The following is a 288,358-nucleotide window of genomic DNA, read 5'->3' as shown; positions in this document are numbered from 1 at the left end:
AAAGAGAGATTTCTTATATTTCTTGATTTTCTGAACCCTTTCTTTTTATTCTCATTTCCTAATGCAACACTGTCTATGGTACACTTCAATAAAGCATATTAAATTGAATTGAACATAATTTAGAGAGACAGACAGACAGAGACAGAGAAAGAGAGATGCAGAGATAGAGATAGAGACACAAAGATACATATGAATGAAAGATGAATCCCTAAATAAAGATGCTTGATTACACTGTTGTGATGAGGGTCAGTTTAAATAGAGGATGACGTGAGTCTGGCCATCAGTGAAAGACCCATTATGGTTTACTTAAAAAGGTTTGAACTCATGCTGTAGTTACATCAGCTCTGACTATGTAATAACCTTCAAAAGCCAGTATGACAATCTGGTGTTTATGATCGGTGCTGAGATGATTCACAAAGTCAGGATCCACCCTGTAACAATTGTGTGGCTAGGTAACTATTGACAGTGCATAATCAGACTCTCATCTGAGTAATCCTTTGGTAAAATAGCTCATTGTGTGGTTGTTCCTGTAGCTTGAAGTGGCTGCTGGCTTTGTTACCCTGTGGGGAGTGGATGTGTGGCTTTAAGGCTCCCTCTAGTGGAAGACATTTCATTTCTCACGTGACATAATACTCATTTATGCCAACATGATATCACACAAATAGGTTGTATTTTCTTGAATAATACACCAAATTACCAAACCAAAGTTAATGAGAGTATTGTAATACAACAACAAAATATACACCTACAGTTTTTCCTTCAAAGAAAGAGTGTGAATCAGTATAATTATCATTAAGAACCATTTAATGTTCACTAAATACAAACCAAAAATAAACTGCTCACAGGATGAATTTGGTTAAACCTTCCATATAAACAGGTCTTTTTCTTCAGATTAATTTTTGGTTTGAGAAAGGAAATGCACACTGGGCAGGAGTGAAAGGGGAGACTAGACATTTGAGATCTGTCTGTTAATCTCAAATTGACCTGTTCAATCTGATGAGATATTTGTTTTGTCATACAATACACGGAGTGAAGAACTTGTGCAATAACACAGGTGTAGGTTGCAGTATACAACACTGATGATACAAGTCTACAGTTACAACAAAGTCTCACTGCTCGTCATCTCAGACAAAGAAATAGCAGGAAAACGGCGGAAGATTGATGGCACAACAACTTTCGGTGTCTCAAAGAAAGCACTGTCACCACATTGCATGTACTGGGGAAGACAAATGCCTTCCCGGGCTAAAAGGTCAAAGGTTCTATTGTGTCACATCTGATGCAGAACTATGCAGCCAAGTATCTGTGCAATGAATGCTCAGGACACAATAGATAGAAAGGAAATGCTTTCAACTCAGAGCAATCATGTGGATTGTTTCAGAATAAGGGCAGATGGTGACAGCATGGTTGATAGAGCCTTTGTTTACAGTCTTATCATTGAACTGAGTGCACGTGTTTTCTTATTCGTCCAAGTGAGTATGGTTTAGATGACAACCAAACATGTGTGTGATGTATTTTTGAAATGATCAATACTTGAAATTAACCTCAGAATTTTCTGTAAAGTCTGAAATTTGCTAAAATTGAATTGTGCTTCTAATTGAAAGTCCTCTTTCTATATTTTAGTCCATATTCAGTACTGTATGATCCAAAAATAAACATAAGGGCTTTAAGAACTGTGTGTCTAGACAAAGGGATAAAAGCTTTCTGTGCTTACAGTTCAACATACTTTTGCAGACAGACGGTCGCAGACAAAGAATTCAAGGTGAAACGTATCATACTGATGATCTTAATACTGTGTTGACAAGACAGCAGCTAATGCTTAAGAGGAAACGCAGTACATTTAAAACAGATGGCTTTTATAAATGATCACAACACAGAGCAGAACAGGCTCAACTTTGCATCACTCGGTGTGGCTTTAAATATAGGTTCATACTGCACACACAGGATTTAACATTAATCAACATGTGATAGCAGAAGGTGTAATTGTTGCCCTTTGATTAAATTAAAGCAGCGATAATGCAAGCACCCATCAATGTGACATGGTGGTGTTGGTGACTTCTCAGTGTGTGGTTGGTGCCAAGGAAGCTGGAGGAGTCAGCAAGGCCAGGGGGCATAGAGAGGATCATGTTTATCATACCTACATTCACGCATTTCCAAATGAAGCATGAACTCCCAGAGGAGCACAGACAGTGCTAGTAAACGTCTCATCCTTTGGAGAAAGTCAGGCTGAACCACAGAGAACAACAAATAAACAGCCACCAAGCAATGACTGTGTCCGTTCAGGAGCCGGCCTAAATGTGTCGAAGTCATTAGTGCTCCAGTAGGTATGACCACCCACTCTGACCCCCTCCTCCCTTCTACTGCTGTCTCCCTATAGCTGCAGACAACAGGGTTACTACACCGAGCTGATGGGGGCCTGAAGCTCAAGACATAAATCCATTTAACTACTATGACATATAATTTGAGAGAGAATCCCTTATACACTCTGATATTGTTTCTGTCTGGACTTGTATTGTGTCTAGAGCAGGGGAAGTACTTTCTATATGAACTTACATTGTTTGCCTATCTACTACTAGTTTATTATCTCATTTTGTATGTCCATTTAGTCCAGATTTTGTGTGAATAATTCATACAGTGTACAAAATATGCAATTAAACTACAATATGCTACTCATATATTTAATTATATTATCATTATAATTCAATGCAGTTTCTATTTTTGTCCATCTCATTTATATAATATATATATATATATATATATATATATAGAGAGAGAGAGAGAGAGAGAGAGAGAGAGAGAGAGAGAGAGAGAGATACTTAATATTATAACTCTCTATAATGCATTACACAGAATGATTAAACTTCATTTTTGTCAGTATAAGGTAATGCAATTCAAACTACAGCCTCCAATGTGACCCTAAATTTGAGTCTACACATCTCTAAAATAACAAAAACTGAACATTACAACCTTCATGAAGGAGAGCTGTCGTATTAGACTGTACTAGATTCATGTTGTGTATAGTATGAAATCTTATGTAAATGTACATATATTGTAAAGGCATGTGCAGTCTATAGTATATAAATTGTACATTTTCATAAAATGTGAGTGTGTTTTTTTGTTTGTTTTATGTTTGATCTCATAAATCTTCATCAAGTTGATCTGAAGAGGCAAACAAATGAAAGTTACTGAAGGTAGAAGCAGATAGTTGACTGTACTTGGCCCGCCTCTTTCACTTGTCGATGCAGTCAGAGTAAACCCGCCCCTGCTCTTGTATAAATTCAGCCTGTGTGAGCATGTTAGGAGAAACACTGCTTCAACCACGTCTCCCGCTGTAGCCCGCTGGCACTGAGAGGCCTCAGATTTGTGGATTACTGGATGGAAATGTCTGACACAGTCAAACCTCTGACTTCCTTCCTCATAGAGGACATTCTCTCCATTAAGGACAGCTCAGGATTTAATGGCAAATGCTGTTCAGAGAAGATAGAGAGATGTTCACAGTGGAATGAAGAATCTGAAATGCTGTCAGAGCAACTCTGCCCTCAGGAGACAGCGTTTGGAGTGCACACAGGTGAGTTCCTGCAGGCTGTTAATAACAACAATGTGATGGAAAGATAACCAAATAAATTCTGTGCACTGATTTGAATATTGTTTTAGAAGATAGAATAAATGTTTTTGAGATAAATTGTAGGTTTGTATCATGAGAAGTTGTGATAAAAAAATGATAAAATAAAATAAATAAAAATAGTTTTAAGGGGAAAAATAATTTTTCTGAGAGTATTTTTATTCATAGTCATAGTTGTTTATCTTATGATGATCCATCATGACTACCACTTTACAGCCTTTACACCATTCTGACCATTACTGAGTAGTTTTCTCCCTTACTGAGCCAATCTCATCTGTATTTCACAGAGTCTCTGGACACATCCTGTCCCAGCATCTCAGAGTCCAGCAGTTATTCCTCCACAGGGAAACAGAAGCGCTCCAGAGCTGCGTTTACACACTTCCAAGTGCTTGAACTGGAGAAGAAATTTAACCACCAGAAATACCTCTCCGCCCCAGAGAGGGCTCACCTGGCCAGCACCTTAAGACTCACTGAGACCCAAGTGAAAATCTGGTTTCAGAACCGGAGGTACAAGACAAAACGAAAGCAGCAGACATCAGAGTTCTGTAAGGACGTGTACAAAGCAGAGGGACTGGGCCTGAGAGGAGATTTGGTCCGATCATCACTAATAAACTCCTTCTGCAAAGCTTACCAGTACAGACCCTACCTGTGGGACTACAGTGGCCCCTGGGGGCCAGCGTTATGGTGAAACTGAAATGATGTATGAAACTATGATTTATAATCATAAACCTATGTTTAGTATCCCTGATATTTAGGCTCTATGTTCACTATCAAAGTTAATTATTTGTTATTTGACGTTGATTTTGAACTCATCACCAGTGTATGATCAGAAATAATTTTGTTCATGAATACATCCTGTAATTGTTCTCATGCCTCAAGATAAAATACACTGATGTTGCACAATGAAACATTTTATCACTGAAGCACTGTTGATTAATTCATTAATAAATGAATGTTGATACATTTAAATACAGTCTGATACTGTTAAAAATACATAAATCACATTACATTTCATTCATTTTTAAATGTTAATACGAGTATATCAACTGTTTGTTTGTTTGTTTTATATAGAACAACCCTTGTATGTGACAATTAGTTGTTGTTAACTGTGAAGTATAGTTAACAGATAACACTGCAATACTGACCCTAGTTATATACTGGAGACATTTAAACTATCTATGTGGAGTTAAACTCTGGTGATACAGTAAAACTACATTCTGTAAGAAGATAAAACTAGACAGAGATGAGGGTGATATTGTAAATGTGGGCCAAAGAATGAGATCTGATTCCTTTAAAGAGCCCCTGACATGATGAAAACATGGAGATAAACTTCTCTTCAACTTTCTTGAGGTGACATCATGAGGAAAACTACTGCATGAAACATCTTGGGGAATTTAATTTAAAATAACTAAATTGTAAACAGAGTTCAAAGAGAAGTTATAGATCATAGTGTTTTAGACAAAACTTCACCCAAATGGGAAAACTGGATGACTGAAAAATAATAGGATACAACAGAGAAAAATAATCCAAAAATAAAAATAGAGTATAAATAAGGATACAGCATGCAGTAATGCACTGCAAGACCAAAAGAGAATATCCACTTCAACATCATAACCTCCAGATGGTCATAAAACTGGTTTAAGTGCATCTTTTTTAAAGTCAGTTTAATCTGAAAATGCCGTCACAAATGAGTGTGATTATTATTGTAACAAAACCTGTTTGTTAACATTATTACCACTGTGGGGCATAGAGAAAGTAAGAGGAGACGATCATGGGAATAAGAAATTGGAATGCCACTTCAAATTGTAGTGAAAGGCTCATTGGCCAGAGGTGTTTTTCCTTGAAAATTACACACATTTTATGAATTATATACAAGAACTTTTTGTGAACCAAAAGAATGATTTACATGTACAGATTTTTTCAAATTATATTTTGAATGGGAGATGGAAGAAAGTGAATCCAGAGGGTAAGCAAACTATGTGGTTATCAGAGTTGCCGTTTGTAATGCAGATGTTATAATTATATCTCTGTATTTCTGGGTTTACTGTATCCATTGGATCTCTACTTTTGGAGCAACCTGTATAATGTGGTCCATTGGCAGTTGCATTTAGCCTTTAGCGTAAAGGAAGTCTATCAAGTATCTGCAGCTGTGTGACAGTATGAGACAGTGTATGTCCATGGTATGACACAGGTATGTTATCTTTGAGTGTACTGACTGTCCATGCTTTAAATATAGATGTCGTCTCCTTTTGTTATCACATCGCCTCCTGTATAGTAAGTATGTTGCCCTGCAGGTGAGGTCGTGCCCTTCAGGTGCAATGGGGCTTCATTGTGACCTGGCTGCTGTTGTGTGTATCTGCTTACAGTAGTTACAGTCATCTAGAATTTGATTTTCACATGCTGCTGCTATGTGGTTAGAGACTCCTCCACATAACTCATCTGCTTCAAAACTGCTGTGTTTCTACTTTCCATGGAAGATTTTTCTGAGTTAAATACCATTGACATGCTGCATTCTGGCAGTATTGCCATTTTCAGGTAAAGGACAAGGGTGTGTATCAGATTAAAGTACTTGTATGTTATTTCACCACTATACTACTCATTGCCTCGTCTATGTTGTGCAACCTGTGCTTTTTCCAGGTCTCCATGGTGGAGGGGAGATCATGTGGCTGAGGTTATACGTCCTCCTCAATCCACACTCTTTACTTATGTTTTGCAATCTACATATATCTATATTTTGTCATCATAATTTCTATATACTGCAAATTTTCTGGTTCTATTCTGTACACACAATATCAATTGCTTGCTTGTGCATCCTAGGAGAGGGATCCCTCCTCTGTGGCTCTTCTTGAGGTTTCTTCTGCTTTTTCCCTGTTAAAAGTCTTTTGGGGGGGGGAGTTTTTTCTTGTACAAATCAAAGATCTAAGGACAGAGAGTGTCCTAACTGTACAGCTTGTAAAACCCATTGAGTAGGGGTGAATTGTGATTTGTGATACTGGACTGTATAAAAATCCACTTAACTAGATGTTGGAATGTGCATTGCCATGTACAAATCATTTGTACACCATGACTACACCATGTGCAGTGTTCACAGCTTCAGTGGATGAACCAAGCAGAGATGTATGTATCCAATTTTCTTATATCATTTTTACACTAAAAACTATATGGTTCCGATACCAATACCTTTGGAAATCCCTCGATACTGCCTCAAATGTGATATTGGGTATCTGCGGTGTCTGTGGATTGATCCGATACCATGTGATTTATTAGCCTTGAAGACAGACAGGAAAGGGGGTAGAGAGAGAGGGGATGACATGCAGCAAAGGGTCAGAGGTCAGACTGGAGCGTAATGTATCTGATCGGTACTCTATAAAGTTCAAGTATTGGAATCAGTATCGGGGAGGAAAAAAATAACATCAGAACATTTCAAACTGACTTGATTGTAAAATGTATGGAACAAAACCCAGATTGACTTAATGGAATCATGAATTTCAGCCTTTGTTTGGATCTTGTAGAAAATCCCAAAGAAAAAAATATATATTTTCAATATTTCATATATTTTACATACAAAGTATTGCAAGATGGGGGCCTTATTCTAACAAGACATTTCACTCCTTCACAGTATAACCAGCATATATGCAGTGAATCTCTTAATCCCTAACTAACACCCAACTGCCAAGTATGCCTCTTTGAGCAAACATGAGGGTGTAAAATATTTCCACAAGAGATTTGAACACTTCCTAAAATGAAAAAGGAAACCTCTCCTGCACTGTCATTCCTGAGTTGTCTGAAAAAAAATAATTCAAACATTCATTTGAAGTCATCTACTTTTTCACACTCCAGAGTAACTTTGACCTATTTATATAAAAGGTGAATACCAACAATGTGGCCTGACAAGCAACGTCATTCAGGTTGGCATGCTGGGCTGAATCAGTACGCTGCCTGACAGTGCTGATAAGATGGCATGCAGGATTTAGGGCTTTACATATTTAAGAAGGTTAAGTTTGTAGTAACATAACCAAAGTGTGAGCAGAGGACTGATGGAATTGATAAAGGCAGACTTGAGAGCTCTCACGCCAGTAACCTCTCTGAGTCATACCTAAAGACAAGTGTGTCAAAAGACTATCATATCATCTTATTTTTCTTAATCCTTTCTGGGAAATACATTGAATTTCTTCGAATGTTGATCATTTGTCTAACTATTAAAATCTCAATTGTTGAATCTAGAGATTGATATGAGCAAAAATCGTACCGTACCATTCAAACAAGCATCATTTCAGTTATAAATACTTTTAAATATCAACTTATACAACACAGAGCAAGTTGAACACAATGTGGTATATCATAGAATGTAAAAAGAATGTAAAAAAATATATATATATCAAACGCGAATCTTAAATCTTAATGATTTCCTCAAACTAAAGTGATTTCTTATCAACAGCACCATTCATTGTAGGCCCTTGGAGTAAACAGGTAATTAGACAAGAAGAGGGTAGATAGCATCTGTTTTGACGGCACCCTCTCTCAGAGTCTCAGGCTGCATATGACTACGCTCATCAGATAAAGGAGCTCATTGAAGGGTGAAGCTGAAGGTTAAAAGAACTATTATTTTCCACACTTGCCATTGTAATACCTGCACCTCTGCAGGCTTGAAAAGACACGGTGCATTAATTCACAAATGCAGAAGACTTAAAAACAACATCCTCTTGTCTGTTTCTTTCTCTTTCATTCCTCAGGTTCAGGGGAGGCGGGGTGACTCTAAATCTGTCTCTGCACCACCTGGATTAACTGGATTTGGCAAGTAAATGATGAAAAGCAGCGAGGAGGAGTTTATAACATTACTGCCTTATCTCCTCCTCTATGTACTTGGATCATAGATTTTGCCAGTGCATGGCTACATAGCTACAGATTTTCTGGGATATGGAAATAAAGCAGGTTTAAATGCCAAGAAACACAACGTTGAGTCTCAAGAGTTTATCTTCTTTGTCTATATATTTAGGGATCTGATTGTAAGATGCAGTGTGGTCGTGGAGCCGTCGACGTGCTCTTCAAGGTGGCCAATGATGCTTGGAAAAACAAGCAGATCTTCATAACAGATGAGGCGAAAACCAAACCCCGACCACAAAGACAGCCTTTGTCAGTGCTCCAATATGCCGTGACTGTCTGACAAACTTGTTGGAGTTGATAAGGAGGTTTAAAACAGCCCTGATCTTTTCACATGGGAACACTCATAAACTTCCTCGGACGGTGTAACTGGATCCCTCATGTTACGGTACCAGTAGAGCAGCTGCCTTTCTTCTCCCATCAGCAGATACACTGCTGCATCCAACTCACCCGATGGTTAACATTGATTGTGTGTGTGTGTGTGTGTGTGTGTGTGGGGAGAGAGAGAGAGAGAGAGAGAGAGAGAGAGAGAGAGAGAGAGAGAGAGAGAGAGAGAGAGAAGGAAACGGGGAAGACAGTCAGACAAAGAAAGAAGAGTAATTTTCCAGCATTCTTATCCATGGGATAAAGATATAAAGTAGATATGAAGTGGGACAGTTTACTGCAGATTCAGGTGATTATGACAAGGACAGAGGACATGGGCTGAGGGGCATTCATTGTGTGCTTCAGATAAACAACCTACTCATGGACAAGGGCGAAAACTAAACACATCAGGGACAGCGATGTTACAGAACAAGTGTACGTGTCCCGAGGCACGTTGGTTTGGAATAAAGCTCTGCACTGTCTGCATCTCAATAAAAAATCTTGTTTTTCTGTCATTACATACTCTATTGTGTGCAGGACACACAATTGAGATGCAGTATTTATCTTTATATAAACAGTGGAATAAATAAAACTCAAGGACAAAACTTTATAATTACTACATTACAATATGAGGGCACGCAAAACAAATAAAGGATGTATGCATCCCATACTTATAATGCAGTGTTGTTGTGACAGTCACATTGGTGTTATGTGTCCACTCCCAGTAATTGCATGATTGGGCATATTGTCCTCAAATTTACCAATTTGCAGTGGATCTATGTATATCAAACAGGTGAGCTCACACACTGACCTTTACCTGAGGAGGAGCATTTGCGGTCTAAATGTATTCATGTCCATGTAGAATAAAAAAAAGCAGCCTTTTCAAACACTGAGAGCTGATTGAGCTATTTGCTGACTTTTGAAGGGCAGTCTGGAGTGTTGTTGTAAAGTAAGTTGTTTTTGTTATTTTGTTCACAGTATAAATGCACAGTATATAGGGGAAACTTGAGGGGAATCCAGGTGAGACATATTAATTCAATGATCACAGAGATGAATACAGAGACTCAGAATGTCATTGATTTGTTTATTGATAGTCTATCCCATACTCCTTTTAAAATGATCTACAGAGACCCAACAGTACCTAAGTGTTGGGTGGTGGATCCTAACACAGTGACAGCTCTGCCTTCAGGATTGATGCCATGTGTCTGTGATGACAACCTTTAAATGAGACTATACCGCCCTCTATTGGAACTGTTTAAATCCTGCAGGGTACATACTTTAAACTTGCTCCACACTAATTTCAAATAGATATATTTTCTCCTACTACTAATACCACTGGTTCTAAGCTATGTTGGTGGTTCTGGTTTTGAGACATTGGTCTATGTGATGTCTGCCTCAACTTAACTGAATGGATTTTGGCTTTGCGCTCACAGCACCGAAAAAGCACAAAAATCTTTATATAGGTGTGTGTCCCAGTACTGTAACTGGATAACCCTCATGTCTTAGTGTGAACAGTTTCCATCTGAACTAGTTTCACATAGCAACAGGCACCACCTATAAGTTCAGTCAGTGGTTCCCAGCCTGGGAGTCGGGACCCCCACTATTGTTTTGCAAAGGCTTCATGGGGGGGTCACAAGGCTTTTATGATTTTAAGGGGTGTAAAAACACTTACAAAATATACATTGTAGGCCTATAGCTCTGCATTTCATTCATTTCTGTGAAGAAAAGTAAATTAAATTGTTATTATTTTATATATTTTAATTTTAGATTATTATTTAAGATTTAAACTTGAAAGACATGAACATTGGGTATATTCACAGAGCCTTTCCTCTCTGCATTAGAAAAGTAGACAGAACAACCAAAGAGCAAACAGAACAATGGCAAAGCATCAGGGAAAAGAAAACAGTGAATTTATCAAAAAAGAAGCCAGTTAAGTATTTGTGAACATACTACATACATTTGAACATTTTAAAATATCAGGACAACTCAACTCTGACGCAATATTCACAGGAAATTCATCTAAATCACTCGTTTCACAAACTCACTTCATTGTACAGTTTATCAGTTGTTCTGTACTGTTATTTTTATACCATTGAATCTAATCTCAAATGTCCATTAAATATGTCACTTAGTCAGGGGTCACTAGTTTATAGTTCAATGATAGAAAAAGAGTCCCTTAAGGAAATAGGTTGGGAACCACCGGGCTTGGTGACAGTCCAGTCCTGCCTACTGAAATCTATTGAATCTACATGGTGGGTAGTGCCGGCTCAGGAAGAGCGACCAGTCCGAGTAGACTGGATTTCTGAAGAGGGGGTCCTTAAGGAAAATGTGAGTGTGTCAGATAGAGGGTGAATAGGTGATGCAGCAATGGCCAGTATGAGGAAAAAAATGTGTTATTTAAGTATGTGTTTATTATAGACCACACAAATACAAGTATGCATCTAACCTCTTTAATAGTGTATTCTGTGGATTAATGGGGCTGTGACTCAAATATTCCTTATTATTTTACCTTTAAAATAATTGTGTTGTGTGCACTTTCCTTAAGGCTTTTACAACTGGTAGCACTGATCCCAACTGTCATTTCTTTGTAACTCAAATTAATTTATCTCAACAGCAGTTAGATACAGTGTTGCCTAATCTTCCTTATAAGGTAGAAATATGACACAGCTGCACTGGAATGGGGGTAACTTCAAATTAAAACCCCATACACTCCCCCATAAAACTCTTGGTGGTTGTATTTTTGTATTTTACTGCTGAAAGAATATCAGCATTATAACAAATATTAATTTAGTTCAGAAACAAAAGAAAAACACAGCGTTTGTCACTTGCATGTTTATTTCCGCTCCAGTGTTACATACTGTAGCAGCATCATCACAATCATTTCATATTTGCATGGTCAAACCTCCAAGCATTCTGTTCTGGAGATGGCACTCAACAACAACGCATCCCAACTCCGATTTCAAACATTTGTGCGTAAATAGCATTAAAATATTTACATCATGGAAATCTCCACATAGAATATCAGCACTCCTGTCTCCTCCTTACAATGTAATCATCTATTAGACACATTATTTTGACACTTTAAAAGTACTTGGACACAGATGTTGTTGAGTTATGATTCACTGTTATGAATTGAATTATGTCCATTAAAGTTAAAATCAGAGGAGTGGAGCTTTGTCAGTGGATCCAAGTGAAGAAACTAACACAATGCAGGCAATAGACTAACCTAACTGTGATTAGATTCACATTAGAATAAAACTATATTAATTATGCCACTTTTATATTTAAGCTGACAAAACACTATCCAAGTGAAATCCATATTGCATTCAATATAATTAGTTTATACAGTCTAAACCGACTCATAAGTAAATAAAATATAGCTTACGATTTCATTTTCCAAAATATTCACAATAAACATACATTTTCCACTTTTAACTGCTTTTGCTCGGGTACTTTAGTAGTCAATGAAACTTTTTGGAGGCACAAATTAAACTTTTCTGACGCCATAGAGCTCCAAACCCATACAGCCTCTAGAGCTAAATGAGAGATACTGAAGAATTCAAGTGATTAGGCAAATTAACGAGTGCAAACTGTGGGGGCAAAAAGGTGGAATGACACAATTCACAGCAAATCAAATAGCATCATAATTAACAGGTTAAAAGTAAGATGCATAGAATACAATGCATGTCTTTGGTATATTAACAATTACCCTACTGCACAAGCATAATGAATCCGTTGCTTAAGGCTTCGTGAGACCACTGGAATCTGACGAACTCTATGAACTTTACCAAAGGAAGGAAAAAAGAAGGAAAAAAAAAAAAAAACTCCATAATTAAAAACAAATAAATCTGGCGGCTAGTTGGATTACATCAATATCTGGAGGAATGTCTTGACTACTGAATGGAAAATAGTTAAGAAGCTGGAGAGAGCAGTGAGTACACAGGAAATGTGTAACTACAACAGGACGAGTGAAAATAAAAGAAATAACACTGCCTGCTTAGCAGCTGCTTTGATCAGGCTTTTACTGGTCTCACGGTAACAAAGAGTGTCCAAGGCCATTGGTCAGTTTCAAGTTATGACGTTACATTTTGCATCACAGAAAGCCCGCACCTAACATTTCAGTCAAGTGAACATTATATATATATATATATATATATATATATATATATATATATAACCTACAACCTTTAGGTTCAAGGTCAATATGACACACATTAACAAAAAAGGCCACTCGAAAGCTAAACATCACACCGTACAAATGCACATGAAGGTTCAGATATGGCCACCATCTCAGGTCACAGCCTTATCTGATCCACCTTTGGACCTGCATAATGAAGTTTCTCAGAAATAGTCACCCTCAAAATATAGATTCATGTTTTTGAAAATATATAAACAAAGCTGCCTTCCTTCTGCAACAGGCATGATTCTTTAAAATCATTGTGCGTGATTCAGGGAGCACTGTAATAATGCGCTTAAACATTGTAACTAACTGGACCGTAACGGCCTACACAACTTGATACTGAGAGATAAAGAGGCTCTCTCAAGGGAAAAAAAACATGGTATTTTGCATTCAAAGCATAAAACTGTAACAACAAATAAAAACTGCTGCAGACTGCCATTTGACCAATTGGTGCAGAGATAATAATAATTTCAGTTTGCTAGAACTTGGACCAAATATGAAAATAAATATTTTCTCAAGAGGGCAAAAGGAAAAAAAGTGAAGCAACATTTAATATTTGTGAGGCACTTGGAAAGCTGTTCCGTTCGCCGTGGAGTGAAAATAAGGAATGTGTTATAATGGGTATTTAAAAAAAAAAATACACAATGAAATAAAACAAACAAACAGCATTGTGTTTCTTCTGCATCCATAAAATACAAGCCTCGAAAAGTTAACAAAATAAATAAAAAGTTCCAATATTACGAACTATAAACACCATTCAAGACAACTTAATTATACGCTCCCCACATATAGTAGGGTTTGGAGAGTTGTGGTTGATGTGTATGTGGAGTGGAGGAGGAAGAAGATGACTATTTAACTCTTCTACGTGTATCTGTCCTTTTAAGAATAATCAGGTCTGTTGCATATCCTGGTTGTGCAACATCATCTTCATTTAAAAACACATAACCTCAGGTACGTGAACAAGAGGGAGTGCCATTCTCAGCCACTCCTCCACTCCTCCACTTCCCTGTGAGACAATTACTTGTGCCATTTCCTCAAACAGCACACAGTGAGCTCAGGTATGAGCCTCCTTTCTTCAGTTTCAGTCTAGGTGTGGCTTGCTCCAACACACTTTCCATTACACTGGTCGAGGTCCTGCCTCTGATTCCAGCTGCTGCTTGGTCAGGAAGTACTTGAAGAACTCGTACACTGACCAGGCAATGGCAGTGGAGGGCATCTGGTATATAACCCGAGCTTGGACCCCTTTGAAGAAGGCCGCTAGACCACCAAGCCGGTACACTGTCCTGAAAGCATTAGCCATTCCTGTTAAGTGGCCGCTGATGTTCATGGAGTTGAGTGCTACATTCTCTTGTGTGTTGAGCAGAGTTTTACAAACGTCAAGTGGAGTGGTTATTGCTGCGGAAATGGCTCCTGCTGCTGCTCCTGACACTATGTGGCTGCCAGGGTGGTAATGTCTGTGGGGGTTCAACTGTTCCTGCATCAGCTCGTAGGTGATGAAGTGAACAGCCTGGAAGGGGATGTTCATGGTCAGCTGTGTGCTGTAGCTGCGGTAGAAGGCTCCCATACCCTCAGTACGCGTTACTGTTTGAACACAGTCCCAAAGTCCTCGATATGGCGAGTTGTACATTTGCATCCTCTGCTTTATCACTGAGACATGGAAGGAAACAAGTTGTTAGCATGTTTTATCGCATACCTTTATGTGGATTCTATACCATTTTATACTTTCCACTTAGTGTAACATGGCAGAGAACAGGCTTTTAAAAGTGCGGTTACAGATTGTAACTCCCTCACTTTACCTTCCCCTTAACTTCCAAGCAGGAGAAAGTACGGTGGCTGTGAAACAACGCAAACATCCCTATTTAGAGCCAATGTTCGGTTTGTTCTTTCTGGGCTACTGTAGAAACAGGACAATTCAACATGGCGGCCTCTATGGAAGGTGACCCGTTGCATCTGTAGATATAAAAGGCTCATTCTAAGGTAACAAGAACATAACAAATCTTATTTTCAGGTGATTATCCACTAATAAAAGCTTAGTTATGCATATTATATTCCATTTCTGCCAATAGATCCTCCAAAAATGTTATGTTTTCAGTAGGTTTCAAAATGTGTTAACAGGCAATCCAGAGCATTGTTAATGATAATAATTATGATTATACTTGAAGAAAGAACAGACAAAGTGTGTGAAACAAAAAGAGATGGCCAAAATATTTCATTAATTATATTGTGCTGACAGGGACAGTCCAAGTAAAGTGTTAACATCTGCTGTTTAAAGGATATGACTCTGATCATTCTGTATTTGTGTTACCGTCCCATGAAAAGATCAAAACCAACAATGCATTAGTTTATCTGTGTGACCTGTTTGTCCATGTTAACCAACTCCAACTCCATTAGTTCTTAATAGGATCATCTTAATAGATCATTTTCAAATCTTTAGGTGTTTTTAGCAACTTCACTCAAATAGGAGTAAACAGTGACTTTTCTGTGGCCTATTTTCCGGTGCAGATTAATCCACATTTGTTACTCTAGTGAGTATTTACTGCAACAGGGCGATGTATGTGTGATTGACTCAAAATAAAGTACAGTACCCCTGTACATAGTAATGAACATGTCACCCAGTGCAATGACATGGCTCACTGACGTTTCTGATTAATTGTTTGGACAACAATGGATCTATACGGTATATCAGGCATTGGACACGCAAATAATACTTACTAATACTAATACTTAAAATATCCTCAACTTTAAGGCCTTGCCATATTTTTCTTACCTTCAGCTGGGTTCATGACAGCATCATGGAGAACAGTGGCCACACTACCTGCAATACCTGTTAAAACATAAACAGATGTTGTTAAGTCTAAATCAATGACTGTGTTGAAAAGAATTTTAACATCAAATTGATTGGTTATAGATATTATTTTAAATATTAGTTGGGGTGAATTCCCATTTTTTCCCGGTAAAACACACTGGTCTGTACCGATACATCCCAGAATTTTTCATATTTGGAATATTGTTTTATCCTAGCCATTGTAAACAGGATATGGCATCAAAATGACTTATCCTAACTACACCCCTCCGGGCCATATTGCTTAGCCCAGTGTGAGAGCAGTTAGTGTGACAATATCAGCGATGTGTGTGGAGACGTGGGAACTGGTACCATTGGCTACGTGGCTGTTGCCTCCACTCTGAATGACGTCACTTAGTGAGCGTTTGACCCGTTCATAGCAGGCGAAGTAGAGCGCATGTGCGGGCCCTGCTCCCAACATGGTGATGTTGAGGCCCCTCAGTGGCCTGAAGATCCCTTCTGTTTGGATGATCCTTTTCAGAGCTTCATACACACCCCTGTACTGTGCATTTGGGTCAGGCTGTAGGCTCTGCATCCTTGTCTGAAAAAAAAAAAAAAAAAAAAGACATATATTTAAACCATTCTTTATTATTTGCTCCAGTATGGTTAGATACATTAACATTTACAGTTTCCAAATGTCAAAGCTAGGGCTCTGCATGAGGCCATTAATGTGACTCTGAGCGGCTTTAAGTGGGCACATGGTGTAGGCCAAATCATGATTTCTTGATGTATTGTTCCCTGTAATGCTGTCACATTGTTCTGACAGTAAGTGTACTTGGCAGCACTGAGGTCCTGACTGAGTGATGTGTGTCTCTCCAAAGGCTGGTGTGGGAGGCTGTGGCAGCTCTTTGTTTTACTCCACCATGCCAAGTTATCTGGACACCACAAAGCATGTTTTTATTTGCAAAGAGATCTGGGGCTGGTTCGGGAGATAGGCCCAGTCTGTCTTCCTCAGCATGTCCCCATGTGTTTCCTTCCTCTAGCTTAACAATTAAATATCAATTACATTTCCGTTTGATACAGTTTTGGGAACTTGGGGCACACAGAACTTGTTAGCACAGTTTACGTTTTATGTTTGTGTGTCTAAAAATATGCACTGCGAATCAAATTGTTCTGCTGAAGTCAGAGGCAAAAGTGTGATTATTTTCATATTCAGGTCAACTAATGAATGAAACTAGTTAACTACATAATAATATAAATAGTTTGCTCTATAGGTAATCTGAAGCATAAAATATTCTGGGTACATAGCAACCCACCAACGGCTCACACAGCATCCCAGGATTGTGCTCTTTTTAGTCATAACTTTCTGAATGCCTGATGATAAAAAAGACATCTAAGGCATCTCATGCACGAGACCCAACTTAGAACTGTATGTATGAATGTCTTCAGTAATCAAAAGTCTAATTCTTGAAGTTTAGCCCTCAAAATTAAAGGACTTTTTTAGAAATGAATAAATGGTTAAGTTACTGTAATGCTTACACATCTCAAACTAGGTTTAGATTATGGATTGTAGTTTTAAAACAGACAACACAACTTGTTGGTATGAGAAAGGATGTGAAAGCTGGAGAGCTGGAAGGTAGCAGGCATGTGGCATCTAGCATTGAAACTAAACATCAGAGAACAAATTAATTAAGTTAATTTTCAATCATACATCATTATTGATATATTCATGATTACAATGCCACAAAGTGGGATGTCATGTGTGTCAAATGCAACAGGTATCTTGAGTGTCCTATTCAAAAATAAAAGTCTACTTTTTGTAATGCAATTTAAGATCATGAAGACCATGATGATGTTATGTTAAAACAGCAATACAAAAAAATGGAGCAGTAAAGGTTGAATTACTCACAATGCTTTGCTCAAAACATTTAAGTATTAAGGAGATCTGTGGATTAATGTGAAACTTTAAGGAGCTGTTGTAATAGAAGATGAAATGTAGTGAAAAACTATTAATCCTGCTTGTTTGAAGAACTAACTGCAAAACAAGCGTGCAGATTGGATCATCATCAAAACAGAATGTGTTGTTTTACTTCATGACTCAAAATAAAGATAAATATTTGCACTCTTTACAGTATTCATAATGTGAAACAGCTAATAATAGAAATTAAACATGAGAGTTGTCTACATAAAAGCATCACTGCCCAAATAAGGGCAACAAAATCATGTAAGATATTTAAAAAAACAGAAGTCCCATCTACTTCTTTACAGGGGTGTCCGATCTTTCTAATTTATCTGCAATTCTGGCTCTGTGGCGGTTTTACTAATCAACACTGCAGAAGAACAACTGCATACACACACCCTTTACTGCGTAAAGCTGATTCCAAATGTGCAGAACGCCGATAAGATCCACCCCTTTGCCTTAACACAGACTACTCCCAGAGTCTTAGCAGTGCCTTGTTCTTTACTGGGAGGTTGAAACATCCAGTAACAGTTGACAGGTTCAGAGTATTGTTACCACCAGCCAGTGAACTCGGAAAGTTGAAATAAACACGCAGAGTCTTAAAAAACCCCCACATATTTTCCTAAGCTCTTCTCAAGCTTGATGTGAGACACCAATTCCTTATTTCATCAAACAGAGACTCCTATTTATTTAACAGGAAAATGAATGTCTCTGATGTAATACATAAGATTAAATATAAACCATGAATCAGTCTTTCATCATTTTAGATTTCTGTAATTTCAAAACAGGTTCTTTGTACTGATCAAACTGAATGGGAACCGCATCTACAGCTGGAAGGTGCTTGTGAAACCTCAAGAGGAAATGGCAACATTGGTTTGTGTAACAGAGGTTTATGTGGAAAAATGTCAACACTTGGACACTGAAGCAAAGAGGATATAATGACATTATTTTCTTGCACTATGTTAATGTTATGCTAATCTGTACCACATCAAGATTATTGTTAAGGTAGAGCCGCGAGCCAAACCATCAAAACAACACTACATTGTTAGAAAACAATAGCTGAGCAGAAGAGGAGGATTGCACGGCCAAAGTTCACAATCAAACAAACAGTTTGCAAATTGCTTCGCAGACAAAATCCAATTTCAACATGCTTAAAGCTAGCCAATCATTTCATGTATTTACTAAAACACTGGCTTTAAATTAATTAGTGAACAAATTTGTTTTTTGATTTGCCAACGTCGCACAAAGTGCTGGAGTCAGAATGTGTTCCTCTGATCAACTCTGTGATCCCTGCCAAGAGTTTGTATTACCGAGACTGCTCCAACACTTTTAAATGAACAAATCGTCTGTACCTCTACGACAGCCACTTAACTCCAGAGCATCCCCTCAGTGACGTGAGCCTGAATTAAGAATATATGAATGCTTTTAAACCATTTTTTTAATGACTGCTTGTTCATCTTGTGTGTTTAAAAAGGTGACTCTATCTTTGCTACAGAAACCTGATGTGCAATATTTTTATAGCAAGTTTTAGTGAACACGTCAGACGCTCATGTGAGAGATTATAGTGTGCTCAATATTTCCCTACCTCCTAAAAATATTTAGGAACCGTGTAACGTTTGAAGAAGGAAGAAAGAGATCCTCAGTAATAGACTGAAATCTGAATTACATTTACTTATTTCTGTTGGCTACTGTTTGTTGTATCTGGTTAGAGGCTACACTGAATTGTGTTGGCAATGACATTACAGTTGAAAGTTATCTAATAAATATAGCAACTGATCACACTAGTTAATAAACAAGAGACAATTTAAATCTTGTAATATTAGACATTTAAAGTAATAGTCGTCCACTGAAACCTAACCTTCTTTAATTGGTCAACACATCTACAAGTGGACACAAAAGTACACTTTGTAACTTCCCTACATAGTTTACCAACATTGTTTACACAGTTTAACCTTTAGGGTGGAGTAAACATTGTCGTAATACGTCTAGTTTCACATTTCAAGTCACTTTGACATATTTTACACTCAAGCAACCAGGTACTTGACCTTCACTTATCCCACTTTCGTTTCACCATGTGGGATAAAACAAAACCTGAGGCTGAGGGAAAACCCTGGGATACCACAGAAACATTACACACAGTAAAAACGAGCTCACTTTGAAAATGACACGGACTTTGTTAAACCTTAACCTTGCTAAAATGTGACTAAAAGGTTACACTGGGTGCTCAGTACGCTGGCTACGTTAGCAAAGTTAATAGTTATTACGAGAAAGACGCGAAAAAAAATGTAGTAAAACTGTTACTGCGTGTTTTGGTTAACCTAACAAAGTGTTTTCTCAACGATTTAATTTACTGCTAGCCTGTTCAACCAGTTAGTTCAGTCTACTTGTAGCAAGCAGCCTTGTCGTGCTTGACTTAGCTAACACTGAGGCTAACTAGGGATGTGCAGCATGAACATTTCACAGCTAACCTTCGTTAGCAACTCACAGCAAAGCTGTCCTGTGCAGTTAGCGGTGCCCTGTTTGCTAGTTAGTGAATGAGCCGTGGTGGCAAAACAAGTGACATCTGCTGCCATGCGAGCTCCTGCGTTACCTTGACAGAGTCCACGGGGTACATCACCGTGTGCTCCAGTATGCCAGCCACGGCTCCGGCTGTCATGTGGGTCGTCACTGAGACATGAGGTGGCAAGCTCTCGTAGTCACCGTCTCCATCAAAAGGCTCGTCGTCTTTGCTTTTGATCTGCGACATCTCCAGCGTTGCCACCACCCGGTCCGAGCTCAACTCCATGCGTGGTGAGCTCAACGCCTCCACCTCCCTCCTAAGTCGGTCTCCTGTACGGGACAACACTCAGAGAGGTGTCGGCGGCGTGCAAAACCACAACACCATCGCTACTTTAGAGGAGTTCCAGCGGCCGTGTGACGTTAGAAAGATGTGGGCGTGGCTCAGGTGGATGTGGACCAATCAGTTATAGGTATTCAACAATAGGGGCGGGACTTTAGTTTGAGGCGACCAATGAAAAGTTTTCGTGGTAGATTCCTCTTGTGCAGCTCTTCTGTGGCTCTTTGAGAGTTTTTGAATGGATTTGGGAGAAGTGTAATCGCACCGTGCTGCTTCAATAGATAAATAGGTTTGGTCTCCTTATCAGGCAGCACTTCGTTGTTCATTAATACTGTGGAGAAAACCGTAGAACTTCTCATAATCATTATCTTCAACTTGGGGTTTTACTCGAAAATGGTTTGATCAGTGGTGGAAGAAATATTCTTGTAATTCAGAAAGCCTATAAAAGTCCTGCAAAGTTAAGTAAGAGTACAAAAATATTGACAGCAATAATTCTTATAGGCTCAGGCATCAAACATACTTCATGCCCTTAGACAGAGTATAGCCTATTAATAATATATTGGATTATTATTACTTACACATTAACATGTAAGCATTTATTTAATGTTGTGGTTGGTGAGTTGAAGCCATTTTTAACTACTTTGTATATTATCTGATTATTTAGTCAAGAACATCCTGCAAACAGTAACTACAGCTGTGAAATATAGGGAAGCAAAAGTAATATTTCCCTCTGAAATGTAGTGCAGTTAAAATATAAAGTGGCAAAAGTGGAAATAGCTACAATACCTAAAAATATAGTAGTATGTAGTAAATGATGTGAGTAGTTTGTTGCGTATTTATGTGTCTGGACACACCTTCTAAATAAAATGTGATGAATTTGTAATTTATCAGGTATAGTATTCTTTATTGTTTTAGCTTATTATCTTTAATCATATTAAGTTTCAAATCAGTGGTAAACATTCAACTGCTTCTGCTGTAGTACTGGTTGTTCCAGTGACCGGTGGGTGCTCAGATTTCATTGGAGATAATTATTTAAAAAAGGCACTGAGGGGCGGCACACCAAAAGGGATCTCTGAAACCAGTTGGTGCAACAATGAAAGCTCTTACTGTCTAAATGATAAATTAGAATAGATTCAAGATAAAATAAAGTAAGCTTACACAACAACCTCACACCACCTCTCTCACCTGTAACCCTCTTAAACTTAAACATACTGATCCTCACACAACTCATGAAGTAGTCTATAGTGAATACAGAGGCCTCTTAACAACACACCCTGCATGCTTTAGTTTCAGCTCCTGAATAAGAAACTTAAAGGTCCAAATTAATTACTTATTCAATTAAATTAGTTCAAGGAGCTATCATCTTAATGGGGCTAAATGAATGCCAACACATCTTATTCTTAATAATTCATAATTGTTTTTTTGGCTGTGTCATCCTGTCTCTTGTTGCAGGCCAGAAGTTTAAATTTCACCTTGATAACCAACCGGATGCCAGTTTGTGTTTAGGATCGCATCTGATTCGACTGAACATATTCAGTGGTTCTCTCCACTCACTCCTCACTTTTTACGCTACAAAAAGATATCTGTTGGTCAAGATATTTGATTTGTAAATTGTAAAAAAAGAAACAGTATGAATTATCATTACAGGAAATTAGTAGCAAGTAGCTATTCTGTGTCACTCACCATTAGCTGAAACATAAGCTCTACACACACAGCACACTACAATGTCACAGTGGGTGTGTAGGCAAAGCAGTGTGACCTATCAATGACTCAGCATTATAGGAGCCAGGCATCTTAAAGAACCACTTGTCCAAACAGTGTTGTTGCAGCTGGTATTCACACATTCGGTAGGGAAACTACAGTCAGAGCAGTATTATTACTATTATAAGAACTGTTAATTGTTTACAATAACAATATCTTCCCATCCAACGCCAATCTGTAAGTGCAATGATTGATATTGGACCAAAGTTGCAATTAATGAATGCTAATATAACACAGAGGATGTCCCACATGCAGAGGGCATGAAGTATTAACACTTCTCTCACAAAGAGAACATCAAGAGCTGGATAACTGGAAACTGGAAAGGTCCCTCCTTGATGAAATATTTATTATATATTTGTCATTAATAAACAAGTGGACAATTTTCTCTGCAGTTATGGCAAAGCTGAATACTGTGAGCAACCTAGAGCAGGACATTCACTCATCTAAATGCAGCAGCAGACCTCAGTTTTATTCCACAGCTGATGTACCTCATGTGTTGTGCAGTTTAAATTATTTTCATTTGTCCCATTTCCATTACCAGCAGCCTTGCCCAGGGTCACATCTGCATGTGAAAACAAAGACAGGCTGTGGTCTAACAACACTTATCTCAGGATGCCTCTGCAAGGCTATAATACTTCATCAAATTGTCTACAGCACCTGTGCTGAGCTTGTGTGGTCATTAGTGGCTGCAATTGATCCATGCTCTTACGCAGCACTTAAACTTGTTGAGAGTTGAAGTCAAATCGACAATGGAGTGAACTGAAATAAACTCTTGCCTTTTCCCTTTCAGTGACAGAGGCTGGTGTCTACATTATACTTTTAGAACCACCGGTTTCAAATTCATTGCATGGAAATACTGACACCATTTGTTTAGTCTGATCTCCTCCTCAGGAAATAAACAGCCAGACAAGTATACCATAAAACCTTTATTACTGAATTGCAATGTGACAACATTTATTTCGCATTCATCTGTGCAAACATTTCACTAGACCATTTTCATATAAATAATGGGGCATGTGCTCTCATTTACAATCCCCTCACAGCAGTGATATGACGGCTTCTGAAAATGAAGCCCAACGTAAATATATGTAACGGTATCCAACTTGAAAGTCAGATGACCCAACACAAGAATTTCAGCAGGGCTTTAAGAGAGTGTCATTCTCTCGACAAAAGAGCAGATGTGTTCTGGAGAGTTTCCCCAACAGTGACAAGACATGTATTGCACTAGTATAGCCATTAAAGGCTACCTGTCCTGTTGAGGCAGAACAATTTGGGAAAGACAAACACACACAAAAAAAATATTATCCCAGCTGGGAAAAGTGCTCCTTCCACTAATTATAAATCGTATTGCATTTGAGGTTTCTGTGGAAATGGCGAGTGCTTGTACCATTTAACAACTAAAAGAGAATAATAAAACAGAAAAGAAAAGATGTGATCATACATATACAAAAGGCATAAAGAAATAAATACATTTTCACCATGGTATATTCGTCCAGCTTGTGAAATTCAAAGTATAGACTACATATTTATTTGGGTATGGAAGATTAGCTAGCTAAAAGTACCGTTGCGTTTGTCTCTTTATTTTCAATAAAACAAAAGACACCTGGGGTCCGTTTCTTTTTGATTTTGATAATGGAGTACATGGCAGGCAAGAACGAGACCTAAAAAAGACATATCAAACAAAATAACTTCCAACACAAATATTTCATGAGCTCAGGTAAGCCTGAAGACTCACATAATTACCTTCCTCGTTTATCCAGTTCTCATTACCTATCAGTTTTAACTCGTAGTAACTCGTAGCCCTGTTTTCAGGGCACAGCAGCCGCCTTCAAAAGCTCACTGAACAAGCAGCTGAGCCTCAGAGAAAAAGGGAGTGAAGACTGGCTTTGGGAAGTCAGACATACGGTCCAGACTTTATGCTCTACAAAATTTAGAGGTTGATGGGGAGTGCGGGTGAGCCAAGGCCCTCTTCCAACCACGGTACAGAGGAGGGGGTGCAGTGCTGGGCCGCGCGCCGATGGATGCGGCGAAGGCGCAGCAAGTACAGCATAATGGACAGCAACACAATGAAGAAACAAGCCAGGAATAAATAGTGGTTGTTGACAAAGGAGAAGCTGTGCCGCCAGTGAGAGTGCGCTCCTTTCAGACTCTCCTGCTGGATGTCCCTGGAAGAGGCAAAAAAACAAACAAACCTCACACATTTTAAACCAGCTTTGAACAAAGAGATAACATTAATAGATAATCAGACAAGAATCCAGAATTTTTTCAGTTCTCTGAAGCTTCTTTTAAATTTCTTTGGAGCAGAAAAGTGGAATTTCTCTGTAAGCCTTAGTGCCTAAGTACCGATTACTGTTTCAACTCTCCACTCAGGTTCAACATAAGAGTGTGCTGTTATCAAAGATAGCTCTGAGGATTACAGTGAACTTTCTCACTTACACTGAAGAACACATTTAGGATGATCACTTTCACTGGCTAAAATTACTTAAAGCATAATTAGTAAAGTGACTAAGAATGGCACACATGAGAGACAATCTATCTTACCTCAAAGGCAGAAACCGTGTTCTGTAAAGAATAGCTCCGAGAGTCCACTGGACCTCCTTATCATAGACCAACAGGGCAGTCTTCAGGTTTTTATAATTAGCTGGGAAAGAGAAGCCTGAGTGCAATACTTCATACATCCACGCTGATTTAAAACACTGGTACCTGCAGACATAAACATAAAGCCATTGATAAACATCTTATTTGGAATGTGACCAACTGGTTAGTCGAGCTTTTGTAGCAGTTTGTTAATCCTTTGGGACTTACTTCAGTCTGTGTAGATCAGCATGTGATGCATACAATCCAGAGTCAAAACGTTCTCTCAGAGTCTTCCACTGGGTGGAACAGTAACTCTGTAAATGTTAACCAAAACATCAGGAAAGTTTCCAGTGATAAGACATCAATAAATAGTATTAACCTCTATTGCTCTTAAATTACACTATTAAAACTACAGTAGCACTATATTGCCTTAAAGGTCCAGTGTGTAACATTAAGGAGGATCTATTGGCAGAAATAGAATATAATATTCAAAGGTATGTTTTCATTAGTGTATAATCACCTGAATATAGGAATTGGAAGGTCGTGAGGGAGTTGTGATCTGCAACTACACCACTTGTTGCCACTAAATCCTACACACTGGACCTTTAACTGAAAGGCCAACCAGGGATAAGAACAAAAGGTATTGTATAAAGTTTATAACTATCCAAATCCTACTCTAACTCAAATACTGTACATGTCTTTTACTTCGATGTATGTAAACAAACCTTGTAAAACACAAAAGGTGGGGTGGTCTTAAAATCCTTATTTGAAATGCTAAGTGTCAACAACAGAGAAAAAAAACAGTATAATAATAATAATAATAACAGTAGTAATACATTTCTTTTATATAGTGCTTTAAACAAAAAAGGTACTTAAAAAGGCACTTACATGGTAACAAAAAGACAATAACAGAAACAGCTAAAGAATTGTCAGTATTACAAATTTTATACACGGGTGAAGCAAAGTATAAAAGCAAGAAGGCAAGTGGAGAAATAAAATTTAAAAAAGTGTAAAAAGACGGGGTAGAGGGGGGTGACAGATCACAGATTAAAGATTAAAGAGATGGGTTTTGAGAGCGGTTTTGTTTGGGGAGAGAGTTCTAGAGGGAGGGGGTAATGGACAAGGCCCTGCTGTCTTCAATCAATGAAACTAGCCAGTGATGGTGTGATGATTAGCTATTTGACAGACAAAGTTCAACTGCGCTTAAACAAAAAGGTGCTTTCAGCAGTGAGTAAGACGAAGCTTTCTGAAAATAGTAGCGAACAATGAGTTACTTATTGAGGATATATAGGGCATGCTTCATGAGAGTAGATGTGATTTGTTCTACGTAACATTTACCTTGGCAGCCCGGGCATATTTAGAAGCGTTATAATCCCCGCCCATGCGCAGCACATCCTCCGTGCAGTAGTAGAACTCAGAGAAGCCGTAGAACTGACTGTTGCTGTAGTCAATGGCTGGCTGGTAGATACCACTGAGGGAGGTTTGGGTCTCATTGGTGCGGTTGAGGAACGGCTGGAGAATCTGTCTACACTGGTCAAAGTCTCCTGTGCCTCGCAGATAGAGCTTCTGCGCAGATGGGCCGATTTCATCCTGCAGGTCTGCAGGTAGACAAGGGTCCAGGAGGGGAGACTCTGCCGTCTCACCAGTATGCTGATCTAAGAGCCTGGAGAAACCAATAATACAGTGTGAATATGTGCAATACCGGAAACATTTGCAAAATAATAAGCATTAGATCTGATCTCACCTGTTTCGAGCGGCAGTATTTTTGATGAGGCTCTCCTCATATCTTTGGCGTGCTGCATTTCCTCCAAAACCCAGGAAGGTGGACACATAAACACGATAAACATGCTCTGTGCGATGTGCGTCACACCCAAGGTTGAACTCGGCTAGTAAGTTCTTCGCAACTTCCTCCTAGGGAACAAACAAAAGTCAGCCTGGGAATGATGACACATCCTTATGTTAACATTTATAGATGACAGTAGTGCTGACATGCAACACATTGATATAGATTATTCCAGCGATCGCCCATGTTTGAGGACGTATAAACAGAACATTGAATTAAATCTATCTCAAAACATAAAATAACAGAAGCTGAAACTATCCAAGATGACGAATTGATGAATTCAATTGAACATCATGTGGTGTAAAGGGAAAAAAAAGCAATGAGAGCAAAAAGGACAAGCAGCGTATTCCAAACCTGTTATTGTACATGAGTCACTACAACACAAACAAAAATTCTTGACATGGACTTCCACTGCATTCAGCAGTCTCTGCATAAATTACATAATGTTCTCAGACCAAAAAAAAAAAATCCTGCTATGGAGTCATGCAGCAGGCTTACAGTACAGTGTGCCTTCAATAGTGATGAATGGAGAGCAGATCGTCTCCGGGGTACAAAAATGGTGCATACAGGTTTAACCAGGGAATGACAGAGGTTGGAAGGAGGGAGAAGAACAAAGGGTGAGTGACAAAAACCAAAGACAGCACAAAAACAGAATTGGTTGTGGATAATAACCTGCTGTGGAGAAGCAAAGCTTACAGTTTTGGGCACTTCGTATGCGATCTGTGTGGAGACCCCGCCCATGTCCAGGACTCCAGCAGTCCTTTTCCTCACCAGCGCCTCCTGCTGATCGTTGCCTGGGACATGTACCTCCACTACAGCTTCCCCATCTTGAAAGATTGACAGAAAAGCAGTGACCAGTCTGGGGTATATCAAGGGATTACTATGTAACTACAAATTTCATTACGTGGTAGAGTAGAAAAGCCTCAACTTAGTCTGCATTATTTAAGTAGATTGGTTAACGTGTAGCACCATTTAATGTGAAAAAACAAAACAAAAATGTACTTATTTTTTAAAATGGCACACTGTTTAATTACTACTTTCTTGGTTACTTACCATTGTGTACATGGTTAAACCTTCCAAGGACAAAGTTTATTCCAATCCATGCATAGACACCTAAAAGCCAAAGTTATAAATTAATATATAAACATTTGCCAGCATCTTCAACCTTGCACAACTTTTAAATTACAGGGTTTAATCTTAAACCCTGTAATTTAGGAAAAACATCTAATATTCATTTTTTGTTTACGCCACCTGTCAGCAAATCTTTCAAAAAACCACAACTGCAATGAATTTTAGTTGAACATGCCGTTTTTAATTCCTGTCTATTCTTATTCTTCCCTTTATTTACCTTCCTGTTTTCCAGAAATCACTTCCACATGGGAATCAGAGAAGAGGAAGTTGAAGTGGACTGGGATGTCTGTTCGTAGATCCTCCAGAAGAGCTTCTTGTTGACTGAGATTAAACAATCACAAAAACTTCATAAAATGAACAGCATATTAATGATTCATGCTGTTTAAACCTGCAGTCTGCTTATTTCTGGCAGGTATATTTACATCTGGGGCTTCTAAAAGTTAGAGTTTGCAGCTTTGGTGAACAGAGCTATATTTTTTATGCCTTTATTAGAAAGGAAAGATGAAGACTGACAGCAATGGGGGGAAATATGGGGGGCGGGGGGGCAGCAAAGGCTACAGCCTACATGGGACTCACGCTCTACCAGGGGAGCTACAGAGCGCCCTGTGAGACTGCATTATAAGGCGATAAAGCCCAGATGTACCTTTCAGGAAGGATTCTCATTCCAGCTGTGCACAGGATGTACAAGGGTGTTTCTTGGTGTTTATTTTTGGGAATGTGTTGGGCTGCAAAGCTCAGCAGCGGATAGATATAATCACTGGCTTTCTCAGGTGTTTTGGCCAATTCAGAGATACCTATAATGAAAAAGATTAAGAAGAATATTGTTTTATACTGGGGGAAATACACAGCTAGCTTTTAATGGTCTGTATTACATCATGGTCTTTAAACAAAAGGTGTTCATTCTTCTTCTTCTTACCTGGTTTGATCTTCATGACCACTGGCTTGCGGTGTTGATCTCTCATTTGCTGAATGTCCAGCAGTTCATGGGGATTACCATTGTGCTGTGGCCAGCAGTACACAAATACCCTGGAGCCACTGCTACCACAGTCCACCACCAGGCCATAGTTCAGATTAGGGTTGCTTGTATCTGTTGCATCCACATCAGTCACCCTTGCCAAATGCCTTATGGACAACAAAGAGTGGTTAAGATAACATTACCTGTGTGTAACATAACAGAAACAGTTGGAGAGCTTCTGTTAGTTTACCTGTGAAAGTGATTTTCCTTTCTGATCCAGCTGGCGTGCCCCTTCCCCGTGACAAGCAGCAGGTAGAGTAGTCCCATGAGGCAGAGCACCAGGCCGATGAAGAGCAGCTGCCGGAGGGACGGTACCAGGAGCCGAGGAAGGACCTGTGATGAGAGGCTGAAATGCCAAGAAGCTGGGAAAAGGCACGAAAAGCTGATCCTGTCAACAGAGTGATAAAAGAATAGGAGAGCCTGAGCAAGACATGAGGGACTTCACAAATGAATCTAGCTTCCCCACAAATGAGAGCAAACCAACCTTCCCATGATGCAGATTGTCTTCTACTTGGTGGTTTACTTGTGATGGATCAGTCTGCTGAAGGAGGGAGACTGGGCTTATTCTGACGCTCCATCCCGTTTTCCTCACTTGCCACCATGACCTTTTTTTTGCGGGAGGGAGGAGAGGAGAGAGAGGGGGGGACATCGGATATGTTAACAATATGCAGCTAAGGCAACTTCTGAACACTTGTATGAGAAAGGCCCAACGTCAGACGAAGTGAACACGACGGTTCATTGTCGCTTCGTTAGGATTATATCGATGCCGTAATGGGCTATTTATTTATTTAAAAAAAATATTTAAAACGTAAACAGAAAGTAGCCACATTTGAGAGACGACAGAGAAACACTGTTATAAAATAAAGCAGGTAACGTGAGCTAACGCGACTTGTTTTCATCGTACGTGTTTGACTGTAGCATCGAGCTAAAATACCTGAATTTCACATAGTTTTACTAACCGTCAGTGTCAACGCAGCGAAGTGAAATGTCCGCGGCCTTTAAACGAGCTCATACTTACTAGCAAAACCGTGAAAGTCCCCCCTTTTCTGGAATAAAATCACATTTCCGAGCAGCCAGATGCTAACCGCTGGCTAACGTTGAGCGAGTATGTGGCAGGTCTCCGGTGAGTGACGTGTGTCCCCTGACCACGGTGTGTTTGATTTTCATCTCCGCGTTGGCCGGATTGCACGCAACAAAATAGGTAAACCCACACCGCCCACCGGTCCTCCTTCTTCTTCTCTGTTTAATAGCGGGGTTGTAACCAGGATTAAAACGCATTAGCGCCACCTACCAGCTGGAATGTGGACCAGTTTCTCTCAAGTTAACTAAATAAATTGCTATGGATTAAATATATTGGTATTGTTTGGTTGCTTTCAGTGGTTCCTCCTTTAGTGTCCATTCACTATTTTGGCTCTGTCATGATGCATTTCCCACTGACAATATTTGTTCATATTGTTTCTTCCTTGGTTTAAACGTTACATTCATATATGGTATAATAACGCGGCTGTTTAGCTTTTACTTTTTTTACATTCACCTTGTGTAATATGCTTTAGGAATACTTTACAGTACTAACCATGCCAATAAAGCACAATTAAATTACGATGTTTGCCTATTATATGCAGTTTTATTCAGTCTGGTGTGATCCAGCCTCAGTCTCCTTAAGATTTTTTCTTATTTGGTGCTTCTTCCTACTAGTCCCCTCTGAACAGAGGAACAATACTAGTCAAAGACATAATTTTTTCCTCTTTTATAAAATAGCACTGGGCACCTTCTGTCCATATTAGTTTTGAAATAAAAGTATTGAAAACTAAATAAACTATCTACAGATTATATATTGGATACAGTATGTGTTTATCATTTCAGATTTTATGCTGATAACATAATGTAAGGACAGCACAGTGTTCCTCATGCATATGTTACATGTTGCCTGTTCAATTCACCATTAGGAGAACTTCATAGTCAAAAGATTTATTTAAAACACAATACAGAAGATACAGTTTTCAATTCATTCAAGGCACTATAAGAATAAGTCCCACGTGTTTTGGCATGAGAGTATTTAAAATATACTTCAATCAGTCAGTGCAAAACCAGTCTTTAAAATCATTGTGTGTAGGATTTTAGTTATAAAAATAACAATGAGACACTAATGCAATTGACACTGTAAAAAGTGTGCAGTGTATTTTTATTTGAATCGTTTAAAGCATTATTGATGCCGTATTGGAAGTGTGTCACTCCTGTATTGGAATCTCTTCACTACATCCAGACCACTTGGACTTTACTCCACTTCTCGCAGCCCAACCACTCAACCTGACTGATTTGCCAGCAGTAACTTGCATCAACACACTTGAGCCCCTTGCTCTGTTGGATTATATTTTTCAGTGTTATCATCTTCAAATCTGTCCGCGGCAAGTCCATGTGTCGCAATCGCCCAAGTGGCTTGGGAGGTAAGTCTGTGGAATCTGCAAAGAGATGCAGGTCCAAGTCCACTGTGCGCAGTACATCCTGTAAAACGCAGTTCAGAGGGCACGGCAGAGAGACCAGCGAGAGCTTCTCCAGTAAAGGAGAACCAGACAGGAGACACTTAAGCGCCCTCTTCAGGGACATCCAGGACATGACAGGCTTCATTTGGCCGTGCTCGTAGGAGAATCTTCAGACAAATGGGAGACACACAGAAGATGACAAACAAGAACATTACTCTGATAGGAAGTCACAGTAGTTTTAACCTAAAAACCTTTATCAAACCAAAAGCCATAGTCATACTTAACAAAAGGCAAACAGCAGTTTCTATACATTTTTATATCATTATTTCATCGCTTTTCACTTTGTTGTGATGAAGGCCCAAAGCTGTTTGCACGCATTTGTGGGAACCTTTTACTTTTGCCATTATTATGCACCCAACATAATACATATTTTTATTATAATTGTATATGAAGATGTTGTTTTAACTGGTAATAATGGTAGCAGGCAAGATTTTACACTTAATAATTTGAATGCTCTATTGGTCTAAAGAAAAGAAAAGAACATTTCAAGCAGTAATGTTATCAAACTAAACTACTATTTTGTTAATACTGTAATGCAGTACAGTATTAAGGGAGGCTAATGAGACAAACCATATACCTGTACTGTTCCCATTTTGTAGAAATGGTTAAGTGAAATTAGTAAACACCAATGCACGCCTCCATTTTTAACACTTCTTGGGAAAAGAAAAGTTGCTACAAGCCTTTAAATACAATTTAAGCTGCTAAGAAATCAAAGTATATTAGCAGATTAGTAGCATTATTGGTAAATGACACAAAGACAGCCACGATAAAATCCCTAAAATAGGAACCACTGAGTCTTATTGAAGACTACTAACAAAAACTGATCTGCTGAGTTGCATCAATGCTCCTTTTCCTCCTAAAGTGTAGATGTGCTGCTATGAAATAGGTCAGAAATGACACATTGAATGTACATGGCTCATCTACCTTATTTACAACCAATTCTGTTTATTCTTGTGAACAGTATTGGTTGTCATTATTGTAAACATCACGGATTGCTGTGGAGAGGTCAGGACGTCTATGGGGCTTGTTCAGTAGGGTGGATATATGATTCCAGGTTGCTTCCATTTTCATTTTACTTAAATGATGAAGATGTGGTAAATGGTAGATGCACTGCACTTATACAGCACCTTTCTAGTCTTCCAACCACTCTTACGCTTGTTATACAACGTGTCACATTTACACACATTTATACACCGATGGCAGAGGCTGCCATGCACGTGCCAACTGCTCATTAGAGATGGGCACTAAGCGCATTCACACACATATATGGAGGACATTTTAACATGCAGCCGGAGGAGCTGATCCAGCCACCAACCTTCTGAGCACTGAATGACCCACTCAGCCACAGCTGCCTCATATACAGAAACATCAATATATCTCTTGCAAGGCACATCATAGCTGCGTCAAACACATGACTACATGTGCAGTCGGTATCAGGAACAAACTCTGTTGGTCAATCTTTGTGTACCTCAACTGTAGCCTTACTTGAGTGTGAGGGAGCAGAGGTTAGGCAGACGTGGAAGACCCCGATCGTCCCGCTGATTCTCCTCGTCATCTTCTTCCTGTGGTGTGGTGGGGGGCTCGGCAGAGATGAGCAGGTCTCTCAGTCTGGGACAGGCTCCGATGACCTCCAGTAGAGGGGTGCGAGGGCTGGTTTTAACTCCCTCCAGGGTGAGAGAGAACAAGGAGGAGCCTGCAACTTGCAAGGCAGGAAGGAGATCCACCAAAGGGCCTGAGTAGTGTACTGAGAGGCTCCGCAGCTGGCCTGACCACGTCTGGAGGCCTGCGGCTAACAGAGACCCCTGGCTTCTTCCTCTAGCATCTTCATAATCATCAAGGTTGACAGATACGGAGTCGATGTTTGGACATAAACGACTTAAACTGTCCAAAGAGTCGCAGGATAAGCCGGTGACGTCTCTCAGACACAGGCTCAGGCGTTCATCACCTGACTGAGATAAAACTCTTCCTCTCCTTTTTTCCTCTGTTTGCTTCTGAGAGCAACTTGGACATTCAATTCTACTTGCATATTCCTCACTCTCACTACCATACCCCTCCCACAATATCCTCTCCTCCTCCTCCTCCTCTTTATCCTCATCTGCTCCTGCTCCTTCTTGCTTTTTCGTCCAACCCACGCCCTGCCTGTGCCTCCACTCCTCCCACACCACCCCCAGCCTGGGAACTCCTTCTCTGTCAGTGAACTCATTTGTCTGGTCGAACTCTCTGTGCTGGATGAGACAGCAGGCGTCTCCAACACCTTCCATGGCCACTCTCTCCAGGCAGGGCAGGGAGAGAAGAAGATAGGCTGCTGCCGCCACTGGGTCTCCCTCTTGTTCCCCAAACCCAATATCCAGAGCCAGCAGACTGCTGAGGGGGGGAGGAGACAAGGGCGCAGAGGAAGAAGGGGAAATAAAAGATTGGGATGTAGAGGTGCATTGAAAGGATGAAACAGAAGGACAGCCAGAGGACGAAAAGGAATTCCCACCTCCAAGAGGAAGTAGCGCAGTAGGGGAGAGGAAATGACAGCGGGATACGTCCAGATGACGCAGCAAACGACAGCGGTGGGCAATCGTCGTAATTACAAATTTGTCACAAGGTGTACCAGCAAGGGAGAGTGAGCGCAGGGCAGATAGACAGCAGAGGGTTTCACACAGGACCTTTGAAGGCAGCTGCTGCGCTCCAGATAGGTCCAGACTCCAAAGACCCTGAGACATTAAGGAGGAAATATAAAGACATTAAGGAGGAAATATAAAGACATTAAGGAGGAAATATAAAGAATTAAGGAGGAAATATAAAGACATTAAGGAGGAAATATAAAGACATTAAGGGGTTATAGGCCTGACACAAGATATCTTTAAAAAAAATAAAAAAATGTATTATCCTGATCAGGTTCTTAAAGTGTGTCTACCACTCCTGTTGACTCCAGGCTAGAGAAAGCACTTGTTTCTTTCATTTTGGGAGCCGTTATTTAAGCTGTGAACTGTAACATAAATCCATGTAAAAGCCATTATACCCCATTTTCTCTGTGTGCATGCTTACAGAGGGATATAAAAATCGTATAAGGTGTGGACTGTGAAAATGTGAAAATCAGGGAAATGTCCTACTTTTGGACACTCACACATCCAACAACTTTTCAAGTCTCACATTTAGCATTTAGCAAAAGACCTCCTGGATATGAAGACTTAAACCAGTGAGGAACAACATAAAAAATGTCACATATATTTCTGCTGGCGTTTCAGCATCTGTGCAGCTGACTCTCTCAACTATTAACTGAACATTCAGTTTCATCAGCCAGAGAAAAAAAATGGACACCCTGTTTCCAATCAGTAGCTAACGAGGGCAGAGACATGGAGACTGGGCTCTGTCTGACCTGACAACGTGCAGCAATGTGGGTACAGAGGGCAGATGTGACCAGACCAGGACACCTTTCTAGAGACAGGCCACGGAGTTGGGGGACCAGCAGGAGGTGGAGGGCTGCCCGGGACAGCTGCTTCCTGGTGCACAGCAGGCAAGTCAGCTCCTCGACCAGGTCACCCGCTATAGGGAGAGTAAACGATAGAAGGTTTCTTTTCAGAAATTTATAGAAATTTTGTAGCAGGAGTAGAAGCAATAAATGACCTAATCTATAAATGAAGTGGGGTTTTAAAAAATAAAGTAAAAGAGGAAGTAGTTTAACATCTGCATGGAAAAATAAAAGATTGCTTCCTCTGACAGACTTTCATTTTCATTTGCTGATTCAGTGGATCAGTATATTGCTATGGATCACATGGTTAATGGACATAGGGGAGAGTGGGGTAAGATGAGCCATTTTTCATATTAAGGATCACTACATCAAGGCAATCATAGTTTTGTCGCTAACTAATATATCTGCATATATTTCAGGATGTTGTGCATCCCTTCAAACACACAGAATGAGTGTAAACAGAACTGTTTCGATAATATAGCTTGGTCTCCTGGCTCAACTTACCCCGTGTATGGGGCAATTTGGTCACATGATCAATGTTTTTTACCATTTTTTACCAACAAGGGGTGGCCTCAACTTACCCCACTCTCCCCTATTACCTGCAAGAGAGGGACAAAACCTGTCTGTTAAATAAGCCCTCACAAACTCACGCAGTAAGCTGAAAGGGCCCATGATGTATCTGAAGAAATAATGATCCAGGTAGTTGTCGGCGTAGTCTTTCACCCACACTTCCTTCATGTTGTCAGCCAGGCTCAGCAGACACAGCCGTGTCAACGAAAGGACAGAGCCGTCTTCATCCGTCTTCTCGCAGCTCCCCATCCACTCCAGATTCATCCTCCTCTTCCGCCTGGGCCTGACCCTCGCCCCACTACCACGTCCACCCGAGGGCCGAAACAGAGGCATTGCTGGACAGGAGTGTGGCTGGTTTCAGTGCTGAGGTGGAGGCTGGCTCTCTGTTGATGGGGAGGATAATATAGTAAACTCTAAATGATTATTATTTTATTTTTTTTACTGTTTTTATTGTTTTATTTTAAGAAGAGACCTTTTTTTAGTTAGGGTAGACTGTGCAATGCCACTTGTATTCAAATATATACTATTCATGACTATAAATACTTTGTTTATATTTTGTCCATGCCAAATGAATGTGTACAGAGTAATATCCAGTAAAGAAGAACTTAGACGTACCTGCCACATTCATTAGAAGATGGTTTTATGTCCACTAAGAATGAAGGCAGGGGTGGAAAGTAAAGTTAAGTAAAGAAATGTTCAGCAACCAACCTTCGCTCTTTGAGACAGCCACACTTCCTTATTGTACATTTAAGATACACTTTGACCCTGAGTTTAGTCTCTCAGGCACACTTTCCTCTCAGGCTATGCTATCTGAACTCCAGTTTCGGTCTGTGTCAACCCTAAATCGACCACACATAACACATCTATACATATTGGCTGTTTGATCGTTGAAGCGACAATGCACAGCTTGAGGTGTAATGGTTTCCTTAAACATTAAACTCCGGGCAAAAAGCCCCATTTAAACTGTATTGGAGCTATGTTCAAGGCCGATATGCAGTTTAAAACGCTTAAAACCAGACACTTAACAGGTTAATGAGCCGCACTTTGTGTCGGTTTTTTCATGTCATTTTTCAGACTGTAATGTTATAGGCAATGTCAAGATAACATAACATTCAAAACATAAAAAAAACATTATCTGTGGTTCCTTAAAACTTAAATGATGCTTAAATTAAATGACAAATACATATTTGATCACGTACCTCAGCTCGTATCAATCCATGCTTTGGTTTTATGTTTTAACCAAAACAAAAATAAAAAATAACAGATTTGGTTACCAGGGGGAATTACATCATTTACATAATGAGGACACAATGACTTACTGGGTAACTTTACATGTTTCAGAGAAATGGATGTGTGTGAGTCATTATTAGGACCTCTGTGCCAACATACAATCAACTTGTCAATCCATCCAGATCCATTACAGTATACAATTTAAGTACACAGCGGGTAAACACACTATATTTACTATTTTACTATTTTATTTTTCCAAATATGGACATTTGTGGGAGACTTCTTAAGATAGATAGATAGATAGATAGATAGATAGATAGACTTTATTAATCCCCGAAGGGAAATTGGGACGTCATAGCAGCCAGGTACATTAAAATACAATAAAATACAATACAATAAAATACAACAATAGAATAAAATACTTCGATAGAAAAGATACAAAAATATAAATAGGTAGGTAAGGTGTAAAGAGTTGTAGTTGCAAGATGGTGGTAATAGTACTGATGACATGATGGTAGTGTTATTGTTAATAACAGTATATAATAATAACAGTATATAATGATAATATTAATAATATTTATAATAATATAATAATAATATGTATATATAATATGATTACTAAACAGATATGTATACACATAGATATTATACATTAATATTGATATAATGTAAACATGTGTCATATATTACTGTAATATATATACACAATAATATATTAACCTTCCCTTTTGCTAGTTGTTGCTTCTTCTTTAATGGTTACAAGTTTGAGAGGAAATCTGTCATGAGTTTGGCAGGTACTAACTATTTCCTGGGTGACTTTATGTTTGTTACTTCTAAACAATAAGGTTGGTTAAAGATGGTAGATTGTAATAGGCTATAATTCCAAAAAAAATCTGAAAGCGAGCTCAATTAATTATCACATTGAATTTCATATGACACCATAAGTGGTGCCACCTACACTACATAACTGGATACAACAAGAGTTAAGTGAGAAAATATGTTTGTTTTTGTTTGCAATTTGGGTAACTGAATTACATATTTTTAATTACATATATTAAAGGTGTGAGATATCCGATGTGTTTGTACAGTGTCGCCCTCTAGTGGCTGGTAGCATGACATTTTCCTTATGCTGGTCAGATCTGAAGTGGAGCAAAGGCCTTGTTGTCAGTAGTAGTCATCTCACCTTCTCAGCTGTCAGGCCCAGATGGTGAAGATCATCTGTTAAAGAAGCTGTAGACTGGTCTCTTAGTGAGCTGGAAGGTTCAATAGGCATTTTGTTAACCCAAACAATTTACCTATACATCATGGGTTATGGTCCTTGATCAGTAGCTGCTTGTTAAATAACTGCACATGAGAAAACATTAAAAACAATTGGCGGAATTCTTTATTTCAAGTTCTCATGATTGGACACATTAAACAGTTCAAAGAGTTCTTGAACGTATAAACATTTGTTGTCATATGTGATATGTTGTGATAAAAATATGCTATATTTCAGTAAAAAAGTAAACTTGCCTTAAATACAATCTAATTTATGAAGACAAACACATATTCAGCAGTAAATCCATTTAATTTCCCTTCATTTCCAAACATTCATAAGACAGTTTGCAATATAAATTTAAGTATATAGTATATTTCATTAGGTTCAGTAATAAAATCAACCATTTCAGTAAAGCCATTTGAACTAATGAAACATAACTGATTTTGATAATAAGGCACCGGGTTAAGTAGCCTATAATTTCACTTTCCAGTAAGTGGAATGGTCAGTTCACCACACGGAGCGCTGCAATCTGATGTAAACTGTAAAAGAGAAAAATGAGTCAAACTGAAACAAAGTTGAGAGAATATAACTATAAAATACTATAATATACTGCAATCATGTACCATTGCCATTTAAAACACCTGAGTGGAGTGTACAGTGTGCAATTTCTGCTTACACAATCCACAAATATGAAATTAAACTATCAAGCCGTACTCAGTTCAGGCACTGCAGCTGCACTGAGCACCAAGCAGCTTCAGCACAAAGTCCTATACGGTAATACATCACTTAACTTTATGAACAATTGTCCAGTTTAAATGTCTTGAGGTAACACAGCATGATATCATCATGAAATGGAAAATATGTTGTTGTTAACAACACACTACAGAGGCTACCATCATCAGTACTTGTATATGAGTTAGTTTAGGTAAGTTTAAGTAAGCAGTGTAAGTGTAAAAAAGTGTACAACAGTGTGTATCCTTAAAGACTCTGACCACAGTCTTGCATGAACCTCGCTGAACCTCATTAATAGCACATACTGTACCATGTTCTGTACTCTGGATTTTACAGTAAAATGTTTATGGTGATCATTAATTCCCAACTTATTTGTCTTAGCATTAAAGGACAGTTGCGCAGCAATAGCGTGTTTCCAGCTGGTCATTCTTCTCAGATATACATGTATTTTAGCAGTTAAAATCCTCTTCAAGCTGACTTTTCTGGTGGGGTTTTGAACCCTCGAGATGAGTGAAGGTGTGTGGACGACAGAAATGTTTACTCTGTGAATGGCACCACCTTCCTCCCGGCCACAAACACCTCAACTATGTTGCGATCATCACCTGCCAAAGAGGAGAGATAAACATAAAGTAAATGTTGAGTGGCACATTTTAATCTGAAAAATTTGGACAAATAAACTGGAATGGGCACTCACCCAAATTCAAGAACTTTTCCAAAAGAATCTGAAATTGAAGCGATGATAAATGAGCTTTACAATGAAATGTTCTGCTTTTGTTAATTTCTGTAGAAGTGCGTGTGAATAGATTAAGACCCATTACCAACCTTTGGCCCATCACACTGGATCAGGTCGATGGGTCCACCAGGAGCAGCTACATTCACTCTCAGGGCATCGAAGTCTTTGCCCACTTCAAAGTTCCCTGTTTGGTCATCCAGGGACAAAGCTACGGACAAAACACACCATAAAAGAAGCTGTTGTATTCTCTACCCTCCTGTGAAATTGCAATTAGTCATCATTAAAAATATCTTCCCACAGCAACTTGGGTATTGAGTCAGGCATTTGTGCTGCAGCGTTCTAATACAGAGTGACTTAGAGTGGGCAAAGACACTTCAGCAAGAAAAAACACGACTGTTGGTGGAGAACAAGACTAACAAAGAGCCAGAACACTTACTGTTTTAATTGTAATATGTACACAATGCCACTCTGTTACGAAGCGACAGCTGAGTTGAGTGGTTTACCTTGGCTGCCTCCCAGTGTGGCCAGTCTGAACACCTCCTCAAAGGAGAGTGTTTCGTGTTCTGGGTCCTGGATGGTCAAGACTTTGGATGAGTCCAGAGCTCTCCTCACAGCATCCAGCATAGAGGCCGAGTAGCCACCTGCCACATCTGACGCGGCACCACAAACACAGACCGGATGAGTCAAATCAATCCAAACATGCAGACACAAGCCTTCACGAAGCAGCAATTGCATTTCACATGTTCAGATTTCTGTTAGTTTGGGGTCGAAAATTAAAATACCTTTACCCTTTACCTTTTATGTCTTTTTTTTTTATTATTGTTGGACATTTGAACCAGCAAATGTCCACACAGGGATGATGGTCAGCTGTTCTGCATGCCTAATCTTTCTGCTGACTGCACTCAATAAAATGCTAAAATGACTGACAGCTATAAAATCAGAGAACAAGTCTCTGTCAAGGTCTGGCTGTGCCTCACCCTCATTCCTCTTTGTTCAAGTGTTGCCTTGTGTCTCTTGTCCGTCCCCTATTTGTCATCTCTGTATATCTTGTTGTTGTCACTGATTCACAAAGGTCGATCAACCTGTACACCTGTGGCTCATCCACTCATCCAAGTTCCTGCAGTAGTCTTCGCCAGATCATTCCATTCGCTAACGTGGTAATAATGCTTTGGTCAAACTCTTGTCTAGGTCAGTATATCCACGTGTTACCTGAATCCTGTCTAACCTCATGTTTACCTATACCTCAGGATCATTACCTTTCTGTGGATCTATGTCTGCCGGCCTTGTCAGTCTGCTTTCCAGTCACCTGTCAAGCTCTCTATGCCTGCCCTGATCCACCATGAAATTCTGGTCAAATCTCTCTTTTGCTCCTGAACAAATCTACTTTGGACTATTGAAAAGCCTCCCAAGTTCTGCTTTTAGATCCAGAAATTAACGTATCATAACAATCTCACTGCTGCAGCAAGTCCTAATCAAGTCTCCAAATCATTAAACATAATTTTAGTGCTTCCTTGCAGCATAACACACTTTGTAAGATGTGGTCTGGCAACACTTAGAAGTGAAAATGTGCTCTGCCCCCACCTGTTCCCAGCCCCAGTTTCACTTTGTGCTTCAGGACGTTGCGGACATCCAACACTCCACTGCACAACCTGGGCAGGTGGAGAGAAAGAGGTGACTAATACAAAGAAATAATGATCAAAATGTATGTATCGTGTTTCTGTCAAGTGATAGATTAAGGACTAGCTAATTTTACCACATGGATCGATAAAGTTTCACCTGTTGCATATCTTTGCATTCGGGTATTTACAATACTATGTTATACTGTATTGCAGTAGTGCATTTTTTTTGTAAAATCTCAAATGTTCACGGGACTTGGTTCATGTTATTCGGTCACATATAGCCTTGAGAAACAAAATTAGATACTTACGAAATGTTGGAATTGGGGCAGTGAGACAAAGAAGCTCCTGTCTCTCTGAACAAAGCCAACTCTTCATCACTGAGGTAGCAGCCATGGGCCATCACGGTCTGCGAACCATCATCATCACAAATAATATCAACCATGTTGAGCAATTTTATCCGCATTTATATTTTTCTACATGTGTCTGTCTGTGTGTCTCACCTTGTCAGTAAGCAGGTTGTATTTGTGATAGACGTCGGTGTAAGACTCAGACTCAGGAAACAGCTCATTTACAAGCTTTACTTCCTCAGCATTTTCACTGATATGACTCTGGAAATAAACATATACATGTCAGACATTAAACTGTTACTTTAAGAGAAGTAACAGGAGCGTTACCTTTGACAAAAGCTGTAGCATTTACAGAGAGAGGTAGAGCCTGAGGGCAGCCAGTGCAATTAAAGGATAAACTAATGCAAAATGTTGCCCTGCAGTTGTTCTTCATTCTTCCTTGTCAGCATTCTACCTTGTGTGTATTTATTTTACTGTTCAAAGAACCCCACAGGTCCAACACTAAATGGTCTCTATGGCAACAATCCCCTGTAGACCTAGCCTGGTTTGGTTGCCACAGTGAGCTCACCTGAATGTGCAGGTTGTTATTCTTAGCGATTTCTCCCAGTTGTCCCAGCAAGACTCCTGTGCAGGATGGAGCGAAGCGGGGTGTCACCACTGGCTTCACAAGAGGGTACTACCCACAAAAGAAAAGAAAAAAAGACAGTGGATCTAAAGATTTGAAAAAAAAATTGTATATACCTTGATTTTTTCTTATATCCCTTAATTGTTCTGTCAGTTGTATTATGCAATCTTACCTTTTTGCCCAAGAGCTCTGCAATGAACCTTGAGGAGACAAAACAATGGTTGTAATTCATTTGAGAAGTCACATTTACAAACTAAAACTTCTATAAAAATTACATTTGCACTTGATTGTGGTTTTAAATCTCTGTCTAAATGTTGTTTTATTAAAAAAGGAAGCAATAATCACTTCAGAATTAGGTGCACACTCTGTGTGTGTATTTCAAAGGTAATAGCTATGGGAATTTAAAAGTTACATTATCATTGAAAAACAACTGTGTTTGGATGCACAGACAAGAATTATTCCAACATATCTAACTCCCTAAAGATTAACTGTTACATACATCATGGTAATATATGGTCATTATTATTTATTCTATATCACATGTTGTAGCTTTAAGTGCTAAAAGGGAAAACTTCTTTGACGCACACTGAATAAATTCAGCATAACTAAAGTTTTTGCCTCAGGATTTTTTTTCTGGCTAAAGAATTCTTCAATAATCTGCCTGTTCTCACTCAAGTAAAATTCCCTTATACTGTTGAATGAACTATTATTGTTATGAGTTATATAAAGTTTTGAAAGGGCACACATTAGCCTCATGTCCACAGCTCATCATTAACTCAACTGTACACTATATAGCAAGAGCCAATCCATCGATAAAGGCCTTCAAACACATCTGCTATATACTGTATTAAACAGCTGATGATACCTACCGACAGGTTTCCTCTTGAGACTCCTGATTTGTCTCTTTGTAATGTTTCACAGAATTGTTCCTGTCCATACAAACTTTGCCCACCAAGGCACGCTGTCCAAAGTCATCTGCAAGAAAAATAGGGCCGACTGAGTCACAAGAGTAACTACAGCTCACTCAGTTAACTGGGTTTTTAGTTCACACCAAGTTTGTTTCTATGGGCTAAATATTACAGCTTTATTTATAGGGCACACTTTGCTGTTTGTGTCAGCATTTCAGGCCCTTTACATGTCAGAGTTAAATCCTGCTGTCACAGGAGTCAAGTCCGAATCCCAGTCTTCTTGTATGAATGCACCCAAAGACACACATACCATACATACATACATACACATCCCACAAGCACATGCACGTAGCTTCTCAGCCCTATATTTAAGCCGCAGTACAGTCACAGTTATTTTTCTTTGTTCTGTCCCATCCTTGGTTAAGTAGACCAATAAAAACTGTACATCTGTTTTGTTATGTGTCTTTACAGAGTTACATACAAGACTTGTATGCACGTCAGTCTCTCCACAATTATACTTGTTGTATTGGGGCACAATCTTAATCAAATTTGACCTTATTTAAATTACCAGATGAACCAATAAATTGAAACACAGTGAGGCTGGGACTTAGGGACCCTCTTTGCCAGGCTTGTAATTCTGTCTTGATGGAGAGCAGTTTTGGGAAGAGAAGGAGAAGGAAGTTTGGAGCATTGAGGTGCCAACTAAAGTTCAATAGGTAGATGCTGCTGTTGCACAGCAGAAACAACACAGGTGAAAATAATAACACTGATGATGACTCTGTTCCATGAAGCCATATTAGGCCCTGCTGGTGTGCCATCACCAGAGGCCTGACACTGGAACAGATAAGTACAGCCTTTATTATATTCAGTTACACATGCACTTTTCCTGCTATGACATGTCAAAATGTCTGCTGTGAAAAAGGTCTATATGTCCCTGTGGAAATGTTCTGGTACCATCCACATCAAAGATGTGCTGCTGGCTGTTTATACCAGCAAAAAAACTGCTGGGTTAAACACATTTTTTCTTTTTTAGATTTTACAGAAAACCTGGCGATGTGTTAATGCTACGCGGATATTAGGTTATTCTTTGTCTTTTTCCACGAACGTAACGTGAGTGTGACTTGACATGCCTCTGAATCTGCTTTTAGCTTTGTTTAACCTGTTAGGTTGGAACAAATTACACTTTTATCATTTTCATCAATATTTACATCATTGCCTGTATAGTTCAACCCACCTTCAAACTGTGCAGGAGTTTTTTTTCACTAAATGCCTACAGGTGAGCTATTTCCAGACTCATGGTATTGTGAATACTGGCTCAATGCATCACTTAATGGAACTGAGCCATTGTTAACAAAATTGTTGTCCAAAATGAATTTAGTCTACACTAAAATCACCTGTGTGGGTGGATGTATGTGAGGTCACAGGTGCACCACTCAGTTATGGACAATGAAGGCATGTTATCATTGGTAATTTTGTTGACATATATACTTTTGAATTATCATTAATACTGTTGGTTGGTCATATTTCTATTCATTCCATATCTTATTTTACCTTTTAAAACAAGACACAACAGATTGTGCATGGTTGGGATAGGGGAACATATGAGAGGTGACACTCACTCACGTTATAGTAACAGTGGTGGAATGTAACTAAGTGCATTTACTCAAGTACTGTACTTTATTCAGTGTAGGATTTAGTGACATCTAGCGGTGAAGTCGCAGACTGCAACTAACTGAACACTGCTCATGTCTGTACTTTAAAACCTGAGAATTGGGGAGAAAATACGGTGGCCGTGAAACTAAATGGATTCAATAGCCAGTGTTTGGTTTGTCCGTTCTAGGCAGCTGTAAAAACATGGCAGTTCAACATAGCTCATTCTAATGTAACAGAACCACAATTCCTATATTCAGGTGATTATACACTAATGAAAACATACCTATTCATATTATATTCCATTTCTGCCAATTGATCCTCCTAAATGTTACACACTGGACCTTTAAGTAAATTATCTGAATACTTCTTTCACCACTGTGTAGTAACACAGTTCTGCTTCAACAAGTGTAGTGCTACAGACACTGTACATGATCAGTCATTCAAGGACTGTGAGAGAGCTTTGTGTTACTGTGACCAAACATTTCTAGTAAATCAGGCATAAAATGTGCATATATATCAGATTTCCCTGGGACCTTGAACTTTAGACCTTATAAGAGTGTTGCCTGAGAAAATATAGCACATTGGATTGTGTGTGAATATATATATTTTATATTTTTCTTTATGTAACACAAAGTAAACTAACTAATAAACTCAACACACAAGAAGAAAAGAAGCTGGATGGATTTTAAATATATGTGTTGGAAATACTCAAACATGCATGTGCATACACACACATTTATTTGACTAACATCAGTTTTCTACAAAATGGAACTGCTGCTTACAGGACAAAGGTAATGGTTCAATGACCATGATACCATAGAGTGACTGCCAAAGCCAATGCTCAATTCAGTATGGTTGAATCATTACACATTTGTGTGAACGAGTGTGTGTATTCAGTATTGCATAACATGACACCAAGATGATAAGAACAAGACATAAAGGTGAACAAAATACATGTGTTTCTTTCTCAGTTGAGACTGCCAAGGAAGAGATTAAAAAACTTAACCATAAAAAATGCTTTCTTTAACCATAGTCAAACAAGGCATATTCAAGGATTACTTTATCCCATTTGGATCTATTATCACATTTTGAGCCACTGCTCTGCTTATAACAGGTATCATAAAGCCTGAATATGCCAGACGAGACAGTGCTGACCTAACATCCCTCTGTTTATGCACATCACTATAAATATAACTATACATAAGGTTTTACCAGCTATGATTAACTTACAATCACCCACAAGTTACCTATTGCTTTCTGATCATTTCAAACTGTCTGCTGGATGTTTTACAGTATGGCCTATACAAAGACTTGTGTAATAACCAGCACTTGACTTAAATACACACTTCGGTTTCCAACTTCCCAGCCCACAGTCCATATCACAGAGAGAAAACAGTGAAGAAGGCCAATGCTTAAAAATAAAAAATATTTAGGTCATAATGCGTGTGTGTGTGTGTGTGTGTGTGTGTGTGTGTGTGTGTGTGTGTGTGTGTGTGTTTGAGTGTAGGGCATCTTACTCGCAATCTGGCCCAACAGGAGAGAGGCATCTGTATGTATGGTAGCAAAGTAACATGCAGTGGTTGTTCCGTTTCTCAGAGTCCTTTTCTGTAAAGCACAGGGATCATATTACAGGATTAAAACAACATTTCAAACATTCTGACCTGACATTTCTCTTTTCTTTACGTTGTTAAGCCACTTAAACATTCACACCCTTCTCAAATCACAGGCTGTGTGACAATAGAGGCGACATCAAGTGAAACCCAACAAACATACTAGTAGTGTGCCACAGAGGGACAACCAGTGGCTGAATTTTAATGACCACTTATTTGATGAAGCTAGCAAACAAACTCACCACTACTTGGGTGTAGACTCTGTGGGCAAACCCTAAGTCCTTGAAGCGTGACTCGACAGGAAAGGTGTAGGTATTAAGCCACTGCAGTAAAGGCATGTCCAGGGCTGTGCCGGCGTAGCTGTACTGGGATGCATGGATGTGGGTGTCCACCATACCAGGCATGAAGAACTCACTGAAGCAAAACATGAAAATGGTTCAGACATACATATATGTCACATACGTTTTTATGGCCTATGCAAGATATGATGCATTTATGCACGCTCATGTTTTAGATTCAAGGGGTTCAATTCATATAATTACTGATGCAGAAAGGTTTGGGTTCCTATCTGCAACTTCACCGGAACACAGTGACTCTCTGACTCAGTGAAGTCATGTAATACTATTGCAGAATGTTATATATTCAGTAATTCATTTCCACATTTGACTTACTGTTGTTCAAGTTGAGTAATGTCAGGCGGACTGAATCCGAAAGTCTTGGACAGTCTGTCAAGCTCTGCGCCCTTCCCAATGAAGGCAATCTGATGGCATAATAGAAAGTAGAGTTAAGAAATAAAGTACAAAAAAATGTTTGCAAGGTGGGATGGCATAAAACATCTTAAAGGGGCTGTTTTTAGTCCTCATGACAGGTGGAAACCCCAAAGCTACAGTGTAGGCTTTAGCTCACATTTAGCTTTTAAATCAACAACTTCTGTAACAAGAAAAATATGCTTGCCATAGGCTACCTCTATGATTCACCTCTCTGATAACCTGTTTGTCCACATGCTTTATGTCCTAATTGATAACAACAGATGGTTTAAGTATGTCGTATGAATTGTAATCACACGATGTATTTGAAGAGGATACTTCAGACAGTCATTAAGGTTTTTTGTGTATGAGAGCTTACTGTGGGCCAAATTGTTAAAGTTGCTCAGCAACGGCTCACTGTAGGAGACAATTACGTTATTGTGTAACAGATTTACGCTTTATCCGTTTGGAAGACGTCTCTTTATACCAATGTGTCCCAAATGTAACGTTTTTGCGCAATGTTTCGGAGCAGATATAGATAATTATCAATTCGTAAATAAACGCATATGTCGATGTATGAGCCCGCAGTTCTGTTTCCCAAACCAGAAAATGGTAGGTTTTTTTTTAATCACTCCTAAATCCGACCAAAAGCTGTTTCAGATATTTATTATCTGACAAACCTTTCCTTCTGTATCCACTCCCAGGAGGGCATCTTCCAGGATCTGCAGCGGTGCTTGCTGTGTCGAGTGGACAAATGTTCCCCTGTAGACGTGCCTAATGTCGGTGGTAGGTCTGTTAGAGTTTGCCATCCCTTCAATAGATCAGTCGGAGTCGAGCTGTGAGATACTTGCAGCAGCAACAGCGCACGGGGGTTTTGTCCTCGGAGACCTCTGATCACCAGGACGCACCAGGACGCACGACTCCACCTGACTGCGAAGACAATCTGCAGCCAATGAGCAGATAGGGTGTGTGTCTATATGTGTGTTGTTTTCTGGCCTATTGTCAGGTTGTTATGGTATAACTATAAACTAGCCACATAGTCTCAAAGAATGAGTCACTCAGCTACAGAAGACGTTTTCAGTTTTGTTTTTCTTTAACAGCTGATTCCACATGCCGATGGATATCAATCAGGTACAGCACTCACTCACTGTACGTGCCTTTGGACTGTGTCGGTTAATAATTCACCACAGTGACACTTGATTGTCCAATTCTCCTGCGCAAATTTATATAGTGATATATTGTTTGTGCAAAATATCCGTCTCCACATCAGTTTTTATTTTTATTTTTATTTTTCAAAGAATGATGAGTGTATCTCTGAAATGAATGAACCTAACAGCTCAGTCTCTGCACTGGTGGGCAGAATCTCTCAATAATTAGGTCATCTGTGACTTATGCAAGCTTTTTGTTTTCTTCTCTCCTCGTCATAAACATTGGTTGTTTTCATCTTGGAAGACATTACCTCAGTATACAATAAAATATATCACTGGTACAGAGATCATGAATAGATCTAAGTTTGGATATCTATCTATCTATCTATCTATCTATCTATCTATCATATAATCATCAATCACAACCAGCCCACCTGGTACCTGGAAGCTGCAGAAGCTATATATGGATCCCTTGAAAGAGGACCTTCTGTACCATCTGTCTTAAGAGTGACAGCAGCAGGTCTAAGTCCAAAAATACAAGCGGCTACAAAAAAAAAATATGAACATTTCCTCCTGACATTGAACTTGAATTCTATAACAATTCTATAAATTTGGCCCATCTGTCATGCGCCAGTCAGCAAATATACATGTGCATACCGCTGTTGGGTAACTTCTTGTTCCTCTTTGTCAGTATACATTACCCTTGTTTGGTAGCCTATAATTTGCCACAGTGTTTGAGACATTGCCTCATATTAAACATGTTTTCACAGCATTTTATATTTCAACTTAATTATGAACAAAGTTATTATGGAAATAAAGAGATAAACTCTAGTTAATATATTGGTAATAACAGTTCAAATGTTTTGGTAATGTTAAGTTGAATTTTTTATAATTGGGTAATAGTGGAGAAAAACATGGTAGTGTAGTAATAGTGTGGTAACAACAGGCCAATTTACAGTATGATGAGGGTAATAAAAAGGGGATATTGTAGCTTTAATACCCCCACAGCCACAACTGACATTTATCTTTCTTCCTTTCTTTAATATGGTGATTTACCAGGAAACAGAGAGCGGTTTCTCTGTGAATCACAATGGTGAATGAGAAACCCCTTTTCTCCCCTTAATTTCTCTTTTTATATTGTCTTTGACCACTTTCTGATTCAAGTTTAAGGCATATTTTTCCAAAACGCATATATGTATGTTCAACCAAGTACTCAATGCCTAGCTCACGCATCCCACAGTGAAAAGTATAATGAAGATGAATGACAGATGATGCCCATTATGGCAGACAACACCGCCCAGACAGGGTGGTGAACAATATACAGTAACATATGGCAAAATGTGCAGATCTGCAATGTGTGGAGTACAACAATGAGTATAGATAAAATATTAGAAACACCTGCATTGCAACTCGGCAGCACCAAAAAAACTGAACACCACAACCCTCACGGATTTATTACAAGGCTGTTGTATTAGACTGCGTTAGCTATTAACCTGCAACTGAGTGATATATAACACCATGTCACTTAATATGGCCAACATTAACAGTGCTGGGTCTTGTTATTACTGTGTTAGTCCAGACTGAAGGTTTAAGAGTAGTTACTCAGATAGTTCAGTATCTATAGTTACAACAGACTCCAGGCAACATCAGGTCAGAACTTTAAGTCATGAGTGTATAAGCAGAACAAAGCCATGTGAGAAATATATTAAGCACTAAATAAATGGGAATCCTACAACCTCAGTGATTCCATCCATGTCATGATGTCCCATACTTCCTAACGAGGAAGTAACGTAAGAAATATTGCCACATTCTTTTAAATTTATCAGCCCCACATGATGAATGACAACACACACACTCTCTTGGTGACATTAACTTTTCAGTGTAACTGCAGGTTATTCGACGACGGGAAATGTGAAAGGCAGCTAAAAATAATAAAAAACGAGAACTTTACTGCTTAAGCGCCCTACAGAAAAAAAAAAAACAACTTGTTGCAGCCTTTCTTGGAAAGTTTTAATTATTTTTGACAGATTCTGGTAAAAGTTGAAAAATTGTAGCAGTTTTTATTGATCTTTTAAAGTTTTGGATGTCAACAGCACCACCATCAGAACTGTCCCTATGTAGTATACAATAGTATGTTGAGTATATTGTGTGGAAAAAATTGCATCCTAACAAAGTGTGTGCATTTAAATGTGATCTATACTTTTGTGGAGGTGGGTGTGGTTTGCACTCAGCTGCAGAAGAGAGAGCTGTGGGGAAGGCTTGTGAGAGCAGTGCCAGGTGAGTTGATTGTCTCAGCTGATACCCATGAACTAATCACTCTCACCTCTTTTAAGGCAGTAGTGTGCTGGACCTCGAGGCTCGACACAACTGGAGTAGACCTGTATGGACCTCAGGAAGCAGGCGCAGTTGTGTGTGCAGCAGTCAAAAGAATAAAGTCGTCTTGTTCAACAATCCCTGTGGTTGGTCTATGTGCTGGGAGAACCCTCATTAGTAGCGAGTCTTGCTACAACTTTATTTAAAGTTTAAATGAAAAGGAACGGTGATGGGCAAACCCTGTTTTAAAATGTGCAGACTGCACATTTATAAATCATATGAGTCATTTTAAAGGAAAGCAATTATATATTTTTATAGTATTTAAATACTTTTTACTCTAGAGGGGAAGATAAAAGTCTACGTGCTAGAAGAGGCCAAAACAGAGTGAATAATTTCAATACGGCTCAGCTTTCCAAGAAATGAGAAGCTACAGTGTCCTATCGAAAACCTGTGCTACTGTAGAAACATGGCAGTTTAACGCGGCAGCTTCTGAAGAAGAGGACCAGCTCGCTCTTTAGATAAAAGCAGAGGCCAAAATATTAGAAACACTTCTCTTTATAACACAATTCAACAGAATCCTAAGCTTCAGCCTCCAAAAGTATCATAAAGTTAAATAAACACCTCAACAACAAAAAATGATCACAACCTCTGTGAATGTAGGATTTATTGCAGGACTGTGCTATTAGACTGCAGCTGGGCATAGCTAATAAACTGTGTGTAAATACAAAATATGAGTGTGTGTGCGACAGTTAATATTTCAGTCAGTTCCTGATACCCTGGCAACGCCTCTACTTCTGCTTTTAGTGCTGCTGATACTTCAAGGCCACTATTAGGTTATTGTGAAATAAACCAACCTTTTTCACAGCAACCATTTTGACATGAATTAGTAGGGTAAACACAGGTATTATTAATGATAGTAATTAAGGTCCCATTCCATTCAGGTCAAACAGAGTCATGAAACGAAACAAAATACGGAGATACAGGGTTTCCAGTACATTGTACAGCCCATTCACGGTATATAAGGCCCTTTAAATAAAAAAAAAATGAAATGTCATCAAAAATATTCCTGAATCATCAGGTAGCACTTGTCTTCTCAGCTTCTTCATACTGTACTTTGATTGGAAAACTTGTTTTGAATATATGTGAAGTTAAAAAAAGCCTACAAGAACCCTCTAACTGTCTTTAGTCTTTAAAGCTGACTCGGGAAACATCTGGGAGGACATCGGACTTGTCCTGTGTCTTCTTTTGTTCTGAGTCCTCTCCCGTATCATCATCACTATCTCTGAGGTCACTTAAGTCATCATCATCATAATCATCATCACTGTCCAAGCCATCCACGTCCTTCTTCCCTGGTCCACGTTCTTTCTTTTTCTGTTCACCATCTTCCTCTTGCTCTTTATCGTCCGCCTCTGAGTTTATTCTACACAGTGAGAGAAAAACAAAATGAGGCTCTGCTATCATGTTTATTGACTTTTTTTAATGTCATAATGTAAACAAACAAATATGTGAAATGTGTATGGGAATAAATGGATGGCAACATTTCTAATGAAAACTGTTCTGACAGCATCTTCATGTAATGTCTTTCACAGAATGAGTTCAGTGATTTCTAAGAATCAGTTGTAATGTGTCTCATTGTCCACAAGATGGAAGACTTGCAGCAGAATTTGCTGTATGTGCTTAACAGTGATGAAACATACAAAGATTGACTTCATAAAAAGATTTTATCCTGCTTCCAAGTACAGAAAAACATCACACCACATTTCTTACAGTCATTTAATTCATGTACGATGAGAGCACACATGATATTAGTGGCTTCTTTATGAGTCACTGATGGTAATGTGGGCAAGAAAAACCTAAAATTGGCTACATTAAATAGGGATAGGTTTTCTCTACAGTATTGCATGAGTCTGCACACACAAACACTCTTATAATAAAGGATCACTCACGGAATAACGATATCTTCTTTCTTCCCACACTTGCAGCAGATCTCTAGCTGAAGGGAACATGGCTTACAAATGATGTGATACGCATCCTTCACAGTCTTCTGAGAGCACTTGACGCTGAAAGAAGAAAACAAACATACACAAATGTCATCGGTTTTCACACTGGAACCAACTTTAACAGGCAGTCCTCTCGTCTTCTGTTCCCTCTTAAAAAACATGAATGACACATCCAAAACACAACACTTTACAACACATACAAGACTGTGTGAGTCTGACTCATGCATGCAGGACATAGCTGGACATATGCAGGACGGCAACACCAAAACAAAATTTCCCAGTGTCCCTTGCATTGTACTTGCCACCTCTGCACATACATCATTCTGCACTGTGAAGCTCAAACATCACACGGTAGAACAAGAAGAAAAACAGTTTCGAGTGGAGGGAGGACCTTAACATTTCTGATGTAGCCTGACCAGAAGCCAAAAATCCCTCCATAATGATTTTATAATGGTATAATGGGGAAATTAAGCAATTCTTAGAGTGTTTCGGTTGATAAATGAATACACAGATTATCTAACTGATAAGTATAATCATAATCCATGTTGATTATCTTGTTTGTGCAACAATTACTTGCTTTTTTTTTTACTGTTGACAGATCAGATGAGCTGTGAGCGGTCATGAGCAGTTGTAGCAGTGCTGAATGTTGTACTCACCATTTTCGGGGTTGTGTTAGTGACTTGTATTTGTTGTACTTCACTTTCCACTCAAGAACACCCTTACAGTGTTGACAGAGCCCATCATGGGTCTTTGATTTTGCTTTCTACAATTAAGCAAACACATGGTGGAAATGTTAAAATAATAACGTTAGAACATAGCTTTGACAAAACAGCAGAGAAAAAGACAGGATTTATAGGAAATGCATCATTACTGACAACAATGACAGAAGATTTCTTAAACAAACAATCAAAATATTTTATTTTTATACACAATTTCTAAACAATGCAACAAAAATATCGCTTCAGCTACTGGCAGACAAAAAAATAATCTTGTCTCTACACAAGAGCCTATTGTGAACTCTATAACAATGTGAATGCAAACGTTTAAAGTGTATTTATTTGAGCTCAGTGGCCATGCAGGCTAGCTACACATGACAGACCACTCCGAGGTTCACACACCTTCACTTGTACAGTCGCTCCGTACTTGTCGTTTTTGAAGGCAGCGCTGTTCTGATGCTTCTGGGCTCTCGACCGAGACACATTACCTTTCTGAGAACTCATCTTCTTTTCCAGTTGTTTTCACTGACACATGTTGTGAGGGCACACAAATCCAAACACCACGCTAGAGAGAGCCCCAACCCGGAAGAAGTACGAGCACGTCATGAAACGTCATTGAGGTCAAACCTAGAACACCCGATTTTTTAATTTTATTTTATTTTTTAAAGTGTTTAAAATAAATGAAGACAGAAAGCTGTTTGTTAGAATAAAACAAATTTCCAAACAAGCACGATTTTTTAAAAAAAACGATAAATACGCTTGATAAAATAGTTTAATGCCAATGACGTCACCTGACTGACCGTTAGAAACCCCTCTGTCGGTGCTGATTGGTCGGTGACGCGCAATAGTAATCTCTGGTTGGCTCTCCACGACGTCAATCAAAACATTCGCTCATCACGCTGCGGCGTCGACAGGGACCGCCCACAAATAGCCACACGCTGTGTCATTGGTGGGCAGGTCTTCCTCAACCTCTTTGCTATTGGTCCGCACAGCTGTCAATCACGACCTATCCTTCCCGAGGAGATAACAAGCGGAGTGAAATTCACAACGAAAGCGGTGATGTTTCGGAGGCAAGTGATACTCCCGCGAACGAATCACCGCAGACGCGTGACACGAATTTAGTTCATTTCAGACCTTTATTGAAGTCACCCATGTCGCTGCTGAGCTGTATAGACTTGAACGTTTTGAATGAATCGATCTCGTTATCATTCAGGACCATATGTTGAGAACACCGAGCGGAGGAAGAAACGGCAGTTTGTTCGGAGGGTGTCTGGACCGGGAGGACGAAGTGGCTAGTAACTCGGAGCTGTGGTGCCAAGAGGGATATTCACACTCAACGGTGACATCGCTGACACATAGGACACGGAACAGAGGCTAATCTGGCCGAGGATAACCTTGTCAATCTCCTGGCGTCGAGAAGAAGAAGATACATTAGTTCGGAGATAACACCTGACTACGGCGACGTTGGTCAATACTGTCAACCTCTCAAAATAGAAAGAAAAACAAAACAAGCGTCCACCCGCCGTCCAGGTAATGTTGTGATCATTTCACCAGCTCTGTGTTAACGAGGGAAACACACGCACATTTGCATGCTTAGTGTTGCTGGCTAATTGGCCCATCACACTTGACAATAAAGTGTGTGTGTGTGTGTGTGTGTGTGTGTGTGTGTGTGTGTGTGTGTGTGTGTGTGTGTGTGTGTCTAGCAACTGGATATAAGCCTCCACAAACCAGCCCAGAGTCGTTGTAATCTCACTGAACACATTGCTGCCTCCACCACCATTTTACAGTAAATCGCTGTGGGGCTCCATTCTGGCTCCTTTAGCTGGAGATTATGGACTATTAGTATATAGTATGGGAAGCAAATATCCTCCACTGTGTACTTTGCTGCTGCCTGCTCCGTTTGGATGTCACAGCATCTTGCAGCAGCAGAAGTATTCATAGATTACAAGTGCTTATAAAAAAAGTATTCACTCTAAACAATCTCTGGCATACAGGTAATTAAGCTGAGCTGAAGTCACATGTGTGTAACCAAGAAGTGATTCTGAGCTTCAGTACACATGGATGTGGAAGCTCCAACAGCAGCATAGCCACTTTTCTTTTCCCAACAAATCCATTACAAGGTTGTTGGAAAAATGCCAATCAGGGGAAGACTCCAAGATGGTTCCTCGGACTAAAATATGGACAACTGTAAAATAAAAGCTGTAAATCTGCTAAAGGCAGCTTAGAAAACTGAGCGTGCAAGAAGAGTACTGGCAAAGAAGGCCACCAAGAAGCCTATGGCAAATCTGTAGCTTCTTGTGTGGATGAGACGGGCAACATTTGCAGCATATTCTGCAACATCACCTGCAAACCTTGTAGAAGGCTACAATAAAAGGAGTTACCAACATGCCAACCTACCATTGTGGCAAAAAAAATAAAAAAAAGAATTGTGATTGCATTGCATGTTTGCATACACTGAAGGATTTGCAATCGCGTAGATGTAATGACACAGTGTAATTTCTTACTTGTAGCATCTTCAAATCTGGAAATACAATCCACACACAGTGATCTGCTTCAGCCTATTCAGAAGGGCATGTGTAGTTATGCAGAGTCAAATTACAAAAAAGCCCCCCCCATCTCTCAAAAGCACCTGGATATCTAAAAGGTAGCCTTGGGTGAGGGTCCAGGTGCAGGGTGAAACAAGAAAGCCTTTTAAGTCAATACTGTCTGAGTGGTTGTGGAGCCAATCACAGTCAGGGCTTTTTTTTTTTTTTTATGATGCTGGCTAAAGAGATTCATGCATTCTGTAGAAGAGAAGCGCGTGTGTGTGTGTGTGTGTGTGTGTGTGTGTGTGTGTGTGTGTGTGTGTGTGTGTGTAAAAAAAAAATAAATAAATAAATAAAAAAAAAAAGACAGCAGCCTTGCTTCAGCCCCTGGTCACAGAAACCCCATGCTTTTCCACTTAACAAAGATAAGTGTTTATATTCTTGGAGAAAGCATCATTCAGTAGTTTCTGTGTCACGAATTTGCTCTTGTGGTGTTTTCCTTGTGATCAATCTGCAGGGGATGCAGTGGCAAATTAGCGTTTCAGTTCTTTGACAGAGCCCAGCTGCTCTCTAAGGTTATATCTGTTCTTTCTCTCATTCTTTCTTCTACTGATGAAATGTATTTGTTTCTATTTTTAACCATCGTCACTCTCTCTGTCACAGAGTTTTGAGGATGAACCACTTATCCCTCAGCGAGCTATGTTGCCTGTTCTGCTGTCCACCGTGCCCCAGCAAGATCGCCTCTAAGCTGGCCTTCCTGCCCCCAGAGCCCACATACAGCCTCATGTCCGATGACAGTGGCAGCCGATGGACTCTGCACCTCTCTGAGCGTGCCGACTGGCAGTACTCGTCCCGCGAGAAGGACGCCATCGAGTGTTTCATGACACGCACCACAAGAGGAAACCGCATTGCCTGCATGTTTGTCCGCTGCTCACCCAGCGCCCGATACACACTATTATTCTCCCATGGAAACGCAGTGGACTTGGGTCAGATGAGCAGCTTCTACATTGGCCTGGGTTCGCGCATCAACTGCAACGTCTTCTCCTACGACTACTCGGGTTACGGAGCCAGTTCTGGGAAACCCTCGGAGAAGAACTTGTACGCTGATGTAGACGCTGCCTGGCAGGCACTGCGGTCACGGTAAGGAGATATGATGATGATGATGATGATGATGATGATGATGATGATGATGGATGCAGCGATAAGAGCATCAGTATTAGAGTAATGGAATAGCACACAGACCCTAAATGGCAGTGCAGAGGAGTCTTGACAAATGTTAGGAGTGAGGGTGAGTTAAGCCCCATGAATGCTTTTAAAACTTTGTGACATAAAGAGATAACAAACAGAGCTGTGTCAGTTGAAGATGTGAGGAGGTTACAGAAGGTGCTTGGTGGAGGGATGATTAGATTGGGCCTGATAAAATCATGGGTGGAGTTGATGAGGAATGGTTTAGTAGGGATGACATGATGTTCTTGTAGGCGATAATAAGGACCGTGTTTTCTATGATTATGCTGCCCAGCCATATGTAGGTGTGAGTGGGTGCTCTGCTGCATCTTTTTGCTCTGCAGGCTATGAATAGACTGATATTTATTGGCCGATATTCGACCTTTGCCGATTTGCAGTCCGTATCTGTGCTTTTCCATCTGATGAAACATACTCATTCTGCTTCAGGGCTTCTTGTTGATGAGGTCTGCATGAAACCATATCATAGCTTTATAGTGATAATGAACCTTTTTTTTCCCTTTTTCATAAAGCAGGTAGGACAAACAGAGACTGTATGCAGACAAATATTGCTTACTTAAAGCAGCTACAAGAAGTTTTTATTGTCTTATGATCGCGTTAATGTTTCCACCTCCTCGAGGGGAATCCGACCAAATTCAACCTGGTTGCAGGTGGTGGTAGCATTTAGAATAACTATATATAAATGACGTTTATGTAGGTCATATAGAGGCATCGGTCTTAAATTGAGACCGTTTCACAACCAGTTTAAAAACGCTTTGTAGAGCGTTTAAAATATAAATAATTATCTATCTGAAACCCCACATGGTCAACCACTAGTTATGTCAGGCACAGACTCTTCTCTCAACTTCAGTCACTTCCCACAGACGCTGCCGTTCTACCTGAGCCGCAGTGGTCATCAGTCTGTCTTTTTAACCCAGTGTCCCCCATTTCCTTCCATCTTTGTTTAACCCTCGCGTCATCTCCTCCTTTTGTCTTCTTGTATAGACATTGTAGTCTGTGTCTGGTTTGGAGGCCCCTGCTCAGTTTGTTGCCTCTGTATCGAGGTCCAAAAAACATTAAATGCATACGCGTGTGTAGAGTTAAAGCAATTAGTTGAGTAATAGAATTGTCTATTAACAAAAATTTAATTGGCAGCTATTTTGATTATCAATTATTTGTTTCGGGGTCAAGAAAAAATGGCCAACATTTGCTCGTTTCAACTTAAAAACAATGATAAATTAAACTAAACGTTTTTGGGTTTTGGACCGTTGATCAGACAAAGTAAGCAATATAAAGATTACAGCTTGGGGTTTGGGTAACTGTGATGGGCATTTTTCACAATGAAGGCCTAAAGGAAATAGCTGACACATTAATCAATAAGGAAAATAACTGTTAATTGCCGCCCTTTGCGATAAACATTCATACCATAGAGACACGTTTTCTCTGATTAAACAAGAACACAGTCACAAACCCGTTCTTATAGAGAACAGGATGTGGAGGAGGAGTGTACAATGTTTGTGTGTGACTGAAAATAATGTGTCCATTTTTGCATTTTTGTTTATGTGGATGAGGGGGAAATAAAAGTTCATCCAGTAGGCCTTTTTGTTTTTGTATACTTCCTGCTGGAAGACAAACAGATGACTAAGAGAGGAGATGGGGAACATTGGCTCAGAAAAAACTAAAAAAGGCTGGAAGAGAAGAGCCAAAGCAGTGTAAATCAACCGCAAAGAGAAAAACTAGGCTTCTAGTGTTGAGAGCTCCTCCTGTGTGCTGCGATGGTAATGTGGGTGTGTGTTCTTTTTGAGGTAAATGAGGGTGTTGGCACTGCAGAGATTTAAAAGTGCTGATGGAAACCATTGGTAAGGCCACTTACAACATAATGTTACTGTTTCTTAGCTGCTGACTTTTGCTGTGACTCTCTCTCAGCACTTGTTTTACATTTTACACCATCTACCATTAAACAGAACATACGGAGTGGCCTTCTGTAAATAAGGGCCTTTGAATAAGGAAGCTGGCAAGTTAAACAGGAAACTCTTGATCATAAAGGTTCTACATACAGGAAATGGGCCACTGCTGCGAAGAAGAACCTGCTTTTCTGGTGACCACACACTGTTTGTGTATGCAATCAAACGCATTCAATGTCTCCTTAATGTTGAAACCTTTCTCTCACTTGCGTTTTCAATTTTCCACACACAGTGTTACCAAAGCTTTCGAATGTGATCGAAAAGAAGAATAAGAAACCCATTCTCTTTCTTGAAAGAGAAACTGTGCTTACTGCTGCTGTGTTCGGCTCCTTATTATTTTCCAGCGTACTTTCTTATTTTTTGACACAGTAAGAAATCTCCTGCTCCCAAACGGGCTCAAAATTAGCCTTGAAATTTAATTAATCGAGGCAGAACAGACGCCTTCTTGACGTGAATGCAAAACCTGGCTGCTCTTTTTTTTTAATGTAAGCTCAGTTATATAGTTTTAGATAAAGAAATCCATTTGCATGGTGTAACTTATAACTGCACACAGCGTGGCCCCTGGCTCTGTCTTCACCGTTTGTAGAGATGCATGAGGTTGAAGTTTTTTTTGTTTTATTGCAGTACAACACATCTAGTTCCCATGAGTGGAGTAATTCATACTGTAACTGTAATGATGTGCAATGCTAAAAAACATTCCTCCATTAAAGGGGAACTTGACAACTCAAGCCATTTCTTCGCTGGTTTTCATTTTGGTCGTCGCATGTTTTCTCAAAGAGCTCCCCCTACAGCTCTGGGACGTATATTTCAAAACGCTGTCGTAAGAAAAACTACACTTGCGGCACCCTCCTCCCCCTTTCTACCGCTGCTGATGTGCATTTGTTGCCAGGCAACTTTTTCGTGTGGAGCAATGTCTACCAAGGTGGGTAATACATTCATCGTCGCTTGTTCTTATAGCCGGCGTGGCTAACCGGTATTGAGGGGGGTGTGTGCGTTTATGTGGAATTGCGGGGAAGTCACCATTTTCACTGGAACAGGCCGTTTAACCATCCAAATGATTTCTAAACGGGTTTATTAAGTTGAAATAGTTGCCAAGTTCCCCTTTAAAGGTAGCATAATATAGAAAGTGAAAGCAGGTGTTATATAAATACTGTGAAAGTATTTGAAAGCTCTTAATCCACAGAGAAACGCACCGTCCGGGTAGACTGCAATCCATTATATGTGGTTGGCCTGGTTGTGCGTTGTGCTCAGAAAACAGCCAATCAGAAGGGAGGCTCATTCATATTGGCAAGACAAACACAACACAAAATAATTTTATTGATTAACTGATTAGTTGTTTGGTTCAGAAAATGGGGAGAAAATGTTGATCACTGTTTCCCAAAGCCCAAGGTAACACCCTCAAATGTCTTGTTTTGTTTACTGACCTAGAGGACTAATGAAAGCAAGAAAATATTCACATTTGTGGAGCAGAATTTAGAGAATTTGGCCTATTTTGTTTAAAAATATGGCTCAAAACAATTTATCGATTATCAAAATAGTTGCATATTCATTTAATTGACAGCTAATAATCAGCTAATCTATGCCATAATGTTAATCAGCAGTTTATTTAAAAAGGGTAGAGCAGGTACATCAGTCTCAGACACCGTATCATAACTATAAGTTAATCAGGGAAAAACCTTGTGAAGATCAGATGAGACTTACAGGAAGATGGGCAAAACTTGTTGTTCTAACTTGTCATGACATTTCTATTGGATCCCCATTCTACTGATGCCGCAGTGAGACGGCTTAAAACAAAACATGTCTGTCTGAATAGAGCCATATGGAGAGCTCCTCATTTGTATGTGCTGGAAAAATACAGATGACACTTCAAATGCAAATATAAGAGTAAGGCGTGATGTTCGAATACACCTTTTTAAACCAATCCATTCACTTTATTAACACTAACAAATAGACACACTGGGCACTCTGGAGCTGGGGCACATCCTGCTCAGGACGCTATTCTTTTCTCTATTTAAAAACTAAAAAAATCGACAATTCAAAAGAGATCGTTGGTTATTTATAAGTCCATTTTGCATATTTTTTTGGCTTAACCAAATGACAAGCGTCGAGTACACCTTGTGGTTGGGTTACCTCATTCACTGGCAACAATCTCCTCTTCCTTTATTGCCATGTCAGTGTCACTCTTTCTGTCTGTGAGACCTCTGCTGCTCTCCAGTTACAGTATATATTATGTTAATGGTCCCGCTGTCAGGATTGTCAACACTCGCTACTTATGCTGCCACGCATCAAACTTTCTCGGTTGGTGATACTCCGCTATGGCCTCCAAACCCCTGGCTTTTTATCAACTCAACAGGCACTTTTTTTTTTTTTCAAGTTTTTAAGGATTCTTCACAACTATGTAGGCCTAGTTGCTAGCTAATCACCAGCATTAAAATGTGGAGCTTCAATTCTCATTCCTGGGCACAACTTAAAAGGGATTTATTAACAGAAAATACGATGGAAGTCTTATGCACATTTTTTTTTTTGTCTGGCATATCTTTCTGCTTTTGTACGTGCCTAACCTTTTATTGTAGAATATTAAAAGCTTAGTGTCAGTGCGGTCCCTAGTTTGATATTATCTGCCTTTTTGACTCAGCTGTGTGTGTCTGATGGTTTGAGGGTTGTGCCAGATTCATAATTGACTGTCTATGCGATAGAAAGAGGGTACAACCCAGCCTTCTGACCCCGCTGAACATGAATCAACTAGATTGTGTTTATCACATCAAAAGGCCTCTCTGCATGGCCTCACATCAGTCGGCTGCATACATCCCTCGTGCATGTCTCTCTAGTTAGATCAGACTGAAGAAGCGAGTGAATCTCTTTCACTTTCTGTGCTTGCTGTAACTGTGTCAGTGTCTTTTTTTTTTTTTTTTTTTTCTGATTATTTGACATTTTGAACGCACCAGATCCCATACTTTTCTGCAACTGTTCTGGTTTCTGTGTCATCCAATCTTTTTCTGCTTATGATTCAGCAGTCAGCAAATTCAGCTTCTCTCCAGTGTTGACACGCTTGTGTAGGCTGCGTTCACTTCGCTCCACAGTCATATGAAGGAGGGTAGCCACCTGTCACGCTGCAAACAGTCTAGCCACCGAACCTGTGTTCTTTTGTTCAGCCACGGTGCACATGAGGCACTCCCTTTCACCTGAGCAGGATGTGGGCCAGATGATTCAGTAATTGCATGAGTCAGAAGGTTTACACACTTACACTGCCTCCATTATCATACTAAGAATGACTACTGATAGAAGAATGTATCAGGTGTACTATTTGTTGCTCCGCATGAGGGAGGGAAAAAAAGTGTGGGGCTTATTGAGTAAAGAGTGACAGATCAGAGCACTGTGTGTGTGTGTGTGTGGGTGTGGGTGTGGGCGGGCACTGTATCATTTTCTTTTCCCTCTGAGATGGAGGCGGGCCAGCAGTCAATCCCGCTAGTCTAATATTGAGTGGTAGCCTAGCAACCGATTTCCAATGAGCTTTCAGGCCGAGGTCTTCCCACAGTATGGCATATGAAAACAAACGGGAAAAACTCACTTCCCTGGTCAATCATCTTTATTGATCCAAATCAAAACACCGTCCTTCTTCTCAAGCGTTCGATAGTGGGGAGACATTCTCGCAAACATTGACACGGAGGGGCCAGCCCAACATGTCTATGAATTGTTTTGCTTACTTGAAATATCAGTTGAGGCTTTAGAGAAAGGCTGATGTGTCTGTTACGTCAATTGGGTGAAGTACTCACGTGCTCATGTGACTCTCCTTATTGCCAACAGGAACAGCTCAGTGATGATACTTACTGATTATATACTTATTATCCTTGCATCTTCATGTTTAATTCACTTTAAAGACTTTTTTTTTATTTTTTAATATGTGGGCATTGATCTCAACATATGCATATTTATTTTCAAGACAAGTATACAATGGAAGTAAATGAGTAAAAAGATGCTAAGCATAATAACAGATCATAGGAGCGCTTCACTAAAGACTCCCCCTGCTGTAGTGCAGATGGTACGCTAATCTGTTAAAAATGCCTGTACATATGTTCAGGATGTCCTAAAATATCTATTAGTCATAGTGACTGCTATGGGATGAGAATATTTTTGGTCTTGAGGGTAAAAGAGGTGGGCAGCCAAGAGGGAGCGAGAGACAGAACAGGGGAACGAGGGAGGATGTGATGCATAATAGATTGGATTTGTGTCAGGAGACTAAATTGATGAAGGTCTGGGGGAGGGGTGTAACCATGGAGCATGGGCTGGCTATGGCTTGGGGAGGTCTATTCAAGCTGAAATGCAATAGAGTAAATTGTAGGCTAGCGTTGGCCTGGATCCGGGATAGTCAAAGGCCGGATCGTTGTGGCGTTTTAACACGAGCACAGCTGCAGATCTGCACGACCTTTCCTGAATGTGTGAGCAAAAGCCACAGCAGTCCATCAAACGGTGCCAAGATAGCAGGGTGGGTTAGTGGTTGGAGTGACCTTGTTGTACGTGGAAGGTCACTGGTTCAAGCCTTGCATTATTCATTGTATTTATTTGTGTGAGTGCAAAACACTCCTACTTGTACAATGTTGGTGTAAAGCTGTAAGCCAAGCATGCCAAGTTAGGGGGAAAGCCTTGCTGCTTTTTGGTCCTATATCCTCTCACCTGATGACTAAGCTGTCAGATGGTTTCAATTTACCCTCTGTGTATTGACATTGCATAAGCTTTATATTGTGGTGAGTTCTTATGAGTCTTGGGATTGGCCAGGCTTCAGTGGCCTGATATGGCAAAAGAACATTAACTAGATCAGCATAACGAAAAGGAGATAAGTCAAAGATAATGACGGATAAACGTGTACTTAAGGGATACTACGCTGAATAAAAACGTTCATAACAGTAAACAAATAACAGACTGTTGCGACAATATGACAGACCTACAGGCATTGCTGTTCAATGTTCAGCAATACGCTGGAGATATGAGGTCTAATTAAACCCAATCATTCAACAGTGAACAGTTATGAGTAAGAGACGTAAGCAACCAAACAACCCCCCCCCCATTTGAGCAATCTAGTTTCATGTCTCCTGGGAGGAGTTAATATTGAAGATCTATTCCAAAATCAACAGAATGGCAGTGATCTCTCCGATCGCTCAACTTCTTTCTCTCTGTTATTGTTTCATTAAATTAAAACTGAACCAGACAAAAAGCAGGACTCTACCTTCCATGCTCTTCATCAGGAGTGTAGGTCATGGTTGGGCCTCCCGCAAACATTTAGTAAATTATTTTTTTTAGCGATGACACTTTTTGTCTTAAATGTCAAAACCCCCCAAGGCATTTAAGGCTCTGAGAAATGGCATTTCCACAAATCGGACTGGACCAAAGTGGATTCTCATTAACAGTAATTTATGCTTTATTTTGATGACAGATCATTAGGATTGAACTGAGTGTGAAGATGGCCTTTACTTGAAAATGGTAAAACAAAGCTGTTTGTGGCAGATTTTTTAGAAGCCGCTAGTCTGTAATCGGACACTTAGAAAGGTCAGTGTCATTCTTTTATACAGTTTATACAAAGACTTGAGATTTTGGCCCTCGTCCTCACTATCTCCCTAAAACCGCCACATTATGTTCCATAATTGAAATAAGCTTTCAGTTCATGAATCGTGTATATCATGGTCAGCCAACCTTGAGAGTTAATGGTGCTGTTAACACCACAGCACCCAACAGCCTGCGCTATGCCTTGCCAGTATTTTCACCCCTATTTATACTCGATGAAGGCCAGCTAACACACTGACGATAAACAGTTCCTATGTTCCTGCTAATGACTGTCTGTCTGCAAACTAGACCGTGTGTACACACTAGCATTGTGAGTGGTGTCAGACTTTGGTGTTCATATAGTTTTCATCACTGTGTCTTACAGGAGTGCAGTGGTAGAGGCTGTATTGTTAAGCCTGTAATGTTAGTACTCCTAATTTTCTTAATAGAGTAGATCAGAGATTTTGTCAGGCTGATTGTGGCTGTTTACTATGCACTATCCAGCAGTGCAGCAGTGGAGACAGTGATGCAGTGTTCTCAGACGAGGTTTCAGGTTGTCAGCTGACTGCCTGCTTGCTAGAGTGGGTCACGTTCTTCATAATCAGCTGTGGAATGTCTTCTCTTCCGTTTTTTTTTTTTTTCCTTTTCTCCTCCCTCTCCCAGTTTGTCCCTCGGCCTCAATCCAGTACCAGTGTCTGTTTTTGCTCTCTTTCTGCTTGTTTTGCTCTTATTCCCCCTCCTCCCCTCTGAATCACGAGACTACAGTGGTGGTCCTCTCTGTTCAGCTGCTTTGAAAAGCAGCAGAAAGCCACCGAACCTTGGCCGCTTCCCATCTTTGTGTGCTTGTTTTAGGAGACCGTATAATCACTGAGTCACTGTGCCATGACGTTTCAGCCAATAATAGAGCATGAGTGAGTCTCACACAGGTGTGTGTTTGCTTATGGAGCAGCATGTGGGGGAAATGAGAGGACGATGGGAGACTAATTGGATGTGTTAGTGTACTTATTATGTGATTGGTAAAAAGCAGACCCATACCTAGAAAATTGTGATTACACAAAGTGTCCCCTTTACTATGAAAAGCACTTAAAGAAAATCAACTTTAACCAGGAAAAGCAAATGTTGTATTTTGGAATCCACTGTTTTTGCCAGCCAAGCTGCTTTTCATAATTAACAAAAGGCCCAACTGGACTCCTGCCAGTGTCTGGTAGAGCACACAAAATTTACCCGACTATGCCTCACCGCTTGCATTTTAAATGTCCTCATCGTGATCAACGAAAGGGTGATATTCAGATATTCTGTGTCTGTCTCACAGGTATGGCATCCGGCCAGAGAACGTGATCGTGTACGGCCAGAGCATTGGCACCGTGCCCTCTGTGGACCTGGCCTCTCGCTATGAGAGTGCTGCAGTCATCCTCCACTCCCCGCTCACGTCTGGCATGAGAGTGGCCTTCCCCGACACCAAGAAGACCTACTGCTTTGACGCCTTCCCAAAGTGAGTGCAATGTGTGACAGCCTGGCTAAATGCATCATGAACACCTACAGAAAGGCCCCCAGCCTCCCTGCACAGATAGTCAAATAACAGAGTACACGTGGATTTCAGAACAGCTTTGTATGAATGAGGAATCATGAAGACACACACAAGCTTGCAAATATGGACTTACACATTTAGATGTGTCAAATCTATTCAGGACTGTTTCACTTCTTTGTGATTCAAAGGGCTTAAAAATATTCTCAATAGCTCCCTCTGGTGGTAAGTTGGAAAACTAGCTCTACTCTGTGAATTTTCAGCATTTATTGTGAATTTTCTTTATAGTAACTCAACCCACAACTCACTTTTTCTGTTTGTCTTTATATCTGTGTTCTGCAAACCCTCCTAAATATCTGTTTTCTTATCTTCTTTCTCGAAAGCATCGACAAGATTTCGAAGGTAACGTCACCGGTACTGGTGATCCACGGTACGGAGGACGAGGTCATCGACTTCTCCCATGGCCTGGCGCTGTATGAACGCTGTCAGCGCCCCGTGGAGCCCCTCTGGGTGGAGGGGGCCGGACACAATGACGTGGAGCTCTACGGACAATACCTGGAGAGACTCAAACAGTTTGTTGCGCATGAGCTGGTCAACTTGTAGAGGAGCTTGGGGGGAAAAAAAGGGTGGAGAGGGAAGACGAGAAGAAAGCAATGGTTTCCAGCAGAGGTTGGATGATGGAGAAAGGGGTGCAACCTTTTCCTTTTTTTTTATTTTTTTTTTTTTTTTGTGAAGTGATGCAGGTAGAAGTGGTTTTTGTCTGTGTAGTACTGGTTTTGGTGGCGGTCTTCTCTCATTATCAAACACCTCTCCCCCTTTGGAGCTCCAGTTTGTCCGGGCCTGTCAGTACCGTCCACTCCACATGCTGCAGCTGTGAACTTACAAGTACCCATCATTTTGTTTTGCTTTTAGATTTTCTTTTTATCATGTTGAAAATCGCACATTATGAAGGTGCATGAATGAAAGAGGAAGTAGATACAGACAACATACCATGTGTACATGCAGTATGACAGAGTGTGTGTGGGTGTGTGTGTGTGTTGCATTTTTGCTGCCTTTTGAGAAGGACATGGTCCACGGTTCCTAATGGAGACCTCTGCCATCAGCTCCTGAGGCTTTTGAGGTCCTGAAAAACAGCCTTGCTACAAACTGGACCGGACCAGAAGTGGACCTGACTCTCTCTAATCCAACTGAACTCAGTCTGACTATGAAGTCAGGTTTTGTCCCACACACTGCAGTCACCATGAATTTCTTTTTTTGGATTACTGTTTATTATATTTTTTATATTCTACATGATATTTGCACGTATCAGCTGTCACTGAAGAACTGTACAAGACATACTGACATATTACCTAGCTGTGCCAGTGTTGCCAAATGTTTAGTATAATATATTGCAGAGACCTAGACACACAGATAACTTTGTACTTTGTACAAATACTATCTAGAAACATCTCCAAAGCTCTGTTAGCTGTATTCAGTCTCTACTTCTCTGTTTAGTCTTAAAATGGTACAGTTTAATGTTACAATCTACAAGAATATGATGCAAGATGGGGCTCTTACAGCAGCTCACGTAGCCAGTTAAAAGGCTGGGGCTGTATGTCGGTGACCAATAAAGTGAGGGTTATTTCCTCACACTTTCTTTTGAAAATTTTTCCACAGCTCTTACGTCGGAGTTTACCTCGAAGTATTGTTGCTGTCAGATCACTATCACTACGCTGTAGTTGATGAACTTGATGAACTTGATGTTTTCAGAAAAATTGAATGCTGGACAGTTTTGTGGACAAAATATCTGACCCCTCTTTGAAAATAGCAAGTATTCGCCTTGATATAGTAGCTAATTATGAATCCCAGTACCCTGACAGTGTTTTTTCTGTCTTTGGGTCTGAAGATATAAAGTTAAATAATGTACGTAGTTATTATTACAGATCTTGCTTATGTACCTAAATCAGATCTTTCTATATGTATCTTTTTTATGTGATAAAAATTTAATTACTGTGACAGCAGCTTACCGGTCTGTGATCTGATCAAGACTTATACCACTAATGCCAATCCGGACTGAATGGTGAACGTTATTAACACAGCTATTGTCGACTCATTTTCAGTTCAGGAAGTTGTTTAAAAAATGGAAATGTTTTATTTTGAGTTATTGAGAAGCGTACTTAAGTACATTATGCTGAAAAAAAGACCTTGAGTTACTCCCTCACAATATGTCTACTGGGACAATGGGTTATTTCAGTGTAAGTGGCTCAGCATTAGAGGCCTCCATCATGGACAGAATGGTTTGGTTTTTTTTGTCTTAATTTTATCTTTTTGTCTGCATGGTATTTCTGGATCCATTGTTGTCTGTTGATTTGCCCTTTTAATGCCAAGTGAAGCAAAACAAAGCACTGGCCAGCTGATGAATCCATTAAGGCGCTGTCAGAGGCCTGAAAACAAATGTCAAACTGCTACTGCATGCCATGAAAAGCTAGTTTCTCTTATGTTTTTGGCCTGTATAACAAACACAGAATCATATAAGAAATCTCTGTGAATTATATTCTTATGGGTATTTTTAATACCTGTATTACACTTGAGCCTTTGTTCACAAAAGGGGTCAGATATACTGTTATGTGACAATTAACCAATAAGTCAATGGGTGCTACTGTAGCCTACTGCTACCTTCAGGTCTGATTACTACAGGTTGAGAGAAAAGCAAAGCGAGCCTAATGTTTGTCAGACTGACCCAGATCCAGATCAGGATTGGTAACCGTTTGTCAGGTGATGGTCTGTTGAAAAAACTTTTTATTTTTTTCACAACTCATTTGTCTTATAAGCAAGGTTATGATTTTTTTCATTTTCACTTTGTAAATAATATTTGTACTGGACTTGTTATAATTTTTCTTTTTCTTTCACAAGCTTTTGTCATCATCTCTCAGCTCTTACTTCTCTAACTCTTGATATGACAACTAATATACCATGGTAGGCCATCATGTTGGCTTTTCAGATGACCTTTGTACTGGTCAGTTTGACTAATGTCATCTCTGATTTGATTAGATTAATTTTGTAAAGCATATTTCAATACAGAAGGAACTTGTATGTAGTAACAATATTAATATAGTAATTCTAACATGGATAGAGAAAATAAAATGGTATTTGAGAAGCAACCCAATGTGTGACTCTTGATTTCATATTTCATTTTTGTTCTATATTAGAGATGGATCGCCTTGTGCCATAACAAATATTATAATAATGGAGTCCTTACGAAGTGGGGGGGGCTTGTTGTTATTATGACGGGGTTGAGCTCATGTTCTCAGGACAAGAGTGCTTCTGTTTATGGAAGGAGATGTGATTTGACTGCACCACAACAAAGCAGATTGATATTTACTGTTAACAACATACACACTCCCTCTGTCAGGTTGATTGTCATTACGAATCAGTTTTAACAACCAATTTCTCAGGGATTACCATGTGTTTGGGGTCTTATGCTTTTGGAAAACTTGAAGATTGAATTGTGAGACTCTAAAAACAGGTGGGCACATTATCAAACACCTGTACAATTTAATAAAATCCAACACAACAGCCCTGCATCAAATATTACCTTTGTGTATCAGGGGCATGTAATATCTGAGGGTGCATATTGTGGTATTACTGCGTGTTGTTCATAATACTGCAACATCTTTCTTTAGTTAATATACTAGAGATAACCATGTTCTGTGCAGTGTGTTTCTGTCTTACTTCCCCCAGTTCAAACTAAAGAGATGATATTTGAAGAGACTCCACTGAAAGGAAAAAATGTCAACTTGATACTGCTACTTGGGGTCAAGAGGTCAACGCTGCTGCCTAGAGTCAGGGACAGTAACAGAATATGGATGAGTTATGAGAAATGATGTGGGGGAATTCCTGCAGTGTGACTGCAATGAAAAAGAGACATGTAAAGGTTATGGGAGTTACACTCTATTTCTGTCACACAGCGAGCTTTATTGTATTTTTTATATTCTCAGTGTTTGATATTTCATAAATCATAATTTGGAATATTAATATTAAGGTTTTTTTTTATTGGTTTGCCCACCTGTCTGCCTCCAACATTGGAGGGTAGTAATAGGGTATTTTCTCTCTCCTACCAGCAGGCGGCAGTGTGGCTTAGGTTTAGGCCCCTCCCCTCAGTTTATGCGCTCCTTGTGACCCATTCAATGACTCCTCTGAAACTCCCCTTTTCCCTGCACAGATCTTGAGACAGAGGCCTGTCCCTGTTTCAAGTACCTTAGGTTGGGAACCGAAACGCGCAGGCCACATAATAAAACTTCAGTGTTTGCTTTATCTTTAAGTCAACAAAAAAACAGCTAGTTTGTGCTTCAGCTTCAGAGTTACAAGTGTGCTTGTTGTGCAGGGATGTGCTGTTTCTCTCAGTGCTTTCATACTTCACTGTTAGTTTTTAACTGTAAAGCTTTTTCCCATTAAAGGATCCTGTAAACAGGGTATCAATAGCTCACTGCAGCAGAGGTAAGTCACTGTCAGTCTGTAAATCAAAGATCGATATGATTAAAGCTGATTTTAAAGCTGCTACTCTTACTACCAACTATGAAAATAAGCTTATTACAGTATTGTTACACTCAACATCCCTAGTTTACATCTGGCTATTTTAAGTCCAATAAATACATAATATATTACATCATTTGATTGCATAAATGAAATAATTGAACATAACAAATATAGATGTAAATTCATACGAACATTTTATTTTGGATAATGCTTTAAAACAGTATTTAGTTTTTGAAATCTATAAAAGATGTAACTGAACAGTCACAACAATTATTAATACATTATGAAAAATCCAATGCAATGTAACCTTTGAAAAGAAAATGGAAACGGAAAAAATGTGTCTTCTGCTCAGTGTCTTGCTAAATAATCCCCATTTTACTAAATGTAAAAATTATCTGATTACGTCTGTTTTTCTGTAACTGTACTTGATAACTGTTTTTTGTATCCTGGTTACGTATTATGTAATCCATTACTCCCCAAGCCTGATAATAATAATATAACTACCACTACAACTACATAATCATCATCAGTATTGGGCTTGTTACTCAAAATAAATATTCATTACTCTTTAACAAAACAATATCATTACTTATTATTCCCTGCCAACAGTAATTAGTTACACTACTAGTTATATTATTTAGTTACTCCCTACACAATTAAAAAAACAAAAAAACAATCCAGTTTTTTTGTTGAAATCAAAATAATGGAATATTTAGTTTCCTTTACGATTACAAAAATGAATCCAAGGATGTGATTACATTGTTGTATTTCAAATCAGAAGAGGGTGACATGAATAGTGTAACTATTTCGATTTTGGAGTAGTAATTGTAATGTTATTATTACAGAGTGTAATAGTAATTAGTCACACAACTAGTTACTGCGTAAAGAAATATTCTTGCTGTAATCTCATTACTAGTAATAAGTTACAGCCCAAAAGTGATCATTGGTATTTCTAGATATGCGCTTTAAGTCCCATGTGTGTGCTTTTTCCCGACAGCATGTGAACGCATCACCACTTCCTCTCTTCCAAGCCGCGCCTGGATTCCTCTCGGTGGGATACCGGTGGGAGGGGGGGGCTGACCGACGGACGGACTACAGCCCATCAGCAGAAGGGGAAAAAAAAAAAAAAAAACACCATGTGAAGAAAAAGTATATATATAACGTTATATAAAAAAGGGAGACACGGAAAGCTAGCTCGCCAGGGTGAGGACGTAAGTCATTCGTCTCACCACCACCGGGTCGGCGTTTCTTTAACGGCTCGGCAGAGAGCGAATGGACAGAGCGGGAGAGGACAGTCTCACCAACGGTACGAGCTCACCGTCCGTCCGTTTAACACCGTGTCTGTCAACCGTTGGGGAGGGTGAGGGAGAGAGGGAGAGAGGGAGAGAGGATTCACCGGGTGAAGCGTTTAAGTTGAGGGTTGTTTTTTCTGATGAAGAGGGTTAACTAGCTCATAACGTTGCGCTAGTAAAAGACAGTTTACTAACTTAACTGGTGCTTTTTGTGTGTCCAAGCTAACGTTTTATGAAAGTTGCAGTGTGACGCTGATATTTTCTTACTTAACCTAATGCTCAGTGTATGCCACATGTTTCGCCTTTAGGTTCCTCTTCTTGTGGCGATATGTCGGTAATAAGCTAAGTGTTTTTGGTGTGCAAGGAGTCACTCTGGCCAAAACAAGCCCATAAATCAGCATAAGTAATAAAATCCTCTCATTTAACGCAGCTTCTTTAACCTTCGCTCAGTGTAGGAAACCTCACTCACTGCTCCTACTTACTGTAAGTGTGCTGCTGGTGGTGTAGTAGTACAGGGTTGTGACAGCGCTGTTTCTGCCTGGAGTTTTGAGTTAATATTGGGCAACACGTGGCTTTTATGTTTGTTACACTGCCAATGTCGGATGATTTTACAGCTGAGGAATGTGTGGTGGTCTTGTCCCGCTTTGACTCCAGTGTCCCCCCCCCACCCACATCTGTTTGATATTCAGTAGCTCTGAAATCAGGAAAATATGACAGTGAGGGAGGGAATTAGGCTATTAGGAAATGCATGAGGTCCCTGAGAAGCAGTGCAGCCTTGTGATGAGTGTGTTTTCTAGAGCCCTAAGGTGAAAGTCCACAACTCTTTATTCTCTGACAGGTCAGCTAGTAGCAGACCAGCAGGAGCAGTCTGGCCCTTTTATGGTGAGGAATGTGAATAAAAACATAGCCTGAGATAGGGTTATAAAAAGTGATGCCTGGGGGGATCTTCCCCATCACAGGGCTCCCGCTGAGTCAGTATAATGCAGGGCGCAGACTAAGAACATGAAGAGCCCAAAGAAAGTGTAATCACCATGCCTGACTTTCCATTTAAGATTCGGATGGAGAAATATCAGCTACAGTCTTATGAAGACTGACTCAGAGAGACTGTAATGGGATAATTCGAGTTAAGTGGGTGAAACAGCTGCTGTTGGGTCTAGCTTACATAAAATGACAGAGCCCTTGTTGAGCAGTCCTTGATTGTACATTGCTTTGTTTATTAGTTGAAGAGGTTCCTTGTGCTCTGGGCTAAAATGATGACTAATTGGCTTGGTGAGACAATGATCGGTTCTGTGTGTCTATGGGTTGGTACGGGAGCGTGTGTGTCTGTGTTTCACACATTTGACAGTGTGTGGGTGTAAAGCTGTCTCTTCTGATAGAGACTGACAGTTGTCACATTCAGGGTGTCAACTGTTGTCTTTGGTTTGAATGAGCCTGTCTTGAAAGTTATTGCAGTTTTAAACTTGTAACAATCTCATTCATCAAGTCGTGTCCAAAATGTGACATGTAAAAGTTTGAACTTGCTGACAGACCTATAGTAGCAAGCTGTGATGCCATTACAGCGTTGCAGCGGTGTTTGTGTTAAAGAAAAAACTGCCACTGACGCCTTTTTTTTCTGCAATGTCATTTCCTTTACCCCCGAGTGTTTGTGTGTGCAGGTGTGTGTCCATATGACCTTTCTGTGTATGTGTGTGCGCCTATGGCTTAAGCTCACTTTGTGCTACCTTCTCCATTTGTGTGAAGTAAAGCGAGTGGAGACTCAAGCTACAGCACTCTCCTCCTTTCCTACTGTAATTGGGGCCATCTGTTTTGGCTGTGTTAACACAGTCTCAGGAATGTTGCGATCCATTATTCACAACCTCCTTCGTTACTGTGGACAAGAGCAGCCGATGTCACTCTGTCTGAGCCAAACTAGCCAGGGGACAAGCTTACTGTTTTTGAATAATGGATGAATTGTCCTTTTAACCCTGGTTCTTTACCCTGAGTCCTGTGAATGAGACGCTCGAAGGGTTATTGCCTGTTTTCCCCAGAATCAGCCCCTTTTCATCCTTCACCTCCTACTGCTTTTACTGTCATTTTATGTGCTCTTCTTGTGTCTTCTTCCTCCTTCTTGACCTTTTCTGTCTGACCTCTTTTTTTTATTCATCCCCATTTGAATTGTCCTTATGATACAACTTATGATACTATTGTAATTACAATTTACTGGTCTTTACAAGAAAATTTTTTTTTGAGTTAATACAAAATTGAATGTGACAGATGGTGGGAAAATAAACAATCATTGTCACATCCTCAATGAATCCACGTCATTAATGTTTTTTATGCTTCCCCTCTTTCTTATTTTTCTCCTCTCAGGTAGCAGACACGTATACCATGCCGACGAGTGATGGCCCCAGCCGCTTCCCGGTCTTTGTGGCTCCGCCCCACGCCAACCACCAAAGGTCTCCGGGATATGTCCCCGGGCGGGTGGCCCCAGTCCGCTCGCCGCCACCTGCCAAAGCTCCACCGCCTCCACCAATAAAACCTCACGGCCCCCCGCCGGAGCGTCAGGCCACTTTCAGCCTGTCGGAGGAGAACCAGCGTAGGGAGCGTGCTCAGAACCTCCAGCAAAGAAAAAACACATTCATTTGTTTCGGGGTGTCGATCGGGGCTTTCTTCCTCACCCTCATTCTCATCCTTAGTCTCACAAGTGGAGACGTGTTAGATGGTCAGTGTTACGAATTACTGATACAAATAACAAATTCCTACACTTGTGTTCCCTGCTGTATGTACCATCTGTCTATATTCTTGGATATCCCTGTCCAATGAGAGGTATGTGGTTCTCTGATTTGTTACTGATTGTTACTGACTCATGTTTGCAGAGAATTGTCCGGACCACAACCCATCCCTTAGTAGCTGGAACCCAGGCCACCAACCAGAGAAGGCTGTTGTTGTCAGGAAGGGACATTTGTTTAGATTGGAGGCTTCTGCTACCTTCCATTCACTAACGATCCAGTCAGGCGGTAAGCACATCATGGTGCATGATTTGTTAAATATCATTTTTATTTGTAACTTTGATGGATTCACGTTTATTAAATATGGCAAGTGACATTGTTCAGGAGATATATTTATGGATGTAAAACACAGAAACTAAGAGCCCTTGTTTGTCTTTGCCTTTTTACAGGTCGGGTAGTTTTTGCAGACAATGCTGACGGCTCCAAAAACATAACCTTGAGAACACGTCACATCCTCATAGAAGACGGAGGGGCCCTTCACATCGGTGCTCCCAAATGTCGCTACCGTTCTCGCGCCACCATTGCCCTTGTGGGCCGCTCTGACAACAAGGCAGTCCCTGAAGTGCCTGGCCTGGGCCGCAAGTTCATAGGCGTCAAGAGCGGCGGGACTCTAGAGCTACATGGTACTGAGACTGTTTCCTGGTCTCTGCTGACCCAAAGCGTCCCAGCCTCCGGTCTGGCCACAGGGGGTTATGCCTTCCAACGAAACTTCAGCCGAGGCATCAACTTGCGCGTGGTGGACCAGGACACAGCTGCTATACTGTTTACTGAGCGCTACGACACACACGACTCTCGCAATGACAGTCAACGTCTCACCCAGCTGCTGCGTTCCCTGCCAGCGGGCCGCATTGTCACACTGGCTATAGGAGACTCGGCTGTGAAAAGTCTTCTGGATGAAACCAAGAAGGCCATTGAAGAGAAGCTCGGCAGTAGCTTTGTTTATGATCTCAAATACAGGTAAATAGTGCCAATTTATGAATATGATGGATGTTACATACTATATACTATCAATATACACATGGATTGTTTCTTGATGTTGGCCTGGTGAGTGTGCCTGTTGTTTAACTGACTGGAAATATGCGTGAGTCGGTTTGTGTCTCAGCTGTGTTGCAGAAAGTGCCTTGGAGAGTTTGTATTCATTCTCCATGGTGTGTTGTCTTTGCAAGTCTTTGGGAGTGTTGTGTTTATTCTTGGTCTCCAGGGGCTGATAAAGAAGTTTAATGGGTTTTTGTTTCACTACTCAAGTAAGACCCCTCACCTTTGAAGTCTCAATACGTGACTGACAATACCAGCATTTTGTTGCAGGTTCAACTTCCCTGGAAAAAGGTCCTCTTTCATATATCTTTATTTTCATTCCATTTGTTTTCACTAAATCCTCCTCTGCAAGTAAAGGAAGTACATACCGGATAATGGGGTTACAGCCAGTTTCCAGGATTTGTGCAAAATGTGTCAATTCAGGAGATTTTATGTCCGTCATGCTTATTCCTGTAGAAGGACAGATACTGGAAGTTTTATAAAGAGTTGAGTCCTGTCCATGTTGTCTAGTGCTTTCTTTAAGCTCACTAAGTAAGAGACTTGGATTTTAGCTTTACATGATATTACACCCTGTGTTACTGTCAGTCACTCACATGTCTGGACAAATGTGTTTCTTTCAAAGTACAGCATTTCACTCTTGAGTTATTTGTAGCTCAGCCTGGTTTGGACCTTGGTTGGCTGAAAAGCCAAGTGCTACGCCAGATTCTCCAGTGTCACATTTCGCCTCTGGGGGTGGGTGCCAAGCCAGCACAGTCTTCGAACAAACCCCCTCAAATTCACAGCACAGTGGTTTAAAAGCATCAGACAATGGAGCCCTGCATATGTTCAGAGGTGTGTGTGTGTGTGTGTGTGTGTGTGTGTGTGTGTGTGTGTGTACCAAAAAGTTCATGGTGTGCACTTTTAATGTTTTGACCATTTATAGGAGAGGATTTTTTTTTATTTCAGCTATCTGTGGATTTGCTTGTAGTTGGAGGAAACGCATGGCACACGTTTATGAGAGAGCATGCAGGTTAATGTCTCATTAAAGTCACACTATGTTAGGCTGAGTCATTTTAAACGGAAAGAGTTGGGTGGTGAGGGTTGAGTGTGAAGTGAAGATCAGTATATGATGTGTAATAATAATGGCGTGTTGCAAAGAAACCGCAAAGAATGCAGCTGGAACCTACTTGGAAACCAATTTTTCAATTTTTGTTTTTTTGCACCATGCCTACCTGGGTGCCTAGGGCATGTTTCATGTACCTCTTTAATCCTTTTTAATGTCCAATTTATACCTAATTTAAAATATACTGACAAACTAGCACATTACCTTAATACCTTTGAATATCGGTAGGGGGTTCTCAACCATCACCATCATCAACCATCCTTCCTGGCACAGATACTTGAATGTGTTGGCCGCTATTGCCCCCGTGTCTTTAATCTTTGTCTCTCAGCACACGTAAACACACGTTCATGGCGGTCTCTAGTGGCCTCCACACATTCCCTATTTCCGGTCGAACAATGAGGTCGTTAAAACCCCGATGAACATCAAATCAAGGATGTGGCGAAAGGAAACAGTTAAACAACCACTCTCTCTTATTCTTTCATCTCTGTTTGATTTATAAAGCGCAGACTCGCACAGCATATCAGCAGCCTCAGGATATAAAGGGGGCCTTTCCTTGATTTTACCCAGCAGGAAAACCCACAGAAAGCCACACACTGCGACTCTAGCCACAGAACAAAGTCTATCCCCAGATGGATTCTGTTTGTGTATCAGTGGGGTGTGCGATGACATGTCGTAGGGGCTCTTTCATCTTCAGTAAGGCGTATTTAGGTTGTGATTATGCCAGTGGGAACAGTTTTTATGAATAAAGACAGATATTAACACAGAGGCATGTTGGAGACGATGGTATTGGAAACTGCTGCTAATAGCCACAGAGACTTTGTAGGTAAACATTGGCATTCTGAACTCACTTTAGTCATGGTTTGTTCTCCAAAGAGTTGATTGAGTGTTTTACGTGAGTTGCAGATTCATCAAAGTACCTGATAAAATTGAGCTGGAGAGCTAAGTGTGATTGTTAATTTTATGTGGAACTGTATTTAATACCTCAGTGGAAAAATAGACTTCTGATGAGATTACTTTCCTACCTTTACTCCATATGTACAAAAGCCAGATAAATGGATAGGTTTAAAAATAGGCTTCTGAGTGGTTAAATGGTGTGAGAAGGTCATATTGCTAAGGGTCAGTTTGTGCTGAAGAAGTGTTTAAAGGTCATGGCATGGTTTAGGACAATGGTTGTAAAATATTATTATATGCATCAATAGCTAAAAAGGCTTTAAGCTTGACTTCAAGTCATTCTTCTTTCTCAAGCTAAGAGCATGACATTTGAAACATCCATGGCTACAAGTCCAGTACACTGTCTCGTTTTAGGTCATACGCCCTACAACTCCCAATCCCTTTCGCTATCCACACCCTCAAGCTCCTCTGCTCAAAGTGATTTCAGCCTCTCCTTCTCATTTAATCATTTTAATCATTGTATTCACAAATATTTTTCTTGACATCCCTGCTTTAATAGAGTGTGCAGTGGTGTGAGAAGGGAGAACTGGAAGCAAAAGTAAAAAGCTGGGTTTGAACAAAGTTTTGGACATGGCAGGAACACCCAGTATTCCTCTGAGGCCATATGAACACCCTTCCTGAGATCTTCTGTCCTCATTTTAATAATCCCTCTACTTCTCAGATATCCTTTCTTTCCTTTTCCATCTCTCATGCTGTCTTTATTATTACATGACATGCTCTTTATTCGCCTCCTATCCAGCACAGCTCTGCTCTGCTTAAGGGCATTATACTAGTGACTAGTTTTAATCTCTTGTTCACGTACCCTGTATAAGTCTGATGAAACAAGTGAAGTAATAATATTTAGCAGTAACTGTCAGCTACACTTCAAGGTCATTTTCATCCTCCAAAAATGTAGACATTTTTGTAGACTTATGGAAAACTTCGGCAGAGAACTTCATCATGTGTTTGATATGTCTGCGTGAAATTAGTCGATATACTGTGATGTCTGAAAAATGACTCCCTCTCCTCTATGTCTCTCCAACTTTTCTGACCATCCCTCTGGTCTCTCCAGACAGGCGTGGGCTTTGGTCTCGGTGATAGGCGGCGGTAACACGTCATGCTCAGAAGACGTTAGGGAACATGAAAACCATGACACAGGAGGGAGAGCTGTGGCGAGACGGAATTTCACAACCGTGGACGGAGTGGGCTTCTCGGTCACCGCCTACAGCGAGTGGAAGAATGGTGAGATACAGCTTACCATCAAATCGGTTTCAAAACCAGTTGAACATATAGCGTCAGTCAAGACTATCCCGGGAAGAAAATGGCGAACATTGGGGCCAATAAATTAAGTGGTATCAAAGCGACACCTGTACTTACCCAACTCTAGGAGAGAGGTAACCGGGTGAGGTATGAGGTTTACCACATGCCAAGTGCTTTACAGATCAATCATCTGAATATTTGAGACATTCTTGTTATGTGAGTGGCAGTGCTTTTGTGACCATGCCATTATGACCAATACCAGGTCTTAGGGCAGATGTAAGTGTGTGTGTGGTTTGGGTGAGGCACTAGCACACACCGACTGTATTTATTTATTGCAGCTGTGCTTGTTCGCACCTTGGAAAATACACTTTGACAGTGACTCAGTTTTACCGTGGAACATAACATGTAAAATGATTCCATTTGCTGGGGTTATCTGTAACTATCTTTACATAATAATTTTGGTTGATGTTGCCCACAACTTAATAGTATTAATAGCTGCTGTACACAAACGCTTCATTTCTGGCATTCATTCAGAATGTCTTTGCTGCACAATATCTCAGTGGTTATTGCGCTATTCAAAAGCCAGGAAATGTTATTTTGTTTTTACACGTAGAGAGCCTTTATAAGGCCCTTTAGGACTTGGAGAAAAACTGCTGTACTATGTAAAAAATCCATACTATGTTGAAAATTATGGTTATCTTATAAGGTATAATATATCTGTATGAAAGGTAATAAAAAAGCATTATAATTATGTTCTATACTGTACGTTTTTTTAAATAAAGTGCTATGTTCCTCCCAGGTTTCCCCATCTCAGGCTTCCAGGTGGACGCTGTGGACCAGGTAGTGCTGAACCTGCAGGATGAAGTGCAGCAGACCTGGAAACCCGGGGATCAGATTGTAGTTGCCAGCACAGACTACTCAATGCACCAGGCTGAAGAGTTTACCTTGTTGCCCTGCTCTCGCTGCACCAGCAGGCAGGTCAGGATACAAGGTGAGAGAGAGGACAGTGGCATGTGTGCTTTGAGAGAATAGGTTTGGTTGCCTTGGCTGCAAACTGAAACAAGCTTTGTCTGTTTTTAGTGTTTGTCCTCTCAGGGCAACTCTCCTTTCGTGTGTGTGGCTTGTTGTCCGACTCAAGGTTTTTACTGAAGGTCCCATTTCGAGCTATATACAGTGGAACTCAAAAGAAAAAGGACGGAAGAGGGGGAGTACAGTACAGACATATACTCATGACGAATCAGCAGAAGAGGACACAGAGGGTCTCACACCAGTTCTTCAGTGTAGTCAATAAGTGTGATTAGCAGGTCACAAGAGATCTACTTTACTGTTCAGCTGTTACGGTGATCTAAATTATTGGCTGAGGCTAAGTGATTGTTAGCTTATGTTTTGGTAGTAAAGTTTTATAAAAACCACAGCAGGTCACAGAGGACTGAGATACATTGCCTCTGCTATAACAATCTGTTAGTTACTTTTTGTCCGTCTCTCTATCGGACACATTTCCTGATCCCATTCCACTGTTGTCAACAAACACCAACTCCCTTCCTGGAGACAAGGGTGTATTCGTGTTTGTGTGTGCGTGCGCCTAGTTTTTGTGTTGTTGCCTTGAGGAAGGGCTGACCAGCTGGAGTATTGCTGCATGTTATCATTGGCAGCTGCCCCCTGTGGGCAAGGGGTGCTTTCTGTATCGCCGCAGAGCTGATTATTTTGTATTTCATATGAATTTGATTACTTTTAGCTTTTACTTGTTTTATTATTTCGGTTGGTTGGGTTTGGGGTGTGGGTAGCTATTTATGTTTGAGTGTGTGCTGCTAGGCATACTTCCTGTGGTTGTCAGTTTGAAGCATGCTATTTTCAGAAATAAAATACCTTAGTTTAGTTTAAATGTCATAACCTGTTTGTTTCAACATTTTATATTCAGCTGTTTTTTTGTATGATTTGTGCCACTTGAGAAAGGTTCTGCCAGAATTTGAGGCCAAAGTGTGTTTTTATTCGGTTAAATTAAACTTCCTCCAGTGTTCATTTGCTTTTCTGCTTTCTTTAGATGAGATGGCATGCATTGATTGAGTAATACAAATTTCTGACTTGCACATTTCCAGGTTTTGTGCAGTTGTGCATCAGATTTCCTTTAAAATGTTAATCTAGTTGTAGCATATGACCAATAATCTACCTGTCTGCTCTGCCCAGGAAAACCTCAGTATAACCATGTTGGAGAGATCATAGATGGAGTGGACATGCGTGCTGAAGTGGCCCTGCTCTCCAGAAACATTCTCATCTACGGAGAAATGGAAAACTCGTGCTACGGAAACAACTTGTGCCAGTTCTACAACCACGACACCTATGGAGGCCACATCAAGGTGTGTGTGTGTATGTGTAATTTTATAGCACATGTCCTTGTTTAAACTGTTTTAGACTTTATGTCTGTATTTGCTGATGTATGTGTCTGCATGTTTGAGTATGACTTTACATTAAAGCTAACTGTGTCTGCAGTAATCTGCATGACAGTTTCCATACAGCAGAGCTAAAGTGTTCATACATTCTATATTTACGCTGGCCTAAATTAGGGTTATTCACATTTCCAATTTGTTCTGTGAAGCATCATATTCTCTCTGACCTACATGGGACTTGATATAGACAATGAGTTTACTGTAATTTTGTTAATGATAGTACGATTTCATTCAGTTTGGTGGCAAATGCACAATAACATTCCTTAGGCTCTATGTAACCAACCCCCCTTGTGCTAAACAAAATAAACACTTTCTAATACTTTTTTTTTTTTTACCACATGAACTGTCTCCAACAAAAACACATTAATTTATTGTATATTACACAATCTGCCTCTAAAATGACACACGCGCACGCGCACACACACACACGCACACGCACACACACACACAGTACTCCTATTCTGCACATAGATATAACACTAGCAGTCTGTTGTGAATATCTATCTATGTATGCAGGAACGTATACGTGCACATTTTTATTTTTTTTTTTTTTTTTAATAAAAAAAAAAAATATTTTTTTTAAAATTAAAAAAAAAAAAATTGGAACAAAAAAAAAAAACCATTAAAAAATCCATCCATGAAATTTCACAAAAAACCAGAATTCAACCTAAAAAAAGTAGGAGACAACAAGTTATTAGGAATCATCCTCTGGGAATCACGAATGCCAGCACCAAATGTTGTGGCAATACAAAGAGTAAATCTTTAGATATTTCACAGGACAAGTGAAACCTTTGACTTGCTGGTGGCACAGGCTGAAAAGTTGGCCTATCAGGAAGCGTTTATTCTTTGGGAACAATAAATGTCTGTACAAAATTTCATTGCAATCCATCCAAAATAGTTTTCAAGACATGTCTGACCAAAATCTCAAGGCTATCCATTGAATAGTTGTCAAGATATTTCCATCTGGATGTGGTGTACCGACCGACTGACATACATTAACATCCCTAGAGCCATGCTCCTATTATGGTATCATAAAAATATGAATTGTACCATCATAGCTTTGCATTATTACAGATTTCAGAGATAAAGAACTATTTTGATATGTCCAAGTATGTATCAGAGGATTGAACACATGAACTGTCTCCAACAAAAACACATTAATTTATTGTATATTACACAATCTGCCTCTAAAATGACACACGCGCACACACACACACGCACACGCACACACACACACAGTACTCCTATTCTGCACATAGATATAACACTAGCAGTCTGTTGTGAATATCTATCTATGTATGCAGGAACGTATACGTGTGTGTGTGTGTGTGTGTGTGTGTGTGTGTGTGTGTGTGTGTGTGTGTGTGTGTGTGTGTGTGTGTGTGTGTGTGTGTGTGTGTGTGTGTGTGTGTGTGTGTGTGTGTGTGTGTGTGTGTGTGTGTAAGTTACAGTTAACTGGAGGGATTGGCCAATACCCCTTAACAGGAACCAGACTGTGTGGATTATGCCATACCCACAAAAAGACCTCCTAGGAAGCATTATACAGCATATTTGTATTCGATTATTTGTTGACGTTCATGTTTAACTTCACTTGCTTCCCTGTCTGTTTTTGTTGTGCATGTGTGCATCCCCATGTGTGTTTCTATAACTCGCATTCCTTATTCATCGAAGGGAACATCAGTGGTTTTGGCACAGTTTGACTCACTGGCGCATAATGCCAACAGAGCTATAGTTCATATCCCAGAGGGATCATAGACAAGTACAGAAAATCATACTGTAGTCCTAAACCTTTGATTGGACCAGAGTGGGACGGTTAGCCTACTTTTGTGGCACAATATGAAGCTTATGTTACCCTCCACAAGCTAGTGTTATTTGCGTTAGCAGTGTATATTAGCTCATTGTTCTTGCTTGATTGATTTTAAAATTACCCTCTCTTTTGCAACTTATCCTTCACTCTGGCCTTTCTCTATTTCTCTGTCTCTCTGTCACCGGCAGATCTTTGGGAACTACTCATCAGTGCATCTGTCGCATGTGGAGCTGAAGAATATGGGCCAGCAGGGCGAGAAAGGCCACTACCCCCTCCACTTCCATTTGTGCGGAGATGTAGACCAGAGGGGAGGCTACTGGGAGCCCACCTATGTGGATGGGCTTTCCATACATCATTCCTTCTCCCGCTGCCTCACCATCCACGCTACCAACGGTCTGCTGGTTAGTAAACTGTGTGTGATGAGTAAGTCTATAATGTACGTGAGGACAAAGAAAAGACAGCTGTAGACACATGAAAACATATGTGTGTTTGGAGCATGAGTGAGAGAGCTCTTACTAATCAGTACCATGTGATGTTAGCTGTTGAATAGTCATCAATTACAGCTTCCATCACTGGATTACTGCAATGGCTTGTTTCCTCCATTTTTTTTCCTCCTTTCCTTCTCCTTCTTTTCCTTAATCTTCAAACCCTCCTGTCCCATATCTTCCTCTAATGGAAACTATTGCACCCCTTTCCAAAGATACTTCAAAACAGATCATTTTCTAACTAGTTAATTAGTGTAAATGTTTTTATATGCTGGATTAGTGAAATCATATGACACAACTATGTTCACACAAGTATGGCTGTTAACTGCAAAATCACCATGTTTTTCCGTGTGTGTGTGTGTTATACTCTCTCTTGACGTCAAGCGGTGATGGGTTAACTTTTGTCCTCGAGGCCACAGGATTGAAAGCATTCTTCCTAGTTGCACTGAGGAAATGGAATTTACAAAGTTCTGGATAACATTGTTTGTCTCATTGCTTTTTTCCTGTTTCCCTTCTGACACAATGACCATGTGAAAATGATCTTGTTGTGTATCTTCTTCGACAGCTCTCTTGATACCATCATTCTGTACATAGCTTCAGATGGGTTCAATAAAAAAGGTCTTAGTAGGAAATTCTTTCAGGAACTTTATTAAGGCAAGCACATCTAGAAGTTGGAACATACTGTATTTTCCTTGTGGGTTGTTGATGATTCCAAGATGGACTAAAAATGTTGTCTTAGCCCTCGTTTACCAGGATTTTCTGCATATTTCCATTAGGTGTGAACTACCTCCTTTTTGGAAAGGGAAATCCATAAATGTATTTATTTTTCTCTCCTTTTGAGAACTCTAAAAGCTCTAAAAATCCTCATTTCTATTTCTATTTTTTAATATCTTGGGGCTCGTCTCTCTTTGACCCAGGTGAAGAACACCGTAGGCTATGACACCTTGGGTCACTGTTTCTTCCTTGAGGATGGGATTGAGCAACGTAACACTTTCTACCACAACCTTGGCCTGCTGACTCGACCTGGGACTCTGCTACCCACTGACCGCAATGAAACCCTCTGTACTAGCATCAAGGACAAAGTCTACAAGGGCTACACTCCCTCGCCCAGTACAGAGTGCAAGTAAGAGATTAGGATAATGGCTTTGTCTCTGGTTTGTCACAAGTTATCCTGTTGTTGTAGTGATATAGCAAGTGCAGACTTTCTGAACTGCCATCATGTACACACAGAGGTCTATTTTCATATATTGCACAGAAGAGAAAGGGTCTACTTCTTAGTATCCTTTTAGTATAAAATAACTAATCCATCCACCAGCAACAGCTGCAATTCAGAGACCCCGGGGTCTTGTTAGGCATAAGAATGAGGATAATTGTAATGACAGATAATAATAGGGACACTGTGAAGGCGCTTGCCAAGCCCTGAGAGCTGTGAATAAGCCAACGTATTGACTCAAGTAGCTTGATATTCAGGGTGGGAATTCTAGTAGACACTGAGGAACTACCTTATCTTTGGAAACATTGAACAGTGGGGCCAAATCAACACAAATTATTTGTGCCACTTTTAAATCTCCCACACTGACATTGAAGTCTGTGACTCCCAGTCAAATGTCAGTGTGGGAAGCCTGGTGAGATAATGCAGACATACCTGAGAGAAGACAGAAGGTCCATGTCCATGTTTATGTGAAAGAGATACTGTAGTTAGTAATAGCGTGTGCAAGAGATATTGGCAGGGTGGCTTTATCTGAACAATAACAACCTCTACTGTCCACAGGTTTTTGTCATAGCAAGAAAAAGAAAAATGCCTGTTTGAGAGAAGCATGTCTGTTTCCAGGAGGTTCACTGTGTGTGTGTGTTTGTGTGTGTGTTGGCAGAGCTGTCCCTGTCCAGGGTTTATGTTGGAGATGTGGATTATTGAGGGAGTTTTGAGAGATCACGGGATTCTTTGATCTCTGTCTTCTGCTTATTAGTCATAGTCTCTGTTATGCCAAGGTACTGCCTGTTTTAATATCTTTTTGTGCATGTGTGTTTATATGTCTCTGTCTTTTCCAGGGCAGTTTCAACATTCTGGATTGCCAACCCCAACAACAATCTCATCAGCAACGCAGCTGCTGGTTCACAGGTAATAACATCAGGGTTATATAAGAAAACAACTTCAAAATAACATTTTACAAATGATTAATGAAAATGAATGACCAACAAGGAGAGCCCCTTATTGATATATGAAGTGTAGTATATTACATTATGCTTTTGTTTTCGCTTTTTTTCATGCTCATAACAAAGTGATCCATCAATAAAATGGGATTTCACAGGCATTAGTGCATGATAGAATTGTGAGACCTGTAATATAATAAAGTAGAAGACAAGGATCTTTTTCATCTTGGCAGATACAGTGTGGAGGTCCACTGGGGAGGGCTGTGTAAAGTACTACATATTGGTAGGGGGTATGCGTGTGATATTTAAGTTGTCTCTCCGTATCTGTTGAACTATAAACTTTAATGAGCTTTTGAGCTCGTATGAACTCCTACACCTGGTTTATTCTTTCTGTGGGACTTGACCCACATATAGTATGACATTCTGCCCAGTTCTGCTAATTGGTTTTGTATGTTACTTTAAAACTCCACTTATGGATGATGTGTATATGAGCCTAGATAATGAAATTCCTGCTGTTGAGCGGCTGTACCCTGAGCATGATTCATCTGCTCTTCCTTCCTTCTTTGTTCCAGGATGCTGGCATATGGTTTGTGTTCCACAGCTCTTCCACCGGAGACTCTCATGGGCTGGTATCAGAGACCAAGGCAGAGCTCACTCCCCTGGGGATTTTTTACAATAACCGTGTACACTCCAATTTTAAGGTATCATCAGTGTTGGTTATCTTTTAAGCTGTTTTATTATCGGTGTGGGTTAAAATCTGTGTGGGCTTTGTCCCCCATAAACAGTACAGTATACCAGGTTGTGCCAAACTTCTCGGTGATGTCTCTTTCTGCCTCTGTGTTTTATAGAGACAAGAGAAATACAGTGTTCAAAACTTGCAAAAAAGGATTACACATAATTCTCTGCTTACTCACTTGGTTCTTATAAAAAGTGTCATGGACACACACACACACACACACACACACACACACACACACGTATAAACATGAGTAAGCTCTACAATAGTGCTCTGTTGTGTAATGACAGAAGTCGGGCAGGTGAACTGTAAGTTCTTTGTTCAGTCTGACCACAGCAGCCTCTCTTATAGAGGAAGGAGCCCCAAGGTTTAAGACTATACCTCGCTTATACCACAGGACCAACTCAGAGCACAGGTTTCCATATACATAAGAAACACACACAAACATATAGACATACTACATTTTTCCTTTAATTTATTTTACAATTAATTTTTTAAACATATAAAAATAATCCATATAAAATTGAGTATGTAAATATACATTACATGTCCATATACGCACATTATAAATTATTCACAGGAATTCTGTTTACCACTATTCCTACTTTCTGCAGTACCCTGTGCAGCATTGACTCCATAACTCCTTAGCCTAGGATTTAAATTTAGTACATTTACTATTGCCTCAGTTCCCACACTGTAAAATATACTAGTAGTCTTGTTTCTGTCAGTCCTACAGAAATAGACCAGTGGCCCAACTTGGATCTCTAACCATAGTTTTAGAGAGAATTTTACTATAATCATACTTTCATCTTCCCAGGCAGGGCTGTTCATTGATAAAGGAGTGAAGACTACCAATGCCAGTGCTGCAGACCCCCGGGAGTACCTGTGTCTAGATAACAGCGCCAGGTGTGTATGTGTGTGCAACAGCATTTTACTTTTTGATAAGTATAATTATTTAAATAGATATTTATCACACTCAAGAGTTTTTTAATTATTTTGGACTTGAGCAGTTATTTGAGTGTAAATGGATACTGAGTTACAACTGACTAGTGTAGTCTGTATGTTTTTGCACAAAGTGTATAACTGTGCACTATTAGAGGGTCTGTGGTGATCATATGCACCATGGTGTACAGTTACACCATGTAAATATTGAGTTATTTGTGGTTTACAAATGTATTTTTTAATGCCACTGTCAATAACTGTTTGTGAATTAAGTTATTTATAGCTATATCTAGCAGGATATGGCCATTGACTGGGATAGCTAGATGGCCATATACTCTATTACTACATTTTAGTGGAAGCTCTGTCAGGTTTATGTTGACAGAGAAAACAAGGCTTCACAGATAGAGTTTCCTCTCTGCAGCTCCCTACCCAAACACAACCCCTCAACTAGACGGAAAAAATCTTACGTGTACACTGAGACTGCTGGCCAAGCTCTGTGTGTGTGAGAGAGTGAGTGTATGTATGTGTGCAGAGGTATGAGAGGGGGGTTTAAATGTTAAAATGTGTACTAAGTATTAATCTTACATGAGAGAAAGATGGATTTTTGTTTTTTGTAGAAACCTCTAGAAAGAGGACATTAGATATTAATGCTAATTAATAGTTTGTAAAGAATCGTTCCTTCTGATTTATGTAATTCTCTGACCTTTCGTCTTGTGCCACATTTGGTATTGGACAAGGTGTTTTAAAAACTAACTGCCAGATTGTCATAAAATGAGTGGATATTTTGTGGTATCCAGAGCATAAATCCTGGTGTTGAAGGTTAGCTGTGATCTGAATTGAGTGCGACCAGGTTTGTAAGACATTTCCTAATCAAATAGGCAGATGGCCATAAAACCTTTTCATGCTCCCAATGGGCATAAATCCTTTTGTATTTTATGACACCATGTCTTCTTCTGCAATAGTGCTCATTGTGGGAGGCAATGAGTATTGAAGCCTGAAGTCTCTAGAGTTCAACAGTGGGGCTTTTAGACTTTTAGTCTAGTTATGAATTATGCGTGTGCAGATTTATAGTATGATGACGTTATGATTATCTGGTCCATGAGTCATCATAATTCTCTGAATGTTCAATTGACTACATGTATCTTGTGTTGTTTGTGTATTTGTATGTTCTCTTGTGCACTGAACTTCATGAGAACCACATGTGCAGAAGGATTAGGGGGTAAATAACAGTATGTTTAACAGGGTGAAAGCTGAGCGGTAATGAATGCAGTCAATGGAAAGTCACAAGGATAATAATAGAAACATGCATGTGTTTTCTCAGATTCCGACCACACCAGAATGCCGACCCCAGCCGCCCTCGGGTGGCAGCGGTCATCGACACTCTGATCTCCTTCAAGAACAACGACTTAGGAGCGTGGATACGGGGAGGAGACATTGTCATCCAGAGCTCTGGGTGAGGCGGCTCATAAGTTGTGATGTGATTAATGGAACGTCTTCAAGAGGACAGAAGACTGAGGATGTTTCAGATGAAAAATTAGGGTGTCAAAAAAACTGTAATGTTGACAGTATGGGCTGGTTGTATGATGTAATCCCACCACAACTCCCTTTGATGACCTCATCCACTGTTTGTAACAAATTGCACTTTTACCCACTTTTACCATTTGACCCAACTTTATGTTCAAACTCAAATTAATTCTGGCAGTTTTTGAAGTGGAAACAATGAATTGACAGTTAATTATTTTTTATGAAGTACCAGATATAATTTTGAAGACACTGTCAGAACACTTCTTTTCTTTCTTAATCATTCACTCAATGCTATAGTATTGGGGAAAAATACACTCATCTCATGTTACTTCTCTAACTGACATTTTGTAAGACTAACAAATATATGTTCTTTCTGAACAGCTTTGCAGACAATGGAGTGGGATTATCTTTTGCCAGGTGGGTACTTATCTAAATCACTCTGCTCATACAGTCCCGTGATTTTTTTCCGCTATATTTGCTTATATTTCTTCTCTCTATGCCAGATTGACTTGCTTAAGAACCCCTCATGACTGATAAATAATGAGAAAAAAGCTTTAAAGCTCCAGTGTGGTCACAATCATCTCTTTGGTGCTTAACACAGTGCAATTTATTCTTCTGCTTTCATCCTCATAAGAGCATAAATCATAATGCAGTGTATGATAGGATTTTTTAAATGACCATATTCCCTTATCTCCTTACTCTCCAGTGATGGCAGCTACCCAAAGGATGAAGGCTCCAGCCAGGAGGTGACGCAGTCTCTGTTTGTGGGTGAAAGCCGAAACAGAGGAACCAATGGAGGACAGAATAAATACTGGGGCCCAGGAGGCGCTGACGCAAAGATGAGGACACTGCCTAGAAACAGGTGAGGTGGAGCAAACAGAAGTGGATGATCAGTTGATGAAAGGAGGAAAGATATATAAGTGGAACTGAGGGAAAAATTCAAACCAGTTTTCTCAGGAGTTGCAGGGGCTGGTGTTAGAGGAGTTGGCAAAGAAAAATATGCAGGGAAAAACAAACAAGAAAGAGAGCCAGCTAGGCAATCAGGTACAGTAGTCGGACAGATGGACAGATGAGGCTGCTACAGCTGCTTTAAGCAGTGGGTGGACTTCATGTGAAAGGAAGTTCTGTTTTGACTGACTTCCCTACAGTGATATTTTAAGCAGTTTATTTTTATGAAAAACTGTGCTGGAATCACTTACATGTTTTTTTGTAGAAAGGGGATTACTCATTGTAACATTTGATTGCTTAAGAACAAGTGTATTTATAAAACGGCTTTCATACAAAACATGCAGCTCAAAGTGCTTTACATTTAAAAAGGAAACAAAACAGGAAACAAATTATATTAAGATAAAAGCAGGATAAGATAAAGTGCTTAGTGTTGCATAGAAAGTAAAACATATTTAAAGGCATAAAAAATCTTTAAGGCTTCTTTGACACAGCTAGATGTCCATGTCTTTGTCTTTGTGCCTTTGTTTCTTTTGTTTCTATCATTTTGATCTTCTTTGAAAGGGAATATATGTGATATGACCTATATGAATATATATTAATAATAGTACTTTCACTGATGAGTAAAATATACAGATGGTATACAAGTCTGTCTTTCTGGAGTTGTGCCTCACTGAAAATGCCTTAAATAGGACTTCCATAATGAGAAAGTTTATAGAGTCTCTGCAGGCTGTAATTCCATGTTGGACTAAGTGGACGGTCCTAATGAGAGCAAAGTTTTGAGCTTTATATGTCCTCAGGGTCTCCTTACAGTCCTCTCTGTCTTTCTTTCTGTCTTTCTCTCTCATTACAGAGATTGCTATACAGGAGTAGAGCAACATAAAATTGCTGCCCTTTTTAGTTTCAAGAACGAGGTTTTATGTCAGTTTGTGACCACTGTCACCACTGTGTACAACTTTATAGCCATTTTACAGGCTTCCTGACCGCACTGTGACATCTGGTTCTGTCAGTTTGTCTGTCGTCATTGTGGTTGCTGCCATATCTGCTGACACTCACTTTTTTTTTTCTTGCAAAAATTAAGATGGTTCCACTACAATGAATGGATCATTTGGGCCTTTAATTATAGTTCAGCAAGGTTTCATTAATAGCAATAACTTAAGACTGCCAAGTCTAATTGTTTTTTTCTTGCAATTACTTTACAACACCCACATTATGAAAACAAATTAAATCAACTGTTCAACCTTAGCTCCTCATCTGAGGACAAGTTTTTCATTATTTGTCCTCAGACAGGGAACTAAGGTTGAACCCAACAGGAAAAAACAGTAATTCAGGAAAACATTCCAAATTGTTTTCCAAACACAACTTGCCAATATAATTATTATGCAACCAGTCAGTCTTATTACCTCAACCAACTTAACTTTCTCCATATATACAAAAGTGACATTTTGCACTGTACTACAGTGACCACAATGTCTGCTTCACTAATGTTAACATAGTTGGAGTCTTTTTCGGGGGAACCCTTGAAATTGTAAAATTGACTCATGGCCCATATGACCAAGAATTTTGGCACATGTCACGTCTGAGGCATTTGATGTCCTGCTCCCTGGTGAGCTCATGGCCTGGCTGAAACATGTCGGAGTTTTTAATAACATGTTCCTCTGAAACTCTTAAAGTTTTGGATTTCAGCCAGTAGATGACTAAAATCTGTGGTCATCCATTTGAGTGATGGTCCCCTTACTCTGTTTACCTCATCGCCATTCTCTCCCATATATTTATTGCTGTCAATTGTCTTGATAACATGGGTGATTTCCTTCCCCCTTACTGTAGGACGTTCCCAATCCGAGGTTTCCAGATCTATGATGGTCCGGTGCGGCTCACACAGAGTACATTTCGTGGATTCATCCCCACACCAGAGCGTTATACCAGCGCAGTGGGATTCAACCTGAAGAACACCTGGCAGCTCACCCCACGAAACAACCTGTCCCAGCTCAACTTCCACTCCACTGTGAGTAAACATCTACATAATTACTTACATCAGACAATAGACAAACTAACACTCAGTGCATTACATGAACCTTTTAACACCGAGGGTCAGTATAGAGCTGTCCATAGGAAGCAGTCCAATTCTCCCATGTCACTCTTATGGTCCTGTTTTCAACCTTGTATGTCGGTCAGCTCTTTTTTCATTCTCTGTACCTTCCTCTGTATCCCTATGTTCCTTTTTCTGGTCTGCAGATGGTTGTGAACACTTCTGGGACTGATAGATTTTTAATCTTTTATCTTTTGTCTCTTTCTCACTTTACTCTGGCTCTGTTTCCTCTTTGGCAGTTTGCTCCTATTTGTTCTTCACCCTTATAACCTTCCCCTCATATTGATTACATCACAGCTCAGATTACAGTCAAGGACTCGACAGTTATTTGAAGCATCAGTTTGAAGAAAGGAGAGGAAAAGGGGACCCCTGAGTCAGGCCTGTTTAGAAACCGTTGTAGATCACTGGTGCCCCCTTGTGGAGGTATAGTACAGTGCACTGGCTTTATGTAAATATTTAATACTAATACTAAATGTATTTATGAATCTTAAGATGATCAAATATGACATGTAATGTCATGTATACTGATCCTAAACATACTGTAAACATTTCCAATCATATAAATAATATCCCTTAAAAGTGCAGCTCCCCAGCTCTTTCAAAAAAGGTAGATTGGTAGATTCAATCTATGGAAGATAGTCAATAGAAATAGGAAATGACTTGTATGAGGGGAGCCTCAGTCTTTTTATATTAGGGTCCTCTGTAAAAAGCCAGCTGTCAGAAAGCAGTGCCTTGTTCTTCAGCACAAAACAACTCAGCTCAACTTCCACTGCACTGTGAGTAGACATCTTATCAGGGTTGATAACACTTCACTTGAGACATCATAAGCACACTGCAGTGCTTGTAAAATCTTTCGTTTGTGAAACTCCCAGGAGAACAGAGATTATCATTATGGAATGCCTGGAAAGCAAATAGCTACATTATGTTGATGAAAAATAATTACTGAGTAAGCTGCGTTAGAAGAGAGCACTCAATCATTTAGCAGAGATGGCATATAAACTGAAATAGTGCTAATATATATCTGGTGGCATTCACAAAACTCTTTGCAAATACTATCCTCAGGTGAGTCTGCGGGCTTTCTTTGGTCGCCCCGGGCAGTGGTTTGAAGAGAACGACTTGGACGGTGATAAAAACTCAATTTTTCATGATGTGGACGGGTCAGTAACAGGCTACAGAGACACCTACGTCGGCAGAGCAGACAATTACCTGATCCAACATCCTAGCTGTGTGAATATGTCCCAGTGGAGTGGAGTGATCTGCAGTGGCCGCTACTCTCAGGTACAGCACGTCAGGGGTCGACGCCTCATTCTTGTTTTTCTGTCCTTTTTTAATCTACAATATGCATTCTTCCTGATTCCTGCCCTCCACCACATCCTCCTCTACCTCAGGTGTACATCCAGACCCAGGGAGTCTCCAGCCTCAGTTTATCCATCAGCAGAGATGAATACCCTAACGCCCCTCTGGTACTGAGGGGGATTAACAGCCAGGGGGCACTGTCGCAGCAGTACCAGCCCATCTTGATGATGAGCAAGAGCTACACTCTGCACTGGAGTGGACCTGCACCCAGAGAGGTTGTCCTCTCTCTCATCAATTTTGACAAGTGAGTAAAAAGAGCCAGCAACGTGAACACATTAGAACTATTCTAAAATTTTTCACTGAAGCCCTGTGTGATGTAATGCTTCTCTTTTTTCTCTTACTCCCTCTCAGAGATGACTGGGTGCTGGTGGGACTCTGTTACCCATCAGACACCACATTTCAGATTATGGCCGACATCAACGATAGGCAAAGCAACACCTTTGATGACATCACAGACTACGGCACCGTGTCATCCCTCGCAGAGCTGGAGAAGAAACCGATGGCGAGGAAGTACTTCTTCGACCAAACTGTTGGGTGAGAGAACAAAATCCAATCCTCTGAGTTTCCTTCTTTTGTCGTTTACTTCAATAAACACACTTGGACTTGTAAATAGACATTTATTCAACTCTGGCTATTTCTCCTGCTCTCTTCCCGTCACGCCCAGCTTGTTGTGGCTCTACCTTCGTGCACGACATGGTCGCGACGGTCAAAGCTACTGTTCAGTAAAAGGCTGCGAAAGAGTGAAAGTTATGGCCACCACATCCTCCAAACAGACCTGTAACTGCTCAGGAAAGGCTTATCCCAAATACTCCAAGACCCCTTCAGCAGCGGTGCCTATGCCAGCTCTGAACACACAGTCCTGCAAAGGCTGTGGTGCTAAACAGGTTTGTGTTGCTATATTTAAGATAAATCAGATTTTAGCTGATTAAAAACACACGCCACCACTACTGACCAATGTACTTCTGTCTCAGCTTGTGTTTTCCAGTGAGCCATGGACCACCTACCTCCAGACACAAGTTAAGTCTCTCTGCAGCAAAGAGCAGCAGAGAGGAGATAACAGCTCCTTCATCACTGTGAGCATGCCAGGCATTAAGTACAAAAACAAATCTAAACATGTGATCTTATCTATACGACTTGTAACTTGACTTGTTCCTGTCACCTGCCAGGTGAATGAGGTGACCATGCCCTTTTCTCAGCCTGGGTATTTCCTGGTCTCCGTGGATGCCTGCTCTGGGAAAGTCACCAAGAAAACCTCATTTACCAAGATGGATGCCAAGATGATACAGTACCTAAAAACTGGAATACCAAAGAGGTGAGTCAGGGAAAATGATAACACAGCTCACCACTGTATTTGCCTTTCTGACATAGGCGTTCAGTAGCATCAAAATCTGAAACAAACATTCCCATTTAGTATAAATATACAGCAGCCCAGTATAGCAGAATTATGCACAATCCAAAATTGCTTAATTTACAGACATCTGCTTCCCCAACAGGTCAATAGTACTCATGGCAACACGAGGTCGACCAGAAGGCCTGGTTAGTGTAGCACCATATCTGGTCTCCTTTGGAATGGCCAAACCTGCTGATCTGCACAGTAAAGGTGAGTGACAAGCTCAGAAACTAGCTAGTTACTGTATTTTGGGGCAGAGTCTCTCTTTCTTAAACACTGTTTCTGCTCCCCCTCACTGCAGATAGTCTGGCACTTTGGGGGTTCCAGGGTGGTTCTTCACCCCCTCCTTGGGTCTCTCTACAAGCCGGGCAGGGGGATGAGTTCCTGGGGCTGCAGGAGCGGTACTTGCCCCTCGGTTTAGAGGCATATGGCTGTACGCCACCTGCAGCTCGAACACGCAAGGACCTGGAGCTACTCAAAAAAGCCACAGGACTACAATGACCAATGTGAACTACACAACTTAACTACCCGAAACACTCTTGCACACAGATACACAAAACACACACAACCAGCTGATGAATGTGAACTGCTGAACCTTTAATTTATTAACAGTGGCAAAGATGTTTCAATTTCAAGCGGAGAGAAGGTATTTTATTATGAGCGGCATGGGTTTTTTGTGATTTTTGCGCGTGTGTGCGCGAGTGTATGTGTAAGTAGGCCTTGGAGCTGTTGAGTCAATGCACTTTTCTTTTAAAGACACAACTTGCCTTACCAGCCAAAGTGATCAAATGGAGCTTTATAATAACAGTTGTTTATCATGGACAGCATTAAAAAAAAAAACCCAAAGCAACTTTAACATTTACCTTCCAATCTTAATATTTATTATGTAGTTAATGAAAACAGAATGAATTGGATTGAGTCTAAAAACAGAACACAGTGAATTTGATACACACAGTCCAGGAGGAAATTATGAAAATAAATTGCATTGTCCCTGAAATGAGACGTGTTCGATTAAAACCGACAATAAAACGAGTTGAGTTAGATGTGCTCAGGTCAAAGGGAAATAATGAGAATAAATGCCATTGCATCTGAGAATTAAACAGCAATTTCAAGCCAAGAATTGATATGTAGTGTAAAAGCAGAGCCAGTGGGTGTTAGTGTGTTAACTATTAAGATTATTTGATGCAGAAAAAAGTCATTATAAGCCATATTCATAATAATATTTAAATGGTTTTATAGACATGATAGTTTGCAGCAAAATTCATCTGGCTATCCTGTCTTTCTAACATACAAAAATGCTCTTAAATAGGTAAGTTACTACTATACATTACTCTTTCCACCAATCCTCGTATCTTTTAGCTTTTTAGTTGATGTCTGTAACAACTGAAACTTCGTCTGGAAAACCTCTGATCATCGTGCAGCTGTAGAACTTAAGACTTTAAGCACCTTTTTATGGATTCCTACATGGACTTACTGGATCTTTTTATTTCATATTTTTATTTATCTCTTCACAGTGATGGTGTCTCAAGTGCTGGCCACATGTGCAGCACAAAATATACATATATATTACTTTCTTTTCTTTTTTTTTCATTTGCTCAAACAGAATTGAATGTTTTATTTTTCATCTGCCTCATTCATTATCTTTTCATGTGCATTATGGCCAAAAACTGTGTTTAGATACAATACAGGGTGCCTTTTTTAGAGCTCATGCCCTGAATAGTAATGAGCAGCAAAATGCAAATAGATCATATACCACCTGTAAGGTATAAGGCTTTATGTTGAAAAAAAAAAAAGGTGTTTGGATGTGAGCAGGGCTCCCCCACTGAGCAATGATAAGTAGCTATCTGTGACTGTGTGTGTGACTGTGTGACTATATGAGTGACCATGTGAGATAGAGACAGAGAGATCCTCTGGAGGGCAATTAGCTTGTTGCCTTTTAACCACTCTACTGTTAAAAAGAGCAAAAGACCAAGAGAAAAATATTTCCATAGTTTCCATATCTTTTGTTCAATTGATGCTTTGAAGATGCACAACCAGAGAGTTTTAATTGAGCTTTGTAAATATGGTGCTTAATGTTCTAACTCAAACTGTACATGCAATGGAAATGTCAAACAGGTTGTCAATAGTGTGTTTAATTACTGTGTTTTTGTTTTTTTTGAACATGGAAACTCAGCATTTGTTATGAGATTGCCAATTAAATAAACATTTATGCTTTGTGATAAAATTATATTTTATCATTTGCTTACAGCAGTAGCAAGAAGAGAATGACCTTTCCAGAGTCATAGGTCTGACAAGTGCAGAGGAGTATTTATACTCAGTGTGTTTTGGATCCCTTACAAAACTTCCCCACTTGAGGGCAGCCTAGTATTTTTGAGGAATTCCTGCAGTCTACTTAGAAGTTCATTACAGCACAAATATCTGAGATGTTGAAATTAATTCAGTACATCCAAGTGACAGTGTATGTTAAAGTGGTAAGACTTATACATAATTGTAGTATGTCATTTCTGGAATAATAATAAAATTTTCCAGGAGGATAGCTTTTAGCACACTAACAAAATTATCTTCAAACTGTACTCTGAAAATGACCACTATTTATCACCATATATTAAAGCTATTAGATGCACAGTAAAAATATATGGCATAAATATAAAAATTACAGATGAGGGACAACTTACAGAAAATTATGAATTTATCCACACCAGGCAACATTTTCAAGGTAAACGAATTAATAAAAGTTAATAGATTCAGGGACATGCCTCGTCAAATCAGACAAACTCGTGGTATACTACTGCTGCCGATATCCTTGTGAGACCGATTGCCTGTGTGTGCTAGTGTGTGAAAATCCTTGACAAGAAAAGGATGTAAAAGCTGTCACTGCCTAAAGAAATATGGTGCAGTCCTGACAGAGTACAGCCCACCATATGGCTTAGATAGTGACTTTACTTGTCCATAAAATGGTCTCTGACCATGGAGACTGAGTGCTCCCACACACTACACACCATTCTGGAAAGCAGGGAGGACAGATTGGTGTGACATAGTTTGCAGGCAAAACAATACACATGAGGACCGTAGCTCCCTCTTGACACCCAGGCATCTGCCGTGAGGAAAACACACACACACACACAAACACGTAGTAGGGGGATTACCCTCCATCTTTCTCATTCTCACTGATTGCCTCAGCAGAATCCCGTGTTTTAGGTGGGCCACATTTAAACTTTAACATTTAGACATTATCAGTGCAAACAGTGAGAATATTTCCATCAGATCTGCAATCCTTTGATCACTGTGTTTCTGTTGCATGGATGGACTGAGCGTTCCTTACAGCTGAGTCTTAATTATGCAACACTCAGGCTTTTGAACTGTGCAAATACAATTAGAGAAATGCCAAGGCTAAAAATATGTCACTGTAGACTCCTGTGTGTTCTGGAGTGTGGGAGGTAGCCTTTAGCAATATACTGTATATTGTTTTCATGAGAAGGGTATAGCTATAGCAACACGCGTGCACTCTTCACACTAGTTGTTACTGTATCTTTTCTGTTTTGTGTTTTTGTAATTTTTAAAACTGCTAGGCAACTACGCCACGTTTTTTTTCCTTCTTTCTAACCCTTCTTCTAAAGGTTAAACAAGGAGACAAAGAAAAAAAGGAACTGGAAACAAATTTTCTCTTTAAAATAATAAGGTTGGTTGACTGGGTAAACTGTGTTACACATGAATTGGAAGTTAATTGGTTGTCTGTTTAGACAGATTTATTATTTTACAACAGAAAATCACAGGCAGACCAAAGCCTATGTAAGACCTATATACTGAATATGTGGGAAAACCACAAAATGTGCTCTCTTTAGCTTCTCATTACTTTTTATCAGAAATTATCTTGAAATGAAAGCGAATACATTCATTTACAATTTTAAAGAGAAAAGGGAAAGAGAAAAGTGTGTAAGAGAAACTACGGTGGCCGAAAAACTCGTGAAAAACTTAAAGGGCCGTTAAGTTTAACATGGCGGACCCCATTGAAGGCGACCCGCGTCTGTACATAAAAACAGCTCATTCTAAGGCAACGAAAACACAACAATTCTTATATTCGTCGGTGATCACACACTAACGAAAACACACCCATAAATATTACACTCTGTTTCTGCCAATAGATCCTCCTAAATGTTACACACTGCACCTTTAATGCTACCCTGCTAAACTAGTTTAAGCAGGACTCAGATTAGCTGTTTTTATTCATCATGACTGGCTACTATCTTATTTACGTGGGATAAATTAAATTATCAACAAGCTAGTCCATCATCATTGATATATTGCAGTCTAAAGAAAAGGAAAAAGTTTTAGCTTTAGCCAAAGATAGCCGTTGGTAGCTGGTTTAACTGGGTTTGGCCTGCTTCCTTTGACTGTTTGGGTTTGTAGCTGCGTTTTGTAGTAGGGTAACTTTTTTTTAACGTGCTGCTTTCTATGAAATAGCATGAATACAAATATGCGAAAACTCAACAGATTAAGGTCTTAACTGAATGTTGACTAAATATTCAGTTAACCTACTGTGTTTTGATTTTGCATGGCAGATATCATGTTAGTGGAGGCATACCTTGGCCACATGAATATACATCTCTTTATCTTTTCAAATGCCTGAGCAAATTTATATTCAAAGCACTATACACTTCTGGCAAAAAAAAAATTCTGAACACTTATATTCGAAAGAAAAGCTTCCTGCGTGTATTGGATTAGTGGATTACTGGTGTGAGCGTGTGCATGTTTGCATAGAAATTAACTGTGTACGGAGAACATCACATACCCATTAGCTGAGTCTGCCCAGGAGCTTTCTAGCTCAATAGTTTAGTATATTCAAAGTAAGTTTATCTGGATTCCCCCAACTTGCCACGTTGTATAATTTTTTAATCTCGCCATTCTATCGGTTCAGCAGTCCCACTTGATTCCCCGCTGATGTTCAGTGATGGTGGTCCTGAATAATTAAACAATTCTGACATCCATGTAGGGGTCCGTTTCCATGACAACCCCTCCACCGGTGTCCTTGCTGCCCTGAGGACTAATGTAAATCTCCTGTCTGCTTAATGTCACAGTAACAGCAGCAAAGCGACACACAAAGACACGCAGTTTAAGGGGTCAGCGGTGGCAGGTTTTGATTATACAGTATGTCTGGCCTCTGTTCCCTCTCTGCTTAGAGGGAAGGTGCGGTGGACCGCCCGTGACCTGGTGAGGAAGAGGTTACTATGTTATCATGACTCTAAAAGTGGTTTTCAGGGGCCGGATGAAACATAATGTAACGTAAACATACAGTTCTTAGCTTTATGCAGGTTTTGACAATAGTTAGAGAAGCCAAATACAGGTTTTTGTTTGGCCTTCTCCAGCATGACAATGCACCCACTATACAAATTGACCACAAGCAGCTACAGAATGTACTGATGAGTCAGTGCAGAGGTGGGCGGGATCGCTTTAAGGTCACAGAGGGAATATTTTAATGATGTTCTGTAATCTTTCCCGACAGTATGTTGACACATCTATGCTTCTGAGAGTGATACTCCCTCCTCAACACACACACACACACACACACACACACAAAGTCTCCTGATCTCCCCTCACACACACATCACTACTCAGACATAGTCAATTACCCTTTAACATCAAATGGTTCATCAGTTCCCCAGCCCATTAGACAGTGAATTAACCTTATCTACCTGTAGATGAAGAGGTATGGTTGAGACAGTTATAGCCTTGTCCCAGTCACAGCTATTACTAGAAAATATGCCATGTACTTTCCACGCAGCACGATACTGGCTTATCAAGCCCTGAGAAATGCAATAAAAAAAGGATTATGATGCAGTTTTTTATTGTCAAAAGTGCTTATACCTTGTTTTAATCATTAAGTCAATTATTATGTGGCTACGTGTTGTGTTTGGGGACTTGAAGGGGCTGTGAGATGTTTGAATGCTAAAACCCAGCATGGGATTCTTAAAGCCAAACTTCCACATTCAGTCTCAACTGATTTGTGCACCGTGTTACAAGACTCAATGGATGATTCAGAGAAAATGAAATGTATCCATGTGTGTAGCAAACACTAAAAGATGCTTTAATTTGTTTAAATGTAATGTTTTGTTCAGCTGTAAAGAGACCTTGTGGAAGCTGTAAAGAGACCTTGTGGGAGCTGTAAAGAGACCTTGTGGGAGCTGTTAAGACTCAAATGTGTTGCCTTCAACAGAACCACAGTGTTATGGCTGAGGACTTACTGATGTTTACTGGTTTCAACAAAATCTGCGCTTATGAAGCCACCAAAATGTTCATGGAAATGTGAGACCATTTGTATCTGGCACTTGTGATGATGACTATGAAAATGATGATAATGATGGCAGCAATCACGCCCGCCTGGTACTGCCAGCTTCAGTCTCCAACTAAACTAATTCTTGCTGTGAAACCAGTTGCCTGTTGGGATAAATCAAGTTGAGACGTGAAGTCTTACCAATCCAAGATAATCATGGTTCCCTGGAGAAATGGTATCAGATTGAGTCTGCTGCGACGGACTGAACAGCAGGGCCTGCTGCTCTGCTGACAGCTACTCCTGGCTGTCACCGATACATCAGATCCTGCAACTGAGCTAAAACCAACTTCTGTCAACCCCCAATGGCCCGGGCTCAAAATCACAAGGTAAACTCTCTGAGACACTTACTCAGTATTTTCAACCATTTTGGTGTCTCCGTCTGATGATATTGAGTTATTCCATTCCTGTCTATACGGTAGATTAACAGTGAAGACCTATGAACAAAACAGTCATTCGTATACAGTACATTCTCTCATTGGCTTACTTGTATCCAGTGAAATAATACTGAAATTAAAATAGTCCTCATTTTTCTGGGGGCACTCTGGAACCCCTTCAAGGACCCCTGGGGATCTCCGGACCCTAGGTTGAGAACCACTGAGCCAGGAGACAGCCTAAAGACACAGTTAGTTACCAGAAACCTACTTACTCTGATAACCTTTTCAACTGCTCAGTATTGCAATCACTCAATGTACATGTGTGCCTTAATGAACTGAAAACACAGTTTTTATATTTTCAGATTGTGTGATTTCTGTGCCATGGAGGGAGAGCTGTGCCATCAGCCAGACCCACAAGCATCACCACACTTTCTGATTAGATATAGATTTTGTGTGTCCTTAGGTGAGATTAAGAGGCCTTAATATTTTCTGCTTCAGCACACTTTTGATTGTCTATAGTGTCCTTGCCCTTAAATCACATTTGAAACCCTAAACAATATAAACATCTATTAAAACCCGCATTGATATGGAATGACTTGTCGGCTGAATATGTGAGCGTGTTTTGTCACCTATCTTTCCCTGTGGGAGTTGTTTGTGAACGAGATATGGAGTATGGAAAAATATACGAGGGTAGACGTTTCTACTAATGCTCAGAAAAGTTCTCTACCGTCTGCTGCTCTGTACTTTTTCTTGCACTTTTTTCTGTTAATAAGGCAGTCATCCGCACAAGTGAAATAACATGAAGATGAAAATGGCTTTTTATCCTTCGCTGAGGGTTTCTAGTGACACTGTCTCCCATTAAAGTTAAAAGCCTTATCCATACATCAGCTAAAACACTCAAACCTCAGTTTTAAAACTTAAGTTCACAATAGTAAACAAGCTTTTATTGTCCTCTTTATTCCTTCACCTTACTGTGCTCCATCGTCCTCCTCAACCTCCTCCACATCATCCAGCTCCTTTTCCACAATTATTGTCTCTTCTTAGAGTATTTGTAATAATGAGTTTGTTGAAGAACCACCCCCTCACTGTTACTCACAGTCAGGTAATTGATTGCTAATTGCTACGGTGTTATGTGGACCTATTATCTAAGATTCTACGCCTCTCATAATTGCTTTATTTTGTGCATGCACTCTTTTCTTAGACTCTCTTCTTTGATTTGAGCATGTTTAAGGTTTATTGAACAGTGTAAAGCTTGTGGAGACTTATGTTCATGTGTGTGTGTGTGTGTGTGTGTGTGTGTGTGTGTGTGTGTGTGTGTGTCTCTCTGCAGCAGGTGTGCATGGTGTCTTGATGGAGTGGTGTGGAAATGGAGCAGGCCCTGATCAGTACCAGTTTGTACCTGATGTGACACACCACAATTGGATGAGCCATTTTTACAATCTCGCTGCTGAATGAGCGCAGACAAGCCAAGATGGAAGAAGGGACAAAATGAAGGAGGAGGGGAGGCAGGCGGTGGGTAGCGTTAGGATGGATAGAAGGGCAAAGCACAGCAAAGTGCAGGAAAAAAAGTATAAATATTGAAAGAAACAGATTTTTTTAAAAACAACACAAAGGAGGAGTGAAGAATGAAAAAGGAGGAAAGTAGATTTGTTACAGATGGATACCAGCGAGTCAAGTGACACATTACGTCATGCCCATGTTTCCAGACAACGAAGAGGCATCTCAGGGCCCTAAAATGATCAGCAGCTTCATAGGGGCCCCTCACCGTCGTCCCACAAGACAACTCCTCCCCTCTGTTGCTGTGGCATCCAAGTGATCTCTTCATTAATTCATAGCAAAGCGCCAAACTAAATTAGCACTCGTTAGCCACCCGCTGTTTGCTTTTCTTTATTTGCTATCATTAACCCTCCTCTCTTCAAACTGTGCAGTCATGTTTATGTATGTGTGGTCATGTGTATGTGTGTGTGTGTGTGTGGGTTGTGAAGGATTTGGGGTGGGCATCATAACAGCCTCACCTAGCAACCTGCCCCGGTGAGATGCTCAAAGGGTCTGGATCACTAGGGGTGACACACACACTGAGACTCCCACCCTGCAGCCCCTCTGAGTAAATGCGACTCAGGTGCTTTTGTTGATGACGTTCCACCTGCCAGATGCTCATCAGGCCCAGACAGCAGCCAGATCTGCAGGAACAGGTCTTTCCTAACACCCTGATTTTCCTCACCTCTGCTGAAACACAAGGCCACGCCAGCTTATGACAGGAAACGAGGTGCAGACTGATCAGCCAACGAGGAAGAGCGGAGGAGACCGTGCAGCGGGAAAAGGGACGCTGTTACTTCATCTTCATCAACTTGGACATTTATCTGATCTTCATGGCTGCCAGATGAGAGAGGCTTTGTGCAGAAGTGCAACACAAGAAGAAGACGACCTCTTTTTCATCTCCTTCCTTTTTCTGACTCAAACAAAGACAAGGCTTGACATAACAAGCATTTAAACAAATCGACAAACCCAATCAAAGAGTGACCAAGAGTTTTAGGTTATTACAATACCTGTAACGATAATAACTGGAGGAAGGTTTGGCTGGTTTTGGTGTTGAGGCTGTAACGAGATGGTTGTGGAATATTTGGATCCTCGTCCTCGCCCCAGCGTTTCTCCTGGACCTTCAGATGTGTTTTAATTGAGACTGACAGTGTCACTCACACACACAGACACACACACACATGTGCCCAGGCTGCGTCATGCCCTGTACTCCAACACGCCTCCACTAGCAGAGGGACGTCTTGCCCACCTGTGGCTTCTGACTCCTGGAGCCAGCCATCTTCTCTCAGCTACCACTTCTCTCTCCTTCCAATCATCTGGCTTTTTTCCTCTTTCCTCATCTGGTTGTAAAAATTACCCAGCTTTACACCTCTCTGTTTAAAGTTTTTTTTTTTTTAAAAGGGAAGAAGGACCTTGCTCAGAAGAGGATTCAGAAGTTCAAGACTCAAGTGAAGCAAGGGTGAGAGGAAAGCGATTCCCAAAGGAGCTTAGACACCTTCAGAGTGGTAAGACATCGGCCATTTTGAATCTGAATGTTCTCTTAGTGATGAAGTTTGGGCTAAATGTGGCCAGTGATGACAATGATTTTACACACACACAAAGTTTGATGAAAAGATAGTTTAGGAATAAAGTAGTAGAAACGAGGGCACGGTGATTTGGCAAATAACAAAAGTGTGACTTTTTGTCTGGAATCATGCGTTTTATTGGGTGATGATAAAAAATGCACCATGTAAGCCGTGGTAACAGATCAATGCTGAGAAGTGATTCGGCTGCTGGTGTGCTAAATAAATGATAATTGTCTCCCCATATTCCCTCTCTTTCTTGCTTTGCACCTCCATCTGTTGGCCGTTGGACACTGAAGCAACCATATGGTCTCTATGTATAAATCATCCACAATAGCCTGCTCCCTGTTAGTCTGATAAAACATGGATTTAGCACATTTCTTCAGAAAAAGCCTTTGAGGGATTCTCTGCCCCCTAAACAGAGTGATCATCTTAAGACTTTTAATCTTTCATTAAATCTTCAAGTTTGCTTCTTTTTGGACTTTAGGAGCTAATAAATGTAATCATTAACAGTATGTGGATTTTCTCCTTCACACCTTTAAAGCCTCAACTACAACATAACAGCATCCCCTGCCACACTGATAACTGAGAGCCAAGCATAGTTTAAAAAAAATTTTTAAGTCCTCATTTTCTCAGATTTTTATCTCTACGGTGCAAATGTGGCTGAAGACGATCAGTGTAGTTCTCCCTTAGTGGAGAATTGTCATTACAGTGGGAATTTGTGTGTGTATGTGTGTGGGTGTGTTTTGTGTGTGAGCGTGCACATGCTTTGGTCTCTTCTCCATGATTCAGTGATTAGTGACTTGTCTCCAAGCCGGTCTGTGGCAGTCGTTCGGACACAGATGAGCTGTCCCTCATTAGTATATGTGTGGCTCGGATGGAAAGCCAGCTCTAGTGAGTCATTCAAACCCCCCACACACACACGCTAAAAATTACAAATGCATCATTTTGTGAGCATATTGAGAATATCATGGGTTTTCTGGCAATATTTAGACTGTTGTCAAACAGCCTGTGAGTTGTGTAGGAGTTTCAGCAGCCGTATGGACAGTTTTGGTGACACTTCTCTACAGGAGGCTGTGTTTGCTTTTGACTCATCTGCGGCTTGACAGCTTGTTGAGTCTTTCCCAGCTGAACTACAGAGAGCCGCAGAAACCTTGAAACATCAGATGAAAGAATGTGCTTTCAAACTTAGAGAAATCTTATCACGTGTCATTTTTTGGTAGGTTTATTGATTTTTACTGTACCTTTGTTGAGTCCATATTTGAACTATACAGTGTTGATTGTGTAGATCTCTTTCTCCTTGAGCCAGTAATGCTAATTATCTGTAAATATGTACCTAATGCACAAAAGCAGACCTAACCGAGAGAAATTCACCAATTCTGGCAAACAGACACACATATTGTCTGTGGATGATGTGTGTGAATTATTGATGGCATCAGCCTGCTTAAAAATGCATCCCCAACCTTTCTGTCGCACAGAGAGGAAGCAGTAATTAGTGTTAGGATATGAGAGGAGACAGAGGCTAATTATCAGTGGGGTAAACACAGCAGCCCTCATACTCATTTTGGATTAAACTTTTATTTTTTTATTTTCAACAGAGTCTGCAGGTATATGAAAATTTTTTTGAAAATGCCATATTGTTAATTATTGTCCATAATTTCCATCACATGTTCCAGCTGGTTTGGGAGGAAGGGAAAGGTATGAGAATAAGGAAGGTGAAGGATGTATTTTCCTTCCTGCATATTAAATGTACAGTAAAGTGGAAAAAAGAGAGGTGGTGTCTGATTATGAAAACATATATGCAGAGTTGGAGGAAAGTCGCTTATCACAGACCATTCCTATTCAAGGACAAGACCATTCTGAATTCATTACACCAATTTCTTACATTGATTTGAGTGAGGTGGCTACATGCCAGACTCTGAGGATGGCACTTAAAGCTGAATGAATAAAAAAGACTATGGAGGAATGGATGGGGAATGCAAACCATTGCAGATGGGAAAAAATGATGAGTAGGTTGAGAAAGTGAAGCCCGAGGAACAAAGAACAGCTCAGCTTGCTCAGGTTTGGCTGGGTGTAATGAAGCACGAGAAGCTGATGGTCAAATCTGACAGCTGAGAGCTGAAACTGTCTGCAACACCTGGCTCCTACCGTTAAAACCACTGCTTATTTGGTATTAGTATGGGGCTGGATGGATTAAGTGTTTAGTCTGTTGTTTTGGTAGTATAATATATTCTAGAGCCCTCCACAAATTAATATATTAATTTATTTCATTATTTTCTTTTTCGTTTTTGCCTGTTTTTCCTGTCTTTCCCCTTTTTGAAAACTGACAGTGATATATGCAATTATAAGATAAGATAAGATGTTCCTTTATTGATCCCCTGTGGGAGAAAATCAAGTTTGACACATGAAAATGTAGTGCAAAAAGTATGAAAATACAATAAAGAATAATAAAATAAAGATATAATAGAAAATATATATGCTATATGCCGTATGCAGTAAGAAATATGGTGTGCAAAGATATTTTAAACAGAGTATAACCAACTGTACAGTGTGATATAAATCAGGATATTCTCTCCTGTCAGTATGTATATGGTCGGTATAAGGATGAGAGAAGAGACTGATTACAGCAGCAGTAATCAGATCATGAGCACCACAGAAATAATAATAAAAATCACCATGAAATCCAATTAGGAAAATCTCATCTTTTAAATCAAATAAGGAGAGAGTAAGGCATTACATAGAAGACCCTCTTCTCATTTTATAAGATTTTTGGTTCTTTGGCGTCATAGCACCTGTTCATGACAGTGGTGAACTTCTCTAATTCTCTAAATTTTTATTTATTTTACAGTAGCCTATTTGTAGCCTATTTTTGTGTAGTCTATTTTTGGCCAATTTGATCATTAAATCCACATTATGCAGTTTGCCTCTTGGTGTTATCTTTCTCAGTAATTGGAAACATTAATTTTCTGTGTCTTGGTAACACCTGAACCAAAAGCATCTTGAGAGCAAAGCCAGACCACAATTTTTACATCTAATGCAGTTTGCAAAACAATAATGAGGCAAGTTCATGATAAAAACTAATTTTAAAATCTTGCTTGCAACTAACAGACCAACAAAACAGACATTCATATTAGCCTCGAAAACATTGTATTTATTAACTTGCATTTTCATGACCTAAAGCCCCTCTTACAAACTAATTGGTAAATTTAGTTAATGTAATGAATGTAAAACAACTGTGATAGCTGTGCAATAGAGGGAATAGTGATGGAGGGAATGAGTCTTCTCAGTGTAAATAAACTACCAAAACTAGTCTTAGGCAACTCTATTCAACACATTGCATCTTGCTCACAGTATAAAGACTGCCGAATCAACAGATCTTCGTGAATTAAGTACATGACAACACTAACTGACTGTCAGAAAAATACTAAATTAAATTCAAACATTATTATATTTTTGGGTTTTTGCTAGTATGTTAAAACTGTGAGGAGGAAATTATGAACTTTTTAAAAAATTTTCATGTATTATTTCATGTAAGATTTGAAGTGCAAGGCAATCAAAAAGTAGAGATTAGGTGATTAACTGAATGGCTTTCTGATGAGATTGTGGAGCCTATTCATGTCATTGTGAAGTGCAACAGATATTTTCTTACTTTTCTTCTCTCTTTCTCTCTCTCTCTGATTTTGTCCTTCAGAGGAAAATGACGAGGAAATCTCACTCTAGAAGAGTTCTGACCCCGTTGTGCACAGAGATTAAGGTAGGAAACACACTTCCTGTTCCCCCAGGAGCTTAAACACAACAGACAAACAATGGATCATTGTGTACTGTATTTATATTTACATGTATTTCTTTCTATACACATTATAAGCTGATTAGGTCCTGAAATGATTTTAGAAGCTCATCTGCATAATTGTAACAGCTGCTTTTACTGCTGCTAATTAATTTCACAAGATAAGATCATAATTATTTCCAACATTTCAACATGAAAATGTTTACAGCATTGCAGAATTTGTCCGCTTCTTAAGATAATGTTACTCTTAAATTTGTGTTGTAAGTGCATATATATAAGTCAATGAGACTTATTATTATTATTATTATCATAACACTCTAATATTTGTAAAATTTAAATGGTTGCAATAAGGCTTTTAGTCTGAAAACAATAAATCATTTTCTACATAAATGTCAGAAAAGTAGCTTTTTTGTTGCCGATAAATACTGTGGAAAAGATTTTATGTGCAATGATTTCAAATCTCTTATTTAGAAAAGAATCTAAGCTCTGGATGAATGTTTGTTGGATAGATTGGTGTGGAGCAGCAGCTGAATCATTTGTTTCACAAACTCAGTTTGTGTATTTAAATATGGTTGAAACAGTATGGTTTTCTCTGTGGTGGTGACAAAACTTCAGGGTTTAAAAAATTTTTTTCACAGCTTTTGGGAGTTAAATGGGATTTGATCATCAGAAAACTTCAAGATCAAAAAGTAACGTCTTGTTAAGAAAGTCTGACAACTACTATATTTGTTTTGGAGATTAAAAGCTAACTGGCCAATTTTCTTAAGTATTTTGTTATTCCTTTAGCTAATGGCTGCTCATTTCGCAGGGGCATGCTTTGCTCTTTTATTTCTTTATTTTTTATTTTTTCTGTAACTTGTTAGAGTCTGAGCTTGACACTCTACACAACCCCAGAAAAAATATTCTACTAATCAGACAGCCAATTAAAAACCCCATCCAAAAAAGTTACTTCTTTAATGAAATGACCTGCAACTCTGTAGGCGTTATGTATAATGTGTTTATTTATTTGGACTTCAGCCATTTACAAGTCACCATCACACTTGTTGCTCTTATTACTTTTTTTTTCTAGACTCAATATACTTGCTATGAAATCATTTCCATGCTATGTGTGAGACAATATGATCAACTGGAAAACTGTTAACTGGAAATTAAGGTTTTCAGTAAGTGATCCTGATGGTTGCAAAGCACATGTAGCCTATGTGTGTGTGTGTGTGTGTGTGTGTGTGTGTGTGTGTGTGTGTGTGTGTGGTGCTTCTAAGAGACAGAAAACATGAATATTCTTGCTGGTGACTGGTTGTGTGTTTGTTGCTGATGTGGGGCAATATGTGTTACCATGGATGTAACGGTGTGAAATTGTACACGAGAATGCACAGTGTTACACGAGAGGATTATAATGAAGCGCTGATGATGCAACGTCTAAGTTTTTGTGTTAGTAACCATGGCAACCACACGACCCTGTGTAGGTGGATCTTTGATGTTAAAGAAAGGGGGGTGGTACTGGGAGACAGGAGGAAGGCAGATGTCAGCGAGTGCGCACCGAGACTGGTCCAAAACTTTAAATACGCCGTGTCAGATTTACTAAATGCTCCTCTGGTGTAGTCTGCAACTCTTATTTCCCCTTCTGCTTTTCAAAGTGTACATTTCATCTCGCTATGCATACTGTACATTTGAGTTTAGCGTGACATTTGGTTGTCTATGTTCAAGAGGTAGCCCCAGATTGGTTTGAGAAATTATAATATTGGATAAACTTTATGTCTTTGTCTTGCATTTTTTGAAAAATTTATTTAAAAAGTCAATACATCAGTCTTATCTCCGGCATCCCTCTCTCTGTGTCGATAAGTATGTAATTTATATAATTGCAAAAACAATCAAACAATTTTTTTCTTTTACAAAAGTTGAAAAAACTACTATGCAGTTGTGTGTGTGTTTTTTTTTTTTTTTTTTGTGTTGTTTTAGATCTTTTAGTATTGAAGTAGCAGTTCTCACAGCCTTCTCCATATATTCATATATCACCTACAACAAAAACACACATTTCCATATCACACACAACACATCATGCTTTGTAGTCTGAATAAAAAGCCTACTCTCAATTTACATCAACAAAATGGCCAGCACACCTGGACACCAGTATTATTTCTTTACATTAACAGAGAATCCACCTCAAACCATCACGGCAATATTTTACCAAAAGTGGATCCTCCATATGCCGAAACCCGGGATCGAACCAGGGACCTTTAGATCTTCAGTCTAACGCTCTCCCAACTGAGCTATTTCGGCTCGAAAGGCAAAAGTAATGTGGGGTTTGAGCCAAATGGTAACACCGTCCAAAAAATTTGTACAAAGATTTCGCACAGTAAATACAGTTTTTGGTTCAATGGTCAAATGTACGGTGGCCACTGGCCCAAAAGCAGAAGACCGATTCGGAAATGTTTTACAGAGATTTCCGAGAGCAAGAACTTTTCACATAACATTTGGAGATCTTAATTTATCTTTTAACATCTGAATCAGCACTTATAACCATCACAGCAATGTCTTACCAAAACTCCAACCTGAATATGCCGAAACCCGGGATCGAACCAGGGACCTTCAGATCTTCAGTCTAACGCTCTCCCAACTGAGCTATTTCGGCTCAGAAGTCCAGTCAGTGGTGGCCATATTTTGGAAAGCAACGACTATCTTCTGCTCAAAAGTCAAATGTATTAGGATGACGCGCTCTCTCTGTATTTTTAAATTAAATTAAAGACCTGTCTTTTTAATCAGGCTTTTAATTTGAAGTAATGCTCCAGCTGTGGTTTTTAGGTTTTAATAATTAGCTTTTACATCTCCTTGGTGTTTATTTATTTTTTTCTATCTAACTTTTACATTGTTTATGTTTTACATTTTATTGTTCATATTGTATCGATTTTTAGCCTTGCAAAATTTAATTTAATTTATTTATTATTGTTAATTTGTGTTCGGATGTGTTGTTTCAGTTCATGCTATGTGAAGAACTTTGGGCTGCATGTTTGTAGGAAAAAAAGGTCTATGCTCTTTAAATAAAGCCACTAGCTTTGTCTGCTTGTGAATACTGGATTAATGTTGATAAATAATCCAAATGCTCAGAAGTGAATTTATTTTGAAAATAACTTCAGACCCCTAGTGGTCATGTGTCAAACAGCAATTTCTGAGCAGGACAGTTGATACTCTCATCATATACTGCAGGTAAGATACAGTCAACATTAAAATAACTTACTTACACACATTGTAGTTATGTTAAGCAATGCATCCATCGTAGTTAATAAGTTATCAGTCAAAATAATGAGTTAATACTTTAGCCGGGACATTTTGCTCGGCAGTTGCTAAGCATGCTAGCCAGCGAAGCTAAAAGTGTAGTATTAATATTAGTTACAACTGAGAGGCAACAGTGTTTCTTTATTAACATTTTCTACCAAAACCTCCAGTAAATTAGCCAGGGCTTTATTAGAGGTTACAAGTGAACAAAACACGTTACATTTAACATTACATAGCTTTTTCTTTGCTTTTCATGTGCACTTGTTGCATTGTGTACACCAGCTACTTTAAAATGTGATTTTAATGTTAAAATGTAATGTTGGTTGGTTGCATTTACTGAGCTAACCTATACGAGTTGAAATGGAAATGAAGATATGCATTTGTATTTTAATGCACCAGTTTACTATCACGCAAACTTATAGCTAAAATACCTACTGTTGTTTGGAGTATTGTAGAGGATACATAATACAGAAGGTAATAATATACAGTGTCTACTTTGGCTGCACAAATATTATTTTCATTATTATTCATTCATTAATCTACCTTATTTTTTTCCTCAGTTAAATAACTGTTTTATCTATAAAATGTTGGAAAATAGAGAAAAATGACAAAACCCAAAGATATTTATATTTTCTAAGATTCTCCAACTGAAGCTATAGTGTAATTCCACTCATTCCATTCAGCTTTAATGATGATGAAATTGGTTATGATCGGCAAGAATTTAATTCTTGTGCCATTGATTGAATACATAAGTGACAGCTAACTTTGAAGGCCCCCATGGTGTCCTTCTATATTTGATCAAAAGTTGTGATTATGTGTTTTTACTCCCACTGCCTCTCCGTCTCCCTCCTTCTCATCCTCAAGGGAATATCTGTCTTGCTTTTTCACTTTCCCTGTCTCTAACTTGCTCAGTCATATAATACAATCTCTCTCTCTCTCTCTCTCTCTCTCTCTCTCTCTCTCTTCTCACACACACACACACACACACACACACACATATAAATACATGCAGGAGCTACTCCCAGGTGGTGAGTGGTTGCTGGGAGCGACGACAACAATGTCCCTGTTGTTCAGACACTGTCAACTCTCCTTACTTTGTCTCCATGTCTCTATCCTGCTATTCCACTATCTCACTTGCTCTCTCTCTCTCTTTCTCTCTCTCGCTCTCTTGTTTTTATAGTCCCTGAATATTTTTTCTTCTCATCTTTTTTGGCCATAATAGAGTCAGAAGCATTTTAGATTCTAATAAAAATAACAAGCTTTGTTTTTCTTCTCACAACTGCATCTGAAGACATTACTGACATTCAGTCAACTCAGACTTTGAGTGAGAAGTGTGAGAGCGAAAGGAGATGACCAGTAATGCAGCAGGAGACTGTGGACAAGATCGCGAACAGCCAGTTTTATTTGCTATCGTCCTATATTCTTCAGTTGCAGCAGAGAAACTGAAGCTCAGGTGGCTTAACTCGTGAACTGTGAACCATGTGCATCAAAGAGGAAGAAGAGAAAGGAGTAGAAGAGGGGGAGACGCGTACCCTGCGCTGAAAAGAGCGAGAGAGTGAGATTGAATGAAAGCTCGGGGAGCAAGAGGAAGAGGCGAGAGAGGAGAGGTTTAGTAGCTGTGGGTATTCAGAGCAGAGTGGTCACAGTGAGAGAGTGACTTACTGACACCCCTGTCTGTCCTGTACCTCTCAGTCAGCTTAAAGCCGCTCTGCACAATGCTCAACAGGAACCCTGCACTCCAGAGACTCCTGCTTGTCTCTTCGTTTTCCTTGTCTGGTACCCTTTTTTTCCCCTCTCTCCACCTGTCTCACTGTCATTTGCTCTTATTTCCTGCTCTTTCTCTCTCCACTCTGTGAGCTCCTTGCTATTATTTTGTCTCTATCTTGAAGCCCCTTTCACCCGGATCTGAATATCGTACCCTCCAACTCCCTCCTCCTCTCTCCCGCCCTCCCTCTCTCTTTCCCTTGCCTGGTTTCCCTGTTTCTCTCTCTCTCTCTCTCTCTCTCTCTCTCTCTCTGCCTGTGAGGAGGGAAAACAGCATCAACGGCCGAGCCACAGTAACGGCACATGCAACAGGGTGCAGACAGCACCTTCTGCTTCGCCACTTCTCCTCTCTGACTCTCATCCCTCACAGAGGAAGGCTACAGGGAAGAAAAGAAGAGCACAGGAGTGCAGTCGAGCAGGTGAAGATCTAATGTCCCACTCCTTTTGATCAAGAGATCAGAAGAGGGAAAAAGTGAAAGAAACAAGGAGAAAGGAGTCGGAAATTTCTCTTGCACAATCTTTTCCAAGTGAAAAAGAAGACCTAAAGAGAGCGAGGAGACAGAGACTGAGAGAATCGGGGTACTTCAGCAGGCAGCAGAGTTGTGAATGAAGTGAAGATGCCACCTGTGGCACTAGTTTGATTAAAGAACCGCCTCCTTGACTCCTCGACAGAGTGGCTGCTCTGCTTCCCACATCTCTTTGACCACATTTTCAACACCAATGGCTTCCAAGAAGAAGTGGGCTGAGCGGAGGGAGTTGCGCAGGGACCGGCCGTTCTCCACCCGGGATGATTCCTCTGTTGCGTCTGGGACATCTGGGCCAGGGCGTCCCACCACCAGGGGGCGTTTCTCAGAGTCGTGGAAGAGGCTCAGCTCCAGAGGGGGGTCCACCAAGAGGGGGGTGCTCAACTCTCAGCAGCCACCGGTAAGATGTTTCAAGGATACACAGGCCCCCTCTACATGTTCCCCCAAAGATTAATCAATGGCCTGGGTGCTGAGAGGGAAATGGGACAGGAAAGGCTGCTGTCAGGATAGCACCTTGCCTGGGAGGGAGTTAAGCAGCAGTGAGGGATTAGGACTTAAGTGGGGTAGAGTAAACTTGTTTTTTTAATTTACCAATTTAGTATTAAGTAGATTATTCACTCTGTGGTGTCTCTTTGGCACCTTGAGTGATAAATCTATCATTACCCAAAGTAAGCTGTTTTCGCTACTGTGCAGTTGTTTTTAGCTTTACAGAGTCTTCCATCACCTGTTACCTTGGAAACCAGGTACTATATAATCAGAACAGAATATTATGTTTAGATTTATTGGCTTTTTTTTAATACATATACAGTATATTTTAAACCTTACGACATAAATATTTTTTGAGATAATGATAGGTCAATCAATGCTGGTCACCTACTGAAGCACCACAACATGTTATCTACCAAGCACTGTTGGTGATGATGGTGTCTGTGCTCCCTGTACATAATGAGTAAATTGACCAAAGGGCCAGTCTGTCAAAAGCCCTCAGCACCCGGTCGATATTTACTGGACAAAGGAAGGCACAGCTGTAGCATGCAATAGTGATTCAACCTTTAAAATAACCTAGCTGATGTACAGTATGAACAAAAGATGAGACAGCCTTGATGACAAATGTGTGCCATCTGCAAGTTTGGCGTCTTTTGAAAGGCAGCTGTCTGTGTTATGGCTTTATGATCCAATGCATAATGAACAATGTTTGAACCGTTTAGATATTACAATCTTTATAGCCTCTTGGGGATCAGCTCAAATTCTGCCATCACAGAATTTCTAAATTCATGCACTTGGCTAAATAAAAGGGGGCATGTTTGTTTGCTTTTACCATCTGTTTTCAGTGGCATCAAGTGACTGGCAACAGTGCGGTGTGAAATGTGGTGTAACATTAAATCAACTACGGTTAAAAAAACTGTTGCAGCCAATATCAAGAAATATTGAATTCTTGAGGATTATTATAGAAACATTACCTGCTGGTAAGGGCTAATTAAGGAACCCTAATTACATATCAACAGAACAACTGAGAGCTGGGAGGTTTTAATTGACTTTGGCTAATTTCTCCAGTAAAGCTATAATTGTGCATGGTGTAATATCACTTTTATAGTAGTGCTGTGGTGTGGCAGACTGGAATAGAAACACTTCACTTGCAAAACTTGTGAATGATACACCTAAAGACAGAACTGTTAGTATTTTAAGATTTATTTATTTAAAGATTTGCCATCAAAAACCATTGGGAGCTATTAGGAACCAGTGACTATTTTGGAATCTGGTTGCACACATCCACCACTCTGCTATCTCTTACTCTTCTCTTTTGTTATTTCACTCCATTCCCATCTTTGTGCCTGGTCCCTGCACCTGCTTCATAGTATTAGGGTGCTTGTAGTGCTTCAAAATTGATGTCTACCCTATGCCTTTTGCCAGCATCTGTCAGGCTAGTGGGAAAAAGTCTCACTGTGGCAATGATGAAACCTCTCTGTGATGTTGATCTGATGGATCTGGGGTCCCATCCGCTCTATTTTTGTAATGTAGAACTTCACTGCTGTTTATGGATCAGGGTCAGAATAACTAAAGCTGCCTGCTAGCTGGTGCTCATTGGCTATCACACTTAGACAATCTGTGGGGTGATATTTGGCAGCGATATCTGAGCTGGGAGATGCGTGGGAGACAGAGATATGCACGGTCGGAGATACGAGATCCATTTGTGATTTTTCAATTGTGTCCCAGTAACCAGTGCTTTTTTATATTGCACACATATTCTGCTTTAAAAACATTAGAGGAAATGTGTATTTTAGGCATAACATACTGTGAGGCAGTGGGCTGTCAGCTGGTTTAGTCACAGATGTGATTAGGGACTATGTAAATGCAAAGATATGTGAATTTCTAAAGACTTATGTAAATATATTTTAGAACAAAAGAACAAGTTTGTGTGTGCTCCTGTCTTTGTCTCTAGCTGTGTTTAAGTTTTAAATGTGTGTGTGTGTGTGTGTGTGTGTGTCTGTGTGCACAAAGAGAAGCTAAGCTTGGTCCTTTGGGATTTGTGTTGCTTGGATATGAACCACAGAGTAATACTACCACAACACCACTGCTACTCTCAAATCATTAGACATTTGAACCATTAGTCATTAGTAATGGGCAGGTGTGTTTGTGTGCAGGTGCTTGATCATGTGTTTGTTACTGAGTGAGTGACCCCGTGTGTCACTGACTGAATGAGTGAAACAGAGAGTGAAGGATAAAAATTGGACGAGAAAGTGAGTGAGAATTACTCCACAGGCGCTTTGAGAATCCTCAGTGATAATGCTGAATGGTGAAAGACAAGGAGAATCATAGGCCAAGACAGATAGTGAGAGTGAGGGATAATTCAGCCCTGTGGATTTAAGACTTAAATCCACAGTGGAAGTCTGTATGTTACCTTTGGGCTGTGAATCGATTGCTCTTGCAGGCGACCTGCAAGACAAACAAATAATGAAATATAAATATAGAAATTTGTATTCTGTGATTTGAAACAGATTTTTTTATCAATAGTTTTGGTTTATTTTTGTGAATATAGTTCTTGACTGGCACTAGCTTTATAAATCTTTGTAGGTTTGAGTAAATACTGTAGGAAACTCTGCACACATGGTGTTTTCTATTTTGGCCAATAGAATAGTTAGGAAAATGTCAGTCCTGTGTGAATGGACTGAGGGTATAAATGCTCCAAGGTTTTTTCATGGCAGACATACTGACTGGTCATAAAAGGGAAATTACGTGGAACTAATAACATTAATTATGGCTCAGCTACATAAGTTCTCAGTAAGTAAGACATGTTTTTTGAGTAATACATAGAGGTAGTCTCGCCCTTTTCTCTGAAATACTGCAGACTGGGCTTCAGTTCCAGGGTTGGGATCATCCATGTTATGACCTTCAAATAAAATATATATTTTTTTTAACTTCCAAGCTATGAATTTTAGTCTGGCTGATTTATTGTATAAATTAGATTTTTTCCCTGTGTTGGATATTTTGTGAATGGCTCAAAGTGAGTTCTGTGTGCAACTAGAAGACATAGCAGGAGATGTGGGTCTTTCCCTCTCTCTCGCTCTCACACACAGATTCAGTTTTCTCAAATTTCACACCGAATTGGATCTGTGGTTTTCAATCATTTGGACTTTTTCTTCTATGTTTGAGTCTGTAAGTGTGTGATAAAGCATGTATCTCGGTTTGTTTCATCCTTCTTTCTTTATTGCCATGTGAATGCCCTGCAGTTCATCAAGCCATCTGTGGATCATGGAGGCCTTCTGCTCAGTACCACTAGAGAAATCCCCTGCCCCTTTTACAGCAAGACAAAAATGTTTTTCAGGTTTAGATTGAGTATCTGTTTTTGTGGGTTTTGTGTGCTTTGCTCTCTGTGTGTAGAGAACCAGTATGTTATGAAGACTCTCCCTTGGAGAATATGGCAATTTGAGATCGGATGGTGGTGTCAAAGCCTTGCAGCTCACACCAGCACCCTGATGCTTTTGGCTGTAATGAGCCTCATATCAAGTCACAGTGGGACCACAATAGTCTTGAAAACAGACATTTTGCCCACTGTGATCACCCCTGGCTTCAGAGCATATCTTCAAAAGCTCTCATAGCCCATTTGTTCCCTTTCCTCAGTGGTCTTTAGTTGCTTTGATTAGGCTCATTCTGTGCCTATCTTGAGATCTTATGTTACGAAAAAGAAAAAAAACTATTTAAAGTGTATGTATAAAGAGTGTTTTTTTCTTAACTGAATGTAAAACAGCCATAAGCTGGCAAAATGCTGATCTGAACTACTAACTATGCTGTATCTAATGCTCTGATCTGATGATCTGAGTCTAGACATTATATTATAAGTACATTATGACATACAGTATGTGGGGTAACTAAACAATATTTCTTCTGAATTTAATTAATGCATCAATCTAACCACTTAAATGTGTCTACTTAACATTACCATAGGGAAAACAAGGAAACCAACATAACCTGTATTTCCATAATAACAGCATATTAAATGACAGAGGTTGCTTGTTGTGATGGACATATTGTGAATTATCAGACAAATCTGCTTTTGTGGTTCACTCTCCCCGCTCTCTTTGCGCCATTTTCAGCTACAGCAGGCAGCTGTTTCCAGTACACAGCAACTAGTTGGTCAACAAAGTTGAGTATTTACACCTTATGAGCCAGACTTTTCCCTGTGGAGTTGGTAGAGACCAAAGACAGAGCTAAATTTGCCAGGTGGTCAAAAACATGACTCCAAATGGATGTTTCTCCGTAACTGCTGGATGTGTAAATAAGCAATTGTTTGCGAACAAGTTGCACACATCAACTTAAAAGGCGATGATATGTCATGCCCCAAGTTGCCAAGAAAAACAGTTATTGCAGGTTTAATGATCCGAACATAGTTTGGACACTTTGTTACTGCTCCAGTGCCATTATACAACCCTCTTATACAACATCTCAGTGTATCATTATATTTTCTAATTAGAGAACTCTGCTCTCTGTTCATGCACAAAACACATATGTATACTTATGTAGTAAGGGCATTAAGTACCATTTTCCATGGCTTCATTGCAAGAAAAATGGAGGTTTCGTTTTGTTATTGAAAATTCAATTTGTTCTTTTTGGATCTGCTGAACCCAGGGGAAACAAAACTGGAAATGTGTGAATGCTTGTATTGGATTTTCATTACAATGAACCCAAGTGTGATATTACTCCATGAGGCAGAGGTCGGAAAGAAGAAGAGTTTTGTTGGTTCCTATGGAAACGATGCATGGTTGAGCGATTCGTCTTGTTTTTAAAGCTTTTAGAACAAAGATCAGTCACTCGCACGCTTAAGTGTTTTCTGTGAAATTGGAAAATCAAAATCAAATTTATTAGTATGCTCACTCAAAAAAGGAATTTAACTGTGTGCCAAAAACAAACATATAGAAATATTCACAAACATACAGCTATTATACAACTTCACAACCTCAGATGCAGCCAATCATTATTGTGTCATCTGAAAGTTTTGCCTGAGGGAATTTCGCAGGAGCAGTCAATGGTGGAGAGATAGAGTAGGGGAAAGAGTGCACATTCCTGAGGCTTCTCCAACCTCAAATTGCTTGCTGTCGGTCAAGAAGTTGGTGATTCATTGACAGGTGAAGTCAGACAGTTTCTAGCAGTCGGTTGAGGTTTTACAGCATGCACTGTTGTTCTATGTTGACTCCTTTATCTACTGATCTGATTGTATGTTTTTGGGCGTGTGATTGTGGGCAATGTGCGGACAGGTGACAGAGAGTGGTTTCCATTCACTTGTTTTTATGCGCATTTTCAGTTTGTGCATCTGAACCTTGAAATATCTCAATTACGCTTGATTAAGGTGGAAAAGTTGGTGTTTCGATAAAAACAAAATGCGGCAAAGTAGAGTGGAAACAGACGCAAGGATACAAAAACGAAAACATCAGACCTGTATTGAGAAATGAGAAGACTGTAACATTCCTAAAATGAATACATGAACAAGCATAAATGCCATATTTACAATGCAGTCAGAATTGCAATGTAGTTTTTTCCTACATTCAGAATAACCGATTTGCATCCCCTTATTTTTGTGGGTTTGGTTAGATACAGTCAAGTGTCTTCAAAGAAATGAACAAACCTGCTGGGTGAGCCATGAGAGTGCAACAACTGAGGCTGTAGCTCCTATATTGTGTTCACAATGGAGAGGCTTTTAAAACAAATGTATGGCCTTATGAGTGGAAGAAAATGTTTGCTGCACAGCCCTAAGCCATCCCCGGCTGTTTATCATGGTCTTAACATTATAAAAAGTTCACCCACTTCCAGTTTCAGTAAACTCACAATGGTGTAACAAAGGATAAGCCAGTTGTTTAACTTGTTACATAGAAAGATTTTGTGATAATTACATAAGCTAACATTAAGTAAGTTACTGTTAAAATAAGACTATGAAATACTATGATTCACAGTAATAAATGCATAATGTGCTTTCAACCAGTTTAATGCACAATATGGTCTTTCTCTCACCTCCACCAAAATTGAAATTGAAGAGTGGTAATGTACCAGCAGCCTCCTCACATAGAGTTTTCCAGACTGTGTGTGTGTGACAGCGTGGTTCCTTTCCAAAGACAGTATGATATGAGGATAAAAAAGAGGCCTGAATACAGTTGACTGACTCTGTAGGTGAGGTTAGGTCTCTTCTCTGTAGCTCTGCTTTTTTGTGCTGTGGTAAAGATATACTCAGGGCAAAGTAGCTGGATTCATATTTGTTCATCTTAGAGCTGCCTCTTGCAGTTTGCAGCTCAGCTGGGGTCTTTTGTCCTTTCCCTGAATATCAAGTCTAAAACTGTGAAGGTCATAGAAAATCCATTTTAAAACTTAATTTAACATTTATTTCTACTATACTGACACAGGACTTCTAGTGCCCTCTTGTGGCTCCCACTGTATAAGATTAAGAATCAAGAGACCATTGAACACGTTATTTTTTTAACATGAACATGAAATTGTGTTATTGTCAATTGGAGTCTAACAATATCTAGTTCACTGACATACGTGGGTGATGTGGCTAGCCACTGCAAGGTAGTGCTAAACCCATGTGTGAAGAAGGATGGACTGTACAGATGGTCTGGTAATGGCATTTGCCTGAATCCTACTAACACTGTTATTATGTTATTGTCTCTGCAAAACTTTGTGTTGTTTATGTTCAGGTTTTTTTTAACAAATATTCTTTTTTTGTTTGTTTTTTGGCTAAACTCACTTCTTTTTCACTGGGGCTGCTAGCAGCATTCTTACTTTTATTGTGGTAACATTTTTCACAATAAAAATCCCATGGACAATCAGCATCCATTCTTAGTTGATTCATAATGCAAAATGTTTTATTTAGTTGGTTTTTTTTTTGTCAGGGAATAATTCGAGAATCTTCAAAGCCGCAATGTGTAGAATATGAAAATTTGTGACTTTGGAGACTCCCACTGGTAGGATATATAATGACACTGTGGCAGACAACATTACACACTGCTATTTAACTTGCTATTTTGGCCTGTCTGTTGGTCCATGCAAGACACAGTGCACATGTATTTGACACTATGCAGCAAAGTGACAGACAACTGCAACGAATGAAAAAAACGGGAAAAAAACAACCTATTTTCAAAACGTAAGAAATATGAGGTAGTGTGAGTATGTGTGATAAGTCAACTGTATGAGACTCAACAGGATGAAAAATGAAATAATATATCCAGTTTGAGTTTTCATTTAGTTTAAAGGCCTAATCAGATCCAATGGTCTTATTAAAATTAATGAGGGTGACTATTTTTTCAAGCAGCGCTAATGTCAATATGAACACGACCTAACAATTTAAATAATGAAAGAAATTAACTTATTGAACAGAAATCCAGGGTGTCAGTAAGACTAATTATCTATGAACAAAATGGTTATTTGCTGAGGTGTAGGAGTCAGTTTGTACTTACGTATTACTGCACAAATAGTATGAATTTATGACTTTTTATTTAGAGCAAATAGTACATTATCCTCCATCCTGCAGTCTGACTTTGTTACTTAGGCAAGAAGATATACTAATTCTTACACAAACAATATTTATTTATATTAAATTTCATGAAATCCGCTCTCCTCCATATTGCAGCATAGCACAGTTTGAACACAATAAAATGACTTGCCTCGCATGATCTTGCCTCCTGATGGTTGGCCGTCATCTGTCCCTAGCTGATCCAGATGGGCGTATATTAAAGGAGTGGTATTGGCTTAAATAAAGCTTATCAGTTTCTGGCTCTAGCTTTACTTTCCTTAACTGTATTTTATCCACCTCAGCCTGCTAGCATTGCAATGCTGCTCACCTTTATGACACTCTACAGTGCACCCTTTTCTTGTATATGCAAGTGAGAATTAGTGTGTCGCAATATGAAGCATGATTTGGCCACACTGGTGCGAGTGACCAACGTTGGCAAAATACATGGCTTCGCTCCAGTTTGACTCTCTGTTTGGCAAAGTCTGTGCTGACCGAGTTTCACCTCTCAAAATGCCAAACGTTGATGGCGGCACGTCATGTCGGCTGTCCCCAATTAACGCTCTTAATTGCTAACTGTGAGTGAGTTGATAACAGGCCAAAATCAACTTGGCTGTCATCGGGTTTGTGTGTCTGTACTCAGCCAAAGATTAGGTGTGAGGGAACTCTGTAACAACTACAACAGACTGATACGTCCCCTCTCTACCAAATCACTTCACATCAATTTCAGGAGTCCAAACTTCTCAGTTAAACTTTCACGCACATCATATCAATCATTTCAAATGATCAACTTAATGGTTTTGAACCAGGAAATAGCTTAAAACTTGATCAAGACATCCCTAAAGTCATCTCCTGTATCACTATAACTGTACTAATTATAACTATTTTATAATTTATTTTTCAGTTATTATTACATTAAACAAAAATCCACAACAAAGTGAATAAATAAAAGTATAAAGGGGGGGGGGGACTTCTCTCTCTTTACAACCTTTTTAGTAGTACAACCCATCTTATTTTTACAATCTTTTTAGATACATATTCATACACATTTTTTTCACATAGGGATTCTTCATAGAAGTACAGTCAACAGCGTGGCTAAATGGGACCCGCGGCCATATTTTTCTATCATTAGTCTATCGCAATACACATCATACTAATTAAGTAGCAATGGGAAAGGAAGTACACGATGAGATAGCCTGCAAGGGTAGTGGGTGTCAGACAGATGGAGACAGATGTTTGGAAATGTGAACACATCAATCCCCCCTGTAACCACAGCACCAAATACTCCGACGAGTACAAGCAGCAACACAAAAAGCCAATATGCCAACAAGTTGTTTTTATTGAATTTTAGGGCAATACTGTCAGTAGTAGTAATTGGTCTCTCTCAAGCACGCCATGCCTGAGACTTTCATTTCACTTTCGGTAGGGCTGAGTCATAACAAACCTGAGGCTGGCATGCCAACACAGCTAAGTCCTCAACATTTTAATCTGCTTAACACACGTTTCAGTGGCAGACCGGTAGTACAAATAAGCCGGTTATTTGATGGCAGTGATGGTGTGAGTTCATGTGTGTGTGCGCGGAGCGTGTTGACTGACATCCGTAGCAACAGTAGCTTGGAAACAATCCGAAGTATCATGTAGAGTTTGCTTGAGCGGTGAACGCGGTGGGAGGTGTTAGATAGTGGGAGAACGTGCTGAGGAGACAAAGCATCTTTTGGGAGGATGAAAGAACTTACTTGTATGTGATTGTGTTTGTGTGTGTATGTGAGACAGAGGAGGAGAGCAAGCGTGTGATACAGATGGAGCTTTAAGTGTGAGAGGGTTGAGTAGGCATGGTAATTTTGGGATGTCGGAGGGTGTTAGGTGTTACAAATGAAAGTGGTACATTTTTCTCTCTTTTTCCTCTATATCTCTCTCTATCTCTCTGTTTGTTGTTGAAGCCTGACTAAAGAGATCTTCTCCCTAGATACCATTCAGAGAGATGCTATAGATGGTGAACTTTTCGTGCAGGGTAATAGAAAGGGCAAAATGAACTGTGGCCATGAAAAGGAAAAAGATGGGAAAGGGAAAGAAAGAGGACAGGGTTTGATAAGGTCACATGGCAAACTTTTGTTGCTGTGGCAATGATTCCTCAACTCACCTAGCTGAGGTAATGACCACAGTTGACCTAACAGACATTATCTGTGTGTGTGTGTGTGTGTGTGTGTGTGTGTGTGTGTGTGGTGTAATTATGTGTACTTGATGGAAGGCGTATTCTGACCTTAAAAACACTCATCACCATCACTGCAGTTTTTACTCTAGTTGACTCTCAGCCGGCCAAGTGACACTGAACTATTAGTGAGTTTGCCTACACTGTCTGCCTTTGTCTGGTTTAATTACTAAAAATGGAGCTGACAGATTTTTGTAGATGAAATACCACATCCTACACCACCAAGAGCTCCTAGTTTTTCTCGTAGTTTCTGAAAATACCACGCAGACAAAACACATGCAGGGATGTCAGGAAATATGTGATCACGCCTCATCAAACTTGTAGATTTAATTGGGCTTTTATTTATTGCCTCTTCTCTCTCTCTCTCTCTCTCTCTCTCTCTCTCTCTGTTTCATCTTACCAACCTGCAGATCCATTCATCTCCCTCTCTTTTCTCTCCGCATGATTTGCGAAAGGGAGAGGTATTATGACAGCTCTATAATCCTTTCTCTCTGCAAGGCTTTGGATCATTTGTTGAAGTGAGCTGTAAGAGAACACTGAATTAAATTGAGAAGCTCTTTTTCATTATATGACAGTAATTGAAGTGTAGCTATTGTACTTAAGTTACCTTTGTCTTCACTTTGTGCCCCTTGTCCTCCAGGCCAGTGCACTAATTCTGAGTGGCAGGGATATAGAAATGAAATCAATTGTTTCTGCACATTTTCATGCCAGAGTTAAAGACACGGGGAAATCTGCTCCACCTGGAGTGCAGGATTAAAAACTAGTGTCTCGGTGAGTTTTTTATCGACTGCTTCAGTGACACACGTACGTAATGTACACACAGGGAAACTCGAATATATAGGAATCCAAATCATAAATTACATAGGAATGTAATTTTCTAAGATTCCTAAATTACTAAAATAATTAATTAGAGACACTCACATTCATTACCATCAGGGCAGGATGACGAACACATATTCATAAACACAAGGCATGGTGACTTGCCAATATATAGCCTCCTACAAAATAACATGATTTGAGTTGCTCCCCTTATGGATTTGTCAGATTACTGGCATGGGTCCTGATCAAAGCTTTTTTAAAACCTCCTCTAAGCAGCCTCGCTCTGAATTCCTTCTGCTAATTTATCCTCACTCAGACAGAGGAAGAGAGGAACAGAAGTGGAGAGAGACACAGACAGAAACGTTTCAGAGATGCTCAGTCATGCCTCAACCAAAACAGCTTCCATTAGAGAATTCACATTAGATTACAGCTTTTTTGTATGCAGAGAGAGATGATAAGCCTTAGTTTTTCATTTCCCTGGCTCCTTTCATAAAAATCCTCACTGATTTTGGTGCTATGTATTGATGTGATGAACAAGGCTTCACTATGAGATCTCTACAGACAGCCACACTTACCTTTTTTAACCTGAGCTTTAGGCTATTCTTTTTTTGCCTATTATACATCATAGTATTGAATATGGCTATTTAAGGTTTTCTCCCAGGAAATTTAGTTTAGTGGAGATTGTAAGCAGAACAGTAGCTATTTGTTGCAAACAAATTGATGTAAAAAAAACAATGTGGAGCTACTGATACAAGTCGTATCTGCTAGTTTTCCCCAGAGTTTGATATTGGGGTTATAAAAATGTAATAATTTATTCTGACATTAGCAGATGAGGTTGCCTGCCTCCAATGTAGTAAGCTGTGGGAAGCCCTGGTATTTTTAGTATGTAAGTAGAAAGCCATCAGGCAACCTCAAACCTGTTGCCAAACCTAGAATTAGGAAATCCTATAATAGGGAGCCTTGTCTTTTTATGTAAATGTAGATATCTGTATGTATGTAAATGTAGACATATTTGAATAGAGATCTGTTCATCTGTTGATCTGAAACCTGTGCTGCACCCTCTCTTTGAACTCTGGCTTTGAAGCTCTTCTGTCTGAAGACATGAGCTCCGGGCTTTGAGGCTCAGCATATCCTCCTATGTGTTTCCTGGTGTAGCGGTGTGGCAATAATGATTGCCATAAAAGCCATTACCAGGGGCCCCGGGGCCACTGGGCTGTGGGTCTAGCTTTATTACACCGACCTGCAAGTTGGTAATTACACTATATCTACGTTGCTAAGGCAACATGAAGGTTCTCAATGGCTAATTCAGAATTTATGTTAGGGGAGTTTGGCATTTTGTTTTCATACACAGTATTGCAGGCAGGTATTCGTGTGTATGTGTGTGTGTGTGTGTGTGTGTGTTTTTGTAAATGTACATTTGTGTATTTGTGTGCCGCCTACTCAACGGGGGCTCATTTTAAAGACGGAGGGACAAAATGGAGGAGGTTGACCCATTAGTTGTACTATCCACTATTTCACCTGACTGGCTCCATCCACACACAGCTGAGCACTGAAGCCTTGTTTTTAGGACAACCTGGAAACACTCTCTTAAACATAAGCTCAAACACTCCACTGCACAGGAGCTTTCAGATACAACTTGACTGAGCCAATGTCTGCCTCCTTTGCCAGAGGGAAATTATCTCATCAGAATCGCAGAAGTCTTATGGTTTGTGCTTGTCCTACATTAGCTAATATTGACATGTGTAGGATTAGTTTAGTAAAGTGGGCCTTTTCTTTGATTAATAGAATTACAATATTCCTTAACAGAGTCTCACGCAGATCTGTTTCACTTTGTTTCACTAAAAGTTTCTCAAGTTGATCCTGGACTGAATTAATTAATGAGTCTAGTAAATCCACACAGTTTGCTGAAGAATGAGACTTTAGGTTTATAGACGACAGTCTACTCTGCAGCACTGAAGTGAAATGAGTGACTGATGCCTTGTGACACTGAGCCATGTCTGCATTGCTCTGTTGACTCAGAAGATTAGATCGGCAAGCACTAAAGCTAATCTGGCATTTATAGATTTCTGTGTGTGTGTGTGTGTGTGTGTGTGTGTCTGTGTGTCTGTGTGTGTGTGTGTTTGCTCTATTTCTACATTGAGCAGTGGACTGACAGGGACTTGGGGGCTTCAGGTATTACCAGATGGGCACTGCACTGATCTCCTGTCTCGAGAGAGAAAGAGAGAGTGCCATTCTAAAGGGAGGGTGGCACTAGTGTTGGGCAATATTTTAGAATTTTCCAACCGGCCATGTTAGTCCAACAATTGGTAATTGCCGATATATCTGTGCATGCATGGTCATAAGGGAAGATGTTTTTTTAAATACTGCCAAGCAAATTTAAAACAGATTTGACCAAACAAATAAAACAAGAATAAATTAACTGAACTAATAACCAAATGTTGTCTTCAGCATTATGTGCAAATGTAGATATGCTGGCTTTAGTCTTCTGCAGCACCTCTAGTTTGTGGAAGCTTTGTGTCCTGTGAATCGTAACTCTAAGAGCAGCTTTTGTTGACAGTTGACGGTGGTATTCTGATAAATCCAGCAGTGGGTCTGCAGCTTTTTAATGGTTGAATGTTTTCTTTCTCGCCAGGGGAATTTCATCTCCACTGGCAACAATGACTTCACCAGAGCCCATATAACCTCTGGAGGGCAGCAGGTTTAAATTTTTGGGCCAATCTTATTTTTCCCTGAGGCACATCATATGTAGACATTGCATTATTTTCCATAGTAAAGAGGTCAGCCCTTCCTGCCAAGCCAAACAACCTCAGTCACTTGTCATCTTAAGTTAAATGTCTAGTACTGTGGATGTGACTGTAGTGAGGACTGAATGTCCAGTACTGACTGACCAGAACTGACTTCAGAGTCATGTGGCATCTTGGTTTTTTGCTACCAGTTGAGAAAAACCTAAAAGAAAAACCTACTCATTTTTTTTCATTTTAACTTAAATTGGAAATCCTCATCATCATAAAACATATAATTTCTTTGTGGCTGTAATAGTCTTATAGTTAGTTAATTCGTTTTTATTTGTGTCATGCCAACCATTTGGTCCATCCTGCATCTTTTAACAGGTATACCCCACAAAAGTCTGCTTGACTACCAAGTATGTGTATCATATTATTCTACTTCTGGCATCCCTACTACATCTACATAACCTTTCCCTGTTTGTTTTAGTATTGAATTCAGTATTTTATATATTAGTTTTTTAGTACTTCATGGCCATAGTTACTAACCTCCCCCCATCTCTCAAAACTGTCTGTAGATCTCTGGCTGGCCAAATAACTGTCTTCTTATAAATAAGTTCCTAAAACACATTTTTTTGAACAGCCATCAGCTGTGTTTTATATCTTATTATTTTGTTATAGGAAACAATAGTCTCATAAGATCAAGACAGCTGCAGTTTTAAGAGCCAAGATCTGCGCTAACTTCAAAAGGTCAGTGCTAAACTGGAAACAGCTGGCTTTTGAGTGCTGATTGGTACTTACTTTATACTACGAATGTTTTTAATTGGATAAATATCACGCACAGGGGCATATAGCACCCCAAATATGATCACCCAGCTGCTTCCAAGGACAGATGACTGTCAATTTTTATGTTTAAGCATAACAGTAAACTAAGCACAACATAATGTCACTACTGCAAACACAGTGAGAAAAGCAATCTGGACGCTTACACCATTATATAAACTGACAGCTCTTTAATTCTCCCCCTTGAGATTTTATTGCTGCTGTATGACAACACAGGTGTGTATAATATAGTTAACTGCAAGGCAAAGACTTATTACATTCTCCAAGCAGTTGTGGATTTAAACACTGTATTCAAAACCAACCCAGCAATGGCAGTATGAGAGTAAACATCATATTTTTATGTGGATTTGAAGGTGCATGCACCATTTCCAACTAAAGTTACAAAATCGTTCTTTTAACTTAAGTTTGTGATGTGATGCGACCACACTATGTACCGACCCATAGTGCTGTTGATCTCCTTTTTGTGCTCCTAAAAGGCTTAATGATTGCTACTGTGCATCAGATTTCCTTGTGTTACACATATCCATCAGTTTAGATATGATTTAAATTGCCCTTGTAGACAGTTAATGTTGTTAAACACAAATACAACAGCCTCATTTCCGCTGAGAGATTCAGATGGACAACTTAATGTGAGGCTTTGAATTGCTTCAGCTGCTTTAATGCGGCCTCATTATGCAAAAGAGCAATTCAGTGCTGGCGTCCAACAATGATATGCATGAAATGAGCATACCACAATGTTTATCTTAAATGCTTGTGTCCCATAATTTCATATTTCTCTGTCATGCCCTCAAACCTCCTTCCCTTTTTCTCTATAATTTTGTCCTCAGTGAGTTCCCCCATCTTCTTCACTCTTCACTGACCCTTTCATTGTCTTCTCTCTGATTCTGCCCTCTCAGTCAGTATCAGACTGGTGTGTCTCAGCGGGACTGAAGGGATGTTCTCTTGGCATGGTTCTTAGTCACACTTCTCTGCTTCATCGCACAGAAGATGGAAACGCTAAAAAACCTGTTCCTGTAATGTACTTCTTGGAGAAACTTGAAGCTTAACATCAGACATTTTAGTTCGCTTTCATCATCGGTTGACCCTGGGGTCTTGAAGGTTTATTTACAGTTATTAAGAGCTATTCACTGTATGTTTTGTGTGCACATTTTTACAGCTGAAGTGAGCTGCCAAAAAACCTCAAACCACAAAGGCACAAACAAAAGAACTAGCAGTTTGTTGAACCATTTTCTATATTGGAGTGTCGTGGAAAGTGAGATATAATATTGTAAAAAGGTCCATACTGAATCTAATTGTTACGATTTTGGTCAAACCTTGATAGTGATGCTTGTACAAACATTGTTTGACATTCTTGTTTGTTCATTCTTTGGGTTAACCATTAATGAAGAGAGGGTGAATGCAGCACAGAGGTACTTTAAGGTATAATAAGGTATTTTACATATGAAATTTATCAGAGGCCCAATGTTAGGTCACTTTGGAAAGAAATAGCATGTTACAAGTTCTGGTTGTCAATTTCTCTAAAACTCAAGTTCTGTCAAATTTCACATGCAATTGATTCGAATGAATTCAACCAAATAATCTCAAGACACATAGTACAACCATAGAACTTAAAGTAATGGCCAACGTTAGCTATTTAATGTAAAGATTATACTAAAGGATAAGAAACTTGCTCTTACCGCTGCCTCACTTCGGTTGCGAGCAAAACGTTCGCAAGTCACTCCGCAGATTTGTTGTCGTTGTTGAGTTAGACAGCTGCTTTGTACAAAGTGGACAGAGGTCTCACTAGTGCACATTACTAGCTTAGTTTACTGACAGGTCAATAGGGCATGCCATAGGTCAAGCTGATAGCAGAGCGCCCTCTGCTGGATCACAAGGCAAACTACTTCAAACTGCCTGCTGCACTTAATAGACTGTAAATTTGAACAGGTGATAACACTTTGAAATAACCACGTTCAAACAAATTTGTGAAATGACAGCCCTATTGCAAGTACCAGATATCCAAAAAATAATACTGGCACCAAGTACTGATGCTGTAAATTAGGAGCATTCTCATGTACTTTTTGAATACATTGTAATGTCAGTACTTTAGATTTAGAAGTATTACACTACACTTGAAGACGGATTACACAGTAACAGCAGAATAGTTTGCTGTTGCAGCACAGTCAGAGGACTTTCCCTCATTAAGTGGTCTTTGCCAATGCTTTCTTATTAAGAATAATTGGTTACCATCAAAAAGTTCGAATCACTGACTTGTAGAGGGACTAGTTGGTATGCCACATTCATAATACATGGTTTTACCATCATAAATAATATAAATAATGGAAAAGATTTTCCCCTAAAACTATTTTATGCAGGCTAACTGCTGTTTTATTTTAATCTATGTGTATAGTTCACAGGCTAGGTGGCATACTATCAAAAATAATTCCTTCTCAAAGGACAGCCAGTAGTCCTTGTACATTATTCATTTCCAATTACTGGGACAGAGCCCCCATAATTGCACCCTACTGTGTGCTGTTTATGCCTTCTTCAGTTCTGGGGAAGTTTGAAGATGCTTTTCAGCGCCACACACACACACACACACACACACACACACACACACACACATACACAAGTAAATTCTTCTGGACAATTATGACCCACTCACGGACTGTACATACTGTTACTGTGAGCTTAACTGTAATTGCTGTTTCTCTTGTGAGCATTCTTTTGACCTTTGAAATGGTTGTTAAAAGAGGTTAGTTTGCACCCTTTCGGCGTATGATTTGCTTTTAAATACAGATAATGACTTCTAGGTGAATGGTGTCACCTTTTTCTTATAGTTTACATACTAATGTCCATATAGAGCATTTTGATGGAAGCTTCATTTGGCTAATGTATGGGTTTTTATGACAAGACAGGTAGATATGACACACAGCTATAGTTATAGAGTCACTTTGTTCAGTCTTGTCTATAGGACCAGATATCTTTAAATCAGAGAGATGTAAATTAAGGGATGCATTTAATGTGGTTTTGGTGAGTGTAAACAACCATAAAACTAATGGTGCTTGTCCTTGTTCTACTGCAATTATGTAGTCGTGAGATATTTGTGGTTTTACTACTTTCTATTACAGGGAATGCCAAATGCCACATAAATAATTTCTACTGCAGAGAAAAGAGGATTGACTCTTGCTGTTCCTTTGTCAGACTACCTCACAGCATGAAATAATATGTGCTAAACTAAAAGGTTGAATTTATCTGGAGGGAAGATTATTGGAGTTCTCTTTCCTTCCACGACTCCAAACTTACATTGTTATCTTTCAATTGTTTCTACCTTGTTGTTAGTCTTGTCTCATTCACCCTCATCCAGTGTTCACCAACCGATTTATATACTATATCTGCCCTCATTGTTACTATTTTCTGCCCTATAAATATTGCCATGGACCTCTCCTGCTGTCCTCTTACATATGGCACCTACCGTCCACCCCTGCCCTATTAGTGTCACCTGTGTGTCTCCCACCTAACATTTAACTCTTGGCCTCATGCAGCTCTCCAGCATGATTGATAGATGGAAATTAATACAAAGAAAGGCAGAAATAACATGTAGGTGTTTATATTATAGAGCACAATATCTGTGACAAATTTAACTCATACTTTTTAGAATACATGGAATTAGTATTTACAATGTGCCAATGTGAAGGTATAAAAGACATTTTTCATTATTTTCTTTTAGATATTGGGCCCTTGAATCCCCTCAGATGAGGCTGTATGCTCAGATAAATTTGATTTGGATGGTAAATTATGTGGTGTCCAAAAGCTGGTGGATCTAAAAAGTAAACTGAAACTTTACTGATCTGAAATAATGTTGAGTTAAGCTGTGATAATGGATATTTTAAGTGACGGATACTCTGTGACTCAGGGACAAGTTTATTTAGTTTATTTGGGTAAAGACTTGTTACATACATTCTAGGAAGCATGAAACTACAGTGGGGCATCGGCGTAGAGTTGAGTGGCTTATAGTGAGTGATGGTGAGTAGCAAAAACAACACATTTTGAGACCGGCAGCGTGCACTGTATGAGTGTGTGTGTGTGTGTGTGCTCTTGTATGTATGTGCGTGTGGTTCCATCCCGCAGGCTAATAATCATTGCCTCTCTCCAGATGGAAGAGTGTACCCGACTCAGCAGAGGTCTTCCTGCTTCCTCAAGGCAAGAGACGCAGGGGGTAGTAGTGTGTGTATGTGTGCATACGTGTGTTGTGGGAGGGAGATATTGAACTGTCACTTACCGAGAATCCTCCAGGGGATGAGCATCACACAGAGAAGAGGGAGAGGAAGCCAAATTAGATAGAGACTTTTGGCACCATCAATCTACAATAGACAACTTTGTTATCACATACCTTCAGTCACTTGTTTTGCTGAGAAAACTGACAATGTCATTGTCTGTGTGTAACTGTGTGTGACTGTTTGGTGGATGTAGTCATCTACAACACTTTATGGTACTACATGTACCTTTTTCACCATGATTGACCAGGAGAGAATTGAACCCCATAGAGAAAGAAAGAGTGCTGCTACTAAAATAAGTAGTTTGCCATGGATGCTATTCCTGGAGTGAAGGCCATTAGAGTTAGTGGAGTAGAGCAGAGTAGAATAAAGCTTTAATGTCCCAGAGGGGCAATTTGGCTTGCAGACAGCTGTCAATAGTAAATACGTTAACGCCAACATCACGGTTGTCATTGTCACTTGTCACCAAAACCGCCTGAGATATCAATGGGAAAATAATGAATAAATAAGAGAAATAAAATAAAATAAAATAGTGCAGCATATAATTCACAGCTAGTCATAGGCCAAATCTAATTTTGTTTAAAAAGGCAACAGCTGAAGGAATAAAAGATCTCTTGTATCTGTTTGTTGCACCATTAGGAAGGTGAAGCCTCTGCCTTGATGGAAGCAAATATAGACAAATGTGCTCCATAAAGACCAGACCTTTCTGGCTCCGACTCTGGTTTGCCTTTTTATGAATAAACACAGAGTTGGCATCAAATGTAAGTTTGTCATTATGGTTCCCAATTATTTGTACTGCTTTAATAATAGTCAGAGTAAGACAAGTGGGTCTCCTTTGCAAGTCAATGAACATCTCTTGAGTCTTATTCAGTTGTGGGAAAGTCTGTTCACACCAAATGACATATTCTCCTACCACTGGGCCTTGACTCTGGTCCTCATTATGCAAAATGATGACTACTCTTACTTTATATTAACAGTTAGTATATTAACTGTTCTCAGTCAGAACACATGGTAATTGAATCAGCAGGATACTCTTCATTAACTGAATCACAGCTTTCTAAGAGGAATCAAATGGTTGCCTTTCTGTGAAACTACCGTTCAAACAAGACTCACTTACAAACAATAATGAGGCACATACATTATTCAGGAAACACTTTACAGGCAAAGTTGTGTTGATAGATAGTGACATTTTTACCTGCACTGCCGTGATCTTCACACATTTATTGTTTTCATTGTCACTGTTTTATGGTTTGTCATAGCATGATTTAACGTCTCTGTTCAACAGGCTAAGGTGCAGGACACGATGTGTGTTTATTTTTCAAAGTTAGGAGACTAATGTGGGTTGTTGATTTGGAAAAAAAGGGGGAAAAAAAAAAAAAAAAGGGGTTTTTTTGGGGGGTTTTTTTTTTTTTTTTTTTTTTTTTTTTTTTAAAAGGAGGATAAAAAAAAAAAAAAAGGGGTTTTTTTTTTTTTTTTTTTTTAAAAAAAAAAAATTAAAAAAAAAAAAAAAGGGTTTTTTTTTTTTTTGGGTAAAAAGGGGGGAGCGAAATTTAAAAAATGATACAAAACAAAAAAAAAAGAAAAAAAAAAAAAATCTTTTTTTTTTTTTTAAAGTTTTTTTTTTTTTTTGAGGGGGGTGTTTTGTAGAAAAAAAGGGGGGTGGTAGAGTGGGGTTTATCCCGCCGTGTGTCCGATTTTCGTGTTTAAATCGCCGCACTTAAATTTAGAGTGTAAAGTATTCTCAGCATGTATGGAATATGTGGAGAAACAATGACCAAAATGCAGGTGCTTTTAATTAATAATATAATAAATTAAAAAAACTTAGGATCACGAGGATCTTTAGGTTTTGATGAGAATGTCAATGATGTGAACCAGATTGAACACATATGGGAGGACTGTAAAGAGGGTTACCGAGACGTCTGTGTTGGTTTAAAAAAACCCCATATTTATACTGCCAGATTCCATATTCTATATTTTTGTCAGCCATCTGTAAAAATAATAAATTTTATTTTACTTCAATATATGCTGGTAATCATGACAAAATTTCACAAAAAAGTTTATAACATCTGATAATATAAACACTAAAACAATTCTAATTTGTTTATTTCCACAAAAAGCATCTTCTTATTTTGCTGCTCTGCTGTGTCCATTTGTAAAAAAAAAATTTTTTTTTTTTTTTTTTTTTATATTTTTTTTTTTTTTTTTTTTTTTTTTTTTTTTTTTTTTTTTTTTTTTTTTTTTTTTTTTTTTTTTTTGTTTTTTCTTTTTATTTTTTATTTTTTTTTTTTTTTTAAAATAAAAAAATTTGGAATTTGGAAGTATAAATATGGGACTTTTATTCTTAAATTTATTGGTACAGTAAAAAAGCTTGATATTAAGTATGTTTGTAGTCTCATATTGGACTGCAGGCACTTACTTAACACATACCTTTTTCCTTTCTTTTTTTTTTTTTTAATTTATTTTTTTTTTTTATTTAGCTTTCCCCTTCAGCCATAATAAAAAAAAAAACATTATTAATCCTACTTAACAATTCCTTTTTCCTTTCTTGCTTTCCCTTGCACAATTCAGTTCAGGAAGTTCGGTTCAATTCAGTATATTTTTGGAAAATATTGTCAGGACACCAATTAAAATGTTGTGTATGAAATACAACAATAATATTCCACTAATATACCTATCTCTTTCACTCAGACATGCCCGCACTGATCCCTACTCTTTCACAAGCATTTTTCACACAGATACCAGCAGAGAGGATTCACATTTTCAATGAGTGAGCAGCTTCTCAGGAGCTCTGGCTTTGCGTGAATGACAGGTGGAAATGGGCTTCGTTCTCACTTCTGTCACAGTGCAGATGTCACGGGGTCCAGAGATGTCTCTAAGAAGAAATGGGCAACAGAAAACACCCACTCAGTGTTATTTCACATCAATGCGCTCACACACACTCACTCGTACATACAGCTGATGATGTAATGTAGTTTCCTCACGACTACTTGTAGGTTGTGAGTAAATTATTCAGACATTCACTGATGCACACATACATTTACATATTCTTAATGTCACATAAATCCACATCTACTGGCACCAGAGCAAAGTGACTTTCGTTGGCATATTAATGATACCATGCCTACAGGGCAGTATCTGTTGAAGTTGATGGAATATTCTGGAGTGATTCGTGTATAAATATGCCATTCACCTAAATCTCAACTTGCTCTGAGATAAATTATCATGTAATACTCGTGAGTGACAAAACATTTTGGGATATTTATTGTTTTGCATTCACCATCTGATATAAGCTCTCTGAAGCACTTTAGTAATTCACAGTAAATTGCCTCCCTCATCTGCCAAGTTAAGTTCCCATGGGGAGAAATGAATCACTGTGAGAGAATTAAATCTCATCTTGTCTGGTCTTGTTCTCTGCCAGTGCTTTAATACCTTTTAACGCTGTGATAATTAGTGTAGCCAAGAAGAGTGAGAGGATAAAACACACAGGACACTCTGTCTTCAGCAGGTGTGTTGAACTGGTGCCCCCTGGTGGTTGAAGCGTGTATGTCGCTTTTTTTTAGGCAGGAAGATAATGCAGACGAGACTTCATCTGATTCATTTAGTAATGAAAAGGCAGTCACTCTGGTTCTATTGTAGTAAAGTAACCGCTAGTTTGATAGTGATTCAGAAGTGTTCTTAAAGCATGATATAGGACTCAGGTTTGAATGGTGGGGCCTAGACTGAGCTTGTCATTCTGCATTAGAAGAGTGCCATCTAGAGTCAGGATGCAAACAGTGCAGTGTGAGTTAGATGCGTTCGCTGAACCATTTCACGGGGTGAGATGGAGAAGTGAGAAGGTTAGGGGGGAAAAGGCACACTCTCATGCTACACTCTTCCTGAGACCCCTTCCTCCCTCACACACACACCACACCTCCACAGTGACTAGCTATATGGTTGACAGACACATTTCCCAGAGGTCTCGGAGGTCCCCTAGGGGAGCCGGTGGTCAGTGAGGTGGATATTATTAATGTCGGTCCCCGGCAAAGCACCTACTTACTGTGAGGTGATGACTTAAGAGATTAATTAGGACATTTACTCATACTAGAATACCATGCAAGCAAGATGTAGTTTGAGAGCAAAATAGCAATATATCATTCGTGTTTTTCATTTTGTGTTGCATTGTTTTCACTTTAAGGGAAGGAAAACACTCTTTATTTTATTACATATTACTCTTGTTCTTTATTTTGCTTCCAGGATAACTTTGACAGCCCGTCTTGCTTCATTTAATGAGGTGCTTTAACTACGTTTGAGCTTTATGAAAGCTAAAATCTAAGACAAACATTCATTTTTATGCATGTCCATAAGCTGACCCTTTATTTGCACAGATTTAATGCCTCAGCTAAGCTAGAGCATGTGTTGGCAGATATATTCAGATATTTTGATGCTTCATGCAGCAACAATGATGGTGACATCAATTTGAACCCTTTTTTTTATATAATGACAGTGTGCGGTACATCTAACAGGAGGCATCATGTGCTGCCATTAACACCTCTGATCCTTCAGTGTTTATCTCTCTACACAGGAAAATCACATCGCACTCAATCACTCTTCAACTTGTCCAAACATGCCAAGTCTATCACAAAGAGTTGTTAATTTTAGTTTTTCATATCTTTTGTTATGACAAGCATTTGGGTGTTTTGAGTATTTTAAATCAACAACTCACTGGAGACAAACAGTCTGAGTGACTAGAAATAAAAATAAAGGCACACCAAATTCAGAACACCAAGAAAGATGAAGCAAAAATAGCTGGCTCATTTTACCTTTTATTGTCCCTGAGCTTCATAATCTAGCATTCAAGTCTTTGAGAGCTGTACTACACTGATAACGTTTGCCATTGTTAATTTACTCTGGGTTCCTATATCTCTGTGGATGGTTGTAGCATGTAAACACTACACAATTCAATTCTCCCTCTGCCCTAAGACAGTTAGAATGATGATTTAACCTTTAGTCAAACCGAGGCATTTGTTCCCAAGGTGCTGGAATGAAGTACAGCATAAAACAAAAAATATTTGGTTCTTACAGTTATTAAAAAGGGAATTTGGTGTAAAGAGCCTGATTAAATGTAATTAATGTAAAATACTGTTATCTTACTGTAAGGTTTAAATACATATATACACACACGTTTTTATATTGTTGATAAACACCTGACTTTGAAGACACATCAAATTAGGAAGTCTCTATTCGGACTAATGCTCCAACAGTTAAAAGTCACACATTCACACATACATGAATACACCTGTAATGTACTCATTTCAAGAATTGCAGTTTGGGTCTTAAAAGGAAAAATAGGTAAAGGAGAAAGTGAATTGTTTATTCTATTTATTTTCTACTGTTTTTATAATTGCAGCTCAACATGTATGCCAGCACACATAGGTGGAGATGCTGAGAGGCATTCAGAAATGATAATCACAAAATGTTTTTGTGTTCTTGTTTAACCACTTTAAGGCATTTTATGCATTCATATAATGTCTAACACGTGCAAATCAGTAAGTAGGTCGTACTCCTCTGCGCTGCCACGGTACCAAGTTGTTTCATGTGCTTCCATCTTCCAGCACAATCAGAATTCACTCTATAAGACGGAGTGTTGACTCCAATTCTCTCATTTCCCTTTTGACCACCATACAGTGCCTCATCACACCTCTCTTCCCATTCTCTCCATCTTGCCCTCTCTCTCTCTCTCTCTCTCTCTCTCTCTCTCTCTCTCTCACTCTTTCTCCATTGCTCCTCTTTTTTTTCCAAGCACAGATGCAATTGTTTTCTCTTTCATCCTATCCCCATAGTTTCAATTTCAGCTTGTTCATCAATTGTATTGGATGTTATTTTATGTTTCCCCATTCTCTCTCTCTCTCTCTCTCTCTCTCTCTCTCTCTCCCATCTCACTGTCTCTCTCTCTTCCATTCTCCCTCCCTCTCTCTTTCTCTCATCTTGGAGACATGCAGCCTCAAATCTAAGCCGCTGCCTGTCAGGCTGCTCCGTTTATGCGCTCTGCGCTACTCTCCTTTCCTCTCCTCTCCCCTATGCGCTATACTGCACTGCACTGCACTGCTCGTCTCTCCTCTCATCTCCATCTCTCTTCCTTCTCTTGCTCTCTTCTTTCTCTTTCTCTACCTGCATCCCTCTCACACTACAGGCTTATCTCTGTTGTGCATTGCTGCGCTCTGCTCCATTGTTTGGGAAAATACTGTACACTCTGGGTTTTTTCGCGCCAGGGCTGAGTACACTCCAGCTACTGGTGGAAGAGGATTCAGATGCTCCTGGTGCTCTAGGTTTGGCTTGCCTTGGACTCTTTGGATCTGTGTGGGCCGGAGAGGAGGAGAGAACAGGGAGGAAGGGGAGAGTGGGCAGAGAGCTGCCCAGGTGAGAGCTTCATCTGCTTGGGGAAGTAAAGGCTTCAAGGTGGTGGCGGTAGTGGTTGATGGTTGTCCGTCGAGGGTCATGCCCTGGGACTTGTGTGCTTTTCGGCAGTTGGAGTTGGAGACCCTTTCCCATTTTTGCCCCCCTAGTGGGGCAGCATTGACCTTGGTGCCGGGAAAAGCTGCCGGGCACCAGTGGCTCCACCGTGAAGAGTGGGCACCATGAACCAGCTGGATGCACCACGGCCACTCAACTGGACCATCAGAAAACTGTGCCATGCAGCCTTTCTGCCATCAGTACGCCTGCTAAAGGTAAAAGAACACAGGGGAAGGGAGAATGGGGATGAACTAAAAACTAGACGCCCAAAGAGATGTGTAGTAAAATATCAGCTTCTGCTATCATGCTACTTTCCAAAGGAGGAGAAGTAGAAAGAGGTGTGAGGATACAAAATGAATGCTGGAAAAGAAATGCTTTGCCACATCTCTGAATGTACTTAGTGCATAACCCAGTGGAAGTAAGGTAGGCATAAAGATGGGCTAGAGGGAAAGATGTAGTCGAAAATGAAGATAAGTGTGTCAAAACTGCCAACATAACACTCACAGTGGGAGCATAAAGCTTTGGAAGCATGGGGCTGCGCAAAGGGGATAAAAATGGAGACAGGAAAAGAAGGAGCATGATAGTAGCGAGATGCACATAGAGAGCGAGATAGAGAAATGGAAGGAGCAGTGACAAAGAAAGAGTGTTGAAAGAGAAAGAGCAAAGATTTATAAATGATTGAGAGCACAAAAATGAAGGAGGGGAGAGGACAGGACACTGACCACAGGAGATGGAAAAAAATATGAGAGAGTGAGAGTGGATTATAGGGGTCCAGTGTTGGAAATAGCAAGAGGGCACAGGTGAAAAGACTAAGTGAAAGGAATGAGAGCAGGGGAAAGGAAATGTGGATGGTGAATGAAAGAGGCAGAATTTAAGGGAAAAGAAGATTTCATAGGGATGGGTGAATTGGAGATGACGGAGAGGACAGGGGAGATTTAGGAAAGAGATGTGCAGCATCAAATCCCAGTAGACAGTTTCTAACTACAATACACCTCAATGTAAAGCCTCACGTTGGACTGTGTATTTTGTTAGAGTTGGCCAGGTTTAGTTGGCAAACCACGCCTTTTCACTTGACACCTGAGCAGAGGTGTGTGATATAATGTGTGTGAATGAGTGTATATTCAGCTGTGTGTCTGAGCATGTGTGGGCGCATCTGTCCTTTATAGCCTCGGTAAATTCAGAGTGCCTTTATATGGCTTGTTTACAGACATTTGTACCCTCAAATCTAATCATTATTCATTCATGTGCTTTTATAAGCCAGTTACAGGCACTCTGTAAGGAGGGCTATTGTTGGAGGTCTTGAATGCCTGTTCTTCACTCTCCTTTGATCTGGCTTTATCAAAGTGTCTCACAGAACAGTGTCGCTGCGATGTTGAACTACACAACCAGAGTGCCTGGGCTCACATGTCAGGCATTTGCATTTGTATAGCCTGGTTAAATGAATATCATTGTAATCCCTGATTGAATGTGCAAAGGGTCTGTGTGTGTGTGTGTGTGTGTGTGGGGGGGGGGTGTCTGAGGACGTACGTAGTGTTTTTGTTAACACATGCTTTACTGTGGAACTTCGCGAGGATGCAGTTTTGTTAGTTTTGTCTCATGTATTCACAGCACCTCATGGTGCTGTAAAAGGAATGCAAGATATTCCTTTTAGTGAATGCTAAATATCACCAGTGAACATACAATAAATCTAAATCATAGATGATTTTATTCCCGGAAATAAACATTTTTGTAAGTACCCCAAAAAAGTTGAAAGGTCCAGTGTGTAACATTTAGTAGGACCTATTGGCAGAAATGGAATATAATATTCATTAATATGTTTTCGTATTCGTATTTGTATTTCGAATCGTTGCGTATTTGTTACCTTAGAATGAGCTGTTTTTATCTACAAGCCACGTATGCTGCCATGTTGAACCGCCATGTTTCTACAGAAGCCCAGAACAGACAAACGAAACACTCGCTTTAGATAGGGGCTAGATAGAGCATTTGTTGCATGTTTCTCATTCTCAGTTACATACATAATAGAGACGCAAGCAGTGTTCAGTTAGTTGCAATCTTCAACTTCACCACTAGATGCCACTAAATCCTACACACTGGTCCTTTAAGTGAATTTACACAAATTAGTCAATTTCTGGATTGGTGAGCATTAAGACTTGAATAGATGATGTCAGACTTTTTGGGTTAAGTGCTTTGACACCTGGAATAAGTGATGTGAGCTTGTAACTACACCAAAATAAATGTAATTTGATTTTAGGGCTCCCAGCTAGGGGTGTGCAATATGACAAAAATCTTTTATCCCGATATAGGTAATTTCATATCCAGATGACGATAAATGTCACAACACAGCACATTTTATTAAGCGACCACATGGAGAGGCCTACTTTTTTATTTGATTTTGAATTATATACTCAAGAAATAAAAGGTACCTACTTATATTTTATGTTTTTTTATTTTATATAACAGTTTTTATTACATTTTCACTCTGTACTGTTTGAGATGATTCTTGCGTGGTTGGCAAAATAGATTAGTGGTGTGGGGACCAAGACAATTTGCATTAATTTGCAAAGTGCGGTTTTCTGGTTTGTTTCAGATTGGTTCTCAAACCAAGTTCGAAGTTCGTAGGTAAAAGCTTCTCGTTTTGTCTTGGCTGGCCAGAGTCCTTCTCCTGTTCCAATTACCTCATTCTGTGTCACGTTCACTCTCCTTCATGTTTGTTTGTGTTGCCTTCATGCAAATTTCCTGCCTGCATCTGTGCTGTGCGGAAGAATGCAAAGCGTCATCCGAATGGACAGAAAATATTGCAGGAGTGAAAGAGTGTGATTTATAACCCAATTTAATAAATTATAGAGCATAATATGAAATGATAGATGTTTTTATATTGTCTCACCATAATACATATCATCATATTGCACAGTCCCCAGCAGTGAAACAGAAAAGCTTCCCATCCCATATTTGCTTTGTGTGTCCAATGACGTTTCACAAAGCAGCTCCAGAATTAACAACATTCTTACCACAGTGTTATCTTTGCTGCTTATCTCAAACTAATTAAAAATAAGTTGTAAAAATAATGTGAATTTTTATTCAGGGTGGATCTTTGTTTCAAAGCCTTCAGCTAATTTTTTATATTGAGGTTAAAGTCTCATAGTTTTAGTGTCAGTAGCAGCAGCTGAACCTGTAGCCTTGCCTGGGGTAGCGCCATGGATGCAGCTACACAGATGATTATGGTCCCTAAAACTATGTTTGTGAATCCTCCTAGGGAGACATCAGACTGTCAGTGAGAAATTAAACTAAGAGGTCTGTCATTATTGTTGGAAATTTCTGCACGACAAGCACTTCCATATGTCTCTCTAACTGATAACCTGCCCGCTGTTTCCAACTGTATTCTTATGCTTGTGTGTGAATGTGTGTGTGCCCACAATTTATAGGCTGTCAGAGTTGTTTCCTGTCTTCCTTGAGCAGGAAAATATGTCCGACAGATTGTGTGTGCGTGTTTGTGCGTAGGTGTGTGCTTGTGTCTGTGCACATGCTTTTCTATGTGTATGTGCTTTTAACAATGCAGCGCTACGGGCACGTTGCAGCAAATATGTACTCTGCAAGTGCTGGTGTGTGAGCATATGACTTGGGTCTGCCGTCTCAAAACATTTAATCAGAACTGAAACTTTTATGTTAAATATTAAATTGACATAGGAAACATGGATACCACTCCAAATTAATGTTACTGTCTACATCAGTGGTTCCCAACCTGGGGGTTAGGACCCCCACTAGGGGGTTTGCAAGGCCTTCTTGATTTTAAAGGATAAAATAAAACTTAAAAAGTATACACACTTGGTCTATATTTTAGCATTTAGTTAATTTATGTGAAGAAAACTAAATTAAATAGTTATTTTTAACCTTGACTCTCTGATAAACAGCCTCGTCCTGCATTAGAAAACAACCAAAGAGCTAATTGAACAATGAGAATAAAACACTGAATCTGTCAGAAAATAGGCCTTTTAAGTCTGTATGACTGTTAAGCGTGCTAAAAATACACAATACAGACAGAGCATTGTCTAAAAATATTAGGAAAACTCAATATTCACAGGAAATACCCTGCTGAAATCCATCCAAATCTCTGGTTTTACACAAACTTCCTGCAGTTATTGTGTTCACTGTTTGGGTTTATTGTACAGTTTATTAGCTGTTCTGTGCTGTTATTGTTATAGATGGATGGATGGATGGATGGATAGATAGATAGAAAAGGGGTCCCTTAAGGAAAAAGGTTGGGAGCCACTGGTCTACATCATGCAAGCACTACTACCATATCTGTCCTCTGAAAGCTAACCAGTAATACAATCTAATGTCTTATATAAACACAACCAACCAACCTAAGCTGCTGATAAGTCCTTAGCCAGTGCTTCTTTTATGATTTGATGCAGTTAATCAAAAACCTATTATCAGTTTCACCATCTTCTTAACCCACCTGAATCACCCTTGTTTGTGTGTGTGTGTGTGTGTGTGTGTGTGTGTGTGTGTGTGTGTGTGTGTGTGTGTGTGTGTGTGTGTGTGTGTGTGTGTGTGTGCATAAGACAGACCTGAAACATGCTCACATATTGATCATTTGAAGGTATCATTTTCACAGAGGCTAGACCCAGAAGCTCATAGCATTGCTGTGGAATTGTTTGACGTCTTATCCATTAGGGAGCTGCGGCTTACAATGTTTAAAATTGTATTTGTGTGCGTGCAAATGTCATTGAGTGCAAACCTGGTGTAAAGGTGTTCATTAATTTGTGTGTTTCTGTCTACTTGCATGTCTCTCAGCTTTGTTAGTGTGAATGGACTTAGTTTAACTTAGTTTAAGTTGAAGCTATCCCCAAAATACATATTTTTGTCTGCAAGGGCGGTAGCACTACACTAACTCAGTTTTATTAATGATCCCCACCTGACAATGAATCAAGTTTGTACTGACATGAGTGTTCAGCTAGTAATTAAATTCATTACAACAGCTTTCTATTGACCTTTAAAATGGCAAGCAATTGGTCAAGTGCCACTTCGCAGAAGAGTAATGCCCCTATTAGACAAGGGGGGAGAGGTGTTTCCTGAACTAGCACACCTAAAAAACAAAGAGAAAGCACACCTGGGGATCCACTCTGGCCAGCCTGAAAGTCATCCAGTAACTGTAGAATCATACAGTTTGTCATTAGCTGTCCCTTTGAAACCTTGTGCTCTTTTATCTGAACCTTTACGAAAGAGCTCGTTGCTGGACATGGCTGACAATGTAGATTTAATCAAAATTCTCTCTCTGTCAGAGCTTGTGTCTTGTTCTGGAAATAGTTACGTACATGCAGCATTGACAGCTGAGATTTTTACAAGTTTAAGCCTGGGATTTCTTGTAGACTCAGTGGGATAAAGTGTGAAACAGGGAAACAATATTGGAGAATCAGAAACAAAAATCTGTCTTCTTTCATCCTCACTTGGCAACTTCTACTTCTTTCATATTCTCCAAAAATCCATTTGTTTCAATCTTGTACCACCGTCTTTTCTTTTGCTTTTTAAGCACATTTTTTAGTGTGACAGCCTCTTGTAAAGTCCACGTTTTGGATTGTGTGCTGTTTTATCTTATTTTTGATCATCACTTGCATTAAGTTGTCTTAACTGCCTCTTCTCTATCTGTTTAATTTCACATCCCCACACGTTTAGGAAATCAGACAGTCTTAATGCCTCTGCAGTGCTGTGCAGTAATTGTGTAAAGAAAATGCCGCATACAGTGAATACAGTAATAATCCTTTCTTTGGTTCTCTTCATGAAGACATTCATTCTCTGCCCTCCCTCTCTTGTCTCTACCTTGCATTTTTCTATGTCTTGTCCTGTCTTGTCCTGTCTGTCTGTCTGTCTGTCTGTCTGCCTGTCTTTCTCTCTGACAACCTCTTTTTCTGCCATTCTCACTTTGTTATGTTCCTGTCATCTCTTTCTATTTTTTTCCTTTGCCCCAATAATCATGAAGCATAGATAACACCCCATCTTAAGCAAAATACACTAAAAAAAGAAAGAAAAATATCTCTCTAATGCTAAAAATATATTTGTGTTGCATAAAAAAGATACACTGTTGATGTGCTTTATATCATCTAGTTTGGCTGCGAGGAATGAATATGTGTGGGTGTTCATCTTACACAGCAATCTAAAAAATTATTTATAAAAAATCTCCTTCTTAATGTGAATTCAGATACATACAATATACAATATAACCAAGGAGCAAAATACAATCTGTCACCCATAGGTGGCACCACCCATATTTGTATCTACAGTAGATACAGTAAGGTAGATAGATACAGTAGACCTCAGCACAAAAACTGTTGTCAAACTAACTGATCTTAAAAGCCAGAACATTTTAAAAGCTGATTCGTATTTTCTCTGTGTAAAGTATCTGATTTATATTAGGTGAATTATACAGATGTTGCATCAGTGCAGCAGCCAACAGTACTGCACCATAGCATACTGACTAAAGTGTAATACATTCCCTGGATTGATAACAAGTGTCTGGTTTCTGTGATACTATGCATCAAACATCCTGTCACTCTTTTGAACTGGTAATCAGCTGTTTTGTGATTGTTGGAGTGTTGCAACAGAGTTTGTTGAGAGTTGAGCTGCGTCTTTACATTGGACCCCTTCTGTACTACAAATGCTGTGCTTCATTTGCGCATTCAGATAAATCATTAAGATTGGGACAGCAGGGATTCTTCCAATTACCAAGCTTCGAGAAACCACTTCTTATCTGATTAAATTTGCCATTTTGCATGATAATGACACCCATAATACATGTTACATTGGGATCTTTTTGTGCATTTTGTTGTTATTAAGCTTATTTAAGCATGTAGTGCACATAACACAAATCCAAAAAAATGACAGATGATGTGTTGCTTTCAACATTGTTGTTCCATACAATTATAATAGCTGCTATCCTGTACTATTTGTAGTCCCTCTGCAGGTACACATGAAAAAATAGTTTCAAAACATGTTACTTGCAAGATTACAACAAACAAAAGGGCCCCAAATAAACAATTCAGCACTTGTACAGTACATGCACAAAGAAAACTAGCTGATCATCCAATATTTCTGCATGCTTTTAAACTTTAAACTTAAGTTTTAAAGTGCATTGGAGGTCGGTCTTGGTTGGCTCTTTTTCTCTCTTACTTCCACAGTTACTTGACAGATCTCAACGTGTTGAGAACAAATGCTTCTTGAGTGTTGAATGAAACTGGAGGAAACAATGTGTTGTCATGCACACGCCTAAGGGAGGGCCCATTCCCCTTTCCCTCACTCTTCCTCTTTTTCCTTCTTTCGAGTGTGAATAGGCCTCAAAGTCACAGGATGTCTCAAAGCTTGCTTGTTTATGTCTCAATTAACCGGCAAATACTGCATTTATGAGATTTCAATTAAAACAGTATCTCTCTAATGAGCCAAAACGAGAACATAAGCTGCCAATTAACACCTAATTCCTTTATTCTGGCACACAAAGACTTATATATTCTGTCTGGCATGCTTCCACAAAATACATGGTAGGTAAAACAAGCTGTTTGCAAATTTGTCTTTTATGCTTTTTGAAATATCTGGATCTTTAAACAAGAAGCCTGCTGGAGGAAACAATATGTTGTCATGCTGTACTCTTTGTTTCTAAATGCATTTATTCTTGAATTAATGCAACAGATAATACAGAAATACTACCTACCAGTCAGCTGCTGAATCATTTATGAGATTCAATGCTGAAAGGGCCGGCAGTTTCAGAATAAATGTATAATTTGGCAAACCATTTCTAGTTTTCACTGTGGAAATTTCTCACGAGCTAGTGTACAAACATCGGTGACACACACACACACACACACACACACACACACACACACACACACACACACACACACACACACACACACACACACACAAGTGTAGATTCCATATCCATCCACCCACAGCTCCCACCTTGTAGTGAGAATCCATGACACTAGCAGAAGAATGATTAACTGACCTTTGACCCTTAAACTCTTAGGGGGAATTATGTTGGTGATGGAGGGCTGTTTAATTATGTATAAGGACAGTACATCATGAATCCTGCTGTTACACTTTATGAACACTATACTGAAATAGAAAGTTTGACACTGGTATTGGGAGAATTTATAGTGTGCATTTATGTATTTGTTGCTTGGGTGGTCTGTGTGTGTAAAGGTTTGTGCATGTAGTTTGTAGTAGATTTTTTTTTTACGTGCATCTTTATACTATTTCATGTTTCTTTAAACCCACGTTACATTTGGTTCGGGTGCAGTATTGCAGAACCTAACCTTTGAAGTATTTCACCATCACCATTCCTCAGCATGTTGAAATGGTTGGTATAAGAATAACAGGGAGAAACTGACTTGATTTCAGACCCACAACATTAAAAACACAGCAATGTTTATATTGGCAGGGATTTGTATTTACTAGTAAGAACTAGTACGTGATGAGGAACCCATTAAAGCACGAATAATCTTATTTGAAAATACTCTTATTTGCTTTCTTGCCAATAATTAGATGAGAAGATCAATACCAATCACATTTCTGTCAGTTCAGTATGAAGCTGGAGCATGGGGAAAACAGCTAGCATGCATCTGTCCGAACATACAGTTCGCACACTGCAATGTATTCTTCATAAACTTGGGTAAAATGTATATTCCAAAATATCAAGCTGTTACTTTTTTACTCCATGAAATATCTTATATTGAATGAAAAAGTCTTATATTCAAAATATTCAAAGTACAGAAGTGGTATAGATGCAAGACCAACTTAATTAATCATTTTAATTAGTTAAGTGGTGGTACTGTGGGACTTGCCTAGAATGGGGAATGAGGCTGTTTCATATAGGATGTTGGACTGTGTGGGTGACAAATGAAAGGAAAAACCTGAATGAATAAGTGGAGAAACATGAAGAATGCAGACACTTTCATATAGAACATGAGGGCCTTTGCATGGCATTGATAAGAATTAAAATGAAGTGAATTAATTGAACACCTATGGGAGAATGGAGAAGGTCCCAGAGTCTCTGAGGTTTGTGTTGGTTTTTCCTTCAAATTGTCACCCTTCTGTATATCCTTGGGAGGTAATTTACAGCTAATCCATATGTCTACAATACATCAATAAATCCAATAATCAATACATTTCCATTTAATCACTCTCACATATCGCATTACATTACATATGGGTGCTTTCATCTAAAGTGACTTACGATAAGTGCATTTGACCAATGTTGTTTTATGGGCCAAGATGTAGTCTGAACAGCCGTCCCGATGTAAATCCCTCATTCCACCAGCAGTCCAGGGCAGCAAACAGTCATGATTTTATCGAGTGGTAGCTGGGCTCCCTCGTACTGAGGGAGGTAGCAAATTGATTGGCAGTAGCAGAGTGTATAGGATGGGCGGGGGTGTGTGGTATGATAATGTTCTGGGTGTAGGAAGGGCCTGAGCCAATCGCAGCACGGTAGTGTTTTGAATCAGATTCAAGCAGCCAGCGGTAGCCAGTGCAGGGTGCAGAGGTGCGGTGTAGTGTGGGAGAGCTGGGATGAGTTGTAGACCAGCCAGGCTTCTGCATTCTGGATGAGCTGCAGAGGTTGGATGGCACATGCAGGCACTCAAGCCAGGAGCGAGTTGCAGTACTTAAGGCACGAGATGACAAGAGCCTGGACCATGACCAAGAATATAATTTTCAAGGCTGTTAAGATAATGAAAAGGCACGCTGAGGTGTGAGGGGAGAATGGGGGGAAAAGTATTGAAATTGCATCCTGAGCTCAGGAGACTAAAATTAGAGTCTCTCATAATCTTAGAGCTGAATCCATATTGTTACTGAAGCGTGTGTAATCAATCATGTTGTTGCTCATGTTGAACTGAAGCCAGCCAATCAGCGCTACTGTGACAGTGTGGTATAATGCAGGCAGATCAGTGGAAGTTTCAAAATCAGCACCATGGACAGCGACTGCACTGGAACTTAGTCTCAAATCCCATATACTGGAGACAGTGATTACCAAATCCCCTGAGATTTTATTAGATTTTTTTTTTTTATACATTCAGTGTTATTCATTAGGGTTACAACTAACAATTAATGACATAATTTAGTAATGTATTTTTACGTTTATTAATTCTCTCCATAATATGTTAATGTCAATTTACAATAGGCATACGTAAGTTTACAAACGTGTTCAGATGTCTTTTTTATGTCCAACCTGAAATCCAAGACTTAAACATATTCACTTTATTATTTATTTATTTATTAACAGAAAATGCAATGGATGTCACCTGTCAGTTGATTTTTTTACTTTACCATTCAAAACTGTATTGTACCTTTGGTATTAAGATAGCTTCAGTAACTAAAGTAATCATATGGTATAAACAGTTCAACAGTATTTTATTTTATAATTGTGATTATTTCCTATCACAGCACTTCCCATGATGTTTTACTAACAGTACATGTGCTATCAAGACAGAATTAGTGGTGTAGATTTAGACTTTTAATAATCATTTTTGTTCCCTTTTTCTGATTTTATTTTAAAATACAGTAGCTAAAAGCTACGATACTGTGGCCTCAGAATTAAATAAGATAGTACGTCTTGCCTAGAATGAGATGGGACTTTGACTGTCTACAGGAAATGCGGTGTGTGTGTTTCAGTGTGTGTGATGTGAAATTACATACATGCCCTTATTAGACTCTGCACTGATAATAATGTCACCTGTTTAAACCTCATGGGAATGGACGCGCAGGCATGCCTGTTGGTGGATGTCTGAGCATGTGGTAGTCTGTAAATAATTGATATGGCCTTGGTAATTGTGGTGTGTGTGTGTGTGTGTGTGTGTGTGTGTGTGTGTGTGTGTGTGTGTGTGTGTGTGTGTGTGAGAAAGGCTGAGTCATGATTTCTCCAGATTCTAACCTATTATAAACGCCATGCAACATTCTGGTGGACTGTTTGTTGACCTAGTTCAACGCCCAAAATACTTGGTAGAGAATTGTTTTCACACTCAACCTACTTGGCTGCTCAAATTGAGATTTGATTTATCACACAAAGAAGACAGACTGAGAAGATTGAATATTATTGTTTTCACTCTTTGCATATTGCTGATTTAATATTTTTCCTCAGCGCTGACGGAGATCAAATGTTTGGAGCTGCACACAGTTGTATCTGTTGCATAAACAGTTACAGTAGTTTGGCTGTTATCATTTTAAGGCATCAAATAAAAACAGAAAGTTTTTTATTAGTTTGTATCCCTTCATTTTAGGGTTGCCTGCACATAATGGTTGTTTTTTGCCTCACAGACTTGTGGAGTACACATTAATCATTGTTACGGTTTTTATTGAATTTTAACAGTATAGTGAAACATAAAGTTTCTTTACATTGGATACATTGTGAGCTTTATGGTTTGTTGCTAATGATCTATTCTCCATGAAAATAAAGCATATCTGGCACCATATCTGTTGTGTTGGAGGGCTGGTGCTGCAGTGTGACAGCCAAACAAAAGCAGTGAATAATATTTTATTTTCTAATATGAATAGCGTTGAAAGAGAATAGGATTCTTTATGACAGGAAGAGTCTTTTAACAAAATGCTTTGATCTGAGAGAGCATTGAAACCAAGCTCTCTCCCTCTCTCTGCCTGTCCTGCCTTATGTAATGTCTCATTTCATCACTCTCTCGATCTGTGCCTTTCTGTCTGTCCCCCTCAATTTTTCCCTCCCTGCTTCAGCATCCACGACTATCAATTTCACTCGGAAGTACCCTCTTCAACGCTGTCTCTTCTCCATTGATCAAGAAAAAACATGCCATCAGAAGCTGTTCATATTCGTACAAAAGCATTTTTCGTCTTACTCAGTCCCAATGACATTATTATATCTGTTCTAATTTAAGATGCTTTGGTCAGACACCTAGAGTTCCTGTATGAGAGTAGTTGCTATATTTAAAGGAATAATTTGACATTTTTGGAAACACACTTGCTGCTGTCTGAGCTGAGAGGAGTTAGATGAGAAGCGCGATACCACTCCCATGTCTGTCTGCTAAGTACTGAATAAGGGCCAAGGCCCGATTAGCTTAGCATAAGGGGACTGGAAGTCTCAGCTGGTTGCCTGGCAACCTCACGGTGATGACAAGACTCCAGGAATTCTCTGCGCCCAGCCGCTGCAAATAGTTCCAGCACGCCTGTAAAACTGCAACTGAACGTTTATTTACATTTCTCAACAAACAAGGCCAGCTCTCTGTTTCCCCTTGCTTCCAGTCTGGTTGCTAAACTAAGCTAATCCCTCTACTGGCTTTTGCTCTACACTGGTATTCATTTCTCAAAATGTCAAACTGTGCTTTTAACATTATTCTGGTCAAACATATTCAAACAAAGGATGGAGCTCAGCTGATTGGCCAGCCCACAAAATAGTTTTCCTATAGGTTTTATCTTTTTATCTGTTGTCCAGCAGCCGAGCAATGCAGTGCACTGTACATCAGTGGTTGAAAGTGGGACAGGTCATCAACACACGCACACCCACATTTTCATTAACAATGATCTCGATCATCTCTTCCTCTCTGTTGTTAGCTCTTTGGCAGCATCTGTTTCTCACTCTTAATCCATCTCCATACCAGCACTGCTTTCTGCAGCTCACACAGTGTATTGTTTCAGTTCAGTGATCTCGCTCAGGTCGTTAGCTGTGAGTGGTGGCATCTCAAATCATGTTGGGGCAGCTTTAGTTCCCCCGGATGCCTCCTCCAAAATGTTTGTGCTTGCACTTGTGGATCAACACACATTCACATTAGAAAAAGCACACATGCTGCCAAATCACACATACACACACACACACACACACACACACACACACACACACACACACACACACACACACACACACACACACACACACACACACACACACACACATATAACACTCTCTTCTGCACACAACAGCTAGTTCCCAAAACGCCTGACACACACAAGCACACACACGCAGGCATCTTAAACAGAGATGTTTTATTGCACATGTGTGATTTGGCTGTTTTCACTTTGGCTTAGAATTGTAATAATACTTTTAATAGAAGTGTATTCCCTGTACAGCATAATGGAGGAAATGGAAAAGGAGTCTGTACCCAGTGGAGGCATTCCAGCTTTTTTCCTTAGCTGAAATGATACATACATGCGCTCATGTGCACACACACAGACACAAATACACATGCATGTGAAGAGCATGAAGGGCCTTTGAAGATCAGCTGTAACATTAAGCCTCAGTTTTTAAATCTGGTGAGAAATAGGCCAGATAAATTTGTGTCACTATTGGCCTCACAAGAATTAAGACCTCATGTATGCAAATTGTCCTCTCTGTTACTGTTTCCATCTCCATCTCTCCTTCCCTGCATCTGAGCCTTAATTCCATGCTTCTGTCTCTTTTACCCTGTATATCTCCTCCCAACCTCTTACCATCTATCACTCTAACATTTGTCCCCTTTAAATGGAATGAACAGCTCTAAATCTCATGGCACAGCTATAGAACAGCACCCAGGGGAACTCTACCAGCTGCAGTCAGCGTGCATGTATGCATGCATGTACATGTGTATGCATACGTTTTCGTATAAATTAGTTCCCAGGGCATAGCTAGATACAACTTACCGTCTGTTGGAATTTATACAGGATGGAGGTGGGAACAGGACTGAGAAAAAGAGTGAGTGTGGAGGTGTAAAAGAATGTGAGAATAGACCAATTTTATCATGCAGGTAAATTAGATTTTGTCTATGTGAGTGTGTGCTTTTATATGTGTGGGTAACATTGAGTGTGTGAGAGACATTAGATGTGTGAGTATGTGTGCATATGTGCCTGCGTCTGTAAATTGGATATTGGGACATGGAAAATGAAAGTGAACAGCATGGCCACACAGAGCTATTTTTGTCCTTCCATCCATCTCACAGTCCTTCTCATGCTCTCTCAGTTCTGGTTTCCTCTCTACCCCTCCTTCTCCCCAACTTTCTTACTCCCTTTTTTCTCTCCCTTTTGCCTCCTGTCCAATATATCTGATAAATCTGTTGCCATATCATCCCAGTCAAACCAGTCCCCTCTCTCAATATCCCATCTCTCATAGACCAGTCACACTTCCATCTTCGACTGTTTGTTACAGCCCCTACCCTGAAGGGATGACTGTCATTTTACATTTAAGAGGTTATTATAGCAGTGCTCCACTTTGGCTTCCAAAGTGCAGTTTTTACAACAGTCAGTCTAAAATTATCGCTGCAATCCTCTCATAAATCATTTCCGCACACAGCCTTTTAAATGTCTTGCAAAATTTTGCATCCAAAAGTATTTTCAGTCTTTCTCATTTTTATTGCATAATATTTAGTTATGTAGTCGTTTTTTTTTTAACATATTCACGCAGCACTGTTGTTATGCCCCTGAGGAGAATTCTTTGGAAAATTCTCCAATAGTTATGCAGGATTTACCTCCACTGCTTTTCATCTTTTCCTTACCCGCCTCTACAGTAGACAGCTCAGCTATGGTACATTAATCTGTATCTATAAAAATTCAATTTTTGCCTCAGCTACAGTAAGACATGATTTTCATACCAGGAGAAATGAGGGTCACTCTGGCTGACCAGATAGTTAGCAGGTTGGATTTATTGGACAGGAATGATTCAGAAGGAGATCAAATATAGTCAGAATGTCATTTGTAGAAACAGTTCCTGCAATAAGTGTTTTTACTAAAGAACAAAAATATTATACACATTAGCATTTCAGCATGACATTTTGTGAATGGTTGTTCCCACGTGCACACAGTAGGCACAAAAATGTTAATAAAGAGCATGATTTGTCTGTTGTACACATATTTGTATATACCTGTACATTACTCTATACAGCTTTGCAGTTAAAGTGCTGATATTTGTGTAGATGAATACATGCTGCTACTTTCTTGTCTTAGATACTTTACGCAGCACATACTACAGAATGGATGTTCTAACACTGTGCCTCCCTCTGGAGTGTGCAACAACAGTGGCAGAACATCAAGAGGATTATACACTCTATGAGGACAACTACAGACTTAGACAGCACTGCTCTCTGCTTGCCTTTCAGCCTGATCCCAAAAGGCAGGAAGAAAGTAGGATGCATCACTTTCCCAGAAAGAAAGAGAGGGGGGGAGGAATGAAGGGGTAGGCAGAAAAATAGGAAAGAGAAGACAATAAGACAATAAAAACAAGACAAATAATAAAAGGAAAAGAAAGAAAATGGGTAAAGAAAGTGAGGAGAAATGAATGAATGAGCAGACAGAAAGAGGTACAGAAAATAGGATGCAGGAAGTCTGTGTAATGATGAATGTGTGCCCAGTGCTCTGTGGGATTGTTGGCAGGTACTCTGCCACTGAGCACCAGCTCACGTCCTGCCAGCAACCTTATGTAATGAAGCTTTATCCCTGTCACTCCACGAGGGTGAGAAGTACAGCGACACATTGTCTATCCTATAGTATACTGAGCTGGAGATCATTAATAGAAAACATGAATGGAACTTGCTTGCTCTCATTTTTGGCTCTTAACAGATTTTATATATATATATATATATATATATATATATATATATATATATATATATTTTATATTGAGCTGTGACTGATCAATTGTGTTAAAATGGGTTCACTTCACTTCAGAAAAGAAAAGCTTGTTCAAATGTGACATTGGTCTTATTCATTCGACTTAAAGGTCATTTCAATTTCAGTTGCAATTAGATGGGTTGCTGCTGGATCATTAATATGCTAATCAGTGCAAAGTACTGACCACTTTGACTTTTAACAGACTGAGTATGGCATTAGTAATTTCACATATTTTAGCAACTAAATTGGTGTCCTTGGCTTACTTACAGTGCAGTGCAGGTTGTTGCTTTTAATAAAAAGTATAACAATGTAATAAACAGACATTAACAGATTTGTTAACTATTGTTAATCTATTTGCTCTTGAAAGAGTGAGATGCTCTTTCTAGTTCAACCCTCTTGCTTCATATATGCACACTGTGTACGACAGTGCGTAAATGACGCGCATATAAGTTGCATGTGGTGTGTTATTTCATGATTTCTGCTTGTTGTCTCTTCCATTCTTACTCAGATTTTGACAGTCCTATTTCAGGCCAAAGTCACAGGGTCAGGAGGACAGGCAAACATTGCATGGTTGCGTGGAGCTGAGTTGAAAAAGAAAAAAAAACAACCCTTGTTTTTACTTGTCGATCAGGAGAGGTCACATTTGGTTCAGCAGTGTGTAACACATTCTGAGGCATGTGGAAAGCCGGTAATGCACTGTGTTGGTCCATTTTCTGCCATCCCTTGTGGTATTTCATGTATGCTTTTATCTCAGGCTATCCCATGAGAGCTTCTCCATATTGTATGTTTTTAGAAATGATCCGTGTTTGTTTTGAACCCATGACCTTGGCTGTATTTGATGATACACTCAAGTCAGAAAGCTCTTCAGAACCAGCTTTCTTGTCCTGAAGTGAATGTGTATTACATATTTGTGTGAGTGTGAGCCTGGCAAAGAGGGTCAGGTGCTTCACTGTAGCTTCTGCCAAGGGAGGCAGACAAAGAAAGCCTAGACCACAGAGAGGCTGGAAATGAGAGTAGCTATTTGGGGAAACCTCACACGCTCCCCAGCTCTGCACCACAGGTGACGAGAGAGACACGCGAGTCATTTCATGGGCAGACACCGGCTCATGAGTACGCATAAGGATGCAAAGTACACATCCACTGGGACATGTCATGCGTGCATGTGTGTGGGTGTGATAGTATATGAGAAGTTAAAATTGTGTGCATTCACACACTTGCTTAAACATGCATGAGCACACACACGTTCACACACACTATCTCTCTGTCGATCCCATATTTGCATGTTTGTATGGAGGCATTTCCCCCCATGGAATTGAATAGATTGATAGAACGCGGCAGGTGAGCGAGGAGGGAATAGGGGAAAGAAAAGCAATTAAAGTGGCAGTCAAATGGTAGCGGTGCAGCAGAGCATTGGATAGAGTCAGTCCCTGGCTTAATTACGCTTAGCCCTCACCATGAGATGTGTCATCACGACACACCAGAAGAGCCAGGAATATGTGGTCAGGCTTCATGTGAATGTGCGATCTGACTCCACTGTCTGTCACCCATTTCATATCATAAGGAGGAAGCTGTGAGGATTATAAATGTTTGGTGTGACTGCTAAGTAGTGGAATGAGAAGAGACTAAAAACACACGCTGTTTTGTGACATACATTGTGAAGAACAGCTGACTCAAAGATAATTTTAGCAGCTTTTTTTCCCTTCAGATAAGTGTTTGTATTCTGGTGTATTTTGGGGGCTTTTTTGCTTTTATTTGATTGGACAGGTGAAGATAGACAGTAAAGGGGGCAGAAGAAAGGGGGGACGACATGCAGTAAAGGGCCACAGGCTGGAATTGACCCTGGCCACTGTGGTAAGGACTCAGCCTACATAGGGCGCTTGCTCTATGAGGTGACCTAGCATGGGCCCCAAAATCCATTATTTTTTCATTAATTCAAGTCACCTCCTATGCACATCTTTTGTTAATACTCGGGGTGGGAAAAATATTTGATCATTAGATACACAGGGATTCTGTGTTGAGCAATTCGGCATTGATATGCAAATTCAATGCATTCCCCAGGCGCAAGCTGTAAGCCAAGTAACCAACAACTCACCTCTATCTGACCAATTACCTTTCCAGTATATACCATCACATTTTGTGGAAGCCGTACAGCAGTCCCACACGTGCCATGCAAATTTTTTTTTTACCACTAACAAGCAGTGTATGCTTATTAAAGCTCCTTGAGCATTTACATGGAAAATATGATGACTTTTTCATGCAGGTAATGTCAGCATACAAGTTTGATTACTTACTTAATGGTGATAAAGAAAAGAAGAGTCGACTTGGTTCATAGTGGATGTGAATGACTTAGGTTTGTAGTCAACCAATTTTACCTACTCTTGAACCAATCGATTGGTCACTAGGGAAAATAAATCAGCCACAGTGGACTGGGTTCACTCTACCTGGTAGCCTAAATGGGTGCTAATCAAAGTTACACAACACTGCCAAGCAAATTATGTCCTGCAGTATGCCCATTTCTTTTTCACACAGGCATGTCTATCAAGTAAATTAAAATACAGCAACAAGATGCACACAAATACCAGCAAGGATCAGACAGCAGAATGGGATTCTGCAGAACATCAAAGCTAACGCTAGCTGTATAAAGTTAGGAACAAAAGGAACATGAAAAACAGTTACCGGCATCCAACCTAGTACTCTCGTTATTTAGTTGGCTTCAAATGAGGCCTTTACTGTTCACACAGTTTCTCGAGGCTGGTCTCAATATCGGAACATTAGTCCAACATAGCCCCAACCCATGGAAGCCATCTTAGCTGGCCATGCAACATAAGGCCAAGTTTAACATGCTTACTTAGAAAATAAAGACTAAAACAACATAAAACATGTCAAAACCTCAACTTCAAACTTTCAAGTTTGAAGTTGGTTAACAGACAGCCAGGACAGGGTATCAATCCATCCTTGAGCTTGAACCATTACTGGCACTCCATAGTAAAATGTTGCCATCAAATTAAATTTGATCTCAGTTGTTCTGTCCTCCGAGGCTGAGGGCTGATGTATTAAATTAAATTATATAGTAAAAAGAAGTATTATTGAGTAATAGTATAATAGTATAAGTCTAGTAAGTATTATTCAGCTCAGAAATTGTGAAATTGTAACACCCTGAATCTAAATTAAACCAAATTTTGAGATTCTCAGCGATTTCCAGCCTTGGTTCATACCCTCTATCTTGTTCAACTGCCACCATCCCCAAGTCCTCCAGATTCTTCACATGTCCCTACTTCTTAATGTTTGTCTTACAGGAACATGTCTGTAGGCTGACAGCCTGACAGCTAGAGGAGAGGAAAAGGAAAGCTGAGGGAGAGGGAAGAGTCAAGAGCTGGGAGGTGATGAGGTGTTTCAACAGTGGAAAGAGGGAGGGAAAAATTCAATTTTCTGTGAGAAAGAGAAACAGAGAGAAGTTGAGTATTGAAGGCAGTAATGAGTTGCTGAAAGAATGAGACAGTAAGACAGGAAAGGGAAAAGAGTGAAGAGGTCCAATGTAAATCAGAGAAAAACAGGAATAGAACAGGGAAACGGTGTGTTAAATAAGAGAGCCTGAGAGCAGGATAGAGGAGCGAAATAAGAGCAGGAGACATGTCAGAAATGGAGAGTGAAAACCTGGTAATGAATGAGGGTGTGAAAGAGACAGACTGTGAAGAAGAGAGAAGGAAAGACAGAGGTTTCACTCACCCTGATCCTTAGCCAGCTCTTTTAGTCTTATCAGGCTAGGCCAGACATGGGAGAAAAACATGTACCCACAATACACTGTGGCTCTTGTCCATCCGCCTGGAATGAACCACTAACCCTCTCCTATCAGCTCAGAGGTCGACTGCCAGGGCCAGTGGCTCTTCATCTCTGGATTCAGGGGAAGATTTGTGTGGAGAGATTGGCAAACAGGAAAACATGCACACACAAACACACACGTATGCCAGAGAATCAGCCATTGGCAATCAAAAGTTGAGTCCAGGTCACTTCACTGCTTGCATCTTTGTCTAAGTTGGCAGTTCAGACATGAGATATGGACAAACATAACATACACATTTGCATAAACACAACCCAAATACAAGTACATACAGACACACACTGTACAAATGTACACAAACATGCAGACCAACCATAAAGATGTTTTTTTTTGCTGAATATGTTTGCTTCTCTTTGATTCGCAGTAATAATTATTCCCTAATTCACTTTCAAGCAATACATAATGTCTTCCCAGTGGAGGTTTTCATACAGCCAAAACAACTTTTTCTAATTTTGCACACACTTGAATGGACACTCACAGATATAATACACATGTGCACCAGTCAGTCAGGAAGAGAACTCAGCTGCACTGAGCTACAACCCCTGGCGATACTGAGGCAAGCTGATGAGTATGCTGTCTAAATGCACACATCACTTAGTGCCACTACATTTATCACAAGGCTGGTTTAGTGACATGTAATTTGCAATGAAATATCCACTCTTATGTGCATTAGTCTAGTCAGATGTGTCGTTTGCGCTGTAGGTCATTTCATAGGTGAAGGCCACTCACTGTGTGTGTGTATGTGTGTGTTGACTCCAATGTGCTCAAAGCCCTTTGTGTGGGATCAAGGTAGGTCTTAGTAAGTGTGACTCTCACTGATAGACATTGATGAGGTGGTTGATGAGTTTGTGAAGCCATTTCCTCAGCTGAAGAGTAAAAGCCAGTGGACTATGTGATGTCATTTCAACTTGACACAGGCGTGAAAAATCAACATAAAAGCCTTTCGAATCATTCGTCTTCCATTTGAAATTACATATTGTGCACGGTATGAGAGCGAGAAACAGAGAGAGGGGGGAGATACTGACTTATGCACTGTGTGTGGAGGGGGGGCTGTCAATGCAGTGTCTTAAAACTCTTCATGGAAATTAGACTGAGATGAGATTCTACTTCCACAACACAGACAAAAAAAATTCAGTGCAAAAGTGAAAAATCCTATGCACAACGTGACTCTTTGCTTCTGCATTGTTATTATCCATCAATATATACATACTGTTAAATCATATTATTGAAAACCTGTCAGGACAAAGTACTGCAGCATACACACAAATCTTACCCATGTGTTTGTTCAGGGTGACATTGTGTGTATTTGTCGCAAGTGAGTTCTCTCTGTCCTGTTGCTTCTGTCCATCTGTTCTAGATTAACCTGCTTGTCTCGTGTTACTGTGTGTTCCCAAGGTGCTGACCATAGCACACCTGTTTGATACACCACTACTAGAGATGTTCCGATACCATTTTTTCCCTCCCGATACCGATTCCGATACTCGTGCTGTGGGTATCGGCCGATACCAAGTACCGATACCGATACCAGTGTGTTAAAAAAAAAAGAAAAAATCATACTACGCCTGCATGACTGTGATACAGGAGCGGACTGGGACAATAATTCAGGCCGGGAATTTGATACCATCCCAGGCCACCACCCGATTAACGCAAAACACCAAGAGTTAGGTTGGGTGCCTACTGATGTAAGATGTAAGATGTAAAATAATAAAGCAAAGGCTCCACATGCGCCCACACACAGCTTTTACTGTTTCTTTCCCCTACAAAATAAATGTTTCTGTTGTGCTGCAATAACCTGTACTCAAATCACATAATTTCTATTTTATTTAATTTACTACTACACTTTTATGTGCAGGCTGCATATTAAAAGTGTAGTAGTAGATTAAATAAAGATGCAGATGTGTACGTTTATTCTCTGTTACATTAAACAAGTAAACTTCAAACACACACAGAAAGAAATTAGCAATATCCTTTGTTACAACTTAAAACATTTGTTTTATTAAGTCAGTTTTAGCCCCATCAGCTCCTCATTAAGCTGCTCATGCTGGATAGGCTATGGTTGTGGGTCGGTTGTCACCACTAGTGTTTAATGTCTTACCTGCTCCCTTACTGACAAACATGTCAGTTATTTTACAGCACTACCCTGAATCTGTGGCCAGTGCTTTTAGCTCTTTAAGCCTCTCCCTCTCTGCTCCACCTTTCCTCTTGGGCTGTCGATCTCGCTCCATTTTTCAAGCATGTAGAACTACAGGTGAGGGAGGAGGGAGAGAGGAGGGCAACGGGGGCGCGACTTGGTGTGTGTGTGTGTGTGCCTGCAGTGCTGTGACAGAGAGCCTCAGAAAAAGAGAGGGGGGGTGTTTGTGCCCAACGTTGCCGCTCAGTGTGTGTGAGCTTCAGCGAGGCAGATACCCTAATGAGCCGCAAGGCGGATTGTTTATTTAAAAAATCAAGCGCGACCTGAACCGAGCCTTCGGTCCCGACCAATGTTTGATTAAGTTGCTGGTGTTGAAATTTGCAACACTTGTGCCACTCCTCGAAATTGCTTCTTTGCACATGTTGCATGTCGCCGTCTTACTGGTGGGAACGACATGATGCGCTAACGTTAGCCCCTTTTAACAGGTGTCAGCGATCAATTCTTCTTCGCCCCTCTAAAACAGCAGCAACTGTTTTAAGAGCGGCGAAGAAGAACTGTGTCAGAGCTAACGCAGCTAACCAGTAAATATATTCCTATTTCTAATAAATTACATGGTATCGGATCGGTGCCTGTACTCCAGTACTCGCCGTTACCGATGCCAGCATTTTCGACAGTATCGGAAGCATTCCCGATACTGGTATCGGAATCGGAACAACTCTAACCACTACATAACAAATAGAGTTCATCTAACTACAGCAGCAAAGGTTAAATCATGGAGAAACAGAAAATTACGATAATATTAATTCATTGGCTATTTTATTGTGAGTTTGCCGAGAGCTCAAAGGAGGAGCAGTACTTAAGGTGTATGTAAACTATTCCAAAAAGTACTGTTTCATCTACTGCCTACTTTAAATAAATATGTGTGACTAATTTATGGTTTTAATTAGAAATTAGCTATATCCATGGAGAAACCTAAGGTTATCTTGTATGAAGTTGCAGGAGTTTTTTTAATTTGACTGATTTGGCTGAAATGTATAAAGCTTAGACTGATCTGACAAGACAACATGGCAGAATGCCAATCACTTAGGGGAAGAGACCAAGTGGCGAGGCTATGGTTATCTGATAATTTCATTATAACGTGATTGTGGATGGTTACAGCATGGATTTCTGAAATAAATGTGGACTGACATTGTTTTTCTTTACATTTGAAGTAAGGCCCATCTGAGCTTTCTGTATGGCACTACACACTGTGTGATGGCCTTTTCACTGGTATTTTAGCAGTGCAATAGAGCATGATCTATATCTTTTGACTTCAAGTGGGACAACTACTAACTTGTATTTCCTTTTTTCATAAATTAAAAAAGCTAAACGTGTGGTGTCATTCTGCTGGGTTGCACAGCGTGCTAAAACTTGAAGTGAGATCACTTTCAACATAGCTGAGTGGGATGTTGTGAGTGGGTGCGAAGGTATTACTGTTGGTCTTACTTGATAATGAGATGCTTTATCTCAAAAGAAATCTGCTCTCGGTGAAAGATATTTATATAAATATGTGCATATGAGACTGGCTGTAAGTGTGTTAATGTGTGTCTGTGCGCGTGTTCAGAGCGAGTGTTGAAAGGAGCTCAGCTGACAGACTAGCAGGTAAACTCTACTGACATTCAGCTCCCACTGTGAGTGTGAACACTTTTAATTAAATTTAATTATGGATTTGCTGACCTAAAATGTAAAGCCAAGTTATTTGATGTGAAATCCGACTGTGACACGCACCTGATTTTTGACACACACGAGGTGAGGTCCACTGGGAAGTGAGAAAGAAAAATGGAGTGAAAGTGCGCAAATAACACCCCAGCTGCACTGTGATTGCTATGCTGAGAGTGTGTGTGTATATGTGATTGGGGGCAGTGCTGATTGGCTGATTATGTAGGCGATTGTGCTGTCCTCTGACATCCAGCTTGCCTGACAGTTCATTTCACTGTATATAGTGTTAAGTTGACACCATTAATCTCAAACTTTGATAAATGAATGCCTCTTCTTTAGCCTACATTACATTTATTTTAATTAAACATATAAACAAACAAAAGCCTGCTCTGGCCCATGGTGCCTACAGTTTAAATCTCATCTGTCTGATTTGATTTAAGCACTCATGCAGGCAGTTTCGTTTCTCACTTAAGAGACTAAAATGAACAAACTTTTATTCTGTGCTGACCTGCTGATACATTCATTACAACTTGACAATGAGAATGGGTCCATGTGGTCTGTATAATGAACCTTGTTTATTTACCTTGATCTGTTAAAAAAGGTCTTGCACTTACTCAAACTGTGATGGTTTGGTTATTCTCGCTTAATTTGTCACAGGATGACATCTATTCGTGTTAATGTTGCACCTCTATACAGCCAGAACCCCTCTAGGTATTATATAACTGATTACATAATACGACCTTATAATGCTTGATCATTACACTGCTAACTCTCCGTTCAACACTTCATCCACTGGACAGCACCAATTCTCATCTGAGTTCCCTGAGATCATAATATTCCAACTCCTGATGGAATCTTTGTAAGTGTGTGTGGATCAAAGTACAAATTATATTCAATATCTGTTTCTTAATAGTGGAGCTGTCCCTGACTCCGCTTATGTCTTTGTGTTATCGCTCGTTCTCTCTCTCTCTCTCTCTCTCTCTCTCTCTCTCTCTCTCTTGCTCCTTGCCTCACTAATTAATAGGCGTTTGTATGTTTTCACTGCAGGAGATTTTTCTTGCTGAAGTAATGATGTGTAAATACAGGCCATTTACTGTACCATCCACTTCCTCTTTGTCCAATTAGAGGGCACGACACAAATCCCCGCTGAGCAAGGACAAATAGCGCACAAACGGGTAATTATCTGCCAAGGCGGGCGAGATGCTGCTGGCTTAGAAATCGTGATTGTTAGAAGAAGATTGAGATAAGCCCGGACAACACATGTCAAAACCATGGACCCCTTTCCCCGCCACCTCTTACTCCCACCCACACTCCCACACAAACATAAAGTATTGGATGTGAATAGCATTATACTTTTTATTTCACAATAGAGCCAAAGAGGGAAAGGCAGAAGAATGTTAATGCTTGTAGTATATGAGTTCAACATCTGAAGGGCGCAAAAATGTAAATGGTCTGACCTTTTTGCTTCAACCATGAACATGCGTATGGGACATCTGTGTGTGTGTGCGTGTGGTAAATTTCCTAGAGTGCACCGTTGACTGTGAGTCAGATAACAGCTCAAAAGTCAAAAGAGAATAATAGACATACAGTAAACAGCAACATATACTTCTTTGTATGCATGTCTCTTTGTGTTTGAACCTGCATGTCAGTCATTGTATGCATGCGTCACAAAGTACAAGGTCATTCTGTGCCGGGGTTTTTTTCGTCGTTATGTCCCTGGTCGTCTGTCCTGTCCCTGGTTAAACAAACCATTGCTCCTGCCCATCTTATTAGACTCTGTTTCAAACAGCACACCACCAACGACACATGAACAGACACTCCGTTAACACTGATAGAGATGAGGGAGGCAGCAAGAACAGGAGAAGGGAAAGATGATTCTCCTTCCTCTAGCCTTTTTCCTAAAAGCTGCCTTTCAAGGCATCATTAGCAGACGCAAAGTTGATCAAGTCGGGAATCCACTAGGAGCAGAGATTTGAATATCACCACAAGCTTTTGGCCGAGGCCTGCCTGCAGTTTTACATAATGTTTCAAGTCTCACTTGATTGGTTTTCCTGTTTTCTTGTAATAAGTAGCCTACAGGAGCTACGAAGCAATAATATCAGCACACGAACAAGCACTCACTTTCATGGTCCCTGTCTTGCACACATTCACACAACAGCCAATAATGATTCACAATAGAGATAATGAATTCTATTCGCAGTGCAAATGTAATTCTGTCATTTGCTTAGATGTGACTGATACTGAAACTGTTGTGACAAATTTGGTGGCAATCTTTGTGTCAATATGGTGTCTTTTGACTTCTACCTATTCAAATGAATGCGATTAACATGATGCTGTACTGTCATGCACATTGGGATTCATGGATAACCACATGATAAACACTTTAAATTGATTGCCCATTAGTGTGGATGGATGATCGTGGATCTGATGAGTTTGAGCTTCTGTTTTGTTCTTGCAGGAAAATTAGTGCAGTTTGTGGGACGATCATTTGCTGCTCAAGTGAGGGGTCCTATGTGTGTGTGCGTGTATTTCTTATGGTGTCTGTTGTGAAACTACTATGCAAATGTTAGTAGTAGTTAGAGTACTGTATTTTATTTTTTATTTTGCACAAAAAAACTGAGAAATAAGCTTCACTGTTACAGTTACTAATAGTATTTCTCGGAAATAGAGAACAGTGAAAGGAAATACAGGGTTCTTCAGTTCTGATTGGTTTGGACTCATGTTTGGAGTGTCTAGTGTGTTGAGCTTCTAACTAAATTACATTTTGTGAATATGGGATGCGCATACTTTGCTTGAGGGACAAAATTTGAGCTGAACTGGTAAAAGAATAACTTATCATGCAAACAGCGATTTGACCTTGCTGCCATGAAAGAGATGAGCCAAAAACCTTTTTTATTTATACTAGTAACTTCTCCCTTTATCTCGTTTCCAACCATATTTCATCTCAACTTCCTTACATGGCTGTAGGAGGGACAAATCATTTTAATGAGCCTTGCTGTTTTTCCTCCTCCCACTTCTAAGCCTGTCTTTAAGGCCAAGGTTCATCTTGATTTAGCTGGCAGGCTCTTGTCGTGAGTGTGTGTGGGAACGGCTGAGCACAGAGCGATTGGTTCACTGATTTACACAGAAGGAGGAAATCCGCCTCCAGTTTATGTAGCGTACACTGGACTGAGCTTGTGAACCTGCTAATAGAGGCTGTGACTGCTGATGTTCTTTAATGAAGCATGTGTGGCATCAAAGCCCAAGACAGATACTAAAATAAGTCTGAAAGCTTTTTAAATTCCACACACACACCAGTGCTTCCCACGGGTCAAAATATACTGCTACCATATAATTAACAGTATAGAGTTTATTATATTAGATTGCATACAGTTGTACTTGATAAACTGGTAAGTCAATGATGAATTATAGACCTATCAGACCTGCATATTTATTTGGCAGACACAGGAAGCACATGATAGCGACGCTGCATTGTTATCCAGACTTGGTTCATGGTAAGGTGCCATAATGACATGTTGCGGTTCACTAACTACTGGAATTGGATGTAGCACGGCAGGAGGAAGAATTTGATTAGGTTTATCAGAAACCTGGCAGGTGTGCCTGGAACAGCAAAATTTGGCAAAGTTGCATATAGCTGTACGCTTTTCCTACTTCCAAATAGCTGGACAAACTGTGGTTGTGCACCAAATGCAACACTTGAAGGTTTTAGGACAACTATTTGACACACTGAATATTAGTAATATATTAGTCATGGTTTTCAGAATGATAAAATTAAAAGAAACATCACATATTTAACAAAGAAATAAAAAAAACATCAGATAAGAGAAGATAAATAGAAAAGAAAAAAACAATAACAGCAACATAGAGGCACTCAGCGAAACACCCAAATCTTAAAAATGACAGTTCACCTTGACGTCTAAGAAATTTAAAATGCTCAGTTTAATGCAACACAGCAGGATGTTAGATCTACAACTATGAGTAATTGAGTGTTTTGCACCAGGCTCTTGCTTGCCTGTCTGTCAAGGCAGCTCATCCTTTTGGTGAAGAATAGTCTAAATCATACAATTTCCTGTCAGGTTCAGGCACATGATGTAGTTGAATAGCATCAGACTTGGTTTGGAAAAAGACTTACAGTAGACAGGCTTGGAATCCTTCGACAGCTGTTTTCACTTGATGGATGAACTTGATGGTTAATGTCAGTAAGAACACTTGTGTCACTGGAGGTGGGTCGCGCTCTTCGGGAGATTTGAGTTTATTCTCGGTTAAGACTGTTCACGACACATAGTACCAGGAAAATACATTCTTATTGTGTGTGTCTGAGACAACTCATCAGCCAGTATGACAGCTTGTAAAAGTGATGCAACTAAATACACCATTTTTTTTTTCTGGCAGGTACTTTTTAAATTCCTCCAGAAGAATTACCTGTTGCAGCTGCTCAGATACTGTGACCTCGCTGGTTTGTGACAGCGGTTGTCAAAATGCACACAATTTTCCTCATACTGTATGTCTGGTTGGCAGTTTTTAACAATTTCAAAATATCGGCCAATAAAAATGTCAGGAACTAACTCATAGGCCTCAAACACAGTGCCGTTTACAAAGTCGAGGTCTAGTGTTCTGAAATGGATAGAAGAGCATATAGCCCACAGCACATATCCAAATTATTCATACATTTGATTATACAATTTCTAATATGAATCATGATAGGTATCTTATACACCATTCATATAAGCCTTTGTAGCCTTGGAACAGGATCAGTGGAAACTCAACTTGTCACATTTTTTATACAGTGCCACTGAGCAGACAGAATACCAGGCAAATGAAAATACATACTGTACAAAACTGTACAAAAAGTCACCCTGACCTTCAGAGGGGGTGTGTGATTATGTGTGAAAGTACCCTTACAAGTGTTGGGTGTTAACTAAGGTGTAAGAACTCCTTCACTAGAAATAATTGTTAAAGAGAAGCCTGTTTGGAATTAAATATGTACTGCAGGAGGTGATAGGCCCTCATATTTATAGATTCTTCAATGATTTCAGTGAAATGCTGACGACCTAATATTTCTCTGGTATTGGATGCGGAGGTTTTTGTGCTGCCTGGAGTCAGGAACCTGCCACCAATTAAGCTTAACTTCCCCTCTGCCTTGCCAAATACTGCAAACAATAGCTGTGTGCAGTCATAGATGTCCTCCTGACCCAAAGCCCACCTGTTTCTGGGCTTGTGCCAGAAAGCTGCCAGAGGGTTTAGTATCACCTAGAGATGGCAAGAGCCACAATGCTACTGAGTCATTAATTATCAGCACTCTTCCTCTGAATGAAAGTTGAGAGAACAGACACTTCTGCTCTAGACAATCTAGTCCCAGTTGCCTCCACATCCAAGAGACCCATCTCTTTGAACTCAGGTATGACCCTATCAATCTAAGCCTCTCAGCTCAGCTGCACTTATCATCTCCACTCTTCCTCCTCATTAGACACAGCAGTGGTGACACAGGTGTAACGTGGGCCTGAAATTGGGCAGCCCTAACTCCCTCTCCATACACATATTGTCTCAATATGAGACAATATTATGCAGTGCTTTAACAAATTACATAAAAGTCATGACTGCAACACTTTCTCAAGTGTTTTCTAACCATTAGAACTATTACAAATTAGATGTTGGAGGGTCAAAATTCAGATCCGATCTCACTGTTTCAGCTGACAGAATCTCTTCCCAACCTATAAACAGCATATAAACAAACTAGATTTTCCTAATATTTTATGCCATGAATACTTTCCAACTTGTGCTTCTTTTATTAAGAAGGACATTTCGCTCCAAAGCTGGAGAGAGTTTTTTCAAAAATCTCTGTTTCCTTTGTAACTTTCTTTTCATCCCAAACATCTCTGGCTTCAGAAAAACCTTGTCCTCCATATTTAGGAAGAAAAAAATCAAGCACAAAATGCAAGAGCCCTATTTACATTAATTAATGCAGGATGTATCATGAATTTATGTTACTTGCCACCAAATCTAACTGACATCACTATTGTTAACACAACAAAAAAAAGACATTAATTTTTTGTAGTACATTAAAAAAACTTCACAAACATACTTTGGCATTCATAGATATAAAGCTTATCAAACATTTTGCATAATAATTCAAAATAAATTATTATTATTATCAACCGATAATGTTTCTACAAAACATAATAATATTAATTTCCCATTATCAGTTGATTATTTTATCAGACAGTTTTGATCTTGCGTCCCTACTTTAAACATAACTTTCAACTTCAAATAATGCCCCAATCTCTCTTACTTCTCAACCTAACTCAAAGGTATTAAAGAAAAGTAAAAATCTGGATCCTGATCCTGACAGTCATTAATCTCTTGCTCTTCAATCCCTCTCAGCTCCTTATTATCGCTCAGTTGGTCATCTTGCTATCCTCTTTCAGCCTCACCAGCCTCCTCTCATGTCCTCCTCTGTGCCTGTTGCTCTAGCCCATCTGCTTTACATTGTATTTACAACCTGCTATAAATGCTGACAAAAAACTTCTAATGTCCAGGATTCCCCCTCTCAAAATAGTGCAAGCACATAGGTGCTTTTACTTCACTTTACTTGAGTCTTTGCAGAGAACTGATGGTGGGAAACAGAAGAGTTACAGTATATAGAACCTCATATTTATTAGACTGAGGCCTATGTGACACTTTGGTCTCTAGCAGCTGAATGTGAGAGGAATCCTTCACCCAAGTACTACTAGCAGTGTCCTCGTATGAAAGACTAGAGACATCTCCACAGCTTTTATTCATCCTGAAGGCATAGCCACAGTTTTCAAAACCCGCTGGTGAAACATCAAAAACATCCTCCACTGTAGTACTGCTACCAAGCACACATAGCTGCTCTTAGTAGAGTGACAACTTATCTAGTCCCCCCATCTAAGAGGTCTGACCTGCTATGTTAGACCCAGAAAAATAGACATGCTAATGAAGATAAAAAGAGAGAGAGAGAGAGAAAAAAAGGTATTGTTTGTATTGATATTGGTTGTTATTAGCTTTCCCTTTGGCAGATTCCCCCTCGCTGTTATTAAAAAAAAAAGTTACACTTCATTAAGTCGTGAAGCAAAGTCAAAGCTGTTTGGCTGCTAGAAGCACAGAAGGACTCTTTTTTAGACATTCTGTGGTAGTCTGCCAAATTTCTGGAAATAGGAAATGAGACATACACATAGGATGGCAGATAAACAGAGAGGTTGTGTGTGTGTGTGTGTGTGTGTGTGTGTGTGTGTGTGTGTGTGTGTGTGTGTGTGTGTGTGTGGGTGTGTGTGTGTGTGTTTACATATAGTATGCAGAACCCAGTGAAAAGTGTGTCTTGACATGTTTTGTTCGTGGACCGCAGTGTCTTATGCAGAATATCCATGTAGTTGTGACACCTGCAATATGCTGCACCATGAGCAACCGTTATTAGAGGCTGAGACGCAGACATGGCACAAGTGTTATTTAGTGCATCCTCATTTTATGTGCCTGATTAATAGCCATTTTATTACATCAAAGTATTCTGTATTGAACTGTGTGTTTATAATTTATTCTGTACCATGCTGTTAGACTGCCACAGTGTACCTCACTCTGTCTGCCTCTCTTTGTGTCTCTGGGCGATATGTTAAACTGGCAACCGTCAGTCCAACAATCTGCAATTGTCGAGATATTTGCCTAGGCGTGTGTGCTGCACCACGCCACCACCCCCTTTTTTTTTGCCCAGTAGTTGCAGCTGGGAGATGAGTGGTGAGTTTGCTACATGCAACAAGCATGATTTAATAAACAAAATAAACTCACCAAATGTCAAGAAAGAAAAAACGAAAAACACCTCTTCTCATTAAGTTAAGTTTTTCTCTTATACCAAACTAAGACCTTGTTGAGCAATCTTAAAACACACTTCATTCAAACTCAACAAAAACAAACTAAAACTCACCAAACCATCTTTATTAGTCTTTACACTGTTCCAACAATCACAAAATCTGGTGTCTAACCATCTAACAGAGTTAGAAATATTCTGCCTCTACACATTGTCACTGCCTCTCTGATGCCCAACCTCCTCTACCCGCTTCATGCCTCTCTTGTCTGTCTCTGCTGTGCCCTCATCTTCCCCGGAGTTAGAGTCTTGTTTGGAGCCTCTGTGAATCACTTAATTACTGTATTCCCTGTCGTCAAACAAGTCGAAATAAACCCTTAATTCACCACAGATGTGAAAATACACTGGCCTACACACTTTCTTCGGCTCAGTGCGTATACTGCACTGCTAAACGTCTGTTAGTGGGCAGCTGTCATTCTTCGGAGTGACAAAAATCTGCCAAAAAAGACAACCGGCAATTGACTCAATGGAGCAGTCAATGATAGCTGATATATACAACCCTACTCCATACATATTTTAAAATGTATGCTTTATATATATTACCTCCATACAGAAAAGAAGATCCAGGGTTAGACAAGGGGTAATGTACACTCAGAGAGACATAGTGAGATTGGGAGAGGGACAATAGGATTAAGGCTCAGGTCTCAGTAAAGAGTTTTGTCTCAGAGTGGCTCTGACCACAGATACATTACTGAGTCTCTACTAACACAGACAAAGTAGATCTGATTCACAGGGATGGGTATCTGGCCACAGGCCCTCTGCAGGGATATTCAGATATGTCACTGCCCTTCTCTACTGTTCTCAGTCTCCCAAACTACATTAATTGGAAGTGAAGAGGGTATCTATAAAACATCTATAGGGTAAGGCTTCATGGACTCTTGAGGTGTTCAGACCTTAAACACAAAAATAGAAAATCATCTCACAGCTGATCTATGATGTTAAATATGTTTGCATTTGTTACAGATTGTTGAGAAAAAGAACATGTGTGTGACAGTCAGTTGATAAAGCAGTGATAAGCAGCCATATTTACTCCTGTTCACATTTGTGACAGACAACAATTAATGATCAGACAGCTCAACCAACAGGCTGATAACAAATCACTATACTGTGCCATTTCCATAGAAAAGAGCATGTCTCAGAAATGTCAACGTACAATAATTTTGAAAACTGTGGAGCATATAGACCTCCGTAGTCCACTGCACTTTTAAGGTGAAAGTATAGCAAAACCAAGAGATAGTTGGAGACTCCAGATCTGTATAGGTCCTGCTTGTACAGTGACGTGTGCAAATCCTTTCCCAACTTCAGCAAGTCTGACTGAGATGGACTGTTCTTAAGCCATCCGAATCAAGTTTCTGAGCTATCACAGGTGACACAAATGTTTTAACCTTTAGTTTTAGCATCCGCTCCCTTGATGCCAATCAGTGTCATTGTATAAATGCTGGGGCACTGTGTGATCGGGTCCTGTCCCTCCCAGGCTTGTCAGATATCATCTGACATACAGAATTGATGGACAGGAGAACAGATAAACAGAAAAGGCCTGATCCATTTTCCCAGATCCTCATTTCCCCTTATTAATATTCACACTTCTATATAATTCATATATTTCCATATGCCTGCCAGGGAACCATTGTTCGGCAAATATGTAATTATTCTTTGTTACCTTTCTCTGTGTGTGTGTGTGTGTGTGTGCGTGTGCTCGCTGTCGTATTAGTGTGCTGACGCACATGGGTATGCTCCAGAGATCAGCACTCCAGTTCTCAGCTATGCCGGAGGGGCTACAAGAGGGGGGCACAGGAAGCAAGGAGGGGTGTTCCTCCTAGTTTTCAGTATCCATGGTAACACCATCCTGCCCTGCCAGGATCTGTGTCAGTGGTGCTGAGATGGGCTGCATAGGGACACAAGAGAGGATTGAGGGAGGGAGAGGAAAGAGTGAAAGGGTCGGAGAATTGAAAGAAAATAATGGTGGAAAGTGAAGCGGATGAGGGGGATTGAACGTATGCATGAAAAGGAGGGGAAGAAAAAGCCATGGGGTAGATCATGGAGTTCATGGAGATGTGGTCATTGAATGGACGGACAAGCAAATAGAGAGATGTTCAGTGAGTTGAGTTGTACCTGCTAGTTCATTGCACAATAATGTATTGCCTCTTACATCCCTGCATCTTCCACCCACATGCTCCAACCCGCACACTAAACACACACCCCTCTCTCTGTGGCAGCAGGGCCAACACTGGCACTATGCATTTTGGCTAGAGGGGACGAACTGTGACTTCCTTCCTCTCCCCACCTCTCTTCCTGTCTACCTATGTGTGAATCCAGCCTCTCTGTGCCTCTCAATTGTGGGAGTCAGATTGAGTTTACCAAGCAGCCGAACTGTTTATCGATCAAAAAAGGATTCCAGAGAGAGAGGCAGGCGAAGAAGGAGATTTACAATTCAATACAGGCCAAAGATTTGATTCTAATACATAAGAGGGTTGGATTTGTGTTGGATTTTTGTATTGGGAAGATCTGGGTATACTATAGTTTCTGTAAAGGGTTTTTTTTTTCTGTATGTTTTGTATGTGTATGTGTGTTGTGAAATAATACCGTGCCAGAAGAGGAAATTTGTCAGCTGTTCCCGCTGTGCTGGGAACAACAGGGAGACAGACAGAGAGAGAAAAAGAGACTGATATTGTGTGTGTGGGTCTTGTATATTTGTGTGACCACACTGTGTATGCTTGTCTGTGATTGTGATAAATGGATTTAGCTGCTCATTTCTGCTTCAGCTCAGTAACCATAAAAAAAAGATATTCCACTTACGTTGCAAAATGTAGATGTTCGAATCAAGGAAATAATGGGTCATTTTGTTTGCATGGTCAGACACAGACACACTCGGCTTAAAGAAGTCATTTCTGCTCCATTTATTTCAGAACAGAACATATTTTCTTTCTCTTTAATTTCATTTAGTCTAATTACATTAAGTTTTTTATTTATTTTTTTTGATCACAATCATGTTTATTTTATGTCTTGTTGATTGTTTATTTTTATTTCTTGTTTAATTGTTGATTGTCTGTTTTATGTCTTGTTGATTGTTTATTTTTATGTCATGTTAAATTGTTGATTGTTTATTGTATGTCTTTTCTATTTTTTATTGCATTTTTGCACCGTGGGTCCGAGAGGACTGAAATTTCATTTGTGCCATATGTCGTGCATGTATAGCACATCTGACAATAAAGCTGACTTGACTTGACTTGAGACTTTGCACCAGTAGATCTCAAAAGAAAAACACATTTCTGTGCTTCACAATACGTCTTGCTGTTTTAGAGATTTCAGGGAACCATTTCACATATCTCTGCAGTCAGATATGTGACACTGGACTTCCTCACAGCGAGAGTGTGAGCTGCGTTAATGGAACCATATCTGAATCACTGTGTGACTGCTCTGCTGGTTGTGATATTAAAAATGAATCATCGGCCATGTACACTTGACCTGAGAAATACATTCATCATATATTGATGAACGAGACGACAAGAAAGAGTGAGAATTTGAAAGGACAAAGTCAGACGTGGTGGAGGAGAATAGGTCAGATCATAGGCAGTCGATACTAGCCTCTATGACACAGATCATCTTATTCCAGCTTTCTTCAGAATCAGCAGAATGTCCTTTTTCTTTTCTCTCTCTCTTTCTCTCTCTATCTGTCTTTTTCACATACACACACATCCAAACTCTTTATCAGCTAGAGTGTGGTGGTCGCATGAGAAGCAATTTCACAGCCCGTGGCCCGAACAACCTCAGCACCTGCAACTTCATTACATTATGCTAGCACTGGTCTGCTGCACACATACACACAAAACTCAGCGCAGTGGAGTGCAACAGCTCTTGTTGTGGCCTTGAATGTGGCACTTCATGATAATGGTGGTGACATGCAGAGTGTCCAAGTCATATTGCCAGTGGTCTGGTAAACAACAAATCATTTTGTGGAACAGCAAAAGCCACCAAATAATGTGTGGTGCAACAGTGCTGGACAGGTCGAGATACAGTGTGAAGCTAAAAAGCACCCAAAAAAAGATAAAAAAACAAATATAACCAGCACATGTTAGCACAAGGGGTTACATAGCCTGGTTCCAGCCATCTGAATTGTTGCCCACAACTCCTCTTTATTTATGTGATTGTAAAAAGGTCTGCTGTAATGATTGATGGCTTTTTCCACTGATTGGAGGAAAAATCGGCAAATCACAGCTGTGCAGTCGGGATCAAGAATGGCGACATTATTGTCCTTCATACATCGCGAGCTACTTCCACAAATGACAGAAAAATTTAGATGATAGATGACATAGATGACATTGACACAAATGTGTAGCTGTTAGTCAACATATGGAAATAGCAACTCTTTAATATGTAACTTTCAGAAAACCATCATGCTGCTGGCACCCGCACTCCATACACAGTCGGTAGGAGCAAGTGAGCATCATCTTGGGCATTGGCCAGAAGTGACATACGTTTGAAAGTCATTTTCAATCATATTTGTAATAATGTTTCTCTTCAATGTTCCTATATTTCATTTGGACCATTGGCTCCATGTCATTACCTAGCTTGCTGTTTACAAATCAGCCAGCAACTCATACCAGACCCACACTGCGTGGCCAAACCACAGCCAGTTGGCAAACCCCAGCTTAGCTTAAGCTACAGTTGGCTAGTAGTTATTATCAAGGATCAGTTTAATATAGACACGTTTTTTCCTAGCGATAACATTAGCAGCAAGCAGCAAGCAGCAAGCCAGCCAGTTCACCCCCAGTCGAGAAAGTCAGGGAAGGTACGTTACAACGTCGGCAATTCAAAAGTAATTCATACATAAACACAATATGAAATGCTTCAGAATCTTCCAAATGGAACCTTTAAATTAACATACTAGTTCGGTCTTTGTGAAAAAGCTTTAGTGAACTGCTTCTATAGCTTCCATGGTAATGGTAATGTTTCTATCCCTAACCCTAACCCTCCCAACAAGAAATGGGCTAACACAATGTCAGACTGAGTGAATGAAGTCAAACGAAATGTAAACTACGGTTTGATTGTGTCAGGCTGTGGGTCACACAATATGGACATAATGAAATTCAACACAACAACACAAGAAAACAACATGGCACAGCACAATACACTATGGAAATCAATATGACAATACAACAGAAATACAACAGAAAACACAACATGACAAGCCAACATAATAACACTGACCAAAACCGCACAGCACAGCTTAGCACTAACACATCTAACAACACTGCCACTAAAAAAGTAAAGCCTGTCTGCTCCTATTTCTTTCCTTCCTCTGGCCACTGACTGTTATAATGTCCACCATCGCTTCTTACAGACTACTTGACAGGTGTCAATCAAATCCCAGTTAACTATTACACTGTGTGATTATTAGACTGACTGCAGTTCACTGGCTGTTTGCTCCCCTTGTCATTCACTGTGGCTCTTTGCCCCTCACTCTCTCTTTCTCTGTTGACTTCTCATCTCTTCTGATGTAAGGTTTCTTACTTCTTTGCCCTCATCTAGACAGACAAAATGGATACAGCTTATCTCCCCTAACTGTCAGTCTGTTTCTTTATCTCCTCTCCCTCTGTATGTCCACTTTTCTACTGCTTTTCTATTACTGAGGGCTTTTTTAAATTCCCAATCTGTTTGGACCAGGCCCCTGATTTACAACAGATAGGTTATACCCCCTTTTCTTCTTTTTCTTCTCTCTTCATTCATGTCACTTCAGAAGTACTGTCGGTTCCTTCTACTCTGTCTGCCATTTCTTCCCTTTGCTCACCTCCACACTTTCTCTTTCTCACGTGGCATTATGACCCTCATATCTCTCACACAAATTTACTGATAGGAAACTATTTATTTCACATCTTCACACTTTCTCCACTTCTCTCACTCTGACCCCCCTTCTTTCTTTCTTCTCACCACCACCTCATCCACCCTCACCTCTTATCTCTCCCACCATCTACCCCTTCCTCTATCTTCTCAAACTCTCTACCTAACCCCTTTCCTCCTCCTTCTCTTCTGTCCTGCTGACACCAGTCCCCCACCTCCTACCCCCCAAAGTGAGAACGTGTCTCCCCCCTTTCCCCCCTCTGTCACAGACAGAATGGCCATGCCAGTGTTGATTAGAGCCTGCATGGCCAGATGCTCAGCTAGGCTTAGCAGAGGCCTGTGGGAAAGAGAGCTGCTTATTCTAGCCTCAGGAGATGGATTGAAAACGACGGGAGCTAAAACAAGCAAGCATTCTCTCATTACGCTTGCACATTGAACACACCCGCACATGCGCACTAGCAAACAAGTGAGAAAGTCACAGCAGTCGGTCCAAGACGAAAGCAGATGCATGCACGGCCATATTTTAAAAATACACTTAAATAATTATTTTTCTCATGAATCTAGCATTTCATGTTGCGTACTGAATCATAAGGTGATTGAGCTGCTGTGTTAATCACCCATTGTTGCTGAGGATTGATTTTGCTGAAGAAAAATGCAGTGTACATGCAAAAATACACAGGCTCAGTGTAATGTGAGATGAACTTTAATATCTTGTTTATCCTCTCAGGGAACTGAGTAAAACAGTTTCCATCAATGTTTCTGCAGTTTATTCCCACCATTGTTCTTTAATATTCTTAGTGTCAAACAATTCATTAAATATGTATCTACATGCAAGATATTGTTGTGAATACATATTACCATAAAAACAAAAAATTGTGATACAAGATTTCTACAAAACACAGCTAGGGATGCACCGATCTGACTTTTTCTCACCTGACACAGATTCTGATACTTAGGCTCAGAGGTACTGAGTACTGAACTGATACCAGTGGTCTCATTTTCACATTTAAAACCTGTATAACCCCAGTACATTGAACTACTACATTGGGATGATTTGAGTAAAATAAATGGAGGCCAGAGATTGTAGTAGCACTAAAGACAGTTGGCAGACTGCCATAACTGAATGAATGTAGCTGAATTTATAACATTGGCTAAGTATTGTATTAGTCACATCTGGCACACTCCGCTTAATAAGGTCAGTAAATTTAAGGTGCATCCCCAACCACAGCTGATAAAAGCAACAATATATGCCTTTATGTCCCTGTTGTTGTTGTTTTTTTTCACTTTTTCATTTATTTGTTGCTGTTCCTTTTCTCCCCCCGTCAGTGGTGATCTCCCCTCCTCTCTTAAATTTCCATCCATCATTCTCACATAACTTTACCGCAGGATTTCTGACAGTCTCTATTTATCCCTTTTTATACTGCGCTCTGATTTACAATTACGTGCTGATGAGTCACAGCGACAAAGTGCTCTTACTGTAAGTGTATTTCATTGAAAGCCATTACTATATGAAATGTTGAAGAGGATGATTTTTTTGAGGGGTATTTAGGATTTCACTTAAATTTTATATAAATCACACAGTGCGTTGGATATAGAGCTGACTGAAATAGAAAAGCTACTTTAAGGATTTATCTATACTCTTCTGTTTTATAGGACATCATATAACTGCAGGCAAATCAATAAATTACCTATATGTTATACTCCATAAAGTTAAGTACAACCTGCCATCAGGATAGCAGAAATCCCATTCCAGATAATTATAGTGAAGGTCTCATGAAGGCCATTGAGTTAAAGGGACAGACACAAGTCACTGATCTGGTCATTGATTTTGTGAATGATGATAAAACATCGAGTTACATTGTCTAAACCCAAACACTTACACTGGAAATAGTGTGTTCAGCAGCCTGGAAAAGCTATTTAAGATTAAGGAATAGATTTATAGCATTTTATGTTACCCAGTCTTCAAAACTGAAATTGCTGTGAATTTGTTTAAATATTTATACAAGATGTGCCTCCTTAAATCTGCATGACTTTCTTTGAAAGTAACCACTAAGGAGGAAAGACGAGCCAATCTTCTAAGTGTAAAGTGCTTTATTGACAATTTCTTGGCAGGTGGATGATATAATATGTGCAGTGCTATAGAAAACAATGAGAGGATTGTTATTCAGCAGTTTAAGTGTGCACGGGGTGAATTTGTATACCGTGCTTGATTAACACAGAGAATCCCAGTGGCGCTTAACAAATTACAGGATTTAAATAATTGTTCCATGTATCTTTAATGCTTATTAATGTTTGAAATTTAACCAAGCTATTTTTTAAATGTGGTTGTTTCGTGGTTCTAATTGGGCGACATAGCGAGCATGATGAAATTGTGGGCAATTGCTTCAGGAGGAACAAGTGTTCACTCTAAATATTGTGTTTATTAGTTCTTTATTATTTATTAGTGAGTTCTTCTGTCACTGGTGTTATGAAAAGTCTGAATACTCTATACTCTCTAATTTTACACTTGATGGCGAATAGAGACATAAGACAGGTTGGTTTGGGCTGCACTGGGTTATTTTGTGCGTCAAACAATTTCCCACTGTCCTCCAGTCTACCTGACTGAAGAGAGAGTTGCTGAATAGAGGTGGAAAAGGTTGGTTTGGATTGAGGCTCTTTCTCTTCTAACACACCAGAGGAGAACTCCCAATATGCACTTGGTTATCTCGTGTTTTGACCTTTTTGCAATTTAGCACAATAGAGCACTGGAAAAGATTAGTTTGAACTGAGGTCTGCACTTGTTTGTAGTGTTTGTTTGCCCCTTTTGCAATTTTCCTCAGTAGAGATGGAAACTGTTCAGGCTACGGTCTGCACTTTGTTATAGTAGACTGACAGAAAGCCTTCAATCTGTAGTTGTGTGTTTGCCATTTTGTACTTAAGTACCTCCACCCTAAATTGCTAGGGTCACTTGCCCATCATTACCCATAAGAACACACATACACACACATTTACACACCAGATTAAGTTGGTCCAGTACTGTAAATCTGCTTTGTTACTCAATTTTTTGGGTTCATACTTTAAATCTCTCTTAAGCTGCAAAATGCTGAAACAAGTGGAAAAATGTGTGTGTGTGTGTGTGTGTGTGTGTGTGTGTGTGTGTGTGTGTGTGGCCCATACTCATGCATGCAAGCTTCCCTCCAGGAAGATAAACCCAGTGTTTGCGTGTGTGTTCAGGTCAGTGAATGCTATTTCGCTTGCAATAATGGTTCCTCTCCTTGACAAGATTGCATTTAAAGGCAATGACCTCATCCTTAATGTATGCAGTAACTACATGGTGTTGGCATTGGTCTTTGTGGGTCTGGATCAAGCTTGGAGTCACAATCTAGTGCTGTTTACCAATGCATTGACTTGCCCAAGATGGCTGCCTGAAGGTCATTGTATAATATTGTCCATCTCAGGGGTTACATATTATGTGCATGGTTCGCTCCTGGCTGTTGTTGTATGGGGTTACAGAGGGACGTGATCAAGGAGAAAGAATGAGAAGAGAGAAGGAATAAGCAGAGAGAGACAGAGGCACTTACAGAGTGACATTAAGAGAAGATGAGTGTGATAGAGATAGAGGCTGTAATGGCTGTGCTGAATGTATTTTAACTGCAGTTCAAATGTTCCAGCCAGTCTGCCAGTCTGGGTCCAAAAGCACAGCCAGAACAAAGCTAAAACTACTAAACAATGTTCTGGATACTAATCTTTGAAACACTTTACTGTATTATGCTTATGTTTAAATAAACATAAATGCCATCTGTAGGGCTTCAGATTTGCTGAATAGAGAGATTGCCTTATCTCCTTTGTATAACTGTTATTCAGTTCATTTGCCATTTCTGTATTTTAAGCAGCTCATACATCTTAAACTCTTCCATCCTGATTTCATCAGTGCATAAAATCCTCTGGATCACACCCAGTAGACTCGAACCAGACCAAATGACCTCTGCTGAGAAGCTCGTCTCATCTTTGATGACCGTGTTTGTGTTAAGGAATATCGTTTTCACAAGATTTAACAAGCTTCAGAGTTCATGCTCATTTTACAAATTGTAGCTGTTCACTGCAAGTAACCCAATGGGGTCTACATAAAAGTATCAAGACAGATGGCATATTTTTTATTTTCATTGTGTAAAATCTTCATACTGTCACCAGCATGCAGCAACAACAGCCTTTACACTGCAAACTGTACCTCGGTATGTTGTGTTTTTCTGTCACTCATCCAAATGTAATTAAGATAAGTAGCTCATGCGCATATTTAACCCGCCTATTACCAGTAACAGATGTTTCTGTATTCATTCAAAATGTTGATTTACAATACAGCTTGTTTTTAAGCTTGAACTTAAAAGCTTTAACTTTACTTAATAAAAGGAGACTACACTACGTACCAATAGCATAAAGCTGTATTTAGTGCATGTTGTTTGCTTGCATATTGCTGCAGAAATGTCTAGACTACAAACAGGCTGTGTCATGTTGTGTGTGCTGATTGCACTTTTGTAGACATAACATATATGTTGGTAAATAGTTATGATTGAACAGTAGATTCAGTGCTGCAGTTGGACGCAGAGGACTTATCTCATCTGCAATGACCATTAAAATATTGATAAAAGCGCTCGGCTTAGCAATATAGAGGCTTGTCACCACTCATTGCTCATAACATATTGTATCTGGTCTATGTTATCTTGTTACTGTAAAAAAAACAAAACATAAAGCCATAAAATGCTTTTGTTTCACACTGTAACATTTAGTGTGCATTTGTTTTGTAGACAAAAAGACATAGGGGAAATAGATCAAAAAAGGGGGTCCGGGTGCGCTCCTCTAAGCGTTCTGTCATGACACTGAATACATTACGCTTTGATTTACACTGGGTCTGGGGGAGCGTTTTAGTCTAGATTTTACTTACGTTCACATTTTGTTGTTGTATGTGTGTGAGTTTGTTTTTTTTTACATTAAGAAGGATTACAGTTTTTGGAAAGTACATTGTCTTTCCTTCCTGTGTTTTTCCTGCATGTGTATTGTTGGACTTCATTTAGTTCAGATTACAGTCTTATACACCCAGTTTCCCCCACTGATCCTGCTAATTAAATCAGGTACGTATTATGTACAAGTTTGTTAATCCCTTTGATGAAAACAGCTAGGAAACTACCTTTGTGCTGTGAAAAAAAAACAGCAAATGCAATGGCAAAAACTCACACACACAGATGTTTGTGTGTGTGTGGGTGTGTGTATATGTGTCATTAAGACCAAAGTGAGGATGGTGAACTGGCTAGACGAATGTCATGTTGCTCTACCTAATAGGCTCTCTTGCCATTCAGACTCCCTCTTTGGTCTTGATCCCTGACAGAAATGTGGCTGAGAGAGATGACCTACCCCCCACCCCACCCTCTCTCTCTCTCTCTCTCTCTCTCTCTCTCTCTCTCTCTTGCTCTCTTTCTCATTCAAACACGCGCACAGCCTGACAGTACAACTTTAATTTGAATCTAAAAAAGGACAGGTGCTTGTGAGAACACTAATTCTCTGAGCACACTGTTTCAGAAAAAGGCGAGAGACTTTTGAATATTTTGGATGAGTATGACACTATTGTCACATTGTGTGTAGATAGTTAACCAGCTATGCCACGACGTGAGATTTTTTGTTTTTCAGTTTTATTTCTTGGCTCATACACGCGCTGACAGCTGTTTGGATCCGGTAGCAGGGGAGGACACTGAGAGATAGGTAAAGACTAGTTTAGTGGTGTTTCAGGGGCTTTCTCAGTGTGTGCCTTCAGCACCATGAACACACACACACACACACACACACACACACACACACACACACACACACACACACACACACACACACACACACACACATACCAGCAGTGCTAATAGTCCCAGAGTAGACCAGTTGCCAGTGGACTGAGAGGTGGCCTGATCAGTTTTTGCTCTGATCAGTTTTGTTCAGTGATCTTAGTTTTAAGGTGGGATCATGCCTCTAACGCTACCTTCAACCATGCTTATGAAGGGAAGGCCACAACAATGCTGCCTATCACATATTACAGGTGAGTCGTGAAAACCAGATGTCATATTTTTGATATTTGTTCAATTTGGCAAACCAAGTCTTCTCCAAATTTTACTTGATATATCTCCTTGGAACTCAGCCTTTGTGTTTCTTGGTTATTTACTACTACTATTAACTTTGTCTTAGAGATTTGAGCGAAAGACATCATGCAGTGTTCTGTGTTTGAGGCATTGGAGTATCTGCAGTGTCTTATTTTAGTGGCTGTGTATTAGAGTCTCATGTATGACAATGCTTCATCTGAGAAATGATCTATTTTTCAAAGATAACTGTCTGTGGTCGGTTTTTGCATTTGTCTTATTTCAATTTATTTCTTTATTTTAAAATGAATGAAAGTCCCGCAAAAATGCAATACTTTTTCTTATTTCTAATATTTCTATTTCTAATTGTTATACCATAAAACAAAAGAATTGTTACACAAATATCACTTACACTATCTTTAACTCTGGACTTTACTATTTTTTTTACCCTTAAGTTGCATTTAATGTGTCATAAGAAGACTGTAGCTTTTGTAATACTCTCATCTCATCCTAATTTATCGTGAATGTGTTCACCGCCTGCGGACGATGGTTTTCTAAGACATTTACTGAACTGTCTGATATCATTCTTGATGCTTATGAAATCAAAGTGAACCAAAAGAAGATTCACTTCAGAGAGAGAAGCAGCTGACACAGCAGTAAAACCAAATTTAATGTAAAGGCAGTTGAAGAGTTGTTCAAAAGACAGGAAGATAAAGATTTAATGCAGCACAAGAGGAAAGGTGATGATTTAGCTTTAATCATTTCTTGGAATAGAGGCACCAGGCAAACAAAGGGAGAGTGTCTAAGCAGTATTTGTATCACTCTTCTTTTATGTTTCCGTTTTCAAACTCTTGTTCAAGAAGCTTATATATAAAAATGCCACCGGCTACTTATATGCCCACCTATGCTCATATAAAAGCCGAGTCACTCATGTTTGTTAAAAGGAAAAGAGGCAAAAAGGTGTGAGGAAATTCAGAGAGAGCAAAGAGATTAGACTGTTGATTGGATATGGTTCCCAATTCAGCTCCCTGCCAGTGCCAATAAGAAAGCGGAGATACAATAGTAAAGGAAGGGAGGACAGGGACACGAGGGGGGAGGCTGGAGGTAGGGGGAGTTTGAGTGTAATGGAGTCAAGACCCCTAACAGGTTGTCAGATGCTGCTCACTTGCTGCACAGTCCCTCCTTACACACACGTAAATATACAGCTGGTGTGTTAGTGTGTGTGGGTGCACCCCAGTGCTAAATCTTAATTACACAATGGAGTGCAGGCCATGTGCCATCTCATCATGCCATGTCAAATCTCATAAGCAACAGTAGAAAACGTGAGAGGAAGCGCGAGGGACAGAGATGCAACAGTATGACACTGAGAAAAGTGGTAGAGTGCATACCATACCTACACAGAAAATAAGGGAAAACAGATTTGAAAGGGAGAGGGAAAAAAAGACGAGTCGCAATGGGAAGTAAATCTTTGTCTGGGATGCTCTGGGGTGAAACTACTATTGTCCCTCTTTCAACTTAGAGAACATAAAAGGCTTTTTTTTGTTGCGTCAACTTGCGTGAATGTTTGTGATTTTGCCATCAGCCCCCTTAATACGAATTAAATCTAAAAAAAAACCTCTGCTGCTCCCAACATTGAGCGGCTCTAGTTTGTCCCAGGATGAGCTGGCGGATGAATACACAGTTCTAGCATGTCAGAGAAAGAATGGGGCTGGGGGCGTTGTTGTGGCCCGCTGAGTCATCGTGGCCAGGGTGATCTCTAAAACAGCCCCCAGCCCCCCAGAGTAATGGTTAATCGTGGGAAGTCTGGTGTTAGGGTAAGTGTGCCTGTGTGTAGGCCAAGCCTGTTTCTGGCCGGTTGCGGTGGGTTTTGGCGTGCCGTGGTGTGACAGGGCCAGTCAGGCGGATGGGGCGTGTGTTGTTGTAGCCGTGGCAGTGGGGAAAGCCCTGTACAAGCAGCTCTCAGCTCTGCTGGCTGGGAGAAGAGTCGGGGCAGCTCTCCCAGAATAAAAAGCAGAAAAAAAGCTCTGTCCTTTTGTTTTCACGGCTGTTGTGTTCCCTCTGCTGTGGGTTTGGGAGTCTGGTCAGTGTGTCCCCCTTGGTTGTCTGTGACTGTCTCGTTGTGATATTCAGTCCTATTCTGGACCTCTGGTGTTGTGCTCTGTCGCCACAAAATCTCACCTAGACATAGTCCACTTCCTGGAATGGAGGTGGCAACCCAGGAAGTGCAACCTTTGAACCACAAAGTGCTGAGTGGAAAGTAGTGCATTTAAATGGCAGAGGGTAACATTCTCATAATCACAGGAACAGAACATGTACATCATACAGTATGCAATACACATGAACTGGATTATATTTCTATAGTTAATTAACATACAGCAACACATGAAAACATGTTTTACAGAGAGGAGGGGGAAAAAGAAAGATACTGATCGCTTAAGGCAGGGACACATTGACACATGATTGTTTTACTGATTATAAATATGATTTAGGTGTGATGACTGATGGGACAAGTTGGACTGAGTCTGTTCCAGTGTGGGTCATTGTTTTAAACATGACGGATATTTATGTCTGGAATCAAGACCTCTGACTGGATTGGATTGTGAGAGTGGTAGAAAAAATTAAATATAAACAAAACTGTCCAATAACAATGAGCAAACCACTCTTTAGGTATTATTAATACCATAGCTCCATCCACCATCTTGTCTAAATTTAAGCATAAATGACCAAGGCAAACTCTTTTAGATGAATCTGTTTCTGTTTTGGTAACACAAAATAAATTGTGTTCTCGCAGGATTGGAAATCTAATCATTACTAATCCCAAGTGTGTTAGGGTGTTGTGGAAGTAGTCATTGGCTTTAGACTACCAGTACCTTATTTGTGATCTGATGTATGAATAGCTGGCGCAATAGGTGAAATGTTAAAACTCACTTTGAGGCATTAGTACTTTTCAGCTGCATAAAAGAAGAGAAAATTGAGCAAGCATCTACAACTAAAATATATATAGTTTATAACAAACCAAAGATGGGACAAGCAGTCTTGATATTTTTCTTATTTTCATCGTATAGCTCTGGATACAGTGCTCTTTCTTATTAGCTCTAAGAAGGGTTTCCTGCAGTACATATCGTACATTGATCCTTGTTGGCATGTAACAAGTATTCATGCATCTATCTGTGTATTAGTCTCTAATCCTGTGCCACATCTGTATCTCAGGCTTGCTCTGTGGCTCTACAGTGCCTTTCTGGTCGTGTCTGTAGCAGGCTAATTGGCTCTAGTCAGTCTCTGTCTGTCTCAGACCTGCAGCAGATGCAACTGCAGAGCATGACGGTGTCACAAATACACTATTCCACTAGCTGCATTATGCTGATGTTCTATACTGTACACAACTAAAGAACACAAAGCACACACATATAGAAATACATACACACACTTGCTCATACAGGACACATATACACTCAGCTGGTTGCATATAAGAATATCTAAGGACTGGAACTCTGACATAATTTACTACCTCACTGCATTTAACATCCCTTCTCTTTCCCAGCTCTTCATCTTATCCAGTTTGGACAGGAGTCGCTGAATAGCATAAAACATTTATGTCTTCAGCATTTAAATTATGTGTGAGAGACTGTGCATTTACTCTGTGTGTGTGTGTGTGTGTGTGTGTGTGTGTTGTGTTTGTGTATGTATGCCATTCCCAAAGCGCTGTGATTTCTGTCTTTAAACCAGGTCTGGATGTGAAATTGCTGATTTTTCTTTAAATTGTTATTTAAGTACTTTTGAGGCATTAGTCCAACATTTCATAGTGTATAGAGGATACACTATGAAATGTTGGACTAATGCCATCCCCCAAAACTGGACTGCTGCTTGCAGAGAAATGTGGAAGATAAGTCTCTATACAGCAAAGCTCTAGGGCTGCAGAATTAATCGAAATATTATCAAAATCACAATATGGCCATGTGAAATATCCAAATTGTAGTAGCTGTAACTTTTTGATTAGTAAAATTTGTGGCAAAACAGCATTATAATGAAGTACTGCAGTGCTGCAGAGATGCCCTAGCCTACAAATGATGTTTGTTTGGTACAGACCCCAACAAATGTCACATCATGATCATAATAATAGTTTTTTTCAGTGAACATGCAAATTGTGATAATAATCAAAATAATAATTTCTGCTAATTGTGACTCATCACAATCCCAATATCATTTTACACAACAAAGAAAACTCTTCTTATTTCTTGAAGGACAAGTAAACCCTTTGTTTTACAGGTGAACTCCTCAGTCAAACACAAGTCTGCTCACGATTCGAGTGTGTTTCTAATGTCTGGTTGCTATCGCTCCTGCATGCTTAGGTCACAGCTTCATTATCTGACAACAACTGACTGAATTCTTCTGTCTTCGTTTCTGCAGGCACAGAAATCGTGGATAGAAAGAGCGTTCAGCAAGAGAGAATGTGTTCATATCATAGTGAGCGCCAAAGACCCCCATAGGTGAGTAAGAATGTGTGTGAAGGTTGTGTTTGCAGTGCATGTAAATTACATTATCCTCCTTATTCCAGTCAGTCATTTTTTATTTTGAATTATGGAAGAAGTAAGAGATGAGGAGATTTTTTTATATATATTTTAGATTCAGCTGCTTGATTTGCCATAAAAGTTACAAGACTTTAATGGGCAAGTTAGCTAATGTGACTACTGACCTTTTAAAACATGCCTCAGAGTAATATCATGCTGGCCTCAATTTGCATCACAGGTAGATGCTCCACACTAATGAGCCAAACACTCACATTATACTTTTTTAAAACCACAAATGTGAAATTCAGGGCCAGGCCAGTTCATGAAGATAGTCAAACATTCCACATCATTTGAAAAGGTTATTATTTTAAGCCCACAGGAGCGTACTGCTAAGAATAGCAAAGTGTAACTGTGAAAGGGTTCGTTATTGAATGCTTTACTACAGCTGATGTTGTTGCTTAGGGTGACAAACTCAAAGAGGCAAGTCTAATTCCTGCAGTACCGGCCCTCATACACACACACACACACACACACACAGGAAACGCCAGTGTTTGTTAGGTAAACATAATTAGCATAACTTGAGGAAAGCGGGTGGAAGCCCGATGTTCCTCAAGATCAAATCAAGTTTTCTCTTTTTAGTCAAAAACACTTGTGCTGACGCATAAGGCAGAAGGAAGCAAAGTACCTTTGGTAAGAGATGACGGAAACATGAAGTGATAATCAAAGCCTCCTGACTCCATTTCCTCCCAGGGCTCCCATTCAATCCTGTAAGGTTGAAACACAGAATATAAAAGCTACATTCAGTACACTTGAATAAGTATGTAGTGGTGTAGGAATACTACAATACACATAACTGTCATTCTGCTAACTCCTGTAGAAGCTGAGAGGGTGAAAGAGAGGATAGAAAAAGTAAGAGCTAAAACCAAAAAGCGAAAAGATTGCAGATCCCTCTCCTCCTCTCCTCCCAATCAGGAGATGAATGTCAGATGACAAGCTCAGCTCAAGTAATTTCAGCCTTGCCCTCCTCTTACTGCTAGGCACATAACCATTGCAGCTCTCACACCTTTTCTCTCCCTATCTCAGTCACACACAATCTCTCTCTCGCCCTCTTCTTTTTCTTTCTCAATGCTATAGTATCTTGGGGCTCTGGCTTCTCAAGATTTCACTTACTCTCTGTAAAGGACTGTGTAATATAATATCTCACATTCACTTTCACTTACTCCTCTCATCTAGGTGCTGTTGTGGTCGTCTGATAGGTCAGCATGTGGGCCTGCCCCCGGGCATTGCATCCAGTCAGAATGATAAGGCAGAGCGTTTGGCCAAGAATGACAGCCTGTCGGAGAAGTGGTCGATCAGCAAACACACACAGCTCAGCCCCACTGATGCCTTTGGCACCATTGAGTTCCAGGGAGGAGGACACTCCAACAAAGCCATGGTGACTCTGATAAGAAATCTACTGTGTTGCATTTGTCAGTGTCCTGCAGCAATCTTGCTGCTCGGGTCAACTTCGAAGGCAAACGAGAACAGTAGTCCAAAAATACACAAACAAACAACACAAGGGAGAAAACAGTAAACTGGTGACACCTGATTTTGACCTCAGATGGTAGCACTCGCTCATGTGAATAAGTAGGGTTTTGAGAGATGCATCATTCCCCCAGATTTTGATTTGAATGTGAAGAATGGACAAATGGAGATTTATAGAAGGATGTCAAGGAGACAAATAACACAAGATGTCATGATGACATGAGTTGTCGACGATGGAGTAGACTGAGTCGTCCCTGCTGAGTATACTGTAAGAAGAGGATTGTAAAAGCTGAAAGCTGAAAGTGCAAAATAATTGAATGTGATTTGTAGATATTTTACCCAGCTGCAGTAAACTGATGCAGAGTGACAGTGCACAGGTACAGAGGAAGAATGTGTTCGATGCTTAAAATGATTAATTCTCCTCTTGATCTGGATGGAACATTTATAGCAGCGCTGTGAAAAACAATATCCTAATGATTGCCAAGTGTTTTTGTCATTTAAGACATTTTATACGTAGTTCAAATACAAATGGTACTGACATGTAATGAGGTCTCGTCTAGAGTCCTTGTGTACCTTCCCCAATCCAGCTTCTCTTCAAATTACACTTTAACCGGCTACATAATCAAATGTAAAAGCATCACACATATGCAGAATGCCAGAATTCAGCATATTAAATGAATAGCAAAATCTATTAAATGAGTATAATTATGTGTCATTACATATATTTAAAAGATGTAAGTGTTGCCTGATTAATCAATCCATCCCAAAAGTAGTCTGATTGTACATCTTATTCACACAGTCTCTGTCTATGATAACCACAATGACAGAGTCACATCACACATACTGTAGCATTCAGGGAACTCAGATGGTTAAGCCTAAATTCTGTCTGATTTATTTCCAGTGTTAAATTACTAATCCATACACGTGTCAGGTAGGGTGTCTGAGGGTGAATTAGATAGGTAAACAGATGTTCTTTAATGCATGTGGTTCTCCAATCATAGCAAACATCTGTTCAATATTGCTGTAGCTTAAAAATGTAAGGCATACACACACTCATGCAGATCTGCAACACTAATCTATTTCCATTTGATTTAGTTTATTTCACATTTAACGCTTTTATAATGCACATGTGTTTATATGTTTATGTCTGTGGCACATGCAGACTTCAAGTCATCATGTGCCTGAGGGTGATGCAGATGTGCTCCTGTTCACTACTGACACATGCCCCACTGTTTTCAGTACGTGCGAGTGTCTTACGACACCAAGCCTGACCTGCTGCTCCACCTGATGACCAAGGAGTGGCAGCTGGATCTGCCCAAGCTGCTCATCTCAGTCCACGGAGGCCTGCAGAACTTTGAATTACAGCCCAAACTTAAACAGGTCTTTGGCAAAGGGCTCATAAAGGCTGCCATGACAACAGGAGCCTGGATCTTCACCGGAGGGGTCAACACAGGTGAAGTACAGTACATACACGCAGTTTATTTTTAGAACTGCGTAGTGTAAATAATATTCTGTGAGGCGATTGTATCAGTAATATTCAAACTCACCTATTTTCATACAAATTGTGTTACCATGTACTTGTGCTAGGAGTGTGTTCAAATGTTCCTCATAAGTTATCAGCTATTAAACAAACATTTATCAAGCCTCTCAGGCCTGTAAAGTTGTTGAACCACTGGATCATTGCAAGAGTGTTCTTTTAAGTATATTATGGGCACTCAGCTATACTTAGAGACACTCATAGTTAGACCAGACTGGTGAAGTGATAGCTCTCAATTATTATTTCATGCATCTTGAATGAAAATAGTGTCAGGGAGTCTAGACTGCTTATTTGTGTCAATAAAAGTCAATGAAAGGGTGTCATATTTAAACCAAAAGGTGCACAAACTGTATCACAGACTGTGGCAGGAATTACTGAGGAGGCAATTAGGGCTATCATAGGAGTGGGTTTCGTTTGAAAGCAGTACAGGAAGTTCCCTGTTAGAGCCCAGTAGAATCAAGGCTGTGGAGAAGATCGGCTTAAGACTTAGGAGATGTCTTTCTGGCGATACCGAGTAGCTAGATGAATTTGGCCATGAGCAGATTTACGAAGAGCTCAGTAGACTAGAACATACAGTAGGAGGTGGAGGGTTGGAAGTGTAAAAGCAGTCCAGAAAGAAACCGATTGGAGTCTGACAGTAACAAGATGATTGGGTAACAGTGTTACATTTGAAATGAATAAAGGGAAAAGTCAGCTGAAAGATTGACAGCACATGAATTATGCATATAGAAAGTGTTCTCTATGGGTAAACTTGACCACCACTATGTGTCTGACCTTGGTAAGCTATGGATAGTGGCGTGAAGTCTTGTCTGCTCCAGTTTGACACATCACATATCATGTAGTGCATTGTAGTATCTTGAAACTTAATATCAATGATTACCATGCACTGATATTAAAAATAATTAGTGTGTTGGGTTAGCTCACTTGGTAGAGCTGGCGACCATGGACCGAGTCCTCCAGCGGCGGCCCAGGGTTTGAATCTGACCTGTGGCCCTTTGCTGCATGTCATCCCCTCTCTCTGCCCCCCTTTCCTGTCTGTCTCCAGCTGTCACTGTCAAATAAAGACAATAAAAAGCCGAAAAAATAGCTTTAAAAAATATATATAATAATAATAATAATAATAATTGTGTGTTACAAAATAAAGAGGATTTTATATATTGGGATTGTTTGGACTGCATATTGATTTCTTAGCTTTTAACCTTTGGCCAAACATTATCAGTAGTGTTAATACTGGATTTTTTTATCAGTGCTGTTACACTTTTTCTTTAATGTAGGCGTTTATATTGTTCTTGTATTGTTTCTAGCTATAGGAGAGATGAACAAATGAAAAGAAATGTACAGCATTGGTGATGTAGAGTGCCCACACTTGAATGCAGAAAGGAATATAAAGTAAGATTTAGTGACAGAATGGGTGCAGAGGCAGGAAGAGGGAGGCCTGAATAATGGATTGAGGGATGGATTGGAGGGATAGCTGAGGGTGGAGGTGCAGAAAGAATGAATGTCAACAGGAGAGATGGGATAAGATGGCCTCCAGGTCTGACTGCTGCTCCCCTGAGGAACACAACTAGAGGCCTGGAGCTACATCTGTGTTTTAAGCTGTGTGTGTGTGTTCACATTGGCTGCTCCCTGTTGTCTTCTGCACTTAATAGATTCTTCTCTTTCACAGCAGAGTTTATCATTATCTAAGTTTAGCCTCTCTATTGATCGTAACAAAACTGATTTTGTTTTCTGTTTCTCTCTCTTTCTCTAAAAAACTCTCAAACATGTATGCACACACACACACCCACAAATACACACAGGGGTGATTCGCCATGTGGGTGATGCACTGAAAGACCACGCCTCCAAGTCAAGGGGGAAGATCTGCACCATTGGCATTGCTCCATGGGGTATCGTAGAAAATCAAGAGGATCTTGTTGGCAAAGATGTAAGTCGCTTAGTACAAACAAACAGAACAATATGAAATAGTAACAGAGTGGGTGTTTGCATGCTTTAGCCCTGGTTTGTGTGTGTATATGTGAAAAATGTCAGTGACAGTCGATAGTTGCCAAAGCCTGTGGAACGCAGTTGACAGTTTATTAACTGAGATGCTGAGTAAGCCAATTCAATCTGTGATACACACTCCTTCAAAGTGAGTTGGACAGCTGGCAGAACCACATGAGACTACCGAGCACATGCTGACTCATTCAAATCTCTGGTATCAATGCTGTGTTATAGTTAAAATTTCATCAGAATGTACTGCACTATGTCCTACTGAACAAGTCAAGCAGAGACGATTAATGTTGGTGGCTGTAATGAGATTATTAAGTGCTGAAGCTCTTTTTTCATGCTTGATTGGTTTTAACTGTAGGCCTAATGAGTAGATGACTTTACCTCAGATTGTCAGGCGCTGCCCCAGCAGACTTAATCCGAGCTTTTGAGAAAAATTAATGTTGTATAAATATTCACCCAGTTTTGAGCGGAATTTAGCTGAATTTTAATACCAGCACAATACATGTGTTGTTTGAAATTGTGGAATTGTGTGAATGTATGAGGGTGTGTTTCTGAGCTATAATTGCAGTACAGTTTTAAATTGACTGCACTCACATAGCTCAATTATGATCTTCTGACCACTCGAAGTGCTTTACATTCTCCCATTCTCACTCATGCAAGGTGCCAACTGCTCATCCGAACCTAACCAATCCCATTCACACCGATGGCAAAGCATAGGGAGCAATTTGGGGTTCAGTAACTCATCCAAGGACACTTGCAGAGGGAAAACCGGGGTTCAGACCACCAACCCTCTGATTAGTGGACAACCTGCTCTACCTCTTGAGCTACAGCCGTCCGAGACAGCCATAGCTATTGAAAATACGTCAGAGAATACATAGATTTTTAATTTTTGTAATTATTTATTAAGAATCAAAGAAACTTTTTAGTTAAATGCCTAAATGTTGATATCTTAAAAGATCCCTAGTAAATGCTGGTAATTTTTTCAAACTTTGGAAAGCTTCGTCTAGAGCCGCAGAGGAGTATTTGAACTTTAGGTAAAAAAAAATCTGTGCAATGCTTTGTCAAGTTACTACATACCCCTGTCAGCCGTGGGCTTCTCAGATGTTTGCGTAACTGTTCAATGTTATCTTCTCTTGGCTAGGTGGTGCGTCCATACCAGACCATGTCCAACCCTATGAGCAAGTTGACGGTTCTAAACAGTCTCCACTCCCACTTCATCCTGGCAGACAATGGCACCACGGGAAAGTACGGCGCTGAGGTCAAACTGAGACGCCAGCTAGAGAAACACATCTCCCTGCAGAAGATCAACACACGTGAGTGGAATCTGCTGTATCTGCCTGTCATAGCTATTACCAGGCTGACCTACTTACCCAAAATTAGAGGAGGTGTTTTTAAATGAAACTGTGAGTGATAACAGCATAATGAAACTGTAATCCTTGTTTAATCAACGACACCACTATGGGTTAATTGGGTTCAAACTCTATTTTATAGCTGCAACCAGACTAACATGATCATTACCTGCTTTATACTGAACACATGCTGTCACACAGTGTATTTTTAGCCAGCTGTGATATAACTCTGTGAGCCTTTGAAACTGTCCCTCCCTTCAGGCGGGGTTTATTTTTTCTTTCAAAGCTTCCTGACAGCTCAGATGAACTCCTCAAATAAACCTGCTTGATAATCCTTGTCTCCCTCAAAACTATAAAAAAAAAACAGTTTACAAACACAGATATAATGACCAGCACACAACCACTGTACACATAAAGGGCTGAAAGCTACATCAGATGTGTTTGTATTTCTTAAATTGTATTTTTATGTTTATTTGATACTTGATAGTACAAACCAATTGGAACATGGTATGTGGGGATTTTAAACCACTGAGTCGCAGATGACAGGATGGCCTAATTTTAAAATAAAATAAATAACAGGGTATTACAACACACCACCACTGTTGAAACTCAATGGAATCTCACTCTCCTCTGTATTCCTGAGCAGCTCTCCATGTCTTCATTTTAAAATTTGTTGCATCAGAAGAAAAATATCTTCATAAAAGGGCCGCAAGAATGTATTTGAACTCTGTGTATTTTGTATTTGTCTGTGTGTCTAAATGCGTAGGTGTTTCTGTCCTGTGTGTATAGTAATGTGTATTTGTGTCTACACATGCACGTATTTGTCTTTTGTGTGGAGTGTTCATCCACCATTGAGCCCTTGTCACTTTGCATTTCTCCGTTTTCAATTTCCACATTATACCTTAGCTAGAAACCAAATGAATTTGCATGAAAACAAAATGCATTTCTCCGTATTTTCCTGTCTCATACTCTTATTCTCTGTCTCACACACACACACAAACAAAGACACAAGCACACACAAACCTCCCCGATACCCTTTAAACACATTTCTCAATTGCCTCTCACAGCATTGTCTAGAATGTGTCAAGGCCGGGAACAAACCTGAGTCAGAGAAATGTTGTTTGCAGCCATGATTTATTTGTTATTACCTTCTTTTGTTGTCAACATAGAGCCATTTTATAATCGTTTGCTCAAGGTTTGGGTGACATGAGTGCACACATTTGAACATCAATGCTTATTTAAAAACTGAGGGTGTCAGGAAGTAGATGTTACCAAATGGATACATGGTAACAGTGCTGAGAGCAATATCATGGCTCACACCTTACGTTTGTCAGCACCATTTGTGTTCACTGTCACATGTATCGCAGATGTTTGCTTGGAACTTCCATGTTCCTTCTAACCCCTTGACTTCAGGGATCTAAGAAATGTCTGTGGGGTTGACAGGATACACGAATGTACTTCCTCACTGTTCATCATCCAGTCATGTGACCTATGGACTTCCCTTTGTCATCCTATGCCTGGACTCATACAAAAGGGGCTGGGAAGGCAAAGGGACGCCCAGTGGTCATACAAGCATCTGACCATCCATATGATGGTAATGTTACTGTATCGTCATTATCTGACTAGCTTTGATATACTGTATATGTGGGATTTAGTACTAATGAAACAAGTTGATAGAGGACCATGTGCACTGTACATCTGCTGCTGACCATTACCTACAGATTCTCTCACACTGACCTTAACCTGTCTGAGGGTACACTGATAACCAGCTTCAACTGTATAACCTGTCACTCAAGTTGTCAACCGTTGCCTCTAATAACTATACAGTATGAAGTGATTTGGTACTTGTATCTGTGACCCATGTGAAGAGCATTATTTCCACTATCAAAGCAAGTTCATCCTTTTTTGTCCGTGCACTGTTTTAAATTAAATTGAGAACATGTGTTCAACCTAATGCTAATCTTGTTGCTGAGGTTCAGAAATTTCAGAATTTTGTAGTTTTGTAGATGAGGATTTGTTAAACATTACCATAAAGCTAATATAAGATCACTGCACTGGTTATAACCAACTGTTGAGTATGGCCAAGGCAAAATAAGTGCTTAAAATACATTTTAATGGTCTGTAGTATACACCAATAATAAAAAATACAGGTGCGGCTGCTGCAGGCATACTCTCATTAATAAGTCAAGTCAATTTTATTTATAGCGCAATATCACAAATCACAAATTGGCCTCAAGGGGCTTTAAAATATGTACAGCATGCAACATCTTAGACTAATAAGAGGTATTAAAAAGAAATCAAGTTAATAAAAGTTAATAAATATACATTTTTGATTCTTTATGTCTGTGAAATGTAAGCCCCATTAATGCTTTTTAGCTTCTTAGCTTTTTAACATGGGAAAAAAACTCCACTGCAATCCTGAAGTTCTGCATATCAACAAACAGACAAAATAAGTTAAACTCACTATTCACATACCTACCACTTACCCATTTTCTTGTTGTATGAATGTTGTTACAAATCCTGTTGCAGTTTTGCAACTAAATGTGCAACCCCAGTGTGTTTTTACTGTATGTGCATGTGTCTGTACGATGTAGTGTACCTTTCTGAGAGTGTGTGTCTTTTACTTCCTCGTTTACAGCTCTAGGGTTGGCAGAAATGGACCATTTCTTGATTTGATTACCTGTCCACAGTCAATCGAGGAGTGCATCAATTTTCCACACAGCAGGGCTCCTGTGGGATCCAAGTATAGCCTTAGGTCTTGTCAGGGAAAGGAGGATAAATAAAGGAAAGAGTCAGTTTAGTCTGAATGGCCTAACATGTGTGTTGTAGACCACACATAACCACAAGCTCCTTTTTTTCCGTCTTTTTACACTTAACACCCAGTCACACACAGTGCATACAAACACAAGATGAAAGAAGTGTGGTGAATAGATATGCGTAATCTCCCCCTGTGGTATTTTTGTGATGTCTGGGCAATCCTGTAGCTAATCCCACTGTGTCTGTGTGCAATTTTCCATGCAACGGCTATCACCATGTGACTGCCGGAAATGCTGTAGCAATCAAATTGGCTCCACAATATTATAACACAGTTTTTAAACATGGGTATCAATTCTATAAAATAAATGGCATTTTGGTCTCACTACAGCAAGTTTTGTTATGTAGTACACTACATAACAAAACTTGTATTGGAAGGTCATGATAACTCTACTGAAACATTGCTACATTATGATTGCCAAAAGACATTTATGGTCATTTTGCACGTTGCCCTTTTCTATTGTAAGTTATGGCAGCACCATTGTTGGCTGTCAAAACTCATCATTGGAGCACAGTTGTGCATTCCCGAAACCTCTTAACTCCACCCTTGATGACAAGACGTATGTATTCCCTCTGCATACTTTCTCCTCCAGTCGCTACTGTATATTTTATGTTGTCAAAGGTGTCACCTTGCGTGGTTTTGTACCTCTTCAATGGAAAGTGGACACGAATCCCTAAGGGACAGCTCTGGTCGAGTGTAAACACAATAAATCTCTTAAGACAGGAGACTAGGGTTGGGAGGCTGTAAATATGGTGGATGGAGACAACACATTCACACGCTAGAGTAAATGCAGTTCTGTGCCCTGCAGTACATGCAGGGCTCTCTCGTGACTTAGCTTGATAGAACGTGGACAGGGATGCAGATGCAGATGCAAATGAGACTGGATTACTGTGACAAGGATTCAGTTCAGGCAGCACAGGACACTTCACATGCAAACAGATGGACAGAACTTATAAACAGTGACGATGAACATACATCACATAATCATATACAAATTGTTCATTAGAAAAAATAATTCTCCTCCCAACACACTTTGATGTATGCTCTTTCAGGTCACACACACACAGGGACATAACTCCACTTTAACTCCTTACCAGCTCCTGAAGCTAGCAGACATTGTCAAACTCAAAGATGAAGAAAATCAATAAAATGATTGGCACCATTCAGCACAGCTCACTCAACCATTGCACAGCTCTTTTGACATGTCTCCAGCAGTGGCCTTAATGCTTTTTAATCACACACCTGCCTCAGAGAGATGACAAGTAAAAGAGGGAGGAGAGGGAGAAAATGAAGACAGAGGAAAGAGATTGAGGGCGAGCAGACAGGGAAGAGAATTATATAAAGAACGAAGGACGCGTGAAGCTGCTGAGGAGGATGCAGGCACTGAGAAAAGATATTACCTTAAGGTGTTTTCACTGAAATTGTGAAAAGGCAGCAAGAGAAAGGACATAAAAGGCTTCTTCCATGAATACTTACTTATTTTTCTTTCTTAAAACTGAACAAGAAAAAATATGAAAACCATTTTATTCACTCATGCTTTTGTTTTGAAAATTTTAAATTGGATGCACATGCCAGGTCCAAAGAGGAATAAAAGTTATTAATTTGTGCAAGTTTAGATAAAGTCTGCAAGAATGAATGAGCCACCTTGAGTGTGCCCTCTTCCATTTCACCTAAATTGCATTGAATATTAAAATGGGTGCATAAGTACTTTGTCTATTGAATTTGTGTATAGGTGTAGGCATGTGTGTGTTTTAACTCTGTGTCTACTGTATAACCTTCACTGACCCTCATATAGCAGTGATTTCATTAATCACAGCAAAGGTAAAAGATGAAGTAGCTGGGGTAATTGAATCCAGAAGCCATAAGGCCTTGCGTTGCAGATTAGCTGTGACATTGTGACCTCCACCGTGAAGCAGCCAGAAGAGATTATAGTTTAACCATGGTACATGCGAAGTCAAGGGGTTTGTAAGACTCTTTTTTTAAGCACCATAAGTGCCTGGACAAACTCTTGATTTTTCAGATATAGCTAATAATATCGCCCCCTTTTTTATGCTGTCCAGCTGTTACCAATTGGATTACTTAGTGGCTCTTGTTCTTTGACACATATCACACAGCTGCAATGTGTCTGAATGTGGCTTAGAAATTTTACCCTCTGCTGAATGTGACCATCGAGTAAAGCACAAATAGCAGGAAAGTTTTATGGAGTAAAGCTCGAAAATTATACTGTGCAAAAGTTAATCTAAGAAAACACATATTATGAGTCACATAAATTAATATTAGTTTGTCATGTGTCCTCTGGTGGGTGGTTTTGGTCCCTGTGGTGGGGCTGCATTGATGACTGGTTAAATCAGGCTGAACTGACACTGTGGATCAGTAGATGGAAAATTTGCGGGCATGTGAGAATAGGCGTTCAGAGATAGTGTGTGGACAGTTGAAGTTGTTGGGGGTAAGGTGTGTTCATGCATGAATGGGTACAAAAAACATGTCAAAATAATAAACATGAACCGCCAGAGTGTTCAACCCTGTGGTGGAGAGATAACAGAGCCAGTAGTGGGTAAGCAAGACTTACTGCAGGTATGGTCCCAGGTTGAAGATGTGCTTGGATGACAGTGTGTGGAGGGAATTTGAATGCATGATCAGTAGTGTGAACTGTGGTAAATGTCTTTTGGAGAAGAAACAAACAAGAAAAAGAGTGGTGAGAAGGTCAGAAATGTTCTGCTACCTTATAACGTACACTACTAAACAATTCAAGATTAAACAACTAAAAGAATAAAGAGTTAAGATTTTATTTTTATTTTTCTTCATGTCATATCTCTTCATTATTTGTCAGACTTGTTCAAGCAGAGTAATCAGGAAGACAAGGAACGGAACCCAAATGCAGACTAGTGTGTTCCTTTGTCTCAGTCCCTGTTCATCTTTGTCACTGCATCAAGTAAAACTTTTGTCACATTTCTTGTCATGTAAGTAACAAATTAAAAGTTGTTACTAAGACTCCATTTATACTTGTCATTTGTCTAAAAATAAAATCCAGATTACATTTATTACATGGCCATTTACACTTAGCCACATGTTTACACCTCCATTGGCCAGATCACAAATCTTGTATCCACAATTATACTATATATTTATGTCATTGTATAAATCAGTGTATTTATTATTGTTGTTATTGACCTAGAACTCAAGGGCTTATTTGGATTATTATAAAACAGGTATAGGTCTTAAAATAAAGGTTTAAAAATGCCAATTTCAGCATAAACACCATTGATTACAATTTGTCTTGGTTTTTCTGAGCTACATGCAAATAAGGGCCAGCCCTACTCCAGTCCAGAAGGAGGTGGTAATACACCACTGCTATTGGCAAGGGAAGAATAACTTCTCCACTTTAGTATACTATAAATAAACAACACAGACACATGGATGAATTGTATTTATCAACTGTGAGCAGGACAGAAGTTTTATTGTCTTCACAGTCACACATACAGATCACTCAGTGGTCAGACTGATCAGTGATCAGATAAACTATACAACAGCTCAGTAAACCCTCTGAATGACCATGTTTGTTGAAATCAGTGGTGTATTTTTTTCCGCTGACGAGACAGGTAGAGCGGCTGCTGATATCATTGAAATTTCAGTGTAACTTTAGCTGCCAGTCTCACAGGGGATGGACCTTGTGAGTGGCTATTTCTGATGTGGATACACTGTAGAGGAGTAAAACTTAGAGTATGTGTGTCTTGAAGTGATGGATGCATTTACACCTTTTCAGTATCTGGCCAGAATGAATCAAAAATCCTAAAAACAACCTTGTTTCAAACAACCTCCTGGGTTAAACAATTGGATTTCAGTCTCTCTCAAACGTTTCTTGAATACATTTACAATTTTGCTATTGGTATTCGATAGCTGTCAAATTTATTCAAGACACATAAAGTGGATGGGTCTAATAGTCTAGTTTTCTGAATTTTAATTCATATTTATTTTATTTAACTTAGCAGGATAATAAATTTCCATCCGTAGATGCAGGTTAACAATTCTTGAACACACACATACAGTAGTGTATAATCCTCAGCTACACAATAGGGTAAAATACCCTTAACCCCAATTTCCTAGTTATAAATGTCCTTTCTTGATCAAAGACACCATTCATGATTGATTCTCTCGGGCTTGCTCGGCCTTGGTAGCACTACAACTCGACTCAAATTACTGGTGAAAAGGTGGCACAGACAAACAGATTGAATCTGAATTCCTCTTGATGTCACAAACACGACTGAAAAAGTAAATTTGAGAGAAGCTTTGCGCTTTTAATGTACCTGACCTTTTGTTCTGCAGCCTGTCGAGTCATGTTGCCTTCACAGATCTGATGTTTTCTGTCTGCTTTAGTTGTTGCTAGAATAATGGTGCTTATGTATGTGCGAGAGAGTGCTTTTATTTTTTTATTTGTGGTGTGGGGGGTGCGAAGACAACGACCCACATACTGTAGCACACCTCCTCCAGTCATGCTGATACTAATTTGACACATAGAAGGACAAACTCGCAGACACTCGCACACACCCACGCACACAGAGACACGCACACGCAGTGGATGAGTCATTGCTGGATCCTTAATTAGGACCATTTAAGCATGTTATGTGTGTCTCGCTTACACGCTCCTCTTTCCCTCCCTAATTCCTTCTGCTCCTTGTTACTTCCTCGTCTCCCAAGCTAGATAAATATAGAAAGTTGGTGGCCATGGAGTCTCATCGACCACCTCTCTCTCTTCTTCTTCTGCCTCTGCTTTTTCACACTTTTTCAGCGTAGTTTTCCTCCTGGGAGATAAGGTGTGGGCACTGGGTTAAAACTATATACGAGATACAGAGAGACAAGGGAGAGAAAGAGAGAGTAGGGGTTTGACAATTGTGTTATCTGATGCGTTGGAGTGTGTGAATGGTGCATGGATACAGTCATTACAAGAATAGGGGGCGGAAACACTGCATGTGTTGAGAGAGAATATTGACAGGGTATATTGTGTAGAGTGTGTATTTTCTGAAATCATGTATCCACAGATTATACTATATATTGATATGTCACTGTATAAATCAGTATATTTATTATTGTTGTTTATAGTGTTTATTTTGACTATTAGAAAGAGGTAAAAAAAATGTATTTAAAAGCATAATAATATAAGAATCTGGATGAAATTTAGATTTTGAAAAATACACTCCGCATCAATGGATTTTTCTCTATTTTAATTGCACAAGCACAATGACCAGCGCTTAGGTGCTTTGACTGCATGAGCAAGTGCAGCTGCTATTTTTGTTTATGTATGTGCAGCAGGGCAAAGTGGGTGAAGTTGAATATAAATTGAAGGGTGTGGTGATTGATAAGTGCAGACTGACTTACTGACGTTCCTGATGTAAACATGTTAAATGTTATTTTTTCATGCCAAGCATCTCCTGACTTGAGGGTGCTTAATTAAATTAGTTTATTTACATTTCAGGTATTATTGCTTTATTGCTCTGCATTTGTTCCAAGTATTTAGTTTGCTCTTGTTCACTGAAGTTGCAGTGGTTGAAGGTGAGAAACAGATGTGGTTATGAGACGTCTATTCCACTCATTTTCCGCCAAAATATCAACAACTCGCTTCGCTCTGCCTCATTTTAATGAACCTCCCACCTGTTTGTGCCTCTCCTCCCACCTGTGCACCCTGTGCTGGGAACCAAAATACCACACAGACGGGCAAAATGAATTTCAAGGTTAGGAAAATACCAAGCTGCTTGCATTAGTTGTGGTGCAGCCATTAAAATAGAGCCCATAATCACATAATCAGTAGCTCACTTTGCTTTTTTTTTCTATCCAGGGGCATTTCTAAACATTTAGATTCATGGAGAGGGACCATTCAAACATACAGCATATGTGGTAGCCAAGTGAACTCTATATTGCTTAGTGTACTCCGTTGCACCTTTACCTGCACCCAGCAGCGATGTCATACAGATGCCATCTGTAATACACATGTATATCACAGCAGCAAGGTAAGAGGACAGCAAAATAAAAAATGTCTTTAGGAAACATGAAGAAACAGCGATGGACATATTGAGAGAAATAGAGAGAATAAAACACAGATGTGTATTGACAGTCCACTGCACAACAGTGTTGTACTAGCAGAGTAAATACTTGATGAATTTGAGTAAGAAGGATTACAGCTTCACTAAATACTCAATAACAAATTAGCTCTCCAGCAGTGGGTTTACATTTCCGTCTAGAACAATAGATATTCTTCTGAAAGTGCCAACTCATGTAACCGCCTTGCATGTGTTTAAATACTTGGTGTTTTATTTGATATAAAGAGAAAGTTCAGACCACAAAATACGCCTCCAGAGATAAAATAATTCAAAGGACTCTCAGCTTTCTAACAATCACAGGTTTAAATTAAAAAAAAGTGTAAAATTGCAAGTTCAGTAGAAGCAGCAGTTGGCAGAGCATTAACACTGCTAAGTTTAGTGCTACAGTTCCCACTAAAGCCTCCAGGAACAGCACTGGAGTGTGCGGCCCCAGTCGAAAGTCAGAATAGAATTGTTTGATTTTCTGAATCCATGGTCAAAATGCCAAGGCATGGTTGCCTGCAACCGCCTGGGACGCTTCAGGTTTTACTGAGTGATCCGTGCTTGAACAGTTCACTGTGCTCATGGATACTGTACTTCCTAAGAAACAGACCCCAAAATGTCGGAATTTATAAACCACACCTCCTCAACTCTGATCCTGACACTCCTTAAATTGGAGCACCCCAGGGGTGCGTCCTCAGGCCCCTTCTCTACACCTTCTTTAAACGATTATTCCCCCATTCACCCCTCCAACACCACTGTCATATTTGCAGACGACACCACCTTAGTAGGATTGATAATAAACAACCTACAGGGAGGAGGCACAGAATCTGGCTGAGTGGTGTTCCCACAACAACCTGGACCTAAACACAACAAAAACCAAGGAAATGATAATAGACTTCAGAAGATCATAGAAAATTGAGCACACTGTCCGCTACATATGGAGGGAGGAGGTAGAGAGAGTGGAGAACTTTAATTTCCTGAGAGTCACGGCTGACCTCACATGGTCTGTAAACATCTCTTACCAGATGATTAGGGCCCAGAAGAAACTATACTTCTTAAGTAGTTAGTTTCTTAAGTCCCGCAGCATCTGCTGGTGAACTTTTACCGCGCCACCATCGAGAGCCTCCTCACCTACTGCTGCACAGGGTGGTCTGTATGGAGAAGACTGCAGCGGGTGGTAAAGGTGGCTCAGCGAATCATTTGGACCACATTCCCACCTCTGAAGGACATTTACAGTGACTGACTACAAAAGAAAGCCAGCTGTATCATAAAAGACCCATCCAACCCTGAACACTGTCTGCCGCCCCCCCCACTTAAAGAAGAACAAACAGCTTCTTTCCCAGAGCTGTTCCCTCAGTATATTGAACTGTGTCATTGTTTTGTGCACAATAACAATAAAGATCTATTTAATAACTTTCCATACATACATTATAAAACGAAAATAAAGTGTTTCCTGAGAGATTAATCATCGAATTAAAACAAAATATAACCATTAGGTTGAATAAAATTCAAAAGTAACAAGAACTGTATCACCATATCATTTTGTTGCCGTAGGAAACGGGAGAAACTTTTTCAGCATCTCTGCTGAGTTGACAGCTTTAATTAGAATGAATGGGCCGCCATGTTTGGCTTCCTCATCCACATTTAATGCATCCAAGTTCCCATAGGAATAAATACAGTAGTTAAGGTTGTTGTTAATGAGAAAAACTAAATGTGAAGGGGAGGTCAAAAGCCATCCTAAAATGTGCCCGCTGTTTTGGGGTAATCAAGCAAAAGAGAATATGATTTCCTTTGCAGCTTGTTTGTGTGTGTGTCTCTGTCTGTATCTGTGCGTGCGTGCCTGTGTGTGTGTGCATGCACAGGCAGAATTTTCTCCTACCAATTAACCATGACACAGCTGTGCTTTCCCTTCCTCATCTGCTCCTCGGTGGGTTTCAGTTGAACAATAATCTGCTTTAGATACTGCCGAGATGCCTCCAAAGCTCACTAGTCATCAATATCAATGCTTGATTCCGACGCAACTGTAAGCTCACACACGCAGGTGCAGGTAACAGCAATATAGACATCCAAAAGAAATCTAAGAATTAGATTCAAAATGCAAGTCATTAGCCTGCTTCTCTCACACATTCAGCTCTGTTGATGTATGGTCGTGTGATGTGTTGTGGCACAGTGACGTTTTACCTCTTTGAAGTAGGCGAGGCCCCCGAAAATATTCTCCTTATGTAACTGTCCCTGCTGCAAGGCCGCACGAGGCTGTGTGAGGCAAAGTGTAATGGTGGATATGCTTCTGAATGTGTGCATGTGCTTGTGTTTGTGTGTGTGTGTGTGTGTGTGTGTGTGTGCCAGTGTTTGCATACAGTATGTAAGCACTTATCTGTATGTGCTCGTTTGCCTGCGTGTTTGAGAGACAGACTATGCTTTCTCCTCTGTGAATTATGCAGACCAGGATGAGGGTGCAGGGTGGGGAAGAACCGGCAGTTACACAGCTTTTGAATTAGAAGAGTCAAAACACTCGGCAGGAAACACAACCACATAAAACAGAATGGGAGGGAGAGGATGAGACTATAGAATGAAACACTGGAGAGAGGAAGACGGGAAGTGAGACAGAGAGCAGGGAAGGGCATGATGACGAGAGGAAGGGTTTAGGAAATGGATTAATCCAAGACCACTAAAAGGGTAAAGAACATAGGGGGTAAGAGAGAATGAGACTCTGGGGTTTGCAGGGTTTATGGTGTCTTAAAGCAGTTCAGTGGTATAATGAGAAATAGAGTACAGAAAAGAAACCAGAAGCAGGAAGGAGAGCAACACAAAGCAGGACATTCCTTTGAGAGTTTGGCAATAACTTTCATATCTACAGTATCCTCTCCTGTACATAGACTCACTGTGTGCAAAAAACCCACCTGCTAATTACGCATAATTACCCCAAATAGCCTCTGATTAGCAGGCAAGGAGCCATTTTTTGTGTGGAACAGTAGGGGGTTTATCAGTGAATCTTTCTCTCTCTCTTTCTCTCTCTCACACACAGACACACACACATACACACACACTGCAGGAACAAAGCACAAAGTGGGCTGGTTATTTTTGGTACAGGCACTTTTTAAAAAAAACCTCTACCATATTAGAAAGCGTACAGTGTCTTGACAATACACTCGTGAGATATCACAGGTGTCACATTTGCACCTTGTTACTAAATCTGGATTTAGTTTTTCCATTTATAGATCAAGTATTTCTGATGTTATGAAGCCTATTTATTGACTTTCCTCTTCTGTTTTTTTTCCATTCTTAACTTCCTTCTTCACATTTCTGTCCCTTCTTCTGTATTGTTCATTCCTGTTTTCCTCTCTACAATCACTCTCTCACTTGTTTTCATGTGCAGGTATTGGTCAAGGTGTCCCGGTGGTGGCTCTCATTGTAGAAGGAGGCCCTAATGTGATCTCCATCGTGCTGGAGTACCTCAGGGACACACCTCCCGTCCCTGTGGTGGTGTGTGATGGCAGTGGCAGGGCCTCAGACATCTTGGCCTTCGGACACAAATACTCTGAGGAGGGAGGGTATGCACTCACACATGTGCACATAATGCTGTAATCCAAGCACAAACACTTACTAATGCAAATTTTATCCAGTGTGAAAAATCAGTTACACTGTGGAAATAGTCAGACAATTGTTTGTAATCAGAATCTCTGATAACATTTATGTTTGACTTTTATAAGTCCCTTGATCAGACATAACGAACATGAAATTTAATGTATAGTGTATATGGCAGAAATATATAATATAATAATATAAAATATAATTTTGCACCTATTGTCGGTTTTAGTTTAAAAACTCTAAGTGATGCAAGAACTTGCAAAAATATACACATTTTCCGAAATGTGCTGATGCATTACTTTAATAATACACACTAAACATTTTTGGTTATATTCCTCATGAGTCACACAATGAATTCAGAACTGTTTTTACAGCTTCACATAATCCAGTTACAGATAAGGGTAACTTTGGAGAATCGCATCTCACCAAGGACTCAGAGATAGTAGTGCTAAGAGCCCCAGTCAACCTTGGTTTCACTTACTGACAAACAAATCTAATTTGCCCACTTTACTCAACCGTTTCCTTCTCCTTACCTCTATCTGACCCCCTTCCTGACACTCTTTCTTCCTCACCTCTGTGCCTCTGCAGCATAATTAATGAGTCTCTAAGAGACCAGTTACTGGTGACCATCCAGAAGACTTTCACCTACAGCCGCACACAGGCCCAACATCTGTTCATCATTCTCATGGAGTGCATGAAAAAGAAGGAGCTGGTGAGTGTCACTGTCATGCATGTGCATATACACATGCCTCCAAACCCACACATGTACATATTTGCACAGTAGTATATTTGCAGAGGTAGAAAAAGCAAAGATATGAGAGGTATATACAAAATAAACACTGAAGCAGAGACAGACTCACATAGACAGATGCTCTCTCTCACTCTCTCCCCCTCTCTCCCTCACACACACGCACACACACCATGAAATCAGTAATAACAGCAATATCACCATTCACTTAAGCTTTGATGTCTCTGCTTTATAAAGAAGCCCAAAAATGAAAAAAAAATAATGTGAAAGAGGAACAAAATGGATTTGTCAAATGAAGCTTGCTCATCATGAAACTTTTATTGAAGCAATTATTACTCCATCTTTTATGCATGACATGTAATGTTAAGTGGATGTAAATGTATTCAGATGACGTTCGGGACCAAATGGCCTCCACCTTGAGAGTCTTTACCGCTTTGGCAGTGTTTAAGGCAGGACACACGTCTTGTCGAGTGGGGCTGTCATACACATCCTTCTCCCATGGGGAGGAGTCTCAGTCCCTTTACAGCAGTGTCACTCACATGAAATCAACCTCTTATTAATGCTGTTAAATGCTCTGTAGAGGTGATATGTATTTAGGTATATGTGCATAAGTTTGTGTGTATACCTTTATCATAGATATGGCTCACAGTAGCAGGGGGTATGATGCTCTTTCACTACACACATTGTGTTTGAAAGCATGTGCAACAAAAGTGCATGTAGGGTGGCTCAGAGGTAGGGTGGGTGTCCAGTAGGTTGGCGGTTTTTGAGCAAGAGACTGAACCCCAAATTGCTTCCGATGTTGCGCATCGTAGTGTGAGAGATGTGTGTGATCTGTTTCTGATGAGCAGTTGGCACCTTGCATGACAACTACTGCCATCAGTGTATGAATGTGTGCCGATGGGTGAGTGTGGCATGTAGTTTACAGCGCTTTGAGTGGTCGAAAGACAAGAAAGGCACTTTATAATTACAGTACAGTCCATTTACCATAGTGCACATGCAAACACCCACACACAACTTACTTAAACTCATTCAAAAGATAACAGTATAACATATCCTCTGTGCTGCAAACAAACAGCCAGCAGCTTTCTCTGTATCTTAGTTTTGCAGCAATAGAAACTTATTTACTACTTGTTTGCTCTCGCCTCAACTCACTTTGAACATAGTGTACAATGTCTTTTGTAAGGGAAGGGAATATTTGCCAGATGAGTTAATGTTGGTACTGCTGACTGCCAGTGGCATTTGGCTAATATATTTTAAATTAGTAGCATACACACACACACACACACACACACACACACACACACACACACACACACCCAAGCCTTATTTACCCTCAACTTTTTAAGTAAAAGTGCTGACCTAGAATCCAGTTTATGATCTTGAAACATGGCAGCTTGGATGTTTGAGATGACCATGTATCGTCTCCCCTGTAGAAATGCTGTATGCTAATCATGTTATTAGGTGTTTGAATTATGATAAATGTAACACACAAAAAATCATAAGCACACACACACACACAATAATATTTTGCAGGCAGACCAGCACTGGTCATGGTTGTCCAGCATGAAAGTGGATTGATTGCATCCTCAGTGGGGTTCCAGTGGCTGACTGATGCTCACACTGATGGATCTTCTGAACACAATACCAGAGCACAACAATGGGGTGTAAATCATTCAGCAGGAGCAGCTGTAGAGGCCAGATAATCACATGCTGCCTTTCTCTGAACTTACAAAACTATTACCATTGCCATACTGAAACTGAGCACTGAATGTGTCCACAAACCCTGTTTCAGCCTTGCAGTAATATTTCTGCATTTTACAGTTCAATTAGATTTTTTCTGATAATTCATTCACTGCCAAAGGAATAAAATGCTCTTTATCATGCCTTGTCTAATTAATACATCTGTATGATCACAGATAGAGTGCTGGAGCAAGTAAATTCAACAGTGGGATAGGTCTTGATATCCAGGAAGCTGTACTTCATGTAACATGTATGAATGTGTAAAGAAATAGCCACCTGTGGCTTATAACTCGAACAATGCCATTGAACATTTACCAGTGACATAAAACTTTGATAATATACTTTCTGATAAGTATTCTATTCATTTTACAGTAAGTCTTCCATTGCACCATGCAGATAATCTCAAAAAGCCAAAGTTGATTATGGTTGTTGGAGAAAGAAAGAGATAGATGTGGCACTTTTCCTCTTTATCAGGCTGGTAGGAATCACAGGGGTTCCCTCCTGATCGCACTCCACGATCAGCCACGGACTGGAGTGTGTATGTGTGTGAGAATCGAGGGGAGTAACTGCGAGGGAGAAGGTGAAAAATCAATTGGCAGAGAGCTCCTATTGTCCTATACAAAGCCCGAAACTCACATCTTGTTGCTCGGCACAAGACCGTAAAAAAAGTGGATCAAACACATTTCCCTGTGTGGTTAACTGTTTTTGTATAAGTACGGCATGCCGGTAAGATCAGTAAGAAGATTGGGAGTCCTCCAGAAATCCTGTTTTGGACCTCTGGTGACAAATGTTGTCTTGGCTCTCACTCACTGGTTCTCACTTGATCCCTGATCAGACTGAACTACTGTCTATACCTCAAATATTCAAATGCTTCAGGACTATTTGATAAAAGCAATACATCCCTTTTGAGATGAGGCCAAAATGAATCTCCCAGGATGTGATTTTATTTTTTTTTCTGTTCCCTACCCTACTACAGTAGTTCCTCATGTGGGGTCTGTAAGAACACATTTCTTCATGTGTTTGTCATCCCCTCTTACACAAGAAGGTCAAAACATGGTCCTACATGGTTTCTGGCTGTAATATTAACACTAGAGATTAAAACTGACTGGCATTGCGAGGGAATTGGTGAATTACTTTTATTTATTTTGTCAACTTTTGAAATATTAGTGCACTCTTTCTACAATCATATTTAAATATTTCTACAGATGACATGAGTGTAACTAAGACTTGAGAAATCTAGATGCAGCTAATACTTACTGTATAGTGCCTGTACCACAATCCAAAAGCAATTATAGACACTTGTGTTTACCCTTGTTTACCAAAGCCAAGTAGTGTCAAATCCATGTTAACACTCAGGTTAAGAGCAGGGTCACAAAACTGTTATGTTAACTCACTGGTAGCAAAATGGGGGTTTGACCTGGGTCAGTGCAGCCGTCTGAAAGGGGGGTGAAGTGTATGTGAAAGAGAGCCAATGAGAGTGTATGTTTGTCTGTGCGCCAGGATACCTGTGCTGCTTTCATTTTTCTGGCTCTGCAGCAGGAAAACTAAAGAGTAGGAGGAAAGGAGAAAGACTAAAGGTGACTGGCTGGGAAAAGGAGAGAGGGAGTGTGTGTGTGTGTGTGTGTGTGTGTGTGTGTGTGTGTGTGTGTGTGTGTGTGTGTGTGTGTCTGCTTAAGAGGGCAAGTGAAGAGAAGGAGGAAGACTAAAGAAAGCCTGTGTCTTGCTTTTTCCTTATTTTCAGCATGTTGGTTTATTCATGTTGGCATTTTGTGCTTCAGTTATTTCCCTGTTGCCTCTCCTTTGTTTATCATTCTCAGGTTGTTCATGCTTTATATCATGTGGCAATAAACGTGTGTACCTCTGTGTTTTATGTTTTTATCTTGGTTTTACCAAGTGGAACAGGCCTCATAGTTGTTTTTCACTAAAATGGTCATTTCAAGATGCCACATGATGAATTTTATCATTAATATATGACTGTGAAGTTGGTTAGGTAATAAATTATAAATCTGAGAAGTGCTTTTTGCAGCTACAAACAGTAGCCCCCGATTATCTGCTTTATGCTTTCATTTGGTCTAATTTAGGAATGTGCTGGCTCATCTCCCTGTGAAAAAAATCTGTCCTGATAGATGATAGACTATTAGGTTCCAAGGAGGAGGGAGTGGAAATAATTGTGAAGCTAAGCAATGAATAATGTTGTAGCTCTTGGGTTTTACTGAAGGGTAACAGATGTAAGGTATATAGATAATGTGTTATATGAGTGCAATGAAAGGGAATGCTGAAAGAAAGCATAGGCCACATTTATATCAATTTGTGTGGATGATAGGGGTAATTATCGTCCTCATATATGCGCATCACTTATCTTGTTTCTTTTATCCTTCTACGCAAAGGTGGAACAGTTTCATATGAATGTCAAACAAGCACAATGAAAAGACTTCAGGCTGCGTGAGAACCAGTGCCTTCAAATAATCTTAAGGCCTGTTGTCACGTAGCTCTTTTTTTGCTAAAAATGTGTGAATGCAATTCTCGGTCTAATTAAAAGAGAAGTGCCTCTTTCTCCCACACCCTCTCTCTCTCTCTGAGTTCCATGCTCTGTGTGGGGGGATGCAATATGACTGTCCTAGTATCTCCCAGCTTGATATGAATAATTGAGTGTAGAATAGTCCTTATATGTTTAATTCGGATTAAATATTGAGGAGGAACCACCAATCCGCAATTTCCCTCCGCCTCCCTGACAAGAGAGAGACTAAGAACGAGTGGGAGGAATACAAGAGCAAAAGAGTGACTTAAATGGACCATGGGAGAGAGGGAGAGGGAGAGTGGTGTGAGGGACAGATGGAGGGAACATGGTGGAGGGTGGGAGGAAATGAGACAGGAAGTAAGAAGGGAAAGCTAATGTGGTTTGGGTGGAGAGCAAATGTAAAACTGAGGTGCAGTAAAGAGTTATCAAACAGATACATATACTGGAAGAGAGACAAGACCTTGGTTTATTATCAGCAGGGAAGTTTATCAGTTTAAACTTTCATGAATAGAACAACTTCTATTTTTATTTTACTTATTTCCCTACTTTTTTATTATTCTATTGCTTTTTTTCTCCTCAGCATGTGCTGCCATGCTGAAGACTAGTGGTTTATGGTTCATACCAGAAAGTAATAAATACCATAGATCATTAGCAGAGCTTTGTCAGATCTGAGCTGCTACCATTGTTAATAATTGGACTAGATGCTTTGAAAGCCTCCATGGACTGTACAAGTGCGTGTGTGTGTGTATTCTCATATGTGTGTGCTGTGATGTCTGCCATGTGTCTTGTATGTATGTGCATGTCCATGTAGCAGCATCAGCAAGGTCTTTGCCTGTTAAATGAAGATGAATGTTTTCCAATCAGCTTGGCTCACTGCAGCGTGAAGAGCAAATTTCTGATCCTCTAAGCATGTTGCTTAGCATCTCTGTAGATGTGGGAATCCTCTGACAGTCACACTGGGGAACATTGCACTGCCTCCTTTTTTTGTCGTATCTTATATCCATCCTCTATTTGTCGGCACTAGATCTCCCTCCTGTCTTCCTTTGCTTTGCACATGCTTCCTCTTTCCTGCTGTCTTTCGTCTGTCCTCCAAATCCCTGCCTCCGCTTGTCTCCCTCTCCTTATTGTTCCCGCTCTTTTCCTCTATCCTCTTTTCTTGTCAACAGAGAGATGGAGTGCCCTGTCTCTTGCATGTTGACCCCTGAGGTGATGACTGTCAGTGTAGAGGCAGAGAAAGGTCAAAAATGCTTTCAGAATTTAAAGATTTAACATTAACATTAAAAACATTAACCAGGCACAGCTATCATCCACACATCAAAAATACAACGCATAACAGATGGCAGATTTTATGCCATGAGTTAAAAAAAAAAAAGACTAAATGTTTGCTCACAGTAAGTACAAGATGTACAAAAATAGATTGGGGGGGGCTGTCTGTTTACCTTTGCACACACTTATTGATGACTCTCTATGGGAGTGTTGAGATTAAATTAGCAACCTTGTGTCGTCATAGCGGTTATGTCGCTTAGCCTCTGTACTGTAGAGCTTCTATTATAACAGGTAGCGCATATCCACAGGGTCACCTTGGGGGTGTGATTGGAAGAAAGGAAGAGGCAGGAAGAAATAGGGAGCAAGCGGACAAGGATGAGAGGGGGAGGCAAAGGAGCAAGCCAGTGGGAGGTTATTGTGAGATTAGTGGTTGTGGGTGGGGCAGGTGGTCAGAAAGATGATGGGTAGAACAAATGGAGTGGAGGTACAGGTGGAGAGGCCTGGAGGGAGGGAAAAAAAAACAATGGCAAACATCTTCTGTAATCATCATCTTTCCTCTTTCACACTGTCATCCATCTTTACTCCACAAACCGTGTGTGTGTGTGTGTGTGTGTGTGTGTGTGTGTGTGTGTGTGTGTGTGTGTGTGTGTGTGTGTGTGTGTGTGTGTGTGGCCATTCTGCTATAATGATAACTACAGGGTGTAATGAAGAACTGGCCAAAATAAGAATCTGCACTGATTGGGTGAAATTAGGCTTGCCCATGAGCACACCCCTAAAAATTATACATATCTGCCCTTACCCTTACTCTCTCTCTCTCTCTCTCTCTCTCTCTCTCTCTCTCTCTCTCTCTCTCTCTCTCTCTCTGCTCTCACTCTCTCTCACAAAAAAAACAAGATCTTGTTGCATGCATTAAGTTTGACCTTTCAGAGTCACTACGTAAGAGCACACACAAAACAAACCACAATTTTAAACACACACACACACACACACACTTGGCTGGATCATAGTATTGCATGTGTGTGTTAAACAGATGGCCCCTGAAATGTGTTGTTAACATCTATTAGAGTGAAGGCAAAGATGCATTCTAGGAAACAATAATCTGGCCACTGGCCACACCATTCAAACACACACACATTCTCACACAACCACACACTATAACTTAACTCAGACACAAGCACATGAAATCACACACTACACCAGTGAATCATGGTGTCCCCGCTGATGAAGACCTCAATCGATATCTTCACATCCCATTGTACTCCTATTTCACCTGGAGAAAGCCCTTTGATTACCCAGGCAGATAGAAACGGTCACACACACACACACACACACACACACACACACACACACACACACACACACACACACACTTGCCTTATTAGTGATTGCATTTGCGATGCATGGCTCAGGTCTCAGGCTTTACATGATGTCTCACACCCAATTTCTCTCTCAGGGAGGAGCCAACATGTCATCAGCATGTGGTATACAAATGATAAATGAGCCAACATAATAGCTACTGTAAATCATCAATGTGAAGTGAATTACTTTTTTGCATTTAGATTGTGTGAAAGTAGAGAGAGATACAGAGAGAAAGGGGAGGGGTATCCTACAGCATTGCCCAAGGGAAAGCAGCAGCAGCAAATTCCAGGAGCTCCATGAAATGAAGCCATTTAGAGGGGGAGATGGGAAGGGAGATGGGCTGCAGGGAGGAGAGGGAGGTGGGAGGAGATAGATGGGTGGATGGAAGGATTAGAAGAATAGCTTGTCAGGCATTCAGAACACGCATTCTCTCGTACACGGCTCCCACAAGGTGCCCTTCACACATGCCCACATATGAGCATGTATACCCACACATGTTAATGTGTGCATGCGCTATATTCAACAAAAAAATAAATAATCCAGAAAGGCTGCCCCATTTCCCACTCAGCTGACTTAGGCTCTCACCCATCGCACCATTAGTTCATGTCACGCACGATATAAAAAATGCAGCTAAAAGACATGTCAGACCACACAGAGGAAGACCTAAACTGGCCTTAGAGAATTTTTTTTCCATAAATCCTAATCCAAAAAATGTTTGACACAGCAAAAGAAAAATGTTCTTCGGTAATAGGAAGCACCATTAGTTCATATTCATCTGATCTCTCTCTTTGTCATGTTTTTACTCTCGTTCTCCTCTGTTGCCTTCTAAGCGAAACCCCTCATTCCCTCGTTACAGTGAACATCCTGCATGTGAGAGTTTTTGTGGAGTTCTCTGCACAAGAGACAAGAGAGAATAGAAGAGGAGTCTGGGGAGGATATTCAGTACATTAGATCAGAGCAATACCTCTCCTCTCCTCTTCTCTCCTCTCCTCTCCTCTTCCCTCCTCTCCTCTTCTCTCCTCTTCTTCCCCCTCTGAGACCTCGGCCGCAGTGTTTTAGAGAAGCAGCCTAATCCAGCAAATGAGTGCACTCTAACTCAGAATATGATTTTTATACTACAAGCCTTGATACATTTAGTCAATAGATGTAAACTATTCAAACAGTTTGCCATGTGTAGAATTAATGCACCTGTCTCTCACTCTTTCTCTGCTGCTGTCTGTCTTTCTGTCTGTGTCTCTTTCTGTCTCTCTCTCTCTCTCTCTCTCTCTCTCTCTCTCAGATAACAGTTTTCCGGATGGGGTCGGAGGGACATCAGGACATTGACCTTGCCATCCTCACTGCATTACTCAAAGGTGGGTGTGTGCATTTATGTGTGTGTGCTGGAGCATGACTGTACAGTAAGTGGCTTCCATTTCACTGTCGCCCCCCCAGGGATGTTGTTATTCGGGTGTTTCTGTACATAAAAGGAGGATGATATCGTTTCAGAAAGCATTCCTCTCACTGCCCCAGTTTAGGTGTATGTTCATATCCCACAAGTATGTTTTAACTTTTGCACTTCATAGCTCAGGAATAAAACATAGACATCTGTTCTTATTTTTCTCTCTTAAAGCTCCATTAAGCGATTTTTGCGATCACTGCAGGGCGGGAAGACTCCAAAGCAAACTTGCAGGATTGAGTCTTGATGTTATATTAGCTTATCAAACCATTTCTTTCTTACAGTTTTAGCAGAAACTGAGTTACCATAGACATAATACTGGAGTCCTCTTATTACTGTCCAATATATTATATTAGCCACTGGCTTGGTCCAGTAACTTTTTAATTGGTGAGCTTTAGAGTTGCTGATTGGCAGATAATGTTACTTTTGGTCAGGCTAACTATTTCCCTCTGTCTCAGATTATTGTGCTATGGTAACTGACTGCAGGCTCTAGCTACATATTTATTGCACTTCTCATCCAACTTGTGTATTTCACAAAATATCGAACTATTCCTTTAAATATGAGAAGGTCGTGGCCTATCAGCTATTAAAGCCGTTTCAGACAAACTCGCAGTGAATTCAGGTTTGCTCATTTATATGCTAATAAAACCATGATATCATAACAACACCTGCAGAATAATTAATTAGCATGAACACAGCTGCTCATTAACTGTGTCGCCAGAGAGAAATAATTACATGTACTACACATACAGTCACAAATGAATTATGTAGTATTGTGTCTTTTAATCAAATATCTTTTGAAGTATATGTTTCAATTTAATTTGCATTTATCAAATTAATTCCCTTTGAGGTCAATAATCACTTTTAAAAGGGACATACGGCCAACTATGTGCTATTATTCCACAGCCATAGAGAAATTTCTTTTGGACATGAAGGCTGCGACATTCAACCTTTATTTGAATTCAGAAATACATTGAGGTAGATATCTCATTTACAAAATAGCAGAGTAAGGTAAATAAAGTAAAATAAATAAAAGAGCCTATGTACCAAGGAACACAAATAAAAAGCAATAATAAAACAACACAATAAAACATAAACATAAAAAAAATTAAAATACATGCAATTATAGTGCAGTAACAGACATAAAGTGCAGACATAAGTGCATTCAAATACATGCAACACAGCGCCTCATTTAACACGCTCATTATCTCATAGTTTAGGAGAGTCGCTGATAGAGGTATGAAAGAGTTTTTATACCTATTGAGGTATCTTTTCCCGTATTTAATCGGAACCCTGTAGTGTCTACCTGTTGGTAACAGTTCGTATTCTGAATACAGGCCATGGGAGGCATCAGCAATAGTTGTAACTATAGTGTTTTAACTATAGTTTTTTAAAACAGCATTTAGATGGAGGGATGCTCCATCACCCCGATCACTTTCATTGTTTTAATGTGGCACAGTCTGCTTATATGTGATTTTAACTTAACTGGTATTTTACCAAACCAAGCTGAGATTTCATAATGTAATATACTCTCTATCATAGCATGATGAGCCTTTTTATCTACAGACGCCTTCTATGTAGTCCACCATGTTGAACCAATATGTTTCTATAGTATCCCAGAAAGGACAAACCGAAGACTGGCTCTAATCTGCAACTATACACAGCCATAGTAATAGCTTTAGACAAGCAAGTGGTGATTTAAAGGCTCATATGTATCTAGGTTTCCCCCTCCACATATCACATTGCAAACATGTAGAATAATCAATCAGCATAGTACCAGCAGCACAGACCAAAGGCATGGCACAGTAAGATATACAGTCAGCAGATCTTTACACTGTAACAAATTGTTATGCAATTAACAGTAAGGGCAATGAACTGGACCAAATTGGGTTACAAAAATTGAAAATTTGTCAAGTGCAGAAATAGCAATTAAACCACCATTGTTCCCCACCCTCTACTCTATTTCACACTTCAGTGTTCTACACACACACACATACACACACACACACACACACACACACACACACACACACACACACACACGGATTCATAGATCCATACTTTCGATTGGTTGTTCAGTAGCTTCTATTGATCAAGTTTGCTCTTGCCTCTTCAAGGAATATGACGCTAACAAGGCCCAGTGGAGTTTGCACGCAACACACCCAACACACACCTATACATGTGAACACAGAAGGTACACACTCGTGCACGTGTACGAAGGGGAAGTGAGTCCTGTGGGAGTTTCAGAGCATATGATTGACTATCGCAGAAATTGTTTCTCAGAGAAAAATTTCATTCCATAGAGAGAAAAACTAGTGAGTTTGGAGAGGGAGTGAGCGAAAGAGAAACGTGTTTTACATAATTTATGTATAGCAGTCAAGATGAATGATTTCTTTGGCCAATTCATCACTCCCTGATCTTTGTCTTCATCTCTTGCTCTGTTGCTTTCCTTATGTATACATGTCTCATTTGTTTATTCTGTCGACTTCTGTTAACCTGTCTTTCGTTTCTGTTTTCTTTTTAGCCCTTTATGTATTCATTTCATTGACATTGTGACAGGAATGGCATGTAGATGAATGAGTGAAGGAGGGAATTGAAGTCAAAGAAGACAAAGTAGGAAAAGGGAAATGAAAAGGAGGGGGATCAGAGAAGTGAAAGGATGAGAGGCAAAAAAAGCTTTATGGTAAACAGCATGAGGGTCATCATCATGCAAGTCTCATTTTGCAGCTGAGTGAATGAGACGCGTTAGGCTTTTAGTGTAAAATGAAATCAGTCACATCCTGCCTGAGAGCTTTTTAAAACACTGGATTAGACTCCTTTGCTGAAGAACTAAGCTACTGCCTGAAGCTCAACAAGGCACAGCACAGTCAGGAATACAAGGTTAGGGGAGAACAGAGATGAATAAAAAAAAAACAGAATGAAAGGATTGAGTGTGTGAGCCTGTGTGAGCGAAAGAGAGAGAGATTTATAGAAGTGGGAACAGACAGAGCAGGAACGTTACCGCAGCTAAAGACACATGGTGTAACAGAGGGGAGTTTGGAGTAATTGATGGTCTGCTGTCTGAGGAAGTCAATATCCTGAAGATTGGGTCCATAAAGTCAGTTGGCTGCAGTTCAACCCCCCTGCAGGCGGACTGAGTGAAGCCACAGGCATTTCATAAAGCAAGGCCACCCTGCCTTTTAATATACACATATCTCCACTAAAGCTCTTATTAGTAGGCTCTGCATCTTATTAGCAGGGCTCTGTCTGAACATTAAGCTCCAGCAAAGCTGCACAGGCCTTTAAGGAGGACAGAGCACTATGTAAAGTGATGATACTGGTGTGCTTAATAAAAAATTACACTGTCTTGTCTAAACACAGGGGATTATTACTATACATTACACCAGATTTCTCTAAATGCAGAGGTGAAATGTTGCTTTATATTTCTCATTTTGGGTAACTCCCCTCGGTGCACAGGTAAATCATTAAAGGGGTGGTTATGTGTAAGATCTAAGTAGTGAATGGTGTTTGACTTTTTGTAGCACTTTTACATTGAAGGTTTGGATTGTACAGTTCTGAATAGAGATTTGAATTTTAGATTTTAGATTTACAATACCTCTCTGTCCTTGTTTCATTTTATTCTGTGTCTGAGATCTTTATCCATTATATTAAGTATTTAAGACATATTCACTTATACCTAGAGTAAGAAGTATTACTATACATGCCTGGGGCCAGTTTCATAAGTGTCTTTAGACTAAGATTATCCTAAAATCCATCATAATGATCTTTTTACATTTCAGGGTGAATAAATTAGATTAAATAATAAACTAAGGCCGGGCTCAGACTAGAGACAAGATAAATCTTGTCTGGGACCTTGTTTGGTACTGATGTTTGACCCAGATTATCTGGTAATGTAAGGAGTTTACAGATCCGGTCTTAAACCTCCGAAACCACTTGCAGGCTCAACGAGGCCGCCCCAATAAATTCAATCACTTTTGATATTTTGGAGTAAAAATCTAGATGGTTAAGTCAATACCTTCTGAGCGGGACCACAAAGAAGATCACAAATTAACAAAAGAAAAACACCAAACAAAAAAACCAGCCCTGCATTGTGAGTCTCTCGGCTGATTTACACCCACCAGCCTGTCCTTAAACAAACAGCCATGACACGCAGCAAAGCTATCACAGTGATGAGAGAAGTGGCCTTTTTTTAGCAATGTCATCCAATACTTTTATTTTATCCTTATTTGTCAGTGTGCCCTTGAATCTTGTAAACAAGATGTTTTTTTCCTTCCTCTACTTCATCTAGTATTATATTAAACAAATCAGATCCGTCCAGAATGCCACTTTTTTCTCATGTGTATGTATGTACTGTATGTACAGTACTTCTTCTTCTTCTGCTGATTATGTTACAGTCATGTTGATGTTACTGGAAGACCAGAGCACTGTAAGTGATGTTCACAGACACAGCAAATCAAAGGAACACAGTTGCATTCTACATTTTATGCAGGGATCAGGTGGAGCATTAAATTAAGTCATACATCAAATAACAAGCTGTCATTCTTTAACAGGAGGAAATCTTCTTCTCTACAGACACACAGAACATTGTAAAGTGAAGCACAATCCACCAAGCCTGAATTTAGATTAAGCCCACTAAAGATGCCCTCAACCTTCAATAAAGGCAGCTGGCTATCATTAGTGGGCGTCAGTGATTCCCAGGATCCTCCGAGCTCCTTCTCTCTCTGCTAACCATCTTTTTTAACTTCCTTTCCTTCTTTTAAAAGACTGAAAGTTATACGAGCCATGAACAGACAGGTTCTGCAACAGCACCGACCCAAAGGTTGTTCCTAAATCACTAATGTGCTGTCATTGTTCCTGTCTATATGACCCCATAAGGTTATGGTATGTATACATTGATATACACCATACCACCGTTTTGTGTGAGCTCACTATCCAATTTCAATTCAGTTTTATTTTTATAGCACCAATTCATAACAAAAGTTATCTCAGGACACTTTTTTAAAAAAGCAGGCCATACTCGTGTATAACTTAGCACAAATTATATTTTCCCATAGATGTCTCTAAGTTAAGACCTGTACATTTTCTACAACAAAACTATCGGAAAATAAGACGATAAGCACATAAGGAGAGTATAAAATATGCAAAAGAGACAGACTATTATCGGTCACTATATCTAACAACTACAGCATACTATTATGTGATATATCTCAACGTTAAAGAAACCTTGTTGTCCGGAAATATGACATTGTCCCTCAACTGGTGTGTATTCTCTCTCAGGTGCCAACGCTTCAGCTCCTGACCAGCTGAGTTTGGCTCTGGCGTGGAACAGAGTGGACATCGCCCGCAGTCAAATCTTCATCTACGGACAGCAGTGGCCTGTAAGAACCATAAACAGTACTGCACAAACAAGAATATACATACTGCAGAAATAATTGATTGTATTCACAGGGCTTGTTTGTTCCTTTTGTGTTCTCACTGATATTAACATTATGCTATACTGCACTGCCTTAATAGGTCTTGTAGCATGAAGGTTTTGGCAGTGTGCCTCAGTCTAGCCTTGTACCGTACTCTTGTTTGTTTACAGTCCTTAACTGCTGATATTTTTAATAACAACTGATATTGTATACATGAAATGCAGTTTAATGGATTTATATAGCGCTTTTATCCGAAGTGCTTTACAAGGTTTTTGCTACTTATCCACCCATTCATGCACACACCCACACACCAATGGCAGTAAGCTACCATTCAAGGTGCTGGCCTTACCATCAAAAGCAATATTGGTATTCAGTGTCTTGCCCAAGGATGCTTTAAATGTGGTGAGGAAGGAATGAACTGGCAACCCTGTATCAATGGATGACCCGTTCTACCATCTGAAGACGAGAAGAGGATATCTTTCTGTAAAAGTGGTTAGAAAGTGAAAAGTGGTAACTTCAACGGCATATGAAAGGATACTGCCTATTTAAAAGGCAATTTGGATGCAGAAGGCAGCTCAGGATTAATCACAGGTGAAAGGTTCAGCACACACAAATGGTTAATAATCAATAATAATTATAATAAATTAAGGACTGCTGTAAATATCTGTGAACATAATGAAAAGTATGCATTCCTTGCAGTTCTGGAATTGTATAATTTGATACTGTGCTAAAATGTCTAAGCATGTTATTTCAACTCACTTTATTTTCTATGTGTAGTCTGTGGAATAAGGTATATAACATATGAGTATTCAAGTAGATATTACGTGTGAAATCCTATCATAATAGTGCTGTTGTAGTTTTAGTAACTGATTGTGCTTGATCTTTATTTATTTCCCTTCTGTATAGTTTGTAGTATGTAGTGTGTGCTGTGTATGGTATGGTCAGTATATGTATTCTCCGTGTCATGTGCCTTAGGTCGGTTCCCTAGAGCAGGCGATGCTGGATGCCTTAGTTCTGGACAGAGTGGACTTTGTCAAGCTGCTGATTGAAAATGGAGTCAGCATGCACCGTTTCCTCACGCTTTCCAGACTGGAGGAGCTCTACAACACGGTAATAACAAGTACACATAAACGGATTGGAAATATATGTTGTATTATCTTATTTGCAACACACCAGGGAACAGCCCCATTGGCAAATATTTGCGATAATGAGTTTCAAATAAAATGTTGACTAAAAGCTTATTCGCAAGCAAGCTTTATTTACATATCACATTTAATGCCAATGCGCCGCAGAGAGCATGAGCCACTACGGACGTTGCAGCCCCAAAAACTGTGGATAGTATAAGACAACACGTTAGAAACAAGGAAACAATTAAAACAGACACATAAATATATATACAAGTTAACATAACATAACAACAACAATGAATGCAAATTCAACCAATCTCTGTGCATGTGCAATTCGAGACCTTGCAATTTTGTTCAATCATTGCAACTTTTCCTCAAATATTACTAGTCATTGTAGTTTCCTGCACAAAATGCTGAGACATACATCACCAAATTCAATGCTTTGTTTCTAGTTGTGAAGATGCAGATGCCTAACATTTACCCTCATAATCCCTTTGTCTTTTTGGAAAGGTAACTCCAAACACCACAATTTTATTCTTACTGGAACAAGTTGGCTGTTGATTATATAAAAAAATTGATATATTTTTACATGACAAATTTTTTAAATGTTCACTTTTCCGTTTTCAATGTCTAAAAACATTGCAACATGGATTGCAATTGTGTTAGAAAAGCTGCCATTTAATCAGTTGCAACAATCCTCCAAAAAAGCCTGCAAAATCCTGGAGGGTCTGGTGAAATAGCAGTTAGGATTTGAACACAATAAACATGGTGGTGGTACTGAACATTATAGCAGGCAGGGTCAGCTTCATCCTAAGGGACTGTAGATGCTGTCAGTGACAGTAATATCCTTCTATGTTGTGTTTGTTTGTTTTTCCAACAGAGACATGGACCATCCAACACGCTGTACCACCTTGTCAGAGATGTCAAAAAGGTATGGGCATCACTGCCGTCCCCTCAGCTCTGTGGCTGTTCAGGCAAATGTATGGGAATGTTGGCTTGAATGTGTATATTAAAGAAGATGTTTGACTACATAGAGTTTCAGTTGCTTTTTTTTTTTTTTTTTTTTGCGGTTTGTGTTTGTTTACTCTGTTTGCATCAATTTGTGTCAACATCTTTGGTAGCCCTAGTTGCTGTTAAATGCAAATAGAGGCCGGCTTTTCTCTTTCAGCTGGAGTTGCGGGCTGCAGTGGCTGTGTAGAGCTATGCACGACTCACATCCCTCTCATGACTTTTTAGCAATTTACTCTGTTCTTTCTCTCAGGCACACTACCATTGTAAACAAACACTACATGTATTAAACATTGCTTTATCCACAGAACTTGAGTTTGAGCAAACTGGGGCCACAGTGGAACTGCTGTGAGGCTGAGAAGGAAGAACTCAGTAGACGCCCACAATTGTTTAATTTCTTTTTTGTATTATGAACAACACTTTTAAGTGTGTTGTTTTTGATATGCAGTAGCATCTGGTTCTTTTTAGTGATTTCCTTACATGAAATAAACATAATTTTTTATCAGGATTGTGTTATTTTCATGTTTAAGACGATGCAAGGCTGGAATCGTCTCTCAGTAAAGGCTGTGGCTGCACTTAAGCTAACAAATGTCAGCACTATGCGGTGTTCATTATTTTTGCGACATATCTCCTATAGCACCTTGATGATTACTGCGATTAAAGACACCAACCTAGAATTTTACAGTCAGCACATGTCTGCACACCAATTAGAAGTGAACCCGCTGTTGAGAGATGATGGAGAGGTCAGCAACACCAACATTAGCATTGAGAGGTGTTCATTAATTAAAGTGTTACTGATTACAGTAATGCCGCATGTTCCTATGGGAGTCGCTGAAGAGGCTTGATGTTGTAATCACTCCTCCTTTACCCCCTCTCTGTCTTTAAACACAACTCTGATCTCAAGTTGGTGCAGAGAGAATGTACAGTTTACATTTCACAAACACACACTGTAGTGCATGGCATAACAGCCCCATCTTCTTTTTGTAGAGCTGTGTGTAATTGCCATAGTGTAGCTGAGTGTTTGTGTGTCGTCGTATCAGAGTATGATGCTAATTAGTTTTAACTGCTCTCCTTCGGGTGTAGTCACCATGTCATCGCCGTTTTCTTGATTTCTCATTCTTCTCTGTAGATTGTTTGGGCATACTGTCAGCAACTGGCTGATTCAGATGCAGGTGTCGTGCTAACAGCTGTTAGAAGCTGTATGAGGTTGCTCTCAGGTTCAATCTGGTCCATTCATTAAATTGTGTGAAAACTGAGTCATAAAACAGAAAACCACTGAAATGGGCTTTTGAACTACAGCTGCCATCGCAGAAATTGGTTTTCCTACAGAGTAAATGAACAATGCAGTTTTGTGGCCAAAGGGTGGTAGCAATACACATGAATCTCAGATTTAAGGAACGGTTAGGAGAAAATCCAAATGTAACTGGGCGGTTTCAAACATCAGTACTGGGTTAAGAAACTCTGACTTTTTTGAGTGTATATTGCGTCGAACATTTAAATTTTGTCTCATCGTGATAATCTGGTGAGCTTCCGTAAGTTTGGCACAAAAAAACACCGATACAAAAGCTTCTATTTGTTTAACTAGTTGGAGTTAATGCCAGGGCTTTGATGTGTGCAGGCAGGAAAGAGACATTTTAAGTAGAGCATCTTCCCCATTAAAACCTCTAGTGCTCTAAGCTCTCCCAGTGTATTCACACAAGGTGTAAACAAACAGTTATTAGCTTGAGCTTCACCACTACAGGGAATTAAAGGAGGGCTTGACTGACCACTGACTAGTGCATTTGAACTATATATATCAGCAGCATGAGGATGTGAAGCTTTGGCAACGCTATCTGTGGCTCCCTCTACTTCAAAGTGTAACCGTTGGCCTCCAAGGGTTTGCCAGGCTTTACCACCAGTGAAATTGAATCTCTGGATGTGAAGGCTATGGATGAGTAGGACAGAGAGGATTTTAGGATCTCACACCTGAGTGCAGAGGAGTGTAGATGGTATCAAGGGAGGTGTAGAGGTATGTGAGGTAATTGGTGTAGCTCAAAGGAACAGTGGGGGTCAGGATAATGACTACAGGATCTGGGGTGGGTGTTGAAGGCATGATGAGGAGCAGCAAGTGTTGACATGGTTATAGTCCTCACGTGAAAGGACTTTTATTTCAATAATGATTTTCCCCTCCAGTGTTAATGGCTGTCTGTCTGTTTCTCCATGCGGTTGCCCCTCTCTTCCAGGCTAATGAGACATTACCACTTTCTTTTTCTTTTCCTCTCTTCAAGACTACATTGAACCTCACTGAGTAGAAAATCATTATTTCCCTAAATGCAAATTATGACTAATCAATCAATTTTTTACATCCCTTGTAATTGTCCTCAGACATTATATTCCCTCTGTGAATCATACTGCACCTTAGTTTTCATTGTCTCCTCATTTCCTGCTCCTCAATAAGAGAACAAGTTGTACCTTGGGGCTTGGGAGTAATATCTGAAACCTGAAACTGTGATCAGTTTTTGGTTCAACCAATTACAAGATTGGAGGATCTCCAGATTTCTAGATTCAAACCAAAGTCCACATGGTTTTAAAGAATTCAAGATACAACAACATAAACCGAACCACAGTCTGGTTGAGATAAAAAATCATCAAAGAGGCTGGAAGAGAGATCTTGCCTTGGAGTTTCTCATTTCCCCTGCTCTTGCTTATCGTGCCGTTTACTCACTGACATTGTGTGTTCTTTCCAAGCGAGAATATCCAGGGTTCAGTTGGATCTACTTCAAGGTGAATCCGATAATCACGTTTTCTTTCATAGCCCAAAACAGTTTAATATGGATATTGTGAAGTGAGTGTGTATGACTGTGAGATTTGTTTTGTACTCTTTTTCTCCCTCTTGTTTACCCTCCATTATTAATCATTTGGCATGGGTTGTTGCGTGTTAACACTGTCTGGTTTTGTAGGGAAACCTGCCCCCGGACTACCGCATCAGCCTCATCGACATTGGACTGGTCATTGAATATCTCATGGGCGGGGCATATCGGTGTAACTACACCAGGAAGAGGTTCAGAACTCTGTACCACAATCTCTTTGGACCCAAGAGGGTGAGTGAAGGATTCTTACCCGCATTCACTTCCCAGCATTTAATGCACACTAATGTCTGGGATTTTTTAATGTCATTAATCAAAGGAACAATATCAGTTAAATGAGCCTCATGATCAAATTAGCCCTGATAAGGGCAAAATGAATAACATGTGCGAATTATGTTTTATAATAAAATGTTAATTAGGAATTTTGTACTCAAGGGCAAACTTCACCTTGCTGATTCTAGTAGTAAATTAGCACATACATATCAATGTTAGTTTTAACATGATTGAATGAACAGGAGCCTTTAGCAAGTGTGATACTAGATGTTTGGAGCAATGATGACAGAAATTAGTGAACCACATACTGTATTGTATGTTGTTTTTATACAGCAAGTGGATTCTGATCTTTCTTTTGCTTAGACAAAAAAAAAAAAAGTTTTATAAATATTAGTAAAATGTATGACTGAATTGGCAGGACAGGAATAGTTTATCTAGGAATAAATGGAAATCAACTGACAACTATTTTGGTTAGTTAATCTATCAGCCCCAACCAGTTTGTCTTCAAGGGGCAACTGCTAGCTAATGAAGCACTAGGATGGAATATAAATCTACATATCTCAGCCTGACAGCCCAAAAGAACATCCATTAAAAACACACATCACTAATCCACACAAATCATGATCTCCTACAATCAAAGTGCTGTTCATCAGCAGAGGTCAAACATAAGAGTTGTCTTCCCGTTATTCTTCATTTCCACTTCAGGTAGAGAGGCAGCACAGCACAAGCTATTATTAGCTTGATGCAACAAACCATCCATCTATAGCAGTGGCTCTTCATCATGTGCCATCATAACCCCAGTGATATACACACATCCAACTGCTACAGAAACTCATCTCACTGATTAGCACACCTTCAATCAAAGTGGAGGAACTGATCATTGACATCGTGCTATAGTGTTTGTGTGTTTTACACCACACATACTGCACATTATATGGTATATGTTCATCTGTTGTTCTAAATCTCTCATTCTGCCTCAATACCTCACACACCGCCACAGGTGTGATGAAAATAGAAGTACACACAGCTGGGTCTCAAACATCATATTTCTGCTTGATTGTGCACCTTTTTGTTTGTATGTATGAGTGTGTTTGTTTGTGAGTGTGTGTGTGTGTGTATGTGTGAGAGTCTCCATGTGCCTGTTTATCTCATTGTATGTCTGCCATGGCAGCAACAAAGCAGCTGGAAAGACGCAGATAAAGCGAAAGCAAAGGAACAGGGCAGAGACTAAGCAAAGAGGCAAAATGAGAGAGAGAGAGAGAGAGAGAGAGAGAGAGAGAGAGAGAGAATCAGTCAGTTCCAATTTAGCTATGATTTTCATGATGAAATGAACGTGCTATCACATTTTCACATGCACGCACACTCACAAACACGTTAACCAAGAACAAAGCCTTGAAATAGATGCAGATATCAAAATCCCCACAGGAGACCTGGGCTATTTTTACCAACTCAGATGATGGCTCATGAATGCATAATTCATACATGCCCTGCTTTAATACAGCTACACAGTACTGTACCAAATGCACAAATACTGCTTTAATACATGCAAACACGCAACCGCGAGAGATTGTTGCAGTATGCATCGTATACTGTCAATCACACCAACACAAAATACTGTCGCTCATTGTTGTTGCCATTTTAAAGAAAAGCATTAAACTGAAAGTGAGTGACTTACCATATTAAGGAATATTCCTGGTCTCATGTGAGTGAGTCTGTCTGTCTGTCAGTCTGTGCTGTGTTGTACTTATAGAGTACATTACTCTATAAAATACATCCGACAAGGTCTTGTTCTGTTTGTTTATGTTTTTGTTGCTTTTCTAGCCCAAAGCCCTGAAACTGCTGGGGATGGAGGTGAGTGTTGATCTCATCAAGGTTGTTATTTAGTCATTCCTTCACTGTTCCTCTCTCTCGTCTAAAGCACTTTTCCCTCATAACGTGTTGAGTGTATAGTCAGTCCACAGAATCTTTTCAGCAAAATAGTTGTTTGTGTGTGTGCCGTGTGCCTTGCAGTCTTTGAAATGAAGACCTTGAGGAATATTTAATTAATTTTGCTGGCAATGTGTTTTCTTTTTCTTTTGAGCCAGTTCAAGGCTCAGTGTAAAACACAATTATTCATACTTTTCACGCTAGCTTGTAGAAAGTTATTTTCATTTTTCAGATTTATGAAATGAAAAAAAACAAAGATGTGCTTAACTGTGTAATGCTCTAGACAGTATAAATGTATATAATTCTTATTATACATGTCAGAGCAGCCTGGTTACATTTAACTGAATAGGTAATGACCGACCTAACAGGATTACATAATACATGGTTTGTGTACTTACATGTATCCGTGGTGTACACACCATGACGTATCCACATCATAAAGCTTTTAACACAGCATGTGTCTACAGTTTTCTCAGAGGTATTTATATCTAACGTGCATGGCTGTCCATTCCTTTGTATGTCTGCCTGTTTGAAATCCATCTCATGTCAGTGTGTGTTCTCTCTTTGTTTGTGTCTGTTAAAGTTTTTCCCTTAATGTCTTGCTTTCTTTTTGAAAGAAAGCAAGACAGCCCGGCCATGAAACAGAATATGTAAAATGTTCTGCTGTTAACCTTGGACACTTCTGATTGTTGAAGATATAAGTTTGTGGTGCTGCAGTCATTTCTAAATATCCATAAAATCACAAACTTACTCTTTAACAGTGTCACTATTCCCATATCTTTCTATGTAGAAATTCTACAGCCACCGAAGGCCAATTCTCAGAACTCTGTAATTGATCAACCATCAGTAGTCCACAGTTGTTATAATGTGAAATTATTGGAGATCAATGCCACCATGCTGACATGCCATTTAGACATTAACTGGCAGTGTCAGTCTCAGGGAGACAACCTGGATACACTGAGGACTTCACCTCTGGTGGAGTTATTTTTTTACTCAAAATTAAAGAAAAAGTATAAAAAGAGAGACAAAATGTAATTCTATGAAAATATTTTATTGAGAAGTGTATGAGATCAAGCCTGTTATGTGTAGTTTGTGTGTAGCACTTTGTCTTTTCACCTGTGTCCTCCAAAGTCTGATTTTGCCTCTGCATTCAACTAACTTTCATCATGTAGAGGGTGAGCAATTTTAGAAAAAGCATTATAAAAATCTTTGCTGGCTGATATGACCCCACTAGACATGTGCCTTATGTGGCCAAATACAAGGCCAGTCCTTCAGACATAAAGTTATGAGTACGATCCAGATTCTTGGGTTTCCATGTAATTTCTATTTAGAACCCAAGCTTCGACTGAGTACATTAATAAATAGTTCAGAGTCAACCTAAAACACTAACGATGACCCGTTTATGGCAATAAATATTATCCATAACAAGTCACCGCAAAATATATCTATCTACATAGCTGTCTCTCTCTTACCACCCTACTCACTTGCTATGGATCCCAACCAGGATGACATGCCCATCCGCAGAGGTCGCCAGAAGACGACACGTAAACGAGAGGAGGAAGTGGACATCGATTTGGACGACCCCGAAATTAACCATTTCCCTTTCCCCTTCCATGAGCTTATGGTGTGGGCCGTGCTCATGAAACGTCAGAAGATGGCACTGTTCTTTTGGCAGCATGGCGAAGAGGCCATGGCGAAGGCCTTGGTAGCATGTAAGCTTTGTAAGGCCATGGCGCATGAAGCCTCTGAAAACGACATGGTGGATGACATCTCCCAGGAACTAAACCACAACTCCAGGTGGGTGACACACATTATGTACACACACACATAGCCATCTTTGCTTGTGTGGTTTTAAACGCCATACTTCAATATCATGTGATCCTGTAGAGCTGAGCAAGACTTTTCTCATGGAAATGTTTCTGCACTAAATGATTAATGCAAAGTTGAGTGGAGAGTCTAGACGGGAACATCTACCTCCACAGTCTAGTGTATATGGCCAGATATACACAGACAAACACACTAATAGGCATCCATCCCTGCAAACTGACCTGTTTCAGACCACCAGGCTCCCATGGGATGAAAGTGACATAGATACAGAAATCTATTAACATGCATCATCGTTAGTTAAGGATATGCATTTGAGATGAAGGTAATCACCTAGAGATGAAAAAGCTGGCTATGGAAATGACTGGTAATTAGGGGAAAAGTTTTCAGATACTACAAATGAAGCACAGCCACGCCCCAATGCCCCGCACACATTCACAGTTTCAAAGGAGAGCCGCAGCTGGCGTATTTTGAGTTCACTTTCCACAGAGAATTTGTCTGGCTTCCTTCAAAAAACTCCTTTAACTACATAAATTTTTTTATCTTTGTGTAATCTATGTAATTTGTGGTTACGGTGTTTGTGAATGCGTTTTTGTGAGTGTGTGTGTGTATGTAGAAACTCAAGGGAACTTATTATTTATAATTTACATATAGTAATGCCTAAATTCTGTGGGGAGTTATTCTTACTTTCCGAGGCGCTTGCAAATAAGCTGTGTAAATATTGTTGGCATATTCAACTTTTATATTTCATGATATATCATATACTATAATTTATTTGTCTGTTCACACAACACTGCTGAAATGTGTCATGTGCTGCATTGCGAGCCCGTGTTTGAAAAATTCTTTCAAAGCCCAGCAGTGTTGGTGCCTTGTTTAAACATTAAACTACACAGAACAGATTGCTTTCCAGTTTAGTGTGCAATATTGTACTCTAATTTGTAAGTGTATGTGTGTCTGTGTCAAACAAAGTCCTTTCAGAGGCTCAAATTAGAGGGAAACTTGATCTTAAAGTATTGATTTATGTTTCTTTTGTCTGGAGAGGGACATATTAGGTTTATGTTTGTTTGCACTTCTGAGTATTTGTATGGTTGTGTTTACTGCCTGTGTGTGTGTGCGTGTGTGTGTGTGTGTGTGTGTGTGTGTGTGTGTGTGTTGGTGTGTGTGTGTGTGTGTGTGTTGACCATATTACATTCCCATATATAGAAATTGTTTTCATATTTTAGCCTCATTTCTCAAAGAAATATTTCATATTAGCTCTGTCGTTCTGTAATCATAACTTTGAAATCTGCACACAGAATTTCTTGTTCCACATGCAGTATACAAACATTATAAACTTGAACCCTTTCACCTTGGAAAAGATACAGACTTAATTACCAGTGAGATTTGGGCCCCCTTTGCTGTGTACACATGTGTGTGCATCTACTAAAGAAATTAGATATGCTTGTCATGTGAGGCCTTGACCATGCCTGTGTGCTTTGTTTATACACAAAATGGAGTATCTGTGTGTATGTGTACAAGTGTTTGTGTGCAAATTTAATCTCTTTCTGAATTTGGCCAGACGGTCAGTGATTCCTTGACCAGTTTAACTAAATTTTTACACGTTTGGACAAAGTGTATTACTGTCTCTGTGTCTATGTATATGCCCTGCATATAATTTCCCAGGGAGTTTGCTCAGCTGGCAGTGGAACTCCTAGACCAGTCCTATAAACAGGACGAGCAGATGGCCATGAAGCTGCTGACGTACGAACTGAAGAACTGGAGCAACGCCACCTGCCTGCAGCTGGCGGTAGCAGCCAAACACAGAGATTTCATCGCTCACACGTGCAGTCAGATGCTGCTGACCGACATGTGGATGGGACGCCTGCGCATGCGCAAGAACTCAGGCCTGAAGGTAATATAAGTGGGCCAGATGTTTGGGATAACCTGTGGGTAAAGAAAAGTGTACTTACATTAAATAAGATGTCTGTGCATCTCACAGTGACTGTAGGCTTTGATGTTAAGAGAGGCATGGCTGCACTGGAATGCTTAAATCCCCTCAGACTGCCTGAGAAAAGTTGAATTGAGGAAGTAATGAGAAACCCTCTCACCTCCCTCAGAAACTACAAAAGAGGTGGCTGAAATCGCTCCTGTGGATCTGCTGAGTGGCAATGCTAAGTGGATAGTGGTTGTGCTGTACATGACAACTACCAGGTGTGATGTGTGGAAATGTAGAGATCTGAAGCAGAAAGAATTGCTGAGTACCTTACTATAGACAGTGTCTGAAAAATGTAAGTTGCTTTGGACATACTTTACCTTAATGATTAGCAGAGGCCATCCAGTATTACCTTATTACAAATACATCAGTGTACATGTACAGTATCAGTGTGTATGTTGACGGATAAGTTTAAGTTTATGGTCTTTAAATGTATATGACCCAAACTTGAGAAAAGGGGCTTTTATTCAAACAAAGTTCTAGTAATGAGGAATTAACAAACTAAAACTGGAACCACATTAGTATGGCTGGTTATAACTGTGGTTTGGCCGTGATGACTCATTCCCTGTAATGTGGAGAGCACTGGACTGTGAAAAGTAGACAGGTCACCACTGAAAGTTCAAAAATGTTATCTTGTGGGAGCACAGGACTCAACAGACCCACCTCCCAATGCAGCAAAGTTGATGTGTTTACAATTACATCATGTAAAACTTAGATTTTTCTCTCTGGATTCTAGACAAATCTAAATCCTGTAGTTTAGTAATAACTAATGAAAGTTGTCAAGTATCTGGAGTATTTATGTATGGGAAAGGGGTTTTATTTGACAGTAATACTTTGCAGAAACATTAGTGTGATGAGTGTTTGGGCTAGGTGGCCCTCCTGGTCGATCTTCAGCCTTCATTAGTATAAGCCCTCAAAGTATTCTGTTAAGCCAGAGGGGACAGAAGAACTGACCTTAATTACTTAAAAACCTTGAAATTGTGTCCCACATATTTCACATTGAGGCTTATGTGGTGAACATCCTTTTGAGTCAAGGGGAGAGGTTTCAGTTAAGACTGGTGGTTGAGTTGTGTGCAATTTTTGCTCATGGGTTTTCCAGACGTCTGGTGGAAGGGTGATAGGAGGCAGCTGCTCAGATCAGAGAGGTTAGAGTTATTTATAATGAAAAGTTGCCCTGGGAGTTGCTGAAGGGACTGCTGGGTTCCCACTCATTCATACACAGAGTGAGACAGGATGATGGGTCTAGCGGAGCAGGGCAGAATACAAGTGCTTTAAGTATGGTTTGGCCTTTGCAGGAGGGAGGGAGAGAGTGCACTGCTAAGGCAAGCTCACTGGAGCAGAAAGACACAGAAAGACAGAAAGGAAACCACAAGTGGAACAAACAAGCTTCGGTGCCCCCAGGAGTTCATGATATACAGCAAATAACATTGTCAAAATGTTGTGTCAAAATAATTGTGTACGTTTTTGAGTTGCTATAGTTGTGAGGGCAACACTCTAAGTCATATTAGAATATGGTTACTGGAGGCTACATGTTTACTGTGAATAGCAAAAGATGAGTACATTGATTTCTTCACAGTCTGACAAACTATTGATATCTTTGCTTTCAACCCCTTGACATGACTGATGACAACAGAACCTGATACATCACTTTCTGCGCTGTGGTTATGATTGTATTTCTCACTGGTTACTACCTCCGTTCTGTCCTCCTGAAACTATCCTTTTCCAATATTCAATCATTTTGTCAAGTCATCTGACTTTACTGGCAGTTTACTGACTGACTGTTAATAAATTATAACATTAACTGCCAATAACTCTTTAGAAAGTAATGTAAAGTAAACTTAAATTTCAGTTTCAGCCAGTAGTCAATGCAATGAAAATATATTTCACTCTTAAATTAAAGACAGCTGCTTCTGAGATAAGAAGACACTTAATTATACCACTCTACATCTTCTTCTCTTTTTCTTGTACTTCACCTTTCTACTGTGGTAACAGCCTCACTCGTGCTTTTCTTGTTTGACTGGTATGTATCTGAAGTGTTTACAGCACGCCTGCTTCTTTTATCTGCTGCGGGTATTTGTCGCTCTCATCCATCGTGGCAGCGCAGTACCCTTGCTGCCTGTCTGGACTAATGCTTTTGTAATTGACTTCCACAATGAGAACCCTCGCCTCGTCTGTCGCAAATACCAAAGCTTTGTCATTCAGCCATGCTCAGGCCGAGGCATGACGGGAATGTGTTCAAAATGGTAAATTTATATTATGTGAGTTTCACATGTCTGTGTCGCAGACCGATTATGGAGGTTGCTTTGTTCCAGACTCTCCCTGTCCTAATTTCCGCTGTGCTGTTCATGAAACTGTACATCTTTATCACATCTGTCACTTCCAGCTCTTCTCAATAACTTTTGTCCTCCTCCACCTCCACTTCCCATCTTCCTCATCACCCAGGTAATCTTAGGGCTGCTTCTGCCACCGTCCATCCTGAGCCTAGAGTTCAAGAACAAGGACGAGATGTCCTACATGCCCCAGGATCAGGAGGCCTACCTGCAGGAGAAGGAGGAGGAGGAGCCTGAGAAACCAGTCAAGGAGAAGGAGGAGGAAGACATGGAGTTCACAGTAAGATCTTACTGTGAGACGCAGTACAACTCCGTGGTGAGAGAACCCACCTCAGCCCCGCATCTCAGAATTTATACACATACTCAAACTTTAGACAATTTACAGATGTTTTGTTCAGATTATAAAACTGATCATTGAACACATAGCCCAGATTATGTGTCCTTTGTAAATATCTCTTGTGGAACAGTTTTATATAATGTTGTTTCTGTCCACAATGAGATGTCGATATGCACACACGTACACACACAGTTTTCTACACACACATACTTGTTTCCCTATTCTGGCCAACTGGACCCTTTCAGCCAAATCGGCCTTTCCTGTTTCTCGTCGTCTCAGCAAAGACATGGTCTTGGAGTTGTAGCGTCTCAGTCTGTCGCCGCTTGTGGGTTCCCTCGTGTATGTTTCTTCTTCCATCTATCTCCTTCCCTATTTCTCTCTGCTTTTCCTTTGGTCCCTCTTGTTCTCCTCCCGGCTCTCTCTCTCTGCTTTACTTCCTTTGTTTCTTTATTTCTTTTGCTTTCAACTCCCTCTCTCTCTAGCTCTTTCTCTCTTTCTCCCTCTCTCCAAGCTCAGTTCTGATTGAGGTACAGTACTGTATGCTAGCCGATTGCTGCCCCTCACTCTCTCCCATCGTGATGATGGCTTGCTGCAGCATACCACTCAGCATGTCGGCTGCTGAGCATGGGAGGTCCAGGCTTTTGCATTATATAACCATGTCCGCCTGCTGCGGCAGAGCTGAAATCATGCAGAGTCTGAGCACCTTCTCCCGGCTCACAGTGGAAGAGTTGGTCCATCTGCATAGACATGGATGTACAGCAGAATTAGGACTCATTCCATTTCAATCCAATCAATTCTGGAGATGATACCAGGACTTAGTTTGTGTGTTGAAATCAAGACTAGAATTTGGAAAGGCTATTTTAATACACAAACTGAATCTAAGGCTGTCCCACTGAGGGATTGAACTGGACTTGAATGCCTGACTGCACCACTGTACATACTCTCCATCTGCATTTAGCACAGCCAGCAAGCCAGCGCAAGATTCACACAACGGGCCATTTTTCACATGCAGTCCTTGAGGCACTGTGGTGTTAACCAAAGAATCCTGCTGCCAGAGGATGCATTTGCAATGAGCCCTCTCTATTGCCCTGGCTTCTGACTGTACAAATGCACCCTCAGATACTTATGAATCACACAAAGATTCATACAGATATACACAGACTGCTACACCACAGAGGGAGATTGTATTGTCCTATTCTCAGCTGCTTTAGATAAACCACACTGTGATGAATGTTATAGTTTGTGTGAAAGCTTGTGTCCACTTTCTGATCAGATTATGTGCATGTTCAGTCTCTAAAGGCATGGTGTGATTTACACACTGGCATCTGAATCTGTTCACCCTGAAGGCCCTGCCTGTGTGTGCCTCGGACAAAACTTTGGCTGTATATGATTCCCATATTTGGAAAAAATAGAAATCCCTTGATTCCTTACTTATGGCGATTTCTTAGAAATGGTTTTATCACTGTTGCGCATATTCAGTCGCCTGGGAACGTAACCAACTACTCATCATGTATTTCAGATACTTGGTCAGATTCTATCCTTGCCCAGATCTGCTATGCTGCCCTACAAAGACAGAGCACAGTAACTACAGAAGCAGTGAAGTTGAGAAAAAAGATTGAGAAGTTTTCAAACTGGACAGCAAACTATAAAACACGGTTGTAATACTAGTCTTTTTCTTACTTTACCTGAAAAATAATTTCCATAGCCTCAGCACAATACTTACAAAATGCAAATACCTTTGGATGAACTCAACTGAATACTCATGGAAATGTGTTGTCTCAGCTTTCTTATCCATTTTAACTAGAAAATGTACTTTCATTTGATTCTTATTTAATCCATAGCTTATTGGAATAAGTGTTGAGTTAGAGGGTTTCAGTTTGTCACAGTCTGCAACTTCACTCCTAAATACTACACACTGGTCCTTTAATACATGTTTGTCAACATGATACATGAATTTACAATTTTAATACATTTAAGTATGTGATTTAGTGGTAGCTTAACCACAAATTTACATAAAATTCACTAGAGTCAAATAATGAGATGTCAGCTGCTGAGATCTGCTAAGGTAGCTACCTTTAGAAGGAGTTTAGCTGTTTTTTCCCTTCTGTTTTCATGAATTGATTTTAACTGAATAATCAAAGTTTTCAGAAATTCAAATGTTTATTTTCATTCACAGATTAAAAACTATGGGGAAATTAATAACTGAACTTCTATCCTACAAGCTAGCTTTCACTTGATATAGCCCTCTTACTTTAGCTGTCTAGGTCGCTGTCTTTCTATGGCTTCTATGGAGACTGCAGGGAGTGCAATAACGAGTCCTACAGCACACAGATTTTAAGTAATTTAAAAAGCTTTCACAGAAATTACGTATTACTATGGCATAATATAGTTTAATTAAATAAAACCGATGTCAGAAAGTCAGATAGAGGTTATAACTCAATTTTGCCCAAATATGTAGTTTGCATTTTGCCTTTGTAGGGCAGTAGGCCATACTTCTTGACATACAATACAATTCCATGAATTAACTCCCTCATAGGTCTGGTGTTGCTTTGACATTAAGACCATGACACCATAAAAACAGAGGGCTCCGTACCATCTCTCATGCATAAGGAAATGTGTCACAGATTTAAATGAGATATCTGTGTCTTATCTTTTTCCTTTTTTCTGTTTCTGTCTTCTTTCTGTCATTATCTTACCTCTCTTCTGTCTCTTAATTGTTGTCTGAGACACAATCCATGAGTGTCTGTGTCTGCGTCATACTGTGTTACCAGCCTTCACCCAACACTCCACCTCAAACACACATTTCACATTTTGGAATGATGACATTGCCTGTGCTTGCTTCTTTTATTATGATATTAAAACTGTGCAGTAGCCATAATGTAACCCTCTCCCCCTTCTCCTCTTTTCCCCTTTTTTCTTTCTGTTATTCGACTCTTCCCATCCCACCTCCTTCCTTCCGCGTACTGTCTCCATCTCCATCCTCTGTCTGAATTTCCCCCACTCTCTCCATCCTTTTATCCCTCACACCTTTTAATTCCTCCCTCGCTCGATGTGGGGTGTACATTCCCCCAGGCAATGCTGGGAAAGGTAACTACAGAGACATCCAGAAAGAAGGATGTTGACGAGGTTCAAAACCGCCACCGCCTCATCCCGTTGGGACGCAAAATATACGAGTTCTACAACGCTCCAATTGTCAAGTTCTGGTTCCATACGGTCAGTGTCAGCTTCAGCAACTCCACCTACATAATCTCGGCTTCCTGCTGGCACTGTCATTGCTTACTGTATTTCTGCCATAGCATCAATTCCTTGTTCCCTGCCGTTAGCTTCTACTGCCACAGTGCCTCTGTTGTCATTAAGTCGCTGTTCCACCCTGTCATTACCCAGCTTTACTGGGGTGTGAAAGTTTAGTGTGAAAGAGATGGGGAGAGTGATGGGAGCAACATGGTGAGAAAAGTACAGGCGAGTGAGGGAGAGAAAGGGATTGAAGAACAAACAAGGAGGTCTTCACAGTGTAAACACACACTGAAACCTCTCAGTTATGCCCCTGTGCCATAATTCATATATTACCATATTGAAATATTACATTAAGTAAATATTATTTGATTTAAAGTTTAGTTTTAAAATGTTTACACGTGTGGGAAAGTATGTGTTTGTATGCGTGTCTTTACTGTTTTCTATACGGCACTGTTCATCTAGATTCTCTTTTAAGTCTGTGTACAGCTTGTGTTTTGTACAGTATCTGCCTCTGAGCGTGTGTGTAATGTTTGGTATAAGCTGATCTTTTGTTTCCCATACACCATCTTGGGCTCCTTCAGTTTGCTTGCCCAGTGAAAACATCTCTTTACATCACCAGCACGGATTTCACTGTTTATTTATGCTGAGAAAATGTTTCAGCTCCCTTTTGTTTCATCCTATTTTCTCTTCTCTGGCGATTTACCCCCCTCTTCTCCCTCTTCACTGCTCCTCCTTGCCCTTCAGGTTAAAGAAAAACATTCTACTGTGAATGTCATTATTGCTCTCCTAAAACAGATGCTGGATTTTCTTAGGGTCAATTTGTGGACTTTACCTCATTACCAGATCCGCTGTAGAGCACTGCCCTGTTTATAATAATATCAGTCAAACTTATAATACAGACTAACTGTGCATGTGGGACTGAAAGGTCCAGTGTGTAACATTCAGGGGGATCTATTATCAGAAATGGAATACAATATTTATAGGTATGTTTTCATTAGTGTATAATCACCTGAAAATAGCGTTGTGTTTTCATTATCTTATAATGAGACGTTTTTTGTCTACAGGGTGAGCTTTTATGGAGGTCACCATGTTGAACCACCATGTTTTTTACAGTAGCCCAGAACAGACAAACCAAACACTGAGCTCTAGATGAAGCCTTTGTTTTTGCAGTCACCGTAGTTACTCCTACACACTTGGAAGGCAAGCTGTATTCAAATGCCGCTAAATGCCAATATATCCTATACACTGGTCCATGAATGACAATCTTGGTCACACAATATTAAAAATCACTTTAGCTGCTTACATCACTGGAATTCCTGATTCAATCATGGACTACAAGCGTAACCATCCCCAGTGTGTTGTAGTTTATTGAATCTATAATTTAAATATGTTAAAGCTATTCGTATTGTTTCAAATGTAAAAGTAGAAATAGTTAACGATTTTGCATTACATTTGTGCAGTATAAGTCCTCTCCAAGGATATTGGATCATTAATCGTTGAATAAAAAATGTCAAATATATGATTGTAATCCAGTAGTGTCAGGACCTGTGAATAAGGAAAACACAATTGATTTTTAATACATTTCTGCCAGGTCCTCCAGGCCTAATCTTTAGATAGTGAGACTTGCATTGTGATATTGATATTGCATTGTAGCTTGGGAGCCCTGGTAGCTCAACTGGTACAGCATTTACCATGTATTGAGGCTGAATCCTTACCACAGTGGCCCAGGTTCAATTCCAGCCCTGCGTCTTAGCTGCAGGTCATCCCTTTTCTCTCTCCCCTGCCTTTCCTGTCTTCTCTAGCTGTCACTATCTAAATAAAGCAGAAATACCAAACAATAATCGTAAAAAAAAAACATGGCTTTCATTGTGATTAAAACTGTATCTTTTCTGCATCGTGATGAGCCACAGTGCACAAAGAAGCGCAGGAAAAATTGAAGTGGACAGCTGACATCTATTTAAATAGATACTGTAGAGCCATGGGAGACACATAATGGACATTTTCAGGCCAATTGTGGAGGTGCTGCAATCAAGTATCCTGATATTAAATCTCTATTATCAGATCTGAAAATCTACTTGAAAGGGAGGTGTAATGAGAGTCAATCATTCACCGAATAACTATTTAATTTTAACAGTTTCACACAAAAAACATTTTCCCAGTAGCCCTTTGAGCCAGTTGCAGAAAGAGAATTGAACTTTATTGATGTGCAGTTTGCTAATATTGGAAAAGCACACAAGCACATAGCCAAACATGTGTCCCTGCTGATTTCCCTCTGCTGTTGTGTTTTTACGTAGATGGCGTACGTGGGCTACCTGATGTTGTTCAACTACATTGTCTTGGTCAAGATGGACCTGTGGCCCTCTCCTCAAGAGTGGATCGTCATTGCTTACATCTTCACCAACGGCATTGAGAAGATGAGAGAGGTACCACAGATCCCTAAGCTGTGGCTACATGCAAATGTGCACCATGCACAACTATAGTGAAGACACAATAATCAATTATTCACCACTACCCAGTGTACCGAATACACAAAGCTCATCAACCTTAATGTTGGCTATAGTTTAATTCAGTGAGTTCTGTGGTAAAGGGCAGAGGCTAAACATTATGTCTATATCACCAAACAGCTCATAATAAATAGGAAAAACTGTGATCATTGGAGGGGAAGCAAAGGAAAGAGTCATGGGGAAAGGGAAATGAAGATATGAGACGAATGGGAAAGTAAAGAAAGAAAAAGACTAAATAGAAAATGCGATATGTGGCCATATGAGACTATCTAGTTCAGCCTCACTCTGTGGCTGTGTTTGTACTGTAAGTCTATGAAATGCATTAATCATTATGTCACATCATTCTCAGCTGCACAACAATGCCTCCTCAGACATCTGCTAGATGCCCTGATTGGTGAACTCATACTGCCCTCTTATGGTGGTCATGTTATAATGCATTTCTATTTTTCTGCTCTTCTATCTTAATCAGTTTTCAGGCTCACTTTTCCCTTCAGTTCCTACATTTATTGACAAATCTTTCCATCAGTCCTGCATTTGAGCATTCTCAGCTTCCTTTCCTTTTCTCAACTAATTTCCGTCTTCCAGATCCTGATGTCAGAGCCGGGGAAGTTGTTACAGAAGGTGAAGGTGTGGCTTCAGGAGTACTGGAACATCACAGACCTCATGGCCATCCTCATATTCTCCGTTGGCATGGTTCTGCGTCTCCAGGAGCCACCACTCATGAGCTACGGGCGGGTCATCTATTGCGTCAACATCATCTATTGGTACATTCGGCTGCTGGACATCTTTGGGGTCAACAAGTACCTCGGTCCCTATGTGATGATGATTGGCAAGATGGTGAGAAGAGGCACGGGTGGTGATGATGATGATGATGATGATGATGATGTGTGTGCGTGCATGTATGTGTGTATATGTGTGTGTGTGTGTGTGTGTGTGTGTGTGTGTGTGTGCGTGTGTGTGAGTGTATGAATTTTCTTTTTTTATCTACAGTATTTCTCATTCTCTCTCCATTATGTATTCTTTATTGATGTCGGACCTTTTCAGCCTTCTGACCTTACTTAGCATGATCCATACTGATTATTAGAGTTCACAGAGACCCAGTGAGGACACCGGGACTCTGGATCATTACAAAGGTTTCATTTGTATGTGGTGTGCAGGCTTGGTCCTAATAGAGCTTCTGTGCCTCTAAACCTCATTGTTTGATCTCAACGAGCACAAGATCACAGCCTCTGATACATACATGTAGACAAAACTAAAGAAGGGATCAAAGACCTAAATCTGTATCTGTCTGATGTGTGCCTGTCTTTGACATGGGCTATGGATCACTTGATGCAAAATCTCTTTGATATTAAAATCAGTAATTAGAGAGAAAAAACTATTATTATAATGATTTTTCTGTCAAATTGGTATGCACTTCTTGATTTTGAGTAATAATAATTACAGTATAGCTTTCATTTGGCTTTTAAAGATCCAGTGTGTAGGATTTAGTAGCATCTAGGAGTAACTAACTGAATACCGCTCGCGTCTTTATTTGATGACCTGGGAATGAGAACAGGCTGTGAAGTGTGTAGTAGAAACTATGGTGTCTGCAAAACTTATGAAAAAAGTGAAATGCCCTATCTACAGCCAGTGCTTGGTTTGTCCGTTCTGGGTTATTATAGAAACATGAAAACATGCCTATGTATATATATAATATTAAATTACATTTCTGCAAATAGTATCCTCCTAAATTTTACACACTGGACCTTTAAATGCGACTGTTACTATAACTATGACTCTTAGATGTGTTCCAGCTTTCTAAAAAGACAATGAATGGCAGCCTTGATCAAAAAATACACAGGCTAGTGGAATATAAATTACCCCAGAGGAAATATTTCCCCCACTTCAGCTCTGTAACTTCCTTAATCCATCTGGGATTAACCTAAATTAAGTGCATTTTAAATATTGAGTTTAGGTTTCATTCCAGAGCTAATTAAATTGAAGTTTCAGGATCAACCAAGGCTTTGAGAGTTATAATAATCAAGTGCAAATGCAGGCCATCATTCATCAAACTTTTAAGCTGCTTCTCCAGCTCCCCTCCGGTTCTCTTGTTTTGCCTCATTACTGCTTTCTTTACTTAATTCATTTCTTCTCGCTTTATCATCGTACAAACATTCTTACCAACTGCTCCCCATTTTTTTCTCTTCTCAAACCACTCACCCCTTCCCTTCTCTCTTTGACAATCCTCCTCTACCCCCCTCCCCCTTCCCTCTGTCAGATGATCGACATGATGTATTTTGTGATCATCATGTTGGTGGTGCTGATGAGTTTTGGGGTGGCACGTCAGGCCATCCTCCACCCTAATGAAGACCCGTCCTGGATGCTAGCTAGGAACATCTTCTTCATGCCTTACTGGATGATCTACGGAGAGGTGTTTGCTGACCAGATTGACCGTAAGTTCAGGGCCAGTGTCAGAGATTTTGAATAAACTTAATTTTTGTTACTTCAGGGGAGAATAGTTCCTGACTCTGAAGACAGATGCAAGTAATGTAACCAAATACGCACCTATCTCAGTGCAGAATTACATTTAATTTTCATTCCTTCACAGGTTAATATATTACTGGAAGACGTCCTTTTATAAAACATACATATTAAAACACTCTACTACAATACAAATTACATCATATTGAGTATAAGGAAATTTTGTATCACCATATCTGCATAATCTTTCTGTCAAGTTACTCGACTTCTTACATCAGGACATACATTTGTCAGTTTGTCTTGATCTTTTCTGTCTCTACATTATTTTATACCATGTAGACATTTGATAATCAATCAATAAATCAAACATAGACTGTGAGCAGTGTCTGAGAAAATGTCTTGAGAGTGAGAGTGCATTCGTGTGCTGTTCTGTTGTCTTTCTGTATGGTAGTGTATATGATGGTGTGTACAGAATGTGAGGAGTGGCCCAAAGAGAAGAGATCTGAAATAATGTTTTCATTCTTTGTTTCAGATATGCATAGTAGGAAGTTACAGCACAGGCTGAATGAAAAACTCTGGCTGGTCGAAAATTACTTTCGAACTCACGGAAGCTGGCGTAGTAACGGTCCATTCCACATTTCGCAGTGCAGTCAAACTCCCAGTAAATCAATAGATATAGACTTCAATTTAACCACATCACCTCTCCTTCATCATCCTCACATTACCACCATGTCATGCCCACTCCTACCACTAGAGGCCACTTGAGACAAAAGTGTGCATGCGGCTCCACACGCTTTAAGGTTAAAGTTGCCATCATGTGTTTTTGGTATCTTGGGTCAGCTACTGTATCTAAACAGCATTTTCTTTAAATACTTGTTTAACAGAGTTTAAGGAGTATGACGGCTTGATTCAGTGAGACTGCCTATTTTCTCCACATCTTTGAATGACAAACAAGTAGCTTGACCCAAGGTTATAGCTTGAAAGCAACTTTACCCTTACTAATTTTGGCACTTGCTGGCAAATGGCACTGTTACATGGCAGTAGCACTTTTCAAATGTGTTTATTATGGTCTTTGTTTTTTGGACAGTTGTCACATCAAGAGGAACTATCAAAGTTTAAAAAGTTTGATATTCCCTTGATGTTTCTTCCACATATTTTGTTCCTTGACTTTCAATTAGTTTCATTTGAAGAAGTGACCCTGCCATGTCAATACCGTCTGTCACCTAAACCATATCACCCTCCCTTTACGCCGGCTCAGCTTCTCACTGGAGCAATTGCAACATGATATTTCTACCAATACAGCCAACATTTAACATAAGTAAGCACTGAATTACATATGTATACCACACCATACAGGAAGAAAATACAAACATACACAAATCCACACTAGAATATATGAGTCAGCCACCTTTCATCATCTTCAATCTGTTTTTTCACGTGGTTCAGTTGTCAGAGTTTTTGATCCAAATTTTTTGAAGGTAAAAATGAAAACAAAATAGAAAAATTACTTCAGTTCTCTGTCTTTGGGCTGCATTGTGTGAAACAATTGAACATCAAGCAACGATGAGCATGACTAGAATGAATCTCAAAGGCAAACAAACCAAGAACAAATGCTGAATGTTCCCCAGATAAGTCACAGCAACTGAACCATCACAGATGGAAAAAACATACTATGTATCCTAAATACATTTCAAATGATTCAAAGCAATCAACCATTGCTGAATGAAGCTATGGCACACATATGTGACAATATATTTCAAACATCAACTACATGTTTAAATATATTGGGAACACGAATTGTGACGAGACATGATGAATGCATTTTTTTTGTGTATTTTGTTTTAAGATGCACATTTCTGAACATGAGCCCCTACCATTATAGTGTCCACTCTTTCCAGTCCCCTCTTTAAGAAGCATAAAGATAAATTATGCTTCTTGTTTGTTTGCAAACTATATAGTTATGCATTTTGTTTGGTATTTTCAGGTCTGCTTGTCTCTTTGTTTGTTGTTGTCTTGTAACTCTGTGTACAGTATGTGCTTGAATGTTTTATGTTTTTTTATTTTAAGTTGCTTAAATTAAAAAACATTTTTTTTTACTATATATTGCATCTTCTGTTTATGTTATGCGTCTGCATGTCTTTCAAATTTGTTGTGCATCTACAAATTTCTACTACAGTGTTATTCATGATGGATTCAAGTCTCTATCTACAAACATAGTTAACGTTGTATTAACTTGTATGTGTTTGTTTGTTATGTGGCGGTGTGCAGCCCCCTGTGGGCAGAACATCACTACAGAGGATGGGGCGGTGGTGGCCCTGCCTCCATGTAAGACCGGGGCCTGGATTGTTCCAGCCATCATGGCCTGCTATCTGCTGGTGGCTAACATACTGCTGGTCAACCTACTCATAGCTGTGTTCAAGTACGTAAACTGAAATGATTTTAGCTCTGCTTTGCACTGCTTTACAGACATCTCAGGACACGTATTTAGGCAGTATGAGGATAGAAATTATTCCTCTCTGTCTTCCAAAACTATCACCAAACCTGTGCAGAGAAAATAGATATAACTGCCTGTGGACATTTCTTGAGGTTCATGTGTGAAGAAAAAGATAAATTACCGTAGTTTCGGTTTGGGCGACTGGTAAGCTGCACTCATTAGAGACTGCTAGCTAATTGTATTACAGAATGGGATTGTGCTTCTTCCACAGAGACATTATCATTGTAATGATCTTGTTATTATACCTCTGAATAATCCATGTAGCAAAGACGATCATCCTCTTCCTCACATTTGTCAGGATAATTACCAAAAAGTGCACAATGGGAAAAAAACTGTTAAATGAAATGCTTAATCACATTACAGCAACCATTTATAGTGTTGTCTGCTGCATTTATTTTAATCTCCATATACTCTCTGTGTCCAAACTTGGCTCTGCAGTGCAGCAGCATGTTAAGTGAAGGAACAGTTCATCAATCTGTATACTATCAGTGATGACTCACTGATGACTTGATTCAGTTTAGTTTAGCTTTCGGTGGATGTAATATTTCTTGGTTCGTGTGGCACTTCTGTCTGTCTCTGTCCGTCATCATAGTAATACATTCTTCGAAGTGAAGTCCATCTCCAACCAGGTTTGGAAGTTCCAGCGCTACCAGCTCATTATGACCTTCCATGAGCGCCCTGTCCTTCCTCCACCCCTCATCATCTTCAGTCACATAACTATGGTCCTCAAACATCTGTGTTGTCGCTGGCGCAAGCATGACGATGACGAGAGAGACTATGGACTGAGTGAGTGACAGTGTGAACAGCAGTATTTTCAGAGTTGTAATTTAAATTCACTGTAAATTAATATTTTGTTTTAGTGCTATAACATTCTTATATATTTTGCTACTATTATACTATCAACCAAACAGTTAAATATAACACTGTAGCATTAACTCTTTCATCCACAGAACTTTTCATCACAGAGGATGAGCTGAAGAAGGTTCACGACTTTGAGGAGCAATGCATAGAAGAATACTTCAGGGAGAAAGATGATCGATTCCACTCCTCTAATGATGAGAGGATCAGAGTCACTTCTGAAAGGTCAGACATATCCATACAGAAAACTTGTATGTTCATTCTACCTCAATCTTTCAGCCTGTGGAAAAGTGGTATATAAATAAGTGCAGTGCTCTGTCTACCAGGTAGACAGAGGAAGTGACAGAACCGTTATAGTGTTCATTTCATGCATTTTTCTTATTTTCTCATACGAGCTGAAAGGTTTTAAGAAACACCAATGACTGCTGTCTTTTATTTTATTTGACCACAAATAATTTGACTATGACTGCTTGTATGGGCAGCACACAGGTCAAAACCAAGTTCACATTTATCAGCAGTCTAAACCACAAGCTGTGCTGATGTTCATACCAAAGTGCATTCAGTCATTTGCGTCCGTGTTTGCAGTCAACTTCAAAATGTAGAATACTGTCTATGTTGTGATTTTTGTGTTTTCTCGGTTTGCTTTTGTCAGTGTGGTGGTGTATCTCTCTCTTTCTCCACCATTTTTCCTCCTGAGTGCTTAAATGTCTTTTCTTTCCTTCCTTCTCTATCAGGGTGGAGAATATGGCAATGCGTCTGGAGGAAGTCAATGAAAGGGAACACTTCATGAAGGCCTCACTGCAGACGGTTGACATTCGTCTGGCCCAAATGGAGGAGCTGATTGGACGAATTGCTGTAGCACTGGAGCGTGTAACAGGTGTTGAGCGTGGGGAGGTCAACAAAGTACGTTCCCGGACGTCATCTGACTGCACAGACTCAGCATACATACTCCGCCAGGGTGAATGCCCAGAGGCAGCATACATCCTCCGTCAAAGCAGCTTTAACAGCACAGAAGGGAATGCCTACCGCCTGCAGGAGGCGCTGGAGGGAACAGCGGAGGGCTCCATGTCTCCACCTTCTCCTACTGGCATGACTACACGGACAAGAAGCCACTCATTTTATGTTGGAGGTGGTCGTGGTGGTGAACGTGCAAGTGGAGCTGAACGAGCTGAGAGCTTCTTCAAAGAACGCTCACTCAGTCTTCACCGAGCCAACAGCTCCCAATCAGTATCCTCAGGTGCCGCCCCCAAGGAGTCTAAGCCCCTCCCCCTGGCGACGCTGTCGGTCTCCCAGCAGCACCGTCCATCGTCATGCATTGATATCTATGTCTCAACTTCTGAGGAGGTGGGGCCTTCGGAAGTCTTTCTGGATCCTCTCCGTGTGGTCCCACAGCTCCAGAGAGATTCCTCGCTGCAGTCAGATATCATAGAGACGGTGCTGCCGGGAGGCCGGGACTTCAGCAGCATTGCCACCAGCGGTATGGGCGACAGGCACTCGGAGGGTGGTGCAGGCAGCAGCGGAACAGCTGGAGCCATGTTTGACGACAGTGCAGCTGCTGATTTGTCATTGTGCTCGGCCCACCTCTTACCAGACACCACTTTACCTCCGTGGGACATGGAACCATCCCCACCTCCCTCAGCAGGGCTGCTCGAGCGCTCTAAGAGTAGCCGCTACCTCTCTACAACAGGCACAGCATTCCTGGATGAGCCCACTCTGGTCAAGTCCCACAGCCTGATGTTCACACCACGAGGCTGCTATAGCGGACTGGGGGCAGGAGTCCAGGTAAAAGCTGCAGAGTACACCAGCATCACTGACTGCATCGATACACGCTGTGTCTCAGCCCCATACACTCCTGCAGAACGCTCACACTCCCCCGGAGGATCCACCTCATTCCCCTTTGATAAGCCGTCAGACATTGGTTCCTCTCACCCAGAGAGAGAGGCAGAGCTTAGTCACACAGAGTCTGATCCAGAGGATCCTGAGGACCTGATTCCAGCCCCTGATACCCCTCGTCTAGGGGGCCTTAGTGGGCCCAGTGGGGCCCCTCTCTGCTCCCCCTTCTCCAGGCTGGAGCGAGCAAACAGCTGCTCCTCAGACGACTCCCATCCTTCCCTCACGCTGGCCCCTCCGCACAGGAAGAGCCTGTCGGTGAGTGAGAGGATGGAGAGGGGACCGGGTCTGGGGGCAGACAGGGGGCCTGGGCCGGGGGGCCGGGGTCTGGCAGGTACCAGAAACCCCTTCCTCAGGAGCAAGTCTGGAGCACGGCCTGAAACAGCCAAGACTGACAGCCTCTCCATGAGGAAGCTGGCCACACCGTCAGCTTTCCGCAGCTTTGATAGACAAAACTACACGTGACAAGAACACTGGTCAGCACACTCACACACTGATAGGACCAGGGAGGAATGAAGTGGCCAAGTGCAAAAGTAAATGCAGGGTGAAGTTGTCCATAGATACTGATCTGGACCAGATCTACAGTTTTTTCACTTACGTTTTAGGTTAGAAAAAGTGATACAAGTTTATTCATAGTCAGTGCTGGAGGGCAACTTTACCCTGGATCAGGAGTCAGGATGAAAAGGATGGGAGATGTAGGGGTCCTACTGTACACCAGTCAAAAACAAAGAGCTATGAATCTAGAGTAGTTTTTACCTCCTCTTGTAGCTAAGTAACTCTCAATGGGGTGTTATGGCAATGGAAGGTGTATTTGTACTGTATGTCTTCCACCCACCACCTTTATGTCAAGTAGACATCTGTCACTGTGTTACATCACATATCAATCACGTTAGTCAGAGAAAGTATACTGTTACTCCTAGCTGCATTATATGGTAGAAACTGTTAGGTCTGAGAGACAAAGAGAGGAGAAGTAAAAACAGCCACCTCATTTTGTCAATTTGTCTTCAGCATAGAGTCATTACTGTCTCAAAACTTTAAATACATTTTCCTCTTTTCATATAATACTAACTCCACTCTGTAAGATCCCAGCACTAGCAAACAGAAAGAGGCTAACGTTTCAGGCTGCTTCATATAAGAATAAATGAAGTGTTTGGAACCATCGGGAACTATTTCTCCTCTTGGTTGCACTGGAAATGATTGCAGTAACATGGCAACAACTTACCTCTCGATACACAAATACACCTTTCAAATAATGAATATTTATCTCTTTTTTTCAAAGGATTATCAAATTTGCCTTTGTCTTTGCGTTTTGTATTTATCTACAAAACTGTTTCTTTTTTTTTTTTTTTGTCAGTTCAGCTAGAAAAAGAAAGCAGTGTTTCAACATACTCCAGTCAAAAGGTCATTACTCTATCGTGTGTCTCCAGTCTTGGCTGTCAAGTAGAACAGTAAAAACTGGGTTTAATTAGCCATGTGATGAGAGTGAAAAGCTGAAAGTTATCAGGAAAAGGTGAGAAAGAAAATGTGACAGGAAGACTGAGATTAGCAGGTGACCCGCACTGAGTCGAGGCATGAATCTTTAACAGGAAAACAAAGGAAATTAGATAGAAAAGTTATATCAAGTGCATGTTCCCATTCACATGCATATTTACATGTCTGGACACACACACAGTCAGTTAATCCTTACATAATACTAGAGAATAAACTAGTTCAGACCTGATCCCTGAGAGCTTTAACAAGTGCAATTGCAAAAAATGGGGACAAGAGGGCGCTATGAGCCTATTTCAGAAGCTGAGTGAACCTGATGTGAACCTTCTTTGCCTGCTCCTGACACCAAAAATCCTTACACTTAACTAATCCTTGCTCTCTTGTAGCCCAGCCCTCCTTCTTCAGGTTTTGGCAGTGGCATTATGTTGCAATGGTTTTACATCCACCTACACTTAATGGATCCGTCCTTCATCTATTTCATGACTGTCATTCAGTTGCTTTTCTCCTTCATTATTACTATTTTTTGCATTCAAAGCCAGCCACTGCAAAAGGAGGCTTTAAAAGAAACCAATTGCCCGATGACTAAGCCCATTATAAATCATATACATAGTTCCGAGAGAAAGAACTTTGAATTTATTTTTTAAAAAAGCTTGAAATAAGCTGTCAAGTATATGCATTCTAGCTGAGATATAAGAAAGATGTGCAAGAAGTGGAGGAGGCAACGTGGGGTTATTATTATTAAAAGACATAAGCCAGATCAGTGTTTTGCAATCTCATTTTTTTTTTATTCTAATGGAAAAAGTCTGGGTGGAGGAAGATGCCCTTCTCTGATAGCTTTGTAAAGATAAGATAGGTGAAATTACTAGAATTGTTACAGATTTTTTATGTTTGTTTTATATTTCCTCACTATTACAATTCAGTTTAATCATGTTGCAATTATTTTGAGATTGATTCTATTTATTGACATTTTCTTGCTCATTATTGATAATTACAGTAAATGCCTGTTTGAATTACGAAATCAATATTTATATCTTCTCAGTGATATTTTTGTCGAATTTTAAGTATTTTCTAATTAAGCTTTTAAATTTAATAAAAGATGACCATCGACATGCACTAAATGCTGATGTATTATATTATTTATTAAATATAGAAATTGTCTGATATACTGTACATGTCAATCATATTCAAAGTATTTAAAGTAGTTTTTATTGTATGTTTTATCAAGACGCTTATGAGAATTTTCTAATGTAAAGTTGACATGGCAATACACAGTTGCCAGTATACCAAACTTAGGGTGCCTTTTGGGCATGGATGGAGTATGTGGGGACTGAAGTGAATCAGAAATCTGTGACATTTTCTTATTTTTTGTTTTTTCCTAATCATAGAGTCCAAATATCTGTGATTATTTTAACATGTGGCTTTTGCATACACTCATAGACTTTGTTGTTCTCTTTAAACAGATCTGATGTACAGAGTGGGGGGGATGTTGTTTTAAATAGACTGTATCATTGCTTGTATGGACATTTATTTGAATCCACCAAATTACATAAAAAAAGATGTCATTGAGAATAATAGTTTCATAGCTGAAGATTCAAATCTATTTGCTCATGAAATTAAGACAAGGATGAGGCTATAGCACCACCACAGGGTTGATGCTGTTGCAGTGCTGTATTGTAATGATTTAATTTTTATCATTTGATTTATCCCACAGAAGAGGCCCATTGAGTGGGCCCTCCCCAAATCTGCTTTACTCATATCAACGCATCCAGGTGGTCTCTCTTTCCTATGTAACATGATTATTGTCCCCCTAACGGCTTTGCTCCAGAAATCTTTCCCCTTTTTCTCCCCCTGTCTCTGTGTCAACCCAAACTGTTCATATGCCTACAAATCCTGACCCAAACCCTAAACCTTAAAAGCCCAGTGTGTAACATTTAGGAGGATCTATTGGCTGAAACTGAATATAATATTCATATTTATGTTTTCATTAGTGTATAATCACCTGAAAATAAGAATAGTTGTGTTTTTGTTACCTTAGAATGAGACGTTTTAATCTACAGAGGGAGCGGGTCCTCTTCTACAAGTTAGCCATGTTGTACTGCCATGTTTCTACAGCAGCCCAGAACGGACAAACCAAACACTGGGTCTAGAGAAGGTTTCACGCCTTTCACGTTTTTTCGTGGGTTCCACAGCCACCATAGTTTCTACTGCACACTTGAAAGGCGAGTGATATTCAGTTCACCGCGAGATGTCACACTGTGTACACACTGGTCCTTTAAAGGGGTAGTCTAGTGATTTAGTACTGCAACCACACAAAGTTGGAGGACTGTCTAGAGACAGATTTTTAAATTAATGTTCAAAATTGAATGAACGGAGGCTGAGATATCCTTACTTTTAGTCACCAGTATGGGTCAAGCTTCAGAAATACTGGATTCTGCATTTACCATAGTGACCTTCCCTGACTGGTAAATGCTCTCATCAAACATTATATAACTGTGTTCATAGGCTGAATTGTACTCTCCATTACCAGTAAAATCACCTTTATTTGTAAAATCTTGAGGATTACTCCTTCAAACCAGCAATTATAACACAAACATTACACATGCTCAGTGTGGGTATATACACTTAAAATACCTTCACTGAGATGTTGTAGCCCATTGGTACACATACAAACAGTTATATAGGTTCCAATATGATTTAAAGAAGAAAGGTTGACCCCAAGTCATTGCTCAGGGACAACGTTACCCCAGATGCAAGGTAGTTAATATATTATGGTGGAAAGAAAGAGGGAAATAAAAAAAGAATCAGATTTGAGTTTGTCTTCAGCAGAAGGCTTCCAATATATCACTGTGCTTTATTAGTCTAAGAGTCTTTGGGGATCGTAGGGAAACCTATATATTTTGTGCTTTATGTATTCAGAAATGGCAATAGAATATGAATGAATGTCTTCATACCTGATTGACTGACATTGTTCACCTGCAGAAGTTTAATCTCTTAACAGAACCAAACCAAACTTTGCCAAACCAAATGGAAACGATCAGAGTTGTGCTCTACTGACCTGCACAGCTGTGGCGGCCGGGGTTAACCAAGCAAAGGTCGTACAGCTCAACTCAAGTTTGCATGGCTAAGTATGAAAACAGATGACTTTGCCAGACTGAAAGTTTAGGCTCTCCTATTTGACCTACGGTGATAGGAAATAAAAATATTTTAATTTCTTCATCCTTACAGTAAGGAAGTTGAGATAACATAAATGTCCATGGCACTTCTAAGCTCGTGTGAACGTGATTCTATGAATGGTTTTGTGACATGTTGACATGGCTGTTGTGGAGGGTATCGCTAGGAGGTGTACATGTGTGTGTATGTGTGTGTACATTTACTGCGTGTGAGTCCAGAGATGTAGATGACACCAATAACAGGGAGGCATGGCAACACAACACAACCCAACAGAATCTCAATGTACAGTATTTTTTAAATATTTTCCTATACTGTATCTTACAGTTTTGTGGAATCATGAGCATATGATGATAATCAACAGATCTGCTTCCCTCCTATGACTACCTGTGACTCATAAACTAAAGAGAGTTTTACGCACATGTTTTTTCTGCAATAATTGCTGATGTTGCGCTTCTACAACTGAAAGGGATTTACCCCCCTACTGGTCACACTTTATTTAATGTCCTTCAAATGCATGCAGTTCTTCCACTCAGAGTGTACAGAGATGACCTGTAAAGATGACTGAGAGAAAGATAGAGAGAGATTATAATATGAAATCAAAGTAGTGAGTATTTGGATGCAAATACAAATCTGTATTCTTCAATGTGAATAGGATCATGTCTGGCATGCATTGTTAAATAAAAAAAATAAATAGATTGGTACTATGTGTCTCGCCTGCTTTTACTTCACCAGGACATTTAACCAGTCAGTGACAAAAAAGACTGATGAAAAGACAAGCAGGGAGTTGTTTTTTAGCAGTTACGCAGAGAAAGAGGCAGAGAGAGAAAAAGCCTTATCATGTTACTTATAGCCTATATACCTTTTTCACGGCAGCCATGGGTAAACACAGGTGTTACTAATACCTAAGGTTCCATTCAGGTCAAACCGAGTCAGGGTGCTGTTATTGTGAAAGTCAGCACACTGCTTCTGGTTCTGCTATACCTGTGTTGGCCCTATTTAATGTCAAAATGGCTGCTGTGAAAAGGTCTTTTGGACTTAACATCAGGAACATCTGCAGTTCTTTGACCCCCTTTATGTGAGCTACCAACTGGGGTCAAGAGCTGTTAACCTCAACTGCTGTAAAACTCATGAAACATCAGAAGCACACGGTGTGTAAACCATCAAGTAATGAGGCACATAACACAAGTTAGAGGACATCAGGCTCACCCCCGGCTTCCCCTGCCTCCCCCTGCCTGCTTCTGAGATGACTGGGACAGGTGCTGCTTGGTGGACTGTCATTTTTACAACTTGTTCAACTGCCATGAGGCACAAACACAGCCTTGAATTGTTCCCATGAGAGAAACCCCCTTTATGTGATGTGTTATAAATATGCAGTTTGTATAACTACATATGAAAGTTTTTTTCAAGACAATTGCCACTTTTTAAACTATATCCTTTGGAAATTATTCTTTATAGCTCTGGTCCTTGGCTGCGTGGCTTTTAACGTGTGTGAAATAACAAGTGAACACCTGGCCGTCAGTTTGCTAAATTCAAATACAGAGCAGAAACTGAAAATCATTACTTCTGCATTTATGTGCGTGTTGCTTTGCAAAGACTCGGTTTCATCCTACTTTATGGACAGATTGACATCAACAGCTGTGGTTGTACCACCTGTATTACAATACAATCAGTGCAATAGCCCTGTTAATGTACTTTATTTATTTAATTTAATTTAATTATTTAAATTGAATTAATTCTTTTTTTGTTGATTGTGGTTGATTAAATTTTAAGTGAATAGTTTATTATGTTTGAACTGACTAATATGATTGCATTGTACAGTAAGGTATTCCGGTTTGGGGGTAACAAAATCTTTGGCACCATATTTGGCACCTTATATGATGCACAACTACATATGGCCACAAAAGTCATCTTAGGAGTGGAAATCCACACCTCGCTCACACTTTATCAAAACTGAAAACCTTCATATTTAAGTTCAAGTTAAAGTCCTGCATTCAAAACTGCATTTGTAAATGTACAATCAAAGGTAGGCTACATATTACTCTCTCTGAGTATTATAATATGATATAAGCCTGCCATATTATATGTGATGCATTGTTAATGTTTTAGCAGCTGGAGCTAATTTAAAGTGCCCGTTTACTTTGTAACCCTGTAACCAGTAACTAGCAGTCATATAGAGGAGCAGGTCAGCTGTGGTGCGTCAGCTCATCCTCGGCACGTGGAACGGAACGTTCTGTACTGAGATAACGCACGTGCCCGCTCCCTCCCACTGCTACAGCACACGCACGCGCCCGCACACTCTAAAACAACTTCATCTTTGACACAATCACCATATCATGTAAACACAACAACATGACCCAGATGCGCCTTACACTCTTGAACTTTAGTGAGAAGGGAAGCGGGGAGCCGCGACAGCAGCAGCCCCAGAAGCACCTCCTCTTCCCGGGAAATGTTTACAGCTCTGCTGAAGGAGGAGCTGGGGGAGGGGGCGGCAGGCTCTACGTGTCCCAGGCCAAGAAACTTTTTTTCAACCACATTTTTTTCCTGGAAACGTCGGGGGTTCTGCCGCCGAATCGAGTATAGCGCAGGGAGAGTTCCAGTACGGGACGATATGGGAAAAGGGCGAGAAGTTCCTGCAGTGTTTGCACTTACACCGCATCTGTTGTGCGCAAACAAGGACTTTGTGTTATTCCTCCTGCAAGTCTTCTTCTAAAAGCTTTCCTCCTGCACATTTAGTTTCTGGTATCGCATGAGCACTGGGCGTGTGAAATGAAGCAAACACGATCAATCTGCTTTGAGGCAGTGAGTCAGTGCAGGATGTAGCCTCAAGTGAGCAGCGTTTGTTTGCTGCTGTGTAGAGGGGAGGCACGGCACTCTTCTCTGCAATGTGAAATGTTAAGCGTTGTGACATTCCCACGGTTTAAAATATACACAAAACTGAAGTGTGGCCACGAAAGGTACATCATGATGAATCTTTACAGGGAAGCACAGAGGCATATGAGTCCTTGACTTTGCTTGGGTCACGTGCTGCAAAAGTGCAGGAAAACACCTCTGTATATGGGTGTCATTACTTTGTCTGAGTCACTGTATTCTCATATAAACAGCCCCAGCCCCCCAGAGAAGAACACCTATCCAAATTATGTCTACACAGTTCATGTTAGGAGACAGCCTTGCTCAAACCCAAACCCAGCAACCCCCAAAGCCGAATAGGATTTTCTAGGAACTTAACCCTTAAATGAACCACCCACTGCCCTTTTTTTCTCCTTTTTTAGCAGAGGGTTCTTGTTACACTGACTGGCTGCAGTATAGTCTCTCATGCAGAGTGTGTGTATACATAGGCTGTTAAACATGCAGTATTGTCTATCAGACACAAGATTAGCAGGTTCACTTCGCACTTATGATAATGTATTACAACTGCATCATAAGAGTTTATCTACAGTATCTATTTTCCATACAAGGGTGGATGTTATTATAGGCACACATTTGCTTCTTGCATTGAATGGACAGAGTGGTTATGGCTCCATGGCAACTCACTGTCTGCTTTAAATGAAGTAAGATTGTATTGATAAACATCACAGTGGGCAGACAGACCATCATACTATTTGCTGATCCAGACACCAGACTCCACTATAAAACCTTGAGAGAGTGCAGGAGTCCTCCAGGCTGGAAGTGTTGAGGCACAGAGGAATCAGAACTGCAGCCTTGTTGAAAGTAGTGGGAATACTGGCATGGTTGGATTAAGAAACACATTATGCTCTGATGGCTCATACATCACAAAATACAAAAAGAATGAGTCATTACAGATGAACTGTGTCAAAAATAGAAATCATATTCATGAAGATATTTTGTTGTGACATGTGACAAAAAGGCTGAAATTCCAAATATTTAAACCCTATGAAATGTTACCTACACATACCTGTAAACATGTTAGTTTTCAGTCACAAAAGCATAATACTGTCCACTAATTCAGCTTTCATAAACTACAATATTTATAAACCCCATAACCTTTCATGCATAATAGGTAGAGAAATCACCAGTATTTGTAATGCATATTTTTATAAAGTAATCTGTTGTCATCATGAAGTATCAACAAGACCTATCACAATGAGGATGCGAGTGTTATAATGTGTTATACAGGTATCTACAGTATGGATTTCTACACATTATGCAGAGAGTGCTAATAAAACGTCTTATTAATTATTTATATTTTAAACATTAAATTGCTGTGTGACTGTACTCAGACAACATCCCAAATAAAACTATTTTACAATATCTTTACAAAATGGAAATATAAGAATGGGGTCCAGTAAGATACCAGTTGATTGTTACAATGTGGTGATACCCACAAATATTACATTTCATTTTATGTACACATCTCAGATGTGTTTCTCTTGTTGGGTTTGCAAGACCTTGCAACTGACCTCATGCCGGTGTCAACTTGAATATGTGCACGAGGTCAGTGACACAAGTGAGTTTGCATTGGCAGGGAAGATTTCAAGTGTGGCTTTGAGGACTGTTGTGGACTGCGCTAATTTAGGATCAGACCATGGTTGTGAAACTGGGACACAAAGTGAGACATGTCCACAGCTAAAGCATTATGGGGCCACAGTGGCTGGGGCTGTTTTGCATCTAAGAAATCACAGCGCACATCTTTCTTTTCATCCCTGATGTGCCAGCTCTGGTTGGATGCAGCTGTTAATATGTGAATGTTACCCAGACATAATCTGTCAGATACTGTATCAGTCCTAAACCTTCAACACACAGGGATCACGTCTAAGAATTTAAAAGATAACCTTATACAATTGCTGCATAAAGTACACGGACTGGGTTAAGTAACAGCAGTATTATTGTATGGCTCAGGTTTGACCTTCACTGATTGATAACGGAAGAGCAAATAGTGTTGCAGCGGTGGGCGGGACAACCAGCTGCAACAGCGACCACTGGCTTCCACGGAAGCTTATCATCTAAACATACCAAGTAACAACACATCTTGTGGTGTCAGTGCTTGTGATTATAATGTTGCAACGCATCTGATCTAATGTAAATGGTGGCGGCTGTTTTCACGACTGCCCGAGCTGTACGTGAAGCGATCCTAAAGTCTGCTGTTGTTTTTCTCTTTGTTTCTCGGACACCGTGAATGTCCATGTCTTACAAGTCCTTGTCATTGCCTATGTTGGATCAAAATGAATGTAAATCCATGAATTCATCCCCCAGCAGGTTGCTTCACAAGTATGACAATAAAAGCATGTGTACTTATAATAAAGGCGTAGCAATAATCAGGTTGTTTTTTTGTTTTTTTGGCATGACGCAACAGTGTGGGTCTGGGGCCTTACCATGAGGAGTTTGTGTACCCCAGTTGTGGTGTTGCATTCAAGTGTCTCTGTGCAGCATTTCGTAACAATGAGCTGACTGGAGTTTCTACCGGTCAGTAAAGTTGCTATTGCAGAACGAATTGGAGAAAATGTGCGCAGTAAAAGAGGAAGCAATTGGGTTAAAACAAAGTAACTTCAACAAACAAAGACAGACAACTAAATTTAAACCAAAATAATCATCATCATTATTTTGTTATTGATGCTGCATACCTTCAATTAGCCCGTCAAATACACAAAATCAACTGTTCTTCAATTATAAATGTGAACGTGATTAAGCCTACTAATAGAAAAAAACAAATATATATATTCTATTTGTATTTTGCATTTACTTATTTCCACTTGTAAGTGCGCAGTGATTTTAGCTGAGACTTCAAAATCGATCTCGGACACTGCTTCCCATATTCCCCCGTCATGAGAAGTACCTGAAGGCAACATCAGTCTGGACCAGCCCTCTTCTCATCAATCTCTGTCTATGATTGATCCACCGTCCCGTCACTCACTCCTGTGAATAGGCAATTCCAAAAAACCGAGTCGTGTTTCCTCCCAGCCAATCGCAGCCCCGTTTTCTTATGACACCGTGGGATTCCGCGAAATTGTTTCTTGGAGTTGGGAGATGTGCTGCTGGCAGTAAAATAGGACAAGTTGACGCATGTGTGGGAGCGCAGTCAGCCAGCGCACAGAAAGGCGCAATACACGCAGACACAATAGATCAGTCAGTAAACGCTGTGCTTTATTGATCCGGCTGTTAGAAAAACGGATCCAGAGGGAGAAGGAGAGAGGAAGAGCCGGGAACGATTCAAACTGCTTTATTTCCTGTAGGGGTGTTTATTTATCCACCCTGCAACCTCAACAAGAAAACGCAGCCTTTGCGGAATAGTCACATTGAAGAAGACACGTGTGGGTGGTTAACCACATGTTTCCTGGGGGGACTGCGGTCTGATCAATTTATTTGATCTATTTTGTCGGATTGCTTTTGAGTATCTACTCTAGATTTCTATCCGGATCTGCTGTAGTGATGTCGGAGGTTGCCTCTGCAGACTGTGTCCCCAGCCGACCACCGGGTCGGACAGAGGACATGTTGAAAGAGAACCAAGAGAACAGGACTTTGCTGATGGTGGCAATGATTTTATTGGACTTGAACAAATGCAACTCCAGCGCTATCGGCGCCGGAGGCAGCAGATGTATCGGGGGCAGCGACGCCGGCGCGCAGGAGAAGGTGGAGCGGGGGAGTTGCCGGTTGAACGCCGGGGACAGCCGGGGCTCGGTGGCACCCAAACAGTCCAGGAACAAGAGGGCGGCGGCGAGGCGCGAGTGTCCCGAGAAGAGACACTGCTGTCCTTTTACGGGCTGTGGGAAGATGTACGGAAAGTCGTCCCACCTTAAAGCGCACTTGCGGGTCCACACCGGTAAGTGGAGGCTCGGCGGGAGGTTTGCGTGACACGGCGACGAAACTAATGGACTCAAATCTGATGACGACAGCGAAACCGGCTCTGCGTCACCGCTGCCATCATTCTTTATTTCAGACGCATGTTGACATCACTGTTATAACCACACCGGCTATTTCAGGAAAAGACGAGTGACAGTTTATAATGACTGTAGGAGAAAATAGCCCGCATACAATGATGTCATTATAAAGTCATGGTTGGAGACTGATAGGAATATATAGATGTTTAATGTTAAGGCCTGCGGTCCATGTTGTGTCTGTGTGCTCATGAGGAGTATAAGTGAGAGACCACGTTTCTACTAAATGAAGGTTATAGGAAAGGTGGTCCCGTCAACTAGCCCCCTTTTTTGGGGGGTGTGACTGACCGGGCCCTGAGAGGGGAGGGGAGGGCAGGGGGAGGCGTGTGTGAGATAAAGTTGGGGGGGGTGTATTTTAATGTGCGGTTGACACGCACCCAGTGAGCGCTGGGAACACCGCGTGCCACCGCCCATATTTGTGACGGACGGTGGATGGTTCAGGTCATCCGGGACCGATCATGAGACATAATGTTATCCAAACAACGCCTCAGACGATCAGGCTGTCCGTCTTGTTCATCGATGGTGATTTTACAGGAGATCTGTTTTTGTTGTTGTTGTGTGTTTACATGCATCGTGGTATAATAACAGAGCAGTTAATGTAGACATCTTGGCTTATAATTCACATGCAGGTCACTGCGACACCGTTGTCCCCACATGTACTTGTCCGGAGATAACCCTCCCTGCACCACTATTTCCTCATACGTCATCCTGCTCCACTCCCCTCGCGTCAGGTTGTAAACAAGGGCAGACATGTGGTCCAGTGGGGAGCACGTGTAGGATGAGGAAAGGGGGCAGCCATTCTTTTCTTTTTTTTTTTTTTTTATTCACTGGGCTCTTATGATGACTCACTTTTTCTAAATCAATATGTTCTCTTCCTAGAAAATGCTGTTTATGCAGGCCTTCCCAAAATTTGATTTGCCACAGACAAAACAAAAACACACCAAGACAATCTTTTTGTGACTCTTGTACTCTGTACTTCCCCCTCCCCCCCTCCTCTCACTTGATCCATTTTGTGTCTGTGTGTTCTTTTTTTATTTACTGCAAGCCCTCCTTTTAAGTGCAGAGAATTAAAAATGTGTTTTTTTAATCAAAATGTGATTTAGGATTAATTTAAAGGGAAGGTTAAAGAGTAGACGGGAGCTAACAATAGTGTTCTATTTGTGGTCCTGGAGACCCTGGGCTCTTTTAAAAAACATACTTAACATTGTTACCTTGATACTTTTGAATTGATGACATGACTCAGACAAAATAAGATATATATTATTAAGGTATTGTTAGTACCTTTTACACAGCACTATTCCTAATAAGTCTCCAAATTTCTGTTATTGAAATAGTTTGTCCATAAGAAGTCTTAACAGGGAGTTTGACCGCTGACCCCAAACTTTAGTTAAATCACTATGGAGCAGCAAATAAAATGAATATATTTATTAATACATAGAACACATAACATATTAAACATGAAATATTTCTTTTTTATTTCGAATAACAATGCTTTGTGGTCATTTATTATTATATTTTGCCACCTTAATCACATGTTGCATAGGGAGGAGCTACCACTTTATTACTTTTCTACATATTGGGTTTAAATGAGGTCAAATTGGGTCAGAAGAAAAGAAAAGGTGGCTGATTTTGTAATTATTATTATTATTGTCTTCCACATACAGCAGCTTGGGTCTATGGGTCCCCAAACAATGAAGCCAATAAAAAATGAGTAGTAATACAAAACTTGTGTGTGTGTGTTTCCTCAGGTGAGCGTCCCTTCGAGTGTACCTGGCCAGACTGTGGCAAGAAGTTCTCCCGCTCAGACGAGCTGACACGCCACTACCGCACACACACGGGCGAGAAGCGCTTCAATTGCCCAATGTGTGACAAGTGCTTCATGAGGAGCGACCACCTGACTAAACATGCCCGGCGACACGCAGGCTTCCAACCCAGCATGCTCCAGGGCTCCAGTGCAGCTAAGAGGCGCCGCTGCTCCGTGTCTTTGTCCTCCTCTGACTCAGGAGACCAAAGCCCTGCTGGGGTGTGAGCCACACCCACATACTGTACATAAAGGTACATGCAGTAGATACAAAAGGCATACGCACACATAGACACACCCCTCATGTGTCCCATCAAGATAGACACCTCAACCAGCCAGACCATATTTAAAGAGTTTTTTTTCTACACATGTAACATTGTGCCACAGCAAACAGAAACAGAACCTGACAGTAACCAAACTGGAGCTTCCCCTTCTTCTACCCTGAGGTAATATGGTATTTATTGAGGCTTATTCAGGGTCGGCTTCTAGTTGCGTTGCCATTTGTAATTTTTTTGCTTTGTGTTGTATGAGGTTTTTTTTTCTTTCCTGGAACAATCTGTAATCCAAGAAGCATTCATGTACAAATACAGTTTCCATAAACACTACACGTGTTTACTTTGCATCACAGATTTCATTTGCTGTTGAAGACAAGAAAATAAATCATGACTGAGCTATTTCTAGTGGGTTAAGAAGTTTTGGGAATAATAGTCCTTAAGTAAATATTATTGTTGCACACATACACTCATACTTGTACAGTTACTCTCCAGTCCAGAACAAGGTGAATGTACAATAGCAGTATTATTATGTAAATAGACTAAACAGACTACTTTTCAGATGAATATTATACTCAGTAGTTAGGTGTTATTAGAGAGTAATAAGACAAAGCTATAATATAGAGAATTACAGAGCTCTTTCATACATTTGACTATGGACTTAGTAAATCAGGTACACTATGAGCTTGTAGGTTTAGTCAGCGTGTTGGAACATAAATGTTGTCACATCATGATAAACTTGCAAATATTTGCACCAAAATACCTTTAGAGTCCTTTGGCAAGATAATACATGAGCAAACCTCATGGGAAAGTATAACACAAAACATAACAGGGTAAAGCCTTTAAAGGGTAAAGTTAGAGACTTTACTTTTTCCCTTGCAGTTGAAACACTTTTCCGTGTAATGGCAAATACTGACTAATGTTCAGTTAAAGTGCGTAAACTGTAAACAAGGAGGTCTGTGCCTTTTCAAGGGTTTTGTAGCAGAGGAATTTCTACATTTTCAACCTTTGGAAATACTACCTAAATGAACATTGTCAGATTCCTTATGTTGATATTCAACAATACTTTGAATATCAATGACTATCTCTTATGCCAACAGTGCCAGTTGCTGTACATTGAAACTAACTTTTGTTTACTCTGTATCTGGACTGCATTTTGTCAGGGAATAATGTGATGCATGGTCATTTCAATCAATGCTACACCCCCTAGTGGTGATGTGGAAGCACATTTCTCACAACAGAAAGTCATAAAACCTTTTTTAGTTTTCTGTCCTAGCATTTTGAAGCATGCTGTTGATTAGTTTGTTTTTGAATCAAAGAATTACATCATGTAGCATGTTTGTATGTATTTGTTTGGTACAATGTATTTTTTAATTGTCTGGTAATCTTTTATAATATTACTAATGGGATGAGAGGTCTTCTTTGTCCACTACAAGAGCCAGAAACATTGATGATGTCATTTGTTTTCTTTTTATACTTGCCACTTAATACATTATAACGTCCAGATAGAGTGTAAAGTTAGATGTAGTTAACCTTGTAGGACATACAACTACATATATTTGTAAAGTGAAAAATGCTGTTTTTCTTTTCTGGCATTATGACAACTGTGATTAGATGTTGGTGCCTTTCAGGTTGATGCCCTTACTTCTGATGCTACTGTACTGTAATCAGGGACTGTCTATGCAGACCCCATGTTATCGCAATATACATAGCTGTGTAATAATTACTGCTCAAAAGTTTTAACATTAAAATTATTTTTCTTTCTAAACATTTGCTCATTATTTCTGCCCCACATCACACAACCATATCAGACACACAGCTTTTATAAATATAGAGGTACAAGGTGCAACTATAAAATAAGTCCAGTAGAACAGGGAGCTCTCCATTAGCTTGGTGTTTATTTATTGTTTTCATACACTGCACATAACAATAATATTGTTAAATACTGTAATGGAAGTGTTTACATTACAAGAAAATTATTTAAAAAAGGAAAACCAAAGAAAAACAATTATCACCCGTGTCTAAATGTAAAAAAAAAAAAAAGCAGAACTTCATAAACAGCAAATGCTCTGCAAATGAACTAAATTATCAGGATGGCAATAAATACACACAGTTTTTTTTTTAAACTTCTCTGAACTTAAGGCATACTCTAATTGCAAATAATCAACTGATTCAAGGGAGGGAAAGAGTCATAAATGAAGGATATTAGTGCTCCAAGTCAACCATCCTTGATGTTGTGATTACAAAACAATTTCCAACCATTAGTCAAAAGTGACAAGTAGATGCCATCTCACACTCTTTATGTTGGCACTGTATGTTTGTATGCAGGCAAATGCATGTGAGTACGCGTGTGAATCTTTCTGGTGTCCCTTGATGATCTGTGGTGTAAAAACAGAAATGGAAAGGAAGGAGTGTCCAGTGATCATTAGGCTGTGACACTGAGACTGTAGAAGTGCTGAAAAGTCGATCTAAAGCCCCCCCCCCCACCCCCCCCCACCCCACTGTCCCTTTGGCCTTGATAATATGTGAATCACGTGAGCATCATGTGTTCAGGTCAGTGCAATGATATGTAATCTTCCCTTTTGACACAGTTCATTTCAGATAAGACACTGTCACTGCTATGCAGGAAAGAGTACACAGCTATGGGCCCAAAAACAAAAACAGTAAATGTGCAAATTCAAAACAATACAAGTCAAGCTAGTGTCACAACGGTAGCATGTGACTGCACAATAGAAATGGGGGAAAAATCAAATGTGCAACAAGCTACTTATTATTTCAATTAAATTGTTTAGTCCAGTGCTCTTCGTGCTGTTTGTTCCTCAGCCATTCATGTTCTTACATTCCTCCCCTAAGTGTTGAAGGTGGTATGGATGAATGCAACGACCTGGCCTGTGCTACATAACAACCCTGTACAGTACAATGAATACCAGATATCTTCTATTTTGGGTACCAAGACCGCAGTCCACGCTTCTAAAATATCTCCACTTCAACACATACAATCATACAGATCCCTTGGGTTTAAAAAAAGTAAGCATTTAAATAAAAACTAAAAATAACAAAGTAGAAAAATGCAAAAATGCAACCCAGAATTCAGGAAAGCAGAACAGTTGAGTTAGCAGTTATGATAATGTTTCTTATTCTTCAGGGAAATGGAAATCACTTTACAGCATCAATTGGCCTTTTGTTTTCTGTCTACTAACATCAGTGTGTTTTGTTACATCATGTTCACCAGGAGAAGGGCTTTCAAACACAAGTGCATGTCCTACCATAGGAGGAAACCACCACTTTTACTCATATTTTAAATACATATTCAATATCTTCATATGTGTTCCTTCTCCTAGATCTTAAACCAAACTTTCTACATGTTAATTTGATTATTTTCTCATTGTCATTATCATCATAGCACTTAACTGTCATTACAATACTCTACCAATGCTTCACTTTCGCCATTCTGGCGGGCGAAGTAAACACGCAGCAGATGAAGATTGGGGGTTATATTGTGTGGAGAAGGGAAGGGGCAGAAGGTCAGGGGGGCGGGGTTACTGTATTTGACAGGTGGTGGAGGAGGTTGCCTGGCAGCACATGCAGGTAGGGTTGACTGATTTGGGAGGGATCAGATCCAGGTCCTCGTCGTCCGGGATCTCGTCTAGGCGGTAACCATCTTTCAGTAGCTGTATGTTCAGGTCCTGATTGATTTGCTGGAGATGAGAGGATAGACAAAGGAGGGTTGGTTTGAGCAGTTGAGCAACCTTTAAGGGCTGCGGAACGGCACCAGGCTGCAGAGCATTTGCTACCTGTTACTGTTACTACTTTAAACTAAAGGAGGTCATCAGTATGTAGTATCGGTCCATCATTAGCTACTCAATCTGACTGCGGTGTGTAGAGTTCTAGGGCTATAAAAGCTGTCCCATGTGTTCATTTGCTCTTTCCTCCTACAGCTGGCATCCACTCTGCATCTTTGTCTTGTTTTATGATTTGTGTTAATCTTATTTTAATAAATTAACCTGTTATAAACAATTATATTGTGTGGACTCCCTACTTGTCACATTCCCTGAGCTAGTTTGTGACAATATCAATGTCTTCACCATAAATTTGAAGCTACAGCCAGCAGCTTGGTAAGCTGCCTGGCTCTGTCCAAAGGAACAAAATCTGCCTACCAGCACCTCTAAAACTCTTGGTTGCTCAATCTGTACAAAAACAGAAGTGCATTAATGACAGTTTGCTGTTTTACAGGGCTTTTGTGCCAACAAACACATCTTTCTACTGACTTTATCAGATTAAGACAATCCGCAACTTACAAATGTCATGTTTTTTTGAGCTTGTGACTCAGACTGGGTAAAATGTACAATGGTAACCATGGCAAACTGAGTTACGACTCTTTCCCAGATGGCTGTAAGGATCATCACTTGGAGCTTTGTCATGAACGTGATGACTACTGCCCTGGTGAGATTTATTTTAGCAAAAAAAAAACCTTTGTTTGCCTGTAAAACAAACAATGTCTTCATTAAAAATCACAGGATTTACCTTTTTATGTATTAACTGTCTATCCTACTGTAGATAAACTAAATACTATATTGATGCATAAACCACAACCACAATTCCCTACTTTGTCAAGCTACAGTACAAACATACTGTTGCCATGGTGTATTGCTTGCTCACAGCTTGCTGTTGTTAGCTAGTACCAAGAAAGAGGAGACAATGGCTAAACTGGGTTACAATATCTACTGTATATTAGCTAATTATTTCTGACAACATGGTGGAATAATATCCACATCTATCTACAAACCTGGCCTGACAGAAAACAGATGTAAAGGTGTAAAGGATTTGTCTGGGGAATAAATATGATGATGTGTCTGTGATTTGCACTTATATTGGCAGCAGCATTGAAAACAGGATTTTCAAGAGCAGACACCCAGAGATGACATTCCATTAGTTTGGGTCTCATACACATTTGTGTGCAGGTGCGTCTGCAATGTAATCATGCACTTGTAGTGAGCACGTACACCTACAGAATTAGCATGGATGAGTAGGATGGATATAAATGGATTTGCTTTAGGACTGGCCTATAAAGACCTGACTGTTGGCCTCTTGATGCAGATATTTGCTCTATCAGATTTCTTACCTCAGCAGAGGAGTATCCCGACGATGAGTATCTAGACATGTCAAAATCATCATCACTGAAACAAACAAGAAAAAGCACAAGTTAGCTTATTATTTGTGTGTTTATGGTGTTTATATGGCAAGAAGATTATTAATGTGTGTGTTTGTGTTCACCTGTCTGTGTCTAGGGCCACCAAGGGCTTCTCATCTGGGCTCTGGTCTAAAGAGGAATAGCCTTTATTGGGCACTACCAACCTGTGGGGAGAGAGAGAGAAGACAGAGGCGAAATATTCAGAGGAGCAGAAAAAGGTTGTAACAGAACATGACAGGAAGGGGAGAGGATGAGGTGGAGGAGGGAAAATAGATTCAAAGAAACAGGTGAGTAAGAACAAGACTGGCAGAGATGCTAAAAGAAAAGGAAGTTAGGCCTGAAGGCAGCATCGCAGCCAAACTACAGTAACAACAGAAGCGTGAAAGAGGTCTAATTTCTGACTCGGACATCTTACAAACCCTGAATCAATAAAACTATTCTCTTGCCAGCCCTGCTGACAGACAGAGATAACGACATGAGAATAAAATCCATCTTGCCAAGCCCTTAAAACACGTTTCTGATCTTAGACATAAAATCAGCATACAGTACTTCAGATACGCTGAACAGAGTTATTGTAGAATTTGTATTGAAGATACTGTGTGTGATACAACTGCTGAAATTAAAATAGACTTGATTTGAAGACTTGAAGTTATAATGTTTTGTGGCTTTTGCATACTGTTACTCAAATTACATCATCACGTACTCTACTGCAGGGATACTCAACTTGTTTTGCCCAAGGGCCCCTTTTAAAAAATGTGGGGCCGGTTAATAAACAAACATTAATAATATGTTTCAGATAAAATTAATAAATATTAAGATTGTTGATGTGGCAGAATAAGATGACTACAAAGTCGTAGTCTTCACTTTTCTGCTTCCAGGTGGGAACGCTGAAGCTAGCATGTCTTGACTCGTGTGGCACCTGATATTAGCAACCTTGCATACAGAAATTGCCATTAAGCCAATTAAACGCATAGTGTGGGTATGAGGTGGCAAAAGAAAGGCAAATCAGTCATTAAGTTGCTTGTTTTCATTGTCAACCTTTCGACATTTGCTGTCCTCAGTTATCTTTGCTAAAAGGATAATCCAGTCGCTGCAACCCGGTGTGGTCAGGTGTACATGACCTTTTCTCAGAAATCAAGTGTCAACTTTTCAAGAGTGGGGATTCTTTCTGTATGTTTTATATTGTCATATGGATGCCAGGAAGAGCAGCTAAAGGGGTTTCAAATAAAACAATAAACAAATTGCTGATATGCAACTTTACAAGTAACAGCAAAGACACATTGTTGAACATTTACTAACTGGCATAAACAAGCAAAAAATAATTCCAGTGAGAATCAGTTTATTTTCATTGTGAGTAGAAAACCCTATCCTGTGGGCCTTACTTTGAGTATCACTACAGTCTACAGTATTTCTACATTAAATCAAGTACAGAGTTAGAAAACAACTTCATTTTTATCCTTCTTTGGTAAAATTAGCCTGTGTGTGTTCTGCTGTCAGTAGTTAATCAAACCAGTGTTATACAACACACAAATAAGGACTTAAATTGAGTTCATCACTAAAACAAAAGACATTTTAACTACTGTATCTATCAGAAAGTCAACAGCAACTAACAGAAGACCACAGCATTAATTTCTTACCGTGTTCTGGCCATGACATTGTTCTTCTTGGGCTGCTGGTTGACTGGACTTCCTACAGTGTTGCCGTTCTTCAATGAGCCCTTCCTAGCCAGCTCTCTCTGTTTCTCTGCTCAAGAAACACACACACACACACACACACACACACACACACACACACACACACAAAGTTAGCTCTGATTGACACACAAACGGCACAAAAAGTGATAAACTGGACCTCATGTCAGTATCATCTGCTTGTACGACTTCAATTGAATGATACAATTTACTTATTATAAGATTCCTGAATACACCAGGGAACATTTGTATTTTCTTTTTTGCTGATATAAGGCATGGGATTGCTGACAACTTTCTGTTACGTGTCATTTTGTCACACTGGATTGAAACATCTCAAACTGTCAGATTTTTTTTTTCTAACAAGAAGAATCAGTATAATTTAAACACTCACACATTCATCAGCAAGTGTGATAATCAGGCAAGGGAACTGGGTTGTATTTCACTTGAAATCAATTTTCACTTTAAGAAGACTGTGACATTTTCTCTTTCTGAACATAATAGCAAACTATTAGGTTTGCACAGTAAAAGATGAGACATCAGGGGAGATCAGTTCCTGTTGGAGGGACTTACCAGAAAGTGATGATCACTCCTGACCACTACAGTACAAAGACTTCTCACTGATCAAATAACAAATGACTAAACTAATGGTATTAGCGTAGGCTGAGCTAGATTAACTAAAGTATAATATATTAGTGAAAGAAAACGTTTTCATACTGAGCCACCAGTTAATGGCATTACATTTTTAGTCCAGAAAAGAGTTTTAAAAGGTCACCAAATGCAAATTAGAGCCTATCTATCTCAAGGTCACAGAGGGAAAGTGACAAGTGTAACAAGCATTGCATAATTAAAGGAACAAGCTGAGACTGTATTGTATAGAGAGGAAAATTTATGACAGTTTACATGTTATAAAAAAGACTCCAGTGAGATTAAACAGTGTATCATAAAATACAACTGTAGCCATCATTGTGGTAACTCATTTACACATGCAGGATGCATGTAGAATGAAATGAATTTAAAAATAACCTTTTCCATGCATTTCTGTCACTGAATAGTTACTCCTTTTGAATATTCTTAGTGCCTAAAGGCTTTGGCTAGGAAAGCATTACAGTAGGAGTAAAAAAATAAAGAGGCACTGCTGCTCACCAGTGGACTCTGTCCAAGGTGCTGAAATGACTCTTTAAGGATTGTGGCTTTTCAAAAACACAAGAGACTCAAATTCCTAAACATAAAACAAGCCAGAGTGGCGAAAACCTTTTGCCATAAAATGGATTAGAGCTGAAACAATCAGACTACTAATAGATTATCTTATTAAAAAGTAACAACTTTGGCAACAACTTTGATAACTGATTTATTGTTTAAGTTACTTTTTAAGGATTTATTGTTTGTTTGTTTTATATGGGTGTTAATTTAATCCTTTTTGGAGTATGGAGAAAAAAAAGCAATTTGAAGGCATCACCTTGGTCTCTGTAAACATATGGCAGATCCATTAATAAATAATCCTTAGTTGCGATCCTAAAATTAGCTATTATGGTTCTTTTTACTAATAGTTTAGCAGCATAACAAGGTTTAATTAAAACAACATATCACTGCAGTCTTGGTTTGTCTTGTAATAGAAAGGTTCTCTGAAAACTGATCCTGTCACTGCTTAGATATAGTCACACCAAATTAAATGCCCCAAAACATTCACACACTCTGTATATAGTTTCCTCTAATACCTCAGGCCTTGTCTAAAGATTATGCTACATTTACACGTAACAGTAAGTAACAGGATTACCAGATGTGGCCTACAAATACTGCAGCTCTTACTCACCTATTTTCATCTGCAGGGGTGAGGGCTTGTAGTTGATAGTGACTGGTTCCCCCTCTCTGGTGTCTGAGTCTGCCTCTGAGGTGGTGGACGAAGCCGGGTCCTGGAGACAAACAAGAAGACAGGACAATGTGGACAGAAAGATGAGCATTGAATTGTGCATTACTGAGGGATTGATGAATAATTAATGTATTTTTGTAATGCACAAAAGACCCTACTATGCCGAGACAATGTGAACAAAACAATTCATATATGAAACATTCATGCAGGAAGAGTCCTTCTCTATTTAGTGAGCGCCAGTTTATTAGGAATAACTTGTTTTAAAAATATTTTTTTAAACCTAGATACACATAGTTCTGGATACCATAAACCTTTTTTAGGCAGACAAGATTTTGTCATAGGTGCCTCTAATAATAAGGTAGAGATTGAAACTGTGAATGAAAACAGCATTTGAACACATTTTAAGTGAATGCAAAATATTGAACTTAGAGTGATCTTTATTTTCTTTAGGTTACTCTGAGACCCTTTGGAGGACTCTTGGAAGTCCCGACATCCCAGTTTGGGAAATATTGTTAAATTCACATCTTATATCCACAGGGCAAAGGTAAGGAGGAAAAAAATAGTCTGCCACATGAGGCACGGGAATGAATGAAGGTCTGGGGACGCCTGGAGACAGTAGGTCAGACTGCTTTGGGTCTAGTCAGTCTCTCTAGCGGCCCCAGTCGTGGGCAGCAGAGGCCGCCCTGCAGGCTGCAGTAACCCAGAGCCCCGCTACAGGCCACGGAGCGCACCACCAAACCATTTACACAGATTTTTTTTATTTTATTAAAAGATAGCGGTTTAACGGGTACATACAAACACACATTTGCCACGAAAGGCCGCTCACTGGTCACGACGAGGCGACACAAGTGGCGTCGAAGCCGGAGCAACTTGCTGCATGGATGCTGAGGATGTAGCAGCAGTGTTGGGATGGGATGCTTGTTTTCGCCAGACATGACGGATGCTGCTCACTACGCAGCAGACCGGACGCCGCTTGCATTACACAACAAAAAACGCCAGTCTGTGAGCAAATCCATTAACCTCTGACATGTTACTCTTAGTCCGTTTAACATTTTACTGTAGCCGAAAAAACTTACTGAAAACGCTCTATTGGTACATCAGCCGATATTACGCATGGCAGGTGATGGATTTGTCGGGATCCCGAAGCACAACATCATGAATGGCAGGCCTCACACACTGAGCATCCTGGAGTTATAGTAATGTCATTTTGAATAAGAAAACAGGACCCAAAACACTGATTGATCATCTCAAATCTGACTTACCAGCGGCTGCATCTCAGCCTGCATCTCCGCCTCCTGCACGGCACTCGGCACTTGAAATCTATCTATTTCTTCCATCATTTTGGCAACGCGCCTCTTTCCTCCCTTCTCCTGGAAACTAACTGTTGGTAACCGGTCGTTTCGACGAGTTATCGCCGAGATTGTGGGTGATCTCAGATTTGTAACAATCTCTGTAGTTCTCCGGTGGCGAGCTTCATCCCAGCAGGCAGTATGTCGACGGTGGTGTGACCAGTTGGGTGACGGTGACTCCACCACCCACTTCCGGGTAGGGTATCCCAAGATAGGGTTCGGGGACCAGAAGGGGCCTTTTGAAGAGGACCAAGGTGGCCCCCACCAAAGGGCGTAATGGATTAATGAGAAGATATGACATGTGAGAATCACTATGATATCAGTATGACTATTTATGTTTGTGGTAATTTGTTGAACTCCTCCATTTTGTTTTCGCTCATGCTCCTCTGGAGTTTCTGATCAAATCAAATGAATCAACGATGCCAGAGGATCAGACAGCATCTCCATTTTTACATCCTCAAAAAACAAAATAAACAAAATCAATTAAATGCATTGTTAAATGTTTTTGATTGCAGTTGAAACCTTGTGGACCAGTTAATGCTCAAGACATTCCTTTATTACAAAAAATACTAGAAAGACCAGAGGCAGTCCACTTCATAAACCCATCATCCGTAAAGTCAATTAAGAGTTGTCTTCAACCAGAAATTTAAATTAAAACGAAATAAATGAATCAATCAAATGAACAGCCTGGACCCAATTCATTGTAGCACCATCAATTAATTGATCGGGCACAAAACTTTAATGAAAAACCACAGTAATATTTGTTGAAGTATATTATTGAGACTGAATATCTTTGGTTTCCTGCTGAACAGTAAAAATCACTAGTTAATTAAATATGATGTATTGTTGTAGATAAAACTACCCAACAAGCAACTCAAAAAGCTACAAGTTTACAATGATGCTTCCATGTACATAAACAATAATATTTCAATAATATGGTATATGTAATAATAAAGCACTTTAAACTGTGCCATTGTGCGTTATGTACATTTCAACACTTCTGTAGTTTTACATTATTACATTTTTAATGTAGGTTATACGTTTTTACTAATGTAGAGAGTCTCAGGCTTCTTCCACCACTGGCTAAAACTCGTGCTGGGACATATAAGTGGGTTTTAAAAGAAAAACATACTAAATAAACACAACAAAAACAGAGAGTATGAATGTTTAAATCCACATCTGTGACCTTGTAACCGAAACCTTTAAATGATCTGAACTGGAACAACAACAGGTACTCCTTACAACATACAGTACATAACTACATTTACTCAAGTGTTGTACTTGGTTATTTTATGTAAAACAAAACATGACCAGCCTTACCTCGACCAGCTACAACATTAAAATGCTAATAAAATAATGATGACAGGAGCTATCATCATTACAGGGTACTTTTACATGTGATACTTTAAGTGCATTTTACTGACAACATTCATGTACTTTTACTCAAGTAAGATGTAGGACTTTTGCGTTTAACATGAAGTATTTTTAAACTTTAATTTAACTGAAGGATCTGAATATTTCTCCCAATAACTACAGGAAGTACTGCCTGGAAAAAAACCTCAGAGTTGATCTGGTGCCCCTCTGAATGTTTCAACAAAAAAACATCATGAACTTCACAAAAATAGGGTTTATTGCAGGAGTATTGCATTATTCTGTCCATTCGCTGTATGTACCCATAAGGATTCCACCTCAGGCAACAATGACCAGCTATCATTATAGTTCTGTGAATTAATTATAAAACTAATTAAACCTTCTGATTTAAATAACAGTTTTGTACATTATGCCTCTAACTATTATGGGATGAGCATACATTTTGGCAATACGAATTGCTTTAAACTTTAAACAAACACTGATTTAAAATTAAATTAAAAAAATACAAAATCTAATTACCATCAAGGAGTTCATTATTTATTTTTGAGAAAATAGTTAGCCCTGGCTAATGATAGAAGAACATCCATGACGTTGTGACTCCTTTTCACTGAAAGTCACTGACGTGTCTGACTGCACATTGTCCTTACCTGGAAATACCAGCAGAGAGCAGCAATAGCATGCTCTGCTGCACAATAATGTAGAGGGGTCTTGGCAGACACCAGCTACTGCTGCAGCCAACAGTTTATTTAAGGTAGCACACATTAAAGCTTGAGCCAGCAGGTGGCAGTCTGATTCTACAGGAGAGGAGGGACACAGGCTGGATGGAGGATGAATGACAATGAGATGTGTGCAGGGTCAAGTAGGTCATCCTGTTTTAGTCTGCTAAATGCAAACGGTTTGAGTTTCATACTTCTGCTCATGCATATGCATTAGATATGACTAATATCTGGAGGTCGTCTTTTTATAGTTGGGGAAAGTAAAGCACTGGTCTTTTGTGAAGCACTGGAATTTTGTGAAAAAAATTACTAATTAAAGAAACTCATTGTGTCTCTAGTTTTTCATATATCTCACACACACTAACTATGTTTCATTGTTTGTTCCTTCTGTGTCATGCATACTTTGTGTTTCCTGTCACCATCATTATCAGAGCTTGTTTCATGCTATAATTGGACCTCTGTTGACATAATAAACATTCATCCTGACTAAATTATGCTGTATATAATTATTTCAATATCAGAGCTGCACTGTTGTTAAAATCCATGTAATGGCTGTCTGTGTGAGTGTAATTGGGATGAGTTTTTGTGACTCTATAGGGGGCCTGTTACGAAGAACTTATTAAGTGTGATTAGAATTTTTTCATGAATTATTCATACATAAGGACAGTAAGATATAACACAAACGTGCACATTCCATTCACACTGCACAGTACTCATCATACTGCATGAATACATACTTAACCTCAACAACCTCAAAGCAACAGTTATGTGTAAAGATTCAATCTTGATCTCTCTCTGTTTCACACACACACACACACACACACACACACACACACACACACACACACACACACACACACACACACACACACACGGAATACTTTAAAATTTATTGTGAAGTCACTAAAGCAAATTACAGATTACATAAAATTCTAATATTTGTAGTAGTGACATGTAGTGTCCAAAACATAGATTAACATTTGATCCCTTTGTAATTGCGTTACAACACACACACACACACACACACACACACACACACACACACACACACATGGCCATGACTCAGTCTGGGCTGATGTGGGTTATGCAACCCCTCCAGCGGTGCAGATGGAGCTGCAGATTACTGGCCCCTCATATGTTTATTAGTAATCTCTCTGTTTGTAATATTTGTCCTGATCCTTATATAACACAATATTGAATTCAGGGCCCCTCTTCCATCTCAACTACTATTGGAAGACCAGGGGAATTTCTTTGCTGCTGTATAATGCATTCCCTGAGATGGAAGGATGGGGTGACTGCAGAGTTCAGTAGCCAGCACTCTAATCTTAACTGGATGAACTCAAATCTGAAATGGAGAGATCAATGGAAGTGTGATTGGCAGGAGAACAGATAAATGATGGATGCTTATTCAGTGTTTTCTTTCATCTGTACACACACAGGGTCGATTAATGAACTCATTCAGCGGTCTTGAATAGAAGATCTGACTGGAAAACAGGAGGTCAGTGCAATGGTTCAAAAACTGCGTGAGTCAGAACATACTGACTTTCACATCCAAACAGCTCACTGTGGAGTAGATCACTGGATGTGGGCTGGCCAGTTTGCATGAGTCTGGCACTGGTCTGGTTAGATGGGAATAGGGAAACAAATAAGAGGAAGACAGCCAAAGAGAGAGAGAGTGAGAGGGAGACTGGCAGGCAGATAAATAGAAGGGAAGCAGATAAACACTAGACAGCTGTAGAGCCGCCTTTCTGACGATCAGTTTGAAATCAACAGCCCACCAAAGGCCCCAACCATCTGTCTCATACGTGCTATAAAGCACTGTTTTACACATGTGCGTGTATTCATACTCACAGTTTTTGTCACACACACTCTATTGTAAACAAATAACATAAACAGTTCGTTATCTCATCTCATGAGATCTGTATTCAAATACTTTACATAAATAAGAGTACACCAGATTACAAATATGACATTACAAGTAAAAATACCTGCATTAAAAATGTTACTGAAGTAATAGTATGCACATATTGTAAGTATCAAGTAAGTACTCAGTATGCAAGCAGAATGGCCCCTTGTTCTTCTAATACTATGATGATTAATAATAAGATTATTACATAACAAATGATTACTGATGTTTAAGCACTGTTTTAATGTAACTGGAAGTACTCTTATGTCCTTTATATACAGTTGGGTAGTTTAATGCACCACAGTGTATTGTATTTTAAGAGCTAATCTTATAAGTCATCTGTAAGGCAACTAGTAACTATGGCTGTCAAATAAATTCTTCTGAAATGTAGTGGAGTGGAAGTACAAATAGGATAAAATGTCTAAAACCTGCACTTATTATAAGCAGCACTTGAGTAAAGGCACATAGTTACTCCACCACTGCCTTTATGTGTGCTAAAGACAGAGAAATAATGACTGAAACCACTCAAAGACAAACATCCACAGAAGTTAACACTCAATAGTTCCCTGTGGATCATGGTTACCAGATATAGTTGTGACTAACAACAGGATGTGGGGCGCTGTTGACATCAATATGTTCCACACTGATAGCTACAGTGCAGGATGCTGAAGCCAGTTGGTAATTTAATTCTAATGTTTAAAGAAATAGGAGACGCTAGTACACATCGAAGAGGCATGGCAATATTGATTGTGGACCACGTTAGTTATACATCAGAGTAAATCATTTTATTGTATCAGAAAGTCATTAGCAGCACAAGGTATAGAGTCAAGTTATTCAGTTTACAATGATATGAAAGAAAAAGTTCACACATAAGCTGCAACTTAATTGTGATTTAAATTATTTATCAAATCCCAAATATGTCTTAAACAACTAATCATTTCACCACAAATTGCTGTTCATGATTGCATGTGAGTAATATATCCCACAAAACAGAACATGCTGCATAGAAAATCAAAGCAGCATATCATTTTTTAAACATCTTTTTGGACCAATTACCTCAGATAAAACTTCAACTGATGTTTCTCAAACACAAAATAAATCACATTTCTGTTAAGAGCCCTTTGTATCACTATACAAGACAAAAATATATACTGGTATGCAGTACTTTTTATTGTGATGATTGGCTTGTCACATTGGTATATTCCATCACTCTTCCACTCTTTAGAGAATATTGCTACCACAGTCAGTGTGTTGGCTGCAGTACATTCACTACAATAAATACAATATTCACTTGTTACTGTGAGACTGTGAGTGTTCAATATGTCATTTCTGGTGAAGCCTGTCTAAAAATATCTTATTCAGTCTTTACAGGAGCTCACAAAATGAAAGAGAGGCACACCGGGACACGAGTAACATTTTTGCTGTTGCTTTTAATCCCATGGTAGTCGGATCGGTGGAAGCCGAGACTTGTGTGTCGAATAGGGAGACTGTCAAACAGGGCCCTCGAGCTCCCTCTCTGTAAACAACACATCAAAGACTCCCCTCTCCGATTCTTCCCCTGCATTTTATCATCCCCACCAAATATCTGCCCTTTATCTCCGTCTGTCTCCCTCTGCGCCCTCTCTTGACTCTCACACACTTTCCTGACTTTTTCAGGCGTTTGGTTTTCTACCTGTCGTCTGTTTGCAGCTCTGCCGTCATCATCATAGGTGCTGCAGCTGGCAAACACCAAACCGCTTGTCAGCTACAGAGCTACTTTTTCTTCTCTAACATGTCATCGTCACTCTCAACCAACCCCATCACCCCAAACTTTCCTGTTACAATTCATTTTGTTTTTGCTGTTTCTCCTCCTCTTCCTCTCAGTTGTCTCATATGGAGGGATGAAAAAGAATGGAGCAGAGGAGGAGATCATGGTCTGCTTGTGTAGAGCAAAGCAAACAGACTGACAGATGGACAGTCCCAGCGACGCACAGCAGAGATAAGAGGATTGGGCTTGCTTGTTGTTGTTGGTCTTGCTACAACTCTTAACGCAGTTAGCTCACTCTGAGCTCCACTGAATGGCATAAATGAAGGGCTGATGGTGGAGAAATGTGAACAGTATGTTAGACAAAAGGACTTACTGAGCGAAAATAATGACAAGAGTGGAGGAGAAATATAGAAGATCTCTCAAAGAGTCTTCTAACACCATAAATCCACTTTTTCTTGATTTCTGCTTGATCGACAAAGTTGAATCTTGTCTACATCTCAAGTCTGTGTCTTCAAGTTATCGTCAGGCTGCAGTCAGCAGGTACTTCTGTTCAGAATTCTTCTGCTGCGGATGAGCTGTGAAAACTGGCAATTTCTCTGGGTGTGAAGGCACCTTGCAGGCCTTGTAGAGGATGACGAAGAGGATGAGGATGAGGACACCCACCACAGAGTTACAAACAATGGCCACAATGGTCCACACAGACAAACCCATCCTCAGATCATGCTCCATGGTTGACTGAAGAGCAGCCTCACTATCGTCACATCACACTTAAGAGGCAGGTCTGATGCCAGTGACTGGTGCCACGTTGGCCACTTCAACTCCACAGATTCTCCCTGACAAGAAAGAAAATGCATCACATAAACATGAGTTTATTTTCACAACACATGCAAACATGCCCCGTGCACACACACATGCTGGCATACTTGGCCACAGTTAACCAGTCACGTGGGCCTACTAGTGAGGTCGCCTTAGTAAAGATTACTTTCTCTCTGCCAAGCTAGTCACTAGGCCAAGGTGGCTTTATCCCTGCAGACGCTATATATGGAACAACCTACGTAGGTATGTTTAGTATCTGGGTTTTTATTCTTTTTTTGAGAGGCAGTAAGTGCTCTTGCAGTGTCAAATACAGAGCATTACAAGGGTTTCTAATAAAGCTACACAAAGGAGTGTTATTATAATATCTCAGTACCTGTAATGTACAAGAAAAGTGCCAGACAGGTGTAGAAACAAATACATTCTAGGGACTTTGTTATGTATAATAATCTGTGGATGATGGGAGAGTAATACAGGACAAAAAAGTACCTTTCGACTGTGGTTGTGTTGAAACATCTTTATACAGGCAGAGAGCGATGAAGTTATCAAACTGATAAAGAAGCTGCCAGAAAGCACTTTTGCTTGCTGAATTATTTTGAATGAGTTTCAGCAGTAATGTGTTTTCAGGAGGATCACGTGGGAATATAGTTGCCAGTTTTGTGGCTGATATTAAATGGGTCACTGAGGTGTGCTGGTGTGTGTGTGTGAGTGTGGGAGAGAGAGACTGACAGAGAGAGAGGGAGGGAAGTCAGTTCAAGCATGTGAGTTGGAGAGTGTGAATATTTTCCCTCTCAGAGTTTAACAGATAAAAACTTGAGCTCATCTCCTCCTATACCTCTCTCCCTTCCCTCTAATGCATTTCTAATGAGACCACATATTTCCTCCTCTCCCAAACTAAGGAAAATGCTGCAAAAGTCCAAGCCCACTGTTGAGAACTCGTTTCAAAGTTATCCATCCCCTTATAGGCAATTTATGACCAAGCCAAATAAAGATGGATTGCTCCAAGTCAAAGTAGGTGGCAGTGATGCATTTGATCTGCTCTCCAACGCATGAAGTCGGTCTTTGTTTGTACCAGATGGGTCCCTCTCAGGATGCTGGTGGCGTCACTGGCAGGAGAATTACCCTCATAAACGCTAACTGGGATTGCTGTCAATAAAACGGCCCTCGGTGCTTTGCAAAATATTGCCAAAACATCCTGAGGAACTTTCTCGCAGAAGTCAGGTGATACTAAATGTAGCGTAACTGGTTTACAATTTCAATTAGAGCAAAAGCGAGGAATGTGTAGGCTACTAAATGACAGAGAGACGTGACAGGGAAGAGTCTGAATGTGTGTGTGTGTGTGTGTGTGTGTGTGTGTGTGTGTGTGTGTGTGTGTGTGTGTGACTAGAGAGAGTAATCAAATGAGTGTGAGCAATGTATTAGAACAGACGACTGGTTGCATGCTGATACTGATTTCAGACAACCAGTGGTGCATATAACAAGAAGCATACAGCAGTCACACAAGTTATTCATTATCACCAATTATAACACATTTTCATAACCCACACTTCTCAAAGTAGATTGTGGTTCATGTTTTAATAACTACAAGGATAATTTGTTCTCATTTGCAAGATAAATACATTTCCTCTGAACACTAGATCTGTTAGCGACAAAAGAAAGCAAATGTATTCAAACAGAACATTAACAACCCAATGTTACCAAATAAATGATGGTAATTGGTGAACTGATATTACAAAAAAAAAGGTTTTCTTTGTGCATTTCTAACAAATTTAATGCATCACTGCTCTTGACAGGTAAAAGATATCTGGTGAACGCTGTTGTCCATTTGAAGCCTTATTGCTCTGAGATGGAATACGCTCAACCTCATTCATAATGTGTCAGTGAGTCACTTCACTGATTCAGAAGTCTGTATGATGTTTGTTTTAGTTTCAAAGGTTCAAAGATCAGAACAGCACACGATTGACGGACTGCACACAAACATACATAAACACACATGCACACGCTCCCTTAGGCCACGATCAATACACAGACAACTACAGTCTGTTTGTTATGTAATGGCTGTGTGCTCTGTGGCTGTAGCAGGAAATTGTTGAACTTTAGGTTGAGACTGGAATCATGCAACTGCAAAATACAGCATGAGTGTTGTGCTTGTGCTCGCATGTTAGAGTCTGTGAATGGTCCCACTGATCAGCATAAAGGCCTTTTGTGTATACATTCAACAATCTAATGTAAATTGATGCAAATGCTAGCTTACATGCCAAACAATGTGTGTTTACAGGAGCAGTCAAATGGGAACTACATGCAGCCACACTCAACTTGCACCTGCAGGGACCACATGGAAAACAAAATACTTGTGCATAATGCATCACCTTGCAGTGTCTCATGTGACTGGACTTCCTTCCTCCCCAGCTAATATGAGAAGCTGCATGGCCACAAGTTCACTGTGAAGTTGAGTGTTGATGCTATTTATTACTATTTAACACTTGAGCAGACAAATAATTGTTGATTTGTCCAACTGGGCATAATCAGACTTATAGGGGAAAAACTATGCTTATTACTGTTTTAGTTGTGGGTATTTTAACAAAATCATTATACATTGCATACAATTTTAAGATACCTTCAAGAACTTTTGTCTTAATGAGGGCAATTAATGTAAAGATATGAGATTAACGTCCCTTAATGCACGAAACAAAAGTCATTTTCTAAATATTATGTACAATAGGACTTAAGTTAAGGTGAAAACACTCCAAGAAACACTGGATGGCATTTGATTGTATTCCAATATGTTGCTCGCTTTATATGCTTGCAGTATGACTATAAACACATACACATTTCATACAACAGCCTACCTAATTCTTCCCTCTGGTGTCCGGTGTCCTCGCGCTTATAGTCCGCGCGCGCAACAACGCTGCAAAACGCGTTGTTATAAAAAAAAATATATTCAAAACGAGCACCGGTCTTCTGCAACTTCACCAAATTGTTTGTGAAGCGGGAACTTTTGTCTCGAAGTAGGTCAGCAAACTCTGCTCGAGCGTTTGGCAATGTGCGCGCGCGGACGGTCAGCATCGGACTGTTAATGAAGTCAAGCTGGCGGAGTCCCGGCCGGTTCCCAATGACTGCTGACGGGCGCGGGGCGACAGAGCGGAGATGCTGCTGTCAGTGTGGCTGCTCGTCATCTCCCAGTCCCTCCCCTCCTCCAACCATCCCTCCCTCTCCGTCCTGCCCTCCCTCTCCCGGTCTGTTACTACCGAGCTATTTATACAAAGAACGCTCGAGGAACATCCCATCAAGGGCTTTTACACTCGCGCACCTCTGTCAAGATCCTGTGGTCAACACGTTTGCACAGTGCAAATGGTCAACAACAACAACAACCCAAACAGGACAGGACAGGAAAACAGTAACATGCAAAACACAAGCAACATTCAGAAGCCTGGAGAAGAAAAAGAATACAAAGAAGAAGAAAAAGAGCTATGGGTGCACTCACAATTGCTAACCAGTGTTGAAGTAAGTACTCAGATCTTACTCAGTTGCACTCTTACAAATAAAAGACTTAAGTAAAAGTACAAAATTGGCATCACAATAAACTTAAATTACCAAAATCACTAGTAATGCAGAATGGCCCGTTTCATCACATAAATGTTTAGGGTAATTTGAACTACGTTATATACAGCTATGTAGCTTTAGAATTTACAACTCTGGATCAATAAAGTCTTATCTTAACCTATAATTATACATCATAATTTAATATTCAATGGAACTTAAAGTCCCTCCCCATTCAAAAATATGTTTTTCTTTTTGTTTCTACAGTTGAATGTTTGAGCTTCACTTTACAGAATGATGTATGTGACATTAAAACGATGTCTCAAGTTTCTGTGTGCTCACTGAAAATACCATTTTCAAGGGCGAGCCTACAAACATCATTTGTGACATCACAAAGAATTCGGAAGCCAATCCTGGTCTAATATTTAACACAAAAATGTGATGTGGAAACGTGAAGCCTCCAATGCACATACACTGAGAATGGACTTTACAGTAAAGTAGGAAACACCTGTTGTCCAGCAGTTAAACTTATATTTATAGAAATGAGGAGTAGTAAATGTCATTGGAAAGAGTTTAACAAGATAATTGAACATTTTGTGTGAAAAGATCAGATACAAATTACTCAAAGGAGAGGAATTTATATACTTGTCAAAACATGCCTGGGGGTATCTGTAAGCTGACAGATAAATGTAGTGAGAGTTGAAGCATAAAGCAGTGGGGAATGGAAATACTCCTGTAAAGTACAAGTATCTTAAAATTGTAATTAAGTACAGTACTTAAGTAAATGTAGTTACTTTCACCACTGACACTAACAATAATGTATTCTTGTAGAGATATAGCAAAATGAATTTATTGTCAAGTCAAATGCTGAAGGACTCATTTCAAAAGTGCACAGTAACAAGAGTATTATGGTCTTAATACGGGGAGAGCTGCAGTGAATTACAAACACCTTCTCCCCTGCTTAGTACACTTAAAACAAGTTGCATGAAGCTGAATAGCAGCTGCACAAACTTAAAACTTGTTGCCCCCTCTTTTTTTCATTGGTATTCAGCACAACAGCAGGCTGTCCCTGAGGGATTCTGCTTGGCTCTCTCTGTCTCCCTCTCTTTGTCTGTGTGTGTGTGAGAGAGGGAGAGAGAGAGAGGATGTGTGTGTGTGTGTGTGTGTGTGTGTGTGTGTGTGTGTGTGTGTGTGTGTGTGTGGGATGGGAGTGGGGTACCTTGACCCACAGAGTTCAGGCAGAGACAAAGCATTCTTTTGAGGCCTCATTCTCACCCTCACCAGTGGCTTCAGAAAAAGAGTTTTGCAAGAAGAGATCCAGAGAGCTGCAGTTTAATCGAAGTGCTGCACTGGTGCACACACAAGTTCAGTGTTTAAATTGAATATAAATGTAGTGACTGACCACACTGTGTGTAATAACTGCCAGATATAGTAGCTTGATAAATGAAATTAAATGAATGAATGAATTAAATGCAGCACTAAATAAGCCAAAAATGCAATCGATACTAAAACACTGGATCACAACATGTGATTATAATGTTTAAAATGCACATGAAAAGGCACTTTGAACCTATTTATTTTATTAAATTTTTTAAGTGTTGATGAATTACTGGACTCAGTATTAAAGGATTCCTCATGAATTATATGTTATGTTATCAGTATTGTGTACTGTAACAAAACAAAGGGCTGTACTGTATGGGTTTATTTTTGTGGATGCACTTCAAATGAAGACAGGCAATATTCGTGGATACCTTCATTTTTCATCCAAATCAGACTGAATTAGTAAGGGAGCAGCACTTAGATGGGATAGTTATCAATGATCAGAGGCCGATACTCCAGAGAAAAGTGCTTCAGAAGAGTGATTCATCACATCAGAGAAATGCACTCAAATATAGCCCAAATATAGAGAATCAGGGATCCACACAGTAAAACTCCCTATCCCTCCCTCTGTCTGCTCTTAACACACACACACACACACACACACACACACACACACACACACACACACAATGCTCAGTCATTATTATTTGCTCTTGCTGGAAGTGTCATGTCTGATCACTGCCTCTCATGTCAATGAAGACACTCGCACACCTCCATTACCCTGTCAAAACAAAAAATCAGTGTGTGCGTCTGCGTGAGTCTCGCAACTGTAACTGAGAGAGAAGAGAAAGAGTGACATAAAAAAAAGAAAGAAGTGAGAGGCAATTTAATTTCATTCTTAATCCTCCTCCCTCCTACTGTCTCATCCTCATCTCATCACAGTGAGGGGGGAAAAAATGACAGAAGTGTTAATCTCAACTTTGCCATTCTAGCCTTCTTCATTTTCAGAGAACTGTTATCATGAGGAAAGATAGACTCCCCAGATGAGTATTATGGTTTTCATAAAAGCCCTCCTGTAGCGAGGGCACGGGGACAAACCAGGTCAGTTTCAAGCAGGGATATTAGATTCATATTTTATATGAAGGGTCTATTTCGTACGCACACACACCATTAACTCTAATCAAAAGCAACTTGGTGTTATTTGACATATTGCAGATGGACAATTTTGTATGAATCACCTGCCTGTTTTATGTGAGCTATTTGCTATTTGCTCTGTGCTGTTTCCTAAGCAGTAACACTGGTCATTCTGAACAGTATACTCCTGCTTTGGAAAGCTGTCAGAACCAATTTCCTATCATGAGTGTATGAGGACACCTGCTGGACATTTGTTGACATTGTTTCCACTTTTAGTCACACTCATAGGAAACTCATTTAATGTGGCTTAATCCAGTTTAGCATTTATTCACTATTTATCTGGATGTGTGTTTGTAGATGTGAGAGTCTGCTAAATCCACACACATTGCACACAAGACAAATGCAGTTTTCTGAGTCTTTTTTATTGACATTCTATCTTCTTTAGTTGTTCATCATAACCTGAAAGCAAATTATTCAATCAATGATTGAAATACAGCATTTACTGTAAACCAGAATTCAAATATGTTTGTGTGTCTCCAATACCTGGTCGATCCAGTCGTTGAAAGCGGACACTCTGGTGAAGACGGTGGGTTTCTTCTTATAGTTGCAGCCAAGGCCAGAGACAAAGCTGGCAATGCCATGAACCTCCCAGACGCCCTCGGTGTTTTTACAGTTCAGAGGGCCGCCGGAGTCACCCTGGATACAGAGAAAAAGAGAGGAGGGCTTCACACAATCAGTATTATTGATTCACCAAGTAACATTTTTCATGTTCCTTAACAGCTAGACAACACATGAGGGTGATGAAAAAAAAATCTCCCCCCGATTCCTTTAATTGATCATACTCATTGCATTCAATTAAAATTTTGCTTCAGCATAATAAAGTACAGCATTGATAAAGCATACAATACAAGCTTTACAACGTAGGTATAATTCAGAATTTTTTTGAGGAAAAAAAGAAATAGCACAAACGTACATTGCATCCAGCAACGATTCCATCCCCACCGGCACACACCATGGTAGTCCTGACAGCAATACCCCACCAGTCAGGCTGGGAGCAGGTGGCATGGTCAGCCACAGGCATCAAAGCCTGCTGCAGCTTATCAGCTATGGGGCCTCCGGCTAAAACACACAGGCAGAGTCTATTACCATCATCCACACACACTAGCCTTCTGTCAAATCTGCTTTCCAGCATTTCCCCAAGCGCCAAATTTACAGTCTGACCCAAATTTTCAATTTAAGAGTAATCCCCCCCCCCCAAAAAAAACCAAAAGTTTCAACTAAAACCTCATGCATGTGATTTTCATCCCAACTTTGGTTTCCCTGGGTAACCCTGATCACACACACCAACACACCGCTGGTTATAAATCCAAACATAATGCTTGCGCACCAGTTGAACATCCTCATGCACAGTAACATTTCAGAGATGCTAAGCTGAAAAAAAAAAATACAATGACAGACACATAAACACACTCCTGTCTTCCACAAATGGTGACTTACTGTACAGCCTGCCCCATCCGGTGATGTAGCAGGGGTAGAGGTTGGACAGCACAGTGCCAGCAGGAGGGATACATGCCAACTGCACCTGGTCACTCAAAGTCACAGACTCTGACAGCTTGATCAGGGCAATATCGTTACTGCAGGAAAGAGAGAAAGACTTATGGAGGTGGTTGTACTGACATGCAATTTAAAATCTTCCACCAGGGCCAATAAGGAGAAGAAACAAAGCTAGATAAGATAATGAGAATGCATTCTTTCTCATTGTACTCATGTCTATAAATTCAAATAAATCATCTCAATGGCGGAGCTTATCGCTCTAATTTGTCCAGCTGCATATTGTAAGTGTGGGGGTTGTAACTTGTGTGTAAGGTATGTGCTGGACCAAAGGAATTAATGGAATTTGAGCCTCAGCCCACTTTTTCACCTTGACACAGAACAGCTTATGATGTACTGTATGTCGCAGCAGGCGACTCAGACTGCTCTTTGTACTGTACGGCGGTGCTTGTCTTACCCGAAGGCCACAAAGATGGGGTTCCATTTCTCATGGACAACAATCTTCTCAGGCAGGATAGCCTTGGAGCCAGCCTCTTCCTCGACCAGGTTGTATTTTCCCACAAACACCCTGTAGGACAACTTGGTGCTGGGGTAGAGAACAGACTGTTGAGGACAATGCTAAACCAGACAGAATATTTAGGGCACAGTTCAATGATTTTATAAGCTTAAACTGATGGTTAAATGTGATGGTAAGATTTGAACTGGGCTGTGGTCCAGATGACCTTGAGTGTGCTTTCATTAAGTGACATTTGGGTTGGGAACCTTTGGAGTTCATGACTTGCCCAATCCTCATTTGTATGAGGGTTAAGTAGGGTTTAGGCTCCAGAATTAATCAAATGGTGTGGTGCAGAATAAGTACAGTACATTTAACAGAAGATATGTGTGTGTGTGTGTGTGTGTGTGTGTGTGTGTGTGTGTGTGTGTGTGTGTGTGTGTGTGTGTGTGTATGTGACTTGTTGGTGTGTGGGTATTGGTGGTTGTGTTCTTGTGTTTGTGTGTTTATGTTGCTCTGCTGCTCGTACTTGATGCAGTGAGCAGCAGTCATGACCCAGTTGGCAGCAATCAGAGATCCCCCACAAGTGTGCCTCCACACACCGTCCCTCTCATACTGCAGAGAGATCTGGAGACAAAAACAGGACAACATAAAGGAAGCAGGTTGTGGATCTATAGATGGATGGCATAGTTTGCTGATTTAATTCAAAAACAACCATTTAATTACAGAATTTTCAATAGCCACTGGGTCTTGAATCTAATGAGCAGATGCCGGACCCATAAGGTTTGCCAGTAAACATAAAAACATTGACAGATGTGTACATATTAGCATACCTGCCAGGGCCAGCTGTGGGGCTTGGCATCTACTCCATTGACCACACGGGAAGTCAGGGGCTCAATGGGTGGGGTGCCGCACCCAAGGGCTGGACAAAAAGAAAATAAACATGATGAATATGAGAAAGGGAGTGTTCATGAGGAAGGAGAACAATGAAAATATTTTTGATTCCCACATCAGGTATCATTTTTCTTTTCAATAAAGAATTACATAGAACTTGCTCCCTGTGTGGAAAGATGTAGGCATACACTCACTCACACAAGCCTGCAAACACACAGAGACAATTACACACAGAATTAGCCAGATGTTCTTACCGCTAGCAATGAGCACTGAGGCCAGCACAATGGGGATCATGTTGATTGATGCTTCTGCTGAGGGACAGCAGGACACACGCTCTCTTTTAAACTTTCCACCACAGGCAATACCCGCTCCGAATGTGGTAACACACACCTCTATTGGTTCATCATGGCCTCCAGGGATGGAGCTGGACCAATGGTAATGAGGGTCAGTACAACTGGGTGGATGACGACTCATACAGGTGTGTTTTCTGGAACATTTCCCATGACCTTCATGTAGAGCTTCAATGTATGCTCCATTACTATGCATAGGACATGTGTAGTCATGAGGGTTTGCATGTTTACATGCACAGTATGTGTTTAAAAGCTGTAGACAGATACCAGAGAACCCCCACATGATATTCTGTTTTTTAACTCAACTTTACTGCTTTCCATGACAGTCTCCTCACTGAAACCTGGAATTAAAAGCTTGCATAACAGCATGGGAAGCCAACATCTGGATTACTGATACTGGCCTGTTTTCTCTGAAATTTAAAACAAAAAATCAAACTTAGAGGCATTACCATGATGAATAACCAGGACAATGAGAAACAGATGGTGTCACTGGCGCAGAAAATATCGACAGCTACACTACAATCTTCTTGACATCTTACAACGTACACAGTTTTGCAGATCCAGGAATGTGAGACATATTGGATGACCATATGTATGACCAAACACATCACTCAACACATTTCACATTCAGACATTCTTGGTATCATTATGCAGTAAATGTGCTGTTCCAAAGTAAAATGTACTATCTAAAATGCTGACCCTGTATCATGAGGTTGTTATAATGACTTAAATGAATAGAACCTGAATATGTTATGAGACTTTAAGGACACAGAAACAACTCCTGAGGTATTAAAGTGTCAGAGTGTGTAGGCCTTAGGTGACTCAGCATGCAGACGTTATGAATCTGTCAAAGGCTGCTTGGGTAATATTACATGGCAGCGTAAAGGTTAGGTGTTACGGTGCAGTAAACAGGTAGAATCAGAAGCGAAGGTGGAAGGACGAAGGAGGAATTGTCAGTATTTGGACACAAAATATTTGTATGAAATGATCTCCAAGGTGTTTCTGATAAGAGAAACTGACAGATCAGCTTAAACAGAATCAGGTCGTTAAGCCCAAACATTGTTTGGGCAGTTACAGGAGTTTTATCTCTGGTCTGTGACTTCTTTAAACATTGTGCTGTAATACAAATATTTCACACACAAAAAAACCCAATACAATTTCATCAGACCACTTCAAATAGCAGACTGGACTTTTTGTTCATGAATCATTTAGTCTCCCAGTTCACCACTAGATGGGACAATTTATCTGTTTAGAAACCAAACTGAGTTATATTCTTTTACAAAAGAGAAAACATGTTTTGCTGTATGTTGTGTCTGTTTGCTGCTAGAAACTACATCCAAGCTTTGTAAAGTGAGTCATTTAGAAAATCAATCCTCAATCTAACTGGGTTACAGCATCTGAAAAGGAGGTCAGACAAAACTTTGACGTTGAACGTGATAGTAAGAGACCTTCATACACCACGGAGAATACCTTACAACTTATGACAGCTGAATCTACAAAACATTGTTGTTTTTAAAGTTTGGTTGGAGCTACCCATCTATAGTTTACAGACAGGAGAAAATACTTGATAGGATGAAAAAAAAACACTTGAAAGACAAGTACAGCAACAAAACAAGCTTAGACGTACTCAGGT

At 39.9% G+C, this 288,358-nt stretch overlaps 12 protein-coding genes, 1 long non-coding RNA gene and 2 other non-coding genes across 36 annotated transcripts; 6 read left to right on the top strand and 9 right to left on the bottom strand.

Annotated features, from left to right (window-relative positions):
- Positions 1-3,305: 3,305 nt before the first annotated feature.
- On the top strand, positions 3,306-4,588 carry nkx3-1 (NK3 homeobox 1). Its single transcript, XM_051422673.1, has 2 exons — positions 3,306-3,565; positions 3,907-4,588. Exons 1-2 carry the CDS (start codon positions 3,373-3,375, stop codon positions 4,305-4,307), a joined length of 594 nt encoding a protein of 197 aa, XP_051278633.1. The 5' UTR covers positions 3,306-3,372; the 3' UTR covers positions 4,308-4,588.
- A 7,092-nt stretch (positions 4,589-11,680) lies between these two features.
- slc25a37 (solute carrier family 25 member 37) lies at positions 11,681-20,684 on the bottom strand. Its single transcript, XM_051422665.1, has 4 exons — positions 20,376-20,684; positions 16,198-16,426; positions 15,811-15,867; positions 11,681-14,690 (listed from the first exon to the last, which is right to left on the bottom strand). The coding sequence occupies exons 1-4, from the start codon at positions 20,568-20,570 to the stop codon at positions 14,161-14,163; spliced, it is 1,011 nt and encodes a 336-aa protein (XP_051278625.1). The 5' UTR covers positions 20,571-20,684; the 3' UTR covers positions 11,681-14,160.
- Positions 20,685-23,295: 2,611 nt separating this feature from the next.
- On the bottom strand, positions 23,296-30,148 carry entpd4 (ectonucleoside triphosphate diphosphohydrolase 4). Of its 3 annotated transcripts, none has more exons than XM_051422658.1 (13): positions 29,967-30,148; positions 29,433-29,553; positions 29,139-29,336; positions 28,850-29,055; positions 28,577-28,727; positions 28,151-28,254; positions 27,856-27,915; positions 27,475-27,629; positions 26,704-26,870; positions 26,298-26,622; positions 25,188-25,273; positions 24,924-25,085; positions 23,296-24,547 (listed from the first exon to the last, which is right to left on the bottom strand). In XM_051422658.1, exons 2-13 carry the CDS (start codon positions 29,438-29,440, stop codon positions 24,313-24,315), a joined length of 1,857 nt encoding a protein of 618 aa, XP_051278618.1. In that variant the 5' UTR covers positions 29,441-29,553; positions 29,967-30,148; the 3' UTR covers positions 23,296-24,312. The 3 variants fall into 3 exon arrangements, with proteins under 3 accessions (XP_051278618.1, XP_051278620.1, XP_051278619.1); XM_051422660.1 differs by having other exon boundaries at positions 27,499-27,629; XM_051422659.1 differs by lacking the exon at positions 29,967-30,148 and adding an exon at positions 29,908-29,926.
- A 752-nt stretch (positions 30,149-30,900) lies between these two features.
- si:ch211-214j8.12 (uncharacterized protein LOC100000539 homolog) lies at positions 30,901-36,320 on the bottom strand. 2 transcript variants are annotated; one of them, XM_051422657.1, is made up of 5 exons: positions 36,227-36,320; positions 35,599-35,901; positions 34,856-35,022; positions 32,974-34,190; positions 30,901-31,595 (listed from the first exon to the last, which is right to left on the bottom strand). In XM_051422657.1, the coding sequence occupies exons 2-5, from the start codon at positions 35,849-35,851 to the stop codon at positions 31,202-31,204; spliced, it is 2,031 nt and encodes a 676-aa protein (XP_051278617.1). In that variant the 5' UTR covers positions 35,852-35,901; positions 36,227-36,320; the 3' UTR covers positions 30,901-31,201. The 2 variants fall into 2 exon arrangements, with proteins under 2 accessions (XP_051278617.1, XP_051278616.1); XM_051422656.1 differs by having other exon boundaries at positions 36,134-36,295.
- Positions 36,321-38,109: 1,789 nt separating this feature from the next.
- Positions 38,110-47,922, bottom strand: gda (guanine deaminase). The gene is made up of 14 exons (XM_051422662.1): positions 47,660-47,922; positions 46,905-46,993; positions 46,476-46,647; positions 46,141-46,228; positions 42,932-43,037; positions 42,235-42,262; positions 42,006-42,113; positions 41,591-41,698; positions 41,399-41,496; positions 41,053-41,120; positions 39,975-40,121; positions 39,561-39,679; positions 39,433-39,460; positions 38,110-39,340 (listed from the first exon to the last, which is right to left on the bottom strand). The coding sequence occupies exons 1-14, from the start codon at positions 47,786-47,788 to the stop codon at positions 39,276-39,278; spliced, it is 1,353 nt and encodes a 450-aa protein (XP_051278622.1). The 5' UTR covers positions 47,789-47,922; the 3' UTR covers positions 38,110-39,275.
- Positions 47,851-50,578, top strand: LOC127376098 (uncharacterized). Its single transcript, XR_007887483.1, has 3 exons — positions 47,851-47,944; positions 48,080-48,110; positions 50,461-50,578. It is a non-coding gene; the product is annotated as an uncharacterized LOC127376098 (long non-coding RNA).
- Positions 50,579-51,086: 508 nt separating this feature from the next.
- Positions 51,087-53,754, bottom strand: cunh9orf85 (chromosome unknown C9orf85 homolog). Its single transcript, XM_051422675.1, has 4 exons — positions 53,559-53,754; positions 53,097-53,203; positions 52,387-52,500; positions 51,087-51,860 (listed from the first exon to the last, which is right to left on the bottom strand). The coding sequence occupies exons 1-4, from the start codon at positions 53,658-53,660 to the stop codon at positions 51,623-51,625; spliced, it is 561 nt and encodes a 186-aa protein (XP_051278635.1). The 5' UTR covers positions 53,661-53,754; the 3' UTR covers positions 51,087-51,622.
- Positions 53,755-54,164: 410 nt separating this feature from the next.
- Positions 54,165-69,066, top strand: abhd17b (abhydrolase domain containing 17B, depalmitoylase). 2 transcript variants are annotated; one of them, XM_051422667.1, is made up of 5 exons: positions 54,165-54,686; positions 56,199-56,256; positions 56,345-56,821; positions 65,714-65,893; positions 66,310-69,066. In XM_051422667.1, the coding sequence occupies exons 3-5, from the start codon at positions 56,355-56,357 to the stop codon at positions 66,527-66,529; spliced, it is 867 nt and encodes a 288-aa protein (XP_051278627.1). In that variant the 5' UTR covers positions 54,165-54,686; positions 56,199-56,256; positions 56,345-56,354; the 3' UTR covers positions 66,530-69,066. The 2 variants fall into 2 exon arrangements, with proteins under 2 accessions (XP_051278627.1, XP_051278626.1); XM_051422666.1 differs by lacking the exon at positions 56,199-56,256 and having other exon boundaries at positions 54,167-54,686.
- Positions 69,067-71,472: 2,406 nt separating this feature from the next.
- Positions 71,473-96,921, top strand: cemip2 (cell migration inducing hyaluronidase 2). Its single transcript, XM_051422649.1, has 24 exons — positions 71,473-71,747; positions 74,083-74,434; positions 74,589-74,729; positions 74,891-75,458; positions 78,641-78,810; positions 79,628-79,819; positions 81,013-81,182; positions 83,268-83,480; positions 84,482-84,687; positions 85,614-85,683; positions 86,288-86,416; positions 87,269-87,357; positions 88,715-88,846; positions 89,299-89,334; positions 89,624-89,779; positions 91,690-91,867; positions 93,014-93,229; positions 93,340-93,551; positions 93,659-93,841; positions 93,972-94,191; positions 94,279-94,380; positions 94,474-94,619; positions 94,801-94,907; positions 94,999-96,921. Exons 2-24 carry the CDS (start codon positions 74,101-74,103, stop codon positions 95,196-95,198), a joined length of 4,170 nt encoding a protein of 1,389 aa, XP_051278609.1. The 5' UTR covers positions 71,473-71,747; positions 74,083-74,100; the 3' UTR covers positions 95,199-96,921.
- A 13,567-nt stretch (positions 96,922-110,488) lies between these two features.
- trnaf-gaa (transfer RNA phenylalanine (anticodon GAA)) lies at positions 110,489-110,561 on the bottom strand. Its single transcript has one exon. It is a non-coding gene; the product is annotated as a tRNA-Phe (tRNA).
- A 279-nt stretch (positions 110,562-110,840) lies between these two features.
- Positions 110,841-110,913, bottom strand: trnaf-gaa (transfer RNA phenylalanine (anticodon GAA)). The gene has a single exon. It is a non-coding gene; the product is annotated as a tRNA-Phe (tRNA).
- Positions 110,914-113,645: 2,732 nt separating this feature from the next.
- On the top strand, positions 113,646-252,530 carry trpm3 (transient receptor potential cation channel, subfamily M, member 3). 18 transcript variants are annotated; one of them, XM_051422633.1, is made up of 27 exons: positions 113,646-114,242; positions 186,631-186,710; positions 187,965-188,166; positions 189,495-189,708; positions 191,592-191,716; positions 192,923-193,094; positions 205,396-205,570; positions 206,196-206,319; positions 214,518-214,590; positions 219,951-220,051; positions 221,063-221,197; positions 222,095-222,145; positions 224,950-224,985; positions 225,162-225,302; positions 227,163-227,192; positions 228,772-229,064; positions 230,754-230,982; positions 233,506-233,673; positions 236,803-236,943; positions 239,259-239,387; positions 240,054-240,305; positions 241,726-241,900; positions 242,461-242,589; positions 244,197-244,347; positions 245,015-245,208; positions 245,373-245,505; positions 246,015-252,530. In XM_051422633.1, the coding sequence occupies exons 1-27, from the start codon at positions 114,039-114,041 to the stop codon at positions 247,633-247,635; spliced, it is 5,478 nt and encodes a 1,825-aa protein (XP_051278593.1). In that variant the 5' UTR covers positions 113,646-114,038; the 3' UTR covers positions 247,636-252,530. The 18 variants fall into 18 exon arrangements, with proteins under 18 accessions (XP_051278593.1, XP_051278589.1, XP_051278594.1 ...); XM_051422629.1 differs by having other exon boundaries at positions 233,506-233,709; XM_051422637.1 differs by lacking the exon at positions 113,646-114,242 and adding an exon at positions 138,429-139,389.
- Positions 252,531-257,798: 5,268 nt separating this feature from the next.
- klf9 (Kruppel-like factor 9) lies at positions 257,799-262,560 on the top strand. The gene is made up of 2 exons (XM_051422801.1): positions 257,799-258,604; positions 260,468-262,560. The coding sequence occupies exons 1-2, from the start codon at positions 258,214-258,216 to the stop codon at positions 260,746-260,748; spliced, it is 672 nt and encodes a 223-aa protein (XP_051278761.1). The 5' UTR covers positions 257,799-258,213; the 3' UTR covers positions 260,749-262,560.
- Positions 262,561-262,671: 111 nt separating this feature from the next.
- Positions 262,672-271,031, bottom strand: fam219ab (family with sequence similarity 219 member Ab). The gene is made up of 6 exons (XM_051422802.1): positions 270,804-271,031; positions 269,485-269,584; positions 267,621-267,726; positions 266,067-266,147; positions 265,915-265,969; positions 262,672-264,490 (listed from the first exon to the last, which is right to left on the bottom strand). Exons 1-6 carry the CDS (start codon positions 270,879-270,881, stop codon positions 264,332-264,334), a joined length of 579 nt encoding a protein of 192 aa, XP_051278762.1. The 5' UTR covers positions 270,882-271,031; the 3' UTR covers positions 262,672-264,331.
- A 12,809-nt stretch (positions 271,032-283,840) lies between these two features.
- Positions 283,841-286,782, bottom strand: ela3l (elastase 3 like). The gene is made up of 8 exons (XM_051423288.1): positions 286,630-286,782; positions 286,315-286,403; positions 286,011-286,108; positions 285,446-285,574; positions 284,935-285,071; positions 284,411-284,556; positions 283,981-284,133; positions 283,841-283,896 (listed from the first exon to the last, which is right to left on the bottom strand). Exons 1-8 carry the CDS (start codon positions 286,667-286,669, stop codon positions 283,879-283,881), a joined length of 810 nt encoding a protein of 269 aa, XP_051279248.1. The 5' UTR covers positions 286,670-286,782; the 3' UTR covers positions 283,841-283,878.
- Positions 286,783-288,358: the final 1,576 nt, after the last annotated feature.

Source organism: Dicentrarchus labrax, unplaced genomic scaffold, assembly GCF_905237075.1.
Source record: "Dicentrarchus labrax unplaced genomic scaffold, dlabrax2021, whole genome shotgun sequence".
Taxonomy (NCBI): Eukaryota; Metazoa; Chordata; class Actinopteri; family Moronidae; genus Dicentrarchus; species Dicentrarchus labrax.
Note: the sequence above shows the minus strand (reverse complement) of the source record. Positions and strands in the feature narration are given on the sequence as shown.

Coding starts and splice junctions, on each gene's coding strand:
- nkx3-1 (XM_051422673.1), top strand. CDS start 3,373: ATGGAAATGTCTGACACAGTCAAACCTCTGACTTCCTTCCTCATAGAG. Junction 3,566..3,906: donor AGCGTTTGGAGTGCACACAG/GTGAGTTCCTGC, acceptor TGTATTTCACAG/AGTCTCTGGACACATCCTGT.
- slc25a37 (XM_051422665.1), bottom strand. CDS start 20,570: ATGGAGTTGAGCTCGGACCGGGTGGTGGCAACGCTGGAGATGTCGCAG. Junction 16,427..20,375: donor ACCCCGTGGACTCTGTCAAG/GTAACGCAGGAG, acceptor TTTTTTTTTCAG/ACAAGGATGCAGAGCCTACA. Junction 14,691..15,810: donor TGTCATGAACCCAGCTGAAG/GTAAGAAAAATA, acceptor TCCATGTCTCAG/TGATAAAGCAGAGGATGCAA.
- entpd4 (XM_051422658.1), bottom strand. Junction 26,623..26,703: donor AATACTGCCGCTCGAAACAG/GTGAGATCAGAT, acceptor TGGTTTCTCCAG/GCTCTTAGATCAGCATACTG. Junction 25,086..25,187: donor GCTGATCTACACAGACTGAA/GTAAGTCCCAAA, acceptor TTATGTCTGCAG/GTACCAGTGTTTTAAATCAG.
- si:ch211-214j8.12 (XM_051422657.1), bottom strand. CDS start 35,851: ATGCCTCTGTTTCGGCCCTCGGGTGGACGTGGTAGTGGGGCGAGGGTC. Junction 35,023..35,598: donor GGGCCCTTTCAGCTTACTGC/GTGAGTTTGTGA, acceptor CTCTCCCTATAG/CGGGTGACCTGGTCGAGGAG. Junction 34,191..34,855: donor ACATTGCTGCACGTTGTCAG/GTCAGACAGAGC, acceptor TTAATGTCTCAG/GGTCTTTGGAGTCTGGACCT.
- gda (XM_051422662.1), bottom strand. CDS start 47,788: ATGGCAAACTCTAACAGACCTACCACCGACATTAGGCACGTCTACAGG. Junction 42,114..42,234: donor CAGAGCTCTTGGGCAAAAAG/GTAAGATTGCAT, acceptor TTTTGTGGGTAG/TACCCTCTTGTGAAGCCAGT. Junction 40,122..41,052: donor GAAACTGGGGCTGGGAACAG/GTGGGGGCAGAG, acceptor GTGCCGCGTCAG/ATGTGGCAGGTGGCTACTCG.
- cunh9orf85 (XM_051422675.1), bottom strand. CDS start 53,660: ATGAGTTCTCAGAAAGGTAATGTGTCTCGGTCGAGAGCCCAGAAGCAT. Junction 53,204..53,558: donor GAGCGACTGTACAAGTGAAG/GTGTGTGAACCT, acceptor GCTTAATTGTAG/AAAGCAAAATCAAAGACCCA. Junction 52,501..53,096: donor CTAACACAACCCCGAAAATG/GTGAGTACAACA, acceptor TTCTTCTTTCAG/CGTCAAGTGCTCTCAGAAGA.
- abhd17b (XM_051422667.1), top strand. CDS start 56,355: ATGAACCACTTATCCCTCAGCGAGCTATGTTGCCTGTTCTGCTGTCCA. Junction 56,822..65,713: donor TGGCAGGCACTGCGGTCACG/GTAAGGAGATAT, acceptor TCTGTCTCACAG/GTATGGCATCCGGCCAGAGA. Junction 65,894..66,309: donor TGCTTTGACGCCTTCCCAAA/GTGAGTGCAATG, acceptor CTTTCTCGAAAG/CATCGACAAGATTTCGAAGG.
- cemip2 (XM_051422649.1), top strand. CDS start 74,101: ATGCCGACGAGTGATGGCCCCAGCCGCTTCCCGGTCTTTGTGGCTCCG. Junction 86,417..87,268: donor GTGTACACTCCAATTTTAAG/GTATCATCAGTG, acceptor TCATCTTCCCAG/GCAGGGCTGTTCATTGATAA. Junction 93,842..93,971: donor TTCTTCGACCAAACTGTTGG/GTGAGAGAACAA, acceptor CGTCACGCCCAG/CTTGTTGTGGCTCTACCTTC.
- trpm3 (XM_051422629.1), top strand. CDS start 114,039: ATGGCTTCCAAGAAGAAGTGGGCTGAGCGGAGGGAGTTGCGCAGGGAC. Junction 193,095..205,395: donor CCTGCAGAAGATCAACACAC/GTGAGTGGAATC, acceptor TTTCATGTGCAG/GTATTGGTCAAGGTGTCCCG. Junction 245,209..245,372: donor CGAGAGAGACTATGGACTGA/GTGAGTGACAGT, acceptor TTTCATCCACAG/AACTTTTCATCACAGAGGAT.
- klf9 (XM_051422801.1), top strand. CDS start 258,214: ATGTCGGAGGTTGCCTCTGCAGACTGTGTCCCCAGCCGACCACCGGGT. Junction 258,605..260,467: donor GCACTTGCGGGTCCACACCG/GTAAGTGGAGGC, acceptor GTGTTTCCTCAG/GTGAGCGTCCCTTCGAGTGT.
- fam219ab (XM_051422802.1), bottom strand. CDS start 270,881: ATGATGGAAGAAATAGATAGATTTCAAGTGCCGAGTGCCGTGCAGGAG. Junction 269,585..270,803: donor AGGCTGAGATGCAGCCGCTG/GTAAGTCAGATT, acceptor GTTTGTCTCCAG/GACCCGGCTTCGTCCACCAC. Junction 265,970..266,066: donor GTGGCCCTAGACACAGACAG/GTGAACACAAAC, acceptor TGTTTGTTTCAG/TGATGATGATTTTGACATGT.
- ela3l (XM_051423288.1), bottom strand. CDS start 286,669: ATGATCCCCATTGTGCTGGCCTCAGTGCTCATTGCTAGCG. Junction 286,404..286,629: donor CTCAGTGCTCATTGCTAGCG/GTAAGAACATCT, acceptor CTTTTTGTCCAG/CCCTTGGGTGCGGCACCCCA. Junction 285,575..286,010: donor ACTGCTGCTCACTGCATCAA/GTACGAGCAGCA, acceptor TCTCTACCCCAG/CACCAAGTTGTCCTACAGGG.